The 264609-nt window shown below is 35.4% G+C and overlaps 1 protein-coding gene and 1 non-coding gene across 3 annotated transcripts; both read right to left on the minus strand.

The window, feature by feature from the left end:
* Positions 1-10755: 10755 nt before the first annotated feature.
* Otogl (otogelin like) lies at positions 10756-133362 on the minus strand. Of its 2 annotated transcripts, XM_027929578.2 has the most exons (59): positions 133284-133362; positions 132253-132292; positions 131166-131214; positions 125807-125873; positions 123983-124081; positions 122168-122322; positions 118900-119021; positions 115279-115484; positions 109910-110037; positions 109031-109137; positions 104402-104508; positions 104075-104200; positions 102400-102508; positions 101511-101557; positions 100864-101009; positions 99501-99624; positions 97945-98122; positions 94172-94296; positions 91202-91411; positions 89025-89190; positions 88352-88426; positions 86310-86362; positions 84437-84599; positions 80189-80296; positions 79311-79449; positions 72197-72331; positions 66409-66558; positions 63905-64024; positions 62202-62318; positions 60812-60968; positions 60046-60072; positions 54500-54667; positions 52571-52849; positions 48978-49095; positions 44576-44655; positions 44197-44265; positions 42737-42742; positions 39849-39916; positions 38089-38266; positions 37689-37831; positions 37228-37251; positions 37045-37137; positions 35776-35965; positions 32839-33053; positions 30096-30237; positions 28035-28220; positions 26448-26660; positions 25913-26017; positions 25551-25658; positions 23962-24063; positions 23549-23653; positions 23424-23464; positions 21482-21545; positions 20278-20456; positions 19704-19808; positions 17937-18056; positions 16230-16275; positions 11710-11789; positions 10756-11050 (listed from the first exon to the last, which is right to left on the minus strand). In XM_027929578.2, the coding sequence occupies exons 1-59, from the start codon at positions 133360-133362 to the stop codon at positions 10850-10852; spliced, it is 7062 nt and encodes a 2353-aa protein (XP_027785379.2). In that variant the 3' UTR covers positions 10756-10849. The 2 variants fall into 2 exon arrangements, with proteins under 2 accessions (XP_027785379.2, XP_027785396.2); XM_027929595.2 differs by lacking the exon at positions 72197-72331.
* LOC114088797 (U2 spliceosomal RNA) lies at positions 89418-89601 on the minus strand. Its single transcript, XR_003582061.1, has one exon. It is a non-coding gene; the product is annotated as a U2 spliceosomal RNA (small nuclear RNA).
* Positions 133363-264609: the final 131247 nt, after the last annotated feature.

Below are 264609 nucleotides of genomic sequence, written 5' to 3' on the forward strand. Positions count from 1 at the left end.
TCAAGAAGTATGAAATGTCCTTCTTTGTCTCTTCTGATTAACTTTGGCTTGAAGTCTACTTTATCTGAAATGAGGATGGAAACCCCTCCTTTTTTACACAATCCATATGAGTTATATATGTTTTTTTTCTCATCCTTTCACCTTCAGGCTGTGGATGTCTTTGCTCATGAGGTGAGTTTCTTAAAGACAGCATATTGTTAGATCTTGCTTTTTAATCCAATCTGACAGTCTATGTCTTTTGATTAATGAGTTTAGGTCATTAATATTCAAGGTTATTATTGAGATATGATTTGTATTTCCTGACATTTTGAATTATTCCTGGCTTTTAATTTGACTTAGTTTCTCCTTTGGTTGAATATTCCTTTAGTGTAGTTCCTGACTTTGCTAGTTTTCACTGTTTCTTTTTTTCCCTTTATCCTCATGGAATATTTTGTTGATAATTTTCTGTAGTGCAGGCTTTCTTTTAATTCTTTTAATTTGTGTTTGTCACAGAAGATTTTAATTTTATCTTCAATCTGAAAATTAATTTTGCTGGATATAAAATTCTGGGTTGGCATCCATTTTCTTTCAGAGCTTGAAATATATTATTCCTTAAACTATACTACAGAGCTATAGTAACAAAAACAGCATGGTATTGGCACCAAAATAGGCAAGTAGACCAATGACACAAAATAGAAGACACAGAGACAAACCCACACAAATAAAGTTATCTCATACTAGACAAAGGTGCCAAAAACATTCACTAGAGAAAAGGTGAATTCAAAAAATGGTGCTGACAAAACATGGAAATCCATATGTAGCAAAATGAAATTAAATCCCTATCTCTCCATGTACAAAAATCAACTCAAAGTGGATCAAAGACAAGCACAGAACAGAGACCCTGTGCCTAATAGAAAAAATGCCTAATAGAAAAAAAAAAGTAGGCCCAAATCTTCACCATGTCAGCTGCTGGGAGCCATTAGCCAAGTAGGTATGACAATTTCCTTGCCAGCGTACCCCATGTTGCTGACATGTTGCAGCGACATTGAATGTAGGTGACCTTGCTCAAGGACCAAGGCAGATTAGGGTGTTCCTGGTTTTAAGATAATCGTGTTTAGGGCGTTCCCAGTTTAGGTTCCAGGTTTAAGGTTTAAGATTATTCCTCCTGGGAATAGGGCGTATCCTGCTGCCTGAGTTCCCCTTGAGTTCTCACGGGATTCAGACAGTATATTTTGGAGATAGAAGCCCAGTGGGTGTGGATTTGGGCAGAGAACGTGGATTTGGGCAGAGAACGTGGATTTGGGCAGAGAACGTGGATTTGGGCAGAGAACGTGGATTTCCCCAGAACGTGATTGTAGACGGCTGGTTTGAGTTCGGGAATAAAGAGTTGCTGTTTGAATCTACAAGCTGTGTGGTGGCTCGTGATTTTGTGCCCAGCCAGACTGCGGCATTTGTGCCCAGCCAGACTGTGGCAGTCAGCTTAGGATCTGACTTCCTTAATAAGACCCATAAAGCATGAGAAGTAATATCAAGAATTAATAAATGGGGTGGATTCAAACTAAAAAGCTTCTTCTCAGAAAAAGAAATAATCAATGATATGAGAAGAGAGCCTCAGAGATTGTGAGAAAATCTTTACCACATGCACCTCCAATAAAGCATTAATCTCCAGGATATATAAAAAACTCAAAAACCTTAACACCAAAAAAATAATAATAATAACCCAATCAATAAAGGGTCTAAGGATCTGAACAGACACTTCACAGAAGAAATACAATAATCAACAACTATACAAAAAATATTCAACATCTCTAGCAATTAGAGAAATACAAATCAAAACTACACTAAGATTTCATTTCACTCTGTCAGAATGGCAATCACCAAGAATACAGGCAACAGTGAAGGTTGATGAGGATGTGGGGGAAAAGGTACACTCATACATTGCTGTTGACACTGCAAATTGGTGCAACCACTTGGGAAAGCAGTATGGAGATTCCTCAGAAAACATGGAATGGAACTACCATTTGACCCAGCTATTCCACTCTCTGATTTATACCCAAAGGACTTAAAATCAGCATACTACGGTGGTGCAGCCATGTCAATGTTTATAGCAGCTCAACTCACAATAGCTAAACTATGGAACCAACCTAGGTATCCTTCAATAAATGAATGGATAAAAAAAATATGGTATATATATTCAATGGGATATTACTCAGCTTTAAAGAAGAATGAGATTATGGCATTTGCCAGTAAATGGATGGAGTTGGAGAATATCATGCTAAGCAAAATAAGTCAATCCCCTCCCCCCAAAAAACAAAGGCCAAATGTTTTCTCTAATATGCAGATGTTAATTCACAATGGGAGGGGGAACTAGAGAAGAACAGAGTTGGCGTAGATTAGGTAGAGGAAAGTGAAGGGAGAGCAGGGGAGAAGATGTGGGGATAGGAAGGATAGTAGAATGAAACAGGCATTATTACTTATGTATATATATGACTGTATAGCCAATGTGATTCTACAACATGTACACTCAGAAAAATGAGAAATTATACCCCATCTATGTATGATATATCAAAGTGCATAAATGTATTCTACTGTTATGCATAACTAATTAAACAAAAATTTAAAAATTTACAAAGGAATAGAACTGCTTATACATTAAATTAATCATATTTAATCATAATTTAATAGTCAAATATATACTTTGGGATAATTTTGGTTTTTCTATCCTTTGACAAAATTATTATTTTCCCAAGCATCTCCTTATCTCTTTTTAAAATCCTGTTTGTTCATATTCCAATATAAACACCTGCTTATTGAAGAGAATTTGGAAAATAAAGACAAGGACAAAACAGGAAAATTCACCCATAATCCCATCAGCCCAAGACAGCCAGTGTTAAACATACTCATGTATTTCTTCTTAACATATTTTCTGTGCAAAGTACATATATCTTTCTTAAAACTATTGGAATAATATAGTTTTATATCTTGTTTTGTCACACAGTGAAGAATCTTTGAAACATGGTTTTGAATTATGCAAAATATCCCATTGTAAATGTCATAATTTATATAACAATTACCAAACTATGCAATGATAAAATATTTAAGTTGTTTCCAATTTTTGTACCATGAAAAATGTTCAAATGGGTTTTCAAGTTTAAAATTGTGCATCATAAACACTCCTTAATGTATCCCTGCTAATGTTGCCCTAAAAGTTGCAAAAACAAGCAAAAAGCCCATATAAACAAAACAAAATAAAATCACAAACTAATTTCTTAAACAGAACCAAGTTAAGAAGACAATCTCTCCACTTCCAGTTCCTTAACTCATAGAGTTTGGAATCTATACCTACTGGTCTGAGACTATGTTGTTACATAACTGCATCTTTCAAAAGTAGCTAATGTGTCTCTCCAACTATCTCCCTGGTCTTTCTATATCTACTCAGAGATAGAAAACTAAAGGAAAGATGCAAGCTGCAACTCATGATATTTTTGTGAGTTGGTCACCAACTCAAATATAGTAGGTGATAAAAGTGTCAGGAAAAACAAAAATAGTTAAACTTTGCATGAAAAGCATACATTGTGACAATGGTGATATCAGAGAAGCATAAGGAGAGGTGGAGAAGCTGTCACTTCTATATCTCTAGAAATGTTAAGAAGTTCCAGCTAGAAAGTGAAAATTAGAATAGTAATTGATGTTATAAATCTGCCAGCTGAAGATGTAAGAATAAAAATCATACCATTCTTCAAGCATTAGTAGAATATAACCAAGGGAAATTCACATAACCTAATCATTAATAAATAGTAAAAATCACATGAAAATAAACCACAGAAACCCATAATATGTTACTGCAAAACAAGGAAAGCAAATATCCTGAAAAATAAAGGGAAGAACCAATCAACTAGGGTAATCACCCTTTTGCAAAATTCAGGGGAAAAAATAATCGGAAAAGTGTTTGGTATTCTTTGAAGAGAATAAAATAACTTCTACAAAACTGTAGAAAATATTGAGAGAAAAGGACAACCAGGTAGAGATGTAAAACAGCTTGGAGTTAAAATACTTAATGATATTAGAAATCACCTAAGAAATAAATGCAAGTAAACTGTGAATATATATTTGCAGAATTATAAGCTATGTTGATGGAAGTAAAGAAGATGTGAATAAGTACTATGGAAGAAAAGCTTGAAAACTTTTACAATTATGCAGAGAAAAAAAGAGATGACAAAAGTGACAGAAAATATCATAGCTATAAAAAATATATAAACATGATTAATACTCCTAAACATAAAATCAGATTAAATAAAATGAAAGCATATCTAATAAAAACATACTGGCAATAGAAAAATATATTATCTACTGTTAGATAAGAATTGTGTGAAGAGATTTAGAAACATCCTAATAGACATCAAGGTTTGAACACTGTGGCAAACTCTAATATACTAATACCTACAAACTGACATCTTTTGCTTATTGTATCAAGCAATTTATCTGTTCCTATCTAGTGTTGATCATGATAAAGGAAGCAAACTCTTAAATACAGTTTATGCAAGGAAAAAAGTGAATTCAGCAGTTGTAGAAGCCAAATTTGACAAAATGAATAGAAAATTTTCAAATGACAATGCTATTTAATCCTTCAATTCCACTTTATGCTGAAGGACTTATAATAGGAAAAACATAGAAATAAATAAATATCCATTGACAGACTGGTTTAATATTATATTCACTTAATGAAACACTATAGAGCATAGATCTCTGCTGCATAAAAAGCTAATAAAACTGAAGTTTTTTAAGAATTTTAAAATTATGGAAACAGTCAAAATCAAGACAGATGGGGAGAAAGGCAAAATTAACTAAAAAGGCAGTTGTTTACATGGTTACATTATTTTTTCTCTTACCTACAGTACATAAGAGTTTGTTTTTCACTCTTCTTCCCCACATGGCATAATTACCAGTTAAGTCTTTGTTGATTGAATAAGCTAAAAAAGGTGTCTCATCATTGTTCTGAGCCTATCAAGAAATACATGAAAGTGTGTGTGTGTGTGTGTGTGTGTGTGTGTGTGTACATACACTATATACATGGTGTAGACAGCTGTCACCTACTGAAGTGGGGTGGATTCTGGGAGAAACTGATTTGAGGGAAGAGAGGTGAGGCAGGAGACAAACAAACTGAACACAAGTCACGCTGTTAGCAAATCACAGACCCATGGAACACAAACTTCTTGAAAGGCCAAACGGAACCACAAGCCCTTGGAGCAGTGGAGAGGAGTGAGAAGAGCAGCGAGAGGGAGCCATTCACCTGCTGGCTCCTGGGCCTGCCACTCTGGGCCAGAGTTCTCCTCTGTTCCAGGATGCTTACCACAGTTCATGAAGGCCTTCACCGGGGTGGGTGTTTCTTCCAGGCCCAGAAGCGGTGCGGGAAGCCAGAGCACCTATGGCTGGCAAGCGGGAAGGAAAGACTCCTTCCTCCACACAAGAGGACTGGGCGCGGGGGCTGGAGTTGTGGCTCAGCAAAAGAGAGCTTGTCTAGCACGTGCGAGGCCCTGGGTTCGATCCTCAGCACCACATAAAAACAAAGAAACAAAATAAAGGTATTGTGTCCAACTACTTCAAAAAAATAAATATTAAAAAAGAAGAAGAAGAAAAAGACTGGAACTGAGGTCACAGAAGGCGAGTCACTGAAGTCCAGGTCTGCGCAAGGCCTGCTGGCTTAGCGCCCTCAGCGCGGTGGGCAAGCTTCCGTGAAAGCGCATGCGCGGCAGTCCACACCACCAGCTGGGAGACGTGCGCATGCGCCTGAGCTAATCTGTGAATGAGGACAGCAGGAGAGGAGCACAAAAGGAGTCAGACATATCAAGCACCAAACACCGTCATACCACCTCAGTATGGCTTTTGTCCATATAAAATAATACCAGTGAGCTCTACCTCTGTAAATGCAGTGACTCCTCATTAGCACTTCTTCTCCATTCCCTTGTATAATCTTGTGTTCCTGGAGTTTCTATGAACCCCATTAAGGTTTCAAACTCTATTTCAACCTCTCTGACCATTCTTTCCCAGACTCCTTCCTTAACTCTTCTTTCCAAAATGACCTCTAAACGTCTTCTGTCCTTAATTATGCGTCCTGTTTTCTTTCACTGTACTCTCATGCTATCTAACTTCATTCTTGTAGCATTACGCTATTTCTGTTTTACCAAATCCTCTAGATATTTCTCATGGTCGTCTCTTCTTGCCACCAGACTTAAAGAAAGGGCCATGTTCTAATAATCCATTCAGTCGTCTAATAGCCATATCAACATGACCAGAATTGAATTCTAGATCTTCCCTCTTATCCCCAAAAATGTTCCTTTCTCTCCAAGGTTTTCATTCTCCATCCACCCATCTGCTCATCAAATGAAGAGATATTCTCAAGACGGTTTGGGGTTTTTTTTTGTTTTTTTTTCACCACAATGATTGCCAAGGACTTTTGTCTTTACCTCCAAAATATATCTTGAATACTACTTATTCTATCAGTACTCGCTACCATTTCTCCCCTTTTCTACAGCAATGGCATCTTACCTATCTCTCTGCTTTTATTTGGATCTGCAGTACATCGTAGCCACATCTTCTACAATACATGCCCCACTCTAATTACTCCAAAATGCACAAAAACACTTCACTGTCTATCGGTTCCCTGCTTTACCCGGTTCTGCCCTCTCACAAGTCCTTAGTGTGTGCTGTTCTCTGCTGAAAAATGCTTTCTTGGTTGACTCTACTTGTCCTATGCATGGCTTACTTTGGAGGCTCCCCGGTACTGTCCACTTAGTCTAAAGTAGATTTTGCTGTCACTTTCTCATCACAACCTCTACTCTTGCATCATAGAATTTGTCAGAATTTAGAATTGTTCATCATGTTAAGTGAAATATCTCTTGGGCTGGGGATGTGGCTCAAGCGGTAGCGCGCTCGCCTGGCATGCGTGCAGCCCGGGTTCGATCCTCGGCACCACATACAAATAAAGATGTTGTGTCCGCGGAAAACTAAAAAATAAAAAAAAAAAAGTGAAATATCTCAGGCACAAAAAGACATATACCACCATGTTCTTACTCATTTGTGGAAGCTAAAAACAACACAAAAAAAACAAAAACAAAAAAAAAACAACCTGATCTCAGAGAAGTAGAGTTGGAACAGTGTCCTTACAGAATGAGAAAGGTGGTTAGATAACAAATACCAAAATATAGTTAGATAGGAGGTATTCATTCTGGTGTTCTATTGCACAGTAGGGTAACTATAGTTTACAATTTATACTATATTTTAAAATAACTAGAAAAGTCCAACAGTTCCCAACACACAGAAATAATAAATGTCTGAGAAGACAGAAATGCTAATTATTCTGATTTGATCATTATACACCATATACATGAATCAAATTTGTACTATACCCCATAAATATGTACAATTGCGGTGCTTTGTTGCACAACTATTATGTGCAAAGCACTGGGAATACAAAAAATAGTTAACACTGTCCGAAGTAAATACATGCTAGCACAAAAAAAGCTCACAAATAAATAGAAAATCACAGTGAAATATATGTCTTTGCTGAAATTGTAACAGAATCCATTATAAAAGAACTTAAGATTGTTTACTTCTTTATATTAGTATCTATTTACTCTATATTTACTTTAAATATTCAGAATATGTGATGTATTCATAGTTTATAAGTAAAAAAGTTATATTAAGGTCCACATGGCAAAGCCTTGTTTCCATTCAGTCTCCATCTGCCCTGATCCACCTCCACTATTTATTTGTGCCATATAGCCCATTGTTTACTACCCCAGGTAAATATGAAGTAAATAGGATTGCATTCTCTTATTTGGACCCCTATTTCTTTTAACAAAACCTAGCGTTCTACATGGGTTTTTTTGTTTGTTTGTTTTTGTTTTTTTGCTGTTCGATATTTCTATAGTATATCTTTTCAGTTAAAACTATATTCTAGAGATTGACTCTCATCAATATATAAATTTTCTTCATTCTTTCTCACAGTTGCATCGTGTTACATTATATGAATTAACAGTTTATTCCACCTCTGCTGGTTGATTCCAGTCTTTTTCAATCCAAACAATGCTGCAATTAACAACCTTGCAAAAGTACCATTTTGTGTTTGTACAGGTGCTTGTCTAGAATGTACATCCTAGATAGTTTGATCAGAACACAACATACCTCTAACATTAGTATATATCACTAGGTCTTCCTTAAGATTTCTATGATTTTGTGTCATCAGCAAAGACATATGAGAGAGCCTGTTTTCCCAGTATCTTAAAAAATAATATTATCAAACTTCTGCATTTTTACCAGTCCAGTAGGAGAAAAACTGTATTTCAGTGTAGATTAAATGTGAAGTGCTTTTATTAAAAGTGTGCTTTCTTGTTGTTGTTGTTGTTGTTCTTAAAGGGTCAACTAGTATTATTTATTTTTTCTTGGAACTATTAGTATATGACAAGTTTTTCTCATCAATTATTCCCTTTTGTGATTTTTCTCAGGAACTCTCTCCATGTAGGAATACTAGACTTTGTCAGTGACACATTGCAAATACTGTCTCTTTGGTTCTACTTTTTTTTTTTTTTTTGCCATGAAGACTTTGCTTGTTTCCAATTTTCTTATTAAATTTATTTATCTTTTCTTTTAGGCTTCTAGATATTGAGTCAGAATGAGTGGAAACAGCCCTTTCCATCTAAGGTTATAATGAATCTTATAACTGTTTTAGAACTTCTGTCCTGTTGTTTTGGAACATTTGAATTACTGATTCATTTAGAGTTTATCCCAATCTCAGTGGATGTATAAATCCAAATTTCTCTGTCCCAGTGACTATCCTGTTGTCTCAACACCATTTATTTCTATTTATTTTCTATTTATTTCTCCCTTATGCCATTCTGCTGATTTGAGGGCTCCTTTAGCTTATACTACATTCCAATAAGTTTTGGGGTCTCCATTTGAACTTCCACATATGTACAGCTGGTTAAGGTATGCTTTCTCCCTATACTCTAAGTTAATGAAGGTGAGGGCTATGTTCATTTTGTTGGCCTGTGTTCCCAGAGTTTAAAATAGTGCCGGTAACATGGAAGAGCCTCAGTTGTTATTTGTTATATTTGGTGGATATTCACAAAGTTCTAAAAGAATTTTTTCCTTTCCCCCCACAAATATGTTTAAAGATCATTTAATATTTTTAATTTAATAACAAATATTTCACAGATTGGAAATTTGAAAATGGGCAATAGATAATGTACAACATTACACACTTCTATTTGAGGTACATAACACTTTATCTCTTAAGTACAATGTTAATATTTTTAAACAAAAACATTTATTTCAATCAATATGTTAATAAAAATCAAAGAGATTGAGATGGTTTATGTCTACAGAAAACATTTATATTAAACAAGATAAATCATTTTTATACACAGTAGATGCAGGGACTTTGCAGATGCAATATTAATCCTTTTATCAATTTCTAAGTAACCATGGAGATCCAAGATAAATTGCAGTGTTTCTGGGAAGCATGATTGTGAAGTGGAAACATTAGTATGTGAAAGCAAATCACCTCCCTCAAGCCTGAGCCTAGTTTATTAGATCCAAGCATTTGCTTCTCACTGTCATTTTACTCTTCTCTTATTGATGCTGGACATCTTTTGCCCCTCACACTCAGTAAGTACTCCTTTCTTTACTGAGGAAGAAACTGAGATTATTGTGTGCTCTAGGTGGCAAAGAATTTGTGAACTCACAAAGACTTTAAGATATATGCCTTGCAAATGTCAGTAATCTACTGTATTAAAAAGTGTAGCATCCCATTGTAAAATTATTAATACATTCAGTTAGTTTCGATTCTCTCTTTGTTGGCAAAGCAGCAGCATTAATGGCAAAATAGCACTCAGTTTCAATAGTATGTAAATACATCTTAAAAATCAGATGTCAGTGATACAGTAATTATCTAACTAAATGTTAACTAGTAACAATTTTAATAGCAGTTTTAATGGTACAAAAAATAAAAGCTAAAGTTATCCTTCTTCTATTAAGAAAATGATGCTCTATTTCCCTGCTCCTTACTACTGAGATAACTATTAATGTATATGAAGCATTTTTATAAACATATTGAACTTAAAATTTTTAATAATGTCCAATGAAAATTCCTTAAGAATTAAAGATTCTGGATTTAGACACCTTACTAAGCTGTTCAAAATAAAAGAACATATGATAGAATAAGAGGCCTAGAACTTAATCCAGCTGTTAACATGAATTCTACACGTTGTTATGCTGAATGAATTTACACAAGTCATAAGTATTTTCTGGTTATCAGTTACACCAGCAAAACGAGAGGACTTTGCAATAAAATCCCTAATATTCATTTTAGTAACCTAAAATCCTATAGCTTTATGATCTGTCTATAAATACACAATTCTTTAAGGCTATCTAGCTGCCAATTTAACTGCTCACATTTATCAAACTAAACAGTAGAAATTATAAGATATCTTAATCTGTATAGGTTTGGAAAACTGCAAATTAAAAAAAAAAAAAAACTCATGAGTGAAACTGAAGGAATTCTGCAAAATAGCCTTCTATTTAATGTAACCATTCCAGATTTGTGCCGTGCTGCAGTTATAAACATAATAGCATTTCAACTGAACAATTTATGATCATTTGATTCTCTAAAATGAAGCAATAAATCTAATAAATTTAATATTTGCCCTTGGAGCTGTATATATTTTGTACCAACTATAAAATCATCAAATCCCAGTAGTCTTAAAAACACATTATTGTCAAACAGTGTAAGTCTGCCAAGTGCCTAAATAATGGTCATAAAATTTAACTGAATTTGACATTATGATGTACAGAGTTCTTGGAATCCAAGATTTTAATTCCACTGGCATGTGCAGTCTATAGGTTCCTGGAGAGTGTACATAATTTCAGTGCCATTTCCTGAGCAATACAGAGGCACAGTCAAGTTTCGTACTCCATTTTCACGACAACATTTGCAGAATCTTAGGTGACTTTCAACGTTGATGTTATATATGGTAGCAGATGGGCATTTTCCATCACATGATGCAACATTTATCTGTAAGGAGATATAAAGGAAAATTATCTTAAAAATTTAAAAACACTGATTATTATTATGTTCCATAAGAAGTCAGATGAAAGCAAGGCTTTCTTCCTTACCACTTTAACCCTCTGCATGTTAAAAGATCGTGGAAAATACAACATTGAAACTCATGGAAGTCAAGAGCTTTTCCATAATGATGTCCAAAATAGCAACACTGACAAAACTCAAAGCATCAAGTGTGCAAACATATCTAGATGGATGTGGGGGATATGCTAATCACAATCTAATCATTCTCTTGTCACTTGTGTTATGTCACAACTGAAGTAGGACATTGAATTGAGTCATTTGAAAGAGGGCAGACATGACTATGACTATTTTCATTGAGTAAAATTGCATAGCTAAGACAACATGTGGTCAAATACATTTAGATTTAATTCCCATCTCTCTGGACTGCAATTATCATTTAGAGCTGTTGATTATTTATACTAAGAATAAGTCATACTTCTTCACAAAGAGAATATTTAATATTTGAATATAGGAATTCTCTTAAAGTTGAACATAGTATGTTGGCATTTTTTATTGGCATACATATTTGTTAGTGCTATGGGTTAGTGACACATATGCTTCTAGAAAAGCACACGTTCTTTGTGTAACAAATGATATTTTCCACTTACAGAGCTTTGGCTTACACAGTCCTGTTTCCTTATGACTGATTTAATCGTCACTTTCTGGCATATTCTTTCTTCTCGTTTGCCTGATAAAATACAGAACACATTTCATCAAAGGGCCATGTAAAATTGTTTCTTAATTTAATTAAACATAGTATATTTAAATTTGAAATTTTATATATTTATATAAAATATATTCCAGTATTAAAAGATATTTAAAATTTTACTTTACACAATAATTTAATTAACTAAATGAATAATTTAAAATTTAAAATTCCATTCCATATGCAATATTTATTTTTACTTTCTAAATAAATTCTTATATTTTCTAGCTTTATACTTATTTATTTCTACTTCTAAACTTCTTGGTTTATAATAGATATCATTATCATAAATCAAAACTATCTCACACATATAATAATGCTAAAATGAACCTATATTGTAGAATATGTGTATATATAAATTAATTGGGGAATGAGTCATGATATGTATAAGCATATATAAATAATGCATAAACACATTTACACATCAATTTTAAAATACAAATTAAGAGATTTAAAGCCACATTATCTTAGCAAATATTAACATAAAACAATGCAAAAATGCAATGAATTATTTAACAATCATACTGAAATGTATGGATGGGTCATCCTTGATTTTATGGCTTTGTGATGATCTTTTAGGATTTTAAGTGAAAATATTTTGTAATCATTCATGGTACATTTGTGTATGACAGATTGTCACTAGATTATGCACCCAAGAATGTATGTATATTTAATATTGTATGGTAGTGGATATAACTCCTGAATCAGGATGTAAAGGTCCAGGATTCTCACTTCACTTGTTACTAAATTGCTCTGCCACTTTAGGAAAGTCACTGAATCATTCTGTTGAGTTTCCTTATTTGCAAAAGGATGGAATTATATTACCAATTTTCAAATGAGTTTAGTCACGAAGTCTTCATCTGAAATAAAAGCTTAAGTGAAATCCCATCATATAAAGTAGACCCTGATTAAACCATTCTGGTTGAAGGAGAGATGAGTAGCTAAGACTGTTTAGAATTAACCTATCCTTGTCAAGATCACCCACTACCTCCAAATTGCTGAATTCAAAGCCACATCTCAGTCCTCATCACTTCTTGGCAGCATCAGATCCAGTCCATCACTCTATCCTCCTTAATTCATTTTGCTCCTCATCAGTCTCCTGTGCTGATCCTTCCTCTTCCCTGACGGCTCTACTTCAGCAAGGCCCAAGGCTCAGTGCTGTTGGCAGAGCACAGATTATTTTGTGTCTTGAGGTGCTTTCATCAGTAATTACTTCATTAGCCCTCCTAATCTCTTGTAAACCCAATGCAAAGGAATAGTCAAGAAAGAAATCATCTTTACCATGACCTAAAATTTACCTTACCCTCTTTTGTCTATCCCTCTCCTTCCCTCACTCTGTGTTGTAGCCATGCTTTGCTATTACCTCTACTTTGAACTCTTCATTTTTTGCATGTCTCCCTTAGGACACTCAGTCTCTGCTCAAATGACATCTCATTAAAGACACAGTTTCTAAGCCCCAATTTAAATTAGCAACCCAACTACTCTTATTCTCCATCTCTTTAATTTGATGCTATTTTTCTTTTGGGGGTGGGGTGGGGGCAGGGTACCAGGTATCCAACTCAGGGGCTCTCAACCATTAAGCCACATCCCCAGCCCTATTTTGTATTTTTTTTAGTTAGAGACAGGGTCTCACTGAGTTGCTTAGCACATCACTTTTGCTGAGGCTGGCTTTGAACTCACAATTCTCCTACCTCTACCTCCAGAGCCACTGGGATTACAGACATGCGCCACTGTGCCTGGCTGGTGCTATTTTTTTTTTAGACCACTCATCACTACTTTATACATCAGTATATATGTGTGCAGTTAATGTTGGTTTTCCCCTTTTCTTGGTAATATGCACTATCCATGCAGATATTATTTCATTCATTATTATAGTCCCAGTGCCTAAAAGGGTGTCTGGCACATGTAGGGGCTCAATACAAACCTGTTTGATAAATTCATTCATTCAACAAATGAAACTGGGACAGCATTAATTCATTGTTAGCAGAGTCTGTTTGTACTAAGAGGCATTTCCTATTCATTCCTCAGAGACCTTACTGTGACCCATTTTGTTAAACAGCGTCTGCTATAATATCCAACCTCCATAATTTCTCCAACACAGTCTATTCACCCGAAAGCACAGACCACAGACCAGGTTCTCTAAAGCCAAAACAGAACTACTTCACAAGTCCTTACATATAAAATGAGAGAAACCAATATGGATTATCATTGATCTATAACTTTTAAGAGCCAGGTAGATTTGAAAGATCTTGGGTCCAGGCATTGGACAGGTCTAAAGCCATTACTAAGGAGATCAACTTCTGTTGATCTCACCTGTAGAGGGACCATCCTTACCTCCCAGAAGGCTGAAAAGACTAACTATGATCTTATCTGTAATGGGTTTAAGAGTGTCAATGTGTGGCAGGTAAATGGTTGTTCATTAGATTAGTCACACCAATATCTCCCCTCATATAAAATAAACATTCTCACTTCTCTAATAAATAACATAGGATTATAAAAACCAGGACCTCACATTATAACATGCTAACATGCTTCTCTCTGTGCCTGCATCTCATCCCTAAGAGTCTAGACATGGAAGAAGTAGAAGAGAAATAAAATATAAACCTCTTCAGATTTTACAGTAAAATTTCATTCCTTGAACTCATGATACAATGACTATTTGATACACATTAGTTTTCATTTGATTCAGCAAAGACTGAATGAAAAATAGCTATTTCTAATGAATAGAAAAAAAGTAATTAGTGTGTGTCTAAGATCTCCAGTAATTAAAAATACATAAGTGATTTTATGCTATCCTCAATGTCCAAGCAATATAACTCTTATCAGCTGATCTTTGACCTCCAAAAATTCCTATGCCCCTTAGAACTTTAGAATGTGACTTCATTTGGACACAAGGTCTTTACAGAGGTCATCAAGTGAAAATGAGATCATTAGTGAGCTCTAATTAATATGACTGCTGTCCTTACAAAAAGAAACTTGGAGACAGTCACATGAGGAGACACCATGTAAACACAGAGACAGCCATCTACAATGCAAGGAGACAGACCCTTCCCTCACAGCCCCAGTTAGAAAGCCTCCCTGCCAACATCCTGATTTTGGACTTCTAGCCTCCAAATCTGTGAAGCAATGAATTTCTCTAGTTTAAGCCACCACTTTGCATTACTTTGTCACACAGCTGCTGTAGAAATTAATCCAATGACAAGTTAGTCATCAATCCATTTTATGTTGGACTATTTGCTTTTTTTATATATATGCTTGTTGAATTTGGCTTTTCAGACATCATGCAAATACAACTTGGTCATATATAGTTCAGCACCTCCTCAGTCACAGAAGTTTGATAAGAACAAGTTACTTAACTCTCTGAGTTGAACATCAGGATAATTTTAAAACCTATTTTATTGAATTTTCATAAGGAATAAATATTGTGCAGAAAATTTAAGAGAGTTTCTAATTTTAAATTATTATTATGTTCCATGGTATATATCATAGCTCTGTTGCAACATTATTTTAATGCATTTTAACAGTCTCTTCAGTAAGACTGTACAGCTCTGAATAGGTAAGACTACTCTTACATATTTATGGGATTTACCGCTTCGTGAAATTCAGAAATTTCATTTGAGAAGCATGACAATTTGTATCTAAGAATCCAGCCCTGCATCATGACATTATTAACCTGAACTCTTTTGCCCTTTTCCTCAAAGCATCCTCAGCAACTTTTAAATTACTATCGCAATTTTCTAAGACCTTCCATTTTTATATTGACAAAAATTCATAAACACTTTTTAAAAAAAGAAAAATAGTTGCATGGATATGCCTCTATTCTATTTTAGTCCTTAGAATATACAAAATCACTATGAAATAAAACCTTATAATTCAAACAAACATAAAATATATCACATAACTTTATTATCAATATAACCATGGGAACTTTTATATGTACGATTTAAATACACTTCACTAAAATGATATTTCCCAAAAGTATAGAACCACAGACATGTTCAAAATACACCTGGAATACATTGTACTATTTGTGTCCTTACTGCAGTCTCAAGGCCATTCTCACCATTACCTGTTTAACTTTATATAGTTCAGAATGTTCCAAGAAAATTTGACCATGATGCACTCATAAATTTAAAATCTATTAAAATCCTATGCAATCCCTTTTGGGAGATTCCATAATAAAGAAATTTCTAACAATAAACTTAAAATTTATCTAAATTTAAAACATTGTATATAAACTGCAGAAGATAAAGATTAAATTAAAAAGTTATCAACCACATGATAATGTTGTTGAAATAATGTACTTTATAAAATCTGTTTTCCTCTGTAACATAGGAATCGAATCCTATGAGAAAAACACAATCACCGTGAGCAATTAAAACTAATCTATCAAGTTATTGCATGTAATATGTCTTCACTTACAGATCTTGCAACAGCCTTCATTATAAAGCTTTACAAGTCCTTCATTCTAGGAAAAGAGAAAAAGAATAAAGTAAAAAAAATACAGTTTATGTATTTCTTCCTAGACCAGAAATTGGAAACTTAACTCTTCACAATTTTTTTAATCAAATATCACAAAGCCTTTATTGAAAGGTGATTGGAATTTAACTGTTTCTAATAAGAATTTCTTAGGAGCAGATATTTTGTTTAAAATCATATTATTTCTACATTAATAATGTGTAAAATAATGCAAAAAAAATACTTCTTAAAAAAAATGTTTCAAACGCTTCAAAATATTTTTACCAAAGCAAAATAATAACAGATAAAAATAGATGTTATTATATTTTTTCAACTCCTCCAATCTAAACTACCCTTTTAGACTAAATTGAGTTTATCAATATAATTGTTAAATACCATATCTTTTTCTTTAATATCTTATTATTCATAAAAATTCCATTCCTTATGGTGGCTCTTGTGTAAAGCTCAATTAACAAAATCTTATTGATTAGCTTTTATAATTCTCATAGTGATTACTAATTGCTTTTACTTACTTTCTAATTGTAACTCAAATAAAAGAGCAATTTATTCTTTAAAAATGAGTCTGTGAAATACGATGATGCCTAAGTTTAATTCCAGTGCTTTAATTCTGTGACTTCAGTCCATGTTAAAGTTAGTTGACCAGCCATCAGCAGTAAAAGGGGGTTTCTTAGAAAAATAATCAATGGAACTATGTTATTTTTCTATAAAACTGAATGAATTTCACTTTTAATTATGGATAAATATTGCCTAAATAATTAAAAACATAAAAAATTGGTCTGGGGATGTGGCTCAAGTGGTAGCGCGCTCGCCTGGCATGCGTGCGGCCCGGGTTCGATCCTCAGCACCACATACAAAACAAAGATGTTGTGTCCGCCGAAAACTAAAAGATAAATATTAAAAATTCTCTCTCTCTCTCTTTAAAAAAAAACATAAAAAAATCTTTTAAAATAAAATTTATATCAGTTTTTGAAATCCATTCTCTCAATAGACTCTTCTCTGAGAGAATAGATAATTTGAAAGGCAAAGGTGAAGAACCAACAATGCTATACTAAGTCCTCCAGTGGCTTGTGCTCAAAGAACCTAAGGAAAGTATCACATAGGCCAGCATGTATTAAAAAGTGAAATGAGCCAGGCACTGTGGCACACTACTTTAATCCCAGAAACTTGGGAGGCCAAGACAGGAGGATCACAAGTTCAAAGCAAGTCTCACCAACTTGCTTTGTCTCAAAATAAAAAATAAAAAAAAAGCTGAATATGTGGTTCAGTGGTTAAGTGCATCTGGGTTCAATCTCCATACCAAAAAAAAGTGAATGACATCATGAATCTGGCCATTTGACTATGAAAAAAATGGCTAAACTCAATTATGAATCTGTATTACAAGGAGGGCTAGGTTTGCTGAGCATAGGACTTTTCAATAATCTTTTGACTACACATGAAAACCCAGAGATAGCAAAGTGTCCATTCAGAGAGTCAAATCTGGATCACCATATAGAACTTAAAATAGCAAACTAAGGAAATAAAATAGAACTTTTATTTAGGCGAAAAAATAAAGCATGCACTATAAAATATACACCACAATATAAGTATGACCTCAGATATTTTTAAATTATAGTTAATACAGAGTTTTCTTAGACATAACAAAGTACCAACCATTTTGCATTCGGTCTCATTAAAAGGGGGACAGACCATACTGTAGTTCAGAATCATTGCTCCTTCTTCAGTCTTAACACACTCATATGTGCTGCAGTTATAGTGCCAAGTATTTCCCTCCTAAAAAAAGAGAGAGAGAGAAGAGGGAGAGAGAGAGAGAGAAAGCTACTGTTGAGTATGTTAAAATCGGCTTACTTTCTTTTTTTAATTAGTTGTTCAAAACATTACAAAGCTCTTGACATATCATATTTCATACATTTGATTCAAGTGGGTTATGAACTCCCATTTTTACCCCATATACAGATTGCAGAATCACATCAGTTACACATCCACGTTTTTACATACTGCCATACTAGTGTCTGTTGTATTCTGCTGCCTTTCCTATCCTCTACTATCCCCTCCCATCTTCTCTCTCTACCCCATCTACTGTAATTCATTTCTCTCCCTGGTTTTTCCCCCCTTTCCCCTCACTTCCTCTTATACGTAATTTTGTATAACAATGAGGGTCTCCTTCCATTTCCATGCAATTTCCCTTCTCTTTCCCTTTCCCTCCCACCTCTCGTCCCTGTTTAATGTTAATCTTCTTCTCATGCTCTTCCTCCCTGCTCTGTTCTTAGTTGCTCTCCTTATATGCTTACTTTCTTAAGTAAACGATTTCCCATCTTACTGAATCAACTTCAAAAGGATGCAGAGAACTTCTTTTGGAATAAATGTTCCATCTGAAAATGTCTCCAAATTTACATAAAACTATTGAAAATACTTGTTTGTGTGTTGTTTTATAATAGAACAAATATGTAATTGTGAAATAAGGCAATAGAGAAGAAATCAGAAAATAGGTATCACTTTCTACTAAAAAAATAATTATCTAATCTGACCAAGTCTCAAAGTTCTTACTCTGACATTTCCTCACTAATTATAAAAAAGCAAATCATATTACTTATACACCTCTTTTCTTGAAATTTGTTTATTCTTCCTTCTACTCCCTTATCAGAAAAAAATTTAAAAAAAATTGGATGATAGTGCTTATTGACCTATGATTCTAATTTCATATACCTTTGGTTATTATAAAACTTATTCCTATTCTTTTAACAAATACATAAATATAACATTTTGTTCCTGGTTTCAGAATTCCTATTTAGAAATAAAGTCAGCTGAAGTAATTATTACCCAAGTATTGGGCTATAGTTAATCTATATCTTTATTTTGTAAGCTAAATTTTATAATTATAGTTAAACTCTGACTTGAAGACGCCATGTAGACCAGTAAAACACGTTAATAAACCTGACCACTTTCTTTTCTCTAGATTGTATCTCAATTTGTGAGTAGCTTCCAGTCTTCTGTGAACGTTAATTGGAAATGATACATAAGTTCTGGCATAAAAGAAGATAAAATATTTTAATTCAGAAAACACTAATGTCTGGTTTATTAAAAAAAAAGTTAGCAGTTCCAAAGAAATATTTTCTTTTTCATTTATATGTTTAGAAATCATTATTTCCCATAGCCCATTTCCCACATCTAGGAGAAAAAAGTGAAGACACTAAAACATGTTTTTCTTTTGATAATAGAAATTATCAAATGCTTTAAAATGTAGCAAATGTGTGCAGTGTGTTAAGTGCACTGTTATGGTTATGTTTGTTATATGTATATGTATATATGTATATATGGGTGTGTGACACTTTTCAGATTTATGTAACTCAAGAATGTCATCTTCAAAAAGCAACACAAAGATATACCTTCTAAAGAAGGTAAGAAATAAGGAATGCATACCTCATATATAACTGATGTTCCATTTTCCATATGAAATTTGCAGGATACATTTTTGCAGGTTCCACAACAATCATAATCACTTGGGGATGGAATGTACACCTGGTGCTGCATATGGTGACAGTACATTGAGTTAGCACACAACAATACAAACACTTTTATTGAATTAGTTCTGGAGCTGTTTCCCAACATAATTATATGCTCTCTCAGAACAGCCATAAGCATTTCTAAGGTTGAGTTTGAAGAGCTTTAAATAATAATTGATTTTATATAACCATATTAAAAGTGAAGTCGATGTTAACCTTTACACCTAGCAACCAAGACTCATCAAGAAAGTGAATTGTGATCTCAGGTCAAGCAAGCTGGCAAGTTGTAGATAATAAGACTCCTGAAGCTCAAGGTCATACATAGGAAAGTGGAAATCTGCTTTAAATGAGTGTGTTATTACATTATAGACAGTTAAAGAACTATTCAAGAGTACATTTTTAACTCATGGAGTATTCACTAGTTTGAATTCTGCAGCTGCCAATTTTAGATTCATTAACTCTTATCAGAATGACTTATAAAGAATACTTACAATATCACATTCTTTTGAACAATTCACCATCGTAAAATTCAAAGTGTGAAACCCTGTGTGGTTATCTTTTTCTTCCAGACACTCAATTTTATAACAAAAGTCCCCTTTAAAATACTTTATCATAGATTGTCCAGGGTTCAACACTGATGCTTCTTGAAATACACACACATCATCCTTTTCTAAAGTATAAAAAATAATATGAAAATAAAATGTTATATTAATCAATCAAATAAACTTACATTTAAGCCTATGTTTTCATGCGATATGCTAGTTTTTTTCAAAATCAAGTAAGATTCTTACACATTGGTAATAACTCTAGAATATTAATTAATAATGAATACAGCACATTCATCCCTTATAATTCAACTTCCTTCAAAATCTATATTTTGTATCAGGTTTCAGAAATATGAGATCCCAGTGAGGGGCAAGCTACTTGCTGCTTTCTCTTTAGGACACAGCACAACCACTGATGGACATGGATGCGGACAGAGGCTACATCTAATTCATGAAGTTGGGATTCTGCAGTGTTCGTGATTTTTAATGCTTATTTGAGAGCAGTTATTCAGTTTTTAGTGTTACAATATAAATAGTCATATAGATCATATTTCCTGAGGGAGAGAGCTAATTTAATGCACTACTGTGTCTTTAAAAGTGGTAAAAATTAGAGTGAGCTGGAATATGATATACTTAGCACAGCTTATATGATATACTTAGCACAGCTTTGTGCCTCTCCAACTCTGAACATAAGCTTTCTCTAATATAAAAATACAAGAATTTCAAGCCATTGAGCAAAAGTTTTACTTCCTATTATCCTGCTACTACTTAATATGAACACTCTTTATTTCATAGAAAAATCAAGTTTACTTATGCTTTACAACGTTGACATCAATCATATACAACAAAGGGAAAAAACCTCACACAGTTAGATATTGTCTGTTTTTAAAAATTAAATATAAACTGATATCAACTTTAAAATCCTGTGAAAGCTTTGGAAAAAAAAAGCGTTTTTCTTTCTTATTACCAAGTTCTCAGAACATTTCGAGATATTTCAAAAGAAAATTAATAGTACTTTTTTTACTCAAATATTGGTGATTGGTTTAATATGTATCTCTCTCAAAGAAGATCATTTTAAATTTATAAATAGAAAGCAACATATACCAAAATATTCATCTATTATTTAAAAGTTATTTTAAAAAGTAGTTACCACAGATATACTGAAAACATCCACAGTCACTCTGAAAGTTATGATCTATTGCAGTAAGTTCTCCCTATTAGAAAGAAATTATTATTATTATGTGACTTATATAGCTTATTATGACAATTGTTAAAATACACATTCATTATAACATCTAATAGATGTCTTACCACACAGCTAAACACACAACAGGTGCTTGGCAAGATATTTTAGTGATTATGCTTAGGTTAACCTAGTGGTCATTTCATTAGTAACCCAGGGGGGTGGGTCACTCTGATCCATTGACTGTGGATCACTCAATCTCTTTAAGCTTTATTATTATTAAGGGAGAGAAGGTGGATAAGATGATCTTTGTGGTCTGTCATAACTTTAAAATTACATTGTTTGATTCTGAACTTCTAGAGAGCAACTGGATCTAAAAGAGTGCTTGACACCCTGGAAATGTTGCTGTGTGGAAATGTTTGTGATCTTCTCTGTAGAGGTGGTCCAGAACTCTGCAGTCTGCATCCAAACAAGGCTGATATGGCAGATAGAGCAGCAGCAGAAGGGTCTAGTGTAGCAGTTAATAACATGGACTTGCGAACAGGACTGTAACCCTGTTCTGCCAATCCTGGCTCTGCTGTTCACTAGCTGTGTGAGCTACAGCATGTTACTTAACCAATGTGCACCTCACTTTCCTTATTGTAAAAGAGAGATAAAATATTGCTTGCCACCTAGTATTATTGAGAGAAATAAATGGGTCAATGTACTTAAAGGGCTTAGAAATAGGCTGACACACAGAAAGTAGTATATAATCTTCGATTGTTAGTAAATGTTATCATGACAGATTCTCATATTTTGCCCTGTAAGGAATACCCAGGACCAGACCTAAATTTTTCTATTAATACATTATAATTATGCATAATAGTGGGATTAATTATGCCATATTTGTACATGCATTTAACATAATTTGATCAATCCAGACTTAAATCTTTGAGAATTACATTTTAAATATCAAATTTTCCTGGGTTCCTTTAATTTTCATATCACATTAGAAATAAAATGAATTTTATTCTTTACATAAGAAAATTATTCAAATCAATTAATAATAACATATAAAAGGCATTTCCCATAAGCTAATATCTTATTTTTATAGCGCCTTATACATTTTAGTTTCATTATCATTAATTCATTTGGTAATTTTATGACTTTAGTCAAAAGACATCATTCCAATGTTATTGGAAATAAGATGGAATTTTTTAAAAAAATTGCCAGTGCCTAAGCTAATCCAAAGATGAAATAAGGAAAAATTTGGCTAGTCCTAACTCTTTTAAGTAATTATACACCTGTTTTTTAATAATTAAAGCCACAGTGCTCATTCCCTTCTTTCAAGCTTAGCTTTAAGTTTTCTATTCTTCCCTATTTCATAGTCTATGCCTATTTCTTTTGAGATCTTATCCACATATTTAGTTACACCTTTATTCTCAATAATACCCACCTATAGGAATTATCCACTTGATTATTCTACCAATACTTATTATTATATCAAATATGATGGTATTTTTTTACTCCCATATAAGCATCTTTCTCCTTTAAAGTCAGTAGTAAAATCACCTTCAGGTATCTCTACTTTGGGCCATTATAAATAGTATTTCTATGACATTTGAGATTTGAAATACCTTTCAGTTTTCAAATAATATTTTTCCATATTTTGCTTCATTTAAAAACCAGTGACCTTCAGTAAGTACAATGTTAGTATATTTAGTCACTAGTTTAAAAAAATCATGGGTTGCATTTTCCTGTTTCACATAAAATATAAAAGGTTGACTTCTGTAATAAAAGAGCACATTAATTGAATCTACTTCAGTACAATTTAATGAAGATATTTCCATTAACTCTGAAGAATTCAGAAATGAAGGAGACAAAGGAAGAGTAAATCTGAATAATAAACATTCTAAATATGTGTTCTTACCACTTCACAAGTTGGCATTATAAGGTTCTCACAGTTACACTCTAAAAGGCAAAAATCGACATATTTACATTGATCAAAATATATCAGCTTATTATAATAAAGCTTTTAAGTATGAAATTAGTTACCACAATGCCATGTTGGACAACATTGCCCAGATAAATTTTCTTTGACAAGATTCATATCTTCTGCACAGTTGAGCAGTGGTGGAGGACAAAGATTTGTTTCACAGACTAGAAGGAGAAACCACATGGATAAAGATTAATTTTATGTAATTGCTGAATCTTATTACCTACCATCTTGTTTACTGATGCAGGTCATAGACTCATCTCTCAAGTGCTGCCTCACCATGTGAAGTTGTAGATAGAACAAGTGTCTTGTAAGTAACAGCAGTGCTAACACAGCTCCTCAAGTGCAAAGCCCTGATAAAGGGTCTGCTGTAACAGTGCACCTAAGAGCCACTGGGCTTCTTAAACATATAAATATTTCTGGTCATTTCTTGACACATCAAAATATTTTTAACTAGTTTCAATACACTCACCACAGTAATACTGAGGACAACAGACATGTGTGGTATTAAGATTCACCGTTAAAAATTCCCCATCAGAACATAGTGGAATAGGTTCAGTGCAAGGTTCACAAACTAAAGGTGAAACAAAAAGCCAAAAGTCACTGCTAAGCTGAAAGCAAATCAAATGTTAATTCAGGTTACAATACAAAAATCAAATCAAAATAAAATACATGGATACTAAATAAAATACGAAACAAAGAAAATAAGGCATGGTTCTTTATTTGATCATAAAACAATGATACTGCCCAGATGATATATTGCTTTATGCTTTCCTAAGTACAGTGACCTACAGAACATCATCTATCAGAAATAAAGGGCATTCAGTTTTCTGGAGTAATTCATCCTTACTAAGATCAAACTATCATTGATTAATTTATTGAAGTTTACTTCATTCACTATCCTTGATTATTCTAATTTAAAGAATAACAATGGAGAAGGCACTTGTTCTGTTGAGCTGTTTAGCATCCCTCCCAAATATAATAATTCTCTGAATAACCTTGAGAAATGCCCACCCACACAGTACCGAAATGACTGTGAATGAGGTGCCTCACTCTCACCAGCCCACTTTGTAGGATAACCCATTGTAGAATAATCAAAATCTCCTCCTATGGAATTTAAATCATAAATAAAGGTACCCGGGGACAAGAAATGGCTTGAGCTGGCTCAATCACCAGTGGCCTTCACCTACAGCAGCTGGCTTTTCCTCCCAGAGTCTGGCTGGACAGCTTTCATACTTCCCCAAATCCTTCCAATAATTGCTAGTGTTTCATCTACCCAAAATCTCTTGGCTTTTGCCACTTGCAAAGGACCTTAACTGATTCAAACAAATGTGTTTTGATATTCCTAGGTGTATCTGAAACCTATATTAAGCACCAATCTTTGATATGACAATTCATTTGGATTGGAAAGTAGATAATTCTTTATTTTTCAATATCCAATTTGTCAGATTACTTAGCTCTAATTATTTCCTAGATACTCTATTGTCTACCATTCTCTTTTGAGATCATCAGAACTTTATATTCTGATGTGCAGAACATAAAGTTTTAAAAAGTCCTATAATGTCTTAGCAGAGCATATTATTCTAACTGGTTCTTCAAGGAAAGTCAGTAACAAATTTTTCTTCAAAAAAATTAGATACTTGCCTTATTAAAGGAAAAAAACTTGATTTTATTGTCTTGATCATGTTTTAGACAAATACATACATATATTTTGGGGTAGGGGAAGATTCTAAGAATAGTAACGGTTAAGAGTCATTTAAAATGCTGTACCTTCCTTTCCTTTTTTTAAATTAATTTTTTTATTTATATATGAAAGCGGAATGCATTACAATTCTTATTACACATATACAGCACAATTTTTCAAATCTCTGGTTGTATTCAAAGTATATTCACATCAATTCGTGTCTGTACTTTTCTTTCTACAGTTCTTATTCAGTTTTATACCTATGAGAATAAAATTAGAATATCAGTTTCCATCAGTCACCATGAAATTCAGAGCAAATAAAGGAGTCTCTCTAGATCCTCCCTCTTCTTCCTAAAAATTATCTCTAGAATACTCACCACAGAGAGGGGGAAAACAGCAAGGTTCTCCCTGCTGAACATGAATCATAAATTGGTCTTCTCTGCATTCTGGTGTTGAAATAACAGGACACTTGAGTGGGTCACATTCTGCAGAAACACAAATGTATTTAAAAATTTGTAAGATGAAGAAATAATAAATAAAAGTAAAATAAATGAAATAGTGCTTAGTTTTCTTTGAATTTAGTGATATAAAGATCTTAATGCTAACAGAAACATAGAAATAGCAACCCTGAAATCTCTTATGACAACTTATTTTCTTGAAGACGTAAAGAAAGAGATTCTAATCCACTATTCTGAACGAACAATGAACCTTACTCAGTTTTCCAAATTGATTAACTCACCACATTTGTACTGTGGACAACAAGAAAGAGGGCTATAACCAACAACCAATTTTTGACTAGTTGTGCATGTTGGAATGGTAGTTTCACACAAATTCATGTCACATCCTAGAAGCAAGAAACAGAACATTAAAAATAGTGGCCAAAACTAAAAACTTGGGCTGTGAACTTGAAACAGGAAAATGACTTTCACTAACATGTTTTTCCACCATCATTAAACCTATTCCATTCACAAGGCAATCTATATTTGAAAAAAAGAGCAGCTTTAAGTTTTGTCTGGTAGTCTTTCACCCCTGATTGTCACGACTTAAAGTTTTCCATATCCTTTCTCTTGACATATATTGCTGAATAATTGTATTGTTATTAATAGCCAGAGTTTTTGGTATGTATTTGCATAATATATTTGAGAAAATGACATTTATGGCAGGACTATATTGTTACCTCAACCCTTATATGTTTGTTTAGACCAAGCGTCAAGGACACAAAGAATGAACCTATTTTGCAGTACTAATTTGGAGGCATCAACCTGTGCACATACCACAAACTTCCTTTGAACAACAGGTAAGCTTATCAATGGTGCCCATGACAATTTCGGCTTCTCGTTCACAAAAGGGAGAGGGCTCTTCTTCACAGTCAGGTTCTACAGGAATGATGCTTCCATTCTCCAAACATTTGTACAGGACGCACTCATCAATGCCCCCATTCCAAATCTCCCCAGCAGTTCGGGGTTGATCTTCTCTATCAGTGCAAACTTGAAAAAATTGACAATGTTATGTCACTCATAACCTAGTCACTAAAATAAATCAAGCTGCTATGTTTTGAATTCAGACTGTGATTTGATCCAGTCACATAGCTGACATGTCACAAATCCATCCTGTCTCAGATTCCTTTTTTCTACATCAGCTCATATTTTTCTTTAACCAACCTTTGTATATATGCCACAGAAAATATTTTTCCTTCCTACAACTATCTATACATTTATATGCCCTCTGCTATAAATAAGATGATTTTTAGTTGTTTTAATACATGTAAGATGTTATCAATACAATTTATTTAGCTTGAACAAACTCAGTGATATAAATGTGAATTAGCTTTAAAATATTAACTGTTATAAATAAATGACATTAGAAAAAAGTAGTCCCTATCTCACATTAAAATTCATGTCATACTAAAATATAAAACATTTCCGCTTTAAAATCTAAAAGAGAAAATTAGGCAATTAGGAAAAATATTATATGTAAATATGGCCCTCTAGTAGTTTTCTTAAGGAATAATAAATTTAAATAGCTACAATCATATCCTCAGCATTCAAGCACTTCTCTAGCAAACCAAGCTGTTAAATCTCTAAAGTTATGAGCATAACTGTGCCTATGTATTCTGAAGTCTTCCTTCCTTTATTTATTGGCAATCTCAAGCTTGTTTCTAAAACTATATACATTTGCTTCTACTTACCCTTCCTTTAACTGCTAGCTAATTACCTGTCTGACCATAAGGAAGACCCCTATGACTATCAAACTACTGTGCAGTGATTTCCTCAGTTTTTCACATTTTCATTTGCCACCACCATTTAGACAATGTGTCAAAATTAAATTGTTGGAAAATGACAGCAGAAAAATTAAAATTTTCCCCAGATAATAATTCTATCTGCCATTTCTAAAGTGCTTATTTTCTCAAAGCACCATTAAATGCAAACTTCTTTTTCTTGTTTGATGTCTCTCCACGCTGACCTGATAAGTTAATAAGCACTATCATTTCTCTCATTTTGCAGAGGCATAACCTCAGACTCAGAGGTAAAATGAAAGCTAAAGACAGAAAATAACTGGAATTTAAGTCCATCCCACAACCTATACTTTTAATTCTTAATTTTCCATGCTCTTTCCTAGTTATTACATATATATACATATAAATATGTATATATAAAACTATCAAAATACATCATAATGAAATCTACTAATTTTGTTAAATTCAACTGAAACCATATTAACAGCACATTACAAACTCATTTCCTTTCCAACACTTAGGTTACCTTTGATTAATTTTTCTCAGCACATCTTTCCAATATCTAAAAAATGTTCTTATCTGTGTGTTAAATCTCAAAGAAATTATTTTGTATTTTGCTTCTTACCACATTCTCTCTCTGGAATACACTGAATTTTATCTGGCCTGTGAAGAACGGTCCCATTTTTGCACACACAGTCTTCTCTTAAATTCGAACATGAAGAGTGTCCATAGGACCATTTGTTCAGGCATGTTCTTGCCTCACAAGGTCGCACACAGGGTTGATATTCTTTCCCATCTGGGCAACTCAAAGCTATGAACAAAAAGGATGGAATTTGCTAATGATAAACATAACCCATTTGAATTCTAATAAAAGAAAGAAATGTCAACTTGTCTCTGAAATGGAATTTTGCACATTTTAGTCTCTTCAATGTCCACTTTTTTTTTATTTTCTGTGTACTGTAGATCAGGAGCAAGATCATCAATGAGTATTTTCAAGCATCTTGCAGGTATCCAGCTAATATTAAAAGTTCATCTGATTTGTATCAAATAAACATAGGCAGTCCAAGTCTGGTTTCCATGTAGTCAACTATTACAAAGTTAATGCTCTGTGCAGTCAAATGAGATATGTCATCTACTCAGAATAAACATGGAGATCAGCTTTAAATAATGTAATTCAACCAAGTCATAAAAAAATGTGGGTCATATTTAGGCTTAATCTTTTACTATTAAAAGAAAATTATTGTTGAACAGTCTTTAAATGATGCTTTAGAAAATTCTTATTAATTTTAAATAATCTTTAAAAAGTTATACTGTTAGAAAAGAAATACTCAGATGGTAGGAGTATAAATTGGTTCAATATCAGTGGAGAACAATTTGACAGCACCCAGTGAAAGTGGAGATGGCATACATTCCAGATGAATCAGGAATGCTGCTCTCAAATAATGATTCATCTGTGGAAGGAGGAAGATAAAAGGGATAAGAGAAGGGAACAGAGAAGCCTTATATGCAACTTTATCTTTTTTTATGTTGTTATTGGTACAATATAATTGTACGTAATAGTGTGGTTCACTGAGATATTTTCTTATATGCAAATAACATAATTTGCTCCATTTCATTCCCCATAATTTGCTTCCTTCCCTTTCCTTCTCTTCTTCCCTCCCCTTCTTTTACTATATTAGCCTCCCTTCCATTTAATTGCATATTTTTAAATTGGTACATTATAATTATACATAAAGGTAGGATTCATTGTGATATATTTATATATGCAGATTATACAATTAGGATAATTTCATTCCTCAGTTCCTTCCCTTTCATTTGTCTCCTCCTTCCCCTTCCATCCCTTACTACTCTATTGATCTCCTTCTATTTTCTCATGAAAATAGAAGATCCCCATCTTTTATTTCTTTTTTTTCTCTAGCTTTCTCATACCAGAGAAAATGTTTGACCCTTGACTTTCTGAATCTAGCCTATTTCTCTTAGCATAATGTTCTCCAGTTCTATCCATTTATATATACAACAAAGGACATAATTTCACTTTTCTTTATGGCTGAGTAAAAGTCCATATAAAATATACCATATTTTCTTTATCCATTCAATTGTTGACAGGCACCTGCACTGGTTCCATACCTTTGCTGTTGTGAATTACATTGCTATAGACATTGGAATGCAAATCTCTCTTATAGTATGGTGATTTCAATTCTTTTAGATAAATAGTGAGGAGCGGAATACTGGGTCAAATGATGGTCCTATTACTGAAGAATCTCCATACTTATTTTCATAGCAGTCAAAGTGATTTTCAATCAAATGGGCAAATGAACTAAAGAGACATTTCTTAAAAGAAGAAATGCAAATGGTCAACAATTATATGAAAAAATGTTCAACATCCTTAGCAATCAGGGAAATGCAAATCAAAATTACATTGAGATTTCAACTCACTCAAGTAAAAATGTTAACCATCAAGAATAGAAATAATAATAAATGTTGGTGAGGATGTGGAAAAAAAGGAACACTTGTAAATTTTATTTGTAAAGTTGAGTGATCTGACTTGTTTGTGATATATTGCTTTTTGTGTATCTTATGCTTATAATTACTATTTGATTAAAAATAAAAAGTAAAAGAAAAATGAATAAAAAAAGAATGTTATTTAATGATTAGAAAATATTGTATAGATTTAGTGGTTACTTACTGCAGTAATCAGGTGTTCTCCAATGAATGCAGATGTCAAACTTGTTGCACAGAGCTACATATGCAGAAAGAGCATCACATTCATAGTTCCAAAAATAGGTATAATTGATCCACATCTTTTCACAAAAGTCATTTGGTGAAACCTAGAAATGCATTTTGCCTTGGGATAAGTTATGCTGTTTTATTTTTCTAAAGGCCCTAAGCTAGACTAAGACAATTTGGAAAATAAAATGATAGCAAGTTGATATTCATTATAGTTCCTCTTAGATCTCAGATTTTCAAGAATTCACAATACTAGATGTCACCCCTGAATTTATATTTCCCAACAGATTTTAAATGAGATAACTGTTATCTATACTAATCTATATAAATCTTTCTTAGAAGGCTGGAAAAGAAAGAGAGTAACTCAGGTCTAGCAAAAATCTATTTCTAATATTATGATTTGGGTTACAATCATCTCTTCTATATAATACATAGGAGATTGAGCTACTATAGATAAAATTGGAAGCTATCAAAGCATTCTATAATAGTATAGAGCATCATCCATTAAACCAGTTTATAAATGCTTCTTTAAATTCTTTATATTAATATTCCATGTTCATCTCATATTATATAATTTGTTATGCTTTATTTTCATTCAATTCTTTTTTCTACAGACTATGTTCTGTTTTGATCTAGAGACTGTGATATCTCAATAATTTAGCTTATAACTTAAAATTTATTCCAATTTTTCTCTCCCCTCATTCATTCAGTAATCACAAAATGTGCATCTATATGTAGATGCTAAATTCTGAGTTTTCGTTTTCTCAGTCTAATTGCTTCTCTAGAGGCCTAGGCCTATACTTGCCTGTAGGGAGAAAAGAGAAGTCTGCTTAGCTGATGGGTAGCCTCTTCATGCCTGCCTCACTTCATGTTTATAGAAGAATATGGTCACGTCTCTGTTCCTGATCATCCTTATGGGAGTATTGCCCTGGAAGCCAGTCATAGCATGTCTAGTATGGTTCAGTCTGATTGCAGTGGCCTCAGCAAATATGGTCACCAGCTATTATGAGTATGTCCTCCATAGCTTGACCCAGTGGCCAAAACAGACATCTTCTAACACCAATTTCTCCATGACCTAGAACCTGGAGTTACAGGTTTAATACAGTTTTCTGGGGTATTTTGTCTTGACCCAGTCATAGATAGATGCCTTTTAGTTCACCTTCTTAAACAACAGGTTAAATTCACACCCCTGTCTTTTTTTCCTATGTGAAAAATTTATCTTTTTACTCCTGACTATAAAAACATAAGCATTACCGTCCCCAATTAAAATGGTTTTTATCTACGTAGCAGATCAAGTTATTATATTACTATATTTTGAGATATTAAATAATTAGCCATCTGTGCAAATGTCCAATTCCTCATCTATATCTGGACTCCAGTTTTCTTTTTCTTTTTTTTTTTTTTTTTTTGCCATCAAATTCACTGGGAAGATCCTAAGAGAAAAGTTGAAGCTATTGCAGACTAAATGGCACCCTGTATTACCTCTCCACACTTTGATGAGTCAAGGTGAAAACTTTACAGTCAACCTTCTAAGTTCTCAGTTATTGATGCAATTTTTAGAATTCATGGTGCTTTAAAGAATAAATTAAAGTGACAACAACATGCATTAAATGTATTGCTTTTCAAAATTTTATGTGCATGCATTTAAAAAATTTAAACACTTAAAACTTACTTTCACTCAAATCTCTAAGTAAAGAGAACCTCCAAAAATATATGCCTTTTTATTCCATGACTTCAAACCCTTACCTTTTCCTTCAGGGAACTCATAGTGCAGGCTAACTATAGAATCTACATCTCCCCATCTAGCACATAGTGAGCTCCTTCCTGACTCAATAAGTTCATCACTCTCCTCCCTAGATTCTTCCTCCATATATGTGGCACAAAACTGCTTCATTTTTTTCCTTGCATGGGCTTTTACTCCAAATATTTTTTTTTTGCATATACTATTTTCTTCTGTCTAGATCTTCCTTCTTCTCCCTTCTTTCCTGGAAAACCCATCCTTCTGAACAGTTCAAAGGTTTAAACCTGCATGAAGTCTTTTCCAATCTGGTTTCTTATGGATCTTCATATTGCAACTGTAATACACTTGTTCACAGATTGCCTTTCTTGTAGATTCCTTGACATCAGGGGAATTTTTTTATTCCTGTATCACAATAACATGGTGCCTACTATGTGCTAAATGCTCATTAATTTTTAGTTAAACACTTTGTGAAATTCTGTCTGTCCTTTGTCTCTAACAATGAATCTTTTTTAATGACATAGATTATTTAAAATACGTATTAATTATTCAAGTCAGAAGTCTAGCAAGTAATAAAGATCAATTAAGTTCTTGTAAGTTCTTACAAGAGGCCAGAATCGTAAGGAAATGATTAAAGTTTCAATGTCTTAGTTCCTATACTGGGTAATCAAATGCCATTGATATTTTTCTCCTAGAGGCATTTATTCATAGGAAAGAACTTCATTTTTTTAAGCTATAAATATAGTTCTAACAAAACATGGGATGGGAAAAAAAGATAATTATCCTTCCTGTATCTGTAAATCTATAAAAAGTAAGTGATTCTGAATTCTAAAACATACTGGCAGAAGGTTTGGAGATAAACTATTCTCAGTAGGAAAATATCATAGCAAAACCAGGAATTTATTGGCTTTTACTTTCAATATGTCTAACATGACAGTTCTTATTTATAGGTGCTTTGGCTTACTTTATCATGGCATGGAATGAAAACTCTTCTATTTAATAACTCAATGCAGTGACTGCAATCATGCTCAGTACAATTCCTAACAGGTCTTCTTGTTGTTACTGCAAAAGATTTCTCAATTTCCCAGCTCTCAATAAATAACTCTATGTCTTCCATATTCACAATAATTGTGCCATTTTGCATCTTCAGATCATCATCTGGATCTTCATTGCAAATTCCTTGAAAGAAATGTGACATTTAGAGGGAAAAAATTTTTTCACTTAAACCAAATATAATTAGCACAATTAAATCAGCTTAATAATTTATTTTAAATGAATTCTTTTATCAAAGTTCCAAATTTATGTGTCTTTGGCTTTAGCACTGACAGGGTTTTTAAAATTATATATCTAACTCCTTTATAAAATAGCATAGAACTGCCTTAACCCAATAAGAAAAAAGTCATGGGGCTATAAGTAAAGATATATGAAGAGATCATAGAAAGATAAGAAAGAGAAGATGGATCCTCCTCCTACACATTTCCATTATTACCACCATCTCATTAGTTCAGAGCAAATTTTTACACCTGGCAAGATATCACCTAAAATAGTGTACACTTAGTGACTGAATTCCAGGCTCACATTCACCCAGGATAACTCTGCCTGGAAATATTAAGCTTTCCCTTTCAGGAATTATCCACTGCCCCGCTCCCATTGTCCAGTGTATGACACCACTCCAGGTGAGGACCCTGACTGACATAAAGTCAATCCTTACTCCCTTATATTAGCAATTGTACAGGTAAAACAGCCAACTTATAGCAGTCACGTAACCACACAGATTTATTCATCATCAGGAAAACCATTGTCAAACTCAAGGCTTGAACTGGGAATCCCAGGACACAGACCATCTCCCTTCATTGGAGTGACATGACATATTGATGACTATGATGCTTTGATCTGCTTGAAGAAGGCCAGATTGAGAATAAGCTAATTCTTTATCCAGTGGAGTACAGAGCCAAGGAAAGTACAGAGATAGGAACCAGATCCCTTATCATACCTTTCCTAAAGTCCCATCCTACATTAACACATACTTTTCTTAATTTCCAAGACTGTAAGTTATAATATATGAAGTAAACATTTTATTCAAACATCAAATCTTAATCACCAAGCAGGTGCATCAGGATGAAAAAGGCTGCTGCTGCTGCAGCTATCTCACCCCTATAAATATTTAGGGTTCTGAGGGCAATTAAAAGGGAAAAAAACTCAACTTCATGCAAAGTAACTGCTAAGAATTTAAGGTGAGACTTTTGAAGAGAGAGGTAATTTCTAATACAAATGTGTTTCACTGCAACTCCATCCATCACCCCAGCTGACTTCAGTGTTATATAGACTTAGATGTCAATAAAGCTTTTTCCATTATGGTGTCCATGTTCAGTCTGGATAACACTCTTGTTTACCTCAACTTTTTCAGTTGGCACCCAACCTGGTGGTTCTGACACCACTCAGATGATCCTTTAACTATCTACCTTTCTCATACTCTGAAAGTCATGGAGTTTAGGCCATGATCCTTGGTAGCAAAAAGGTGATCCTAGGAGACTGCTTTTCTACATTGCTTAGTTAACAATTCAGCTAGCAGAGTATCTGTCTCCTTAAAAGCAAGATCTCAGAGCAGAGGAGGAAAAAACTATAAAAATCAAACAAAAATCATATCATTCAGAAGTGCTAAATCATAGCAAAAAATCCATTCCCAAAGCCTGAGTTGTTAATATAACTATTGAACTACATATACTTAACTATTTCCACATGATAAATTTAAGTCACTGCTGAAGTCCATGACAAGAAACATTTTCTTTTTTAAGGAAATATGCAAATCAGTTTAACAAAACTTTCTACTAGATATTTGTGTTTTAAAAAAGAAACAGTTATTTCATTTAATTTTCTTAGGGCAAGAACTTGCTTAGTCATATTCATTTTTGAGTTTTTAGCATCAAAAATAATATCAAACACTCAGAAGGTAATGGAGAAACTTTTACTGAATGTTTAATGAAGTTAAAATTGATGTATATTTTACAAATTACCATTTATTGTCTGTAATGTAAGTAACACTTTAAGCATTCTACATTAATTTTTCACATATAATCCTATCAATAAGAAATATTAAAACTTAAAATTTACATGTAATAATTGTGCCAATTTATGTATACAAGTTGATATTTTGATTTCTGTATATGATCTTGAAATGATATTACTGCACCAACTAGAAAGATGAGGAAACTGATATCTTAATAGGTACAGAAAGTTGAATATAATTTCTGTTCACCTTTCCAGGAGACACAAGAGCCAGTACTTTTAAAATTTGTTATATGCCCACAGATATATTTGGTTTGTTTCCTTTAACTTATAGCTTTTTAATATCTATGTAACATGTTATAATATTAAGCTTAAGTGTAAAGGTAATATAAGTTGTATACCTCATAATCAAGCTGAGACATGTATTCAGAACATCGTATTCTTTCAATATGACAAACATTTTCCCTGAGATTAACCTTTACAAAAAGCAAGAAACAAAAATTTTAAGCCTGTGACCTTTCTATGCCCTATTTTTATCAATTACCAATTAGGACAACACTAGTACTATCTTATTAGGGGTTGTTAGAATAAAGTGAGTTAAAATATGCCTGATACTTTATTAATTCTCAATAAAGAAGAGTTAGTAGAAACATAAAGTATTATAGTAATAATAGTAGTAAACTATTCATTCCATGAAATACCTAAGCTGAACTGTTATTTCTTGCTTCTTAGCCCTTTATTGAAAACCATTGCTTTCTTCAGTATTCACATGGGGAAATGAAAGTGAGTATCACAACTCAAGTCTGAAAAGTGGGCCAACAGGGTTCAAAACAATGTACTGTGGGCAGGAAAAGAAATATTAGAAGACATAAAAGATCTTAAGATCAGTGCTCACCACAAAGTCCTTCTGTATAGGATGACAAGTTAAACCGGAAGCTGAAGTGAATGTCTATGATTCCTGTAAGATGAGCCCACTTTATGATTAATCCAGCTGGGGTAGTAATCATGTACATACTACCAGAATCCTCTATGAACAGTTCTTGATTTGAAAAGGGCAAAGGCACAACAATAGAATCCACTTCTACCTAGAATAATATAAATACATCTGTTAGGAAGGTATTTATTTAAATACACACTAATCAAATTCAGGACAATACAGATTGTTCCATTTATTCTGACTTAATATGGACTAATTTTTAAATGTTTAAAAGAGATATCTGAATAAGTTTTAAAAAAGAGAGAGATAAGGAAGGCTATTTTTTCTTCCCTTTGTTGAATGACAATTGGCTTTGTATACACAAGTAACTTAGGAAAAGAAAGACACAGTAGTGACAATACCTTTCAGGAAATTGGTAACTAGATGAAATATCATTGATTTCAGATCAAATTAAAGAGAAAAAATATTTTTATATGGACCTATGCACCTGTGCTAACTAATGGAATTATTTTCAGAAAGCCTATAATATCTCAGCCAATTTAAGTAAAATCTTTATACATCTTTTTCTTACACTTTACAGAGGACAATTTAGATCTGAGTTAAGAACACAGCTCATAACTCACTCTTACATACTAAACATACAGTTCTTATGATAAGGGTCTTTCATTCAGAAGCAAGTGGCTCCTTTCAAGCTTATTCATAACACATTGTTCTTGTTTCATTTACTACAATAAAGGTAAATATTTCTTTTTTCTCATTTTAGCAATCAATTATTCATCAAAAATTTAGTGATGTGAACACTTCACAACCAGACCTCCCACCTCTTATTCTCTAAGTGGTTTTCATTCTGCTCCCCAGGGCCACTGCTCTTTTCAACATTATGATCCCTCCTCTTCCCATCATTTACACCTTGTCTGATTTGAAACACAAATATTAACTCTGTTATGAAGAAGCTTGGTCATTAGTATTATCTGAGGGGCATTAGAATGTTTAACAAGGCCCTTAAGTTAACCTCACAGGAAAGAGATACATGCAACAGTTGGCACATAAATGGAGGTAGAAATATAATATTAAGAAACACATTTTTAGGCTTCCCATGAAAAGAATGATTATCCATAAGAGCAATGAAACTGCACTGATACGTTTAATTTTCCTCTTTTTCCAAATGTTTTCATATAATTTCTTATTTCCATGTCATGTAAAGAAAATTTTCAATTGTATTCTTACCTTTCTTGCTACCCTATTGACAAGAATTGTATTTACTGATGTTGTCACATTTAATTTCTTAAAACAAAGTCCAGAGATTCTTCCAGAGGAAGCCTTATTTTGAAAAAATAAAAATTAGATGAAGTTGAACATAATTTAAATCATAAACAGAATGAATTTGTTAAATAATTTGCAAATACTCACTAGCTTTTTAAATGAGTTTCCATTCTGAAAAGAAGTACAGAACATAATTTTTAAAATTTGTAACTGCTTTATTTCATAGTATTCAGATAACATACAACTAATCCATCTAAAGTATATAATTCAGTGGTTTATAATATACTCATAAAATGGTGCAACCACAAACCATTTGAAGATACATTAATCATCCCCAAAAGAAGCCTATACCTATTAGCAGTCATTTCCCACTATCCATTCTGGCCAAAAAACACTTTTAAAAGAAATTCATTACTTGACTTTTAAAAACATCATTTAGAGTAATATGATATGCCTTTAGATATGTTTACATAAAACACTTTTATTTAAATATCAGAAGATCAATATAAGGTTTCAAGCACCTTTTTATTCTTAAAATCTCAAATGTTACAATATATCTCAACTATATATTTATAAGGAAATGACCACAAAAATGGATTAGGACCTACCTGATTCAAGGAACACTTTTCAATATGAACAACTATGATCTCCCCAGGAATTCTTACTAAGATATAAGAAGCCATACTATATAGTGCAGCATTGTTTCCATCAAATGTAATAATGCTCAGTTCCGACAACATGGAACATCGACCTAAGATAAAGTGATGTAAAGTGGAATTAGTCTATGAACTATTTGTTTTTAGTAATAGCTGCTTTAAAAAAAATCTCTTAACTTAGCCTTACATTTGATAAGAAGCAACACAAAATGTCACATACTGTAAACAAAAATTTTTCAATCAAATGAAGAAAGCTCAAAAACAATAATGGTATAATGACATGATCAGTTCCAAAAAACAGCAATCTCCCCTTTTTAAAACTTTAGCCAGCACATAAGAAATGCAAACTTACAAGGACATTCCCACTCAGGACAGCAGATATCAGTGTTCACTTGAACAGGTCTTCCCCGGAAACCACAGTCCGGCATTTCTACTTCCTTTGGGCAATTAAGAGACCAGTTGTATAATGTCCATTCCATATTAAGGCATATATATTGGCTACAGTTATATACAGGATCAAATTGCTGGGGCTGTTAATAGAAGAGAAAAAGTAGTAAGTTTTTCCGTATTTTCAACTAATATTCTCAGTTGATGTATTAGTTTCACAATCCCATTGCCTATAGTGTATACTTCCTAAATACAAAAACTCTGAAAGAAAAAATTAAAAATTTCACTATAAGTTTTTGTTGATGTGTCCTCTCTATAATATTCAATATATACTTAATTTAAGTTTTATTTTAATATTGATTTAGTGTCAGGATTACCCATACACTCAGACAAAATAAAGTCCTTTCATACATTCTGAGGTTAGCACTTGGTAAGCAAATTTGTATGATGGCAGGCAGTCTTTCCTATTATGTTATGTAGAGCTAGTATATGAATATAACTTCTGTTCATGTTGGTTTAAAAAAATCACAACTTAATCCTACCCAAATATCTCATTAAAAATTCATATGTGACATTAATAGCACGTGGTTAGTATAATTACAAGTTAATTTTAATATATAGTTTAAAACTTACAGATAAATATGAGTTAAAGCTTTCAAAGTTCATAAATCATATTCTATTTGAAAGTATGATAATAATTATTATCTTTTTGGGGGGGTGGGTATCAGGGATTGAACTCAAGGGCACTTAAACACTGAGCCACATCCCCAGCCCTATTTTGTATTTTATTTAGAGACAGGATCTCACTGAGCTGCATAGTGCCTTGCTTTTGCTGAGGCTGGCTTTGAACTTATGATCCTCCTGTCTCAGCCTCCCAAGCCGCTGGGATTATAGGCATGCCCCAGCAAGCCCAGCTTTATTTTCTTATTCTTTAAATGTTAGATACATTCTTGTCTCGGGGTATTCTCACTTGCCAGCCCCCTGTTTGGAACATTGTGTTCCTGGTCCTCTGCATTGTTCAGTCTCTCAACTTCTTTAGATCTTTTGCTCTAAAGTTATCTAATCAGTAGAGATTTTCTAACAAATTTATTGAAAATAGTTTCATTACTCTCCTGAACAGTGCTTTTTCTAACATTTTAATGTGACATATTGTGCTCATTGGCAATCTCAGAAACTCCAATATAATGCAAACTCCATAAAGGCAGGAAGTTTGGCCTGCTTTTATACTTTACCAATAGTAGCTAACCAGTTCTTGGCCAGAAATGGTGCTAAATAAATACTGACTAAATAAATAGCTAGTTTATCAAAATGAGTGTCATATTTGAAGAAGATATTTGCTCAAGTATCAGCTGAGAAAACTATTAGCTCTAGGGGCCAATGACTTTTTATCTTTATTGGTTGCCAATATATTGTTATCATCTTGCATAATGTCTGGCATATAGTAGCTGCTCAATAAATATTTTATGAATGCCTGTTGGATGGAGAAGGCCACACTAGATGACTCTTTATTAGGAAATCACATTTAGGTTCTTACTTAAATTTTGCTTTTACTACTGTGACTATAACATAATCAATAAGAATTATCTGTCAGTTAAGAAAACATAGTTGTTAAAATGTAATTCATATTATTATCATTATCTTTTAGCAATGATAAACCCAAAGAAGTTTAATGCTATTTGAAGAGTGAAACAAGAGCCAATGCTATTAGGAAATAAAAAGTCATACCTCACATTCCAAACCTGTTGTAGGCATTAGTGTGTCAAATACAGTAATGTCTGAGGGGGTAATCATTTCTGGTCCTACTAAAAATGAAGATGAAATTCATTAGTGGAATGGTATTCATCATGCGTGGAATACATGTGACAGAAAATGTGCTAAGGAATTTTATATAGATTATTTCATTTGTGAAGGAGATAAAAATGCTATCGTCATTTTACAGATAAGGAAACTAAGCTGTTGGGAAGTCAGTTTGAAAAGTGACAGGAACAGAGTTCTAACCAGGAATTCTGATTCCAGAGCCCTGGCTTTTTTTTTTTTTTTTGTATTTTTTTTATTATTAGTTGTTCAAAACATTACAAAGCTCTTGACATACCATATTTCATACATTTGATTCAAGCGGATTATGAACTCCCATTTTTACCCCGTATACATATTGCAGATTCACATCGGTTACACATCCACTTTTTTACATACTGCCATACTAGTGTATGTTGTATTCTGCTGCCTTTCCTATCCTCTACTATCCCCCCTCCCATCCCCTCCCCTTCCCTCCCATCTTCTCTCTCTACCCCATCTACTGTAATTCATTTCTTTCTCTTGTTTTTTTTCCCCTTTCCCCTCACTTCCTCTTATATGTAATTTTGTATAACAATGTGGGTCTCCTTCCTTTACCATGCAATTTCCCTTCTCTCTCCCTTTCCCTCCCCGCTCTCGTCCCTGTTTAATGGTGATCTTCTTCTCATGCTCTTCCTCCCTGCTCTGTTCTTTGTTGCTCTCCTTATATCAAAGATGACATTTTAATGCCCAGTCTATAAACACCTTCACTGTTTTAGGGTGTTAACACAATTGTTCGAACAGGTAAAAATACCAGTGGTGTCTCCAGGCTCAGGAGTTACAAATCTTATTGCATTATCAAAATAACTAGAGAAGCTGGTCCCTTTCCACTGGTGAAACCTTGGTGTGTTCCTTGCAAACAGAATAGTGATGCTTTGGACAACATCGGTGGGTGTGGTGAAGGAGTGGCCAAGAAAAGGGAAGACACAATTGGCAGATACATTTGTAAGGCACTACAATGCTTTTAGCAGAACTTGAGAAATCTCTAAAACATTCAGTCTGAAGGACTACAGAAGAGACAAGAATAATAGAAGAAATTTTCCCACACTGTGGTTGCAATGTCCATCATTGATAGTATTTTAAAACATGGAATTTGTTTCCTATTGCTGCTGTAGCAAATTGTTGGTGCTGCTTAAAACATTATTTAAAAGCCAGCTTATTATTTAGCAGATCTGGAGATCAGGAGTGCTAAAACTGAGGAATCAGCAAGGCTGTATTCTTTCTGGAAGCTTTAAAGTATGTGTTTCCTTGCCTTCAATTTCCATGGGCTGCCTGAATTCCTTGGCTTGTGCTCCCTTTCTTCACCTTTTATAACACTAACTTAATATCTCCAATACTCTCTTCTCTGATTCTGTTGCCATCTTCTCTGATTCCAACGTGTGTCCTATGTGGATAATTTAGGTTAATTTCCCCCATTTTCAGATCCAGTCATAAAACATCTTTACATCAACAAAGCCCTTTGCCATGTGTGGTCACATATTCACAAATTCTAGGGACTAAAACCTGGACATTTTTGAAGGGCCATTACTCAGCCTACCACAATGACATAATAGATAACTTTTACACTTTTGGTTAAATAATTTCCACAGATAACTCCCATTTTTGTTATTATTTTCTAGTTCCCAAATTGAAGAATAGATAAAGTACAATAAAAATTCCTTGGTCTTAGGAGCAAAGTTCATGATACATGTATTAGATGTTGTATTGTGTACAGAGCATGATATTTAATAGACTTAAATATGTTTATTTCCATTACCACAAACTTTCAGGCAAAGAAAGATAATACAAAGTTCTAATACAATAAAAGCACAAATTCATGGAAAATTCTAGTGACTAAGAGGTTCAGCATTCTAAATGTGAAGGAATGCATTGTTATCTAAAATAATCAAAGGATTATGAGAATTGTCTGGATATACAATAATAGTCAAGATGTCTTGACAATTACAGCTTTCAGTAACTTTTGAAATTGAAAAGTGTGAGTTTTCCTACTTTTGCTTCTTTTTCAAGATTGTTTTGGCTATACTATGCTCCTTGTAATTTTATATGGCTTTAGGGTCAGTTTGTCAAGTTCTGCAAAGTACTAGCTATGGTTATGACAGGGATTATATGTTCCTATAAAACAAATTTGAGAGTATTAGTATCTCAATATTAAATCTTCAAATCCATTTACTTTAATTGCTCAATTCCTTCAGTAATGTTTTGTAATTTTCATTGCAGATTTAAGTCTGTATTTCAACTCTTTTGCTAAATATATTCCTAAGTATGCTATTCTTTTTCAATGCTCCTGTAAATAGAATTATTTTCTTTTCATATTGTTCATTGCTAGTGTATAGAAATACAGTTGATTTTTTATGCTGGTCTTGTATTCTGCAACTTTGGTAAACTCATTTATTATTTTTAATAGGTTTTGGCAGATTCCTTAGGATAATATCTCTATCTATCCATCCACCTACCTATCTATCTATGTCATCTACAAATAGAAACAGCTTTACTTTTCTTATCCCTGAGGGTCATGAAGTATAGTTACAATTAAATAGTTTTACACATTTGCAATACATGTTAAATATTGATTGGGGGGGGGTATCAGGTTATCAGGTCAAAGTAGACAGCAGCACTTAGAAGAATCAATAATCTATGCCCTGGATGTTAGAATATTCAGTCTTATTTAATAAACTTATTCCCTCCATAGATTGAACGATGTTGGAAAATTATCTCTGGCCCCGACCTAAACATGCTTTTTCAAAAATAGAGTAATTGTTAACCTCTACAAGGGTGATAACCCCATTCTCTTGTGGCTCTTATAAGGTTTAAATGTATGCCAAGTATTTAATTCAATGCCTGGCACGTAAGATTTCAATGAATGTTAGCTAATAAGAATAACTATACTAGTAATGCTTATAGTGAGTCCACAATTTGGAAAATGTCAAAAGACTCCTAAAGTCCTTCAGTAATTCACCATTGCCTTCAGGGGAAAAAATTCCAAGTTTTTTGCCATGAACCTTTTACCTAGCCCCCTAATAATCTCTTTTATTCTATTTCTTGGAACTTTTCCTCACATGCTGCAGATTCAAGACATACTGACCAGCTGGATGTCTCTTCATGTGAAATATTCTCTATCATCCAGCTTTTACAGTTACTGTTACCATCTTGTTAGAACATATTTCTTCCTACACAGTCCCTACCTTCTGTTACACTTCTGAGACTACAGCTCCAAAATAAATACAATGCCTCTCCCATGTGCTGTTCCTATGTACCTGATTGTACTACAATCATGCCAAAGTGTCCATGGGGATTGATTACAGACTTCCCACACATACCAAAATCTACAGCAATTAAGTTCTTCATATAAAAAAACATAGTATTTTCATATACCCTATACACATCCTCCCCATACACATCATCTCTAGATGAATTCTAATACTTAATACAACATAAATGCTGCACACACACACACACACACACAAGTTGTATTGTATTGCTTAGGGAATGATGACAAAGAAAATAATCTGTATGCATTCAGCATATCAGCACGGATGCAATCTTTGTTACCAAATATTTTTGATCTGCACTTAGTTGAATCTACAAATGTGGAACCCACAGATACAGAAGGTTGACTATACTTTAATACACTGTGGACTAGTAGCTATTCGGGGTAGGGTTGTGATTTATCTGCCATGCCCTCAGTGCCAGGACAGATGCTGGCACAGTTGATGCTCAATTAAAATGTGTCCAATATAAATATCTGAATTTGAACTTTTCTAGATAATAATTCCAGGAAAAATAATATGATTAGTTTGGCAAGCCTCAGTGTCACTAGATTTTATTAAATTCTTTCCTGAAGCAAGTTTCATAGTGAAAGAGGGAGGGAAGGGTACTAGAGCCTGGGACAGAAGACAAAAAAAGCAGTAGAGGCTCCAAAGGAAAGCTGGATTACATCTGCATCTCCTTGGAGCCAATTCAATCACTATGCAACCTTAAGTAGGATTTAGTAAAACCTAAATTCTGGGCAACATGAGGAAAATTCTAGTAGAATCTTAGTAGTATTCTAACTAAAAGAGTATGCAGACCCCAGTTGTAGAAAATGTGACATGCTGAGCCCATGAACAATTCCTTAATGAAGCAAAAGTACCTTCTGGGTTTTCTAGTCAATGGGATTATCCTAATGCCTGCAGCTCTGGTAAGTGTGCCAAGACTTATATTTATGGAATGCTCATTTTACTGTCTAACCTTGTAATGATACCTGAAAACATGGATAGAGAGAGCTCACCTGGTGGCACTAAGGCTGGCTCTGTGGGAATCACAGGAATGCCTACAAAGAAACAAAAATGCTCTTCTTTAATTTATATTTGTGTACAGTAAGACCCACATAATTCACACAGGGTTCTTTCCTTCAAAGAAAATGTTTTGCAGGAAAAAACAAGAGGGATGTGAGAGGTAAGATGTACATGATTTAGAAAGTAATTAGGAATAACACCATCACAAAACCCATGGAAAGTATAGTTAAAGTCTTATGAGAGTTTATTGTCTAAAACTTCTGATTACAACCATCTGCTTCATAGAGGAAAAAAATATTCATGCTTTTCACTTGTCAGAGTAAATTAAGCAAGGTTCACACTTACAGTCTCCTGGATAAACACATTTGAGCGTGACCTCATCAAGGATCATATTTTTAGGGCAGTAAGGCAAGCATCCTTCAACCCTTTACATGGAAAAAAATCAAATGAGAAAAATGTAAAATGCAAAAAATAAAAACTGCATTGAATATATGAAAATAAGATACAGCCATCCTAAAATTCTTCTGTCCCCCATTGTCAAGCTCTGAGGAGAACTCCATTTGCCCACCACTCCATCATACTTCAGTTTACAAAATCACAAGCAAGTAGATGATAAAGAATCATTATGATTAAGGCACAATTTGAATCCAGAACATTCAAAATATACACTTATATTTGAGGCACATTAAGGCCACATTCTATAAATCATTGGAAATACAGGAAAAAAATATTGATATGCTAATCTATATTAGTTGTGTTATTACTTTCTATTCCTAAATTCCCCTACATCTAAATGGACTGACATGATCTTAGACTATCCTTGCCTTCAAGATGTCTGTAGGTCAAAAATAGCATCTTCAGTGGTTTTCCCTGTCTATTATTAAACCTACATTCATTGAAAAGAGAATCCAGACCTATGGTGGATTGCCTGTAAGAACTGGGCTGGAGAGGGTCATAGGCTGTATTCTCAAAAGCATTGGTGTCTGTGCCCCACTGTGGCAATCCCACGGGAGGAAGTGGTTGCGTATGACCCACAGGAGCCCCAGTTTGAAGCCCCAGGACATTTTGCCATGGTAAATATCTCCAGTCCTTGTCTGTAACAAGAAGAGTCCTTGTCTGATGCCAAGTAAGAGTCTCAAATTTCAACAGTCCATGAATTCAGGAAACAACACCTAGAACAGTATTCTACTAAGGAAATAAAGCTAACATAAGAACTGAGATTACATTTCTCTCTTCTCTAATTAAAGTTCAGAGTCCAATTTATTCTGATTCTAAGGAAATAAATGTGACCTTTCAATAATCAAATCTGATTCTTAGGTTCATACATTCTACAGAAAATTAATGCCAATATTATTATAAAAAGGCTTTTTAATATACATCTCAAACACACTATCAAGTTATAATAATAATTTTAGTATTTTATAAACATTTCCTTGGGTTGATCTATTAATAAAGAATTTGGACAAAAATGGTCAAGGCTGCTCCACTGCGGATCAATATGACCACTAGAGGGCACTGTTCGTGCAAGCAAATTCAGGCAACACTAAACACCAAGGAAAACTCTTTTCTATCTTGTTGTAGAATGAGCCTTCATGAGACAAAGTTAGCAATCTCTTGAATACCTCATTCCTATTAATTTTAGTGTGGGTGTGGTCCTTAGGATTAAACCCAGGGGTGCTTTACCACTGAGCTAAAACCTCAACCCTTTTAATTATTTTGAGACAAGGTTTTGCTGAATTGTAGAGGCTGGCCTGGAAATTGAGATCCTCCTGCCTCAACTCCCAGAGTTGACAGGATGACAGGAGCACCAACAGCCATGGATTATAACATTTTTTCTTTTGGTATCAGGGGTTGAACCCAGGGATGCTTAACAACTGAGCCACATACCTAGCTCTTTTATATTTTATTTTTGAAACAGGGTCTCACTAAGTTGTTTAGCATCTTGCTAAATTGCTGAGGCTGGCTTTGAACTTGCAATCCTCCAACCTCAGCCTCCAAGATGATGGGATTACAGGTGTGCACCACCATGCCTGTTATAATAATTTTTGAAATAAATAGTTAGCTTATAGGTGACCAATTGTACATTCCATAAATAAATTTGAATAAGTTTTAACAGGTATATAATGCTATTCTCTAAATTTTATCAAGCAGAAGGAAAAAAAATAACATTCTGATTTTTGGAAAGACTTCAGCCAGTAGGTTACCACTAAGTGAAGTCACCTTTAATTTTTTTATGCAGCTCAACTATTTTGCAATGATTTTATACCCATAAAAACCACAGCATACTCTTAAATTATTTTCTAACAACTATTAACTTAACCCCTTTAAAACGTCTTTATAGTCACACATACTAGGTTTCTCTTTATTTTGTCATACAGATGATAATCTACTCCATTTCTCACTGATAAATATAATGCTTCAGATACAGAATCACTCTTAGAATAAATCTTACATATGGGAGTACCATACGTAATGGTATGGGTGTGCCATTTGACATATTTTCTTATGAAGAGTTCTCATTTTCCACTAGATATTTTTATTTTTAATACTTGTTTTGTGCCAGAAACTGAAATCACCTAGAACAAGACTGTTGGGGACACGGAGGAGGAGTACAGGAGCACAGAAGAGGCATGGCTCCACACTTGAATGTTCAAGGACAAGGGGCAGGGGGCAGTTGTTAGGCCCGATAGCACAGGGCAAGGACACAGAGGTAGGGATGAAGATGGAAAGGAGAAGCAGCCTGGCAGGGGTGAAGTTTCCTGAGTCTTCTAACTATACCCAAAGACAAATAGCAGCAGGCCAGTAAGCTGGGAGCATTACGGAACTGTGTTCAATCACCTTGGAGATCGATCATGTCACAAAAAGAAATAAACTAGCCAAATAACACTTCAAAATATAGCTCAATTTCCACTAGAATGTCAGGCCAGGTGTGTCCTCTGCTGTCTTCCTCCCAGTGTGCCCTCCCAGTGATGAGCCTCACTGTGGGGCCACTATGGTATCCCTGCCTCCTGATACTTCCCAGAAGAAGCAGGAAAAAGACTTGTGAATGTGAGTGGTCCAAGCAAAGGATTAGACTTCTCATAGGAAAAAGCGGGGGGGGGGGGGAGGTTGTTCTTATTTTAAAGGAAATATAATTTCCTTCCCTCTTCTATAGAACTTGACGCACAACAGGGCATAGTGGTTCAAAGCATGATTTCCCTGCTTACAAACTGTGTGACCTAGAGCAAATTGTGTAGCTTCTCTGTGCCTCAGTTAGTTTTCTCCTCTGCAAATGGAATGAGATTGTGCATTTTACAGGACAGTTTATATCCTGCTGAAGCACATAATATGCTATTTGTTACATTTACTTCTCTAGACCTCATCCCATCGTACTGTCATTATCTGCCTTTGTTTCTGAGTGCATTCCTCTCTCTAAGGATGTTCTGGAAGGCTGGTGTTCACCAAGAGTAAAAGTTCATAGATATTTCATGTAAAATGATGCTTTCAAAAATATTCCCTCCTCCTACTGATCCATTTCCCTGTTCCCCTTTACAGCAAACTCTTTGTTTAAAAAATGCTGGTTACATTCTCTGATTATACTTTGCTTCTTCCTAGTATCCAGGTCACTAAATTCAATGAACAATTTTCAGTCTCAAATACAATATCCTCAAAAGAAGATTCTACAATTTTCCTCTAAGCTGTTCCTCCTGACATTGTTCTTGTCTCAGCAACTGGCAACACAGTGTTCTATGAAATCAAATTATATGAAATTGCCAATAGTTGACCAATTTTGACTACAAAAGTGGCAGCTACATATGGTTTTACCCAAAAAATGCTGAGGCCAACTTTGAGTCCTTAATTCTTCTTCCTCTCCTCACTCACATGAAACCCACCAGCACCCCCTGTGGCCCTAAATTTAAATTACATCCAGAATCTCATCACTTCACTGTTGCCCAAGGCTACCAACCTAGTCAAATGCCCTTCTTCTGTTGTCTGTGTAACTGACCAGTTCTTCCCTGTCCTGTCCTCCCGCCCCCATCAGCCCATTCACAATACAACAGCCAAACTAATTTTTAAAAATATAAATAGATCTTGTGCCTCCCCTGTCCAAAATATATCAAGCCTTCTGTCCAAAATATATCAAGCCTTCCTGTGTTACTCAAAATCCTTACAACACACTGCAAGGCCTCATCTGATTTGCCTACCACTGTGGTCTCTTCTACAACTCAATTCTATCCACTTTGCTCCAACAATGTCCTCCTTGTTAATTCTCAAATACACCAGACATGTTCCCATGCCAGGAACTGTTCTCAGATCAGATTCCTTGCTTCCTTCCCATCTCTGACCAGATGTCATTGTCAGTGTATTCTTCCCTGACCACCAAGTTAATCTAGCAAACGCATGCACACACCTTATACTCTGTCTCCCTCACCTTCCTTTCTTTTTTCTCCATAACACCTTGTAATCTACCAATATGTTTCATTATATACTTAACACTTGTGATTATTTTCTGCTTCAACCTAGTAATGCACAGGCTTCATGAGGGCAGGCACTTTTATCTATTCTGTTTAATACTGTATCCCTGGCAGCAAGAATTCCTAACACATAACAGACCCTCAACAATTGTCTTTCATCAAAATAAAATAAATTAGTATATTTTGCATACATAAATTTTCATGAGAATGTTTTAAAATCTAACACAAAATTTACTGAGACCAGAGGACTGTAAATATTGGAATTTGCTTATTTAGTGGTAAACATTACTTACGGTGGAAGGAATTTACACGCTAATGCTTCAGGGTCACTGCATGTTTTAAAACAGGGAGAGGCACAAGGTTCATATCTCCATTCACACATCCTCCTGTAAGGCACTGCTGCCTGGATTTCTGGGGGAAAAAAGGTTTAGACTGTATCCATTTTTAACGCACAGCTTAAAAACTAATAGTTTATGATATCAAAGCTATTGTATAAAAATATTTTGATGGCTTGATGACCAAAGCATTTCTTGCTCAGATGACATATCTAAATATTAATCTATCTCCCAAAGAGTTTTAAAAAGAAGGGGTTGGAAGAAGGAAAGTTCTAAATCTTCCTTTCTCTACATTTAATGAGTTTTAACTGATTTTCATATCAGAATAAAGTGCCGACACCACTTTTTTGCAATTTAATTTTTGCAAAGTAATTGTTTTCCATTATTCTATTTTATCCTTGCTAGAACTCTTTTGTGTACATATTATTTCCAATCTCAAAATGAAGAACTCAAGGCTTCAAGCCACAAAGAGACTTGCCAACTTCAAACAATTAGGAAAATGGCAAAACCAAACCCATGGGTCATAACCACAAACCTGGAGTAAGAATTTAGTACCTCGCCTTGTACATGATATTATTTGAATATTAAAGAATAAATGAATGGATTTGAATAATATATTTTTATAGTTATAACACCTGCCCTGATTGAAGATTTTTTCTCCTGTAAACTGCCAATACCTTCCTCTTTTTACATCCTAGAGAAGCCCCTCAGTAGTAGTTCAAAATTATCTCTGAACAAAAGAACATAGAGGGGAGAAAATTCAAGACACTGGTATGGTTCATGGACTTGGGATACAAAATTCAAGTATGGCAAAGAAAATAAGACTTCTTGAAGAGTGACTATTCATCTAAACTAATCCTAAGTTCCTGGGCTCATGGATCCTCAGAGAGGATTAGTCCTAAGACAAAGGATAGTGCATCCCACCAGAGTTTCCTAGGTTTAGGAAACCCACAAAGATCAGTTTCTGAAATTCTGATGATGCCATTAGCTGCAGTTCTCTGAGTCATAAGCAGGCCTGCTGGGTCTGATTCTAATAGAATAAATTTCTAGAGTAAAGGGAAAACAAAGGCTGGTAAACTTCAACTTTTAATTTTAAGTAAATTCAAGCAAAATGATCATATGTGATCTATGCAATGAGGTGTAGGCATGCCAGTGACTTTTTCTCAAGAACACACCACAGAAGGCCAGGTCCCCAGATGACCTTAGCTGGCTCCCACCTGCAGTTATTACAATAAGTGTACAATGCTCTGAGAATGTACCATTCTGAGATAAAGAGGAACTATCCGGACAGCCCAGATTCCATCTCCCTCCCACCTAAAAGAGGAAAATTTGTCTAAGCAATGCCAGTGGCCTTAGAGTACAGAAGCCAGAGTGGACTGCATTTGGGGTCCCTCAGCTGAAGTGCAGCTTCATGAACAAATAAGACACCATCTGCCCTTGACAATTTTCCTGAGCCTTGGGGCACTGGTTCACTGAGGACCCTAGGCTTCTGTTAATTCTTGCTGCCTATACAAAAGAAATAAAGTTATCCTGTTGGACCTCTGTTTTATCAAACTAGAACTAAGAATCCCAGTGGTAGAAGTTTTGGAGTTCCTTTTGCCGGGCTTAGAGACCCTCACCAGGGTAGAACTCTGGCAGCTAGATTCGTGCAAAAGTTCCCACCAGACTTAGAACCTTTGATGGAATACAAGTACTCTATTCAATAGGCAAACTTTTGAAGCCAATTTGAATTCTTTTTAGTCCAAAGATTTGAGAGGTTTGCAAGAACTTATGCAAAATAGAAAGGGGTTCTCCCTCTGAGACTGCTTCTGGGGGTTGAGTTGGTTAAGATGAAAAAATTTGCTTGGGAGACTTAAGGTGGAATCAATCTCTTGGATTTTGAAAACAGAACATGACTTTTAAATATTGTATAAAGAAGTGAGATTATTTTCTGAAACTCTTTCAATTTTTATAGACCTCTAGCAATTTAATTGCTGTAAGGCTCTACAGAAACAAGATCCAGCTTTTGCTAAACTAGGGAAATTCTCTAGAGGTCAATAGAACCAGACACCCTTGAAATCAAAAGACAGAGATCAACATCTTGTCCCTATCACTGACAATGAAACTAATCAGAAGTTGCCTTCTAGGAAAGAAAAAGTAACAAGTAGATACTAACACCAGGCATCAAGAAATGGTGAGTTCTAATCCCAAAGTCCAGACAGTACTGTAGAATACTTGGGGTAATAGCCATAAATTTTTCTTTAGGATTGTTCTTATTTCTCCAGTTATACAGATGAATAAGCTGATGGATAGCTATATTAAGAAACTTATTTAACAACATATAACTCTACTTATATAAAGCAAAAAAAAAGATTCTACCATTAAAAACAATCAAAAAGGTAAATAGAGAGCCTACAGAATGGGAGAAAATCTTTACCACCTGCACCTCAGATAGAATATTAATCTCCAGGATATATAAAGAACTCAAAAAACTTAACACCAAAAAAATAACACAACCAATAAATAGGCTAAGGATTTGAACAGATGCTTAACAGAAGAAGAAATACAAATGTCAAAAAACATATGAAAAAATGTTCAACATCTCTAGCAATTAGAGAAATGCAAATCAAAACTATACTAAGATATCATCTCATTCCAGTCAGAATGGCAATTATTAAGAATATAAGCAACAATAAATGTTAGTGATGATGTGGGGGAAAAGGTACACTCATACATGGGTCATGGAACTACAAATTAGTGCAACCACTTTGGAAAGCAGTATGAATATTTCTTAGAAAATTTGGAATGAAACCTGCATTTGACCCAGTTATCCCACTCCTCAGTATATACCCAAAGGACTTAAAATCATCATACCATAGTGACAAAGCCACATCAATGTTTATAGCAGCTTAATTCACAATATCCAAGCTATGGAACCAACCTAGATGCCCTTCAATAGATGAATGGATTAAAAAAAGTGGAATAAACATCCTTTTTTGTTATGTGCTGTAAATTTTTATATTTGTAAAATATATCAAATTAAAGTTTTTTATTGAGATATTTGACTAATTATATACACATACACACAATGGAATATTACTCAGCTATAAAGAAGAATGAAATTATGGTATTTGCAGGTAAAAGGATGGAACTGGAGGGTATCTTGCTAAGTGAAATAAGCCAATCCCAAAAAAACAAAAGGCCACATGTTCTTTCTGATATGTGAATGCTAACCCATAACAAGGGAGGGTATAGAGGGGAAGTATAGAAGTTCATTGATTAGACAAAGGGGAATGAAGGGAAGGGAGGAGGAATGAGAATAGGAAAGACAGTAGAATGAATCAGACATAACTTTTCTATGCTTACATATGAATACACAACCAGTGTAACTCCACATCATGTTCAACCACAAGAATGGGATCAAAATTGCAATGGGTTGCACCCCATGTATATATAGTATGTCAAAATACACCCTACTGTCATGTATATCTAAAAACAACAAATAAAAAAATAATAAGTGTTCTTCATACTATAAATTCTCTATTCTATTTTCAGAGATCTTGGGAACATACCTTCTATGCTGAAGCTACTTGACTGTTTGAATTCTTCAGAATCATCATATTTTGATGCTTTGACACTGGAGTCTGTGAATGTGATGAAAAAGCCCTTCTTGCTGTATAATTCAAATGCACTGTAACCAGGAATCCAGAGGCTCTGATGGTGGAAAAATGTTGCTCTCCGATGAAAGGCTGAGTTTGCTTCCCACAGCTCCAACCTAAGAGTGTCATCATTGTGGACACACAGAAAATAGTTGGGTCTTTCAGCAGATTCCAAGGAGACAAGTGCCAAAGCTGTAAAACACAGAGCAGTGTTTTGACAACTCCTTGGAGTCTCAGGAGGAGGCAGGTCACTAAGCACATGATAAGTACTTGATACAATGTACCTATAAACTTGAAAAAATACTACCATGCAACTGCCATACATATTGTCAATTTCAAATATTTCAGAAATGAATTCTGAGATCTCTAAATGAAAACATAGTATTTTAAATGCAGTGAATAACAATGATAGCTTTCTCCACCCCAAAATCAATCTTGAGTGACTTGTATTTTTCAAATAATTTATGAGGCCTTTTGGGAGGAAAACAGAGCTATCAACGAGGATTCCAGAATATACAGTTACAAAAAGGAACTAAATGATTAACTGGAAGTATATTTGTATTTGCAAGTTTAACATTATTAAGTGCACTAAGTCTACAAACAGGTAGATTGGATGATAGAAAACAGAGAAATAGATCAATTTAGAAACTTCAATAATTCTGCATTCTTAATGAGTGATGTTCTTGCAAGACATTTTTCTGCATCAAGAAAAGATTATTTACCCAATATTATTGTTTATTTCCAAAAAGATGATTGAATGACTAATGAGCAATTAGGCTTTACAAAATATTGTGGAATGAACATCCTTTTTGTGCTTTAAAATTTTTCTTTATATTTGTAAAATCTATCATATTAAAGTTTTTTTAATTAATATATTTGACTAATTTTCTGAAATAAACATTATTTGGATTTTTCTCTCAAGAACATTAGTCATTGTAAATCATAAAATGAAGAACTCTATCATATTCAATTTTATTTCAAAGGCACTTATTGTGTGGTAAAAATCTACAAGTCCCTCTGGTGAGCACTGGAAGATTCAAAGAAAAGATAAATTTTTGTATGAGAAAAAAAAATGTGTCCAACATAAATTAAAACTTCAGAAAGTGGCAGATGCTTCAAAAATTTTCCTTTTTAAAAGAATTCATCCTAACTGGAGACTGGGAAGACTTCTTGGAATAAGTAAAATTAAGTTGGATTCATTGGACTCACTCATTGAAAAATTTATTCATGAACTTAAACAACATGCCATGTGTGGTTCTAAGTCAAGTACATAGTAATAACAACATAGTCTAGTGTCACTGGGCCAGAGGGAACCTACTACCAGTCAACTAGATACCAAGTACAGACCTGCAAGTGCAACCAGTAAATGTAGGATCGGGTTCTAATAACCCAGGACATATGAGACTCGCTAAGAATCATGTGCTATTTCAGTGACTGTCTACATTCTGATATATACACTTGTTATTTAACTTCTTTGATATCAAATACATTTTTTCTTTTACTTTGATCTGACATTAAAATCCTTGAAATGTCAGGAATTAGTGGATGGACTTTCAAAAATTTCAAATTAAGTTCTGTCATTAATACTGAAAAAAAAATGTAAGCTGTGCTTTATTAGACACCAAAAACTCAAAACAAATTGCTGTTCTAAGAAAAATATGCCACTAGATAAACAAATTATTTTACATGCAAAAGAGATAGTGTTTCATGGGTTAATGTCATATTTGTACTCTTTAGAGAAGCTAGAAAAATATCCAAAATATAAAATTCTCAAGTATTTGCTTAATGAATAATGAAAACCTGTAAATAGAAAACTAAATTAATATTTTCAATTATACTTACATGATGCCTTCTCTTTAAAAAGGCCTGGCGTGATCATAAAATTAAAAAATAAGTTGCCATGCATACTACTTCTTGGCAAAGAGAAAATGCTCCTACTAGTCATATTGGCACCAAGAATAAGGCCACTCTGTCCATAACTTGCCAGCATATATGGTCCTTCTCCAAGCCCTACATAAGTACAAGTAGGATAATTACAAATTAGCATAGGGTTTTATAATTTCAATTTATTATTTCAATAAAATGTTTTAATAACAAAAAAACGCCAAAAAGGTTGAACAACTAAAAATTTATCCCTAATAAAATAACTGAACTTTTTTTTTCAATAATATACTTTGGAATATATCATACATATTTACAAATATGTAATCTGGGATATACAGTAAATACACATGAATATGTATACATGTATGTGCGAATACATACATGCACGTTTCTGTCTCTGTATATGTCAAACAGAATTGGATAGACAATTGACTTATGCTTTCTGAGCCTGAGATTTTCTCACCTATATGAAGAAATTTGTCTAGGTGACTTTCCATTTCTAACATTTCAAGATTCTAATCTATCCTCAATAAACAAAATAAGTTTAACTGTATCAACAGCCACATATTATGACAGTCCTCCAAAAATCATCTCTCCTTAGTGCCAATGTATTTAAAGAATACATAGTCATAATAAACAACATTTTATTGCTCTGGGAATTACTAAATTTCACCAGTGAGGTTTATCTATAAAAAAGAGAAAGCAAGACTGAATTCAATCAAGAAATCAAAGGTCTTTACACTTAAACTACTATTTCCCATTGCACTTAAATAGTTCCCAACAAGGAAGAAAATATTCAAACCATTAAAAACTAATTAATATAGAATCAAGCCTGAAACTCAAGAGTGATTTTTTTGCAAACCTCTTCTTATAAAGATAAGTTATAAGTGACAAATAATTTCATTGCTATTCAAAAAATGTAATTATATTTTATGATGAAATCAGTTTGACTTCACCCCAATTTCTATGTCATTTAGTATTCTTAACATAACTGAGTATTATAAAACTTTGAAGCATCTTCTCAATCATCAAATATTAAATTATATAATTATTGTCTGTATACTTTTAACAGATATATGTGCATGAGTATATGCTTGTGTGTGCTATAGGTTATTTTAAATGTCAATATACCTGCACTAGATTATATCATAAAAGATTGTTATTACTCTTGATATATTTCACTTTCCACTTCTCTCATTTTTATCTCAAGCACAATTTTACCTTCCCAGCCTACCCTGAAGAAGAAGGAAAAAATTCAACAGATGTAAACAGGGTTTTTCTCCTTAAGGACTGAAAACCAGGCCTGAGGAAAGGCAAGAGGGAATTAGATTGAAGGGATAAGTAGTCATCCAAGTATGAGGATCAAAATTTCTATCATGCAGACCAAGAGGAGGAGAAACTCTGAGGACAACTTATGTTCAAGGGTTGTTCCTTTCACTAACTTCATCTGGTATATGTCACCATGGAACAGCTGGGAAACATACACCATAGAACAAGAGTCTTGCTGAGGACTCAGATAATTTGAGTAGAGAAGGGGACTTGAAAAACTGTTCCCACACCAAGGCGTGGCTGAACAGTTACACTGAAGAGTGTGTCTAGAGCCTGCAGCAATGGACTCAACTCCTTATTACAAATGTACATTACACACAGTGTCACATTGTGAGTCAAAACATAAAAGAGCCAAAGAAATTTAGACCAAATGTTTTCACTACCTAATGACTAATTTTCTAGGAATAACAAGAGCAAAATAACATTAAACTCCCAAGATGCAAATGTACTTCAATTTATAAATATGCAGATTGTGTAAATATGTAAATAATGTATCAATAAGTACATAAATGTACAAGTTATAATGAGATACAAGTCAAAATGAAGAAGTCATAAATATAACAGTCACTTGAGGGCTTGAAGCACCCTCAAGGACACTCAATTGAAGAATGAGAAAGGAGATGGACTGCTGAACAAAACCTCCTTTCACCCTGTTGCAGATGCCTCTACTACAGCAGCCCCAAGAGACAACTGTCATGGAAGAAATCCATTTGTATAAAAACTTAATGCTTTAAAATTGACTCCCCATTCATTGGTACCTTGCTTCTGGAATATTTTCATGCATTTTCACCACCAATTCAGAAACAAAAGTATCTGACCTTATCATTATTTTTTCTGCAGGAAGAATATAATTTCACTATCTACTAAAAGCAATAAATTCCTACAGTGATTCTTTAAACACAGCAATAAGCAATCCTATCTAATAAAATCATTCTAAACTTTAAAAATTTGCAAAACAATTTTACCAGGATATCAAAGTCCTTCCTCACCTACAACAATAACAATAATAAAACCTTCACATTCTAAGAAAATCCCATAATAATGAACATGAATATATTATGTAGAATCTTTGTGCTTAGGCTTATTGAAGTAATCTCTTCTGTAACCTCTGAATTCTCCTACTATTTTAAAATTTTTCTTCCACAGAATAATTGTTTTTATAATTTCCCTTAAATACATAACTATCTTAATAATCGTAGCTGCCATATGGTAAATAAAGAAAGATCAGTACTTAATGTCCTAAGAAAAGTAGATAAGTTTATGAAGAAAAGTAGATAAGTTTACAAAACAGCTGTGACATTGTTTAGAATAAAACAAATCAAGAATAGTCATTCAAAACCACTTTCTTTTTATGATTATTATCAAGAGCCTCCACAATTCTATAATCTCCTTTAATCATCTGTCTCTACTGCAATGTTTTTACAAACTCTTACTCCACATGACACATGGATTACATTTTATTACTTTGATCACAGTGCCCCTGGCACTACGCTGAGCCTACCAGTGTTATCCTGAAGGCCAAATGCCTAGTGTTCACCTTCTGATATGATCAATCTGGTGTTTAAAATGGAACTAGAAGAACTGGTTTAAGGAATTCTCTAGCATATTAGAAAACAGAACCATCACTAGAAGTGCAGCTGACTTGACAGAAGGCAAAATGTACCAAGTAGTAAGCAATAGTGATTCAGTATGCAAAGAAAATTCTGACTCTTTGTGTCCAATGGTCTGCAAAAGAAATGTCAGAAAGTACAGAGGCACAGATGGAGACGTTCACAGCAGAGCTGTATGAGATAAGAATGTTTCAGTGAGGAAGTTACTGGAGCATTTTCTAAAGTCAGTGTGTGCGCACATTATGTAGAACATGAGATTAAAGTATATGGTGTTCATCCCTACAACACTACACAAGGTACACAGAGGTCAGGCTCATTGGCTCTGAAGTGAGACTGTTTACAAGTTCCAGCTAATCACATTTTTAGCTATTTAATCTCTTCTGCCTCAATTTCCTCTTCTGTAAAGTGCTAGTAATAAAATAATAACATATTTGGAAGTTTATACAAAAAGTAGTTAAGACAGCAAAATCTATTGCTATTTTTACTGTTGCTATCATTAACAGGGAATCAATTCCATTTTATTTTTATTTTTTTATTCATTGTACACAATTGCAGCACAACTTTTCATTTCTCTGGTTGTACACAATGTAGCATCACACCATATGTGCAGTCATACATGTACCTAGGGTAATGATGTCCATCTCTTTCCACCATCTTTCCTATCCCCATGCACCCTCCCCACTCTTCCTCCTCTTTGCCCAACAAAATTCCTCCAATTTTTCCCATGTCTCCTCCCCAATTTCATTTTAATCATGGAATCCAAAGAACTAATATACAGTGTTTGTGTGCATTTGTGTGTCTGCTTCTGTTTAAAATCTTGAACAAGAAATATTTTTGGTTAGAATTTCTTTAACTACTACAGATTTTTTTTAAATATTAGATTCACCTCAACTTTCAAACTTTCATAGATGTAATAAAACAACCAAATGCTAAAATTCCCTTTTTATTTTTAACTCATGATCTCTATTTCTGCAAATGTATCTATCTAACCTTCATTAGACATTTATAGTTGATAGATCCCTACCTGGCTCAAAAGTCATCCAAAGTGCCACAGACTGGTTGCTTGATTCAACTTCTCTGTAACTACCATGTTAACTTACCCATCCATCCATTGTGAGTTCAGAGTTTGTCCAGTTGACAAAATGTACCTTCCCTAAACCATCTCACTTGTCTGTATTAGGTTTTGGTGGCTATTTAATTAAATAGGTTTGACAAGAAGCAGACTCCTACTCTGCTATCTTCTGGCATTTTCACTGAGGATATAATTCTGTCTCTTCTTACTTCTATGTCTTAGCTTTAGGCAGCACACCCTCTCAGATTCTCATCATTAATCAGGATGTTTGGTAAGGCTAGATTTTCATTATCGTTCTATCAATAAGTTTCCATTCTGGGGTAAGTAAATTATTATGCTTTCCTACAGTGGTGGTAAAATAAATTCTTTATGTTATCATCACATTAATATTGTGTTTGATTTCTGCAACAAAATAAAAAAATGGATTACAGTCCTAGTCTTATGCTGTGCATTTGATCACCAGAATTTATCCTTCCTATCTAACTGAAACTTTGTAGTCTGGACCAATATATATCTCTTGCCTTCCTCATTCACCCCTTACCGCACAGCTCTGATAACCACCATTTTGCTTTCTAGTTCTGAGTTTGACTATTTTAGATTTCACATATGAATGAGATCATATGGTATTTCTCTCTCTGGCTGGCTTATTTTACTTAGCATAATATCCTCTAGATTCACCCATGTTGTTACGAATGACAGAATTTGCTGCGATTTTTTAAGGCTGCATAGATTAAAGAAGGGATTTAAAATGTTCACACCACAAAGAAATGATAAATATTGAAGTGATGAATATGCCATTTGGACTGATTTTATCTTTCCACAATGTAGACATGTATCAAAGCACCACACTGTATACTATAAATATGTATACACACACACATAATTATTGTCGATTAAAAATGAAATTTGAAGATTTTTAAATAATGTCCATATTTATACATAGTGGTTAAAGGTATGTATTTGGTGTATGCCTTTTATTCTTTTTATTTAAGAAAAAAATCAGGGGCTGGGGATGTGGCTGAAGCGGTAGCGCGCTCGCCTGGCGTGCGTGCTGCCTGGGTTCGATCCTCAGCACCACATACAAACAAAGATATTGTATCTGCCAAAAACTGAAAAATAAATATTGAAATTCTCATTCTCTCTCTCTCTCTCTCTCTCTCTCTCTCTCTCTCTCTCTCTCCCCCTCCCTCTCTTAAAAAAAAAAAAGAATCAGCTCTACTTATTTATTTATATTATCCAAAAACTATTTGTTGAAAATCTCTTAGTCCTGAGAACTTAAGCTATGTACTGTTTCATTATTTTTCAGGGATAAATTTTAACATGAATACTCAGAAATTTAGATAAATTTTGAAATTTAAAGTCTTATAAGGTTATATGCCAAATTATTAACTATTTATACTGAGTTCACTGTACAAATTGTTTAAAAAAGTTTTAATCTAAAAATATATCTAATAGAAAAATATAGTGATATTCTTTATTAAAATGTCACATACCTTCATTGTAGTATTCACAATCAAGTGCTAAAAGGGAAAGAAGAATAAGTGTTACACTATAAGAAACTGATCATTTAACCTATATGGCCATTTGTTTATCAATAGCCACAAGAAAGATCATAGAATGACATAATTATTTAGGAATTTCCTCTGAATGAAGAGGGTTCCTTAAGGTGATATGTTGTAATTAACTAAAGTTCATAAGATTATTTTAAAGGTAGGCAAATGCACCTAACAATATAGAAACTTCAGCTACAGCTGTTCAAATGATAATCTATTCAGATAGCTAACAACCTTCACAAGTAAATAAAGTAGTCAAATTGGAAAGCAAATTAGTTTCACAAAACATACTCTATACTTGTATAATTATGTCCAAATAAACCCCAATATTACATATAACTCTAAAGCATTAATACAAAAATCAAAGATTAAAAACCACATTTGGTAAAAAAACATGTTTCTTATGATCAAAATAGTGACATTTCACAGGTGTAAGGGAACTGAAATCATAAATCATAAACAATTTCTCTGAGAATGAGATCTAATTCATACTTCAAATGTTGCAGAGACAGCAGTCAAACACAACAGAAACATTATCTCAAATTTCTGCTGTGGTAATTTGTGATTGTCAAACGAATATAAAAGTTGGGTCATCTAAAATTAATTCCATTTCCATGAGTTCCATGGAATTAGTTCTATGATAAAACAACTAAGATAGAACTTACTAAACTTTTCTACCTGACCACGTTCCAAGTAGGGTACTCACAGCACACCGTGGAGGATCTCCAGGAGACAGACACCCCTTCCTGACAGCACTTATAAGCATAGGCTGCTACATTAGTGCATAAACATTCACAGTCCCCACCAAGATTACAGTTGCACGTGTCTTCATGGCAATTTTTGGCAAAAGAAGTAACATCAATCTGAAGATGAAGTGGAACATGACATAATTTCAATAAGTGCTCTGATTAAAACTCAAAAGAAAACTGGTACATTTTTAAGATTGGCATTATAAGCTTAACACTGCCACCTAGAGTTCTCATTATCTCAAATTTCCATGTTGCCAAAAGGAGAAAAGAATTATTAGGCAAATGTCATATCAAAGAACTAGAAGACAAGTAATAAGAATAGCAAGTATAATTACACAATCTACAATATAACATATTAAGATCTTATATTATTATTTTTGGAAGTTTATTGTTTCATTATTGGCATATTTGCCTGGTTTTTTAAAAAGTGCATATTCAACAACTTACATTTGTATTTTTACGTGATTTTTTTTTCTTTTTATCTTCCTTTTAGGCAACATCCTAGTGACCACAAAAGACAACGACAATTTCTTTAAATTTTTTCCTATTTACTTAATTGTTTTATTTTCATTGTAATTGTTAAGTAGCTAACAAAAATATAATAAACCCACAGCAGTGGATTCAAGCTTTACAAAATTCTATTTTCCACCTCAAATATTATTAAGGACAACAAATACCATCAGATATTTTCCTTGAAGCCACAGACTTGTTTCACTTATTTTCAAGAAAATATCTGTCAAATATCCTTGTCTGATTAACCAAATTTGTCTATCATTTGTTCTTTCAAGTAAAAATGATGTTCTGAAAGAAGAGCAGCTAACTCAGCTCACAACTCAAAAATCACACAAGTGCCTTCCTTGAGACAGCTAGCATGTGGGTTTTGCAACAGAAATGTTGCTTGATTTTTACAAAGGTATGAAACTTCTTTTTAAACTTCTAATGGGACCTAAAATTATTATGCAGGGAAGAAGTTTAGAAATTTAAATTTCTGAAGAAATTATACTCCATCTTAAAAGGTGCTTCTAAAACCATTTGATGTTATTTTCCATAGACAGATATAAAATTGATACTCCTGCTCAGAAAATGCTGTATAAAAATAATACTTAATGAACTAGAACAGATTATAACAAATATTATGCATAAATGCATGCTGTTAAATGAGCTGTAGTGCAAGAAAAGGCAAATCAACATTTAGCATCACTTCTTCAGAAAAACACACTAAGAGATAAGTTAGGAAGTACATCTGAGAAGCTGATGAATAGCTAACTTATCTGTCCCATTCATCTCTATATTAGAGATACTATGGTACCTCTTTAAATTTGAGATTTTAGTTAAGTATTCACTTACCACATTGCGACAGGGAGCAAAAACATCACTGTACAAAATGGAGCACTCTTTCTTGGCATAAGGAAATTTGTTTTGATGTGCCTCACAGGGTTTTATGGTTTCACTTGGATCTTCGCACTGTTGAAACATTTTAAGGAAGAAAGAGAAGTTTTTCAAGAAGTGATTCTCAAGTTGAAACCAAAGTAACTTGATTCCATTCATGACATGGGCAGTCAATGTATCCCATTCTTTTAGACAGGCTCTACCTACAGCACCAGCCCTTATCCATATATACTATTGGTTATTAGAATGTTTTATTTTTTAAAAATAATTGAACAAGAATTTAAAATAATAACATTATTAGAAAGAGTAGGATAACTTTAATTTTTCTTAAATGCAACATTTACATGACAAATTCTACAAGCATAGACCTTGTTCACTTTTACCTCTTTTTTTTTTTTTTTTTTTTTTTGTCATTGACCATGCTCTGAGGAATTTTATGTTCTCAGGTGTGTAGGCTCACCTCCCATACACTGGGCAATTTAGCCTCTATCTAATCTAACTGCCTGAAATTGCCCTGAGACAGTTTCCTTCTCCTCTTAACAAAGTTTAATCCTCAAACCTCTATTTTTCTCATTCTATACATATCCTGACTTCAACAATATGAATATACTAGCAACTACCAAATCCCTGTTTCCATCCCAGATCTCATTCCTGAATTTTGAAACGGGACATTTCTACCTAAGTACCTCCTGGTCTTCTTCTCTCTAGACACAAATTAAACTGCACTTATCTCCATACAAGCCCCCACTTCCTCTATGCCCTGCTTCAGGGAAGAACAACAGCATCTGTTATTTCAAAGCCACAAGGTAGGAATGTTTCTTGAGCCCCCCAAATCCATCCTTCCTAATGCAGTCTTTCATCAGAGGCTGGTGGTTCTCATCTTCAGTGTTCTTGAACAAGTAGTTTCTCAATATTGACTGACAATGTTTCTAGCCGGAATATAGAGTCCCCTGCCCCTCTTTTTGCAGATCTGTACTTGCAATCTAGACATTCTCTATTTCAACTACAACCACCTTGAGATTTTGAAATTAATTTTATGTATCGTACTCTCCAGCCTTACAGGCACCTGCTCCTTCCTTTTCCTGTTATGTTCTTTCTCATAAACTTCACATCTTCAACTCCATAAATTTAAAGAATTCATTTTCATGGTACCTTCTGTAGGACTCTGCCCTGGACCATCTGACCTCCATGTTGTATGCACTTCTATCAAAGCATCTACCTCAGTATATTTTTTTTCTTAATTTTTCTACTCGACCTACTAATTAGACTCTAAATTCCTTAAGGGGAGCTGAGTTTTATTCATACTCTGTGTCTGTATATAATGGAAAACACTATGCTAAATAAGACTTAGTGAATGAACTTAGGGTGGAGAGAGAGATGGGAAAAAGCTGATCGATGAGCACTAAGCTGCAGTTAAATGAGCAAGCTGCTCAGGCCATGCTGTTACACTGATGTCCTCATTTATGGAGACAATAGCTTTTGCATTATAAGTTTGTCATAAGAATTATATTAGAAGATAAATATGAAAGTTCATTAACCACAAATTACTATAAAAAATATGTAAAAAAATCTAAATAAATTTTCTTCTGAAAAGAAAATGTCCTCCTAAAAATTTCTAAAAATTTTTATTTTATTCTAAAATAAATATACATTCAACTCACCTGTCCTAATGCCCAACTATCTCCAAACACCTGAGCATTTCGCACTTCCAAGTTATTAGATGTGGTCATATCATTTGAAGTACATTTGTCAAAGTTTCCACACAACCCTGATAGTTTGTTCTAAAGTAAAAGAAAATTATCATGAAATATTTTATATTTATTTTAACATTTGAGGATTCATAGTCACTAAAACATGAAACATTTAAAATATACGTATAAGACTTATATAAAAATAATTTTAAAATAAATGTTTTGAAGAAAGTGAATTTTCATACCTATTTAGTTATATTTGAAATTAATTTAATTTCTCAAAAATATTTTATCAGCCTCCCAATCTCATCTATCTATACTTGCCAGCATCTTAGCATTGATACTATTAATAACAAATTTTTAAAATATAATCATACATTACATAATATATACACATTTATACATACACATCCAAGAAGATGTGTGTATACATATATAATTTATATACAAATATAAATCTTTTAATGATGAAGGGCCCACTGACTGATATGTTTAAAATTTGGTAACATTAAAACAATGAAGATAACTTAGGTTGTTATGAGTCATAAAGTGGTATTTTAATACCCATGTGGGCTGTTCATACCAATAATATCTACTGGATTTTCTTAAAAGACTATAAAGGAGAAGGACGTGGATGATGGTCCAAAACAATGAAACTCTTCCTTAAAACCTTGAATTTAAACTTGTTGAACTCTTTGTTCAGCCCTTTGTTAATGGTGCAGTAGACTGTCCTTATCTCCAGCAAAGCTGATAACCCTAGTGTCACCATCAAGGGCCACTTACTACCCTGGAGCCTCTATTCTCAGAAACCACCTCTATCTAAAGTTCATCTAAAAACTGAGGCAGCAGTAAGAGGGAGGAAGACAAATAATTTGTTTCCAAAAAGCAGGGAAAGGAAAATACATAAAGAAGAATGCAGAGAAGTGAGTTGAAGAAAGATGGCAACCACTAGAGATATGTCAAATCAATGAAAGATATGCAATATTTGAGCAATGCTAGGAACAGGTCTTGGGGATTTATCCCCCTTAAAATAGAAAGACTATGGCTTTAATATAAAATAACATCAAATATAAGCATATTAAACATTTTTTCAGATGTATCTTTCTTACATTTTTTAATTTGTTTAAATATTTATTTTTTAGTTGTAATTGGACACAATAACTTTATTCTGTTCATTTATTTTTATGTGGTGCTGAGGATGCAACCCAGAGCCCCCACACATGCCAGGTGAGTACTCTACCACTGAGCCACAATCCCAGCCCCTCTTTCTTATATTTCTATGAGAGTATGATATTGCCATCCCAACTTTTTTTTAACTTGACACAGATTATATTCATGCATCTCAATTTCAAACTAATGGGATGTTTTTAGATATATCAATGCTTAAAAAAAATCTTTAAAATATGAATTTAAATTATATAGTCAAATTTTAATATTTTAAATTAAAATTTAATAAGTTTAATGAAAATAATTAACAGACAATGACTTGTAAAACTACTTAAAAACATAAATTGCTGGGAGTGGTGGCGCACAGCTGTAATCCCAGCAGCTCATGAGGCTGATGCTGGGGAACCACAAGTTCAAAGCCAGCCTCAGCAGTGGCAAGATGCTAAGCAACTCAGTGAGACCTCGTCTCTAAATAAAATACAAAATGGGGCTGGGTATGTGGCTCAGTGGTCAAGTACACCTGAATTCAGTCCCTGGTACCAAAAAAACAAAAACAAAAAAAAACCATAAATCACAAAAATTATAAGCAATCAGATTGAATCTTCAACCATGAATAGATAAACAAACTGTGGTACATTCATACAACAAAATATTATTCAGCACTTTAAAGGAACAAACTATTAATTCACACAGTACAGATGAATCTTAATATATTTTTGTCAAGTCAAAGAAGCCAAACTCTAAAAGCTACCAACTGAACAATTCTATTCATATTATATTTGGGAACAAAAGAACTATAGCCATGGAAAATAGAATGGTGCTTGCCCAGGACTTTGCAGGTAGGGCTAAGGGTTGAAAAGACATAGAACTGTGATGGTGGATCCAGCCTCCATGCATTGGTCAAAATCCATAGAACCATAGAGTAATTTAATAATATTTTATTATAATTTTACTGTGTGTAAACTTATGGAGATATTCAGAGTTTGTAGCACCATATAGAAAATAGATTGTAACAAATGAATCTAATTGCATTACAAACAAATCACATAACCAAACTGAAGGGAGAGGGAAGAAAGCAGCTGACTTAAGTAACCTTGGAAAACAGATACTGTAAGGTAAAGTCAAAAATAACCATACACGAGCACTGCACCTTGGTTAATGAAGTTCTTCTTCACAGGAGATGATTAGTAATTTTGAAAATACAACCTAGTTTTTAAAGGAAAACATCAATCATTTTTATTTCCAAACATCAACAAGTAAATGTAATTTCACTTCCCGTATCTTTTTTAAAGATTTGCTTGACTGACCTTCCACTGTGGCCCAACTTTGATGTGGATAGTTGTCTTCTTATCCCAAAGAATAGTGATATCTTTCTCTGGGAAATACACCACGGTGTAGTGCCCAGCCTTCCAGAGCTGATATGTAGGTTGACTTTCCAGAAAAAAACCTGATCGCTTCTTCCAAAGAGAGGGAGGGAGAGAGAAAGAAGTAAAAACAGTATCATGTTATCTGACCAAACTGTAACAGGTTAATTAAGTGAAGATCTGCCAATAACTAGCTATCCTAACAACTAGCTATCCTAATAACTAGTATTGTTGCTAGGTCATGTCTCTTCTGATTCTGTAAGAAAAGAAAAACCAACTGCATAAAATAGGAAATATTTAAGAGTGATAATCAGACACAAACTAGTAGATGGCTCAACATGGATAAATCGACAAAAGTAAAAGGTAGTTCAGCTATGGGGTATGACCACAGAGGACATTAAGGGAAGACCCTACTGAGTCGAAGACCCTACATTAGTAATGAATAAATGACTGAAAACTAAAACCATATGACCTTGCCTGCAAAGAAGAGAAATTTGGTCTTGCTCACATTTGTGAGTAGTTAAGGACAGCATGAAGATAGTCTACTGACATTCTCAAGTATGTTTTGAAAAACAAAATTATTGTTTTTTTTGAAAAACAAATTTTTTCAAATTTGTTTTTGAAAAACAAAATTATTGATTCACAATCCAGTGAAAATTTCTCTATAATATAGAATTTGATAAGAACAAAAGCACACACACACACACACACGCGCGCGCGCATTCACACATATGCACATGCACACATATTACATACATATATGGTATGTGTGGACAAGGAGACAGGAGAGCACAAATAGTCAAATTAGCATCAAAGGGACTTAAGAAGGCTTTTTTGCAGGAGTTGGTATATGAACTGGTCTGTAAAAAGCCATGCATAGGAAAGAAGGCTGGAAATGAGAATGGAGAAGAAATTATTCTAAATTGAAAAAATGGCTTTTTAAAAGTCTGATTGGCAAGAACATCCAAGGTTTGTCCAGAACTAAGAAGAGCATAACAAAGAAGACATTTGGCATTTGTTTTTTAGGGATTGGCTAGCTTCACTTAGCATAATCTGCAGAACAGAGCAGGGAGGAAGAGCATGAGAAGAAGATTAACAATAAACAGGGATGAGAGGTGGGAGGGAAAGGGAGAGAGAAGGGAAATTGCATGGAAATGGAAGGAGACCCTCATTGTTACACAAAATTACATATAAGAGAAAGTGAGGGGAAAGGGAAAAAAACAAGGGGGAGAAATGAATTACAGTAGATGGGGTAGAGAGAGAAGATGGGAGGGGAGGGGAGGGGAGGGGGATAGTAGAGGATAGGAAAGGCAGCAGAATACAACAGACACTAGTATGGCAATATGTAAAAAAGTGGATGTGTAACCGATGTGATTCTGCAATCTGTATATGGGGTAAAAATGGGAGTTCATAACCCACTTGAATCAAATGTATGAAATATGATATGTCAAGAACTATGTAATGTTTTGAACAACTAATAATAAAAAATATGAAAAAAGAGCATAAAGGGCTAGAGTATGAATTACATGATGAACACAGTCCAAGACCCGTTGCAGTCAAGTTACCCATAACAGAGCAAATGTAGTCTATGAAGTCTTTTTAACAGGGCAATGTCAGACCATGTTTGTACATTAAAAGAAAATAATTTACCTACTAGACAGGGTAAAAGTAGGGATAAATTATAGATGGGACACATTGGGAAATTGACTTAGAGTACCTTTAGCATTGAGTAAAAAGTACATCATATTTTTGTAAACAGCAGCTATATCTTAAATGTTACTACATTGAATATGACCTTGACATCAACTCATATGATAACTTCAAAAATGCATGGTTATGTCAATGTAAACAAAACTAATTTATTCAGAAGCAGAAAGATGGGAAGGAGATATGAAATCTTTTGTTCATTTTTCTTACCAAAGTAATAACAAAAGTATAGTTTGAGAATACTACATTACAATGGTTTTCAACAAATATTTCAAAGTGCAAATGAAATAAAATCAGTCAAATACATAAAGAGTTTTCAGTCTCCTAGACCAAGTTTGCACTTATAACAGGCATGCATTACTGTATTGTACAGAATACATTGGATATAACCACACACATTGTTAACTGGCTCCACCTAGCCTCACATCCTTCCACTCCCCAGTCTCTCCCTTCAGTGACTAGACTCTAGCCATGATGACCTTTCTGCACTTCCAATTTGCCCAACCTCCTACCATCTCAGCTACTATGTATCTGATACTCCTCCTGCTAGAACCATTTTTCCCAGACCTTGGCATGATTACCTCTTTGCCATCAACTGTGACCCATATGCTTTCTCCTCAGGGAGGCTTCTTGTACTTGCCTGCACAAAACTCTCACTCCCCAAATGGGCTGGATTGGTGAGCATATGGACAGTGTAATGGTGAGACCCATGCTCAGAAGGGTCACCTCACTTGAGGTTGGATGCTCTGTAGTTGCCATCTTGAAATTCTAATAATTCTACTTTTGAATTTATATTTCATAAGTGAAGTTCAATGGGACAATGAGCATGTACCAGTGTCTTGGAGGCTGTCATGCCTGCCTTCCAGGTCCTGATATCCCCCACCTCCTGGAATTGTTTCTTAGCTGCCTGTGTCTCTGCTGCACTCCACCCACAGTACAGAGCCAGAGCAAGCTGGGGGTGGACACAAGGAGCCAAGCGCTAAGTAGGACCGATGGGGCAAGGCCATCAGCCTGCAAAGGTCTGCACTCAGCCCATGAGTCCCCCGCGCCCCACTAAGCACAGCATTATGTGATAAATAGAAAAACACTGTGATAACCATAAAACAAAATTTTTTTCTGTGTTGAGCAAAGGTCCTCACATTTTCATTTTTCACTAAAACCAATACTTTGTGTAACTGGCTCTGCCTCCAAGTCATTCTTTGCCATAAAACCTATTTTTATTGTTTTCATTGCATCTTTCAGTACCTTTATATTATTCTATTTGTCTTGGAATGTATTGTCTTCCCCCTACAGGTTGGTTTTAAATCAGTTATCTCCATACAAAAGCACATCTTTTCTATTTGCCTTTAGTGATGAAATGCTTCATTTCATTAGGTAACATAATTTATTTTAAGAAAAATTCTTTTAGGTCAAAAGTGTTTGCTGTACTCCGAACTTTTCAGATTACTAGATAATGCTCCTTTTTAGAAGAATAAGGTATTATGAGTTGCCTAAAATATAGACCTTCACTCCAAATGAGAATTATAGCCATTTAAACAAACTCTACCAATGTTAGAAAGATATAATAGAAACCTAAATAACTAAAACATTTAAAGTACAATTTGAGGGTTGGGGTGTGGCTCAGTGGTAGAGCGCTTGCCTAGCATGTGTGAGGCACTGAGTTTGATTCTCAGCACTGCAAGTAAATAAATAAATAAAATAAAGGTCCATCAACAACTAACAAAAAATATTTTCAAAAAAGAATTGCCATTTAAAGATAATAAAGTACAGCTTGACTAAATTAATAAGATACTTATATTCTATATATTTGATTAAATTAGAATTGTGCATTTATATTTTTAAATGAGGGTTTTTTTCTTTTTCCTAAATGAGCAGTCCATAAAATAAATGGTACTTATTTTCACTTTTGATGTTCAAGAAAAAAATATTAGCAGGAGATTTATTAGGGTCAAACTATTTTTATGACTCTTCTTAATCTTATGTCATTCTTCAGGACCTATATAAAGGAAATTCATCAACACCTGCATTCGGGTGAAAATTAGAAGTTGAAAGTTAACAAATCTGTAATTACCACTTCAAAAATGTGTCAAACTGTCTTTATAAGAGCATTTACTATTTTCTCCTCTGTTTTTTAAAAACATTCTTGCTCTTAGAACTTTAACCTATAAATGAATATCCAGTTGATGGCGATACCAAACTGCTATAATTACTTCAAAAAGATCTCAACATGACTACAGAAACTGTTTCCCCCAAAGTTTAACTGCTGCCTAGTTGATATCAACATTCCTACCTGAGATGTAAGCTATTTTCCAGGGTATTGGTTCTCAAATTTAAGTGTGCAAAAGTACTTGGGGTACAACTTAAAATACAATTTCATTTTTAACCTAAGACATCCCAAATACTGAGACAGAACACAGAAAACCAGCATTTATAACAAGTGTTCCATATGACTTTAATGATGAAGATTTCATTAAGCTTAGAGAAAATGTTCTGAAACCTCAGAGAAGAGGCCACCTTTTAAAGGCTTTTCGTCAATTTCTTACCTATAAAATGAAGTTCAAATATCTCATGTCATTCAAGAGCTTTCATAGTCTTCCCCCAGCCTTTGCTGCTATGCCTCCAGTACTCCCGCTGATTGGAACACTTCTTCCTGGATCCCTTTGCCACATCCTTCATCCATTATTCCATATGCTATGCTTCCATCAAGCTAAATCACTTGCAGTTATCTAGATATACTATTTCATCTTCCAACTCTGCTCCTTTAAGTGTGATCATTCCTCTATATTGTCATCTTCATCCTTCTCTTTGTCTAGCTAATACCTACTCATCCTTTAGTATTTCATTCAAATCATTTCATCCAGAGTATGCTTTCTGAGTATTCAAATGTGAGAAGGATGAAGAGGAGATCCATTCCTTGAAATCCACTATTTCATATTTTCATTTCAATCCTCATATGAAATTAAGAAATAGATACTATAATCATCCCAAATTTATGGATGAGAAAGAACAGCTTGGAGAAGTTAAGTGAACTTAACAAGATTGACATAGCTCACATGTGACAGACAGGGGTGCTAAGTCAGTCCTGGCTGACTACAAAGTATATGCCCCTAACAATTACTATAAACATCCTAGGTTGTTTCCAAGATTTCCTCTATTGACCTTTATAGACTTGAGTCCTGGCATATCAAACTTCACACCCTTATTTACTTGAGTGTAAGTTCCTTACAGGCAAGCATAGCAGTATCTTCTCACTGTTGTAGCCTCATTACTTAGCACAGGTTTGGGAATATAGTAGACATTATGAAAGAATGAGTGAATGAAAAAGTGAGGGAATGAAGGAAACTTTCATTCTTTTAATCCAGGCAGGCTCCAAGGAAAAAAAGAATAAATGATAGAGACAGTGACACCAGTACTCGCATAGCTCATAGACAACTGGGGAAACAAAAAGTTTCATTAACCGTGATGCATAATCTAACAAGAGTGAGGAGGAGCTCCCTGCAGATATGAAGACATATTGCACCAGAGTAAGTTAATTGGAAAGACAGATCCAGGTGGAAGCAATGGCATTTCATGAATAACCAGAAATGAGTCAAAGAACCTAGAGCATGTGGAGAATTGATGAAAAGCTTCAATTTTTAGAATGTGGGAATGAATAAACATTTCTGTTTTAGAAAAACCACTTTGGATGCAGTGTGTGAGGCTGGGTTAGAGAGGAGGAACTAAGACTGGATACCAGGAGTCCAGTTTGTAGGCTTTTGAAGGAATCCAGGTAATAGGTGTTGATGGCTAGGGAAGGAAGACATGGGGAAAGAATTGTATAATAAAAAAGTAGAGTATAAACAGAAAAGACAAGGTGTGTGTGATTTATGAAGCCACACACACACACACACACACACACAAAATTACCAAATAAAGTCTTGATCTCATAACCACTTAGAGAAAGAAGTACCCTAAATTATTTCTTCTCTATTTTAAGTATCCTTAGGGCAAGTTAAAATGATCCTGAGAGAAATAGTTCACTAACCTGTTTGTAAGGAGTATCGTTCAAGTAAATTTCAGTGTCCCCAACTGAAATCAAAACACTTTTAGAACAAACAATATTGTTGTCAAAGCATTTCTTGTTCTGGGCAATGACAGATATATCTGAATCATCCGTGCTCTGTAATGTCAAAAACATTTCATTAATATAAATACACACAATATATAACTTCAGCTATTGTATAAACTATATTAAAGAAGAACAAGATTTATAATATATTGCATTGGAATTGAAAAACAATTTGCTTTTAAAATAAAAATAAAAATTATTTGTATCTAACAATGTGAAAAAATTTATGGAAAAGGAGCTCAATCCTAAACACTTACCTCTAAGGCCTCTGTTAACATTTATTCTAGCAAAGCTTCCTTTACATCTAGTCACTGTAGCTCAAGTTTATCAACAACTGTCATTTTTTTTATCAGTAAATATTCAACAAGACAATGAGGCAGTTAGGAAAATCTTAAATATTTTCATTTTAAACAATATGTAAAATAAAGCAGAAGGCTTGGTTTTAGGGAGTTTTCAGGCTGAATGATTATTGACTACAAATTAAAATAGATACAAAACCCTTGGAATCAGTTAATAAATAAAATAATGTATATTATTTGAGAGTTTGCTTTGAGTGTTATGTATGATACCTTATTTAATTCTTATGATACTTTTTTTTAAAAGAGAGAGAATTTTAATATTTATTTATTATTATTTTTTTTTTAGTTCTCGGCGGACATAACATCTTTGTTTGTATGTGGTGCTGAGGATCAAACCCAGGCTGCATGCATGCCAGGCGAACGCGCTACCGCTTGAGCCACATCCCCAGCCCCTCTTATGATACTTTTTGAATGTAATATTATCTCCATTTTACATATCAGGAAACTGAGGTTAAAAGGGATTAACTGATTGTTCAATGTCTCTTAAAAACTAAAAGGCAGAATTTAAATCCCTAATCTTTTTGTCTCACTTTTATATTTCTAGTAAAGAAATTAGGAAAGGTCTAGCAATTGTTGAAGAGAAAAGTAAGCTTTAGGCTACCTTTCTAGGGGATTATAAGTTTCAAAGAACATCACTTAGCCTTACACACTCTAAATCTAAGGTCTATTTAGATCCTTTCTATAGGCCAGAGTTTCTAAAGCCCACCTTTATGAATGGGCTTCTTAGGTTTGGCAGACCTCAGAAATTTATTATAAAAATTATACTACATATATTACACATCCTTATGTATTTTTTCAATTTTTAATTTTCAATTAGCAAATTATAATTACATATACCTGGGTAAAATGTGATGAAATAATATATGTATACAATATGAAATAATTAAATCCAGCTAATTAACATATTCACTAACTAACCCATATATTTAGTTTTCTCAGAAGAAAGTTCATGGTTTTTGTCCAATTTCCAAAGCAGTCCTGATACCCCTAAAAGTTAAAAACTACTGCCTTGTAGAAATCATTTCGCTAACTCATGGGAGAATTTCATCAAAAGGAAAGAAAGGAATGTGACATTTCCCTTCGGACTCAATGTCCAAGTTTCAAAGGCCCACAAACATTTCCTGAGGCTTCATTGTGAGACAGGTAAGTCAGTGTCTAACTTCATGGTGAGAAAAAAGGTTTGGAAACTTTTATAGGTCTTCATGTAAATTCTCCACACTTGGTTGTTCACATCACTAGCAATATGAATATGAAAGCAATATATCTTTTAGTTTGGCAAAATCCATCCTGACTGATTAGTATCACTGCAGCATAGTGCCTAGAGAAAAGGTTTTTAATGAATGGTGCTGACAGAGTAATTAATATGTCTTTATGTGGCCCATTTTTCTTTGATAGATGCTGAGAGCATTTGGATCTTCTTTGATAATTCTTTTGCAAAGCATTTGCCAAAATTTTGAAAAGCAAAATAATAAGGGTCATTAAGATGATATGACATTGTACTACTAAAAAATGCCACATATTTATGCTTTTATGAATTATTTTCAAAGAAGAAAAATATATAATTCGGGGTTTTGTTTTGTTCTTTCTCGAGAAGAGTTATTTAGATGGAAGAATGAGAAAAACTGGCTGAAAGGCTTTCCATTGTCATTACCCTTCTATTGCTATTAATTAAAGTTTTTTTAATGTTAGCTTCATTCTTTATATTAAATCAGGGATGTCAAGAAATAATCTATATTATAGGGTCTGCCTTACAATAGCATGTTCTACTGACAGAAATTTGAAAGAATAGAAATGCCTAAGAGTCATGTTTTTAAAATTTCCATTTCTAATTTATTTCAAGTTAATATTAGGTTTGGAAATAATGCCACCGAGTTGCTAGGTAACATAGTAAGTAATGATTACAAAGTGAAGGGAAAAGGTCAATATCAATGTGTTACATGGGTTCCTCAAAACTCTTTGTTCTCTTTTTTCTGAAAACTTTAATAGAGAATATTCCTCCAAATGATTTCAAAACTTGAACTGTCAGCACCTCTCAAGGTGGTATATTATCATACTCCACATCCATCTCTGTACCTGTCATAACCCAACCCCCTTTAAGGATAACTACCCCCAAAAGAAGCCTCTGCTGATAGAGTAGTCTAAGGACAAATAAGTAAATAAAACAGGGTCTAAAACTTCAAGATTTTGTTTGTTTGTTTGGTTGGTTGGTACTAGGGGCACTTACCCACTGAGCCACATCCCCAGCCCTTTATTTTTTTTAATATTTTTTAGTTGTCAATGGATCTTTATTTATATGCGGTGCTGAGAATCAAACCCAGTGCCTCACACATGCTAGGTAAGCGCTCTACCACTGAGCCACAACCCCAACTCCTCCCCAGCCCTTTTTCATTTTTGGAGACAGGGTCTCACTGCGTTGCTTAGGGGCCTCACTAAATTGCTGAGGATGGCTTTGAACTTGGCCATCCTCCTGCCTCAGCTCCTCAGCTGTGGGGATTACAAGTGTGCACCACTGTGTCTGGAGTCTTCAAGTTCTTATGAGATCCCAAGCAACTGAGGGCTTTGTGGAGAACAAAAATGTGGAAAGATGGAACCTGTGAGACCCATTGTTTTAAGAAATAGAGAAAGGAGCCACCAGAGAAGACTGAGGGAATCAGAGACAAAGGACTAGAATCAGCAAATTTACATTGGAGAAGGCAAGGAAACAGAGACTTCAAGACAAAAAGAAGAAGAAATTTTTAAAATTTCATTGAATTTTGTTTTTGCATTTAGGTAATTATTCACTTTTACAGTAATGATTTTACATGAATTTTGTAATTAAATGAAAAACAATTCTCCCCCACCAACCTGAGGTTCAAATAAGGGAAGGCCACATCTATTTTCACTCATCACTGTTCCTCCACTTCTCAGTTTAGGGCCCAGTCTATAGCAAACACTAAAGAAATACTGTGTAATAACTACTCAATGTATCCAAATTTGAAAGTGATGAAATTAGGAAAGTTTTTAGAGGCTTCAGGAGAGCAACGAATATTTGAAGTATAACTTGAAGAGAAAACTGAAAAACTTCATCTAGAACAAATGGCATAAAACCTAGCTGTGCAGGGGGCTTGTCATAGATTTCATAGAAGAAGCATTTGGCTCTGAAATCTGGGAGCTGGAATAAATAATTGCTGCCCATTTCTACTGAAGTCACCGAGTACCTTTTTCTTTGAGTTCATAGCATAGCTCAAGATGCTGGTGTTTGGGGGACTTGGTGGAGGGTTCTCTCATCTTTTTTTTTCTCTTAAACCATATCTTACTTCAAGAAATAGTTATGACCTTTTTCCTAAATTTGTTTCAAGACATTAAAAAATAATTTGCTCTATTATATGTGCTATTTATAATCAAAATCAAACAACCTCCACAATAATAAAAGGTCAGAGAATATGCATTTTTGAAATTAGGGTAAGTGGTCTGTCCCTGACCTTGGTTACATTTAAAAACACACAATTCAGAGATAAGAAAAAACCTACTTGAAATGTTTTTTGCACAATCACTATTTGAAAACATCTCTTCAAATGTGAGGTCAAATAACAATATGTTTTTAAAATAAAATTAAATATTAACTTTTTAAGAGTCCATTGGAAAATACTTATGAATTTGATAATTAGGGCCCAAAGAAATAAAAGACCAGTTTCACAAGACAAAAAGGTGTTATAAGTAACAAAGATAAAGGCCAAATGTTTTCTCTGATAAGTAGATACTGATCCATAATGGGGAGTGTGTGGGGTATGAGAAGAATGGAGGAACTTTGGATTGAGCAAAGGGAGGGGTGGGTAAGAATTATGGCAGAATAAGACAGACATCATTACCTTAGTTACCTGTATGATTGCACTAGTCATGTGACTCTACATCATGTACAACCAGAGAAATGAAAAGTTGTGCTCCACTTATATACAATGAATTGAAATGCATTCTGCTGTCATGTATAACTAATTAGAACAAATTTTTTAAAATTAAAAAAAAAAAAAGATAAAGCCTGGAATTTTTCATCAACACACAAAAAGGAAAGAGAGCTGGCTGAGGAGGAAGAAAGAATTAAATCCACCATTCACAGTGGTGACTCCTGACACTAAGGCAGAGTTAATGAAAGGTGCTGGCTTCTCAAAGGAAATACTGATTCTGCCAGAGGAAGAAAGGCTCCTTCATAACAGCTCTTGGCATTTGGAGTACGCAAAACCAAAATGCCACCAAAGAAAAATTAAGGCAGAAAATAACTCAAGCACTGTGGGGTTCGATTTGCCATAATCATATTTTAAGACTGTGAAAATTAAGTTGCATTGGCAACTTTGTCTTTGATAAGCAGTAACCATGTTTCATGACCAAAGGAAGTGTTTTTTAACTTACCAAGTATGTTTTGGTTAATTTGTCCTGAAACATTTCGGGGCCTGACTCTGGCTTTATTGATTTTAGTGAAATTTCCCATGGATAATAACAAATTGCTAGTATAATTATAATTTATTATGAACAGTAAGAATAGGACTGGACTGTGAGCTGGAAACATCTCTTTGAGGGAGAAGAGGAATTCACATACAGAGAATCCCCTGAGAAAAGACATAGAGAAGAGAGGGGGCTAATGGAGACTTCTAAAGGACTGGTAAAGGCATCCTGACTGTGAGGCAGCTCACTGGACATCACTAAGGTTCTTAGTAAGCAATGACATGGTGACAGGATGAGTAGTGGAAAGATTTATAGAATAGAAAGATGTATTATTGTAAATCTGAGTCAGAAAGACAGCCTTGCGGTTGAGGGCCAGAGCTGTGACTTGTTGACTTGGAACGCATCAGCCTGCAGGTATGGCTAAGATGGTAGGAGTGGACAAACACGCCAGGCATTAGGATGAAAGGGCAGAGAGCCAAGAATACACAGTTAGTTCCATCAACATTCAATACCCCAGCCGGGTGTTCCTTCCTTGTGAAATAACGGTTACTAAAGACTTGGTCTTTACCCTGAGGGAGCCAACTCCGTCATGGGGGCTTATGCAAGAAGAAAAGGCAACAAAAGTCAGAGAGGAAACCAAAAAAGATATTAAAAGACTCAAAGAGCACACACCCAGAAAGTCAAAAGCAGAAGTAACCTAAAGGAGAGGCAAAGGCACGTATATATTAAAGAAAATGAGAATTAGATACAAAGTCAATCTGAAAGTTTTTGAGGAGAAATCTGTGTATGCATGCAAATCTATAAACTATTAAGTATCTTTTCAAGTTTTAGAGTTTATGATCTATCTACATTTTGAGGAATGAGAAGATTTTAAAATGGAATTGCTTGCTAAAATGTGGCTTATTTGAAGAACACAAATAAAGATAGAATAGAATGCATATTTGTTATTTCGCCTTCCTCATGCTTCAAAAATAATCAAAACAACACACGTATATACACACACAAAACCCACAGGAAAGTACTTACCATCCTCTCTGTATGACTATCAAATTCATTCCCAGAATTTTTTTCTAAAAAAAACTTAAAATCATTCCTAAAGGAGATAAGTACTAATGGGGAAATTCAATAGCTTAAAATATATGCAAAAGCTTTGCTTCCATTTAGAAAGTATAGATTTTACTGTTCTTTTTTATTTTTAATGTAACTAATACAAAATTAAAATAACAGTCTACTTTCTTGATATAGGGATGTAGTCTACTTTCTTGATGAAGGATCACACACACACCTCTAATAAAAGCCATACCCAGAAAAAAAATATGCATTAATTGCATTTTATTTTGCTGGAGAGAAAAATGTCATTTAGTGTATTCTTATGTGGCTCCTTTCTAAAGCTTACATTTTTCATTTAGAAATTTAGTTCTGGCCTCAATGGTATCTAAATAAAATTTAGGTATACAAGTAATCCAAATATATTACATGTGTGAGAGACTTTAAGGATTTTATCAGATATCTAAAGACTAAAACTTACCAAAGTATATCTTCAAAGTAGCATTTCTAGAATTAAGAATAATCTCTCATTATCATCACAAAAAATACATAATCCAGTGTATGGTTTAACATATCATATTTATATTCATCAAACCAAGTTAATAATAAGAAGAATGGTTGATATTTATAGATCATCATTATATATCGAGCACTATCTAAGCATTTTACACATTTATGACATATTTTTTAAAAATTTTTTTAGTTGTAGATGGACACAATACTTTTATTTTATTTATTTATTTTTATGTGGTGCTGAGGATCAAACCCAGTACCTCACATATGTTATTTAATTCTCAGAATTAACTTTGGAGCCACATATAATTATTATTCTCATTTTATAAATTAGGAAACAGAGGCACAGAAAGCTAAAGAACTAGCCTACCACCTACAAATAGTAAAACTTAAAAATGAGTTCAGGAAGTTTGCTTAAAATTGCTGTGACTTTCATAAGTTGTATTGATGATACATGAATTTATATGTCACAGATTAGTTTGTTTTCTTAGTTATCTACCCTTTTCTCCTAATGTCTGATGTACTCATCTACCCTACAATCTTAACCATACCTACAGGTTGATGTATTCCAAATCTACAAGTTACATCTCTGAACCTCAACCACCGGGTTTTTTCTGAGTCAAGTTTGTCCCTTTTTTTTTTTTTTAATATTATCCTCATGCTAGTTCAAGTAAAAATGAGTAACTGTGACTTACCTTTATCAAAAAAACCTGGCAATCACTGATGTAGTCATATTCCAGTCCATCAAAAGAATGATAATGCCGGTCCCCATAGATTGTACACACAGCTGGGCAAGGATAATATGTGCAATTGAACATTCCTCGTCGACAAACACTATTAAAAAATAACACAAGTTACCTTACTAAGAAATTGGCTCTAATTGGTGTTTTTCAAGTTGCACAAAAATATAGGATGGTGTGTAGGCAAGAGCATTCACTGAGCCAATAACTCATAGAAATACTGCCAACTCATTCTCATAACACCTACTACATTGACAACTTAGGCATATGTTTATCCCCTCATTTAAATATATTGTTAGACAGAAAAATCAAGTCTATAGTTGTGCCTGGGTCACATGGAAAACAATTAATGAAATGAAAACTGAACATAGGTCTTTGAACATAAGTCTGATAGTGAACCAAAAAAGCAAAACACCATCTCCTGTATTTAAGTCAATTGAATACTTGACATGAGTTTAGAATCTTTGTCTCTATTTTAAGGAAATTATATTTCAAGTTTTCTTTTATGGTATTATTTTCATTTATTTCCAAACAGAAAAGCTACCATTAAATATGATCTCTTTGGAACATTTAGCATTTTCTTATACACTCAAGATACTTTTTCCTATTAAATTTTCAAATTGTCATATTTCTCATTTTTCTTCTAGGTTGAACAAACACGTAAAAACAATGGTGTGGTGCCCTTGTAGATAGTAGCTCTCCACCAAACTCCTGAATGCCTTTAAAACCTTATTTCCTCAAGCTTAATTTATACATCAAGTAAATTCAACAACATAATTGAAAGTCATACAATTGCTTAGGAAAGTTTTTGTGAAATTAATGGATCTCATTACCAGGTGTAACAAGGTGTAGCAATCACTTCTCCTGAGAGATACTCCCAGTCTTTCCAGATGCAAGGACAGCTTTCAGGAACATAGCACTTTCCCTTGTGCTCTGCCATCCTTCCAAATGAAGAAATAAGATAATCAGTACAGTCTGCTAAATCCAGTTTTAAAAAAAACCACTAATCTCATCATATTCAACACTGTCCTTTATATTTACTATAGCTGTGTAAGGCATATTCTATCTGATGAATTGGAGGATTGAATCCAGTCTTTCTCCCCACTTTTTAAATACATGTCACAGTATTAAGTAAAATGCCAGGCAAATCGACTACATGTGATATTTATACCTTTTTGTTATTCACATAATACGATTAAAAGAAGAAACAAAGGCCTAAATTTGTGATAAAGCAAGTTATTCTGAAAAAAATGTTTAAAGAGAAAGTAAGGACACCATCCTCACTATTTGCTACTTAAAAGATTATTTGTGGTGATCTCATAACTTTTTGATGAAATAGTAAGTTATGAAATCAATGACATTTTCTATTACAGGACATAGAACAAGCAAAAGCTTCTTTCTGAGCACTTAGAGTTAAAATCATGAGAATTTTGTTTAAGTGTGCTTTCAAGTAAAAATCTATCATATAAAATATTTCATGTTCTTTTTCATTAACATGATTTTTGAATGTTAGTTACTTTTGAGGTGTTATCTCCCTCTTAAAATGTCACTCTTTTATGAAAAAGTAACTAAATGTATCTTTAAATATAAAAATTAAAACATATATACAAATTTTGTTTTAATATATAATATAAATATTAATATGAAATTACTGTCAGAATAATTGATTTTAGTGTGTTAAAGTATTTTGATATGAAGATTAAATATATATTATATGTAGCATTTATTTCAATGCCCTCACTACAAATTGTTATTCAATATTAAAATTGTTTTCTAAAATCTTTCATAATTTAAAATAACTAATAAATATTAATATAAATAAGTAATAAATATGAAAGAGTTATATTATAAATATTATAATTTAAGTATATAATATAGTAATAAAATAGTAAATTTAAAATAATTTATTATGTAAATCCATGAATTAATTTATGAAATAATTTATTATTAATTACAATAAAATAATAAAAATAAATAGCTGCTAAAATAGAAAAAATATATCATTTTTCTCAATTTTTTTGAAGTATAATAATTCAATGTTATAAAAATTAACACAAAGCTGGGGATGCAGCTCAGTGGAAGAGCAGTTGCCTAGTGCCCACAGGCCCTGTTTGATCCCCAGCATGAGAAAAAAAAATTTAACATAGACACCTGGAATCCTGAATTCCTGCCCCTTCTCTCAAATAGAAATAATCACATATGTTTCTTTAGTGCTCAGCTGTCCTTCTCATAGTTCTTCTTACTTAGGATTGTGCTTCCTCTTTTGTGTATGCTGCCTATAATCTTTAGGAGGACCAGGAATATCCTGTCGATGTTTGGGTCTCAATGCCTAGCATATAGAGGTTATTCAGTTGTTGAGTAAAAATGAACAAAGAAACTTATGTGTACAAATGATTATGTATAAGCTTATGTGTATAAATTCTTTCACACAAAAAAAATACCCTAGATTTTAGAATCTTTCATCTCAACTCTCCCAAACTTCTTGTCATTCCATCTGAGCTTTGCATTTTCCTTCTTTCCAGAAAACCCTTCTCCTCATCATTTAAGTTTCAATTGAGTGCAGTCTTCTCAGTGCAATCTTTTATATCCCCAATCCCCACATATGCTCCCCCTTCTTAGTAATTTTTAAAAAATCTTTATTGGAGGGCTCATCACAATGAATTAAGCACTGATTAAAAGTCTTATAGTAATAACAGGAGCATCAATAACAAAAAACAATATTCTTGACTACTATGACCCAGACACTATTCAAACCATTTTAAATATGTCACTAACTCATTTTATCCCAGGTATAATACCCTATCGTTAGATACTGTTAGTACCTCCTCCTGATCCCCATAGTGTCCCAAACACTGGGTGTTTCATAAACATCAATTGTCTCACCTAAATGAACCTTCATACCCACCCAAAGTAGTGGTTTTAAAAATGATTATGTATGCTGGTGAGTTTTTTTATAACTAATCAAAAACTGGAAGTAGGAACAGCAGAGCACAAATCACTGTAAATTAACTTCTTTAAGTAGGTTTGGGTAGTGGGGTGTGTGATAAACATTTACTGACTCCTACCACATTACTGGTGTGCTGCACATGCTCAACCATCTGTGAAATAAATATCATGACATCCATTTTAAAAAGAGGCAATCAGTACGCCAAGTGAGAAAGTAACTCACCCTAAGGTTTACAACTAATGAGGAGGACCAATATTTAAAACTGTTATCTGACTTTGTCTACTATTCTACTTTCCATCTCTTCGGTCCACAGCAATTTCTGAACTAGAGTTATAAGGTCCTTTTATAGAGAATGAACTTCTGGCACTACCAGGCCCCATGAAAACAAGTGATACTAGGCTATTGTCCCAAAATGAGCCAGATAAGGTCACATGGAAGACAAAGAAAATCACATTGCCATAACTGACTTCATAATACAAGGTCCTGTTAATAAAATTATTTCCAAACCAATTAGAGGCCTCTAAGTCAATTTAAGCTATATTAAATACAATCACAGAAGGTAGAAGAGAATTTCTGTGTTCGTAATGAGATTTGGCCAATAAATAAATAGAACGAAACCAGAGGTATCAGTAAATAGATGATTTAAAAAACAATAATAGCATTAAGCACATTTTATGAAACAAGATTAGGAGATGATTTTAATCAGCCTTGAATCCCTAAGAATCATAATTAAATCAAATAAATCAAACAATAATGTAGGTTTTAATTTATTTACCATATAAAGGTTTATCTTTCCTTTTTCTTTTTATTAAATTTCCTCCTTGCTCATCTGTTCTATGGGCACTTGTTCTTTTGAGAACTTCTTTTCTCTGCCTCCTATGCCCTTCCTTTGTAAAGAGATTAATGCCAGTCCCACATTATTTGGCTCTTCAGTCTATTCCAGATGGGGGCCATTTAGACAAAGGTGATTCTCCTGGGAACCAAACCACAAGACTCTCTCTTCTTTGCTCATGGTTTATATGAGCTGATCCCCGGAATCTCTTTGTGTGGACATGTTCATGGAGGAAGAAAAGGTGACCTGTTTGCCTGAGATGGCTCTCCCTATGCGGGGCTCCTCTATTCACTACAGAGGAGGGAGGGCCTGGGAGAACAGATTTTATGTGTGCCTGCTAGGAAGCTATTAGTCTCGAGATTCTTTTCATCTTTCATGTGTATCAGCTTCTCTGCAACTGAAGGAAATTTACAAAGATAAGAGTAGATGCACAGCCATAAAACAGTGACTCATATTTATTGAGTGCCCCCTACACACCACATCTCACAATGCCTAATTGAGTTTCAAAAGGAATTTGCAAAAAGAATCCCTCAGCTAACTGTGGTAGAGTTGAGATTTAAGCTCCGGTTGTCTGAAGCCAGAGCTCCTACTCTTAACCAATTAATCTCTTAACCATTCCCCTGGTTAGCCTCAATGCACTATTTTCTATAACATCTTATGATAAGGCAATTGGCATCACTATTATAACTTAGTATCAACAAGTTACTGCAGCAACAAAATATATAGAAAATACATATTTGAATGTTTCAAATGAGGAGTGATTAGTTGTGTCAGTTTTCAAAAATCCCAGTTGAACCAGGGAAGAAACTCCAATTTCATCCTGAAATAAGTTCTCTCCTCAATTCAGTGTATTACTTTAATAATACTATACAACGGCCGGACATGGTGGTACATGCCTGTAATCCCAGCAGCTCAGGAGGTAGAAGCAGGAGGATTGAGAGTTCAAAGCCAGCCTCAGCAATTTAGCAAGGCACTAAGCAACTCAGTGAGATTCTATCTCTAATACAATACAAAATAGGGCTTGGGATGTGGCTCAGTGGTCAAGTGCCCTTGAATTCAATCCCCAGTACCTAATAATAATAATAATAATTAATAATAATAATAATAATAATAATAATAATAATGTACATTGTTACATGAACCTAGCAAAATAATTACAACAGTCTTCTTGCTACCAACTCAAAGTTAACCACTGATCGAAACAATAATGTTTGCTATTTCTGTAAATAATATTTTTAAGAGCTCTTATGCTTTCTGTCAAATCCTGAATGGTCTGTGTTATCAAGAAAAAAAATGTCTTACCCTGGAGCACAAACACAGCCACTTATACAGGGTGAAGATGGGGCACAAGTGAAGTTCATGGCCAAGTTTGCACATGTAGTCTCACAATTTACACCACCAGCTGGTAATTCAGGATGAGGAAATCTGCAGTCAAAATATTCCTTTCCTTCTGGGCAGGCATGAACTACAGAAATAAATCACAGATGAAATGCCCTTAACTTTAAATTTGCTCCATAGACAAATAATCCTATAGATTTGTCATTGAAACAAAAGTCACCCTAGAGTATTGCACCAGTTTTGATGCTCTTATTAATTCTATGATTTTTTAAATTTAATTTTATTTTTTTAGTTGTTGCTAGACCTTTATTTAATATTTATATGCAGTGCTGAGAATCAAACACAGTGCTTCACACATGCTAGACAAGCACTCTACCACTGAGCCACAACCATAGCCCACCATTCTGTGATTTTTAGTTGATGGGCTTACAAATATTCCCTAGGCAGCTTCTCTTTAGTCACGAAAGCTTCCAAAACTCAAAATATGAGTTTAAAATCCATAGCTGCCTTCCATAAGGCAGTAACTAATTCATTTATAATTTTCTGAGGTCACGAAACAGGCTATTTTGATTAATTCAAATGTGTATTTAAAATTTTTGAGGGCTGAGAAAACAATATATATTTAAACTTTTACAAAGCCACAACAAACACAGAATATTTCTAGATCTTTCTTCACGATGAGTTATTACTTTCATCCCTATGTTGTAAATATACAGAAGTGAGTGTAATAAAAGCCAAATCAGCACTGCCTGTTCTCCAGAGAGCTTTTGGGTTCTCATGGATCAATAAGGCCCCTTATGTGGGACCCAAAAGATAAATCTTAAGGATTCTTAAGGATGAGAAAGCTGGCTACCAGGGGTTCCCCTTTTAACTATACATCACTCTGAAGCAAATGGGGCAAAGCAGAAATGCCCTACTGAATATAAGTGTGATCCATCTCTTCTGTAAAGAAGCCCTATATTGACCTGAATACTCAGAAAATAAATCTAGTGCATATAATTCAAAACTAATTTACAATAATATATAATTGGCCATTCAAAAATTAATAAAGCAACAGCTCACTATTAATTTTATCAGCCTACCTCTTCCTGTCCAATATAAATGAAAACAAGCATTATTATTTGTGTGGAATTTCTCCATAGTTGCTAAGAATTGGGGGCTCTTTCTTTGTATGATGAAAACAGATATATAGGATCCCCTAAAACATAAGATCTTCAAGAAAGCTATTCAAGTGTAAAATGACGTCTAAGGAGATATGACAACAGATGTCCTTTTATATGCCATTTTTAATAGATTGCTACCAGACCCAGATCCTTGCTACTCATAATGTAGTCCAGGAACGTGTAGCATTGACATTGCCTTGGCCATTGATAGAAATGCAAAATCTCAGGTATTGTCCCTGACCTACTGAATCACAATCTGCATTTTAATAAGATTCCATTGGTTTCATACACATTAATATCTGAGTAGTGCTGGTCTAGAGTAGAATGTCTCAATTTCTGATTTTGTAATGGGTCACAACAAGTGTCTAGACACTATCCCTAAAGCCTTTGGGGCACCTAAAGGTCCCAGGCAGGCAGCATTTAGGCAGCATCCCTGAGCTGACCAGCTCTGCCCTAGGCAACAATATACGCTCACCCCAAACTGTCCTAGAAATATGCTAATTATCAATGTGAAAAAGTTGGGGATCACTGGAGCATCATGTTGGGAAACATTGCAAGGCTGCATCCGGGCACATGGGCAAGGAGGGCTGTGGTAGACAGAGGATTTCTACCAGAAGACCAGGGTCAGCACCAGATTGCATTCTCCTTGAGGAAAACACTGATTTGGAACTCACCAGTGGAGGGCGTTGCTGATTCATCACATTGCACAGTCCCATTTGAACACTGGCTAGAAGTAAAGAAATAGTTAACTTCTGAATCCAAATCTCTCTCTCTTTTTTTTTTCCTGTTGCAACAATAATTTAATGTGAAAGAATTGAATACATATACAAACGTTACATTTTTTCCCACAACATTTTTTACAAATAAGTTATTACCCTAGGTCCAACTTTACAGCTATTTCAGTATAACCTATTTTTATCCAACAGCTTTATGTATGGACCATTGTGAGAGGCATAGGGATAAAGACCCAGATTAATTGTCTTGACCCAAGGGCTTATATCTTGCTAGGAGAGGAAAATAGACAATAATTTATGCAGTGTGATATCTGCAATACAGAAATAGGTTTAAGAGATAGCAAAAACAAAACAAGATATTTTAAAATCTGTTAGCAACTGACATCAGGGTGGTCAAAGGTGGTAAAGCCTGAACAATTTGAAGAATGGATGGCAGTTACGACATGGACAAGGTAGGAAGGCTCTAACACTAGATGGAAACACAAACTACGAGGGTAAAACAGTGTTCTCTCTGACTAAGTGCCATGAGGTGAGGATGGTAAAGGAGGCAGATGCCAGGTCCTACTGAGATGCTATCTTGAGTTAAGCCATATGGCTGGCTGGAATTTTAGGAAATTCATTCTGACAGCAGCACTGAAAACAGCAGCAAGACTGTTTACCACTGTTATAAGAAAACACCCTTGCTTGCTTGCTTGCTCCCAATCTCACCATGGAACCTCTCTCCACACAAACACACACACACACACACACACACACACACACACACACAGAACATCCTGTGAGGCCATCTTTCACAAGGCCCTCCCCAGAAGCTTTCATGGGTGCTAGGCTCTTGGGCCTCCAAAACTGTGAATTAAATAGGCCTCTTTTCTTCTGAAGTGCTCAGCCTGCGATATTTTGTTATAGCAACACCCACCCCCCAAAAAACATGAAGATCATTTTGAAAGATCTAGAGAAGAGAGGTTGAAAGACATTACTAACATAGAATGAGAAGAAAGGAATGGATATCAATTAAACATAAAGAACGAAATTAGGGAAAATCCAAAGTTGTTGGGGATTTGTTGGCTAGATGTGTTGAGTAGGAGAAAGGAGTCAAAGATGACTCTCAGATTTTAGTTGGGGAAACTATGTGAATAGTAGTGCAATCTACTAGAGAAAGATCCAAGAGCTTAAGTGGGGGCAGGAGGAGGAGATGGAGACAACAATAAGGAAAGCTGAGTATAAATGATATCCTGCTGTAGATGCCAAGTCAGTTACAGCGCTGTCTGCAGTACAGCAAGCTCAGCAAGGTCAGTATGCCTGGGATTAAATCCTAGCTTTGCCATCAAGTTGCTTAGCCACTCATGCTTCATTTTCCTCACATATAAATTGGCATAAAGCAAAAGCACCTATCTCAAAGGGTGAGAGTGATAAGAGTTTAATAATAAATGTAAAACACAGAATGGTACCAGGACTACAAAAGGTGCACAGTAATGGCTAGAGACTATGGTTGTTATTACCATTATCTCACATTCTATTATTATCGTAGGCATCTATGGTGCACCTGAAAGAGGGAGGTTAGCAGTTGGATAAAGATAAATGTGGACTGCTGCACAGACGTGCTTGTGTTTTTAATAGGCAGACTACAATTGAAGTGTAACAGGCCAGTTACAACTGGATAACAGTGTTATCGTACAACGTTTGCTGTCCCTGGGGAAGAGGTGCACTTACTCCTGTATGTGACATCATTCAAATCTTTTTTGAAATTGCCTTTTATGAGCTGGTAGATAAACTATGAAACTAAAACCCTTAGTAATAAACAGTATATGAGTACCAATCCCACCTGTAATTTTAGTCAAAGAACTAAAATTAATTAAAAGGCTTTTGTTTTGCTGTGTGACAAGTTCAGAACTCTGTCATGCAGTGATGAATACAAGACTCAGGCATTCCATATTATTTGAATGTAATTTATGCATGTATTTAATATATTCATTGAAACTTACCATAAGCCTGAGGGTGTTGGGATGAGCTCCCCAGGCTGATAAATGCTGCCCCTATAATGACACCGGCAGTGATATCTACCACAGAAAAACAAGGTTAAGTAAATAAAATGGGATCTGAATTCTGTCAAGTCACTAAAAGTACACCCTGTGTTCTTAATAGGTCATTGTTAGGCATATGCTCAAGTTGTCATTATTCACAAATAGCAGAAATTGTTTAAATATAGTCTTATGTGGCTTCAGATTTTGTTTTTCAAAATACAAATCACAAACTGTCTTAGTTTAGCTACAAGAAAAGTCACTGAATGCACTTCAGAGAAGCACAACTAATAAATCATTTAGCACTGTGTGTTACGACCAAAGTCTTCACCTCATGTGGAAACTGAGAAACTTCTGAGTGCTGACAGACATTACAATCCTGCTACTAAAATGTGCTACATGACAGTGAAACATAAGCCCTGTTATTGATTTGGATATGTGAAAAGCAAGTAGGAATAAACTTAGGATTAACTGTCAGATTCCTTAGCTCCTTCTGTAGCTATTTGTGAATATAAAAACACAAAGGGAGTGGGGAAAGGCATTAAGAAATATTAAAGAAATAAGCAAGCAAGCCCATTTGACTTATAAGAATAAAAACATTAAAAACGGATGGTATCAACCCATTTCCATGACTTACATGGGCACACAAAAGTTAAGGGTATCTTCATAAAATTTGCCTTCAGGACAGTTACAGCCTTCAGCGCAGTCATCATTGCACTGTTCCAGGGAGGAGAGAGAGGTGCAGGAACGGCGGCAAAATGAGGAACAGTGATGATACAACATGCCCTTTTGGCATGCCACAGCTAAAGACAAAGGAAAGTCACTTGAGAAAGATGTCCACAGGGCACAGAAACAGGGTACAATTACTTAAAGATTCAGGATGGACACAAATCATGAAAAAAAAAGCTATTTTACATGGATTAGCATAGAACATTCCAGAATCCTACAACAGTAAATAAATAAACAATTCTTGGCCTTAGTAAAAGTATAACAGAAGAATAAAATTTCTATTTTGAAGTCATTTTAAGTGTGATACTGCACCATTCCTGGAGGTACTACAATACCAGGTCGATGTATGGAGTGGATGGAGTAAGCTCCTATTCCACCTCCCTGCTCCAAAAATCCATTTAATATATTGTCCACAGATAGAGGATGTATCAAATATTAAACTGATAAGAACAGATATTTCACTTGATCTTTAATATGTAAGGTTTTCATACATCTGAATAAACTTTCTTTTTCTCCAATTTGAATCTCGGTATTATTATACTGTCACCATCATTGTTAGAGCATTCTTTAAACCTAGGTAAACTTTCAGTCTTCTACAAAGAAGACAAATTTTGACTTTATTGATGCCCATTCATAGTTTTGTTTTGTTTTTTATTCTCCTTTTTAAAAATATTTTTAAAGTTGTCAATGGACTTTATTTATATGCAGTGCAGAGAATCGAACCCAGGGCCTCACACATGCTAGGAAAGCGCTCTATCACTGAGCTACAACCCCAGCCCTTTTTTCCACTTCTTAATCATGTTTATACTTTTCCCAAAACCCTTCCAATTTCTCCAAACAGACAGATTATGGTAGACAAACAGAGATATTCTAAAAATGCACTTGTATAAACACTAAAAAGTTTTGAATAAATAAAACATAAATGCAATTATTTTAAATATATAATGGGAGGATATCCCAGATGCCAGAGATGAAGGGGGAATGAAAATCCAGAGCTGTGAGAGCTGGAGGGGAGGACTGATCCTAGTAATCCTGGATCTCAGAAACAGAAGAAAAAAAAAAAAGTTGGTCCTTTACTAAGTGAGGAATTTGGAGACCTTTAACTCAGATGCTCAAAGAGCAGCACTCTCAGCTGAAAGGAAGGACCAAAGCAGGAGTCAGAAAATTTCCTCTCCAAGGGGCCAAATATTAAGAATTTTCAGTTTTGTAGACAGTAGTATCTCTCACAACTATTCAACGTTTTGTGCTTGAAGCACAAAAACCCCCAGAGACCACATGTAAACAAAGAAGCAGGCTTTTCTCCAAAGAATTTCATCCACAAAAGCACAGGGGCCCCAGGGGTGTGGCTGGCTAATGCCTGCAATTGATGAAATCTGCTAATATGGTACAGAAAGAAGCTAGGAAGTGTCTGTGACAGATGTGATAAAATAAAGTTACCTGTACAAACTCATAATGCCAGACACATTCTGTGCAGATTTGGTATATGAATTTATATTATTTTTATATTTATATTATTTTTTTTCTCAGAAAGCTAAAGCTAAGCAATTACCACCAATACTGGCCAATGATACTCCTGGAATAACAATGCTTTGTGAAACTACTGTGGGAGTAGAGAGGTAGACAGAGGAGTTCCCCCAAAACCTGAGTCCAACAGATTTAATTGGGGACCTGATAAAGATTTGTGAATAAAAAAGTTACCAGACACACAAGGAACCCATCCTTTTTAACTACAGATCAACTTGCCACTGTATCACATGATGCCTTTCCATACTTTTCAATATTTAAATATGACATTTTCATCCTAAGAATTTTTTCAAAATGTTCTAATTGTTTCTGATGCACATATCAAACATAATTACACTCTGATTTTGCTTACAGCATAAACAATCAAAAGTTCTTGGTCTTATCCAACATATCTCCAATTTTAGGGAACAAAATACTTCATCTGTTTTTCATGTTTGTACACTATTTCAAATAACTTACACACAATATTGAGACTTTAAAAAAATAATAAGAGCAATAATTGTAAAAACAAAAATCTCTAATGTGTTTTTTGATAGTCTTTATCGGTGCCATCAAACTCACCACAGAATGAAATCTGAGCTCTAAAGTCGATGGGAACTCCACGCTGACCACAGAGGTAGGCATAGTGGGCAAGAGCATTGCACAGGCAGGGGCTCCCACACTTGCATGCATCGTGGCGGCATAGCTGATAGTACAGCCCAGGGCTCACGTAGATGTGGCAAGAAGCAAAGAGCTCCTGGTGGATGACATCACAGTGCGCTGCATACCCAACTAACAGGCAAAGATTCCCATTAGCATCTCATTTACTAGCCCATATCTTACCCCTAATTACCAAGTTCCAGAACTATTCAAGCATATTCAAGCATCCTTGATTTCCTACTGAAGCATTCCATGTTGCACATCACTTTAAATGAGAGTCAACATACCCAGCTTCTACAGGCTTTTTTGTGTGTGTCTGTTTATGATTTTGGTAATACTGATAACAGCATTTAGTACATATTTAATAGTTTTTTTAGCCAAAAATATATCAACAACAAAACATATTTTTGTACTTGGATGATAGGAGTAACAAAAGGGTTGATAGAAGCAGGAGCCTTAATCACCCATTGCCTGAGGACCATCTGAGGAAACCTGCTATGAAGAACTAGGGAATATTGAGAGGCTTATCTCCAGACAACCACACATAATGAAAGTGGTTCCAGACTATGGATGTAAGGATAATATTATAGAAAATACAATTATCCAGGAAGGATGAAGAATCATTTCACTCCACTGGAGTCTCTAAGGTGAATGGTAATGTGGCAGATACCACATAATCACTGAACTCAATGTTGGCACAATGCATAGTATGCAATGCCTGGCAGACATTAAGAGCTTAATCATGCTTGATAAATGAATCTATGAATGTAAGAATAAAAGTAATGAATAGAAATTAGGCATTGGATTAAATGTTAAGGGTCACGGAGCTATAACTGCCATTATCTCATTTAGAGGCAGGTCTTTATTATCATATCTTGAAATCTATTGATTTTTTCCCTTGAGAATGACTGGCCAGATATAATCCTTTATTGAATTAACAAAACAAGTTTGGCAAAATAATCTAGATCCTATCTTGCTGAAAAAGACTAGGTCTGTGGTTCCTTAATGTAGTGCTCCTGGGTTGCCATGGTTTCCTTCAGGTATAGCTAATCAATCTTTACATTGTCATTGTCTTTGAGAGAGCAGATAAGCTGCTAGACATCAGAATTTTTTCAATACTAAGGAATTATGCTAAACTTATTTGGTTGAGAAATTTAAGTATACTAATTATTAGTAAGGAGACATGGTAATTGCCTACATTTTTACATTTTTTCCCCTCTGAGTATGCACATACATCTGAAAATAAGGCATTTAGACTTAGCAGTATATTGTTGGTATACATATTTCTAACACAAAGGGATCCTGAACGAGCAATATAATATATGAATGAGACCATTATTGTGTGCCCTAAGGATATGTCAACCAAAAGATATTTCTACTGACATTAAGTAAAGGGTAACTCAAGAACATCTTTGTGGGAAAAAAAAAAACTTCAGAATACAGAGTAGCTATTGACTTTTGTATATTTATTTTCCTTTCTTTGAGGATCTTCATGAATTTACCCATTCAAAAAAATTTTTCAAAGTATCACAGTTCATGGCAAAAATAAAGGAAGATAATATCTAAAATATACATTATAGAAGACATAGAGCATGGGGGAAGAGTGATGGAAAACATAGCAAAATGACATATAGTAACAGATATAACTGGAGAAGAAACAAGAGGGAAACTGACTTTACTAATTGAGCTCTATTTAAACTTGTATATGCTATTAAAAAATAAACTTGTTGAAATATCAAGGATGAAATCTAATAATGAAGAAACAAACCAAATAAGACTATCTGAAGAAAAGGTAGGTTAGTAAAATATAGGGTATAGAATTGAGAAAAATGTTATTAAATAGGCATGAGATCAAAAGTAGTAAGTAAATCATAGGGGCCAAAACCTCTAATCTAGCCGTCTTTAGATAGGAAAATCAATTAAGTTAACAATCTTCTTCAACTTTAAAAGCTATCTCAATTTTCTTCTTTAGAAAAAGTATTGACAGCAATATTATCTTGTGGTTTTTTTCAATTCACCAAAACAATAAGTTATTAATAAAAACCATGACAATCAACAGAATCTTCCCATACAACCACTATAAAATCTAGAAATTGTATGTGAATGCCTAACCAATATTAGTTTTAAATTAACTATGTAAAAATGTTAAATCAGCCAAACAATTAAAGGAAAAGGTTAAAATTATAAGAATATTTATTTAAGCATGTACATTTTTATTTATAAAGTAATTTTACCAAAAAGAAATCTCCTTTCACTGAGAAATGAACTAGACTTTTAACATGGTTTGTTGCAGCTTTAGTTTAAAAAAATACACCCCCAAATTTTTCATATGTCAGTTGCATTATCATTGCAAATTGGAATTCTGGGGCAAACTGACATCCGCCTAACAGTCCCAGACCATCTTTGGGTGACTGGCTTCCTGCTTATGGAGTTACAACATATGTTATGAGTAGGAATGGTGATGGGCGTCAATAAGATCTCATGATGGGATTGTCATAAACAGGAGAATCACTAAGTTATCACACTATAGAACAGAAGTCAAACATCCCAGAACTATCACATCATTATTGAAGTATTTCCAGAGACTTTTCTTTAGCATTCAAATATTTCAAAAGCTCCAAAATGCTAACCAACAATTGGGAAGAAGGGATTTCTTTAAACACCTAAAATAAGTAATTTTGTGAGTGCAAAAGAGTAAATAAAAGTCATTTTCTGTTCTTTTTTATAGCCTCAATTACATGCAGTTATAATTTTAAACAAAAATATATAAGGAATGGTACTGACTTAGCATAATAAAGAAAATTGGAATTTAAAATCACCATACAATTTCACAAAATTAGAGCAGCATATGGAACATTCTTCCTAAGTTTACATGCAAAAAGGAAGACTTACTGTTTTGTTGATTAATGTTACAGGGGTCTACCATTGGCACATGAACAGGTGCGAAACAGGTGGAGGAAACCCTCCATGCATTTGCATGAAGTTGTGGGGTTCCTTCTATCATGCCTGAGGGAGAACTACAAAGCAAAGAAAAAGTTCACTCATTCATTTTATTAGTTCATAATCTTCAAATATTTGTATAATAGAATATTATTTTTCTTAATGTACAAAAAAATCTTAGAGCTTCAAATTTTCTGCCAGTTTTCAAGAATGTAGTGATAATAGCTTCCTGCTTTTGAGAGTTTACATTGTGCCAACTTGTTGGCCTACAGGATTCTATTTAATCTTCACCTCAATCTATCCCTGCTTCTACAGAGAAAGCAAAGCAAAAATTCAGAAAAATATTAAATTTCATTAAGCTAATTAATGGCAAAACCAAGATTCAAATCTAGTTTTCATTGAGTCAATCAAACATTACTCACAAAACCAAAGTTTTAATGTGTGTTGTTTAAGTGCATGTGGAGACAAAGGTGTGGGTAGTTCAGATGATTATTTTCAGGCAAAAGATAAACGTCTCAAAAAATAAATAAGCTATATTTTTGGTTGAACATATCAATTTCCATTATGAATCCTGACATACTGAAGTTCCATCATGAAGTAAGCAAACCAAAAGAATATTCCAAGAAAACAGTATGAAAGACACCTTTTGTCCAAGTTTGCTCACTTCTTCAGCTTCCTCAACAAACCCAAATTGAAGAAAACCATCTAGCATTCTGAAATCAGATTTAGAAACCACATCAGTGTTTAGGAGCCAATACACAATTCCATCTCCAGCAGCCATCAAGATTTATTTGATTCAACAACAAACATTTATTAAGTGACAGTCCCTACTGGACACTGTGCCAGACACTGTCAAAACCACTTATATGGAATTAAGGTAAACTCAGTCTCCTTTTGGAAGCATTTGACCACACCACAAGTCCTGACTGCATTAATTGCCACAACAATTAGAAAGATAGGCTCTTCCTAAATTATTAACATTGTCCTTTGGTAAGTACTTTGGTAAGTCTTTAGCTCAACCACCCTCAATGAAGTTTCCTCACCAGAATGCCTGAGACAGGAAAGAAACAGAGGGGCTTCACAAGTCATTCCACAATGCTCATCCAATGCCCATCCCACCCTCTCCTTCCTTTTCTATTATTCCTCAAAGTCAAACCACTCTGGAACTGCGAAGAATTAGAACAAACATCTGATTCAAAATCTCATTGGTTCAATTGCATGACCTACACTAGCTCTTTCTTCTTGTTTTGTTTTTTTTTTCCCCTCCACTCCCCTCCCCTTTTCTTCCCTCCCAGGGACAATAAAACAGTTTGGGATGATGCACATAGTCAGGGTTCCCAGGAGGAACTGATCCAGAGCCCTGCTCTATTTCATTTAGTTTTACTTATAACAATAAATACCAAAAAAAAAAAAAAGAATTAGGAGCCAAAATATAGACTTATTTACTTATTATATTTCATTTTAAAAAATAGCCTTTCAGCTCAACATACTTGATTTACTATAACAAGGCACGTAAAATAAATTTTCAATTAATAATTTCCATTAAACTATGTTTGCAGATTCACATTAACCTTTGTGAAGCAAAGAATTTTAACTACTTTAGTTGGAAAGCTAAACAGTGTTCAAAAGTTATCTCTGACTCTGAAATATTATCCTGTACTCTTATCGCGCCTGAATGTTTATGCATGGAGGAGACTGGTGCCTTAGAAAGTGGCAGACAGATCTGCCATCTGTTAAACACTGACAGCTAACCCATTCTGACAAACAAGGCAAAGAAAGCAGGCTTAATATCTTTTCTGAACATCTTAACCAAGCCTCTTGATGTAGTATCTGTTTTTCAAGTAGGATAAAGATATTAATATTCTGACCCACAAGTAAATAAAACAAAAAATTATCTACAAACAAATTAATCATACAGGAGATAAGATAAAAGAAATTCTTTTTAATTTCAAAAAAATTTTTAAATGATACTTCTCCCAACCCATTCCAAATTTTCTTCTCAATACCTCATCAAAAGTTCTGCTCAGTTCAATTTGTCTGTCCAATATATACAAGATTCCTATGAATATAAGGGCTGGGATGTGGCTCAGTGGTAGAGCACTTGCCTAGCATGTGTGAGGCACTGGGTTTGATTCTCAGCGCCACATATAAATAAATGAATAAAATAAAGATCCACCAACAATTAAAAAACATATATTCCTATGAATATAAGAACCAAGGATATAATCCTTAGTCTCACAGGTCTTGCAGTTTGGTGGAAACCAAACAAATAAAAAAAAAGGATTTTCACAGACAATAAAATTAGAATTAATTTTATCTGATGGAATATAAACTAGCTTTTAGAAGCAAATAACGTCTTAATTGGGTTTAACAATAAGCAAAAGCTCATGAGGAAGATTAGGAGGGGGAAACAAACCCAAACAGAAAAAAAGAGTATGTGTAAAAGTATTTAAAAAAAAAAAAAGCCTGCTATGTGGAGAACAATTCCCCTGGGAAATTTCCCTTGACTTCTCTGCCCCAATGACCTTCTTTTAATTCCTGCTATGCTTTTAACTACAAACACAAAGCTCAACATTTAATTTTTTAAAATTACCTCAGTATTTTTATGTATTTATTGGTAAATACCTTGCCTAGCACTAAACAGTTCTTCTTTAAATTTTTTTTATTAAAGTCTGGTTGGCAAATAAAAATTGTATATATTTATGGTGTGCAAAGTAATGTTTTGGTAGTATATACATGTGCCCACTGTGAAATGGTTAAATGAAGCCAATGAACTTATCTGCCACCTCACCATGATCTTACAATCTTTGTGTGAGAACACAGAACATCTACTCTCTCAGCAATTTTCAAGTATATAATATATTAACTCCAGACATTATGCTGTATAATAAATCTCTATACATCCTCTCTAACTGAAACTGTTTCCTTGGACTAACATCTCCCATCCAGCCTCTCCCTTCCTCAGTCCCTAACAACCACATACTTTTTTACATTTTCAGATTCCAAATATTTCTTAAAGGTTTTGATCCCCTCCCAACCTGCAATACCAGTACCTTGAGGAGGTAAACCATGTCATCCTGCTTAAATTGCTCTCACTGTGCTTTTAGCAAAATAACAGTTGCTCAAAACATCTACACTAAATTATGCACTGCTTGTTTTCACGGGTATGTGATGAGTGTTAATTTTAAGGGAGGGATACAGGTGTATTTTATTGCTTTTCTTCCAATGCAACACAAACTTCCATAAAATACAAATAAATTTAGATACAACATGTGCTTTAAAGCTATCATTACTACCAAATAATATTCATAATTTAAAGTATAACTTACTGCCACTAATACAAAATTGCATTAAGATGTTTTAAAAGGCTGCACGTTTTCAAAAATAACATACTATTAAGTATTGATAGGAAGTAGAGAACAACAGTTAGTAGTTAGACCAAAGGCTGAGTCAACACTGTCAATATTCAAAGCCTAGCTCTAGTATATGAGCTAAATGACCTTGAAGATTTATATGCTACTTTGAGATCTTGGTTCCTTTCCTTATATATGAAACAAAGACACTAACCAGGGGATTGGTATACAATTTAAATATGATGATCTATGTTAAGTTCTTTAAACAGTGACTGCTAAGCTCCTTTTAGTTAAGTAAACATTTTTAATGAATTTATATCCTCTGAATTGCCAGTCATTAAATTCAGTTGACTATTCATAAATCATACTTACAGAAAATCATCCCTTATATTTCCATTAAATGTGCCACACAGACCTAATGTTCTTCTCCTCCATGCACTAGTGAGTTGAATATAAATTCTTTCCCCATCTATAGCAAACAAGATCTTTAAGCCAAATGTGGTTTTTAGAAGAATAAATAATGATGACAGAGTTTGAATCTCAACAATTCCTAGGGAATGAAAAGAACATATATAAATCAGTTTTAAGACATATAGGCAGTGTTCAGAAATGTTAAAGTATGATTCTTCTTCTAATGGACTGGGAAGTGGGGGCGGCAGGTTTGAAGTTCCTTCCTGAGCCCTGGGGCCAAAATTTGCTACCTTATGCTGCTTTCTTTTCTTCCATTTCCCTTTCTTTCTCCTACTTTTCTAGATTGTCAGTAAATCAGTGGCTTTTGCCACCTGACGAGTTGTTCTTCATTGCCCCTGTATCCTTATTACAAGTTTGGCCATCCATCTGATCAAATAAGGCAGAATCCTGAGACTCATTCTTTGATCACTCTCTTCCCCTCAGTGCCATTTCCAACTAACCTCAGTCTAATCCACAACTAATTTCAGTCACTACGCCTTCTTTCCATCTCTACTGTCACCACCTTATATCAGTTCCTCCTATTTCTTGCATGCCCCACTTTACAACATCCTAACATTGTTAGTGTCTCTTGTCTAGTGATCTGCAAAGTCACTTCCACACAGTTGTCTTTGTAATCTATCAAAGAAATCACAAAAGCTACTTAAAACTCATTGTTTCTTTGCTTGAACCCATATGAGATTACCATCTTTGTACATAAAATTGTCAAATAATGATAATTTCATATTTGACTCCATTTGAAGTTCAAGTTCCTTACCATGATACCTGTGTAGCATCAGTATGTAATTTGTAATACAACTTGGAACATTTCTGAGAGTTTCACTCTGATATTAAAAGAAAATTATTAACAACTATGCTGTAGTCCAGTCATAAACAGGGCTTGTTCCATGAAACCACCATGTATGAGGCCCAATAGACAAGGGTTTTCCAGTGTCATCCCCACCTACTTTCCTAATCTCATCTCTGGACATTTTCCACTTTACCCTCTCCATGCTATAGCAGTGTCAAACCAGTTAAAGTTACCCCTACCCAACTCACCCAAGTCTACACCACCCAGCTTTTCATGGACCATTTTCCCCATCTTTACCCCATGTGTTCAATGCTAAGTGAGATGTTACCTCCTTCAGATAACTTTCCAGACCTTTACTCCATGTTCCTCCTATCCCAGGGCTGCATGGGCTATACCTTATTTAAACCTACAAAGTTTGCCTACAAATCTTTGAGTGTATCACATGTTGCTGGAAACATCCATTTGCCTCTATCTCGTCCCTTCCAAACTAAGTTATTAAACATTAAATCCCATAAACATGGTAGTCTTTGTTCTTTCTAACTGAGGACCTGGTGTCACAAAGGTACCCAAAAAATACAAGGTAGCCAGCCCCTGGGAAAAGACACCATGTAGGTTATATTTGTTGCTGTTTCTAATGTATAGAAGGTGCAGCATTAGCACTGTTTCCTACCTTTCAGATTAAAGCCTTGGTTAGGACTGGTGAGGATCTGTCCTCCCCTACTAAGGGTCACTTGTTTGTTAAAATCATCCTCCAGAATTAGAGTTATAGACTGCAGGCAGACCAAGCCAAGATTCTGCATAAAAATCAAATTATCAAAGAGAGGAAAGAGAGGGAGACACAGACATTGAAAGAGACATGGTAGATGGGAAAAGGGGAGGGAGAGAAAAGAAAGAAAGGAGAGAATGCCTGTAAATATATTCTGGTATACAGAAATCTTGAGCATAAGTAATATAATAACATGACTGCTACATAATCCATGCCATATAGTCCCACTCCCAATAAAACATATCTATGGTACATTAAATATGTAATAAACATACATATATTTTATATAAAATATTAAATAAAAATGTTTTCAATAAAGTACCTATTGTTTTCCATAGTATATAGCTAAAATACTTTTCAAAACTCATATAACTGGTATATTTGACATATAAATTTCAATAAAGAACATAACCAAAAGATTTAAGATTCCATTTAGAAAGCTAATTCAGACACTGGTAAATTGCAAAGAAAAGAATCAAAATGGAAAAAAATAAAAAAAGTAGTTCAGAATATTTGTTGGAAATAACTATTTTACATTGGAATAAAATTGAAAATTCTAAAGGTTTTAGCAAATTTTTGACCACCTATTTGAGAGATGAATAAAAGATCTTGGCTTCTTCATTTACAAAGTATTTGATGTTTGTAGTTTCAAGAAAATATCAAAAAGGTATATCTCAACATATTAAGAAAACCACTATATCTGTTTAGAATAATAAGAAACCTATTCAATCCTATCAAAAAATCATATCTGGGGCTGGGGTTTTGGCTCAGTGGTAGAGCCCTAGCCTAGCATGTGTGAGACACTGGATTCAATTATCAGCACCACTTATAAATTAAATAAATAAATATCCATTGACAACTGAAAAAAATATTTTAAAAAATTATCTCTGTAACATGGTTTTGGAGTAATCAAAAATCTAGGCCCATTGTGCAATCATGCATGCAATTTTCAAAGTACAAATACCACTTAAAAAAAGAAAAAGCAATTAAATTTTAAATAAAAAAATTGCAATTAAATATGCAGTATTTATCTAGTCCAAGATATATTTGTTTTCACATTGTAGTATCTCTGAAATCAGAATTCATCATAAACAAAGATATGTCATGATTAATAGCATTTCTTCCTTTCTTTTGTACATCTCAATAATCATTGTCTTCTTAGTTGTGAAGACAATAACCATATTCATTCATGTTACTATTCTTAATTTAGATATGAAGTTTAAGTTGAAAAATGAATATTCTTCTAGTCGTTTTGAGATGTTCTTACCTGTTCACAAGGGGCCTTCTGCAAAGTAATTGTGAATTTATCTTTTCCAGTTCCTTTCACAAGGATGTACTGGCACATGCCAATAAAAGAATAATGTCGACCATCAAAAGTTGTAAAATGAGAATCACCCACAACAGAGCATTGAACTACCAAAAAAAAAAAAAAATGAAGGAGGAGGAGGAAGGGGTGGGGGGAGAAGGAGAGGAGAGAAGGAGGTGAATGACGAAGAAATTATGTTAATTCTTAAAAAAAAAAGGAGGTCAACTTAGGGAAAATAATCAATGATGCATTAAAAAGAACACCTAAAGTGTTTAAAATTTATTGGTTTGACAAATTTACTAGGCCAGATGAAATTATTCCACTTAATATCCATTTTAATTTTGAAATTTATTAAATGATAATTTTTCTACATACTTTATAAGTTTTATAATATGTACTATTTTAATGAATTTTTACCAAATCTGTCTGCTCAAAGTTATCACTTATTCAATTTTCAATTTATTCTCTGAGTACCTGAATTTGTAGGTCATTTCATCTCTTGTTATATCCAAGATATATATAAAGAGATATTTTTAAAATATTGCTATCTTCCTCCCCAGTGTAGAAAAAATTAAAAAATTTTCTTCAAAAACACTTTAAAAAATTACCTGGACAGTCATGCTCAGTGCAGTTCCAAACTCCACCAACACATACACTAAATAAAATTACATAACATTAGTCCACTGGTATATAGAAACTGTATTAATATTTGTACCAATGTATTAGTTAATATACCAAAATATGTATAAAGATTCAGAATAACTGGACTTAAAAAACATCTCTACAAAAGTTTAATTGACTAATAACTTTGAGCTGGTTAGCATCTAAATTATTATCTATTGTGTATTTATTTTTATTGCCATTGTGACAGAGAAAAGACATCATCTATAAGATAAACACTACTTTCCATCTTCACAAAGAAAACAGTTTTAGAGGATAAAGGCAGAATTTCTAAAGACACCAGCATCTAAGAGAACAGTTAGGTATCTGACTGCATTTCTCTTATGTACACTAATGAGCCCAATGACAGGTAAACTTGTTTCTTTCTATGACTGTGCTAGAAGGATTTAATGTTTCCCCATAATCTTAGCTAATTTATTAAGGAAATATAGATCTTTCTAACCATAGCTCAAAATTGGCAATATAGGGAGTCACTTTTTAAAACATCCAATAGAGAAGTCCAGAAACAGCAAGCATCATGTTCTAAGAGTAAAAGTATATGCAAGTTAATTATTATAAATAATAAGAAAATACAACAGACCTGTCATATGGGCATAGTATTTTATGAAATTGTTAAGGAAGATTGTAAAAATTACATCATAAAAGAAAATGTAGACACCCCCATGTAGTTTAAATAAAATGCAAATTGCATCTCAGAATTTTTAGAAGAAAATAAGTAATAAGAAAATAAGTAATAAGCTTTTTAAACAGTTGTTGTGATAAAGTTGTTAATAAGCCAGATACCCCAAAATAATTGGCTGTACATTGATGACATACCATTCAGTACATTCTTGTTCAATTTTTGAACCAACTGCATAAGCTAATCCATGAAAACTACACGGGCAATTTTCCAAGGAGATGCAAGTCCCGTTGTCCATTATAAGGCCTATTTAAGAAAAAATATATATCACATTCTCAAAAGAAATAATAAATATTGCATTCTTTAAATATTATAATTCAATTAGCTTTTGTCAAATATCTGCTTATACTAACTGCTAGAAATTCAAATTCCTTTAGTTTCAAGGAGAATAACAGCAACCTGGCTTTCAGGCAATAGCTACCTTATAAGGGTTTATTTGTTTCTTTCTTTCTTGTTCATTCTTGTGTTTTCTCAAACCCACAACATATAACCTAGCTTTTTACTCTAAAAAAATTTTTTTTCTTTTTTTTTTTAATTTTACTGAGAAAACTAAAACAAAGATGGTGGGGTGGGGAAGGTTCTTCCATGGACTCCCATCATCATCACCTTCCCTCCAGAATCTGAGCACATAAACCCTGTCTTCCCACCCACTTCTAGATATTTATCTTTGCTCCTATCTAAAGTTAGTCTCCTCACCAGCAAACTATATCCCATCTTGTCTTAATTACTCAGTGACATTGCTCTAGCAATTGTTTCATTTCATAAGGGTCTATTTCAATGGTTTCAACATTTTTATCCCAACAAAAACTCCAGGTTCATCAAAAAGAATAAGATAACCAAATAGTGTTTCTTGTATTTGAGGGAAGAAAAAAGAGAAGGAGGGAGAAAACATATTCTTGGATTAGTATCTGTTCATTCTAAGATGAGAGAGATTTGCATGGTTGTAATAGAGATAATAGAGCCAGGTCGTTCTACTCAACAGCCCACCTGCTTTTTGTACTGTTTATTAACAAGGAGGTTGAACCAGAACTTAATCAACCATGTTACTATGTACAACATTTCATTGAGCTGGCCATTTCCTTAGCAAAACATTATAGGAGAAAGCATTCATTTCTATTTCTGTGTATGGGTTTATATTATGCTGCAACATCCTTATCTTGTCATGGAGGTAACAAACAACTCAGGACTGGCACTGTTCAACATACTGACACCAACAGAAAAATGAACTGAAGTCAACAGTCCCATTTCCGTGTAATTCTCATTATATTAAGCATATGACATGGAGGAAATCACTTAGCACCTTTGGAGTCTATTTTTTTTAATCTGTAAAACTACCAGGGTTTGTGCATTCCTCAGTATTCTTCCTTAATGTCTATCAGTACCAAAAAATTATATTTAAATTTTTTAAACCTCATCTCTATCTCTTCTAAGTTACTTTTTATTTCAAATATTAAAATTACACTAAGACTTAAATCTTATAATGGGAAAATCTGAAGGCTTTTTCTCAAACTTTCATCTTTTAAAAAATGAAAATACATAAATTATTAAATATCATTAAACATTAAGAGAATAAAATATTTGCCATGGGAACTCTAGAACTATAAATTCGAAGTTTCCTGGGGAATATAAAGTAATGAGTCCTTTATTCAAGAAAAGCAACCATTCCTCTCAAATCCTGCAAGGGTAGAAAATTGCAATAGACCTAATGGCCTTGGAGAAGACGAAAAAAAAAAAACACCAAGATGTGATCCTTAGATTGCTGAGTTCTAGTTTCCAATGGGTAAAAACATGGTGTCCTCACGAGGCACTTACCATCAGGGCAGTAACATCCATCAAGACAGTGAAGATTGCTGCCAAGACACTGCTTCTCAAACGTGCAGGTAGGTGGGCAACAACTAATGCAATCCCGATGCACAAAGCTATCATCGCATTTATCAGCTGAAATGGGCAGACAGGAGAGCTTTAATTGTGTATACCTCTCTTCCAAAAAAATCAGTGTTTAAAAAATATGCAAATTTACAAATACAATTTCTTCAATTAAAAAATCTTTTCATTTCATTAGTTTCGATAAGTTTTGATTTCTAGGTCAAGACCAAAAGTAACAGGAAATGCACAGGGTTTGAAAAATAAAGAACATACTGCAAGCTGGAAAGTCATCTCTCCAGTCTTGAATAGGGTAGCCAGCGTGAGAACAGGCTCTGGCATACTCTGTGGCTGCTCGACAGTAGGTTTCATCATCATCAGTCCTGAGACATGAAAAGACAGAACCAGAATCACATAGGAAATATTGAGAACCCTGCCTTGGAGCTACTGACTCATAAAAATGATGAGCGCCTAACAAACATTCCAAAAAGATGTCAGTATGCCTGTCTTAGTAGAGACAATAATGTTAAAAAAAAAAAAAAAAAAAAACACCAACATGGGATTCCAGTTAAGTATGCCTGGGTACACTGTCTTCATCAAAGTCTTTCAGTAATTTGACCACTTCTCTTTTGAGTCAAGAGACCACCATACTAGAAAACATTTCTGTTTTAATTATAATATTCTTACCAGAATCCTTGTAAGTAAATATTCACTTCTACACAAAGAATTCCAGACCTTTTAGGATTTAATAATCATAACAGATAAAATTTAAGTCCCACTAAACAGATAAAATTCTATCCCCCAAACAATATCAAGTATGAAAACTGTTTGAAAATACCATGCTCTTGATTGTCCACATGCCAAATAGAAACCAGTGCCAGAAGTCTGCAGCACTGAAGTACCATTCAAAAGGATTTTGATGGTTCCTCAGCAGTCCTTGCAATAAGATTCCAAAACAACTTTGAAAGATTGAAGAAATATCATTAACTTAAAGATTTAAAAGAAAATTGTGAATTCTTGTACCAAAGCTCAGTGTTTTTATAACATTGCCAGGAGTAAATAATCTCCAATTATTTTCCTGTAATCACTTTAGGAATTCTCCAAACAATAATTTCTTATGGGATCTGCCAATTTCCAAAGCAGGTTAACTAGGCATTTGGTTTATGACAAGTCAGTGGGCTTATTTTTCAGCCCAACCCAAACTCAAAATTAAATAGCTAAATATCTTAAAAGATAACAACCTTAGGAATGTCTCATTTTGTGAATCTTAACATTTCAGTACCTCAATTGCAAAAGCCACCATCTCAAATTTCTCTTGTCCTGTGCTACTGTAATTGGAGTCATGCAGCTTATCCAGTCTAATTAACTGAACTTTAAAAGGAAAAAAAGGATTCTAAACTTTAGAAACCCAGAAAATTCTTAAACTACAAAGATCTTTTTGATAAGCAGCATAAGGTAAAAAATGCTGAACTCCTGTAAAGACATTAAGTTTATGATTTATCTTAATATATTTGCATGTTTCTTGCAATTAACAGTGGTTTTAAAAGTTAGCAAAGTAAGCAATCATTGGTTTTTCTAAGCCAGTGCAACTAACATTAAAAACCCTACCATTTATTAAGTGTCTTGTTACTCTAGGAACTATTTTAGGCACATTATCATACAGTTCCTCATTAAAACTCTCTACAGTTGATCAGGAAAGAAATTATTATCCCAACTTACTGAGGGGAAATGAGCTTATTTTTCCATTCTGCATGTTAACTTTAAAAACGGAAACGAGCACTAAATAATAGTTTTTTTCCTACTTCAATTGACTTTGATGTGATAAAATTAAAGTCATTTCCTTGCTGGTTTTGGCATTTCTGAAAGCACAAATGGGGGCTATAGTTTCAAGGATTGGTATTGAGTTGTCCTTCAAGCTCAAACACAAATGTCATCTCCAAGGAGCTTCAGAGGTGCTCCTGGTAAAGTCAGTGGTCCTCCATGTGCACTGAACTTTTCATGTAGAGCACTCTGTCATTGCTAGGAACCTGTTTCTCTGTCTCACTAGAATGAGTTCCCAGGACGGAAATCACGCCTACATTGTTTCTGTTTCTCTCAGTGTGGCCCAATGCTCAGCTCAGAATAGACGCTCAAAAGATGAATGTTGAATTAAATTCAATATACCAGTATAAGCCAGGCCGGAAATTAATTTGTGTTCAACCAATTCACATTTTCATTGTTATGGCATAGGACCCTTGGAACTTAGTTCCCTAATACAGGAAATGAAAAAGAATCATTCATTTACTCTGAATGAGAGAAAGACTGTAACCAGGTCGAGTGCTGAAGGAAATATGAGGGTTGTGAAAGGCTAACTTCTATAGCTTCTCACTCCCATTCTGTTAATGTCCACTCACTCGCTTATGATGCTCTTCTTCCGATATTACATGCCTGCTCTGCCCCAAACCTGGCCTCTCCACCTCAAACACATCTCTGAAGGTATCAGCTAATTTCAACCAGTACAAAGTGTTGCTCTATCCTACTTTCTAATTTGCTCTGGAAAAAGCAAAATTTCGAAGGCCAAAGCATAAAGATACCAAAATTTCCAAAGATAAAAATGTTAATTTCTCAATGATGAAATATCAGAAGTGCCATAGACTTATTTTTGTCTCAAATTCCCCCTTCTGTTCAATATTAGAACACGAAGATTTGGTGGGTATAAAGCTGCCCAATCAAAGATAACATTGCCAGCCTCCTTTGTATCAGGAGTAGACAAGTTTCTAAGTTCTGGCCCAAATGGTTAAAAGTTGGAGTATGCATGGAACTTCCAGGTCAAAAACATGCCAGCCCTCTAGTCCCTTCTTCCATTTCTAGGGGGTTAAAAATGCATATATGGTGATGGTCAACCAGTTTTGGCCATGAAATTGAGAATAATACATTAGGCCAAGGGGATGGTATGGCAACAAGATTGAACATTCATTGGGAATTTTGTGGAGCTGAGCTATAATATCAACCCAAGAGCACTTACCAGCTTGAACTTTTATATGAGAGAAACATAAACCTCTCATTTAATTTAATCCATGTTTCTTTGTCTATTGGAGCAGCTAAACAAAAATATCCCAAACTAGTAAATGAAGAAGGACTTTCCTGGGCCAACCGATAGATAGTTCATCTCAGCCTAACTGAGAAGTGGATGATAAAGATGTTCATGATAATGTGATTGAAAAAAAAAAGACTATTGAACAGCAGTACAAGAATGAGTCACTGTGGAAAAAGAAGAATTTTAGTTGCATATATATGGTGAAATAAGGATCGTGACCTACCCATGAGGATCTTCACAAAAAAGACTGAGTAAAAAACAAGGAGAGATAACAAGTAGCTCTCAAACAAAAAAATAAAATCAAAAGGGAGCCGAATTTTTCAAAATATATGGTAAGATCACTATCCACTACTTTGGACAGAGAGGAAACTATTCCAAGTTTAGGAATCCTTAAAATTTAGACAATATACAAAAATCAAGGTACAACTATATTGTACTTAAAATGAACAAGTATCACAAGTCAGTTTATTTTAGTATTTGGAAAATATTGCATTCATTACTTTTATAATAATCTCAATATAATTAAAGAGGAATAGTTAGAGATACATACCACCTCAATCTTCCTTCTCTGAGCTCATCTTTGAAAAACTTACACATCCTAACAAGCTGCCCAAGATTCCGGTTTTTTTTTGGTACTGGTGATTGAACTCAGGGGCACCAACCACTGAGCCACATCCCGAGCCCAGCTTTGTATTTTATTTAGAGACAGAGTCTCACTGAGTTGCATAGCACCTTGCTTCTGCTGAGGCTGGCTTTGAACTCATGATTCTCCTGTCCAGGGCCATTGGGATTACAGGTGTGCGCCCACTGTACCCGGCTTCTAAAATTCCTTTTAAGTGGTTTTACTCAACCAAAAACTAGTCTGGTCTTTTACAAAAAGGTTCCAATGTATCATTTACACTTCTTGGGATTCATAAAATATGTAGACAGACATAGTACAATTCCTTGAGGCATTCTTGAACCTTCAAGATGGCTAATCACATGCACTTGGTATGTGATTTAAAAATAAATAAAAATAAAAATGTCTTAACTTCAATAATATATAATTATCCTAAATTCTGAAATGGTGAACAAAGTATGGTGAATTATTGCCTAGAATACCACCTATTCTCAGTGTTCTTAACCTAGAGTAGCATGCAGCAATCTGTGACCTTGGATAGGAAAAACATTATATGTTTCTTTACACTCATCTCCTAATGAAACAGCATGATCATTGATTATGCACATAGACAACAGATCACAGAGCACTTAGCAGTGTCTGTGATTTTTGTCACCAATGTACCTCACATCTCATTTTCTCATGTTTTTTATTTTCATTTCCCATTACAATTGCTATGGTTATCACAAAATATTTTTACATTCATAACTATGTCAAATTGCGATAGTTATTAGATTTGTAACATATTTCTATATTTCAAGCACACACACACATAGAGTTTGGTAACTATTTCATTACATTTAGTTTCCTTTTTAATCTTGTGATATTTTGTGCATTTCAAACCTTTTTTTGGAAATGGCTACATATAGATATAGATACAAATATAGGTATAGGTATAGAGATAGATATAATCTGGATTCTCAGAAAGGTACCAGTGGAACAAAAATCTTTAAGAGTCAATATATTCCGTTCACTCTTGCTATGTAAAACATTTAGGCTGTACCTCTTATACAGAAAGCCTTTAATAACTGTAAATAAAGATTATGTTTTATATTCCTCATTATATTTTTTCAAATTGCAATATTTTCTGAAATGGCTGTTACAGAAGTGCTTTTTGCTTTTCATTTTGCATAAAGAAAATTTCATTGACAATACTAATCATTTCACTTACTTGCAAAGATCGTTAACACAGCTGGCAATATATAAGTATGGATCAATATATTCATGGCAGCTTAGAAAAGGAAACTGCAACAGTATCTGACACTTGAAGAAGACTGCCTGTGGCGGGGAGAAATCCAGTCGTCAGAACATGTTTTTTAATGTTGTCTCTTTTTTCTTTTTTTGGTAATGGGGTTTGAACTCAGGGGCACTCAACCACTGAGCCACATCCCCAGCCCTATTTTGTATTTTATTTAGAACAGGATCTCACTGCATTGCTTAGCGCCTTGCCATTGCTGAGGCTGGCTTTGAACTCGTGATTATCCTGTCTCAGCCTCTGAGCCGCTGGGATTGCAGGTGTGCACCCAGCTCGTTTTTTGTTTGTTTGTTTTTTAAATTGCCTTTTTTTTTTTTTAGAGAGAGAGAGAGAGAGAGAGAGAATTTTTTTAATATTTATTTTTTAGTTTTTGGCGGACACAACATCTTTGTTTGTATGTGGTGCTGAGGATCGAACCAGGGCCGCACGCCAGGCGAGCGCTACCGCTTGAGCCACATCCCCAGCCCCCAGCTCGTTTTTTTTTATTGTTTGTTTGTTTGCTTACTGACCAATCTGCAAGATTCTTTGATATCACCAAGAAAGAGAAGGTAATTTGTACTTACAAATTTTAAACAATAGTTTTCTAACTACATATTTTCATGATGAGAACATTTATTAAACTAATTATATTCACTATTTCCAAAATTATCTTAAAAGCTGATCGCTATTGCAATTACACTTCCTGAATTTCATATTTTTAATTTTGTTGTATCTGCATTAAAAAGCCTAATATTAAATATACAAATAACATGGCTATATTATTTCCAAATGCGTAAATTTTTATATCAAATTTACCTCAAATGCTGGCATTCCACTGGAACATGGATTTGGGAAATCTGAGGGTGTGGGTACACATCTGGTGTCCTCTGAAGTTTGCACCAACCAGCTGTTTGCAAACATAGCAATGTCTTCCGTATAGTCCTCTATTTTACACAAACACACACACAAGCAAATAGCCATAAGCATATCATTTTCTACAAACATAGACACCATTTTTCAACATTAACTTCCTGGTCAAAAGTTCAACTCAATAATATAATTACCAATGTGATATCAAATTATAACATTACTTTAGCATGATAAAAATAAGCTGAACAAAATATAAGTACCAAAAAATTTTAATACCATTGTAGAGAAAAAGGAAATCCACTGGAACCACATGAGGAAGGATTGAAAGTGAGCTAGTCTGACATACACACCCGGACAGTGATAACTATCCACCATTCAGTTTAGTGCTGTATAAAGGAGAAAACCTATGCACAAACTTAAAAAATTAAAATTAAGTAAAAGTGTGGTGTGAAGTTTTTCAGGCATCTCTCGTTCCATTTTACATTAATCAGAATCTTAATAAAATCGAACTTTCATTTTTAGGGCCCTTAACAAAAAAAAAAATTGTTGAGCCCTTTGGGATAGTTCAGAAAACAGTAACATAAACAATGAAAGACTAGAAAAGACACCTAAAAACAGAGATGATTAAGAAGGGACTCTGTGGTAAACAGTGGTTCTAAAAATGCTCAGGAAAGAGCCCAGTACCAAGAATCCTGAACCGATTCCAGACTTACTCAGAGGGAAGATTTAGGAGCTCATATATGGGCCAACAGACATTTGACAGTGAACACTTTGGACTCTTGGCTCCAAATCTAGTTTAAATGGCTTACCAAACCTGACCTGTGTACAAGTTTAAGACCTGATATGGAAATTGATCCTGCCTCACATTCACACAAAGGCTTTCTCAAGTCTCAAGGACTTGGCAGAACCAAACTGGATGTCATGTGGAAGCTTCATTTAACACTGTTGGATGTCAGATTTGAGCTTTGGGTTCTCTACCACTCAGATTGGCAGGACTATAGGTCCACCACCAATGACGGTCTACTGCACCACTGAATGAATCAAAAATCTTAAACTGAATGTTTCACACTGTCTCCGATCATCATCCAGATAGAAAGATAATGTCTGTATGGCTCTACAAATATTGTGAAGATTAAGTTCACTATCTCTAAGAATTTTTTGCTCTCTTAGGGCACACAACTCCAAACTTCACTGTATCCCAGAAGACTGAGTAATCTGGCCTCTGCACTCTCCCTACTTCCCTCCATAGACCTCCTACTTCTTTTTCTCCCACTCTCACTCTTGCTCAACCTCTCCAGTCATCCTGGCTTTTTACTGCTCTTCAAACACTCAAACTCATGCCAACCTCAGGGTACTTGTTCTCACTTCTCCTTCAAAACTACTCTTCCCTCAGATCTTCCCTCTGCTCCCACTCTTAATGAATTCAGACCTCTTTGAATGTGACTCCATCACAGGGGCCTCCTCTGCTACATGATCTAGACTAACGCCAAACACACACTTGTCCTAATCCTCTTTATCTCCTTCCCCCACCATCTTTTTTTCATGGATGTTATGGCTCGCAAAAAAAAAAAAAATATATATATATATATATATATATATATATATTTGTTTTCTCTATTTATTATCCACCACAATGTGGACCACATGAAAAGAGAGATCTTGTCTAAGCTGTTCTATTGCTGTAAATAGTTCAGTATCTATCATATAGTAAGCAGGTGCTCAAAATATATTTGCTGAATGAGTGAATTAAAAAAATATATAGGAAGGTTTGCAATACTTATTAAATTAGAATCCTAGAGCATTCAAACTAGTCTGGACCAATTCATTATCTCTAATCTAGTTGGAAATATTACACGTAGAACAAAGGATAGGCTTGCTCTAATATACTAATTTTGAAATTGATGTTCTTTTTCAAGAAAATCTTTTTTAAAAATATTTATTTTTTTAGTTGTAGTTGGACACAATACCTTTATTTTATTTATTTATTTTTATGTGGTGCTGAGGATCGAACCCAGGACCTCACACATGTAGGCAAGTGCTCTACTGCTGAGCCACAACCCAGCCCCTTCAAGAAAATCTTATATAGTCACATTTCATTTTAAAATATCATTTTTAAAGGTATAAAGAATAAAGTCACATTTATTTTCAATATTTTTTCGAGCCAATCAACACTTTATTCTTCCAGTTGACACCTACACAGATAACTACCATTTACCCCCTGACCATAATAGGGGGTCCCACCAAGGTCCCATAAGAGTAGGTTTCCTTCTTCCTTCCTAGAACAGTAAGGAAACCCCTTGTCTCAACGAGACTGGTACATGCTCACCAATCTCAGCACTGTGAGACCCTGCTCTCCTGCATCATGAAAAAGCCCAAAGAGAGCAAGGGTACAAATTTCAATGTTAATAAACCAATTAGGCAATCCCTTTGAGATCACTTCAATCCCAGCTTTTGAGCCACTTAGCTATTTTCATTCACTACATTGCATTCATAAAAGATCACAAAATTTATTTCAAAAACTTAAATCCATTTCTATTGGTGGTCTGGGAGCCTGCTTAACTAAAATGAAAATGGTTCGTATGAAATACGCTGTAAGTAGAATAGTTTATTATTCATATTGGGACACTTTTGATAGTGAAGAGGAGACACTATTAAATTATTATGCTGGGAAAAATGAGAGCAAACCAGGGCTTCTATGTTGGTGCATAGTGAGACCCAGACATGAATTATGGAAACAGAATTCTCAACTAGACAACAAATTTAAATCTTTGTATGTGCATAGAGATTCTGAAGTCTCATTTCTTTATGAAGTCATCCTTGAAGGATGAGTAGGAATGCAGAGAGAAAAAAAAAGTTTTAATTTTACTGTTAAGAAACTCTGCATTCATTGACATTCAAACTGTCCAATTCTCTCTAAAGATTTTTCTAATCAGCACAGTACAGGCTGAGTTTCAAGAAAATACGAGACATCTTAAAGGTAAAGAAAATACAGCCCCTCTATAGACACTTTCTTGCATTTTTATAATATGGAAGGAAATGGACAGTTTCTTGTCACATTCCTACAAGCTGTAAGTTAGATATATATATATATTTTTTAATTCCCCTGCCTTACACTGTGTACCAAATAAAATTGTGAAGAAGCTAAAGTCTCTTTGAGGGCTCCTCCCACATACCTTCAAAAGTCTTTGTTTTCTGCTAGTTCAATCATAACTCAGTTTAACTGCCTCCTGCCAGTTTTCTCCCACTTCTAATCTGCTAACACCCTTGTGCCTCCTGCCCCAGTTTTCTTGCTGGAAAAAAAAAAAAAAAAACAACAACTATTTTACGTTCCAGGTTATCGGAATCTGGCCCTTCACTCAGATCCCTAATCTGAGTCTCCATGCCTCTGGCAAGAGCAGATGCTATTTTCTATTCTGACCTACATCACCACACCCACCTATGTCCCAGGGGATCACCCAAGAGAACTGGACTGAATATTACTTTTTTCATGAAGCTTTGATACAGAAGAAAAATAAATTTTAAAATGACCCTCCCGCTGATTTGTTCTGCCTAAGTCAAGACCCCAATTCCTAGAACAGTCAATAGATTCCAAATTTATGAACCCTTTCATTCCAAATACCCAACTGGATGCAAATACCATTTCATGATGATCCTAATACTGTACATTTGTATTGTGCTCATGAATTTTTGAGCACTTTCATTTACATTTTCTCATTATATAGCCACAGTCTGGGATGCTCTCAGGGTCATTACTATTGTCTCCATTTTATGTATAAGAAAATTGACTCCTTTGAGTCCTGCTCTGTAACATAGCTCCTGCTAAACTAATCCTGATGCTGGATTATCCATCATGAGCAAAATGTTCGCATCTTAATGAGGGCTTCTGAAAGCTATGTAAGGACGTTTTCAAACATTTTCATCTCAGCTTCATTACAGTCTTGTTGAGGAATGCTTAGAGATGATTATAAATAAAATGTATTGAGTATTATCTACATGCCAGGCACTCTAAGTGTTTTACATGGATTGTCTCCTTTAAGCCTCTATTGAAGCATTTATAGTATTACATCATTCGCCTTAGGAAGTTTAATAAATAGCAAAGCAGAATTTGAATCCTACAGTCTGATTCCTAAGCCCATTCTCAAAGTGGTCCTTTTACTGTCCCTTAAAACACAACGTAGAGGCAACACATATCTATTAATTTTGAAAGATAAAACAAAAAGTATCATTACAGTCTGAAAGGCAATTGCTCCTGTCTGTAAGCACAGTGCTGGGAGACAGTCAGGTCTACAGCATCTGTAATCCAACCATAACAGTATCATTTACAAGCTATGTTACATTGGGCATATGCTCTTAAGAGCATAGAAGGTAATACCCTTCTATCCGACCCTACAGGATGTTGTAAGGGTTGGGAACAATGTAACTATATGTTCATAATTAACACTATGACAAATAGTACTAAGGTTTATTATTATTACTAGTAGTGGTAGTAGTATTGGCTACTCTATAATTTCAGAATTGTTATATTCCTATTTTACAGCTGAATAAACTGAGCATCTGGAAGATTAAATGACCAAATTATAGAATTTGTTAGAGTTGGAATAAGATTCAAAGCAAGGTCCACTGGTACTAAGAACAATGTTCTTTTCTTGCTGCATCTGTGTGTGTGGACATATATCACAATTATGGCTTGTGGCTCTCATATTCTATTCCCATTGCATACTAATACCCAAATTGAAACAGACTCCATTTCTAATAACTCACAGAGGTTAGTTTAATGACTTAAATTTAACAGATATTGGGTAGGTATGTAAGCCCTTTCTAAGTTACTATTCAGTTTTTATAATCCTGTCCGTATTTCATTGTATTTTTTTCACTTATTTAATTTATTCTTATTAAGACGAGATACAAAATGGCTTTTATCCTGAAGTAGATGTTTGATTCAGAAGGGTCTCATTCACTAGAACATAAACTCCAGGAGCAGTGGATCTTTGTTTTGTTCACTGTTGTACCCCAAGTTCCTATAGCAAGAGATACAGATCTATCCCATGCTGCTAACACAAAGTAAATGCTTAATTAATATTCTCTATGGGAATAAGTGCTTCATTTTAATTTAGCAATAGCTACAAAACTAGCTCATAGTTTTCAAGAAAGAGACAAAAATGTTTAACTATTCACTTCACTTAAAATCACTGAAGCAGGAACAAGGTAGCCAAGAATTTTCCCCAACCCGTGACAAGTTTTCAGGGTACTAAGTGCTTAATCAGTGAGGGATGAAGACCCTAGAAAGTACCACACACTCTTCCTGTTCCACTTACCTTGCTGAATTATGAAATCATCAGACTGTATGTCATTGTGGTTTCCACACAAGCCACATGATTTTCCATTATGCTCCTCAGACAGTTTGAGGTAAATTCCTGATATTCCATCCCAAGCCAAAGAAAAGCCAAAGGTGGTTTTCACCAGAATGTAGTCAGCTAGTTTCTCAATGAAAACCTGTCCAATTGTCTGAGGCAACATTAAACTTGAAAAATAGAATGAAGACAATTTAAGAATATGATAAAGGATCAATTATAGATTATAGATTTTCTTCTTGAAGTGACTTCGATAATAATTAAAAGACAATTGTTACTCAGTTACAGAATAAACTATGCAGTGAGATCCCCAAAGTAATCACTGTATGGGAATCTCAACATTTTTAAAAACTTTAATATTGAAATTAAAATACAAGGAAAACAATCATCTTTTCCCATACCAATTTGGAGTCTATCCTTACAACTGGATGCTTCTTTTTTTTTTTTTTTTTTTTTGAGTGAAGGGGGTGGGTACCAGGAATTGAACTCAGGGGCATTCAACCACTGAGCCATATTCCCAGCCCTATTTTGTATTTTATTTAGAGACAGGATCTCACTGATTTGCTTAGTGCCTTGCTGTTGCTGAGGCTGGTTTTGAACTTGCAATCCTCTTGTCTCAGCCTCCTGAGCCACTGGGATTACAGGCATGTGCCACTGTGCCTGACTGGATGCTTCTTTTAACCAACCAAAAATGCACACTTGCTAAGTATCAGTAATTTTTTAAAATCTGCAAAGTAGCTACCTATTTAGAATAATGAGGGCTTAAGTGATTTTTTTTCTAGAGAGTTAAAAATAATCTAAAATGCTCAACAATTCTGAAGTCAAGACAAACAATAGTCAAAATATACAAACATATTCAAGTTCTAATTTTCTTTAATTTTCAATGTGGCTATCAGGAAATAAGAGTTCCCATTATCAAAATATCACCTTAGCATAAACCATTGTTTTCTAAAAGAAAAATGTCTCAGAATAGTTAATCATACTTACATTAGGAATGTAATATAATTTGTCATGTAATATTGCATAGACTGTTTCCTAGGTTTTAAGGTGGATACAGTGTGGCCCATTTAAACAAAGGTTAAATAAGATATTTAAACTCCTAATCTAATGTCTAATTTTTCCATTTTTCACACACACACACACAAAAGTGTGCTTAGGAAATCAGAACATAAGGGAATTGAAGAAAACTAAACAACTGGACATGTAAAAAGCAAAGTCATCTAGGAAACATTTAAGAGAATACTGTTCTCCCATCCATGAGTATTGTCGAAAAAAACAGGTGCTGATAATTAAGGAAACTGGAAAAAATTCATTTCTGTTAAGATAGCATGTCAAAATAAAATCACAAACTATAATGTGAGTAAAATGGTGGTGAATAGGTATATTCATATACTTCTCTCAAAAATTTCAATTTAGTGATTTCTTCCCATAGAGCATGGATATATGCAACAGAAACTACAAAACCAAACATATTAACACATGAAGGGACAATCCCCAAAGAAGCAACTCAAAATGTCTGTAACCATTTGCACAAAGATATTTTATAGATAAATATTTACAGAAAATTTGTTATAACATAGGAAAATAACTAAAAACTTAATTGGAGAACAAAAATACTACATATGTTCTTATGAAAATTATAAATATGAGGAATTCATAAAGTCAGTCTGAAATTATATTGAATATTATTTGCTTGAGATTGCAAGTTTATAAAAACTATAATTGAAAAAGTAAATTGTGTTTTATAAACATTTTATAGTAATGGGATGCTAATTATAAATATAATTACTCTGTTGAGGGTAATTTTTTTTTGTCAGGTTGTCTGTTACTTGGTTTGTTACTTGCTCTGTATAATAGTTAATTTAATTGTATACACAACTGTTTAAAAGAAAAATGTGTACCTGTGCTTATTCTGAAGTTTATAACATAAAAGTATATTAGAGGAGATGAGGAATAAAAATGAGAACTAGATAAACTCCAGAAAGTCTAAGACAAACCCCAAATGTGTATAAAGTTCTGATTTTATTTTACAATAGGAAACATTAAAATGCAAGCTAAAATAAATAACAGATTAATGCTAAAAAGTATTCACAGATTCATTTCTACCAAAACCCCTTATTTCATAGTTGAGAAAACTAAAATCCAGAGAGACATGGGTTAATGTGCAGAGCCACCATATTTGAGTTTATTTTAGCAAATATTTCTGTTGCACTTACTGTGAGTTAGGCTCTAGGCCATAAACAGCATTAATAAAAGCAACATTGCTGAGTAATAAGAAAATCATTTTTTCTATCATGTAACTGGAAATCATCATAGAAATGCTTTCTCCTTATTAAAACTAAATATATGCCTTCCACTTAAGAAAGGGTTAACCTATCTGAATGGCATCTCTGTTTTACAAAACATGTATTTTTAAGTGCCCACTATATTACCCAAATTCCCATATAGAGCATCCTAAATTAACTATTTAAATTCAGCTCTGGGAAATACATGTTTAACTGCGCAATGCTTCCCATTCAAATGTTAAGTTTTTGTTTAGAAGAAAATAATCAAGAAAATAAGCCTAGAGAGATGGAGGGGCTATTCCTGGTTGCAACTGTGACAAAGCTCCTGGTACTCTGTCAGAAGCCCTCTCTGCTACTGCCTGCTGCCTCTTGAGGAATGTAAACTGAGAAAAGGCATCATTGGTTGGGAAGGCCATTGCTTTGGAAAGAATCCTCATTGTTCAAAACGTGGTAGTGAATTCTGAATGATGGATGCAATTGTTCCAGCCCCCAATTTACTTTTTCTGGCATAACTCAGCTAGGAAATATTTAAATATTTAAAAGTGTCTCTGTAATTATTTAGATGGGAAGGTAGTTTATTCCACAGTATTTCTAGTTTTAAATGCATAAAACCTTTTGCAAAATATATAAATATACACTCCCCCCCAAACTCTTGGGTCATATTCTTGGCAGACAGGAAGCCAGAAGCGGTTCCTCTCTGATCTATTCAAGAAGGCCAGTTATTTATTGTCTCTGAGTCTTTGTCAGAACTTCAATGGAAAATCTCAAGTGACACACAAACTTCATTCACACAAACTTGGAAAGGCCTTCAATTATCATTTCAAAAATAAAACGAAATAGATTTTTGTAAGGTCCTGCTACAAAGATAAAGAGGAAATATTTAAGAAAAAAAATAATCAGGAGTTGAATATAAAATAAAATAATCAGGAGTTGAGTATAAAAATTTCTTGAATTTCTCATTTAAAAAATATGATAAACTTGTCTATATCTGTGTAAACATATTTCTGTCCTGCACAAGAATTAGAAAGGTCAAACTGATGATATGTCAAGAAATTTGTAATGTTTTGAACAACCCACAATAAAAAATTAAAAAAAAAAAAAGAAAGGTCAAACTGGTAAGATTCCTGGCTACCTGCTTGGCCTTAGAACCCACTTAAGTTTTCATATCTCCCATACAACGGAAGGGTACTGTTGAAGAAAAATCTCTTCCTAATCTCCACAATTCACTTCCAGACCAAGATATTTTAAAATTCTGTTAATCTGTCGTATCATTTTTATTATACCATTTATCATACATTACCTGATTCCATCTTTTTTAATTTCATGGCCATAAATTCGAATTTCCTCTTGGTTTGAAAAGAATAAGCTGATTGACCGATAACAAGTATACACTGAACCAAAGCATTTAGGACTGTTATGAACCTTTAAGGGAGAAAAATGAAAAAAATAAAAAGCATAGGAACCAACAACAACAACAAATGGGATCCACTTGGGTTACTAAAATCACAATGCATGTTTATAGTTCTGTAGCTTCATTAGTCCCAAGACATTCTACAAAGCTATATGACATTTGTGATTATTGAGAGAAAAGAAATATTTACCCAACAATCTGGACAACAGAATTAACTTTCTAAAATGCAAATGATCAGAAATCACAGTGAATTGAACTTCAAAATTCTGAAAGTGTTTTCCAAATTATAATTAATATTTCAAAAGTGTTTCCCCCCCCCCATGCATACTTTCCAGGAAAAGTATCTTTCTTTTTTCAAACTTAAAAAAAAAAAAAAAAAAACTTAAGAACTAGTGAACAAGTAAGTAAGTTAACAAAGAAGAAATGAATCCCTGTTTAAACACCACTGCAAACACTGGCTATATGTTCAGAGCATCCAATAGGCCTTTCAGAGCCTGTCTCTCAAGTATGAATAAAGTTCCCAGTTCACTGGACTTTCATTAGGATCCAAGAATATAGAGAGGGGACAAAATACAGAGATATATAGAGAGAGGGAACAAAATTCTCCAGGAGGAGATTGAATAGAAATCCCACATGGTAGATACATAGTGGCCTCAAAAGAAATCAGTAAAGGAAATGCAACAAACAAAAGATGGGATAACTGTTTACTCTAGGAAAATGTACAAGAGAAATAAAGTCACTCTAACCTATTGGGTGCAGCTCTAGGCAATGCTTACATAGTGACTCCAATGTAACATCCATATGTTGATTGAACCAAAAATAGTGATATAACTCTATTAGAAGGAATGAAGATGTGGGGGTATATGTGTATGTGTGTTTGTGTATCTGCAAGTGTATCTGTTTCTGTGTGTGTGCATGTAACTAAGTGTTAAAGTATGCTGTAATTAAGATGATTCCTCATTTTCCATAAAAGAAAGTGAATATGTAAGTTCTAACTTTTTAAAAAATTATTTTTAGTTATAGATGAACAATAAAATTATTGTTCTACATTTTATTTTATTTATTTATTTTTATGTGATATTGAAAATTGAACCCAGTGTCTCACACATGCTAGGCAAGCCCTGTACCACTGAGCTACAACCCCAGCTCCAAATAAATTCTAACTTTTAAAAAATAAAGAAATAATATCATATCTTTATGTAAGATTAAAAACCCAAAGAAAGAGTTTCAAAAGTTGCCTCTGGGGAGCCAAACTACACCAGGAATGAAGAAAGGCCAGGTGTAGTGGCATATGCCTGTAATCCCAGCTACTCTGGAGGCTGAAGTAGGAGGATTGCGAGTTCAAAGCCAGCCTCCATGACTTAGTGAGGCTCTAAGAAATTTAGCAAGACCATGTCTCTAAATAAAATGTAAAATGGGCTGGGGATGTGGCTCAGGGGTCAAGTGCCTCTGGGTTCAATCCCTAGTACCAAAACAAACAAACAACAACAACAAAAAACAAATGAAGGAAGGTAGGGTTATTTTTTATACCTTTATGAAATCTTTCAAATTATTGTCATGTACTATATTCATAAAAATAAAATTACATTTAAAAAGAAAAAATATCAGGAGTATAAAAAAGAAAACTGAATAAATAGTTTTTTTTTAAATACTGACCTTAAAAACCAAAATTTCCAAAATGGGACATCATTAAATCATTTGGGCATACCATGAATTGAAATGTATACAGCTAGTAAAATTTATGTTTGTTAAAACTCTTTGACATTTAAGAAAGTTATTGATATAACATTAAGTAAAAATGTAGAACAGAAAAATAATACATAGTATAATTTCAATTTTATAAATCTGTATAAAATGTAGAGTAAAAAAAAATTCCTGTAAGGAAATATATGAAGCCATTAGCAATGGTAATGGTAATTCTTGACTGATAATCCTAATATTATTCTTTTAAACTTCTTTGAAACTTCAATTTTTCTACTAATTGTATTATTATCAAAGGATGATGATCTAGTTGATACCTTAGGCCTCAGTAGAGTAAGACACTGGACAAGAACATTTCAATGAGAAAGTCAAAGGAGTTAAGTGAATACCAATAGAGAGAAACAGGAATACCAATATAGAGAGAGAAACCTAGTGGGAGGAGGGGAAGAGGGAGTCAATGACAATGAAGAAGCTAACAGCAAGAATTCTGTGAGCACTGAAAATGCATCCCATTAACTTTCCTATTTAAAGACACCATAGGCTCCACACTTTCAAAGGTCAATATATCTCATTGCCTTTCTGAGCTGCAGACCAGATCCCTGAATAAAGTTTCAGATCCTACTTTTAATATTTGCATCATCTAAGACAGAAGAAGAATTTAGGCAACTTCAACATATAAGTTAGAAGGAAAAACAATTAGCAGGAATTTAAACACATTTTGGCTATGAAAAGATTTAGCTTTTAAAGCAGGACTTCAAGCCGTTTCTTGGTTGTGCTTTGAGATGCCTAGAAATTCACGAAAGGATAATTCACAGGGGAAGAAGTCCTGACTTTCTTATTTGAACTAGAGCTACTCTGCAATTTGCATCTTGAGATGTCTCCTACTTATTCATTTGAATAAGTAGTTCTGCATCTAAGAACTAATTCTCTGAGCTCCATCGTATAGTATTAATCTAACTAACAATTATGTAGTTTGTATACTCCAATGAATAAATGTCAGCTTCCAGTCCATACTAAGATGCTGGTTTGGTTTGTTTTGTTTTGTTACTGGGACTTGAACTCAGGGCTGAGTATATACCCCTCAATAAAGTGTCAAGAAGGAAATAAGTGTAAGCAATGGGGTTGGTGACTGAACCTACCCCCTTTTCAATAATCAAGCAAAACCTGAAGATGAGAGATAATGACTGGTGTTGACATGATGACATCCATAATAGACACTTATGCATTGCCTATAAGATCCTCCAACAGGGATTCAAACCCTATTTCTCACAGTGCTAGGCCTCATCTCAATAGAATTATACTCAATATAACCACAAAGTTGGTCTATCCATTAAGAACAGAACCCTGAGTAGTCATTCTATTATTATTATCTATTCCCCATCATTTGCTCAGTTCTTTTAAGGATACACTTTTCCAGAAATAATTTTTTAAATGAATATATTCTAGGATCACCTACCCATACAGTGTACCGAGGCTCCAAATTACCACAGTCCTTTGCAAAAATATAGGAACAAGTTCCTGGAAAGTAATAGTAGATGCCATCAAATGTTTCAAAATGATATTGTCCCCAGGTTTTGCAAATACCATCTCTGCCACTTCCCATGTTTGGGACTGAAAAGAAATAGGAATAAGTTTAGTAAAATAAATTAGTTGCTTCTAGTCATGTTCAGTTATGATGACTCTAATTTTCAATGAAATAAGTATTTTCTTCTTTGGTAGTTTCTATCACAGGAAGAAAAACCTATTATGAAATTACTAGGTGTTGTCAAAACTAGCAAACTTTTTAAGGAAAAACAGGGTCTCCAATTTGTTCTGAAAAAAAGATTGATGTTAATTTTTACTTCCAAAAGGAGAGTGTAGAGAAAGGAAGACCAAGGAAATGATATAAGAAAAGAAGGTGGTGCTGATAAAGCAAATATGTGGCTCAGAAAGGAGAAATGTCACCACGGCCTGTCCTAAAACTTTGCATAGGTAGCTAGAGTGTTCCAGTCTCCACAGTTCTTTCAAAAATATTTTTTATGGTATCCGAAGAGAAAAATAAGTATTGACCAAGACAAAACAAAAATAGTATTAGTTGTTCAAAGTTTACTGGAATTTCAGAAATCATGACCTCAGAGTGGCCAAATCTCAAGCAATATTCATCTTAAATAACACAACTTCATTTCCTGTGATCATCATATCATATCTACCCTCATAGATATTCTTTTTAGTGCCTTTTCTTTCTTTCTGTAATTTTTACTTAAATGTATTGTCTCTGACCAGTATAAAACTGGTCAGAGACAATAAATAAATAAAAGACTGGTTTTTTTGTTGTTGTTGTTTTTTTTTTTTTTTTTTTTGAGGCAGAGTCTTGCTAAATTAGTTAGGGCCTTGCTAAATTGCTGAGGCTAGCTTTGAACTTGGGATCCTCCTGCCTCAGCTTCCTGAGCTGCTGGGATTACAGACATGCATCACCATGCCCAGCAGGTGATTCACTTTTAAAGCAGTCTTTCCTGCCAGCGCACCTTACTTCTGTGGTATATTTTCATTCATCTTGTACTTTTCTTTATAGTACATGTCACAAGTTTAATTATTGTGTATCTCTTGTATATAAGATACTATTTCTAGACTGCAGCCTCCAGGAGAACAGGAACATGTCGATATTGTTCACACATGTATAGCCTTTTGCCTACATTGGGATCTAGTAAATGCTCAATAAATATTAAGTGAAAATTTATTGATCATATTCACATAAGATCCTATCTTAGACACTATAGATAAAAACTTAGAAAAAGAAAAAACTCCCCTGTTTTGAAGAACTCTCAATTATATTACAATATTTTTGTACAGAATAATCAATTAACTCAAATTCAAAAAGAATGTGTGGCTCCAAATAAAGAATCTAATTTACAAAATAAAAGAGAGATGACTGAGAATTTGTTATAATGGACTAGTAGTGTATAAAGTGTAAAGAATACTAGGAAAACATTAGAGATCAGCATGAAGGAAAAGTATGCATGTTTATTTAATTTTACATTATTTGTTATAATGGACTAGTAGTGTATAAAGTGTAAAGAATACTAGGAAAACATTAGAGATCAGCATGAAGGAAAAGTATGCATGTTTATTTAATTTTACATTGTTTCAAAATCATTTCAAATCACTGAAAATAAATTGTCAGCTCTCTAGTTAATATACAACTCCCAATGGATGAACATTGCCATAGCAAAATTATGCCTTCATGTTCTTTTCAGCATCCCATAATTCTCTCACAAATATCCCTGACACTTACTAATCTGGCACCTTGTCCCAAGAGCTTGAAATATTTGACAGTCACATGTACCAGTCTTAGAACAGAAAGCTCCGTTAAGGCATTCATGAGGACAAGAACCTGAGGAGCAAAATAATAAGTTATTTTCTGGCATGCATTGGCTCTTATAAACACAGTATGTCAAGATCCAACTTGGACTAACTGTAACCACCATAAACTTAAATAGAACCCTGGGCCTCTTGCATTGAGAAGCTAAAGAATTAAACCCATCAAATCTCTATCTAGCTCATTTCATTATGTGAGCTGTGAAGCAAGAAAGTCAGGCTTTCACATCTCAAACTACTCTGAGAGCAAAGGTCATCCTCCTTCAAGCAATTGAAAGGTCAAGTTCCCATGTAAGGAATCACTGTCCCAGATGATGAGAACCAGAAATACACAAACCGCAGAGGATTCCATTGATGGAGTTCAGCACCAGCTGCACTTCCGATCTGCTCCTTCTCCAGGAGCAAGCATGGTACTAAAGAATGGTATCAGTATTAACTTAAGGAATCATGAAAAAAAAAAAAAAAGGAACTCCTACTATTGAATAGAATGATTAAACACTTCATTCAAAATTTGTTTATTAATCCTTAGGCTCAATATAAATGAAGCAATATCTCTGGAACCTGTGCTTAATATTGATGAGACCTAAGCCCATGTCACTGCTGGCTGTCACCAAAAGTATAACCTTTTGTGGAAAGAAAACTTGCTCCAAAGATTTACATTAAAAAGAGGAAGCAAGTCACCACGAGCTCCGATCCTAATTTTGTTATAATCTTTGGAGTGGCTTTAAAAAATGCAAATGAATCACAATAAAAATTTTTCTTCCGTTAAGGAGAGGACAAGAGGCAACTGGCAAAACTCAAGCAGGAAGAACTTAAGTCACATATCAGAGGAATCAGAGAACATCTTTGAGTCACCATTAAAGAAGTTGGGCCCGCCTGGGATATGTCAAGTTCATGGAAGACACTCATCTAACTGTAGTAATTTAACCACAGTTCTGCCAGAGACAAGAATGAGAAAATCCTATTATTACTTTCCAACTTAAGATTCATGGCTATCTGTACAGTTTAAAATGCAAAAATCTCTTCATAAATCCTTAGTGAGTAGAAATGAGCTGTTTTACCTTAAACTATAAATATTGGTGAAAATTATGTTTTTCATAAACTTAAAAACAGTTTTTTCCTTAAGGTGCACATTTATATTTAAAGTTTATCTTAGTTACAGTCTTAAGCTTTACCAATGAATATATATTTAAATATTTAAGTAAACAAATGTATCTCCTTCAAAATTTTATTTACACTCCTGTTTGTTCTCCTGAAAACAAATAGCAAACCAAAACTGGTGAGGATCCATGTGATTTTAAACATCATAATAAGAATTTCTATTTTCTAGTTTCCTCTCAAATTTTAAACTACTTAAAGGAAATGTGAAATTATTACTTAATTATTAAATGATAATTAATATTTAATTGATATTATTTATTATTTAATTATTATTATTTGAAGAAAAATAGGAATGTCAAGGAATTAAGGAAAAAATAAATGATGCAGAAAAGGGGGTTTTGATACCCATTGACATCATTCTAGGTCTTATGGGTTTTGTCTAAATGTTTAGCTCTGGTTATTTTAAAAAATAATTTGAATTTCTATAGGAAATGAACTTAAGTTATTACTATTATTACCACCCTGGTTTAGTTTCCTCCATGAAGTACATGGAAACAATACAGAAGTGATTCAATATTATCTCCCAAAGGGACCTTTTGAGAAAACAAAACAAAACAAAAACACAGGTATAAGAACTGACCTTTTATTTTGCTCTCACCCCAGTTAATAGCTTCATGGAAAAAATATCTCGGAGAAGTTGCTTCAAGCTTTGAAAGAAATAAGAATTATTTTTTCAAGCCAAACATGCAGATGGAAAAATCCAGAAAACAGCTACAAATACAGAAATGATGAAGTACTGACTTTGTATTTCCATGGATTATAGAGACTGTCTCAGTGAGGCAGAAAGGGCTCCTTCAGGGTTGTGGGTAGATGACCTGGTTTCAAGCTTTTGTTTGGGTTCTTCCATGACTTTGACAAGTCATTTGCCTTCTCTGCTCTCATCCTCACTTCCCTTCCTCATTCTCAGGCCCATCACCCCCTTGTGAAAGGAGCCTGGCTGGAGCCTAATCTGTGGATGAATTGATTGCTTTGCCTGCAGAAACAGTAGTTCTCTGACATTTCCAGGTGCAGATGGGGCTAGAAAAAACTGCATGGGGCTAATGGACCAACAGTGGGTGCTGTCTTGCAACCTGAGCACCAATCACTAGCCACAAAAGCACCAGCTGTTTCAGGGTCGATGTGTCACCTTTAGCTCCAAAGAGTTGGCGCTTTAAAGTTCATGGAACATTTAAATACATCTCTTTATAGAGCCTAAGGTAGTTTCAAGTAAGGGTTAAAAGCATGAATTATAGAAACAAAGAGACCTGGAGTAAAGTCCTGACTCTGTCATAACTTACACTTTGGCAAGTTTCTTAACCTCTCAGTGCCTCCCTTTACTCATCTGTAAAAAGGAAACAATCATGGCACCTACTTCATTTCATAGTTATGAAAATGAAGTAAAACAAAGTAGGTAAAGTTTTCAGCATAATTCCTTCACAGAGAAATCAGTAATAAAGGAACTTATTTTATAATCTGAACAACGCTTATGAGACATTCATATCAAATAATTGTGGATTTAAAACTAATCAATTGTAGATGATCAGTCCAAATCAGTACCAATTTCATATACAACTCGGGCCATATCTCTCCCAATAGCATTTTTCATATTTAACAGAAGAAACACAAACCCCAAATTTGCCACACAATTGTCAAATAAAGTAGCTGATGATGTTGGAAAAACTGGAGAAGGGGAAGGATAAAAAGGAAGTAGGAATGAGGGACGTCATGTGAGAAACTGAGTCCTTTTTCCACAGATTCTAGGCACCTGCCCACATGTGAAGTTTTATTTTGGCATTTTTCCATCTCAGTACTTTTTCTTTGAATAGGAAAACCTGCTCTATGCTATATGAAACCGCTGCTTATCGGTGACGAGTCCTGCTTCCTCACATGTTGAAGTTTGAACATTAGAGAAGCACGCTGAGGTAAGCATATGAAGCAGAGTTTATTTAAAAAGGGGTAACACAGACTTCTCCTGGGAGAGAGAAGGGGGCCATAGCTGCTATCCTGGTATCCCAAGAAGTGAGGTGTTCTGCCCTTTTTATATGTCCTAGGCTTCCTTTGTTCTCCTGTTCTCTTCCCCTTATCTCTCTTCTTCCTGCATAGGTGACTAGGCCCAGGAATGCTAGGTGGGATGGCCAAAAGGTGGGAAATAGGTGGGCTGAAGGGGGAAGGGCAGGAGGGAGCAGCCCAGGACCTACATTAATGAACAACCTTAGAGCTCCCTGTCGGGAGGGGCAATTCCTGGGACAGGTTACCTTAGCAACAGGTTGGAGCAGGGGCAGTTTCTTGATAAGGGTGGGGGAAGGGCTCTGAAGGCCTTAATACATTCAATACATTTCAGTCCCTAAGGGGACAGTCTCCAACTTCCTGGACTCACTCAAATTGGCCTCCTTGATCCGGCCTGACTCGATTTACTTACCTATCCTGACTGCCTGTCTAATTCTGGCTTCATTATCTCTCAATATTTGAAGACTCATTTCTTTTTATTCATTTTTTTTTTTTTTGCAGGGTAGGGGTGAGGGTACCAGGATTGAACTCAGGAGCACTTGGCCACTGAACCATATCCCCAGCCCTATCTTATATTTTATTTAGAGACAAGGTCTCGCTGAGTTGCTTAGCTCCTTGCTTTTTGCTGAGGCTGGCTTTGAACCTGCAATCCTCTTGTCTCAGCCTCCCGAGCCGCTGGGATTACAGGCATGTGTAACCATGCCCAGCTTGAAGACTTATTTCTAAACTCTTTGACCTACGCCATGGCTCCAAGTTCACTGTTTCCTGTTCACATCCTCCCAGGTTTCATCCCCACTGCTCCATCTCCTCTATTTATTTGTTTTTGCCTCTGTCTACAAACTAAATTAAACTCACAACTGTCTATGACCTTGATTCCACCTGGACAGCAAGTATTATTTTCTCTTCAGCCATATTCTTTCTGATTTTAGTCCAATCTTATTAGTGTACACCAACCAATCATCTCTGATACTCAACAAATGTGTATAGTAATTTCAATTCTGCATCCCACATATCCTTGATAAAATTACTCAACCTGTTCAGTCTCAGTTTCCCATTATATAAAAAAGGAATAATAACACCTGCTTCACAGAATTGTGAGGATTAAATGTAATCATAGAAGTAATACATTTAGTTCCAAGCACACAACAAGGGTTAGAAACATGCTACCTATTGCTATTCTTGGGCAAAACGGAATACACTGGATAACATAAGGCCAAGGCAAAAGAATATAATTTGTTTCTTGCCCCACCCAACCCACACTTCCACTATAGACACTGCAATGACTACCTAAACACCACCTCCTAACTACCCAGCCTCCATCCTATGTATCACAGCATCATTACCCATTTCACCAGTGCTAGACATGACACTCAGCATTTTTTAAAAAATAAATCTGAACTTAAAATGGCATTTTACACTGATAATTAGGAGCTTTTTAAATTTTTACATCACATGGATATTGACAAGTAATTGATGGTGTCTTATATTCAATGAGCCAATTGCACAGAAATTACTTCTCTATAACCCTACTTCCACTAGACATGGAGTTTCTAGATATCAAGCCCTGCTATTCTTGTTTATATCTCTAGCATAATTCTTGATATGTTGGCAACAAACATCAACTGAATGGAAAAAAAAAAAAGTTCCCAAGGGTATTGAGAGTCATGACTACAGCAGACTCTGTTGATGCCCCTTTCAGAACTTCCTCAAATTCACCTTGAAATCTATCTGGGTTCCTGTGCACACTGACAGCCTCCAACTTCAAACCTTGGGTTCTTTCTCTCTCTGCCTGAGGACAGAGTCCAAGCAGGACAAATGACAAATAGTGCTTTCCTGGGTATTTAAAAGTCCTCAGAAGCTACTCTTGACCAGTGAGAAACAGGAATTGGTGCATAAATATTCCAGATTCTCACTGTGGAAACAATTCTAGGATACATGCTACCCAGTTCCTCATAGGGTTCCCAATAAGAGCAGGTCCCAAGTACCTACAACAGAAAGCCCCTCATTAACATACCCTATATTCAATTTTCTCCCTTCTTCCCTCACTTTTGCCTCTCCCACATCTGTGCACTCTGCAAGTAAATAACCTGCTCCTAAGTCTATGTCTCAGCACCTGCTTCCAGGGAATAATTGAACTGGAATGCAAATACAAAAATACCCCAGGCATTGGGTGCATATATACACATAAGTGATAAAAGAGGACAGCCCATTCTTTTGCCTTACTGATTATAACTCCACAGGAGATTAAGAAGCACCACAAAATTACAGTCTTCATGTGGGAAATCATTGCAGCATCTGTGAAAGTCTGTCTATCCTTCTCTGGATCACTTCGTTGGCAATGTATTTCTGAGTACAGTTATTTACCCATCAGTGCTGTGTTCTTAAAGCATGTGAGTGAATCTATGGACATAAATGGCCTTATAACACAAGATTGAGATCTGACAGAGGGTCGTGCATGATTATGGTCTCATTGACCTTCTTTAACATTTCTTCTTTTTAAATCTGTCCAGGAATATTACATGATTTTGATGCACCCTCTCTAGCTATAGAAAATAGAAGTGCAAGTCCCCTGCTTTTTGTTTTCCTGAAGGAGGACATCAAGACAAGGAAAGTGTGTTCCTCACTCAGTATTAGAAAGAAGGTGTTCAGGAAAATTATACATTGAAATGCACAATAGTATAGTCCCATCCATAGGGCACTTTATATGACTGACACCTTCGGAGTATATTTCAAAGGTCCCTCAATCTAGTGGATTCACCAGAAAGTTTTTCTCAAAATCAGATTTCTTACTGAGTCATGTGGATGACTTTGCCTAATTAACATAGGATCTTCTAGCAAACATGTACCTTTTCTTTCTTAGAGAAAAATTTTAACCACTTCACATGATACATAAGTATTTTGTATGCAAAACACTCTCTTTTCAGGAAAAAAAAATAGTGTTTGCATTCTACATAAAATCCTTTGCCCATTCTGGAGGGAAAAAAAAAAGTCTCTACTCTTGACAAAAATAAATCAGTTTGGTTTCCTAAACTGTAACAACAGCATATCAAATCTGTCATACTCATCTACTAATTCTTTTCTTCAACACCATAAAATATACAAATGCAGGCATCCATCAAAAAATGCTAGTAGAAATTGTTTGCACTTTAGCATTTGTCAAAGGCTTCCTTGAATATTTAAGCTGTTTGCTATATAAATATTCAAATCACATTACTTTCCCCAAAATGCCTTTACTAAGTTAGGATTCTCTTATTTTGCAAACTATCTCTTATAGAGATACATTTTCTGAAATCAATTCATTTGAATGTTCTGACTATAGTTTGTAGATAATGCAATTATGTTACCCAATATCTTTTATATAAAGGGACCCAAGCAAGAAGAGCTCCTCAAATTCAATGTTACCCTGTCTTCCAAAAACCAGTTACCTCTTCAGAGATGCCCACAATTTACATTCTTCAGAAAATACAAAAGCCATCTCTGTCAGGACATCAAGATATATATTTGATGCCCTCCTACAGTATTTAACTTGTATCATTTTTGATCTTTGTCCGCTCCTTCTTGAAAGTATTTGTATTATTGCTATGGTCCTGATTGACATTGTGCCTAACTTCTAAACAAATTCAAATTTCCTACCAAGTGGATGGGATTCAATCTTCCATAAATGCTTCAAGCCCATCTGTTAGATAACTAAGATGAAGAGCACTGCTACACACACACACACATACAAAAAAAAAAAAAAACATATTTCACTTCAAACATATCAATGAGAACCAAGCATGAAATTGAGGGTCACAAAAAAAGCAGAGAAGTTACTTTGCCTCTTTCTCCCGCTTTCTGTTTTGTTTTTAGCATTTTATTCCCCTCTACAAAGGTCTCATTGTTGAAGTGACAGCAGAGTCCAAAGCAGAATGGATTATTTCTCTGCCTCCCTCTCCATCTGAGGCATAACCTACCTGTGCTGCTAAAAGAGCTCTTTTCTGTCGATTTTCATTAAACTCATTTCTAGAAGAAAACAAAAAGAACTTGTATAATCAGAGGCCCCTAGGCAACCTGAACAAGCCTCTCCCAAGAGAGAGCTGGTGTTTTCCTCCTGATTTCCATCACTTTATCAAAGAGGTCTTTCTTGGTTTAACATTTAAAAGGTCCCCCCCCCCTTTTTGAAGGGGTTAGATTTGGGTGGTGGTGCTGTCTCATTTTACAAAACTTAGGAGTGTCCCCAAATCTCTCCAGTCTCTGATGTAAACTGGATTTTAGGAAGGAACTTGGAAATAGAGAAATAAAATAGTGTAACATTGTAGCACCAACCAGCATAATATTTCCACCACATGACTTGGTAAATCTGGTGAAGTCAGTTTTTGCCAAGAGTACACCCGGTTTCTTTTCAATCATAATACTCAATTCTCTCCTGTTCCATATCATAAAGGGCAGACTAAAATTAATGTGAGTAGGGGCAGCACATTGCTATTATTCAAAACCAGTCCATTCACCAAGGTGAATATTTTTTATGGTGTTTTATATTTTTGTGTTTTATATATATTGATAAAAATTTTTGTTAATAATCAAATGCAGAATAGAATTGTTGTTTTTTTTTTATTCAGCAGATTAATTTAGTCCAAAAAGTGATTTTCATTATTCAACTGCCAGAACTACTTTATTTTTTTATCATTAAAAATTGTTTTACCTTATGTTAAGAATACAGAAAAAAATACATTTGCAATCAATGTGTATTAATAATAAAAATTTATATTACTGCATATAGCCTCTTTACAAATCTTTGAAATAAAAATCTCGTTAGTACCTATAGTTAGTGGACACCACCAAGAACTCTTCTTGTAATTAAAAGGAAATATTTTAGCTTCATAAATAAGGAAATGTATGCCAAATCACTTATAACTTGTGGAAATGTCTTATAAAATTTATTTCATTTTTCGTAAAATATGTCATTTATTTTTAAAAGCAGATACAATTGTCTGCTGAGCTGTGCTATTTCCATTATTTCATGTTTTCGAGGGTAAAAAAAAAAAAACAAGAAATACTCACTTCGATGCTCCCATCAAGATGGATGATACACAAATATATCCTGCCAGACATAAATATATAAAGATAAGAATGAAAAGCCTACAAGTATCTTGGTCAGTGTTTTGATTGCTTAACAGTTCATTGTAACATCAATTTCGCTGCTAATTATTTTGTACTTTACAGAGAATTCTGACCAGGACATTGTCTGTGAGACATTGGAGTTAAGTGATAATTCAAAAAGAACAAGCAGTGTACATGGATTTACACAGAGACATAATGCAACCAAGGGAGCACTAGACTTGGAATCAGAGATCCAAGTTATAGTTCTGGCCCTACTACTTCATATTTGCCAGACTTAAGCAAGATAACAAACACACCACGGAATGCTGGTGTTGTGCAAGTGGATCTCCAATGTCCCTTCCAGCATCCTAGGACACCTTCTTCTTGGGTTTCCAGTCACTACTAGGATTGGAAGGTGATGTCTTGATCTCTCCTGTCATTTACATTTCAATAATTTTTCCCCTTTTCCCTATAATCTCCCAAGCATACAGCCTTTTTCAGGGATTAAAAACTAAAAACTAAATGTAAATATATGATTTCCCCATGAAAATATATTATAAAAACTAATTTATGGGTAAAATTACTGTCAAAAATAATGGGAAACTAATTCTTAACCTCAACTGTTAAAAGTCAGTCTTCAAACAATTTTTTTTTCCATTTGGGGGCTTGATGGTATGAAGAAAGTTTAAATACCCAATCTTTATTCTAACATAGACAATTATTTTAAATAATCTTTTAGAAGAAAAAATGAATCAGAATTTCTAGTATAATTGCACATTATTGAAGCATGATTCTAAATAGCCATTAAAAAGACACAAAAAATAACAAGTAAAAGGTCCATGTTTTCCATATCATTAAGAATTTTCAATAAGATTACCTGAATGTCATTCCAATGACTTAAAAATGCTTTATTTAAAAAAAAAAACTATTATCAATTGTAAGAGAGGCTAAAATTTGATAAATTAAGGTAAAAATTTAATGTAAGTTCTTACCTTGTAATGAAAACAGCAGTATATGGAGCAAGAATGTACCCCAAGGTATCATCAAATTGAATTTTCTCACAATGTTCATTTCAGTGTAGACTTTCTCCCTGAAATGTAACCAGATTGTGGGCCTTTACTATAATGACATCTTAGAAGTATGTGTATTTGTAGTGTGCTCAAATTCTAATAAATATAGCTGTGTAACAAAGTAATTTAAAAAGGAATTCCAGGCTTCTAACCACACACAGCATCTGAAGCTTTAGAATGTGCAACAACCCTTTAGCTGGGTTCCTCATTAGCAATGCATGGCAGCTGCTCACCTGAGCCCGTATTAGTTACAGCCCACCCCACACCCACACATCATAGCCTCTTTAGCCTATGTCAGCCTTTTATGATTTCTAAAGACAGTGGCATCAAAAAGAAAAAACTTGTTGATATCTCCTAATGACATAAGAGATAGCCATTATTCCTAAATATTGATCCATTCTGTTTTAGATTTTTATTCATAAAAGTGTCCTTCAAAAAAAGGGGAAATAAAATCCTATCAATATTTCCTAAAATGTCTGTTCTCATAAATTTTTCTTAAAGAATTAAAAAAAAACTAGACTAAAATTATGTGCATATGTTTTCAATTCTAATCCCATTATAGTGTAGCTTAAGTTGACATTTTTATGTGCCCAGAGAGCTTTCAATTAAACATTCCACAATTAAAGTAGAATTTTTAAAGATAACATTATAATACTTGATTTTATAAAGTAAAAAGAAAATAAAGTTACTTACCTGGTCCTGAAAACCTTCCCTTCACACCCCCTTCTTCCATTCTCTGTGACAAATACCCAATTAGATAACAAAGACTTCTTATCCCAGCAGTAGGAGCTTTCTGCTCTAGAAGCAACTGACTGCCTAGATTGGCATCAGAGAAGAGCTCTAGTATTTCATGATGAACTGCACTGAGATGATCAAAGCCTAGGAACACGTGAAAGCCATGCTTATGTATCGGGTGCACATTTACTATAGCAGATTCCAGACGTCACCCACACAGTTATCAGACTGATTTAACAGACCTAGGCACGGTAGTAACGACTCTCTGACTACAAAGGAATTACTTATGAAATATAAAAAGCAAGAGATTATTTACATCCTGTGGTAGCCAGACATTTCTGCAGTGACTTCTAAGTCTTTTCTGTGAAGCATCCTTGGTATCCCCACTTTGTCTGGCTCAATATCCATGATATAAACAGTTTCCTGTTTGTGTCTCCAATTCACTGATCCTTTACTCTTGCTCTATATGATCTTAATTCCTTTCCATGAACCGGTGGATGATGTTTGGTAGATGATGTTTGTCTATTTGGGAAAAAGGTTAAGCATGAAAACACAAGTATCACTAAAATTATAAAGGAGCTATGTACCTGTCTATACACACACACACACACACACACACACACACACACACACTCATTTTGAACTTTTAATGGATAAGTTTAAATAATTTAAGTATAGAATGTGTTTAATAATATTTATTGAAAATTTTATAATCTATTATTCTCAAACTAATTAGACAATTACCTAACTGTAAATAGATAATTAATTTAATTATTCATTGTTACATTTTGGATATTGATTCAAAACTATGAATCTACACAATCACAATGAAAACTATAAAAAAATCCTAGATTCTTACAATGTAAATACCTCTTATGATATGGTTTAAATCTACTTAGAACATAATAATTGTCCTATGAAATTTTTTAAACTAAGAATAGCAGTCCACCATGTTAAAAAAAAGCAATATTTTACACCGAATGTTTATAATATATATACATTACTGAATCTCCTCCTTAGTTTAAAATAGTTTCCTTTGGCTTTCTAGCTTTGAATATAAGTAAACCTATAATATGAAAGACCTATAACTCATATTTTGAGATTTATTTTTCCAATCTAACAACTGCTTGACTTTTTTCTTTGAACTTAAAAATTTATGAGTGACACACATATAGAAAAATCTCAAATGGAAATCAAAGTTAAATTTTATAATTCAATAAAGTTTATATGTTTATAATACAGTTATTTCAAATACTCCTAGAATTTTGTGAGAAAAAAATATTAGATGGCACTATAAAACTCTGCAAAAAGTATGTTTATCATATGAATTTTAATAAATTAATTAAAATACAGTAACTCCAAGTTTACATCTCAAATTTTATGCAGTATACTTAAATTCTTAGTTCAAAAGCATACTGCTATTTTCACTGAAAAAATTGAAAATTCTAATGCTGTATCACCTGACATTTTTATTGCTATTTTTCTGTTTCGAACAGTATGCATTCAGAAACTGCAAGTTCTGTCTAGCAAAGAAAATGATAGAAATTATAAGAGGAATCCTTGAGGTGGCCATTCTTGCATAGGTAGAGGCTGAGTGTGTGTCTTCTCTCTGTTCCTCCTCCATCTAGTCTTGTAATAGGTAAGAAATTACAAAAGAAAGATGGACAGTGACCAAAAAAAGCAACAGCAAAAAATCTCAAGTTCATCTTCAACTAACTACATTATGAACTTGTTACCTGAAATGGCAGCCTGATAAAAATAAGCAAAAGAGACTTTCAAGAATAGCTACAATAGAACAGAGAAGCTTATATGAGAGATTAGACTCAGAGCCACAAAAGAAAGCAATAATTTATGACTCATACTAGTCGTAATTATTACTGTCAAATTTTAGTTGACAGCTTATATTTTTCATTCTACCCTGACAAAGGAACTTTGGTAAAATGTGAGTCAGCACTAGCTTGTAAAGAGGTGAAATTCACAAGAAGTCTGTAGAGACTACCATGATGCAAACAACAAACAGTTCCCTTTCTGCTAGAGAGCACTGCACATTTTCCCACATGGAATATGATCTTTAGAAAGTTGATACCTGACAGCCTATTGGCCTCAACACATCACATTAAAAATCTAGCAAGAATGAGGAAATTTTGACCTTATGGTATATATGTCAGTGATAAAGGTATATTTTAATGAAGTTCATCATCTCTGAGAAACTTACTTTCTTAGTGAGTTACATAATACTCATTTACATTAATTGAGATCAAATCTAATCTAGATAACATTTGACTCCCATAATATCACATTCTACTAATGAAATGCAGGTATTCTTCACTTACTTTACTAAACTTAACACATTTCAAGTCCTGTGATTGTATCCAGAATTTATGTTACCACTGAGCCAGCAAAAAGAACACAATATCTCTTAGATGATTTTTACCACTCTGAATTTAAGTGCCTTATTATAAGACAGTTTGTAGTAGTATACTTATACTTTCAGGGTGTGTGTTACTTGGTAATTTCTGGGATGTCTCATATAACTTAATTGAGAAGTGGCATTTATCTTAGCTTTTCTGAATAAGGGCAGAATTATGTTTCATATATGGTCATGATTTCAATTTAATGTTCATACCCCAAAGTTAATGTTACACTTTATAATGACATTCATTTCCTAAGATTCTATGGTACCACTGATTTGCAATATCTAATTGATATTTTGAAAGGAGTAACATTCCTCTAATTAAAATTTCCTCTTGTCAACATTTTAGCATCAAATTCAAGCTACATCAACACTCTCTACAGTTCTCTTCATTCTCTGAACTACCAAAGCACTTTGTATTTGTACAATGTAGAACAATGCAACATATAATACAACAAGTAATAGTATATTGAAGCTAGTTTCTCATGGTTCCAGTTTCAGTTTGTATTTTCACCAATTTAATGTGCTAATTTTAGAATGTGGAGGGAGAATGTGGGAATTTCTCAAGGAGGGTGGTAGTGTTTATAATCCTGCTGTTTGATGTGTTTGCTTCTCCCTGGTTGTATTTTTTCTTCTGGGTTTTGTAATTTTGAATTTTAGATTCATGGGTGGCAAGACATTTTCTATTGGAATTCTTTACTTGCCAGGATTGAGGATGTACCCCTTCAAAAAAGACTTTGTCTCTACTTCTGCCTAGTGTTTCAGGGAATTTCATGTTAATTTCTCAGACCATGGAGTATAAATGCAAATCCTAAACTCAAAGTGATGGAAGGTCAAGTCCAGTTTCTACTTTGTGTCTCTGATGATATCCTTTACATACTTGGGAAATCTTTGAACTATTTTTTTTTTAATTTTTTATTGTGGGTTGTTCAAAACATTACAAATTTCTTGACATATCATATTCCACACTTTGATTCAAGTGGGTTATGAACTCCCACCTTCACCCCATACACAGATTGCAGAATCACATCAGTTACACATCCATTGATTTACAAATTGCCATACTAGTGTCTGTTGTGCTCCACTGCCTTTCCCATCCTCCACCCTCCCCCCATCTTTGAACTATTTACATAATTGTTTATTTTTTTAATTTGGTATTTCCAAATATTTTATAACTGGCAAATTTTTAAATCATCCAATCTGCCATGTTTTTTAAAACAAAACTACCAAACATCAAACATGTTCCTTTCTTTGCTAAATATTTTATGTATTTGCTTTTTTACTTTTGTCAGCTTCATTACAACTTACTTAATTACAAACAAAAGCTATTCAAAATAACAATACATTTATAAAGAAAACCCATCAAAATATCTTGTTCATGGATCAAATTATTTAAATTATAAAACAAAACCTGTCAGATCCCTCAATGTCATGACTGAAGGCTTCCTACAATACAATATACCAACTCAGACTCCGACATCTGACAGTCTGATTTATCACCCTAGCCACTGTAACCGTTGTCGAATGTCAAACATCAGTTTTTCATCTTCCACTACCCCTGAATTGGAAAAGTTGATATAGAAAAACTACAATTGGATATACAGGGTTATTGAGATTTGCAGCAGAGTATAAATCAGTATGAAAACACAACTCAGAAGAAACTAAGCCCTTCTTTGTGGTGAGGGAAGTATAAAGATCGAACAACTCCCCCCAAAAAACTTCTCCCCTTATCTTGACATGATCTCTTCACCTGTTCCCCTGAATTAGAGTCTTACTAAATTGCACACCAAATTGTTATCTCCCAAAAGCCGACAATACCCTAATTCCCTTGGAAGTTTTTCTTTAGTTTTCTCTTCTAACAAGATAAATTTATCAGCTTTACTTAGAATACAGTGGAGGTTCTCTAACTGATGTATTCAAAAGTTACCTAAGAAGCATATTAGAGGCACATATTCCCAAAACCACTTCCACTACATCTCACATTTTCTGCTCAAGTCTGAAGTCATTAGGCATGTTATTTTGATAAAGAGAGAATCCAGTTTTGAGAAAATAAATATCAAGCTAAATGGAAAAAGGAAAGTGAGCAAATTGTAAATAGACAGACTTCAATAGATTCCTCTGGAGGGAAAAGAAGCAAAAAATAGAAAAATTAAGTGGAGGTTGAAAGCCAGTCTCAGTAGCCCTACTGAGCATTTTAGATGAATGAACCTACTATGTAATTCTCCTACCCTTTCACACTCCTTATGCAAAGATACTCTTCCCACTCACCTCTGCTTCACTGACAACATAACCTTTATGACTCTTACCATGATAGGTGAGATAATGTGCTCCCCATTCACAACCCTCTGGGCAAAGATGTCCCTGTCCTAATTCCCAGAACCCATGAACTTTATCTTGCATAGGAAAACAGGTTTTGCAGATATGATTAAGGATTTTGAGATAGGGAGATTATCCTAAACTATACATATGGTCCCATTGTAATCAGCCTTACAGGTAAGAAGAGAGCAGGAGAGTCAGAGTATAAGACTTAAAAATGAAGGAAGCAGACATAAGCCAAGCAAACAGCCTCTAGATGACAGAAAAGGCAAAGGAATGGATTCTCTTCTAGAGCTTCCAGGAGGAATGTGATCCTGTCAATGTCTTGATGTTATCAGAATGAAACCCCTTTCAGACCTCTGGTATCCAAATTCTGTTGTTTTAAAGCCTCTGAGTTTGTGGTAATTAGTGCCAATAAAAAACAAAATCTATCCAGCAACTAGGGATAGATTTTGGACTGTAAGAATAATAACATTGGTGGTCCTAGAACTGACCTGGTCCTCTTCCTCAGGTACTGACATATAAATCACAGACATAAAAGCACATGTTGTCATAAGGTTGTGGGCCATGGAGCTTTGTGGTAAGGTGATATTGAAGATGGCAGCTATTTTTTATTTATATGCATTCTGGTAAATAAGAAAAGAAAGGTATTCTGCAGAGAGAAGTGGGAGAATGGAGCAGTTGTTCATAAATAAGCCAAAAAAAAAAAAAAAAAAAAAAAAACCCTAAGCAAAATTGTTTTCATGACTACATCTATCCAGTAACTTTGTTTTCACTTGAGTTAACTTGATTAGAATTTTATTCCCTGAGAAGTGGTTTCCATGACTACATCTATCCAGTAACTTTCTTCTTACTTAGGTTAACTTGATTAAGATTTTATTCCTTGATATGTAATAGTTCATAATGGAGGCAAAGAAATAGAGAAAAAAGATGATGGCTCTGTTGGTTCATTTCATGAGTCATCTCATAAAATGGCTAATGGGTGTCCAGACAACAGGTTACACAATATTCTCAATATTCCTGGATAAGATTAACATTTGAATCAATAGATTAAATAAAGTGGATTGTCCTTTCCAATTCAGGTAAGCCTCATCCAATCCATTGAAGACCTGAAAAGGACAAAACAGTGGAATAAGAAAAAATTTACTCTCCCTGCCTGGCTTTCTGGGGAAAAAGTTTTCTCCTGCCTTCAGATTCAGAATCAGACTGAAACTATACTATCTGCTCTCTTGGATCTCCAGCATACCAACTGCAGATCTTAGGACTTCTCAGTCTCCATAATTAATTACATGAACCAATTCCCTGTAAATATATCCTATTGGTAGCACTTCTCTGGCCTTCTATTAAGGGAGTATATCTTAGTCCATTTTCTGTTGCTGTAATAAAATATGTGGAGCCAGGTACTTTATAAAAGAGGTTTATTTAGCTCACAGTTTTGGAAGATGAAAGTCTAAGATCAAGTGGGTCTGTGGTCTAATCAGCTTTTCCATTGCTGTGACCAAAAGACCTGAGAAGAACAATTGGAGGAGGAAAAGTTTATTTGGGGGCTTCTGGTTTCCAAGATCTTAGTCCATAGATGGTCAGCTCCATTGCTCAGAGCCCAAGATAGGGCATGACACCATGGTGGCGGAAGAATGTAGCAGAGGAAACTAGATCAGTACGTGGCCACCAAGAAGTAGAGAGAGCTCTGCTCAGTGACAAAATAGATATCCCAAAGACATACCCTCAGAGACCCACCTTTTCCAGCCATACCCTACTGCCTACAGTTACTACCAGTTAATCCCTATCAGGGGATTAATGCACTGATTAGGACAAGAACCTCATAATCCAATCATTTCACCTCCAAACTGTCTTGAATTGACTCACACGTGAGCTTTTGGGGCACACTTCATTCCACAATGGAAGGAAATCATATCTAAGTGATCACATGAGAATACAGCAGACAGATTCAAAAGCCAGACTTCTCTCTTTATAACAATCTGCTCTCACAGGAACTAAACAATCCTCACAAAAGCTATATTAATCCCTTCTGAGGACAGTCCCCCCACCCACAGTGACCTAATCACCTTCCACCTGGCCTGACCTCTTGAAGGTCCCAACATTGCTCAACATGACCATGCTTATGATGTGCCTCTAGCACCTAAAACTCTGGAGGACACACTCAAACAATATGGGAACCATAGAAGTTTGCTGTAAGAAAGGCAGAGATCTACCACTCCAAGATCCCCCAAATCATTCATTCACACATAGAAAAATCCTGATGGAATGGAATGTATACATACAAAAAGATAAGTTGCATTTCCTATGAAAACCCTTTTTGAAGTTTAAGAGAAGAGATCCAAGTTTTGAATGAGAACCCCAAAGGAAATAGAAAATGAGGCACTGTGATTTGGTCTCAATACCACCAAGCATTCTGCTTGGTCCCACTCACTCTTCTACCAGGAGTAAGAATCAGGGGAAACTGTAAGTCAGGCTTCAATTACAGTTCCATTGGTAAGAGTCAGGGAAACATCAACAACATGGGGACACTGTGGCAAGACTGGAGATCTGTTACTCTTTTTTAGCATTGAGTGGTTGGAAGTCTAATAATCAGATGATGGTAGGCAGATAGCAGAAAGGAGGAATATTCTTGGATGGATTAGATTATTATTCCTAGTTCTTAGTCCATTGACTCCCTGATAGAATTATAGACCTTTCTTCTTCTGTGTGCTTTTGCAATGCCTTCCATTGGAGTAAGAGAAGTATATTTCCTTTCCCCATTTATGTTAGAAGTGTCAGTGACTTTCTCTGGATAAATTAATGTTAGCAGACATAACTCCAGAAGAGGCTTCAAATAGACATGAGAGTTTGTTGTACTTCTGCTAATCACAAGAAAAAGAACGTACCCTGACTGGCCACTAGTCCAAAGAGAATGAAAAAAACACATGGAAAAGACTCCACCCTGAAATAGCCTCAAAGAGTTGACTCACATAGGCAAGAGAAATAAATGTGTGATATGCCAAGATCTCAGCTTGTTGGTTCTATGAAGTGTTATTGTAGACTCTATCTGACTTATTTAGAAGAGTCTATGAGCCCAATGCTTCAATGGATGGAGCAGCTAAGATGATGATGTAGCCCAGTGCTGGCTGGATTCACCAGATGAGCTTGAAGAAAGCACCAATTCCATCTTCATTTATGTTATATAATTGTGGTGTGTATTATTAAAGAAAAATTCAAGGTGCTCTGAGAGGGACTTACAAGAAAGGGAAAGGCCCAAAATTTCTTTTCAGAAAAAAATACTGTGGGGGGAGGACAACCAGCGTCTCATTAAGGGGTCCTTCTTCCTACCCAGGATAACCCAAGCCACCCCTAAGACTTAGTCTCAAATAATCAGTAAATAACAAAGCACAAATACTCAGAAATATATTTACAGAATGCAAAGCCCCTGATGGATCTAATCCACATGGGTTCTGGACCTAGATGAAGGACAAATGGCTCCATTGATTTATTTAATGGAGTAAATGTCCACTGGTCATTCCCAGACTCCAGACGTCTGTATCCACGAGGCTTCCATGCGTGGTGACCCATATGCAACCCATGAACAGCTCCTGACAAGTTACTTTTCAACTGAAAACTGTAGTTAGCCATACAGAACTCAGATTTTACCAGGTAGGGAAAATAGCTGATGTAGATTCCTTAAGAAGGAAGGGGCTTAGTAGGCTTGAGGAAATAAAAGACCCAGCGTTGCCAGAGCAGAGTGAACTGGGAAGAGAATGGTGCAAGGCTGGGCTATGCAGAAAAGTGAGGTCATCTGAGAACTTTAGACCATTCTAAGAATTTTGGATACCATCCCAATAAGAATAGAAGCTAGTGGAGAGTCTGAAGCAAAAGAGTATAACATAACATGATTGTGTATGTAAGTGTATACATATATACACATATACAAATATATATACACATATAAATACACATATACACACTCGTATATGCTGTATGTTTTGTATATATTTTTTATTTTTTAACTTCACTCTGTGTTCAAGGAGAATAAAGGTAAATGGAAGAAAATAGCCACAGGAAACCACAATAGTCCATAGAGGATGATGTCAATTTAGTCTAGGATGGAAGGTAGGAAAGTTTGAGAAGACTTTGGAATTAGAATAACAGAATTTGCTAGTTAATCAGACATTGATATGAAGAGAACAAAGATGTAAAAGATGATGTTTTCAGGTGTGAATAATTGAGTGGTGATATCATTTACTAAGAAAGATAACATTGTAGAAAATACAGGTTTGGCAGATGTGAAGTTCATGGAAAGCTATTTTGTTTATTTAGAGGAATGCAAGTGGTTATTTTAAAGCTGATAGGAAGACTATCACAGAGAGGGAGATGCTGAAGACACAACTCAAGGAGGATAATCAAGATAGGACCATTCTTGGAGGAGCTTCCAAGCCAGAGCATGAGAGAAGCAAATGTATGAGGAGAATGTTTGAAGTGTAGTAATATGAGTCTCTCTCTGCAATTTCATGTGTATGACCTTCTTTCACGCATTTGCCTTGGGGATTCAGATTATTTCAGCCAGAAAACAAAAAGGGAAATATGATATTCAGCTTCAAACATACAAAATAGGATTTTGTTTTGTTTTTGTGTGCAAAAAGACAATAAATTTGACAGCCAAGCTTTTCCAAGACAGAAAGGAATTTTCTGTATTATTCATCTCCCCCATTTATACATTCAGGGGCAAAATTGAAAGATTGAATCTTAAGAGTTTTATGTCAATAGAGACAAGAGGAGGAAGGTGTTAAAGCTCATAGCTTCCAGCCAAAGGGACTGTGGGAAGGAAAAAGAATCAGAGGCAAGAAAGAAAATGACTCCACAAAAGGTAGAAACACAGTGTGGATACGCAAACAGAGGACAAGAGTTCAGCTCTCACAGGCAGCCCTCAGGTACCACTTGAGAATTGAGATCACAGGTCTCTGAGCTAATACCAGGAAAGGGGTTGAGAGTCTGGCTTCAAGAGTTACCAGAGGCCTCTCTGTCTTAGGAAAGAACCACCTCCACAGCAGAAGCCTTCAGGCTAAATTCTGGGGCCAGGGACTCACAGATTCAGGAAGTTCTACAAAGCCAGTGAGAATTGATGTAGGGCCCTGAATCATCAGAGAAAATAACCAGATGAAAAAAAGCAGGAATTACAGTGGCTTCCATCAGACATCAGCTGTGTTCCAGGATAAGACCAACTTGTAGCAGAGACCATGAGCTGAAGGGGAATTCCAGCACTGGCAAGAGAGACCAGAACTCCTCCATTGAAAGTCACAGATAACTAAGATCCTGCCTCTTAAAGAAAAACAAGGACAAGCAAGCCACCCTCCAGCCTCCACACCTCGATGCCAACAAGGAAAGGGACTGGAATCCTGAAAGACATTTACCTAAGTCAACCAAACAGAGTAAATAGATGGTGATCACAGTTAAGCTAGAGGAAAAAATAACAATAATAACATAACTGTTCATTGTGCATCTGAATGTTGCGATAATAAAGCTGACACCCCAACACATTTATAAATAACAATATTATTACATCACCAATGTCAGATGCTGTGTGAATCATGTAGTTGAAAGGCTACAGCATTTTAGAAGGTACAACTGAGACATACGTTAAGCATCCCTAGGAAAATTGCATTTACTAAACTCTATGAAAAGTCATAGAGGACAAAATAAGAAATGGTAAGGGAAGAGAGACTGCAGCTCAAGGCTCACATACACACCAAGTCACACTCACCCTCTCATCCTCTCCAACCTCTACAACCCCTAGGGTGGATCTATGTCTAGATAGAGGCTCTCATCCTCTACCACCCGTAGGGTGGATCTATGTCTACCTCTAGATCCTACCCCATCCATTAGTAGAGAAAGAACCAGGTGGAGCTCTCAATATTTTAAAAACTGAAAGCAAACCTTCCAAGATGACTTTTTGTATTCTCAGCTATGCTGGACAGGGCAGGCATGAAGAGTCATGACAACATATTTGTGGTGATGGATAGCACAATTCTCAAGAAAATCCCCTTTCTGTTATGTCCAGTGACATGCTGGTAAACGTTTAAATAACTCCAGAGGAAAGGGAGAACCCTAATTTGTAGCATTTTCATATTTCTGTGATGTAACTCTTCTTACCATGGCCAACTTTGGGCTATAATATAATTTCAAGTGGCTCATAAAATTCCTACAACTTTAATAACTGGCTTTCATGAGCCTGTAAAAACTGGTTCCAGTAGGGTACAATGGCTCACATCTATAATCCCAGCAACTCAGGAGGCGGAGGATGGCAAGTTTGAGGCCAGCCTCCACAACTAAGTACGGTCTTAAGTAAGGGTGTCAGCTTTATTATCGCAACATTCAGATGCACAATGTTATTATTGTTATTTTTTCCTCTAGCTTAACTGTGATCACCATCTATTTACTCTGTTTGGTTGACTTAGGTAACTTGAGACCCTGTCTCAAAAATAAAATAAAAAACCCTCAAAATAAAAAAATAGCTGAGTGGTAAAGGAAGCAGAGGGTCCCTAGAAGCTTCAAGTCCCTGGAATGACTGACTGGGTCCAATCTTCAGTACAAAAAAAAAAAAAAAAACCCTGCCTCCAGCACACCAGTATGATCCAACAAAAGGGTCATGATAGAGCACTGTCTGTATCAAAATCTAATGTGAGTGGACCCCACAAACTGGTGAGATTTTACCTACCTGAGTGATACACATTGTGATCTTTAAAAGGATGGTAAGTCAAATATCAAGTTGAATTCAACCACATAACCTTCATCCTGCTAAGCAGGTTCTCTTATTTTTATTTAAGCTTATGTCTAGGAAACAGATTTCTCTTTAACCTGAGCTAATATTTTATATGGTAATCTTTCTTCCTTTGTGCTAGGAACGGGCCATTAACAAGTCACTTGTTGCATGTATAGAAAAGCCCTCTGCTGGCTCACTTTTGAAAGTCAACATGTATCCTCTTGGGCTGCTTACATTCTTTGCCCTTGCCTTGCCAAGCTGACACCAACCACAAATTCTGTCTTAAAATGCCATTAAGATAAGAATGGCCTGTTTCTAGTAGATTTCATTGTTAATACATAAGACTTGTCAGTTCATAAATCATATAATACTGCATTATTCCAAAGATAAGTTATAATAGCCTAAAGAAACTTTTATAAACATCAAGCTCCTTTTTAAAAAGCATATTCTGAGTCATGAAGGGCGGAGGTGAGTGTCCATTTGCTGGATACATTTAAAGGAATTACATTAAAAAGAAAAATGAGGTTTTCGTAACATATTTTCTAAATAGCAGAGTTAAGCCAAATGCTTTTGAGAAGGAATTTGAAAGGGGAAAAAATGTTAAAGGTCTTATTATTTCACTGTTATTTTAGTCTGACTCAGACATCATATATTTCTATATATGCTTCTTGCTTCTACTAATTTTCCATTTTGTAGCTTGTTTGCTTTTTCTCTTGCTTCTAACAGGAAAACAAGCAATAGTTTATCCAATTTATATAGGTTTTAAGATTTATTAGGAAGAAACTGCACAAAACGAATCAGTATGACTTTGTATTTAGAAAAAGAAATGTAAATGCTGTACTGAAATGTAATTTTAGCATACTCTCTGGTATAAAGTATATAAAGAAAATTTATCTCATTGAGTCAATAAATATTTATTACAATAGTATTATCAAGTTATTCTTCCCACAATTGTAATTTTGTCACAGTTCAAAATATTTTGAACATAATACTCTAGTTATGCTTCTGGTGAGGGCATTTATAGGAGTATTTTTATTTTTCCTATATAAATGCTTCTTAAATTGCTATTGGTGACTTATGGCGACTTTGTTGAGAGATTTAAATTTGCAGAAGGAGATCTTGCTTCATTTCGTTGGCATAGATGGTAGCTGCTGGAATTACTTAAGGTTCTTTGTTTGCATGTATCAGAAACTAACTCTGGCCAACTTGAGCAAAAAGGGGAATTATCAGCCGGTTACTGGAGAACCCATAGAACAAATAGGAAGGTTGAAGAATCATGCCCAGTTAAATGAATGTTAGGTTATCACCTAAGATAAAGGAATTCCAAATGCTTCATATTTCCTTACAAAAACTCTGCTGAAGACTTCAAGTCCCTTGAGTGACTGACTGGGTCACATGCCTAACCTTTGGCTATACAGAGGGTTTCTAGGGACCCCTCTGCTTCCTTTACTAGTTTCCCAAGATTCCAAGTTTGAGGAATGGAATTCTCAAAAGAAAATCAGTGTTTCTAGGAAGAAGCAACTAAATGTTTTCCTGCACCATCACTAACTCCATCAATGTAAGAAAAAGACAGCTACCTCTCTGGGTCTCAGTTTCTTCCTTTGTATGAGAAGGATTTATTAAATGACTTCAAGCTTCCTATATTTCACATTCATGATTACAACTAGACAGAACTGGAGGCCACCCTTGGAAAGTGCTTTGATCTAGACAAAGGGACCTTTCCTAACCTTTACACTCCTTGGTCCTCACCACCCCAACCCTCACCCCCTCCAGTTACACTCAAGTCTTTGGAGAACATCCACAGCTTTTTGGTTCATGCACCTGACATTGCAAGCCTTCAGGACTCAATAAATCTCACCTGGGAAACTTAAAAATCAAATACATTTTAGTATATTCTAGGACAAGTTATGTTGTCTGAAATATAACATTTTATTCACCAAACAGATGCTCTGGAAACATACGCCACAGTTAAGAATAGGTGCTTTAAGCTATTTTTTGTTTAAAATGGAGTTCTGAAGTTCCTTTCACAAAAATAAGAATTATTTTTCCTAACAAAGAAAAGCCTGGTGCTCCATCTAGAGGACATTTTGATTTTTTCCAGTCTAAGGGGCTTAGGGGTTTATTAGAGATCCTCTGGTTAGGTCTTAGGGGGCTTACTATAGTCCTCTAATTCTTGCTATGATAATTCTACCAACAATTTTATAAAACACAACTAATTTGTTTTTTTAAATATTTTAATGTGCTCATATTATGAGAGAATAAAGAGGATATTTCACTTCATCTCCCTATCTGAACAGTTGATTATCTAAATATTATTTTTTTTTGTTCATGAGATACTTGGAATATATATTTAGAACACATATGCTCACCGTGCTTTACCAAGAGTTTATGGTTTAAAAAATTAAATATGATTATTCTTTTAAAATCTTAAGTTTCTAATCATTTTGTTGATTTATAAAAGCTTTTCTTTTTAGTCAGCTATTTCACCTGGTTTAAAATATAATAAAAAAATTGGACAAAAAAATCCACATGATCTTTTTCACATAAAATTACACAGTCTTTTCCTTCAAAAAGACCCACCTGTTGAAAAAAAGTGTGTGGTTTTTATTTTCAGTAACCATAGCTGCAGTTGGGTAATCCCCCACAGCATCTTAGAGAAACTTGCTTTTTATATAAAATCTAAGATTGTATTTTAACAAACGCAATGGAAATTCATATTCAATCAAATGGAGCACATACACCTCAATTTTCCCATAGAATTCTGTGAGAAAGTAAGGTCATGTGGTAAGAGTGAAGAAGGTCATGCGGAATTCTCTCACAGCAAAAAGAACTGGGAGAGAATTCCAAAGGGAGAGGGGGGTTCCCTGACTGGTTTGAACGAAATCCATCTCAGGCAGGGTGGTGTAGCCATCCTGGCTGGACAAGCAGGCTGGAGCCCACCCAGAGATGCTGCACTGGTGTTGTTAGAGGTAGAAAACCAACAGAACAGCAAGGCCTGTGGGAACAGAAGCAATCACTGAGCAGAGTTTTGCTCTGGGGTCTGACTTGTCATCCTGGTCTCATCAAAAAGTTTACATATGTCCTGTAGGTATCAAAGAGTGAAAAAGTAATATATCCAAATTTCTGAGCTACACAAGCCAAGGAAGTAGATTTTTTTCATAGAAGGAAAGAGCAAGAGAGGAAGAAGAAAGAGAGAGAGAAAGAGAGGGGGGGGAGGGAGAGAAGACTAATGTAATAACTTGTATTCTGATATAGAGTTCTCAAAAGCACATCTGAATGATATTTCACTCAAAATTTCTTCAATAAAATGTAAATCACATTGAATGCATCACAGGATTTAAAGCTGGGACAGCATTTCCAATTTCTTCTCTTATCCTTTGCACTGAGATTAAGGTCATTTGCCCAAAGTCTGAGAGCTAAAGAGTAGCAAATCTGAGACCAGAACTCGCTCACTCTTGCTGATCCCCAGCTCTCTATTATAATATAATCATTATAAAACTAGATAACACCAAAGCTTTTACAGAAACCAGTTGTCAATAAAATTTCAGTACCTTATCTCAGTAAGAGGTCAGTTGTTTGAATGTTACATTTTTTTCTGAAGGACAAATAGCAAATAGTACAGAACTTTTTATAAAATGTAACCATATTTGGTTCTTTGAGTAAACGTGAATATATTGAGAAGCACATTAAGTGGTTTTTAAAAATTCACTTAGCTCTTCCCTGCCTTGTTCCAAAACAGTATCTGGGCAGTATCCAATAATTTTAGAGCCACAATGTAAAAACAAACTTGAGGATGTCTTTTGGCTGGGTTTGATCTACCCTGAAAGGTAAAGAGAAAGCAGTCTAAGGCCTGTGGATTCCATGTCCCTGTCTCTTCCAGCTCACTCCCCTACAGTAACTGAAAGTCCACATAATGGGAGATTTGCCCCACCTTCCCTGTTAGCTGTAGCCTTTCCAAGGATCCCCTGTACCAGCCTGGGAAAAGCATGAACTACAAAGTAAAGGAAGAACTATTTTTAAAAAGGAACCACTAAGAATACTAACGCTAAACAAAACTTGGATTCATTCTCACATGAGATGTAAAGGTTTACTTTTCCTGTAGTTTTTGCAAGACATAAAGTCATAAATATATTCTTCCCAAACTGCAAGCATTGATTTGATATCAGTAAAACCTAATGTCCTAAAAACAAAGATAAAAGTTAACTTAAACTATTTTTGTGCTTCTTTGAATTTCTTACTTCTAAGCTTTACAGTATTTTTAAAATGTACTAGTTGATGTCTGCATTTTACTGAAGAGGCTTTTTTACATGTCCATTAAGATTCAGGGAATATATTCTTCCCAAACAAATGACTCAGCAAATATTAGTGCATGAGTAAAACAGCCTAATAAGTAACATCCAAATATAATTTCAACAAAGATAATTACTAAAGATGCAATTACAATCCAAAATAAATCATGAAAATAACGACATTGCTATGTATCTAAATTGAAAAAAAAAAAACTAAGCAGAGTCTATAATATTTCAGCCAGCTACAAAAAATAATGGTGCCCAAATTCTGTGGCCAGCTTTAGAAGGAGCCAGCCTCAGGAGACTCATAACCTGATTCCCCAACTTCCAATCATTCAAGCGACACTGGAGGTCTAGTCAAGCCTCAGAAAGAAGTAGAAATCAGTTCTCCATGAGTCTTTCCATCGTGGTCAGCTATTTTCTATCCCTCCAGAGCTTCTTTCCTTATTGCTATCATGTCTTAGTTTCACTTCAAATTCTTGCTGAGCAAAGAAGACAACCCTAAAAGAAAGATACAAATCTGTAGACCTGCTGTCCATCTGAATATTGTGGTGCAGGTGCAGCAAATAATGATTCTCAAGCCCAGCCTGCACATCATCCTGAAGAGAGCCCTATCCTAAGACCAATGAGATTCCACTTATGGGACTCAGGCATTAGTATTCTGTTTTTAAGCTTCCTAGGCAATTCCAGTGCAGCTTTGTGGCTAGATTCTCTGGTCAATCTTTAAGGATATGAGTTTTGCAGTCAACCCATTTTTGTCTTTCAAATATATTCTAGTACCAGAAGCCCCCTAGAAATTTACCTCTTCTAAAAATCAAATTAATACAGAATAAATTTTGCTAAATGAAGCAGGAGTAGTTCAAGAAAAAAAAAAAAAAAAAAAGACATCCAAATTCTTTCTTATGAGACTTAACCAACTCAATTGGTCCAAGACTGGCTTGTTTTATTCAGAGGCACGCTTGCTATCAGTGCTTAAAAGAAAATACACATTAAACTAAAGACAGTGTTGAGTAAAAAGATTATTCAATTGGGACTCACAAAATCTGGGTCATGTTCAGCAGTTAATAGTTGTGGGACATGAGCCCTTGAACTTATCACTCCATGTGTCATTTTCCCATCAGAAAAAAACTGAATAATACACTTCCTTCTTCCAAATATTCTATTAATCTGTCTGAATATCTATTTATGACCTGTTGATCAAAATACCTGAAAAGATGCATTTTTTTTTCTTTTCTAACAATGGCAAAAATGGAGGGATATAGACTTTTTCCTTATGTATTCGCACAAAGACATTGAATTAGAAAGACCAAATTATAAAATCCTTAGAAAATTAAAAACAGATAAAACAATTAAAGCTGTGCTGTGGGAAAGCTTTACTCAAACTAAAATACTGAAAGGTCTGTGGAGAATCGATTGTTTATGATCCTGTTCTCTAGAGACTGAAATTCCTTGGATACACCAGATGGTTTTATTTATATAGCAAAAGTTCAGCTCTAGTGAGGTGCTGCTTGCAAATTCACACGCAAATAAAAGAAACTGTATTTATATATGCGTACATATCCTTGCTTGCAAGATTGATCCCCTTTGTTTGGATGGACCTTTGCACACATTTTAGATTTAATAATGCTAAAGAGAAGGCCAACCTCATTTAAAAGGAACAGCAGCCACCCAATAAGGCAAAGTAACCCAGAGAATCCAACATTTAACAAAAGTTTCAGAGTTTTGTGGATCTGTTTTATCCAAGTGCATGACAAATTGCCCTTAATTCACTCTTTGAAGTTTATATCCCCTCAAAAAGCATTATTAAAAATGGGGGGGGGAGAAAAAACAAAAACCAAAAAAAACAAAACAGCCCTCTCCCCAACTGAATATTTCAAGCTGCATCCTGTGCAACCCCTGGCACTGACCCAGCCTCATCAGCCCAATTTAGAGCACATGGCCATGATCCAACTCATTGTGGCTGTTTGTGGACCCGAGATCAGGTTTCAAAAAAGAAGGGGCAGCAATCCGGTGACCTTCTCAAGACAGTAAAGAACTCTGCTCATGACTGACACCTGATCTTTCTGCTAACATTAGCTTTTAATCAAAGATGGTGCCAAGATTGCATCAGGCACCAGCCCACAAACCTTTCCTTCCTCCTAGGAGAGGTGTGGAGCATCCTGTCACCCGCTGAGTTTCAGTTTTGGAATGCCTTTCCCTTTCAGATCCAAGGAAGTTGGGTTTTATCGACATTTGAGATAAAGTTCAAGGCCTGTCTTAATTGAGCTCTTCTGTTATTTATAGTGCATTCCTATTTACTATTCATTGTCTCTGTACCTAGTCAGGTTCAGTGTGATTCATTACAAAGACATGGTCATAGAGTTCTAAAATTAACAACCCTGGGACACTGGTATTATGAGAGACATCATTCACTGGGGACCTTTTTCCTGTGCATTTCTCATCCTCTCATCCTTTCATAAAAACATAAGGATAATTATTTTCTGGGCTCCAAGTTATCCTTCCTCTCTACTTCTGCTGAATCTTCAAGTATGTGTCAGGCAGAGGCATAAACTGGAGAACCTGCAAGATCTTCAAAAGTATATTTTACCTTCTCGGCCAGTCCCTATTTTTCTTAATTGGCCAAATTCTTAGTATCAGTATGAAAAATGACCTTGCCTCTTGCTTCAGTAGTCCCTAAGTCAGGAAGTTATTCTTACTCTGGGAGGGCCATGAGAGAATGTCATTCTTTTCTATAAAAAGCCCGTGTTGAGACCTGAAGATTCTTGGAGCTCTGGGATGCGTTCAAAGTAACAATTGGTTTTACCTCAATAAATAAATAGTTTATATATACTATATGATTTGAATCAGTAGAGTTCCAAGTTTTCTATACAGAATTTTATCTTCTTTCTGTCTCCCTAAATGAACAGTCTTTGAAGTTAGATAAAAATGAGAAAAGAGAACGGAATTATTTCATCCTGCCTTGTTTGTTTCCATGAGGGTTCTAACCAAAAGGAAAAGATGAGTCATGCAGCATCACTCCCTATTTGGTGGTTTGGACTCTGGCTACTGTAACCAAAAGAGGGCAGCACTCCATGGATTTTGAATTCACAGAAATCAAAACTGTTTTTCATTAAGCTCTTCATCATAAGCAAGGCACGTACACTGTTGCACAGGATACAGAGATGAAAAAGACAGCTCTAAGTGTGTAAGAATCAGGAAAGAATAGAGCACTGGGAACAGCAGTTAGAACACTGCCATGTGTCTGGGAATAAGAAAGATAAGTGTGAAAATAAGAATCGGATGAGACAGTGAGCATTCCTTGACTGTCAGGCATTTGTCCTTTATTCGAAATGCAATGGGAAGCCACTCAAAGTTTGGGGGGAAGTAATATAAGTAGATCGCTTGTTGAGGGAGATACACATCTGATAAGGATTGAAACAGGGTGAGATCAAAGGGCAGAGAGGAAAATACAAAGTCTGCCCAAGAAGTGACAATCACAAGTATAGGGATGGCAGTGAGGATGGAAGGGTGGAGCCTGATGGGAGACACTCTCCAAATAAGGAAAGATGTCTCTAATGAAGTAGATATCAGAAAAAGGGACCAACATAAGTACAAAGGTTCACTCTTGAGAACTGGGCATATGGAAGCCTTTAACCAAAATTAGGGAGATCTGGCACTGTGTGCAACAGAGGCCCACACAGATTACCTCAATTTCAGGAATGCTCAAGGCCCTCCCCCTAGATAGGGCCATTTCTCCCTTCTCCAAAGACTTGAGGAGCTTCTCCTACTTTAGAAATTCTACCTCCACACTTTAGAAAACTAATTTTTATCTTCTATTAATTTATTATGGAAGCCAAGGGAACCCAAGGTCTCTCAAACCTTCCTGTTATGGGAAAGAATATATAATACTTCTTATTCTATCAATTCCCTTACATTAGCCAGAATGAAAAAAAAAATTCTTTAATATTTTTTTAGTTGTAATTGGACACAATACCTTTATTTTATTTATTTATTTTTATGTGGTGCTCAGGATCGAACCCAGTGCCTGACACATGCGAGGTGAGTACTCTGCCAGTGAGCCACAACCCTAGTCCCCAGAATGAAAAATATTGAGATATCTATTAGTCTGTCCCTAAAAGAGGAAAAAAAAGGAAGAATTAAAGTAATGAATTCATATTAAAGGGCTTTGTCTTCTTATGAGGCCAGAATTTAAACCTGGAGTGGCAAATACATTATGTCTACCCTGGTAACTCATTGCTTACCAGCATCTGCCTGGAACAGAGGGTTTTGTTTTGTTTCACTTTTGGTACTGGTGATTAAACCCAGGGGTGCTTAAGTACTGATCCACATCCCCAGCATTTTTTTTTTTTTTTTTTTTTTTTTTTTTGGTACAGGGTCTGGATAAGTTGCTTAGGCTGGCCTTGAACTTGTGATCCTCCTGTCTCCGCCTCCCAAATTGCTGGGATTACAGACATGTGTCATCATGCCCATCTGAATCAGAACTTTGAGTATTTTAAGGTCTTGACTGAGTTCAGCAGACTGAGTTCAGCAGTGAAGGGTCAGCCAGCAACATAGACCAGGGGAATAGAAGACAATATGCTACATATTTTTTCATTCCTAGTCTAATGTAAATTACAATTTTACTTTCTAAACAAAGTGGTCACAAATGTAGTATCTGTGGGGAAAAGTGACCTATATAGTAGTCATTCACACAGTTTCTTTACAAGGTAGATTTTTTTTTTCTCTGTATAGGGGATTGAACCTAGAGGCACTTAACCACAGAGCCCCCAACCCTATTTTCTATGATTTATTTAGAGACAGGGTCTCTGAGCTGCTTAGGGTCTTGCTAAATTACTGAGGCTAGCTTTGAATTTGTGATCCTCCTGCCTCAGCCTCCAGAGCCACTGGATAAAAGGTAGATTCCTTAGCCTTATGCCCAGAGATTGTGACATGAGAGCTATTCTCATGGCCAGGGATATAAACTATTAATGAAATATGCTCAGGGAATCCTGGTGCCACAGTCCTAGAATCACAGTTTGAGAAATATTCCTATGGAAAAAAAACATCCTATTTATTAGTCTTTATCTGCTCTGATCCCTCCAGCAACCAGCTGAAGATCTTCACCCTGCAGTCTTAACCTCATTCATCCCTGAGCCTATCCTAACTAACTTGGCATGATGGTGTCTAGAATTAATCTTGATGCCATAGAGCACATGGTAACTTACACATTCCTTTGTCTTTTAAAAACCATGCAGATGTTGGTGATTTCAAAGTCTACAACATCACCCCCCTCTTTTTCCTTAAGCCCCAGACCAACATATCTCAGTGCCTATACGTAAGTCCACAAACACTACACATCTAAAACTGAACTGAACTCATCTTCTCCTAATAAACCTCTCTAACTACCATCCTGTTTCCTTCTCTATTACCCATTTTAGTGGATGACATAGCTATCCACACATGTGCGCGTGCACACACACATACACACACGCAAAAACACTTGGAACCACCATCATTTTACATTTCCATTAGCAGTGTATGAGAATTCCACTTGTTTTTCATCATTGTTGACAATTGATATGACCAGTAATTTTGATTATAATCCACATTTCCCTAATGACTAATTTATTCAGCATCTTTTCAAAGGTGAGGTGGAAAAATGACAGAGACACAAGAAAACATTTGAGTATGATGGAAATATTCCTTATTTGTTTGTGGCAATGACTTGCTAGGTTTATGTCATATGTGAAAAATTATTGAATTGTGCACTTTAAATATATGAAGTTTAACATATGTCAATTAACTCAATGAAACTATTTTAAAAATAATACCAGAGTTTGGCAGAAAATATTGTATATGTTTAACTGGATTTTGATCTGTGTAGTGAAGTCTGAGAACTTCCACAACTAGACATCTTTGAATTACATATTTCTATTAAAAGATGAACACTAGCCATGCAACAATTATGGCAGAGTAGAAAACTGGCTTCCTACTTCTTTACTAGCTACCTAGAGCTAAAAAATATTTTTAGCTCATCCAATGAAGAGTGGCTAGGGATTGGTGGATGTTGTAATTAGTAATTTATAAGCCTACATTTGTTGTTTTAAAAACTTATCTTCAAATCATTGATAGCTTTGTTTTATATCCTCAAATCAACCTCAATTCTTCTAGAATGGCATTCAGCTACTGTTAAAACAGACATCTAGGTCTCAGTGGTCATATCAGCCACTTCAGTTTTCATCTTGGATACACAAGGGCTATTTCTGATTGGACCAGGCAGGGTGCCAGTCACCATGACACTGATCCCAACAAAGACCACACCTGAAGTCATGATGCCAAACCACCCAGTCTAAAACAGGTTACAAAACGAGCTCAATGTGGGGAAAGCTTAGAGGTAGAACATGTGGGAGCATGAAAAGAAGAATTGGCTTTCTTAGATGAAGGAGCACAGTTCCCCTGCATAAAAAGTGTGAATCATTCTTATTTATTTCAGCTCTATAATCTCTAGAGTCTTAGCATGAGAGTCTTCTCCTAGAACAGGGAATGGTACAGGCATCTTTACTAAACCCTCTTGAAGCAACACCAGTCCACCTTTAGAAACACGTTCAGCACATTTCCCTGAAAAAGAAGATTTTGGTTTATATCATATAATTTTCTGACTCGTTGTACTAATACTATCTTCCAAGTGTAGTCATCTGAAGCTTCTTACCTTAGGATGATAAATTTGTATCTAACGCATGGATGACAGTTGCTATTTAAAAGCATTATTTTTTATAAGTAGATATTAAATTAAACTCTACATTATTTAACTCTACATGGGTGGCTCAGATATTTGTTTTTATTTCCACTGAGAATTGTTTGTGGAATAGAAAATGGACCAACCAATATTTTAAAAAATTGTACTGCAGTTCTTTCATGTGTTCTATGCATTTGCAGCCAAAGTTGTATTTTTGATAAGCCATTATGCTGCATTCTTTATCTCAACAGCTTGGCAAATATTGGTTAAATCTCCTCATTTTAAAAACTTTTCCAGATATTATACTTTCATTTATTCTCTTACCCATGTCTTAATTTTACTCATTCTTAGCATTTCTTGAAGGTACACTAGGTATCCAGCATCTTGGTAACTGATGATAAGAGGGCACCACATAATTCTTTTTTAATTATTTTTTTTAGTTGTAGATGAACACAATACCTTTATTTTATTTATTTATTTATTTATTTATTTAATGTGGTGCTTAGGATGGAACCCAATGCTTCACACGTGCTAGGCAAGCACTCTACCATGAGCCATAACCCCAGCCCCAACTACATAAGTTTAAAAAGATAAACTGATCCACATCTTTGAGGAACATTCTAGTCTAGTAAATATGTCAAATAATATAATGCACGGTATATTACATTTCCATCTACTCATTGGGGAAAGAAAAAGACAAATTTGGAAAAGGTAATTAAATAGGATATCTTTTGCAATTAAGTTAATAGAATTGGAAGATACATGAAAGAGAGCATATGAGTCTTATACAGTAGATGCTGATAAGATGAACAGAGTCAGATGATAAATTTTTAAAAGACTTAGGGAGGCAGAAAAATTAAAGTTAGGGAAATGAAAGCAAGCCAATGTAGGAGGCAACTCCATCTACTCTCCTTCTCCCTTCCTGACCTGCAGGATTTGCACTACCCACACTCCAGAGTCAACCTATGAGAACACCAATGACTCATATTACCAAAATTTACCCATGCAATTGACTAAATATAAAGAAAGGAAAGCGCCTTTTTAATCACTAGGAAAAGGGCTTTGATTTGTGACAGGTGATAACCGCTCACTTCAAATGGTCCCACAGGACTGAAGGTTTCTGGGGTGTCCTTCTTTGGCTCCAACTAGTCAAACTGTTATTCTCATACAGGAGCCTTGAGTAATCTTGATGGTTGAGGGAAGAGAAATCAATTTCTTCCTCAACCCTGGAGCCACATTTTCTGTTCTCCTCTCAAATCCAAGCCTCCTCTTCTCTCACAGGATGACCATAGGGGTATGTCAGGAAAGCCCATGATTGGGTACTTCTCCCAACCTCTCAGCTGCTTTGGGGACAATCTCCTCTTCTCACGTGACTTTTTGATAATGCCTGAAAATCCCACTCCCCTTATGGGAAGGCATACCTTACCTCACTTAGTCACGACAGTCCTTATGACACCAGAACAGATACTTTGTCTGCCCCTAATAGAAACAGAGATTAACCTAGAAGTCTCAGATACAGAGTAAAAAAAGTAGGATGAGCAATACGAGCTACTCCTGTCCAAATCCATCTCAAAGATCCACTCTCATTTCTCCACCAAAAATAATATTCCTTGAGATCAGAGACTGAAAAAGAATTGCAAGCTAAAATAGATAACTTAAAGTTACAGGGCCTCATAAGACGCTGTAATAGTCTATGTAACGGTACAGGATTTCGGATTGATGAATGAGTCAGTAGTTTCTATCCATCCAGTGGTTCCCAGTCCTTACACTTTGCTATCCCAGATTCCTGAAGACTCTAGTTGGTTCACAGTTTCAGACTTAAAATATGCTTTGTGAGTATGTATGTGTGTGTGTGTGTGTATACCACTGTACCTAGTTTCTCAATACCTTCAACACCTGTCTGCTTTTGAGGATCCCTCCAACAAATCCACCCAATTAACCTGGACTGTTTTGCCTTAGGGGTTCAGCGACAACCCCCTTCTATTTGGCCAAGTATTGGTCCAAGATTTATTTCAATTTAGTCATTCACAAGTTAAGGTCATATAACATGTAGCTGGCATCTTTCTCTGTGCCCCAACCAAGGAAACCTCAAGGATGGCACTCACCCTTACTGAAGTTCCTGGCAAGAAAGAGATACAAAGACTCAAAATCTAAGACCGAACTTTGCCAAACCTCTGAAAGATATTTAGGCCTAATATTAGCTAAGGGGACTCCAAAGTTAAGAGAAGACAGAATTAAACCTATTTCTTCCTTCCCATAATACAAAACCCTAAAACAGTTAAGGGGGTTTCTCGGAATAACAGGATTTTATAGATTATGGATCCCAGAGCATAGAAAATAGCTAATTTCCTATATCAACTAGTAAAAGAGGCTCAAATGGCAAAATTCATCTTCTAAAATAGGAACCTGAGATCTAATTGGCATTTAACCAACTTAAACAAGCCTTCTTCATGCTCCAGCCCTAAAGCTCCCAATAGGACAAAACTTTGATTTGTGTGTTTCTGGGGGAAAAAAAAAAAAGGAATAGCACTAGGAGTCCAACTCAGGCTTGAGACCCCAATCAACAACCTGTAGGATTCTTAAGAATTAGATATAGTATCAAAGGATGGCCCACCAGTCTAGGAGCTGTGGCAGCAGTAGTCCTCTTGATTTCTGAGGCTACTAAAAGTTAGTTTAGTAGTTTACTAAACTGACAGTATTTATCCCCATAATGTGGCAATACTACTATACTCCAAAGGAAGTTTTTGGCTTTCAAACAATCATCTCCTCAAATATCAAACATCATTACTAGAAATACCAGCAGTTCGGTGAAAGACCTGCCCACCCTGAAACTTTCCTTCCTCAAGTGGGAAAACAAGCAGACATGATTGTAAACAAGTAGTGCTTCAGACCTGTGCAGTAACTTGAGTCACTGTCTTCATAGGTCTCAGGAACTGGTTAATAAGATTAATTACTTTTATGCTAAAGTTTACAAAAAAATAATGCTTGGCTGCCTTGTTTATTCTCTTAACCTGATCCCTGCCCAATGAATGCCTTGTCCAGTTACCCACCAACCACCACCATGGACTTCTGAACTACACTGATGAGCAAGATGCTCAAGCTGCAAATGGTCTAGACTTTGTAACCTAAAAACAAAACTTAAATGCAGTCAAATAAAGATAGTTAGGACTATGAGCTATGGTCCAAATAAGGGGAAGCAGTGATTTTGGAGCAAGAGAGTAACACAATGACTCTTATATTTCAAGAAAATTCCCAGGACAAACTAGAGATTGGAGGGGTCAGGGGAAGTTAGAGAATGCTGAGCTGGAGGAGGGAAGACCAGGAAGGTGATACTGCAGTCTTCTAGGCATGTGTTAATAAGTGACCTACTGCTGGACTGTGAGAACAGATCTGGAGGGATGAAAAAGAAGGAGAGAATGAAAATATTAAGAAGGCATGGTTCTAAAGAAAAGAAAAGAATCATGCTAGAGTTGTGGCTTAGTGGTAGAGTGCTTGCCTCACATGTGTGAGGCACTGGGTTTGATTCTCAGCACCACATATAAATAAATGAATAAAATAAAGATCCATCAACAACTATATATATACATACATATATATATATATGTATATATGTATACATATATATATCAAAGAATCAAAGTTTATTCACAGGTTTCGAATCAAATCCAGTAATAGTGTCATTTGCAGAAACAGGGAAATTTGAAATAACACACTATTTGGACAGCAAATGAGCTATTCTGAGAGAAAAGACCAGAACACAAGCAAGACTGTAGCTTTAGATCTCTAAAATATGGAATGACTTAGGAGAGAGATTGGATCATGGGTCTAGAGATATTTGAAACTTTGAGGATAGACAAATTGCCAAGTCAGCAGAAAAGAATGGAAACATAGGGAAGGAAAGAAAGAAGGGAAAAGATGATGAGATGACCCTAATTATTATTTACTATAGAAACATATTCATGTATCTAATTACTTAGAAAAGTTTCTATTCATGGGCCTCTCAGCTCCTCTTCCTGTGTCCACTGAAAGAAGAAATAATAAATTCCCAGATAAGACACTTGGCACTGAGGTTTATGAGGAAGATGCTCTGTTAGGAAAACACTACAAAAATCTATTTAAAAAGTTATCCTCTAAGTGAGCCAGGAGTCCCTGCCCAAATAAAGTTACTTAATACCTCCCAAACTAACTCATGTTTTTACAGAACAAACTTTCTACAAACTTTGCTCTATTCTTTTTAACTTCATACTTTCATAACTAGGACCTTTGTTGATAATATGGTGCAAACTGATTGGGAACATTAAATGCCTTCAGCACTTGACCTTTATCAATTTCATATCTTTATTACCCAGAATAGTAATTCTAAGATCCCCCCCCTAAAAAAAATGGCACAATTTAAATAATGAAACATGACATAACATTGACTGGCCTGGATTTGGACAAATTGTCTCCAAAGGATGCTTATTTCATTATGCAAATCAATGTTTATCCCTATAAAAATTAGGCTATTATTTTTAAAAATTCTCATGGAGTCAAGGCTGTACCTAAGTCAAAAAATGAAAAAAAAATACAGTAGAATGAGTTGAACTTTTATATTGTATAGGAGTATTTTGCTTATTAAGGTTGAAAAGAGTTTATAAAGAATTATGAGATATAATTCTTGAGACACTGGGGTCTCTTTACAATTGCTTAGGTTTTTTGCACTTATTTTTGCTTTTTTCTTTCCACACTAGGTAGTGATATGCTAAACAAAATAAACTCTGAGGTTTCCTGCTGCTGATTTTTTGAGAACAAGGAAAGCAGTGTTTATCAGATAAGGCATTGTGTGGGAGAGGTGTAAAGATGCACTTCACCTTCATTTCATAGCTTAACTAGAGACATGTAAAGTATTAAGAGATAGATCAGATGACGATACATTTAAAATAATTCTGTTATTTTTATTTTTATTTGTTCTTTTTAGATATACATGATAATAGAGTATATTTTGACATGCATACATAGAGTATGACATTTTAAAATAATTCTTGACAAAATGAACATTTCCTAAAGAAAAATCATAATTCTATGATCAACAAAAGAAACCTTTAAAAAAATTAATTATGCGATTATATTACCTCAAATCAATATATATCTTTATTGCTTCTGTTTACATTCTTAAAATTTCATATCTTCCTTAATGAAACTTACTCTTTGTTTATTGCTTTGCTTCAAATATTTTACTCACTCCTCTACAAAGGGATCTTCCAAAAATCAAATTAGATGACATTGCTTTTGATTTTTATAAAATACTTTCAATTAGTCTTTCAAAAAATCAAAACTCAAAATTTTAGCCTGTTACACAGTCTTTTCACAACCCAGCTGTAGCCCCATCTTTGGGCAGTATCTACCTCCCAGCACTCCCACAAACTCCCACCCTTCACTCTACCAAGGCCAAATTGCTCACTAATTATTGGGGGAAAAAAAATTTCTGATTAATTCCATGACTGCTACTAGGGAAAAAAATAGGGTGAGAATAAAGAGGTATTCACATTCAGAAACAAAGTTTAAAGAGATGCCAAAAAACATAGGAATCAAGATAAATATTTTAGGGACTGGGGTTGTGGCTCAGCAGTAGAGCGCTCATCTAGCCTGTGCAAGTAAGTACCTGGGTTCGATCCTCAGCACCACATATAAATAAATAAGATAAAGATGTTGTGTTCAACTACTTCTAAATTTTTTTAAAAAGATAAATATTTTAATAAAATATTTTTTAAAACCAAAACCAATAGGGAAAAAAGTTCAAGAAAAATAAAATACCAATATTCTGAATAAAGATATAGTCTCACTTATCCCTACCTGAAATTTATTCCACTTAGGAAAATCTTACTTATATTGAAGACTAACTTAAATGTTATCTGTCTGAAGAAACTCTCCTCACTACCCAAAGTGTACCATTTTCCTTTGCCCTGTAATTTTATCACCATTTAACTCAATTTGTGTTGTGCTTATCTCTTTACCTATTGCCTTCTGTTCTAAACTATGAAAACTTTTAAGTTATTTCTGTATTCCAGTGATTAATACATATTAGGAGTTCCACAAATACCTGTTCAATGAACATACAGGTTACACAAAGTGATTACTATGGTTTGAGTGCTTCCCCAAAGGTTCATGTGGTGAAGACTTGGTCCTCAGTGTGCCCTTTGGGGAGGTGGTGGCACCTTTTGAAGATGGGGCCTAATAGAAGGTCTTTAGGTAAATGTGGACATGCCCTTAAGGGGATTATAAGACCCCAGTTTCTTCCTCTTTCTTTCTTGTTTCCTAGCTGATAAGGTAAGAAGTTTATTCCTTCCCATGCTCCTGCCATGATGTGCTGCCTCATCAGAAGGCCAAAACAGATTGTTTCTTTTGCTGAGAAGAAACTTTTTAGTTTGAATTCATGCCGTTTATTGATTCTGGATTTTAATTCTTGTGCTGTAGGAGTCTTATTAAGGAAGTTGGGGCCTAATCTCACATGATGGAGATTAGGGCTTATTCTTTCTTCTATTAGACGTAGGATCTCTGGTTTTATTCCTAGTCCTTGATCCATTTTGAGTTGAGTTTTGTGCATGGTGAGAGATGGGGTTTAATTTCATTTTGTTGCATACGGATTTCCAGTTTTTCCAGCACTATTTGTTGAAGAAACTATCTTTTCTCTAGTGCATGTTTTTGGAGCCTTTGTTTAATATAAAATAATTATAATTTTGTGGGTTAGTCTCTGTGTCTTCTATTCTGTACCACTGGTCTACCAGTCTGATTTAGTGCTGCTATTGTTACTATTGCTATGTAGTATAGTTTAAGGTCTGGTATAGTGATGCCACCTACTTCACTCTTCCTGCTAAGGATTGCTTTAGCTATTCTGGGTCTCTTATCTTTCCAGATGAATTTCATGACTGTTTTTTCTATTTTTATAAGGAATGTCATTGGGATTTTGATCAGAATTGCATTAAATATGTATAGTGCTTTTGGTATTTTGGTCATTTTTGATAATATTAATTCTACCTATCCAAGAGCAAGGTAGATCTTTCCATCTTAGACCATCTTCTAAGGTCTTCTTTGATTTCTTTCTTTAGGGTTCTGTAGTTTTCATTATATAGATCTTTCACCTCTTTTGTTGATTCCAAGTATTTTTTTTTTGAGGCTATTGTAAATGCGGTAGTTTTCCTCATTTCACTTTCTGAGAATTTGTCACTTATATACAGAAATGCATTTGATTTATGGGTGTGTTGATTTTATATCCTGCTACATTGCTGAATTTGTTTACTAGTTCTAGAAGTTCTCTGGTGGAACTTTTTTTTTTTGGGGGGGGGGGTTAGAAATGATGGTGGAATGTGATGGACACCATTATCCAAAGTACATGTATGAAGACACAAATTGGTGTGAATATACTTTGCATACAACCAGAGATATGAAAAATTTGTGCTCTATATGTGTAATATAAATTGTAATGCATTTCACTGTTATATATAAATTAAAAAGTTAATAAAAAATAATAATAAAGATTATAAGCCCCTCTTCCGCCCCCCCCCCCCCCCACCAAAAAAAAAATACGAAAGAAGGCCAAAGCCTTTCAAAGGCCAAAGGGATCATTATCCCCTTAATTGGACTGGAACTTCCAAAACTGTGAGCCAAAATAAGTCTTTCTTTTTTCTTTAAAGTTAATTCTTTCAAGTATTTCATCCTAGTAACAAAAAGATGACAAACACAGTGAGATACAAATTTGAAATCAGAAATAAGAATTCCAATTCTGTCTTCACAACTTACATGTTCACCAATATCATGATGCTAGGTAAATCTCTGAACCTAGTTTCCCCATTTTTGAAATGAGAATGATCATACTTCTATGGAGCTTTTGGAATCTAGGTATTTATTAAATGTTTTAAAAGGGAGATCAAGTAGACACTTATTAATTTATTTGTAGTGAAGGTAAAGAGAAAGAGAGAATCATATGGTTTACCCAGCACAAAGAACTACATATCCAAAAATAGAGTCAGGAAAATCATCAAGTACACTGTTTGGGGAACAACAAGTGGTTCAGCATGGCTTCATGTAAACAGAGATTGACCATCAAACGATGAGACAGGAAACAAAGTAAACAGAGCTTGGACTACATATGAGGCTCTTATCTTGCTCTTCCATCTGAAGTCTTAACTCTACCTGGGAAGATATGCCAACCAAGTTAGCCCTTAATTAACAAAGAGCTTCTACCAAAATTATAAACAGGGTTCATGAGCTGAGTCTTTCTACCAAGGAAAAAAAGAAAATTAAGCCATCACACATGCAATTTTGTGAACTATTTTCTATTTCAAATGTACCACTGAATGAAAAATTTTAAAGGAAATTATAGTGGGTATAGAAAGAAATTCTTGAGATACCAGGAAACTAGAAGTATAACATCAGGCATCAGCATGCACATTTACTGAGAGTGAAGTACCTGGTTAGAGTATAATGCCTGAGGAAGTTCAAGGCATTAATGGAAATACCATGTCTCTCTAATACAAAATTACTATCAAATTATCTGCCTTTGGTGATAGCCTCTTTCCCTAAAATACCATTTCTAGAGTTTTGTCCAATTTTCTTAAATCTCAGATGATGCTTTCCTTGAACATAGCAATTAACAAAAAGAAAGAAAGGAAAGGAAGGAGGGAGGGGGACAGGAGGGAGGGATGAAGGAAAGAAGGAATGAAAAGCTACTGTACTATATAGTACATGCCATCTTTAGTATCTCAGAGAAAACAAACAGCATGGATAAAAAGCATTTTCCAAACCAAAAAAAATGTATTAAAATATATAAAAAGAAACAGGGTATCACTAAATCAGCAAAGACTGCATTTGGAAAGATAGCACCATCTGTTTCTGGATTCACACATTGGCTTTGCAGGAGGAAGGTGTACAGTCAGGACCTGACAGAACACAGATGGTATAGTCAGGAGCAATCGAGCAAGACTTAGTGAAAGAACCATCTGCAGAAGCAGATAATGGAATTAAGGGAAACCAACAAATACTGAAAAAGTTCCTCAGTAGGAAGGGATGGCTACCTCTAAGCCTGAAAAAGAAAAGAGGGAACAGTTACCAGAATTCAGGGTAAGCTGTAACTGTAGATCTAAGAAAGATCTATTGCTACCTGATGGCCACTGTCAATATTCAGATTTACAGAGCAAGAACCAAATTATCTTCTTCCAAGCCTCTGGCCCCTGCTGGTATAGCATGTTGATTAGACTCAAAGGAAGCCAGAAGGCAACCAAACTCAGTTGAACTTGTGTATGGAGGGGAGCCTGGAACACAGAGCAGGGTGGACCATGCAGGGAGAAGAATAGAAATTTGGGGTTTGGGGGAGCAAATGCAGAATATCCAGTTTTCTGATGGCATGTATCTCTGCATACACATCCCACCACCACTAGCCCATCTCCTCTCCTCACATAAGATATAATGTTTTGTAGATAATTGGCCCTTGATAAGTGCTTAATGAATGAAGAACATAAGGGTATATACATGCTTAGCAAGGGTTAGCATAAACAGTGAGAAAATACCAGAAGACAGGAGTAAATCAAAACACATCTACTCTCAACCTCCTTGGGTTTTCTTTCTGGTTTTAACAAGTATCTAAAGAATCCAAGAAGAAGTAAAGGTATCAGGTGGACATAAAAGAAGAAATATCATTCATGTTTATTAAGGAGCCCTCCCTGGGTCAACCTTCTTTCTTGAGTCTGCCACAGAGAGTAGAAGCACTGTCCTGAGGTAATTTTCTAAATTTATTAATTTCAACATCATTTTCACATTTTATTGTATGTCAGTCCCCCTCTACCACTGGAATATCCTCTCCATTCTTTTCATTAATTTTCATTGAATATCTTCTTCATGCCAAGAAATTTTCCCTTACTTTTCTACTCCTCTACATTCATGTACGATACCATTGTGCATTTATTTATTGCACAAGATCGTTGTGCATTTGTAATTGTCATCTTGTGTTCTAGTTATGTTCGTAATGAAATAGTACCCTGAAGGAGAAAAGTAAAGGGGTTTAACTTAAATTCAAGCTACACTACAAGGCAAATATTTTATAAATGGCATCTCTTTATCCTCTACAATTATAGATATTGTTAATATCTGATTATAGATAAAGAAACTGAAGATAGCTAGTTTTCAAAAGCTACAGAGTAAAGCCAAGATTTCATGTACCACATTTTTGGGGCAAAAAAACATAACAAACTCTCCCTTCCATCTCCTGATTCCCATCTTTCATCATTCATGGTAGATTAATGGCCCTAATTTTTCACAAGCCCCCTACATATCCATAGCTTTTGCCATATGGCTTTTTCTCTTCACATTGAAAAGAGGGCTTAAATCCTCTTTACCTTGGGTTTAGCCCTTATACTTCTCCAATGAAATATTAACCACTAATACAACCAGAAGCTTAGAAAATGCTTGCAACAAATGGGCTTGCTCCTCCGTCATTGCCATGAGAACATACTCAAGTTGGCCCCTGATCCCAGAAGGAGAATAAAAGAAACAGAGAACAAAGCCAAATCACCCCTGCCAAGCCCAGCCTAGTTGAAATGACTTTCAGACACATGAGTGAGCCCAGATGACTACCACAGGACCACCCAGTCTAACCCCACCGAGAGTAGCCAACTTTCAGCTGACCTGCAGATCTAAATGATTGCTGTTTAAAAGACCACAACAACAAAAACTCAAAATGTAAAAAGCTTGCTTTTCTACTATATCACACTCTTCTTAAGTCTGATGCTAACTTACCCTATGAGCTCTGAAAGAAATGTTGATTTCTTTGAACCCCAATTCTGCTTTGTAAAAGGAGGAACTGAATTCCTCTTGCACTGGTCACTAAAGTCTCTGGGTTCTAATATCCTATTATTTCATTTAGAGAGGATTCTGCCATTCCATTATTGTTTCCTCTTCCTTATCCTTTCCCCCATATGACAATGCAATGGTATATAATATAATCTCATAAACTATATATTCATTAGTTCATTCATTTCAATAACTTAGATATATTGGGTATAGGACAAAGCCCCATTATCAGAAACTTACCATTAAGTAAATAAATGTTAATTATGAACAGTAAGTAAAATAGAAGCACCTCTCTGGAAAAATTTTTACAACTAAATTATTGCCTTTACTCATAGGTAAATAATTAGACAATTACAATATAGCAAGTTTTTTTAAGGACTCAGTGAACTAGTAATCATCTCTCAATTGGTCATCAATTTTCCTCCTTGAAAGAATTGTTTATGCCAGCCTATCATCAGTTAGGGGTTCTATCATATGTCCTTAGCAATGGTTCTATCTGGTTATCAAGACACTCAACAGCCTTTCTGTATGTAATGTGGGGCCCATAATGGGGCCCAGGGATACATGAGTCCTAGGAGCACACTTTATGATGATGTGCTATTATGGGTTGAGCTGTTCTCCCGAAGCTGGATTCCTAACACTAAGTACCTCAGAACGTGACCTTACTTGAAAATAGAGTCTTTACAGAAGTGATAAGTTAAAATGAGACCATAAGGGCAGACACTGGTGCATTATGACTGGTGCCATTATAAAACAGGAAATTTAGACACAGAGACCACCATGCACAGAGAAAAGATGATGTGAAGAGACACAGGGAGAAGACAGCCATTTACAGCCAGGAGAGATCTAAAACAGACCTTACCCTCTAGCCACCAATGTAGCTAACACCTTGTTTTCAGACTTTGAGGCTCCAAAAGAGAGAAAATCAATTTCTGTTGGATAAGCTATCAGTTTGTGATGTTGTTACAGCAGCCCTAGCAAACCAACACAGGTGTTAGTTTGTGTACACTTCCCATAACTAATCTCATTCTAGCCACAGAGACCCATTTGATAAAAAGGCACTAGTTGTACATTTGAAAGCTATGTTTGTCTATAAGCAAAACACTGTCTTTATAATTAGAGAAGTGCATCTGTTTCTATGATGATACAGTGTCATTGGTACTTGAAGTAATGATAAAAAAAAGTCTGTGGTTTTGTGACTGACATTGCACAAAGGAAGGAATAAATATCTATTTAATAAACTACTTTTGAGGAATAAGAATTTCACATAGAATGTGAATTCAAATCTCGTTCCTTTCATAATTGTGTATCCATTCAGCTTATAATTCTGGAACTGTGACATATGTGCTATGGAAGTCAATTGTTAATATGAAAACAGGAATTTCTGTTCTTAGTTATAGGAATTCATTTAAATTCTCTCATTGGCAAGACTTCTGTTTTGAAGAGCTTTGCCAAAGAAAATCTATCAGTGCTGAAGTTAAATTTCCATATGCTAATTTCAAGCCAAGAACATATTTGAAATCACTTTTCTCACAGTCTCACAAATCTATAAATGACCTTAGGAAACCAGATATTTATTTACCATCTTCATAAACGCCCATCAGTTCCAGATGGGTTTTATATTTGAGTCTCTTGATATGTCCTAAGTCAAACATACCATCTTCTCCCAGGCTTGTTTCTCCCTGTGCCTTGCATATGTCTGATCATTGTAGCACTATTCTTTCAATTACCCAGGCAAGAACTTGATCATCCAAGATACCCTTCTCTTCCTCCATATCCAGTCAATCATCATATTCTATAGATTCTATATTTGTACTTTGTTTGGCATGCTTTTACCTCATTTCAAATTCACTTGCCCATTCTATTAAAGCACCTATTAAATGTAATCCATCTCCAAAATTTTCCCCAATAAACCAGCCATGTAATTCAATGTTCTTTTAGCACCATTGCCATTTAGGTTATCCTCAAAACTACTTAAAAGTTCTTCATTTCTTAAAAATAATATTCAGTATTTGACAATTTTTATTATTTATGTCACTATCCTTCCTTCTTTATTCTTCCTATCCTTATGTACTATTTTCCACATGAACCTCATTTTTCTCTTTTCCCATCCTTTTACTTACAACATTCTTTTTATACAGAATGCCCTTACTACTTTCATGTGCCATTCTCCCAGGTCTACAAGGTCACTCTCAATGATAGCATCTTCTCCTACTAAATTATCATAATACCACATAATCCCCTGCCCTAAACTCTAAAATCCAATGAGGTTTTGAATTCAAAAATTATTTTAAGTTTATATGTGTAAATTCCATTCATTTTATAACATCCCCAATAGAGTCTGGTTAGTCTCCTGAAAACAAATACATTATTTTTATGCATAAAACATATAAATGAAATACTAATGGTGTATATATAAATACATAGGTAGTTTCATAACAGTCCAAGTCAGAATTTGCAGTCAAATGGTTGTCAAAAATTTATTTTTTAAAAACTCAATTTTCAGAACTATGTTGACTTTGGAATTATGAAGTAGACTGCCGCAGTCTGGCTGGGCACAAAATCACGAGCCACCACACAGCTTGTAGATTCAAACAGCAACTCTTTATTCCCGAACTCACACCAGCCGTCTACAATCACGTTCTGGGGAAATCCACGTTCTCTGCCCAACTCCACCCCCACTGGGCTTCTGTCTCCCCAAAAATACTGTCTGAATCCCGTGAGAACTCAAGGGAAACTCAGGCAGCAGGATACGCCCTATTCCCAGCAGGAATAACCTTAAACCTGGAACCACCCTAAACCCGGATAGTCCTAAACCGGGAACGCCCTAAACCCGGATCATCCTAAACCGGGAACACCCTAAACCCGGATCCGCCTTGGTCCTTGAGCAAGGTCACCTACATGCAATGTCACTGCAAAATGTCCTATTTCCACGAGTCCTTCCACTAAGCAACATGGGGTACGCTGGCAAGGAAATAGTCATACCTACTTGGCTAATGGCTCCCAGCAGTAGACTTTGTAAACCTGTAGTATTTTTCTCATCCTAAAAATATTTAAGAACTTTCACTTCATTTATATTTGTCTGTACCCATCATGTAAGAATCAATTATGATTTACAGGTACTATGAAAAATATTTTCTATACATGTATCAATAAGGAACCTACTAGGAAAATAGAAACCACTTCACAAGTTTACTATAGAGAAATTAATTCAGGGATTTGGCCATGTAAGTAACAAGATGAACTGAGAGCCAAACAGGAAAAAGTGAGCTAAACCAGAGAACAGCATATTAGGAAGCCTATGTTTCCCCTAGGATATATAGACAAAAGGGGAAGGTGAGAGTGTAGGAGTCCAGAGGTTAGAACACCTAATAGAAGCAGGAAGCAAGGTGAGTCTGTCCAACAGGAGCTGTCAAGATGCCAGTTCACCCCCATTTGACCTATAGATTCAGATATCCCACTCAAAATCCCAGAAAGTTGTTTTGTAGATGTCAAAAAATTGATTATAAAGTTTATAAGGAGAGACAAAAGACCCAGAACAAACAACACAATAGTAAAAGAGAAGAACAAAATTGGAGGACTGACGTAATCAACTTTAGGCTTTCTATAAAGCTACAAAAATCAAGACAATGTGATATTGATGAAAGAATAAACAAATCCATATTTGGAACAGAAAGAGAGTCTAGAAACAGAGTCCTACAAACAATCAATTTATCTTTGACAAAAGATAATCTTTTCAATAAATGGTACTGTAACAACTGGACACCACATGAAAAAAATCTAGACCCAGACCTTCACAAAAATAAATACAGATGGATTACAGTCCTGAATATAAACTGAAAAACTATATGAACTCTCAGAAGACAGCAGAGGAGAAAGTCTAGATGAGTTGGGTATGGTAATAATTTTTTTCAACATAAAAATCATGATCCATGAATGAAAGAACCAATAAGGTGGGCTTCCTTAAAATTAAAATACTCTGCATTGTAAAACACAGTGTCCAGAGAATGAGAAGATAAGCCCCAGACTAGGAGGAAATATTTGAAAAAGACACATCTGATAAAGGACTCTTACTCAAAATGTACAATGAACTCTTAATTCTCAACAATAAGAAAATAAACAATTCAATTTTTTTAAATGGACCAAAGACATTTAATAGTCATCTCACCATAAAATATATAGATATTGCAAATAAGCATATAAAAGATGTTCCACATCATATGTCATCAGGGAAAAAGGAAATTAAAACAATAATGTGATACCTTATTAGAATAACCAAAATCCAGGATGCTGACAACACCAAGTGGTATCAAGAATGTAGATCAATAAGAATTCTCATTACTAAAGGGAAGTCATTTGCAAACCAATCTTGCAGTTTATTACAAAATTAAAAACACTGTTACCATATGATCCAGCAATCATACTCCTATGTATTTAGGAGTTGAAAGTTTCTGACCACACAAAAACCTATATACAGATGTTTATACCAACTTTAGTAATAATGGCCCAAACTTGGAAGAAGTCAAAATGGTCTTGAGTAGGTACATGGATTGATAAATACCAGACAATGGAAAATTATTCAAGATTATTAAAAGGGAAACTGAGGTACAACAAAAATTTTAAAAGTTTTTTTAGCAAACAATGATTCATTAACTAGGCAGTTTGGGAACCAGAAATGCAAGGGGGAGGCTTTTATAGAACAAATATGGAAGTAAAGCAAAGAAATATTTGACTTGTTACTCATGTATCATTGTCTTCTTTGGTCTACTCTGTTCCAAGTCCCTAGTTATATAATTCTAAATTCAGACTGGTTGAGCTCAAGTTTCATTTTTCTTTAATACAGGCATTTATAAGAAACAGCCCAAATTAAGTGTCACTTACATTTGTAAATCAAGCAAAGCTAAAGTCACTTATAAGGCCTGCCTTTGTCTCTCTAGGGATTCTTCAGGCTCAGCCTCTATTTTAATTTATTTTAACACCATTAAAAAGAAATTATCAAGTCATGAAGAATCATAAAGGAAACTTGAATGTATATTATTAATCAAAAGAAGTCTAACTAAAAAGTTCACATATTGGATAATTCCAACTATACAACATCCCGGAAAGGGCAGAACTCTGGAGATAATAAAAAGATCTATCATTGCCAGAGTTGGAAGGTTGGGCAAGGAATGAATAGGCAAAGCATGGGGGACTTTTTTAGGGCAGTGAAAATATTCTGTATATTATAATGGTGGATTTATGTTATGATACACTTGTAAAAACAAATAGAATGTTATAGCAACTCCAAGTGAACTGGTCCTGTAAACTATGGACTTCAGATGATTATGATATGTCAATGTAGTTTTCTCAGTGGTAGCAAAATATACCAGTCCAGTGGAGGATACTAATAATGGGGGAGGCTATGCAAGTGTAGAGTTAGGAACTATAGACTAAATGTGTCCCCCAGATTCTAACTTTAAAATCCTAATCCCCAATGTGATAATGGTGGTATGACCTTTGGAAAGTAATTATTTCATTAGTGTCATGCCTTCATTAATGGGATTATATTAGTCCATATAAAACAGACCTTCAGAGCTCCCAACCCAGCCTGCCATGTGAGGATACAGTGAGAATAAGCTGCCTACTGAACAGGACATTGGGCCCTCACCAGACACCAAATCTTCCAGTGTGCTGATCTTAGTCTTCTCAGCTTCAGAACTGTCAGAAATGAAAGTCTCTTGTTTATAAGCACACAGACTATAACACATTTTTTTTAGAAGCCTGATGGGACTAAGACAGGGGATAGATAGGAAATCTCTGTACTTCTCCTAAAACTGCTCTTAAAAAAAAAAGTGTTTAAATTTTTTAAAAATGAAGACAAAATTTGGGTTTTCACTGGGTTTGTTACCTGTCTTCAAATTTTAGGAATGTTCAAAGGTCATCTGTGACTATAAATTGCCTGAGACCCACAGACTGTTTTACTTGAGTGCCTCCAGTACTCTTGGATGGGTGCCCTTGGGTTCCAGTTATTTATTTGCATCTACTTTGTCATTAGGTTTAGAACATACTGTGCCTTTGTCACTATTTGTTCTAGTACCTCTGACCTTTCAGCTTCAAGTTGGAATTTGGGAGGGAAAATCTTCTTAGTATCTTCCTTAGCAGGGAATGAAACACCAAACTGATTGGCCTCTGCTTTTTTTCCCCCCTTTATTTCTAAAGACTTCTTTCACCTCATCAAACTGCTACTTTCCACTGGGCACCAATGGAACTGAGAAACAAAGAAATCTGTTTCCTATGTTCTTGGCTACCAAATTCCCAACGCCCATCTATCAGTGCTCCTTTCTGACCAAGAGCCAGACATGCTCAGGTGACACTTCCTTTCTGCCTTAGGAGAAGGCAGTCTAATTTCACAAATTCTCACCAATAATACCAGGTGACTGTGACAGGGAAGATGCTGCTCTTGATTACAAAGGAAGGAAATCAGGAACTTGGATTTATGCCCCAGATCTATCATAACTTGAATGAGGGGAAAGGGCACAGCTATTTGATCTGTCTGACCTTAATTTCCTTGCCAGAAAAGGATAATAATCATTACCATACATGGTTATACAGACAGTTAACTATGCTAATACCTGTAAATTGAACTGGAAAGCCCTAAACAAGTAAATATGTACCTATTATTGTTGGGTTTTAAATAGCATAGAAGTAATCATGTTTTGGGGGGTAATGGTAATTTTTAAATATCTCCTGAGTTAGAGAACCATTTATGTTCACAGTGACATTAGGAACTAGATGACTGCTTCCCCCTTGTTCTTGTCAATATCTTTTCTTCAGCTCTGGAGCATTTACACAGGAGAGGAATCCACCTGAGGGAGTTAGCAAATATCTAAAGGTACAATTCCATGCTCCGAACACTGAAACTAATTCAAATACCAATAAGTAGGTTCTATTTCCACTGATTTTTTTTCCTCAATAGGATTCTGTTTTTAATGTAGTCAGATAAACAGATATTTCAGGCTTTAGAAAAATCAAAAAAGATTTTTTGATTTAGCCCACCATTTCTCACAAAGATTTTTGAAATTAATTTTTCCTCTTTGTTACTCTAGCCATGAATAATACCAGAATTTAAAAAAAATTAAACATGATTTTGGATTCTTCCTTTATAATTTCTTTAAAATACATATACAAAATAAGCATAACTTTACAGAAACAACTTTTTAAAGTTAAAAAAAAGTATCTATTTCTATTTGTTTTCTATGTCCTTTTTCTAGATACAGGGTACAGATACAAGCTTCACAGAATCTGCGCAGTTCCTTAGAGTATATAAAATTATGTGTGCATGTATCTTTCTGAGAAAAAGGTCCTTTCTCTTCAGTCATGATCAATGACTCAAAAAAGGGGAACAATGACTTCTCCATATGACCCCTTACTGAGAACCAATCACAACATATGTTGGTGAACCTATGATCTACTTCTGGGTTTTCTTTTGTCTACTACTAGGCTATGGATCTTTCTTTCTCCAGCAATTGTAATATTTGTTTGCTGTCTTAGAAACAGCAAAAATCCAATGCCTGGCACATCACCCACTGCCCAGATCAAAGATAAAAAGAGATGGATGAGTCCTGAACATTGCTCTTTGATCTCCCAGGCTGCTGGGGTATCTCTGGAGTTTCATTTGCAAGACTTTTTGGAAGTTTCTTTTGAACAGCTTCATTTTCTCATTTTTATTGGATAAGAAATTACTTGACATTCTGTCCAACAAGGAACACATTATTCTGTCATAGCTACATAGAAAGAGAAGCATTTTTAAATGAATATCACATAGAGGACAGATATAATTTACGAAAGAAGTTTGGCTCACTAAGGTAAACAGAAAAAAATATATATTCTGAAGAGATTTACAGGGAACAATGACCTTTGGTCATGCAGGACTTTATTTGAGAAAGAAGAAAACTCCTGTCTACAATTATTGACGTTTATTTTTTTTTTGTTTGTTTGATCCAACACTATATTAAGAAAGACACAAAGTGGCAGAACATTTTGAATGCCTTAAAATACTCAAAAGAAATAAACACTTCTATCTCTGGCCAAGTAAGTTATTCTATCTCTGGCCAAGGGTAAATTATCTGCTTCTCAAGTACCATTTTCTTTTCACATGAAAAAACTTCTAGATACAAAAAGAGAACACCTGAAAGGGATATGACACAAACAGCTTACCTTCCCAATAAGATCAAAGTCATTATGCTATAAATAAATAAGCAACTGATGTGGACTTTGAGCACATATTTACTGCCCACAATCTTCCTTCTTCATGTCCTCAGGAACAACTAATACACTCCATCAAATAAAATGGACCTGACTCAAACCTCCTCTTCTCAAGTAAACATCTCATTTAGAGTGCTCCTGAGTTCAAATTTTCTCTGAAGACCCAGCAATACAAGAATTGAATGTGTGGATATGTACACAACCCCACAGGATCCCAAGAATGAAGTCAATCAATGAGAAGTGGGAGAAATGAATGGTTAAGGGGAAGAATGGAAGAGCATGTGTGTCTATCAGAACTGCAGGGATCACTTTTAAGAACAGGCAGGTCAAGCATTGGCCTCTAGGCTGTGATTTGAAGGGTTCTAGAAAAGCCTTTTCCACTCACCCCCCTCCCCTTATACTTCCAATCCAAATTCAGATGCAGGGTTCCTTATTGGAAACTCAAGAGAACAGCTATAATTTAGAATTCTAAATATTTTGGACTTCAAAAAGTGAATAGGGTACATACACCTTACATTATTTAACACCCCATAGTGGGGCCTAGGGAAGTATCCCATTGTCACTTATATTAACATTTCTGCAGCAAAATACATAAAAATTCACATTACATGTGGAAAAAAAAAAACAATAAGTAGCCTCATGTAACTTTACAACAGGTCTGTACCCAGTTAGGTCACCTTAACCTTTGTCACCAAATTATTTTTCCCAAGGGGGAATACACTCTGCTGATTATTTCTAACCCATCTTTCCCAGCTGTCATGAACATGCCTTCCCATGAAATCACCGGTTGCTTGAGTAGATCAAAGTTCTCAGATTTAATTTTGATATTTAAGTAGAAGTGAGTCAAGTTCCCATCCAATGTAGAATGGGGAGCCCCTTCCACCTCTGCCTTATCTCCATGTCTTCTCCGATTTGTTCTTTCTGCTGGATTCCCATCCTCACTCAATAGGCCCAAATCTCCAGGACATGACTTCCTTAACAAGACTACTAAAGCATAAGAAGTAAAATCAAGAATCAATAAATGGAATAGACTCAAACTAAAAAACTTCTTCTAAGCAAAGGAAACAATCAATAACAAGAAGAGAGAGCCTATAGAATGGGAGAAAATCATCTTTACCACACGTATCTCAGAGCACTAATCTCCACAATATATAAAGAACTCAAAAAACACCAAAATACCAAATAACCCAATCAATAAATGGGCTAAGGAACTGAACAAACACTTCACAGAAGAAAAATACAATCGATCAATAAACATTTTTTAAAAAGTTCAATGTCTGTAGCAATTAGAGAAATGCAAATCTTTTGATTTCATCAAAGATTTCATCTCCCTCCAGTTAGAATGGCAATTATCAAGAGTATAAGCAATAATAAGTGTTGGTGAGGATGTGGGGAAAAAGGTACACTCATACATTGGTGGGACTGCAAATGGTACAAGCACTAAGGAAAGCAATATGGAGCTTCCTTAGAAAACCTGGAATGGAACCACCATTTGACCCAGCTATCCCACTCCTCGGTTTATACCCAAGGGACTTAAAATCAGCATTCTACAGTGACTCAGCCACATCAATATTTATAACAGCTTAATTCATAATAGCTAAACTATGGAACCAACCTAGATGCCCTTCAACAGATGAATGGATAAAGAAAATGTGGTACATATATACAAAGGAATATTACTTAGCCTTAAAGAAGAATGAAATTATGGCATTTTCAGGTAAATAGATGGAGCTGAAGAATACTATGCTAAGCAAAATAAGCCAAACCCAAAAAACCAAAGGATGAATGTTTTCTCTGATAAGCAGATGCTGATCCATAATGGAGGGTGCAGGTAGGGAAGAATGAAGGAACTTTGGATTGTACAAAGGAGATGAGGGGAGTGGGTGTGGGGATGGGAAGGACAGTGGGAATGAGACAGACATTATTACCCTATATACATATATGATTACCTGATTACCGATGTGATTTTATACTATGTACAGCCAGAGGAAAGAGAAGTTGTGCTCCATTTGTGTACAATGTGTCCAAATGCATTCTACTGTCATGTATAACTAAGTAGAACAAATTAAAAAATAAAAATGTTTAAAAGTTAAAAATAAAAATTTTAAAGTTTCATTGAAAATACTTAAGAGTCAATAACAAAAGATAAAGGATATCTCTATAAAAGTTATAGGGGAAAATGGGAGGAGGTTTTATTTTGGTCCAACACAGAAAATTAGTGAAAATTTTTAAATTAGGAACCAGGTAATATTCCCAACATTCAGAAGTTTAATAATTGTTTATTTAAAGGACTCTGGACTCTGGCCTTGAAGCTGGGGCTCCTTTCTATATATTAGTGCTGCCCATTGTAACCACTAGCCACATGTAGCCACTGAGTGCTAGAAATTAAGCTAATCAAAACTGTGATGTACTGTCAATGTAAAATGCATTACTAATATTAGTTTTACCTGTTTCTTTTTAGTTTTTTAATGTAGCAACTAAAAACTAAAATTACATATGACTGACGTGTTTTTATTGGACAGTGCTGATCTAAGTGTTTCTCATACCTTCTCCTCTCAAGGGACTGCCCTCCTCCTCTCTTGGGCTTCTTGCAGACAGAAGTTTTCCCTTTTAGCATACTAAACAGCAATATAGCTCCCTCTTGATCCCAGCCTATACCATCTTGACTTGGTCTAGAAAGGAAGAGAGAGAGGAGGGAGGATGGGGGAGCATTTGCCATTTCATTCTCAGAGTGACCATCCAGGTACTTCTTAAACAGTGCCTACTTTCCTAAAGAAGAATACTGCTGCTGACTTTTAAAATGAAAATATTCTCTCTACTACAAACATACATTCAAAAACACACTTATCAATGATGAACTTTGCAGATGATATGTAGACTATAGAGAACTTATCATTTAGATCTGAGGTGTCGCTCAAAAGCTCATGTGTGAAATAATGCAAGAGAGTTTAAAGGTGAAATGTTCACCAGGGACAAAATATATACCTTAACCTAGTCGGTGCACTAATCCACTCAAATGGATTAACTGCGCAATAACTGTAGGCAGGTAGGGTGGAGGAGGTGGGTGACTGGGGTGGGCCCCTGCGTTATGTATTTTATACCTCATGAGTGAAGTTGCTCTCTGTTTCCCAGTGCCATGTCCTCAGCTGCTTTCCTTCGCCACACTCTTCTATCATGATGATCTGCCTCACCTTATGCACAGAGCAATGACAGAGTCTGCTGCCCACAGACTAAGACCTCTTAAACAATGAGCCCAAATAACCTTTTCCTCCTCTACAATTCTCATCAGGTCTTTTGGTCACAGCAGTGAAAAAGCTGACTAAAACAAGAGAGCTGAAACTTGGGCTTTTTGTTTGTTTTTGTTCTTTTGTTAAACTGACATGAAAATTCTTGAATACTGGCTTGGTTTTTTGTTTGTTTGTTTGTTTGTTTTTGAGAGAGAGAATTTTAATATTTATTTTTTAGTTATCAGCGGACACAACATCTTTGTTTGTATGTGGTGCTGAGGATTGAACCCGGCCGCACGCATGCCAGGCGAGCGCGCTACCACTGGAGCCACATCCCCAGCCCCCTGGCTAGGTTTTTGTGTGTGTGTGTTTTGTTTGTTTGTTTGTTTGAATCTCAGAGATCCCAGGATCAAGTTTGGGAAAGAAAGTAAAAGGAAGCTGACAATCTTTAAAGAGATTCTATCTAAAGCACAGTAAGGTCTGATAAAATAAGTCTGAGTATTATGAGAAAACACTTCTTTATTTACTCATGGAAGGTGTACAGAGCACCTACTAGAGTTGAACAGTATGAGTGGTGAGTAGCAGGAATCCAAAATGCTTTGGATACAGAATCATTGTTCTCCAACCCCCATCGCCTCACCAGATACACACTCCCCACCTCCCACCTGTCCCCATCTCCAGGTGTCAACATATAAAAGAACCTAATTCTCTATATTTCCATATCTTAACACCATCAACTTCTAAGGACATATCTTAATATTTTTTAAAAAAACAAGTCTTATTATTATAGACACCTTTCTGTTAATGGAGAAAAATAAAGATAAGACACTACAGATATGAAAGTTTCCCAAATCAGGTTAAAAGATAAGAAGCAAAAGAAAGAAAGAGAGAGAAGGAAGAAAGGAAGGAGGGAGGAAGAGAGGGAGGGAGGGGGAGAGAGAAAGAGAGGAAGGAAGGAAGGAAGGAAGGAAGGAAGGAAGGAAATTCCACTGGTTACTCTTGATAGATCATAAAAAATACCTTGCCTGTTTTCCCTGGAAGTCACCACTATACTTTATACAATTAAAGAACTCAGGAAATGTAACAAAGTGTAATTACTAGCTCCTTTCTTTGAAGAAAGAAAGAGAGAGAGAAATGCACAAGAATACAGAGATTACCAAGCTTAAATAGACACCTGTAAGAGCTGTGGAAAAACCACTGGAACTTTATGGGTCTTGTACAGGAAACTATTTTTTACTAACAATTACCAGGTGTTATGTTTTATGTGTAAGGTCTCCCCCCAAAAGTCATGTGTGAGATACTGCAAGAGTGTTTAGAGGTGAAATGATCAAGTTATGAAAACCTTAACCTAATCAGTGCATTAATCCACTTGAAAGGATGAACTGGGTGGTAACTATAGGCAGGCAGGATCTGGCTGGAGGAGGTAAATCACTGGGACCTGTCTTTGGGGTATATATTTTGTCCCTGGTGAACTGAGCTATCTCCTTCCTGATGACCATGTCCTGAGCTGCTTTCTTCCATCACACTGTTCCGCCATGATGTTCTGCCTTACCTTGGGCCCAGAGCAATGGAGCCACTGTCTATGGACTAAGATCTCTGAAATCAGGAGTGCTGAATAAGCTTTAACTCCTCTAAATTGTTGTTGTCAGGTCTTGGTCACAGCAACAAAAAAGCCAACTGAAATACTGGGATTTAATCCAATCTTTGAACACTAATTTTGAATTTAGTAAGATAAATAAAAGAAGTTATTCTACATATATTTATTTCATTAATGTAAGGAAACCACCTACTTACTGAAATTACTGACATCAATATATATTCTGAGAGAGAGTAGTTATTTTCTCTTAAAATTTCACAGCGTTTAGATAATTATCTGAAATGATAATCACCAACACTGCACATTTTTTATGGGCTAGGCACCATTCTAAGCACTCTACACATACTTACTTATTCAACACTTACAAAAAGAAGAAGTAGGTATACTTATTAATATATTGTACAAATGAAGAGACTGAAGCACCAAGAAATTAAACAACTTGCCCAAAGTTATCACGTAGTTAGTGGCAGATCCAGAGTGATCTCAACCCAGTTAGTTTAACTCCACAGTTCTAACTTTTCAACAATGTGCTCTACTTCACAATAAAGTAGTTAATGATGATAATAAAATAATAATAATAATAAATTTACATTTTATGCATTGGTTTGTTTAATTGATAGCAAGACTATCTGAAAACACATCTTCTGACAACTGAGCACAAACAGTTAACAAAGCAGACACCAAAGTAAAAATGCTTCAAAACAAAACTCTTAAGTATACTCAGAAGGATCCATGTAGTGAGAAACTAGCCTCTGAACATCAGATGCAGTTGCACTGACCCTAAAGTTGCAATCAAGAGAAGTATTGATAAAACTTAAAAATAACTAAAAGATGTGAAAGAGGTGTTATAAGAAGACCAGTCTTTAGTAGAATGAAGAGATTGGTGACAGAATCCACATGAGAACTGGTGCAGACAGAAAACAATAAGTAACGAAGGGAACGAAGAAAGGGAGGCAGGTAAGGTGGGTGGAAATTGAGTGGATGTGACATGGTTTTTTATTGGACGTAACAAGAGAAGGATATAGCATTGAGATTTCTGCCTAGGGATCTAGCTTAAATGATATGGGAAGAGCATGATATCTCCCACCAATTTATTGTGGACTGGAAGTAAAGGCAGATTTGAAGTTACAGGTAATAAATTCAACTTGAGGAATGTTTGGCTTAGGGTATGAGTGGTACATATAGATGAAAATGTCCTGGGAGTAGTGGAAATGCTGGGTCTGAAGCTCAGGAGAGAGGTTTAAATTGAAAATAGAGATGAAGTGGTTGTCAGCATGTATAATATAGTTTAAACTTTAGGCACAAAATCCTTCACCCTTTCTAAAGGCAGCCTTCCTAAAGTGATCTCACCTTAATTTTTAAATACTTATTAAGCATCCCCTACATCTGTGGCACTATGATAAGCACTGTGGGAACTCAAAGAAACCTGTTATGTATATTTTAATTTTACGATTCTCTCAAAAACTTGGACTTGAATGGAATAAGAAGACAAACTTGAAATCAATGCAGAATATGGCAAAAACCATAAAAGAAACACAAAACCTAGCGGAACAAAGAAAAGGAAGGGCACACGATCTGGGGGGCAGATCAGGTATTTAAGGAGAGAAGTGACACCTGATCAAGGCAAGATTTTTTACAAAAGGGAAGGATGAAGAAAACTCAAAGTTCTAACTGGGAACTTTGCTTAAGTTCAAGTGCTTAAGTCAAGGCTTGGTTACATAGCATACAATCCTTCCCATGTATTAGAAGGCTTGCAGCTCAGTGCCATCCACTTCTGCAGCAATCTGCAACAGCCAAATAGATTCTTCTCTTGCTCTTCCTCTCTTCATTGCTCAATTCAAGGTCCAAACTGAAGTACCATGTGAATTCATCTAATTGGACAAACATAAATCACATACGATACCCTTGCTAGAAGGGAGTCTGAGAAATGTGTATTTTAGCTTTCCAGTCTCTGCAGTACAAAAGGACATACAGCAAGGATGTTGGAAATGATGATGGGTTAGGACAATCTATTTATCTACCACACTGGACATGTTCAGTGACCCATGCCTAGGCAAGGATCCAAAATCTATCCACCAGTTCATACAGTTGTTCACTGAAAAAAGAAATTTAGTGTTAATAAGGAGTAATCAATATTAATTTTACCATTCTACCTTCACTCTAATTTCTATTCTCTGAAAACATGTTGATTCTGTATTTAGTTAGCATCAGTCTATTATTATACTCTTGCCATTTTTTAATCTAAAAAAATAAGACGTCATATTTTCTTGACATTGGTTTCTAATGATTCAAAATGCTAATTTGGCTATTGGTGTTCAGTGTTGAAATCATCTGACTACAAAAGTAGTTGATCTTCTCTTTCATCTGGTAGAAAGAGTCTTATAGCCAGTATTTGAAACATAAGAGATGAAAAAAAAAAAAACCCTTGCTATCCTACTCCTGCTCATTTTGAGGATACATGTTCTAATTGTCACTTAATAGTCAATATCATTTAATAATGATAAGAAAGAGGAGGAGGAAAAAGACAACAAGAAGAAGAACATTACTATTATGTTGGGCTTGCAATGTAATAATCACAGTGCTAAACACTCAACTTAGCTTTTTCCACCTAATTCTTAGAGCAACTTTGTTACTATGACCACTGTTTTACAGATGAAGAAACTAAGAATATAAAATAACTAAATAATCTTATCAATTAATTGGCAGTTTTTACCAAGCATATTTCTACTTCTAAGCCCTTCTAACAAAAAGGAGACCTCGCTCAAAGGCAAGACTCAGGATTCCCTATTCACTCTAAGAAACTCACACATTTGGATCACAACAAGCTTTTCCACATCTATATAACTGAATGTGTGATTGTCTAGAAAAGTGTTATCAAACCACTTTACCTCCTCCAACTGTGATTTATAAACCAGAACATGCCTTTGTACTAACATCACGACATGTGGAATTCTATTTTTCCATTGAGTCCACTATTTTAGATCCACTATCTAGAAGTCTGGGAGAAAACAAAATGATACTTCTTCCCAAAGAACAGAAATACAGATTAGAGTTCCATTTTTATCAACATGAACCGGGTCTCATTCCAGAGCCTGCATTTTAATTGCCAGTCTCCAGTCACCACAGAAGCACCCGAGAAGATCAATTATGTTCCTCAGGCCTGGATTCCAGTGATTACCCTGGCAGTAGATCATGACATTAATAAACCTGGAAACATGAGACCAGAGTGCCCCACAGAGTCCCAGCTCGCTGTTAATTTGTGATGCAGCTTTAAATAAGCCATTTAACTTCTTCCCCATTTGCTTCCTCATCTGTAAAATCAGCATTAAAAATAAATTCTCAGAATTTAGTCAGCACTAATTATTGTTTTGAAAGAGGATTAAGGCCTGAGCACTAAGCAGAATAATGTTAAAACCTCCACATCAGTGTCCTGATTTGTTTTAGGTCAAACATCTGATTTGGCAAGAGATTTTGGTCAATTCTATTTCTCTACAAGCTCATGAAAGTACTGTCTAGGCGGGTTAAAGTGATCCTTTTGAAACACCATGCCAACGTCTTTTGTTATGTAAACAAGAAAATAAGATTGTTCACAATGAATTGTGCCAAGAGCATACACGACTAGATGATAACTGAATTTTCAATAAAATATCAAGTCGGTGACATTTTTTTTTTCTTTGCTGACCTAGAAACTGACTACTACCTCCCAACTTTCCATCATAAATACTACACAGAACTTTTGGATAGCTACAACTGACTTAATAGAATATTAAGAAAGGTTAAATATTTCCTATTGGTTATAGCCTAAACATCGTGTCTTATTGTCCTAAAGGAATAGGAGAATAGCCTTTCTAGATTAGTAAAATCTCTTTTCTGAAACTGATCAAAAATATGCACTTTTTCCCTGTATGTGAAGATGTTAATCTAGCCAACCAATACTTATTTAACACTATAATGTGCAAATAAAAAGTCTAATTACTGGGATTATGATAGCAAACAAAATAGATCAAAATTTCTATCCTTGTGGAGTTTACATTCTAGTGAAATGGAAAGACAGAAAAAAAAATAAGAAATAAACATAAATAATTAGTATCTCTGATGCCAACAAATATCATTCTAGAATAAAATGGGAGAGTACAGAGAATGTTGATATAGTTGGAAGGATTAGAGAGTGAAGATGAACAATTTTTTGGTTGGAAAAGGCCTCTCTAGTAGGGAACATTAAAACAATGACCTGTTTCCCCATTTGTGATTGTCTGGAAAAAATTGGTTCCACGTAGAGATGGGAACAATTTTTTTTGCCTAAGACAATCCTAGAATGCTTGAAAACCAGCAAAGAAGGTAGAATTAAAAGAGAGAGAAAATTAGGAGCAGAGAAGTGCAAGAGATCAAAAATATGAGTCACATCTCCTAAGGTCCAAAAGGTGGCATAGTGTTCTCTATGTGGTAAAGAAATTGCACTGACGATGTGGCGACTGCAAGGAGACCTGATGGGAGGCTAATATACTAATCCAAGTGAAAGGTGATGCTGGCTGGGGTAAAGGTCCCAGATTCTCAACATATTTTAAATAATTAGAATGAGGACTGAGAATCAAAGCACTGAATCTAGCACCGTCTAGGTCACTTGAGAACAGTAGTTTCTGGGAATAAAGGGAGTGAAAGCATAACTCAAGTGGGACTAAGAGAGAACGAAGGAAAAGGAATAAAAGAAAGTATAAATAATGTACACACAGATGAAACCAAAGAACTGAGAGGGTAAGATAGATATTAGTCAGGTTTCTCCAGAGAAACTAAAGAAATAGGAGATAGATATATAAATACAAAAGAGATTCATCATAAGGAACTGACCTAGGTGATTATGGAGGCTGGCAAGTCCAAAATCTACAGATCTCATGGCTCAGTTCAAATACAAAAAGACCAGAAGCCTGCTAGAAAACCAGGAAGAGTCGAGGACTAACAGGAGATTCTCTTACTCAGAGGAAGGTCAGCAGTTTTGTCCTATTCAGCCCTTCAATTTCAAACTAATTAGATACAACCCATCCACACTATGGAAAGCAATCTGTTTTACTCAAGTTCGACAATTTCAGTGTCAATCTCATGCAAAAGTACCCTTCAAGAAATACCCAGAACAAAATTTAAAATTATCTAGGCACACAAAGTTTCAATCAAGTTGACACATAAAATTAATTATCCCAGATATTATAATAAAAAGTATTAAAATTGTCAAGATTTCCTATTAAAGTTGTATTAGAGTTAGCGGTCATCCACAAATAAAGTCTTTAAGAAATATGTATGTTTTTTTTAAAGTGATCTGGAAGTTGCAATGGACTACAACAAGAAGGGGTAATAGGTGGTATAGCCTAGTGGTATGAGATTCAAAGCTGAGGCAAAAGTGAGGGAAATGAGTTGAAAAAAGCAATAAAGACTAAAAGATAACTATCATCTGTGGTACAAGTGGTAACAGGAATATAAGAGAGAAAATAGACTTGAAGGTGACATGGAAATTATATCTTTATAGAAGGGTCATGCTTTAGTTGGAGAAAAGTCAAATTCAGAGAAGATTGGAAGACACATACAAGTTGTTTGGGTTTTGTTTTTTTTTGTTGTTGTTGTTGTTGTTGTTGTTTTCCAGAGGCATAGGAACAGGGTTTCAGGATCTGTCAAATGGTTAGTGACATGTCAAAAAAAAACATGTTACATAAAGCCATAAGAAGATGAGAAATCAGCAGTGGGAACAGCCTGTGTCCTAGGCTTCTCATGGCTATTAGCATAAACAGGGAAAAAAAAAACACATAAGAACAAGAGTTACGACATCAAGGCTGATATCAAGTAGACAGGTTATATTCTTTGGTGAAAAAGGAGGGAGGGATATTGCCAGAAAATAGAACTCTAGTTTCTCACTTCACTGACAGCCACAGTAATATGGAAATATGTGGATGTTGTATGTGGGATGTTAGATGGATGAAATATGTGGGAGAATGTTAGTAGGTCCCTAAAGAAGGTGGCATTTGAGAAGGACATGAAAAATAGATAAATTTCACTAAACAGGGATAGAATGCTTAACTGGACTTTATTTGGAAAATCCTGTGAAATCATAAAATATTTTAGAACAGAAAGACAGATCTAGTGTGGTACATAAAATGAATTGAGATGAATAGAAACTAAAGATTGGAAGACTTCTCAATGGTCTAGCAATAGTTCCTATGAATAGTGAAAGAAATGGGATAGTAGCAACAAGAATGAAAAGGAAAAAAAGAGTGGAAACCTATTCATATCAGCCAGCAATTGCTGCAAATAACACTGTTTAATAAACAATTTTAAAATTCCATGGTTCTGAAAAATGTGAAATCTCTAATAAAAACATTTAGCTCCTTTGGGGAAGAGTATGTAGGGGCAGAATTGAATCGCAGAAGCATAGATTTAGTTTCGATCCTCCCAGAAGATAAAGAAAAACGTTCAGGACACTGAGAAAACAGACTTGAGACCTATCAGTATGTTCCACATTTATTTTTGTACTTCTTTAAATTTATGTGAAACCTTATCCAATAAGAGCAGCCTATAAGAATATGCCTTATAAATAAATTAAAAAATAGAAATTGGAAAATATTTTAAAAATATAAATAAAATTTAAATAATGTCATACAACAGTAGGGGCTCCACATGACTTACATAGGTATGGAACCATATAGATACAAACAATGAGAAAAAATACAGGTTAGTGGTTCTCAAGCCTTAGTATACATCAAGTTTATAAAAGACAGATTTCTGGGCCCTACCTCCAGAGTTTCTGATTCAGTGATCTGTGATGAGGCCAGAGAATTATCATTTTGGAGAAGTTTCTGAATAATACTGAGAAACTGGAGTAGTTATTAATGAAGGAGAGGAAACATACTGAAATTAATATTTTTCCAAACTCCATTCTTGCCATTCAAGCAATATAAAATATTAAAAAGGACTTTGAAATCAGATGGAATTAGGTTTGAGTTCTAGTTCTACCTTTATCTTCTGTGAAGCCTTGGAAAAGTTATTAAACCTCTCTAACCAATAATATCTATATCTATAAAAGAGACAAAAACAATAAGAACTACCCAAATAGTTGTTGTAAGGATTAAATGCAGTAATGCATTTGAATCCCTAAGCTTCATACATGGCTCATTAAAAAGCTAAATAGACCCCAGAAATTTTTATTATCATTCTTATTACAAGAGATAATATTCTGCATGTACCTAGCAAATGATAACTGTGGGGTAAATGGCAGTTTCCCTAATCTGGTTCATTCCCCATTATAATAAAACACGCCACTGATTCTCATAGGACATCATCCACTGAGAAGGGAACAGGTGGTAAATAGCATTCTAAAAAATTATTCAGTTCAGACTTGTGAAATTTTCTTTTTTTGAATGTCAGGATACAGAGGTAAGCTTCCTGTTCTCAACGACTTTCCTTCTTATTAAGGAAAAAAGACATTGAAAAAGTGTTAAGTGTTGGTGGCTATAAAACAACATAGTGGTCAATGGGGAAAAATGCCTTAAGGAGCGGCAGCAGTCAATTTGAGCTAGGGTACATAGGAGCGATTCATGGAAGGGGTAGACAGTGAGAATTTATAAGTTTGAAGCTGTCTAGCATCTCCTTTTTCTTACAATATTGTACTTTTCCTTTTGAGAAAGCTTCCAATATATGAACTCTTGGTTGGAGATATTATTCTCCATGTACTGTGGAAGCAGAGATGCCTCCCAAAAACTGGACCAAACAATGGATGGGCATGGGAATTATGTCCAACTGGATGCTCTATGGTAGGACTTGGAACTCTGAGGCAGTTGCAAGGACAAGGGAAAGTTGGAGGTCAATATGTTGGCAATAGCAGTGGCAGCAACAGATTTTGTACTTGGTTCTTCTTGCCATGAGACTGCTTGGGCTTCCAGAGCTTCCTTGGTCTCAGCAATCCCGAAACTGATCATTTAGCCTCTTGGGTATTCTGTGAAACTTCTGGTAAATTCTGACTCCTCAACTTCTTTGTGGGCACAGTATGTAGGAAAGGGGTGGCTTAAGTTAACTCAATGGTCAATTCCATTACTTTGAACCAAGAACTAATTGATAACAGGTTACCTATGAACTAAATTTCAAAGGTAGAATTCAGATAAGCATGGAAGAAAGAATATAGCATGATAGTGGCAGAGGTGAGAGAATGCATTGGAGAGCAAGAATTCGATTCAGGCGCTTAAAACAATAGGTTAATGTAAAATAATTCATGGAAGGATGATCCTCTGGCAAATCAGCCTAGGAAACCCTTAAACTCTCTGTTTAGTGTAAGCCCAGTCTAACTTAACTCCTAAGGCAGAAGTCAGCATAGATACTATGAAGCTCAGCTTGGCCACTCTCTTCACATCCCCACATCATCTCTAGGAGTGTATCAACCAAAATTTGTCCATCCTAGTCCTTCTGGCCATTTCCTTTGATCATATGCATAACATCTATCCTCATGTTTCCTCACCCTGGCCTGCCCATTCTGGGTTAGAGCCTCAAATACTCTTTAGCTCATTTGTGCATTGGCTTCATTCCACCTCCAGCTCTTCAGGTTGCTTTGAGTCCACAGTTCTGACCTCTAGCCCATGAAATCCAGCTCAGAACTTTAGACCAAATTGACCTACCTACCCTAGCATCTATATCCAAAACAGATGCTTGTGGGTTTTCTTTGCATCGTCACTGGAAATATTTGTCTAATTTTGAAGGAACGTCAGAACAGATGCATTCCCAACTGACTTGAATCCAGCAACTTCCAAGCACAGAGCATGATGGACCTGTTCAATAAAAAGTCTATGGGGGGAATGGGAATCTGGCAGTAACTTTGTAATGATTGGAATGAGGAAAAAATGATACAAAGAAGTCAGTTAAGCACAACATTGATGACAGAGGATTTGAAAAATGGTGATGATGGAAAGATTTACAAGGAAAAAATGAGATAGAATATTTCAAAGACAAAACAGGCAAACTTAGAAGGAAATGAGTAGAGATGAACAAAAATAACTTCATATTTTTAATGCCTGACCAAAATAGAGAAACTGAGAAGATATGCTACTTTTGAGAATCAGTTTTAAATAGTATTATTATGGTTAAAAGAACAAAGGAAGAGGGCTGGGCTTGCATCTCAGAGGTAGCGTGCTTACCTAGCATGTTTGAGGCACTGGGTTCGATATTCAGCACCACATATAAATAAATAAAAATAAAAGTCCATCAACCACTAAAAGAAAAAAGGAAGAGTCCCAAGGCAGTAAGGATGATGGATAAGGAAGATGCTGTGGGGAGGCCAAGAAAAAAAAAAATGAGTCAAAGTCTTTAGGTATGTTTCCTGAAATGTCACCTGTGACTATGCAGAAAACTTCAGGAAAGTGTGGCTGAATTCATACCACAAAGAAATCAAGAATGACTAGCCAGTGAGGAAGCAGTTAGCATATACAAAGTGTCTTAGGGAGGCTTGGAAGGAAAGAAAAGTTAAAAACATGAGACAGTGAATCAGAATATTAAAGTTAAGGCCGCACGTCCCCACTAGAAAGCAACAGATAAACTGTAAAAGGGTGTCTTGCTAGTATTATAAGCCAACATTTTTTACCTTGAAATACAATGTATTATAAAAGGAACCAGCACAATTTCTTTCTGTTAACACCTGTCAGCTTGGTAGGTTATACCATCATAGTTGCTTACATTCTTGCAGCCTCAGAAACATTAAAAAAAATACATACTTAAAACACATAAACACTAAGGTACTGACAAGTGTTATTCACATCTTTCTACTCTCTAAATGAACTTGGTTTTGTTTGATGTAAAAGCAAGACACAGAGAAAAGGGTTTTTAATTCAGAGCTTACACTCTCTCTTCCAAGTGCACATTTAAAACTAATTGCTTTGTAAAGTCCAAAGTGCAAGCAAGGACTCGAGTTGCAGAACAATTACATGGATTTCTGCGTTTGGGAACTTGGTCTTTCCAAGTCATAGAAATGAAAACAAACCATATGTGAAAAATGAGTGTTTGCACACTGTTTCCCATAAAGGAGCAGAAACCCAGTGTCAGGCTTGTACATACTCAGAAAGGTAAAAGATAGCATCTCGGGAATGAGACTAGAGAAATGTGACTCATCTCTTTTGTTCCTTGCCAAGCTTACCTTGACATTTACTTCTATAAACATAGTTCCAAAGATTGTGCAAAGAAATTATCTTCTGAATCTACATCTGGATTTTTTTTCTTGGCTGCCACATATTAAACAGGCTAGGAGAGTTTCCCTTGTTCCTTTCAATAATAATGCAAATAATTATCAATGCAAATGTACCTTGTATCTCACTCCTAACTGCCCCCTTGACTGGTAGTCTCATTTTAGTTTTGCCATAGCTCAGTGAAATGGAAACAACAATTGCTTTTGTCTCCCATTGATTATCCTGGTAGATAATGATGGCCACACAAAAGAAACACTGTAGCAGTGAAAATTATTTCGGTGTTGGGGTGACAGCACATTTAGTTCTTCTTTTGCTTCTAATTGGAACGTTATCTTGGAATTAAGTTCAGAAGGTAGAAAGATCTATATTTGTGAGATATATATGTATGTGTGTGTGTGTGTATGTGTACTCTCTATATATACACACAAATATATTAATCTAAATGGGATATCAAATACCTTTTATTTTTAGTTGCCTATACAATTCAAAGGAAAAGAATGGATTTGGCAATTGTTCATTGTTTTTTGTTAATCAACCTAAAAAGATTCTAACAAGATACTTTGTGTCTCTGATGGACTTGGGGCTTGAATTATTTATATTAGCCTTATCATAATTTTTCATTCGTCTATATCTTATGTGTACAAAATCAAGTTCTGAAACTAAGCACAAATTGCAAGTATGTGTCAACTCCATATTCTTTCTGTGCATTGCTTGCATTCTTACTCAGCAATTCAGGCACACCTCCAGTTACTGGAATTTGATACAAATTGTTCCTGCTTATGATTATTATTACAGGATGTAAGGATTGGCCACTAGTCCCACGTAAACCCACATAGAACTTCCTATTACTGATTTACACTATTCTATCATCCTCCTAACATTAGTTAAGCTCCCTTAGCCAAAATATTGTGTTATAATTTTAGATCATCTACATGATACAAAGTGAGGAGTTTTAGTGTCAATTATTCTATTTACTTGACCAATTTATTGGATCATTCCAAGATCATTCAAGCTGCTCTATGGTTTTTTATTTATTTGTATGTTTTTGCCTAAATTATCTGAATGCCTTAGTGTTGTCTAGGCTCTCCCCTGTAAGGAGAAACTGGAGAGTTTTATAGAATGGTTTCTAAGGATTGGGAGGTCGTTGCAGATATTTAATGTCATACTTTACAGCGAGGTTACAGTCAAGAGTTTAGTGTAGTCTTAAAGCTGCTTGCACATAATAATCATTCTCTTTTTATTTGGACTATTTCCTTGAGGAGGCTTGAGATTGTCATAAGTTGGTTCCTGAGCAAGACATTTGCATACAGGTGGTTTATTGGGACGTGTTCTCGAAAGGGAACGAGGAAAGCAGGACAGGACAGGGAGGGGTTGAACTGCAATGAGCTGCAACATTGGCCTCAGCCCAACCCACAGGCTTCTCTGAAGGAGGAATGTCCCCTAACCTCTGAACTGAATGGAAGTAAGGAGCTAGGCCTTTGTACCCTCTCTCACCCCAGAACCCTCCAATCAATTAATGATAGGAGATATGCTGCCTCCAAGAATGAAATATAAACGTGTATGACTCCAAGAACTTCCTAGGGAAGGAATCAGTGATGAACCCTCTGCAGCCACTACTTCTGCTCCCTGGGGGAATGTGGGACTTAGTTCCAAAGGTTGGATCTTCAGTATGCACCATAATGTCCACTGCAGGGGCAAAACAGAGACTGTGGGGGCATAAATCCTTCCCTTTCCTTAGCCCCAGGAAATGTGTTGATTCTGCTGCTTCCTAAGGATCCAAGTCTACAGATAAATTCATGAACATCTGAGATTTTTTAGGCTAGTGTTTTTATGGTGATAGAATCTTTTAACAATTTATTTTATTTTATAATAAATTAAAACTTCTATTTTGCATTAATAATTCATATTGAAAGAAATAGAATAAAACCTTAAGTTTCTTGAATCAAACCTGGATTTTTGGAGAGATCCCTAAGGAAGAGAGGATCTTTCTGGGGAAGTTTTTACATTATGCAAATATGAGAAACACTGTGAGTAGTGATAATATCTGAGCTCAAGAATTACGAGGAGCTGGGTTCAAATCCCTCATATTACTGCCTGCTAATTGTGTGACACCAGGGAGGTAATCAATTTTTTTAAATCCTTAATGCTTTCATCAAAAGATCATAGTTACCATTAAATAAAATAATGCTGGGATTCAGCATACTGCCTGATCTATTTAAAAACACTAAATAAATGGCACATATTGTCAATATGCCACTAAATCTTACAATTGCTTTGATATAACTTGACACACATCTTCTATGCATTCCCTGAAAAGAAGGTATTATTAAGAAAATTAGAAGTTTATTGCCATAGATATATGTTTTAGTCAACTTTGCATCTCTGTGACCAACACACCTGACAAGAGCAACTTAGAGAAGGAAAAGTTTATTTTTTGTCACAGTTTCAGAGATTCAGTCCATGGTGAGCCGAGTCCATTGCTCTGGGCCTATGAGGCAGAAGATCATGGTAGAAGAACATGAAAGAGGAAAGCTGTTCCATTCATGGAAGTCAGAAAGCAGAGACGGGCAAGGAGCCACAGGAAAGATGAACCCTTCCAGGGCACACCCCCAGTGACCCACTTCCTCCAGCCACCACCCACCTGCCTATAGTTACCACCCTGTCAGTGCATTCAAACTAGCATGGACTGATTAGTTTATAGCTATCCAATCATTTCACCTCTGAACATTCCTACATTAACACAGGAGCTTTGGGGGAACAACTCATATCCAGACCATCACAATGTTCCATTGTATAATTGGCCAGATATGGTGCTGAGATAATCAAGCTAAAGATGCAAGTTCAAAAAGAATCAGCACTTTTGAATTCTGCTTGGGGGTGGGGGGCGCGGGGCGGGGAGAAGGTGGGATAGAAAGTTTGAAAAGTTGTTTTAACAAGATAAAAAAATAGTAAGTATTGCTTTATAAAGCAACCTATTTAAAAAAAAAAAAAGAAAAAGAAAACAAGCAAACAAAAATCAACTTCATTGTAAGTCTACAAAATCAGGACCTTAAGGAGTTTAACATATAATAAATATTCAATAAATATTCCTTGAATCAAACTGCAAGAAGTGAATAGAATGAACATGATGTAGTATACTGAATGAAATTTCAAAATGAAAAAAATTAATGGATAACTACCATATTAGTCAGCTTTCTGTTCGGTAGTTGGCATAACAAATACCTGAGACAACACAATTTAAAAAGAGGAAAGGTTTATTTTGGTTGAAGGTTGCAGAAGTTTCAATCTGTGGTCACTTGGTTCTTCTGCTCACTTTGGTTCTGTGATAAGGCAGTACATAATGGTGGGGAATACAGAGTGAAGCAAAGCTGCTTACCTCCTAGTGACCAGGATGCAAAGATAAAGAAGGGATCCCAATATCACTTCAAGGACATGTCTCCAGAAACCTAATTTCTATCTACTAGGCTCCACTTGTGAAAGGTTCTCCCACCTCCTCCTGATAGTACTAAGCTGAGGATTGGTCCTTCAGCACATGGGTCTTTGTGTGATATTCCAGATCCAAAGTGTAGCATCTACCATGTGTTAAAAAAAAAAAAAGTCAGAAGGGTTGAAAGTACAGAGATAAAATAAGACATAGTTTTTACCTTTATGAAGCTCACTGGTTAGGTGTGAGAGCACCATGTCAACAAATCAGCATATAGTGCAGAGTACAGTGGCAGAGCATGGAGTGGGCGTGAGGGGACCACCAGCTGATAGGAAAGGTCCAGTTTAGGGGTATTTAAGGTCTATTTTCCTGTAACCAAGAGTAAGAAAACAAAGGCTTATAGCAGAGGGTGACATTATTTGAATTCACTTTTGGAAATTTTGTTTATTCATTCACTTTTTAAATGTTTTTACTTGTCTGTGCTCACCGGGTTCTGTGTCGCTGAGTAAATGAACAATCTCTGCCATTGCCGTTGTAACAGTAGTAGCTGATTCCAGGATGGACTAGAGCCAGGTTGATGCTGGTGGCAAGGAGACCTGAAATGATGAAGAGAGTCAAGAGAGAAGTGCTTGAGTTCACAGCACTCAAAATCATATTTCATTGCCTTAGGAAGATATACTCTCAATATCCTATAATATCCTAATTCTAAAATCCTGGATTCTGTGGCTGTCATCTGGGTCAAAAGGTCATTACTGTTCCCTCTCTTCTTCCCACTGTCTTTTCTAGAGTATAAACAATCATGCTCCTAGAATTCCCATCAGATAGGAAATTGTGATTCCAGGGAAACAGGCCAAAATTAACCAGTTTCCTCCTCAGAGCAGGCCTCTTCTCAACAGATAAAATTCTATTTATTTTGAAACCAGAAACCTTACTTAATATCCAATATCAATATCAAAGGGCAATAGTTTCCCTTTGCTTAAGATGACAAAAAAAAAAAAAACATATCTAAGATTAAACACTTCTTAAGACAAGAGTTTTAGGACCTCTCTCAGTCAGAAATGCCTAATAAAAATGACTTTTCCAGATCGCTATTTTTAGCTTTCATCTTTTTCCTACCAAAATATGTTCCCAGTAGTACAAAATGTTAGCTTACATTCAGTACGAGTTCTTTATCCCCAATTCTGTTATTAGTAAAAATAACTCCACCCAAATAAAGCGAATGATATGAGTGTTCGAAACAATGTCAATTAAACCATATTTTATATTACTCTAAAGGATAATTATGTCAAATGACTGTGGTGCAGATTAACTGCTTGAGATATTATTTACTGTATTTTGTAAGTGCATTGAAATTTAGAGTTGATTCACATTTAAATGCCTTGAGCATACAAGAGTCAATGGCCCCTTCACCTTCCGAAGACATCCAGAATAGAAAAAGACATCACATTCTTTTTCTGCCAGATGGTCCCAATCAGCAAATCCTGTAATTTGCCTTTGCAAAATCGGTCAGCATCTGTTTCCATCATGCATCACAGCTGAGTGGCAGTTTAGAAAGGCCTTTCTATAGATCCGTGGGATCAAGGATGATCAATTTAGGACTACAAAACACAGCAATCTATGCAGTATGATCCTTCTGATTTCCATCATCTGGGCCTACCAATCTCAATTCTTCCCAGCCTTAAATCAAGCTTCTAAACCAGACAGTGACTTGGGATGTTCCTTTGGGTTAGATAATAGAGAAGCTGCCTAACCCTCCACCTCTTTAAGGGAAGGTAAAAAATAATCCCACATAAGAGGTGAAAAATACCCAGACATGGGCAGCAATGAAAACTGGCTTGACAAGTATTACCCAGGCTTCCTGGGGGGTGAGGTGGGAGGCAGCTTCAAAGATTGGCTTTGAAAGAAGGGAAACATTTTGGGGAGATTAGGAGTAAAAAGTCAGGAGCAGGGAGGGCATTTAAGGCTGAGGGAGAATATGAGCAAGAAACAGACTTAAGAAAGCACTGTAGGTAGCCACAGAAACCTGTGGAATCCAATTTGGCTGCAGTTAGGTACACAGAAACTAATAAAACAGAACCAGATAGAAAAAGCAGGTTTAATTAATTTGTGGATTATTTTGGGTAGTCAAAAAAGAAGGCTAAATTCAATTTAGTAGACTGTTGGAAGCAATTGATGTTTTGAAGGAGAAAAAAAATATGATTAGATATTTTGGGAAGATAATTCTGGCAAGAGAAACAAAAGGCAGGAGGCAGGAGAAACATCAGGTGGCTATTTCAGGCAAAATGTACTCAATGCCCAAGTTAAAGTAATGGCACTGGGAAAAAAGTGAGGCAAAAGATCCAACAGCCATTGTGGATATAATAAGCGCTAGATGACTAGACTGACTGCAGAGTGAGGAGTAGGAATGAACCTAAATTAATTGCATAATTCAAAAGCTATTAATGAAAAAACAGAGTCAGAAAAAAATTTATTTTAGGGAACACATAATGAGTTCTATTTTATATTTTTAAATCACTCATAAGTAATTATTATTGCCTCTATTATGTAGATGGTAATTAAGATGGTAATGAAGATCCAGAGATAAACATGATAATGTCAGATACCTCTTTCATGCCACACCAGATGCTCTCAGTCATTTGTCTCTGAGGTCCTTGTCCCTTTGGTCCATCTTTACCTTCAGTTTGGTAACCAATTCTGTGTGGCCTCCAATAGACTGACCCAACAGCACTGACCTCCTACTGGTGAATCACCTTCCATCTTCCATTCCATGGTGTTCCTACTGCTACTAAAGCATATGACTCTGCCTCATGTGCTCAGGATATGGACAGGCACAACTATAGTTCACTTTCTGAGGAATCCTTTGAGCAATGAGAGATGAGAGCTCCTGGATAAATTCTCCTTTGCAAGATGAAATACTCATCCCATCTATAAATGCAATGGTTTAATATGACCGCTCAGAGGGAGGTCTTTTAGATGGAGTAATCAGTTGCGTTTGTCTCATTCTCCTTCCCATTTATACCAGGTCCCCTGGGATTGCATTCCCTAATAAAATGTTACAAGTGAGCTTTTACTTCAGTTTCTGTTTTCTGGGGGATCTATTCTAACAGAGTAAAACATTAACACAGGTCAATTGATTTATGTTTTAGAAGCACTAAGAGCGATATGATGATCGACGTTATTCCAGTTATTCTTCTAAGCATATGGAAGATTTGCACTTCTCTCCTCCTTTGAAATTGGATATGACCAATCAAGTGTTACTGTAGCCAATAATGAATATGAATTGAAGAAGTGTCTAATTGAAAGTGTCTAGCTAAAAGCCAGGGCCTAGTTTTTTGTATCCCCACAACATAATGAGGTCTTCTTCAATCCAAACCTGTCTAAATATCTAAACATCCCCCCAAAATCCTATGAATCAACAAGGATAATGAGTAAAATTTCTCAAAATGCATGTTAAAAACGTAAGTCAGAGACAAAGGAAAATTCTGTGAGCTTCAAATTGAGTGTGAAAGTAAATTACTAAATATGTTAATGTTTGAGAAAACAAAGTTCTCCTTGAAGGAATGAGAAGGTGCAGGTGTGGAATGGAGAATTTGAGTTAAAATACAGCTATCAATATGAATCCTTTTTTAAAAAAATTTTAATCTATTTTTATCTCTCATCTCTGCAAAGTCCTAGAAGCAACAATAGCCTAGTAGCAATGAAAACATTCAGTTTAAGATTTTTGTTTCTGAATACCATTCCACACTCAGTCTTCTTAAAGAAATTAATGATTCCAAGTCTGGGGCAGAGGGAGTACAAGATGAACCTGGAGCATGTTGCTGTGTCGTAAAACAGAGAGGAGTACAGAGACTGATGGAGAGAAGATAAAAAGACTCGAAAACTGTCCTAATGCCAAATTTGGGCTAATTTGAGTATCACAAAGAATAATTACAATAATAAATTATATTTTAAAACAAAAAGAATCTATGTGTCCAAAATGAAGCTAAAGATAGGGAGTGGGGGGCCTGGGGTTGTGGCTCAGTAGTAGAGCACTTGCCTAGCATGTGTGAGGCCCTAGGTTCAATCCTCAGCACCACATATAAATAAATAAAGGTATTGTGTCCATCTACAACTAAAAAAAAAAATTACAAAAAAAAAAAAAGATAGGGTGTGGGGAGAGAATCTTTGTAGAAGAATTCAGCTAATACATGTAGAAGGAATGTTAATATTAGAAAACCTCCTTTGTGTAACCATCAATGTAATAATTGATTCAAGCATTGAGTCATCAATGGATGCGACAACCAGTGGGTGAAAGTTTGAGATAGAGGATATTCACACGATTTCAAAGTACCTCCCACGTAGGTTGCTATGGATTACAAAGATAGAAAAGTATTTAGTATAGAAAAATCTATCAAATGCCACTTTAACCAAGTGGTCAAATTTCATATCACCAGTTTGGAACAAAATGGCAATATGTATGCCTTCTTATATGATTCACAGTATTTAAAATTATTTGTGCTAAGAAAATTGAATATGTGCCACTCAACCACCACAAAGAGTTATTCAGAATTACTGCAGAATAATGAATCAGAATTACTGTAAAATTCAAATGATATAATGTTTTTGAAAGGAAAGGAAGTCAATATGCCAAAAATCAAATGTTCTAAGGTCAGTTCACTGAAAATCAATTAGCTAAATGACTAAATTAAAAACTAAGTTCATTTGCCAACTTCACAATATTAGCAATTTACCAGTGCTTTTGTTGTTGTTGTAATCATTGTTTGTTTGTTTTTTTAACCATTTGAATAACATTTCATTAAGTTTGAGATAATTTGCTATGGCAGCAATAGGAAATTAATATGGCCATCTAAGACAAGTCATTTCAGAGATAAGCTGCCAGCTGTCCCCAGATACCTGGGCAATCTCACCCCCAAAAAGGAGCTGATAGGCCATTCTACCCAATATAAGTTGCTGTAAGATTTATAAATAATTAGAAAACAAATTTTTGGTAAATTGAAATGCATGTTAAATTTATCAGATTGATAATTCAACAAGATTTTCTGCAGATTAACCAAGACATAAGAGAAAATGCTTCAAAGACATGTTAAGTTTTTTGTAGTGATAAGAAGTGTTACTATATATTTTGCTGCTAAGTTGATAAAAGTAAAAGGATAAGCACAGTAAATTAAAGAACTTATGCCCCCCTGTTGAATTGTCTTCTGCACAGTAATAGTCAATTAAATATAGGCAAAACAATTTTCAAATGTGGAATAATTCAATCCCAAGCATCACACATATTGAGTAGTAGTGAAGCTTGGGGTATAAGATTGTGTGTGTGTGTGTGTGTGTGTGTGTGTATTTCACAAGATGTCTTCAAAAGACTTCAATTCCTATAGAACATATGCCAGTTGCCTAAAAATCTAAGTATGAGTGTCAGTTTAGGGAAGGTATAAAAGAAGACAAGAGAAGGAGTTATAAAAATTATACTGAGAAAAGAAGAGGAAAGGGGGAAATAAGGAAGGTGAACACTGAGACTCTGGAGAGAGAAAGTAAACACAAAGTCAATTGCCAATCCACTGACAAATAAACCTAAACCAGATTGCTAGTCCAGTGCTGTGGGACCCCAGACATAATCTGTGAAGACCAAGACGCTACCCTGTCGGCATGAAGTGGTCCTTCATCATCTCATGCATAAATATGGCCACATACAGACACTGAATGTATTATCTGAGTATGGCATCTGAAAGAAGTCCCATGGCTTTGTAGTCAACAAGTGTTTTAGTCAATACACTGCACAAGTTATGATTTCAATTCATTCATCCTGTGGGTCTTGGAATGATTCCCTTTCATTTGTAATGTTATCATAGGATATTTGGTCTTACATTAAACTCTGAACAGATCCAAAACCATGACCTGATCATGTTTTGGTGGAAATATTTTTATCTGCAAATGATGAATGCTTTTTTCCCAGTATCTTTCAGAACCATGCTTTCCATAATTTCCAGTGGGTACACTGTTGGGTATTGATAGCAAAATTCCCGAGCTTTGTAAACTTTTCCATAAAGCACCTTCAATAATAGTCCTCTGAAGGCAGCCATGCCAAGGTTATCAGTTTATTACTTCTTAACCAGAATCATAAGATCTGGGTGGATAAAGGGGAACATGAAGGGAGAGACAAGATTTGGAGAACAAAAAGAAAAAAACATGATTTAAAATTATCATTTTTTATAAATTCAAGAGTCACGAGAGTTGTGAAACTTAATATATATATTCAAACATTTGTACAGGCTGGGCTAAAAACATACATAAATTTTGTTCTTCCAGATGGAAAAGATCTTAATTAGAACAATTTGGATACTGTCCAAAAACAATGATAATATATAGTTCAAAGGTAAAATCTGTGGGTTATCTTGAAATGGCATCTTCTGAATTGATATCACTATTTTCATTTCCTTTAGAAATTTAGCTAGTATATCAGAAACCTTCCCAAAACAACTAGCTGTGTGACCTCACAACTAGCTGTGTAACCTAACTTCTCTGGGCCTTAACTTTAAAATGAAAATGAACCCTAGGATCACTTTTATCTCTAACATTTTATAGCTGAGTGATAATTAGATTTATTTTGATGTGACTTCCACTCCACAGATGTTTTAAACCCACACTTTCTTCTATTGCATATGTTCTTAGAAGAGTTTCAAATAAATTTTATTCAAAAGAAATTGCTAATTCAGTCATAAATTTTTTTCTCAGTCTATTTTCTTAATTTCACTTTTTTATTTTCTAACATGTTTTTGTTCATGATTTAAAAGCTATGAATTCACCAATATTCTTAAAAAGATTGATGATTTGCCATACTATAAAAGCTTGTGAGTGACATTAATCTATCCAAACCCACAGCCCTGCTCTCACTTCTCCCAAGGTGTCAGTTCTTGAAGGAACAGAAAGGCCCTGTGGAATCAAGCACTGTTTCTTCTCCATACTAAATGCAACCTTGGTGCTTGCTGGCTGAGTGAGTTGGGTGCTTCCTCAAGTAGGGATGTGCTTGGTGCCACACATGGCACAGAACACACCTCTCTTGACATCTCTCACTTAACTGGTCTGCAGTAGAGTCCAAGTATTTTTAAAGTCCCTTAGGTGATTCTAATGAGCAGGAAGAGTTTGAGAAGTAAAGACCTTGAGGCTGGATTTTTCAAAGTCCCACAGCTTGGATGCAGGAAGAGCAGTGGAGTGGGCACATTCCTTGGTTGATCTTATCCCACAGATAATGCACAAATCTATTGCATTTGGATATTCAGTACTTCTATCTTCTCTACTAGCCTGTAAGCTAATTTCAGAATTGGTTCCTTGCCTTATATATCTCTGTATCCCTTACAGAACCTAGCACAAGCTTCATACCTACTGGTGCTTAAATCATTTTCATATTAAAATAAAAGTGAACACTGGGAATTCTCACCTCTGCAGCTCATCTTCAAAAGATGATTAGAATGAGTCAATAGGGAAAATATATGGTTATTTCCCATACTAACTAAATTAGATTTTAAAACCCAAGCCACAAAAAGCCAGTCACATTTAAAATAATACTGAAGGATCTTCAGAAGCAAGACAACAATTATCAGTTATGATGTCTAGAATATAACATTACCTTGAAACCAGCTAACATAATTATAGGTCTGTTTTTATTTCAAACAGTTTTATGAATGTTTGCAAAGGTGTGAACATTTTAAAAATACTAACATTACTTCTTATATTATTCAGCTATTACTAAGTTCCTAAATGGAGAAAGTCATTCAGTAAATATTTAATGAATGCCAAATATGTGGGAGACACTCTGCTGCGTGGTAGGTATACAGCAATTACAAGGTAACTTTCATGAGTTTACATTCTCACACACAAGATAACTAATTAATTATTTGATTACATTTGAAATGAATCCTATGGAGAGAAAAAGCACAGAGTGATTTGAATAAGTAACAGATGGACCTGAATTAGTCATGCAGTCAAGGAAATGACATTTAAGCTGAGCATTCAGGAATTAATAGGAATCAACTATGGGAAGAGAAGGGAGACATTCTGGCATGGGAAACAGCAAAGGAGAAGACCCTGCAGCTAGAAGTGTGAAACCCACAAGAAACAAAAACAGGTCCTTGAAACTAGAGATCAGAGAGCAAGGAATGGTAAGATATGACTGCTGAGGAAGTCAGTTAGTAGGTTTTGATATTTTGCTTGAGAAAAAAAAATAAGAAACCATAAAAGCTGAGATGCAGCACACTCAGACTTCACATTTTTCAAACCACGCTGATTACAGTGAGGAGGATGGATGCAGTTGGGCAGGGGGGAGAATTGAAGGGAAGAGACCATCACCAAGACTGTTCAAGTAGTCAAAGTAAAAGAGATTATATTTCCTATTGGTTGACAATGGGAAAATAAATGGTTTCTAGATCTATTTAAAGATAAATCAATAAGATTTAATAACAAACTGAACATAGGGGAGGAGGAGAAAAGGTGATCCCCAGTCCTCTGGACCACCTGCAACTGCATGCTGGTACAGTTCACACAAGCAACATTTTGAAAAGGTCCAGCTTTGTGGGGCTAAAGGGAGATAGGTCATTTGAGTGACAATAAAGCAATTACATAGCTATAGTTCTGTTTCTGCTGCTGTTCTGGAAACAAATGATAGAAGATAGATATAGATATCCATATATATATATTAGTTTCACAAAGTCTGAGATAGAGTCTACCCATTCCCCAGCCCACAGGTGAGCAGGGATATGGGGAACTAGGTAAGTTGTTCATTCTTCCTGAGCCACTATATTCCGCAACCTATTTCTTCTGAGTTTGAGGAGTCTAGGAGGGAATTGATATAGATTTATCAACTAGTGAATTCCCAGGTCTAGAATTAATAGTAGTCTGAAAAAAAAAAGGAAAAAAAACGGAAGCCTTGATTAGAAAAATTGTTAATAAGAGAACATAGGTTGTGTTTCAGAATTAAGCACATTGGCCAGGTGTTGTGGTGTACACCTATCATCCAAGCAACTGGGGAAACTGAGGCAGGAGGATCTCAAATTCTAGGGCCAGCCTCAGCAACTTAGGCCCTAAATAATTCAGCGAGACCCTGTGTCAAAATGAGAAAAATTAAAAAGGCTGGGATGTAGCCCATTGTAAAACACCCCTGGAATTAATTCCCAGAAGCAAAAGATAAAACAACAAATTAAGAATGCTATTTGATTTCAATTGATCCTTGGAGACCAACATCCTTTCACCAGAATAAAAAACTGGAAAATGGAACAGCTTAATTTGTGAGCTCCTCCCAAAGGACTTTTCTGTTATTCAATGACGGTATCAATACCATAGCCGTATGGGGCTCAAATAAATATGAATTCCATCTCAAGTTTCCCTTATAACTAGTTCTGTGCCCTTGGAGAAGTTGTTTTCTCAGTGTGAAACTCCATTTCTTTATCTATTAAATGAGGACTTAAAAAAAAACTGTTTTCATGCTTTCTATAATAGTTAGAAGACAGAACATGAGCACAAGACCAGGCACTACATATTTTAAAACTTCTGTATTATACTCCCCTCCACAAGGCCTCCTGATGAATATGCCATTTATAAGTCTATAATGCAATCACTTTCTTACTTGACATTAATTGAACTATGATGCGGTTGTAAGAGAACATAGACCTAAAAGAAGGAGAACAAACAGGCTCCACTCAGCCTTCTAATTTTGGCAAGCATTCAAAAGCCTGCACATGAGAAGGGAGGACGTTGGGAGGGGTTGTTAGAGGGGAAAAGTTCCAAAAGGAGGAGAATATGTGGCTACCTTGATTCTTACACTCAGTTATTCAGAGTACTTAGAATTCTTTGTGTTTAAAAAACTGGATATGTATTCCACCCACTTGCCACCACAAAAAGAACTTAGAGGCATGTGGCCTGTGCTGACTTGTACCACACCATTTTATTCAAACTCTTATGGTAACATTAACCTTCCCTGTAGGAGGAGCAAGCTGTACTTGTTCAGAAGAGAGAGCAAGAGATTCTGCAGGGACTTCTTAAGTGCTTTTAAAGCAAACATTTGAATCCAGCAGGAGAAACTCACTTTTTAAAATTGGGGCTTTCCATTTTACCTTTCATATTCACCAGGAAATTAATTAAAAATTTTCATCAAGCTTTTATTTAAGTTCTTGATCAGTGCTAACAAGAAACCCCATGCTACCAGAATATAGATTTAAAAAAAAAAAAAAGAAGAATCCCTGAATGCAAAAAAAAAAAAAAAAATCCTTGCTAGAGAGGACAGTTAAAATATATGTACTGTATATTCTTAAGGCCTTGATAACTAAAAAGAAAAAATTTAATGTACTAGCATTTTCTCCATTTGAAATGGGAACTACATGGAGGGAAAAAGTGAAAGTAGAGGAACTGGAAAAACAAAAGTAGGAAAGGATTTATTCATCATAGAACAATGATTACAGCCAGTCTGAATCATTCTTCCTTTGCATAAACATTCTCAAGTTGTAATGGCTCACACCCCCGAGACCAGCTTGGAGGAAAAGGAAAAGAGGTTAATTTCTGTAAAATACTGAGCTTGTTCCCAGCTTCCCATAAAAACTGAACTCAGGTTAACAGAGAATTCAGTCAAATACTTTCTAGCAGTTTGAAAAACAATGTGATTTTTTAAAAGTTAAAATCAGCTATATGGGTTTACATGAGCCTCCACTCACTATTAATAAGCTTAGTATAAACTACAGTTTTAAAGGACCAATACTTGCTTCCAATGGGACACTAAATGTCCTGAGTTCTTAGACAAAATTTCAGTCTGTCAATCTGTCAATTATAGTGGAAGTGATCCCTGCCTCCCAGGGCATGGGGACTCAGATGAGCTTAGCCCAAAACAAAAAGAAAGTTGGATGGAACTGTGTTTTCAATTGACCTTTTCAGAGCTCACTTTTGATTAATGAATTATTCCCATTAATGTAGAAGCAACAGCAGCAATGGCTACAGAGACTGGGCAATGCTCCCATCAGAATTACCAGCTTCCTCTCTGCAAGATGATTGGAGCAAAGCCACTGACCCTTCCTACTGAGTGAGCATCCAAAGGTTCTTGGATTTATCAAAGGAGGTATTATCCTATAGAGGTAAAATAAATGTTATTCTTGAAATAATTAATTTTAATAAATTTTTAATGTTTTCAACCCCCAATCTGATATTATAGGATATATTTTAAGTGCTTCATAAAACTCTCATTTTCATCAAACCATTTTGAATAGAGAAGCCCATGACCACAACTTCTAGGTTTGCTCTCTTATGATACTGAAGCTTCTTATCAGGGAGGTATTGGCTATGGCTTTATCCATTAAGGGTTGTTTCTAGAGCTTTTTTATCTGAAAGACCTACAAGAAAATCCCTACAAGAAAAATATTCTTCTATATTTTCTACAGAAAAGGAAAAGAGCAGTGGTGAATCACTTAAAATATCAAACAGTGGATATAAATCACTCAGTACCTCGTCCCCTTTCTGCTGATGTAAAGTCCATTTCCATGGCAACAGGGATCAGAAATAGCAACCTATGAGAAACACTGGGTTTATTGGAGCACATGGAAGTTTTAGTTTGGTTTTCAGCCAAATCTTGAAAAAACAAATCTTTGACTAATACCTACATGCTATTTTTATCACTTTTGAGAAGTAATGTTCAAATTATGGATTAAGGGAAATCATTTCTTTCCATTTAGCAAAGACAATCAAAAACAACCTTAAGTAATTTGGAGGGGGTGAGTATTGGAAGACTGTCCCTGGTCATCACCCCCTGTCTTTTTTTTTTTTTTTTTTTTTTTTTTTGAGACAGGTTCTCACCAAGTTGGTCAGCTTCAAACTTGCAATCCTCTTGCCTCAACCTCCAGAGTAGCTGGGATTTATAGGCGTGCCGGACCATGCCCAGCATACCTTCAATTCTCTCTCAAATGTAGGCATTTGACAACAAAAAAAAATAATAATAATCTGTTTGGATTTGTAGATTTAGTTGCAAGTTGGACTCCAGTCTTTTGATATCTACCTCCAAATGTGACATTTCCAGCCTGTTTTCAATAACAGACAAAAGAAGTTTACCTTAGATATGGAGAAAGGCTTAACAACCCATTATTCTATAAGTTAGATGCCACCTGTGTCTGATTATGAAATGTTTTGTTTTTTTTTAATAAGCACTAAATTGTGAAGCTCAGAAACTCTGCTTGGGAGATAGCACAGCATACTAGAGAAAGCAAATGATCTGTGGTCAGGATAGGAAGAGTGTGATAAAACTAGAACCCGTTAGGGACTGACATTTCTCCCACATACGATCCCACATCCACTTATCGATCATCCTTCAAGGCCATGCTCAAAACCTTCTATGAAGGTTCCAGGTTTACAACATACAGTCAATTTTCATAATGCATGGATCTGGTACATGTAAATTTACCTACTGGCTAAAATATGTGTATAACCCCCAAATCAATATTCGTTATGCTTTTGAACTCATGCACAAAAATATACAGAATGGTATGTCCTCAGCTGAGGTAGAACAAGGCAACCCTGACTTTTTTTAGCTTTCATATTGTAAACAAGTGCCTTTTTCTATCCAATACTATGTGTTTTGCATTTTTGTATGCTTGCTGGTGATTTTGCTATTTCAAAGGGCCCCCAAGTGCTCTCCAGTGATCCAAAACACAAGTTTGTGATGTGCTTTATAGAGAAAACATTTGCGTTGTCTGAGCATCATTCAAACATGAGTTATAGTGCTGCTGGCCATAAGTTTAATGTTAATGAATCAACAATTTATATTAAATGTCTTTAAACAGAAACACTCTTATAGAACAAACATGTTGCAACCACAGAATCATAGGAACTGACCTATATTTCCTCCAGGATGAGGGTTTAATTGCTGGAGTAATCAATTTCAGTATTTCCTAATTCAGTGCTGTGGCAGTTTTATAGAACCAGAAATACTGTAATAAGAATCGAGTGTAACTTAAACAGAAATTGCTCTCCCCTTAAACTTATCTCTACCTCCTGATTACCCCTTATTACATATCCCCTATACTGTCAGTAGTATACTTTGTTGTGTGCATTTTTATTACTAATAAGTAATAATAATATCTGTTCTCAGTGATTGAGCTCTCACTATGTAACAGTCAGGGTACTGAGAGCTTTACAAAATTCTCCCATTTATGTGTGACTTGCCTCTCAAATTCAATGGCAAACTCCTTTTAATCAGGAACCTCATCATTTTTTAATACATAATATTGCATAGCACAGAGACCCCCATAAAACTTGCTGAAACTTTGGGAGGATTTTGCTGTTTTCATTCTTGTCACACATTTCATCAAGTGACTGTTTTTGAAAGTGACATTGACTATGTAAGTTTTTAATTATGCTTAATGATTATAAGCTGACAATCATATTTCTTACCAATTTCAAGTATGGGCCTTCTTAAAATAAGAGTTTCTTAAATTTCTCTAGGTGCTGAATTAGAGTTCCTACCCTCAAGGGGCTTGTATTCTCTTTTTTTTTTTTTTTTTGATACTGGGGATTGAGCCCAGGGTGCTTAACCACTGAGTCACATCCCCAGCCTGTTTTTTAAATTTTTTGTTTTGAGACAGGGTCTCACAAAGTTGCTTAGGGCCTCAAAAAGTTGCTGAGGCTGACTTTGAACTTATGATCCTCCTGCCTCAGCCTCCAGAGCCACTGAGATCACAGGATTTACCACCACAACGGGCTTGAGGGGATTATATTCTAATGGAAGGATAAGAGTATAAGCCAGGAAACAAATAATTCAATGTAATCATTTGCTCATATTTTATAATCTGCTCCAGTTGGGCTACCACATCTGGCATAATTGGGGCTACTTCTTGGTTGAATATGAAGTAATCCACAGTCATCTGCCAGGCAGGGTCCACTGCTTATTTAGGACCCAAACATGATGGGGACCATGATCTTTTCATCCTTTAGGTCTTACAGAATGGCCTTGCTCTTTGTCACCGCATCCCCTGATTATGCGATATTGTTTTCTGTTTACTATTTGGCCAAGGTGAGATTGATAGGTTGTCAGGTAGCCTTTCTCATGATGGTAATGCTTACCCCACAGATCAGTGAACAAATGTGTGGTTTCTGCCCGCTTTCAAGTATGTGTGTCCCAATTCTACATTTAAGTACCAGAGGAATGCTTAGTGAGTGGGTTTGTGGACAAAACTGAATAACAGTGAGCTAAATCAGGGCCACAATTTCATCATTACCTGCTCCTATTACTCTACTCCAACATGATGCCCTGAAAAATTCTTGAGCTCCATGGGTGTCAATATTGACACAGACGTATGCTTAATAATTCAGCAACTCTCTAAATGTTTTGAGTATCATTCTCTCCCTTGTGTACAGTTATCCCTACCCAAAATGACCATAGATTTCTTTAGGGATCAATTAGAGAAATCTTTACTGAATAGACTTTCTGTACAGTATGGAGTCTATTCCTGTGGAGGACCTAGAATCACTCTCACCCAAGGGGTTACATGTATAAAAATTGGGTCAGGTTCAGCAGCTGGGGCAATTGCCCACTGTCTGCTTTTCATCCATCCTTTATTGTATACCCTAGGAAAAACCCTTGTTAAATGTCAACTTATCTTGTTCATAAAGATGCTATGTTCTCTTAATCATCTCCACAGCTCTTCAAAGGTCTGGATCTCATGGTTGCCATTCCCAAAAACTTGTTGCTTGTTATGGTAACTAATGCCATTTAGCAGCTGTCAGTTAAGTGATACCACCTGACCTCTATCACGTTAGTATTTTTTCATGCAAGTGCTAGCAATGTAACTAGTTCTATAATAGAATCTCTTATCTTCATCATCTCCTAACTTGAAGAGGAGAGCCGTCAGTGGGCTTCTCAATGGAATGGATGTACTTCTTTCTAGCACGTTCCTTATCGCTTTGGTAAACACAAAGACTCTTTACAGAATGAAGTCAGCTGATATGTTTTCCAACCAGATCTAGTGTCATTCTTTCTCATAGTCTCACTTCTCTAGGCATATTTGCCCTGAGTTTTTTCCCCATATTTTTATTGGTTCATTGTAGTTATACATAGCAGTGGTATTCACTGTTACATATTCATACACACACACAATATAACAATATAATTTAGCCAACATTATTCCCTAGGTTTCCCCTTTCCCTGCCCTCTTCCCTCTCCTTGGTCCCTGCCATCTATCTATTGATCTCCCTTTGATTTTCATGACTCTCCCCACCCTCAACACATACACATTTCTTTTCCTTTTTCTTCTCTATCTTCCACAGGAGAGAAAACATACAAACCTTCACTTTCTGAGTTTGGCTTATTTCACTTAATATAATGTTCTCTGGGGCTGGGGACATAGCTCAGTAGTAGAGTGCTTACCTAGCATACATGAGGCCCTAGTTTGATTCCCCAGCACTGGGAGGAAACAAAAATCATCTGTATTAACATAATGTTCTCAAGTTTCATCCATTTTTCTGCAAAGGACATACTTTCATTCTTCTTTATGTCTGAATTAAACTCCATTGTGTATATATACTATATTTTCTTTGTCCATTCATCCATTGGTGAACACCTAGACTGGTTCCATCGTTTGACTACTGTGAATCATGCTGCTATAAACATAGATACACTTCAATAGATGAATGGATAAAAAAATGCAGCATCTATACACAATGGAGTATTACGCAGCACTAAAAAATGACAAAATCATAGAATTTGCAGGGAAATGGATGGCATTAGAACAGATTATGCTAAGCGAAGCTAGCCAATCCTTAAAAAACAAATGCCAAATGTCTTCTTTGATATAAAGAGAGCAACTAAGAACAGAACAGGGAGGAAGAGCATGAGGAAAAGATTAACATTAAACAGAGATGAGTGGGGGGAGAGAAAGGGAGAGAGAATGGAAAGCATATGGAAATGGTAGGAGACCCTCAATGTTACACAAAATTACATATAAGAGGTTGTGAGGGGAAAGGGGGGGGAACAAGGGAGAGAATTAAACAACAGCAGATGAGGTAGAAAGGGAAGATGAGAGGGGAGGGGAGGGGGGATAGTAGGGGATAGGAAAGGCAGCAGAATACAACAGTCACTAATATGGCATTATGTAAAAATTGTGAATGTGTAACTGATGTGATTCTGCAATTTGTATTTGGGGTAAAAATGGGAGTTCATAACTCACTTGAATCAAATGTATGAAAGATGATATGTCATGAGCTTTGTAATGTTTTGAACAACCAATAAAAAAATAAAATAAAATAAATTTTTAAAAAAATAGATACACATGTGTCACTATAATATGATGACTTTAATTCTTTAGGATAAATACCAGGGAGCAGTATGGCTGGGTCATATGAGGGTTCCATGCCTAGTCTTTCAAGGAACCACCATACTGATTTCCATAGTGGTTGTACTAATTTACAATCTCACCAATAGTGTAAAAGTGTTCCTTTCCCGCCCACAACCTCTCTAGTATTTATTATTGTTTATATTCTTTTTAAAAAAATATTTTGGAGTTAATTTGGTGTTACTTTTTAGTTTTAAGTGGACACAATATCTTTATTTTACATTTATGTGGTGCTAAGGATTGAATCCAGTGCCTCGTGCATGGTAGGCGAGCACTCTACCACTGAGCCACAACCCCAGCCCTATTGTTTATTTTCTTGATGGCTGCCATTCAACCTGTAGTGAGATGAAATATTAGTGTAGTTTTGATTTGCATTTCCCTAATTTTTAGCAACATGGAATATTTTTTCACATATTTATTGACTGTTTATGTTTCTTCTTTTGAGAAGTGTCTGTTTTGTTCATTTTAGTGTCTATTTCACCCATTTATTAATTTGGTTATTCGGTTGTTTTGGTGTTAAGTTTTCTGAGTTCTTTACATATACTGGACATTAATCCTCTAACAGAAGAGGAGCTAGCAAAAGATATTCTATCATTCTGTAGGTTCTCTCTTCACATTCTTAATTATCTCCTTTGCTGTGCGGATACTTTTAAATTTGATTCCATCCCATTCATTAATTCTTAGTATTATTTCCTGAGTTTTATGGGTTGTATTGAGAAAGTTGTTGCCCACAACTATGTTGAAGAGTTGATCCAATGTTTTCTTCTAGAAGTTGTTGCATAATTTCTGGTCTAATTTCTAGTTCTTTGATCCACTTTGAGTTGACTTCTATGCAGGGTGAGAGATAAGGGTCTAGTCTCATTCTTCTACATAGGGATAATCAGTTTTCCCAGCACCATTTTGTTAAAAGACTGTCTCTTCTCCAGTGTATGTATCATTTGCCATGAGTTTTGATCTCTACTTCTATGTTCTGCTATGCAGTTCTGACATTTCTACTTCACTTAGTACCTATCATCACTTTTTCTAAGGTAGTAATATGTTAACATCACCTCCCTGTGTCCTCTAGGGTATAAAATCTAGTATCACAGGAATGTGCTCTCAGTGCAATGAAAATTTAAACATTCTTCTCGTGCTTTTCTAGTACTTACGTTCATTCTGCTGTCTACTGATTGTCATGTGATTAGTCCCTGTCGGTCCTTTGGGATATAGCTTCATTGCTCCCTTAGCAGATTACAATTGGAATATATTGTAACTTGATCCATGTTGTCACTTTAGAGGCCAGAAGCAAGGTGAGGATGAGCAGAGGGAAGGGAGGAGAGCTTGACATATTTTATGGGCATAGGCTTCTGAAGGATCTTCTATTTGAGAAGTAGGGCAGGGGTGCTGGAGATAGAGAAAAGAGAATTGCTTCTAAGAATGAAAAGTAGAACCACAGGGTTTAGGATAACCTGGGGTTAAAGAAATTTCAAATGTGTCAATTCAGATACCCCATTTCAAGACTCAGGGACCCACATCTTCCCAGCCAAAATCCTAACTAGTATAACAAACTTGATGAAGCTAAGAGATCTTTCTGGAGCTCTATACTAAGACTAACTTTTTTCTGCTCCTCTGCTGTAGAAGTCTCCTTATATGCTACCAAAATATTGTCCCTTTTTAAAATATAATACTCTTATCTTTTCTAGCATTAGAAAATGTATTATATACTCATAAATTTCAAGAACCCCTGGGCCAGTCTTGTCATACTCCACTGAAATATGACACTTTTCATCATGAATGCTATCCTAGCAATTTGATCCACATCATTCTCCAAATTCAGTTTTAACACTTGAATTCCAAATGTCACCAGTGCTGGATTCAAAAGTCCCGGTCCCACAACCTGTTGAGATAACAGGACCTTATATTCATCTTTTTGTTGCTGCCAACCATTTGTCTAATCTAAAGCTGAAGTTTCAGCTTCCCCTTCAACTCTACTTTTTTTTTTTCTCTCTCTCTCTCTCTCTAGACCGAAATTCTCTGTCCACAGCAGCTACTGGGGCAATACTTCCAGCCCAGGAGCAGGTATAATTTCAGATCCCATTCCTTTCCACAATCTGTGTCCTATCTTAATTGACTGATCTTTCCCAGATGAAACCTAAAGTCTAAGTAATGACATTCCTATGCTCAATTAAGCTTAAAAATTCTTTGTTATCTTGGCTCCTCTCTCATTTTCCACAATCAGTGAACCAGTCACCGTGGTAGTCATTTTTTTCATCTGACAGTATTCAGATCTCTTCTGCTACAGACATAAAGAATAAATGAGTTCATGAAGTGAGGCATAACCATGTTATTTCCTTAGGTCAGTTGCTATGGTCTGGATATGAGATGTACACCCAAAGGCTCATGAGTGAGATGATGCAAGAATTTTCAGAGAATGATTAGACTATGAAAAATATAACCTAATCAGTGGATTAATCCCTGGAAATGTATTAACTGATTAGTAACTATAGGTAGGCAGGGTGTGGCTGGAGGAAGTAGAAGTAAGTCATTGGGGATGTGCCTTTGGGGTTTATATTTTGTCTCTGGTGAGTGAATCTCTCTGCTTCCTGATTGCCATGTCCTGAGCTTCTCTTCTCCATCACACCCCTCCACCATGATGATGTTCTGCCTCACCTGGGCCCAGAGCTATGGGGTCATTCGGCCACAAACTGAACCTCTGAAACCATGAGCCAAAATAAACTTTTTCTCCTTTAAAATTGTTCTTGTCAGGTCTTTTGGTCACAGCAATGCAGAAGCTGACTAAAGCAGTAATATGGTAGCAAAAGTGATCTTCCAAAAGAAAGATATGTTACTGCTTGACTTTCTAGCTCATTCTTCTCCTGTCAAGGTGATCATAAAAATAGTTGTTGATATAGATACATCATCAGATCAAAGCATTCCATAACGCTGAATCAATACTTAAAAGAAAACTGCTCTGAAGATTCACCTAAAGCAACAGAGTGCTTTGCATAAAAAGAAATGTATTTATTTTATCTCAAGCACCTATGATATCGTTTGCTTGTTAATGGAGAAATAACTTGGCCTATTCTTACTGATGATGTCATAAAGTCTTATCCAATTGAATATATATAAGATTATATATTTACTGCAGCTCTCAGTAAGGGCAGAAAACTGGAAACAACACCAATATTATCAATAAAGGGTTAGTTAAACAAATTATGGTGCAATGGCATAGCATGCAACCATGGGGAAAACATTATATTTCAATGTAATGTCATTGAAAGATGTCTGAGATATATTTGTTAAGATGGAAAAAAAAATGTGCAAAGCACCATACATAATGAACTAATTTTTGTTTAAAAAAAAGTGTACACATATTGAATATGTATATAAATACAATATATAGATGATAGCATGAATATAGAATATATTCTATTTATGTTACTGTGTGCAGAGGGAAAATGTTTAAGAGATTTCACAAACCAAAATAGAATTACAAGAATTTTTGTCTTTTAAATAATGTTTCTCCTACATTGAAAAAAAAGGAAAGGAAAAGAAAGTTATTAAATAAACAACCTAACAATGCAAGGAACTAGAAAAGTAAGAACAAACCAAACCCAAAATTAATAAAAGAAAAGAAAACACAAAGATCAGGGCAGAAATAAACACATAGTCCCCAAATATAAAACAACAACCTAACAAAAAAATGTTTTTAAAAGATAAACAAAATAGGCAGATCTATAGTTAGACTAACCAAGTAAGAAAGGGATTGAAGGAAGACCCAAATAAATAAAATCAGAGATGTAAAGGAAGACAGTGCAACTAATATCACAGAAATACAAAGGATTACTAAGGAATATTATGAACTACTATATGACAACAACTCTGAAAAAAATTGGATAAATTTCTGGACATGCACCCTACCAAAATTGTACCATGAAGACATAGAAAAACTGAACAAACCAACAACAAATAAAGATTGATTCAGTAATAAAAAGTAGCTCAACAAAGAAAAAGTCCAGGATATGATGGCCTCACTGCTGAATTTTGCCAAATTATTTAAAGAGAGAGAACCTTTCCAAAATCACTATGAGACCAGAATTACCCTGATACCAAAATCAGAAAGTGCACGTCAAAAAAAGAAAATTAAAGATCAATATTCCTGATGAACATGATACTAGCAAATCCAACAACATATCAAGGATATTATACATCATTATTTGTGGATTTAACCCAGGGTACTAGGATGGTTCAACACATGCAAATCAAAAAACATAACATATCACATCAACAAAATGAAAAATAAAATCATACAATGTCAATATATTCAGAGAAAGCATTTGATAAAATTCAACATTCCTTCATGATAAAAAAAAACTCTCAACAAATCAAGTATAGAAAGAACATACCTCAACACAATAAATGCTATGTATGACAAACTCACTGCCAACATCATACCAAATGGGTAAAACTGAAAGTATTTCCTTTAAGATAAGGAATAAGACAAGGGTGTCCACTTTTACAATGTTATTCAACATAGCATTGGGGGTCTTTGCAAAAGCAATAAAATGAAAAAAGAAAGAAGGAAGGAAGGAAGGAAGGAAGGAAAGAGAATCAAATTAGGAAAGAAATCAACTTATACTTATTTGCAAAAATATCCTTGCATTCATTCATAAACAAGTTCTGTTAAGTTACTGGATACAAAAATCAGTAGCATGTTTATACACCAATAATATACTTACCAAAAAAAAGAGCGATACCATTCATAATAGCTGCCCCAAAATACCCAGGAATAAATTTAACCAAGAAAGTAAAAGATCTCTATAATGAAAATTATAAAACTTTGACGAAAGAAATTGAAGAGATAAAAAAATGGAAAGACAAACCATGTTTGTAGATTAGAAGAATTAATATTGATTAATTTGACCCAATCAAACCATTAAAATACCAATGGCATTCTTCTCAAAAATAGAAGTAGCAATCCTAAAACTTGTATGACTCCACATAAGTCTCCAAATAACCAATCCTGAACAAAAAAGCAAAGCTGGAGGCATCCCAATACCTAACCCCCAAACACACTACAAAGCTGGAGTAAACAAAACAGTATAGTACTAGAATAAAAAAACAACACATAGATCTATGGAATAAAACAGAGAAGACAAAAATAAATTTACAGCCAACTGATCCTTGACAAAGGTGCCAAAACATACATCAAGAAAGGACAGTCTCTTTGGTATTATAGTACTAGGGAAACTGAAAATCTATTTGCAGAAGAATGAAACTACATCACTATCTTTCACAATATACAAAAGTCAACCAAAATGGGCCAAAGACATAAATTCAATACCTTAAACTATGAAACTACTAAAGAAAACAGGGGAAACATTTCAATATATTATTGTAGGCAATAATTTTTTTGGAGGGGGGTGGGAATGTCCCAAAAGCATAGGAAACAAAAACAAAAATCAAATTAATGGGATTATATCAGTAATCTTCTATACAGAAGAAGAAAAAAAACAATCACCAGAGTGAAGAGACAACCTGAAGAATGATAGAAAATATTTGGAAACTATTCGTTAGTATACAGACTATATAATAAACTCAAAAAAACTCAACAGCAAGAAACAAATAATCTGACTTTAAGATAGGAAAATAGTCTGAATAGACATTTCTCAAAAAAAAAAAAGATACTCAAGCTGCCAACAAGTATTTGGAGGAAAAAATGCTCTACATCACTAATCATCAGGAAAATGGAAATAAAAATCAGTATGAGATATCTTATTCTAATTAGAATGGCTATAAAATATTGATAAGGATGCAAAGAAAGGGAACTTATACACTGCCAATGAGAATGTAAATTAATATAGTCATCATGACAAAAAGTATGGAGGTTGTTCAAAATTTTTGAAATAGAACTACCATATGATCCAGCTATTCCAGCTACGTCCAAAAGAAACTAAATCAATATATCAAAGATAAACCTTCACTCTGATATTGATTATAACACTATTCAAAACAATAAAAACAGAATTATCTGAGGTGTTCATCAATGGATGAATGGTTAAAGAAAATGTGGTATATGTAAACAATGGAATATTATTCAATCATAAATAAGAATGAAATATTGTCACTGGTGTCAACATAGACGGATGTGGAAATCACTAAGTGAAATAAGCTTGACACAAAAAGTCAAATGCTTCATGTTCTCACTCATATCTGAGCACTAAAAAAAAAAGTTTATTTCATTAAAGTCAAGAGTAAAATAGTGGTCACTAAAAGTCAGAAGGAGATAGGGGGAATAATTTATACAGGAGAAATAAGTTCTAGTGTTCTACACAGCATAGAATAGTGACTATAGTTCACTGTAGTTTGTTTTATATTTTATAAAGAAATAGAAGAGAGGAGTTTGAAGGTTTCCAAAACAAAGAAATGATAAATGTATAAGGAGATGTGAATGCTTATTATTCTGATTTGGTAATTACATGTTGTGCACATGTATCAAATTATCACTCTATACACCATAAATATAGACAATTATTATATGTCAATAAAATATTTTTCTGTTGTAACTTTTTTATAAGGATCACAATTTACTTTTATAAACAAAAAAATGTTTTTAGTATAAAATTAATGTCTTGCACTCCTTTCTATCTCATGAGCTTCAAGAATTACATCTCCCAAAAGTTAAAAAATCAAATTAAATTAAAATTTAAAACCTAAGTAAAAACATAATGTTTGGGTTCATTGTTTTTTTTTTTTCTTTACATTCCATTTGTTTAAAAATACATATTCGCCAGCAGAGAACAGACATAATGTTTCAATTGTTTATTTCCACCCCTGAATCGAGACAATTCAAAATTACTTTGTTGATATATTATATTCAATGCTTTCAATGGCACCTTATTTAGTTGTTTGGTTGGTCTTGTTGAGAATTCTTTTCTGCTGGACTATGTGAAATATATACATTCCATGTTTGCTTTTGGCACCCAACATTGCAGTGCTGCTGGTTAATGTTTTAATCAGGGAGAAACTGAAGGCAAAGGAAGAATTCACCACACAGCTGATAGTTCATGGTCCAAAGTTAATTTTTTTAAATGTAAAATTTTAATAAAATATTATATTAGATTTGTTAGAGAATAATTGATTTATTTGAATTCTCTGTGTAACTTTGATTTGCCAAATTTATGGGGTAATTCTTTAATCGTGAATTAGTATTCCCTCCAGTCCTAGTGGCGCACACTGGTAATCCCAGTGGCTTAGGAAGCTGAGAAAGGAGAACCACGAGTTCAAAGCTAGCCTCAGCCAAAGCAAGGCTCTAAGCAACTCAGTGAGACCCTATTTCTAAATTAAGATACAAAATGCTCAGTGGTTGAATGCTCCTGAGTTCCCCCCCCTCAAAAAAAAATCCTGGATAACCCCCTAAAAAAGAATTAGTAGTCCCAATTATTGTAAATTCAGTACACAGAAAAATTTAATGTAATTTTATAGACTTCATCAACAATGATGTTTCAGTAGTTTGATCTAAACACGTAATGTATGCAGGGTTTATTTGTTATTTAAGCTACTAACCATGCAATAATTCTATATTGAGGAGATTATTAATGGAACAGAGAAAACTTGTTTTACTTGTCCATATTGGTTCAACCAGTGAATTCTTTCCTCAACTTAAAGTCACACAAACAAGCTTAGTAATCATATGTTCTTGTTCAATTCCAGCTCTGTCAATCACTGATCTTGTGATTGAAGTAAGTTACTCTACTTACTTACCTGCAAATTAAGAATACTAATAGTACTCAATCACAGGTTATTGTGAAGATTAAATAAGAAAATCCAAATAGAGGGCTGGGGATGTGGCTCAAGCAGTAGCGCGCTTGCCTGGCATGTGCGGGGCGCTGGGTTCGATCCTCAGCACCACATAAAAATAAAATAAAGATGCTGTGTCCACCAAAAATTAAAAAATAAATATTAAAAAAAAAAAATTCTCTTTCTCTCTCTCTCTCTCTCTCTCTCTCTCTTTCTTAAAAAAAAATCCAAATAGAGCAGTTACTGTAGTACCTGTCATTTGCTACCAACTAAATCGATGTTAACTTCTGCAACAGTGCTGTCGACAATGACTTTGACATTAAAGTTGCTACTGCTTTGTTTTCTTGTACATTGAATTTTTTTTATTGGAAGTTATTAGGAATATTTCTCTTCATGGAAGTACCTACCAAGCAATAAACTTTAAAAATCAGTTAAAAGTCCAATTCTCAACACGTTTTTATGTCTTCAGCTTTTTCACTTGTGAACAAAGTCTTTGATGATTCTGATGAAAAATCAAGACTTGAATACTTTGCTAAATGTTTGAGAAAAAGTACTAAACTAAAAAAAGTTGTTTTACTTAGCAAATTTGGTTTGCTAAGTAAAAAGTTGTTTTACTTAGCAATACTTGGTTTACTATTGAAATGCAATAGTATGGGTGAAAATTTAATACCGTACATCAAAACCTCAATAAGTTTTCTTTTTAATTCTTAAGCAATGTGGTATTTGTGCCAGATGTCATAGAACATGCCTATAATCCTAGCTACTTTGGAGGCTGATACAGGGGAAATCACAAATTTGAGGTCAGCCCCAGCAATTTAGCAAAGAAACTTAATGGAACCCTATCCCAAAAAATAAAAAATTAAGAAAGGAATAGGGATGTAGCTCAGTGGTAGAGCACCCTGAGTTTCAATGCCTGGTACTAAACAAAAAACAAGTATGATGCTTGTATTATCCTGATTTATCTATCATCTCATTTTTAAACTACTACAGTATTATATCAGGGCTAATAAATTTCTCAGATAAGTTTAAAAAAATTACACGAGCTACAAGCCATCCAAATTTAACAACATTCTTTCCTGGAAATCCATTTTCCACTCACTTTTTTTTTCTTCATATTCTTTACCTGCCCTATAATATCTTCATGACTTTTTCAGACATGCTTTTCTTAAAATTTTAACTAAAATGAGCTTAATGGACAGCCATAGTTTCTGAAGAAAAAATTTTACAAATCTTTGTTTCTCCATTTGGTCTTTGGATGTTTTGTTTTGTTTTGTTTTGTTTTTTGTTTGTTTGTTTCTTTGTTTTCACAGAACTGAGAATTCACTATGGGTTTTCTTGAATGTTATGTGTTTCCTTTGATGTTAAAATAATACAATTAAAAAAGAGATTGTGGATCATTTGATCTTACATCTGATTATTGCCATTCAAGTTTGATAACCAGTCCTATATTTATGATTATGTTGTAAGCAAAGACTACTGCTTTAATTGTCACTGCTTCATGATAAAAGGAAGGGATTGACTGAATACCTAAATGATGACTTTGTGCCACATGAAGATGAAATGACATCATGGCAGTTCATATAAAGACTTCCTTATAGTCCAGATTTTTAAAACAGTTGGTAAAAGTGAGTCATCATGAAATGTATTACAAGTATATCAATCCTATGCCATGAGTAGTCACATCACAAGTGACCATTTCCTTTCAACAAAACATTATCTATCATGTTAAATTAATGTCTCTAATTTATATTTTATTGGTTTTAGAGTTTTATACATGTGTATAAGTTTTTTAAGTATATTTTAATAGTAGATGAACACAATACTTTTATTTTAGTTGGTTTTTTTTTTTTTTTAATATGGTACTAAAGATGGAACCCAGTGCCTCAGATGTGCTAAGCAGGCACCTTACCACTGAGCCACAATGCCAGCCCCCTTCTGTATAGGTGTTACTGTCATATGAGAACCATAATCATAGGAAGTTTTAAACTAGATTAATTTTTGTGCATATTTAAATCATATCATAATAAAAATAAATTATCGGGGCTGAGTTTGTAGCTCAGTGGTACAGCATGTGTGAGGCACTGGGTTCAATCCTCAGCACTACATAAAAATTAATATTAATTAATTAATTAAAGATATAAAAATACAGTAACATTGTTTTTAAAAAAAAGAAAAATAAGGGCTGGGGTTGTGGCTCAGTGGTAGAGAGCTCACCTAGCACATGAGAGGCCCTGGGTTCAATCTTCAGCACCACATAAAAAAAATAATTAAATAAAGGTATTGTGTCCAACTACAACTAAAAAAAAATTAAAATAAATTGTCAACATGAGCTTTTCCTAGAAAATTTTTTGAAATACTATTATAAAGCATTCTAGTTTCTATAGTTGTACAGGCTTTCATTATTTCATTTTGAGCTTTAAAATGTCTTTTCTAACCTATTTCCTGCTGCTTATTACATGTCAAATACTATTCTACCTGTTTTTCATGTGTTAGCTTGTTTTTCATTACAACTATCTTTTGAAGTTAAGTTAATCTCATTGTTTAGATACAGAAACTGGGATACATAAGAATAAAAACACCTGCCCAAGGTCATCCAGCAATTAAATAGCCAACCAGGAATTCAAACCTGGTATTCTGCCTCCTGGGCCAATAAATAGGCTTAGCCTCTGAATTATGCTGCCTCTACAATTTATATATCATTTATGATCTATGATTCCCCTGAAGTCATTTAAATACTGAAAATAACTTTCCCAAATTTCTTAAAGATATTTAAGGGAGGAGAACACATATGATCATTCCTTTTAAAATTTCATTAGTCTTACTTTCCATGAATAAATAAATTGTCTCCAATTTCCTAGCATTTCCTAAGACTATTATCTGTAAGTAAAATACTGCTTATTTTTGCAAGGACCACTCCTTGCTTTAACAATATCTAACCATAGTGTCCTGAAATGTTGCCCAAACCACTTTAAGAGTAAAGAACTTTTCAGCAAAAGGATTATAGAGTCGATTATAAATAAATTTAAAAACTGGGATAGAACAGAGGAAAAGTGTATTGAGTGTATCCCATACCTAATAAACACATGCTTTTACACTGGTTCATTAGTTTTGAGGAATTTATGGCGACAAGCAAACTCAAAACTATTCAAATGTCGAACTCTAAAGCTGGGCCACTAGGATGTCACTGTGTCAGTTGGGATCCCAGGAGAAACTGGGAAGTGTGCTCAATTTAGACGATCTGCAAAGTTTAATGGGGAGACTTTCCAAAGGAGAGGATGAGGTCTGGGAAATCACAAGGGATACTGCAGCACCTAGAGGCCAGGAACAAGAGGACATCTTTACCATCCTAAGCCTGAAGGGTATGGGAAGGAGGGATTACCATACACACAAAGGGAAGAGTCCTGTGGAAGGAGCCACCTGATGGGAGTCACAACCTTTGGCCAAAGAAAGCACATAGCCCAGTGGAGGACCCCCACCACCACCACCAGGGGAAAAACACCTGAACTCACTCTCCTTCCTCCCTTCAGCTCATGCTGGGAATCCCACTGGCCAAGCTAAACTAGAAGTGAAGGACAAATTAGCTCTGGAAGTAGCACATAGTCTTAAGCTCTTGTAACACAGAGAAGAGCAGAGAGTAGTGAACAGAGATGTGGAGAGGCAAAGAGAAAATGAGTTCTATCACTATGACTGATATAAAAATTTTCTATTAAACCATCAATGCAAGCTTGTTAATCACCACTCTTCCTCTAAAAGTCTCCATACCTGGGAATTTTTCTTTATTTCACATGATAGAGAACATTCTTTTTCACTAGTTCTTTCTTTAGTTCCTTCTTTACCCAAGTCACTCTCTCAATAAAAATTGCAAATCCTCAATACCTTTTACTTCTGCACCCCAAGTGCTTAGAATAGTTTCCCTTAAATGGCCTAGCATGAACAGTTTCCCCAAATGTATTATTATTAGAAATTAATCACTTATTAGCTATGTGACTGTGGAAAAACTACTCAGCCTCTCTGTTCATTGATTTTTCTTATCTTAAATTGGATCACAAGTAACTATTCGAAAGTCTTGAGGTGAGTATTGAATGAGTTAAAATACACATTTATAATGTGCTGGGCACATAATAAATATATGAATGTTAGCAACTCTCTCACTGAAAACCACTCAATTATAATTTTTTTTAATGTTTGAGGATATTTATAGTGTCTAATTCATCCCAAAGAAATATATAATAAAATTTGAATTTGTTTTACTCTAACATTTTTCTTTTTGACACTCTATTCTAATTTTAAAATAGACATGATTTATTTATAGCACATAAATCAACTAGAATATTATCCATACAGTTTTTTCATGGGCATACAAATTTGTGACTTTTTTTCTTTCTAGAAACTAATAAATAAAGCAAACAGGAAAAATGCCTGGCTTCTTCTTCCTTAACAAGTCTATTGAAAACAGAAAGTTGTCAAGTAGAATTTAGCTGTAGGAATTATAATTGTTTAAGCAAAATTGACTTTTACTGAGGTTCTCCTCCAACATTTAAAAACAACTGATGGTGACCATACTATTACATCATTTTTTACTATATTCTTGTTTAGAATTAAACATTCTTTAGGTTTAAAAAGATATAAAATTTTGAGTGTAATTCAAGAAGATATAGTTTTGCAAAAATTTAATGGTTTGATTTTCTCAGCTAAAAATAGCATTAGCAAACCTTAGCACTGTTTTAGTCAGCTTTTTTTGTCACTGTCACCAAAAGACCCAACAAAACCAAGATAGAGAAAGAAAAGTCTATTTTGGCTCATGGTTTTAGAGATTCAGTCCATAGATGCTTAACTCCATAGCTTGGGCCAAAGGTGAGGCAAAACGTCATGGTGGAAGGGCATGGCAGAGAAAAACAGCTCAGGACATGACAGCCAGGAAGCAGAGAAAATTCAGCTTACCAGTGACAAAATATAAACTGCAAAGGCCCACCAGCCCTTCAACCTCCTTCAGCCATATTCTACCTGCCTACAGTTAGCATTTAATCCAACGGTAGCTTAATACACTTATTAGATTGCAATGTTCATAATCTAATCATTCCACCTCTGACGGTGCTTTCATTACTTACACATGAGCTTTTGAGAGACACCTTATATTCAAACTGTAACAATAGAATATATCTAACATTCAAAAACTTAAAGTTTTAACCACCACAGTTTGCATAAGATATTTAATATGGAGACTATGCTTACTTAAATGCTGAGGTCTGACCTTTTCATCTTCTGTAAGAATAACTTACAGGTGATTAACCCACATAAGGAGAAAAGCACAAATAAATTTGTATTTTTCAATAGTTAATTCCTTTTTTTCTGCTCAATTACATATATCTATAAGAACTGTATTGCTATCCTGATATATTAAAAATAAAATGTTATTTAATCAAAATGATTCTTAACAAACAAGGATAACAACAGCTATTAGACTAAATAGGCATTTAGACTAAAATAGGTATTTCTATTTTATGAAATACTATTGTGTGACTATATACACTTAAATAAATAAATATTTGTATGATTATACACACTTCAATGGAGTGGATCTACTTCTTATGGAAAGATGAATTGACAAAAATTTTACATTAGCATTATTTCTGGTATCCATTCAAAAAAGTAATTTGAAAATAGCCACAGATTCACAAAATTTCCCAAATATTGAATAATCATCATGTTTTTAAATCCAAGAAATCAGCTAATGTAATATTCTTCCCTTTTTGGCTCTGAGAAATTTATAACTACTTAATATATTTGTGTGGATTTCCTTTCCTTTTCCTATCTTTTTATTCTTTCTTTCCTTTTATTTCTTTATTCCTTTCTTTTTGTTGTTTTTGCTAAAAATCATAATTATAATTTATAAAATAAATTGATAAAAATTATTACAATAAGTAACATTGAAAGTACATTCCCCTTATAGCCTCTTTTACTTCTATTCCTGCAACTCTTCCACAACTTTATTATCACTGTAGAAATAAACTGTAAGAACCTTAATTGAATCAGATCATTCATGATACTTTTAGAACACTTTGTACCCTTACATAGAATTTCTATCAATTATATTCAGTTTAATCCTACCTTTAAGGTCACTCTTCAAGAGAGGCCACAAAATAGGAAAAACAATCTTCCAGCTATTCCTCTGACAGGGGATTAATATCCAGAATATATAAAGAACTCAAAATACTTTACACCAAAACAAACAACACAATCAATAAATGGGCAAAAGCACTAAACAGAAACTTATCAAAAGAAGAAACTTGAGTAGCCAAGAAATACATGAAAAACATGTTCAACATCTCTAGAAATCAGAGACATGCAAATCAAAACTACACTAAGATTTCATCTCACTCCAGTCAGAATGGCAATTATCAAGAACACAAATAATAAATCCTGGTGAAGATGTGGGAGAAAAGGTACAATCATACATTATTTCGGGGTCTGCAGACTAGTATGACTACTCTGGAAAGCAGTATGGAGATTACCCAAAAAGCTAGGAGTAGAACCACCATATGACCCAGCTACCCCACTCCTTAGTATTTATCCAAAAGAACTAAAATCAGCATGTGATAGTAAATACAGTCACATCAATGTTTATAGCAGCACAATTCTCAATAGCCAAATTATGGAACCAGCCCAGATGTCCATCAATAGATAAATGTATTTTTAAAATGTGGTATACATACACAATAGAGTTTTACTCAGCCATAAAGAATGAAATCATGGCATTTTCCAGTAAATGAATGGAAATTAAGAACATCATGCCAAGTGAAATAAGTCAGTCTCTCAGAAAATCAAGGGTCAAATGTTTTCTCTCATATTTTGAAAGAAAAATAAGGGGGTAAAGTGACACAATGAGATATCATGAAGATATTGGGAAGATTAGTGGAGTAGAAGGGGGAGATCAGAGGGAGGAAAGGGACAGGAAAGAGGAGTAAATGCAGGATGAATTTAATAAAATCACACTTAACATGTATATAAATATACCACAGGGAATTCCACCTTTATGTATGTGTTGAAAGTATCAATCAAAAATAAATAAATAAACACTTGAAAGGAAGATCAGTAGAGGAGGGGAAGAAGACTTGAGGAAAGGAGAAGGGGAAGGAAAAAAGGAGCCATCAGGGACTGAAATGGAGTAAATCAAATTTCATGAATATATGATTTTATGATAATGAACTCAACTACTATGTATATCTATAATTCTCTAAGTAATCATAAATAAAAAATTTAAAAATCACTCTTCATGCATGCATTCATTTACTGCAAAGATCTGTTTCAGGCATGGGAGACCCAAAGTGAATATAACAGACACCTCACCTTCCATTCTCACTGCTGTGCCTTCTGCCTTTCCTGCTGGCTCATTAAAATTTGTTTTTAAATCACCGTTTGTTGAGAATTATTATGTGAAATTCACTATCACATTTGTTTAATAGAATTGTCTATTGAATTCTCACCACCTTACTTGTCAAGTCATGGGCAATATAGTGTAGTTTAGCTTAGTTTTGTTATTACCTCTGCCCTTGGGCGAATAATTTAATCTCCCTAGTCATCAATGTTTTTTATCCATAGACTGATATAATAAGGATAACTTCTCTTTATCTGTGAAGCAGGGACCATGGTACTACATGGCACCATATATATGTACATGGTAATAGGTAAATAGACAAATATAGATAGTACTTAGAATAATGCAAGCCATTATTACAGTTGCTCTCTGATCAATGAAAAAACTGATAGACTTTAGTAACCTGATCATAATAACAGCAACCAAAAGACTGAGTGAGCCAGGACTTCTAAAACCCCAATTAACTCCATACATGTCCCATGAGATTTCAGCCTAATTGACTACCAATTTGCAACAATGACTCCCTTTCCAGAAAATCTAAACACACACAAAAAAGAAAATGTTGCCTTCTTCATGAAGCTGAAGAATTTCTTCTTAACATCTAGTTTATTTGAGTATAAAAGTGGAGGAAGATATTAAAGATTTCCAAACAACTTATTGAAAGGAGAAGTGAAAAGAAAAATGGCAGCATACTTAAAGAGTTATAACAGAAGTGAACAATATGATAGCAAGAAATTCCTTTTATCTGCTTTTTAGTCACCCATCACGACACAGGAAAAAATGACATGCAAAAGGACAAAAGCAAACATAGTGAGATGATCATCAGACACAAATAATTCAGCCTGCACTAAAACAAGCAGTCCAAGCATAACTTCTGCTTTTCACCAGTTATGGCTTCCTTGAGCCAGTATTTTAACATTTAAAGAAAACTAATAGTCACATTTTAAGTGAATTTCTGAAATTTCATTTTTCCTTTTTTTCCTTTTTGGTACCAGGGATTATACCCAGGGGGTGCTTAACCACTGAGCTGTATCCCAGCCCCTTTTTTGGGGGTGGGAGGGCGTATTTTGAAAGAGGGTCTCACTAAGTTGCTTAGTGCCTTGTTAGCTTGCTAAGGCTGGCTTTGAACTGTTGATCTCCTGCCTCAGCCTCCCAAGTCACTGGGATTACAGGCACATACCACTATACCCGGAAATTTATGAAATCTTATTTTTTTAACCAGTTTTAAGGATCACAATAAATGTAGATATCCTATTCCATTTAAAAGGTGAAAAGTGAATTCACTTCTAGATACATTTTTTCACATCATTTCTATAGAAAAATAATTCATAGGATTCTGAATGTTGGGTGCCACTGTATTATATTATAATGCCTCTTCAATTAAAGCAGTTATGCTCAACCAAGTCTTGCTTTTTCCTAAGGGTTTGATAATCATGAAGTATGTGTTTCCAGCATACTTACAAATACACTTCTTAATATTATACACACACACACAAACACACACATTATTTTTTAAACGAGGAATTCTAAACAGAATTCTCAGGAAGAAGGAAGAAATATAGATGATTCTTTTTTTCTGCTTTGATAACCATAACAATGAGAATGAATGTGTGGGCAACCATGATCCTTGCTTTATGAAAAGAGATAGCTGGAGTATATGAGTGATGTAATCAAGAAGTGAATATAAGTCAACTAAATACATGGGGATATTATTTGGAGCATTTTTTCCTGTTCACATAACATTTCAGCTGGGTAATGTTAGACTTTAACTTATGCATATCTGTGGGATAGAGGAATCTCTCAAAGAATGAAGAGAGACTTTATTCCAAAGTGTACAGTGGAAAATTAGTCCTCACAATGGGCTTCCTTTACAGAAAACCACTGGGCTAGCAGTATGTATTCCATCACACATGGTTTTCTAGGTTTGAGTCAGCTGGTCCAAGTTGGAATAACAATTAGAGCACTGTGAAACAATAATTGCTTACAGTGACACTAACTGAAGCAAAATCCCCCTGCCTAGCAAAAACTAGGTTTAAACCAAGGATGCAATTATGATATCTGTGACTATCTTGTCAGTGTCCAGGACAAGTTTCCATCTGAGCAGACAAATGTCAACCACATTCAGAGCAATAACCCTGTGGCAACTTCTACTAGATGTGCCCATAGCATTTGGATAAAGAAAAAGAGAACAAAGCACACTTGAAAAGAATGTTCCTCCGTCCAAGATCCTACTTTTGGAATGAAGGAAGAAGATTAAGATTTTTTTTCCTTATAATGATAATTTTAAGTCTAAGTTAATAATAGTATCCTCTTTACATTTAAAAATAAATTCTGGCTGAAACATACATGTTGGGGATATGACCAATGAAAACAGAAAGTGCTTCTTATTCTACTAGGAAGACACTGCCTTTATTTGGGGTAAATGGGATATTAAGTAGTCAATCATGAGGACAAAATCATTTGGAAAAATCACCTAGCAGTGTGCACCAAAACCAACACAGGGAAGCAAGCCTTATGACCCAGATATTCCACTCCTGCATCTACTTCCATTGAAAGATGTATTGAAGAACATTCATAGCACTGTTTGTAGGAGAAAAATATAGGAAACAACCCAAATGCCCAATCAAGGATTGAATAGATAAATAGTAGCAATTCTAAACAGTGAAGTACTTACTAAAGTATAATAGCAATGAGTGAATTTACAGACTGCTTAATGGGTGAATCTTATATATATATGCTGTGTGATTTTACAATTCTGTTTATACAACGTTGAGAAAAGCCAGAGACAATCTGTAGTGCAGAAGTCTGGCTGATGGTCCTTTTTGTGGAGCATCATGACATGAGGCTGTTTCTGGAGTGCTGGAACATTCTGCTCTTTTATCTGTGTACTGGCTTCACTGGTGTGTACACTTTGTGAAAGTTCATCCAGCTCTTCACCTAGCATTTGTCCACTTTTCTGTTTGTATGTTATAGTTTTGTTATGTAAAATAATATAAAGCAGACCCTGGCTTCCAGTCCTGACTCCATGTCTTATAAACTGCATAACCTTGCACAAATTACATAATCTCTCTTAGCCTCAACTTTTCAATGTGTAAGCAGTGATAATAATAGTGCCTACCTCAAAGAGTTATTATGATTACATACGCTAATGGTCTGGCACAAAATCAGCTGTTCAATGAATGTGAGTTCTATTATGAGTTCATGTCGTGAGGTAGATGGAGTCCTCAGTGGTAAGCCAGAGAAGAAAACAACCAGAGAGCTAAGAGGAACATCATGAGAGAGAAGGCTTACGACAGAATAGATAAGGAAGACCTTCAAAGCAAGAGCCATGTACAATGCCAAGTGCTGCAGGGAGCCAAGGCAGACAAGAAGAGAAAAGATCTAGCAGCGTGGAAGTTATTGGTGAGCTTTGCCTGAACACAGCTAACTGAGTTAGGGGCAGAAGTCAAAGCTATCACAAGTTAAAGTTTGAATGAGAGGCAAGGAAAATGGCATATCTGTACAAGTCTTTCCAAAAGTGTGGCTGGTAGGGGAAAGGAAAAAAGGGGGTGGGGGAGCATAGGTAGAAGAGGTTATAAAATTGAAGGGATATTGTGAATGAATATTCTTACATATGAAGGATGATTAGAGAGATGAATGGCAAAGGATACAAGAAGGTTGACAAATTGTACCAGGTCCACAAGGAGGCAAAGAAAATGGAAATAAAAGTACAAGATGAGAGTTATCTTGAATAGGAGGAAGGACATCTCTTCATATGTAGCAAGAGGAAAAGAAGAAATGATGAGCAGATGCTGAGCATGGGTAGCAGGTGAAGAGAATGTTGAAGGCATTCTGACCAGATGGTTTCAATTTTCTCCGTGGAGAAAAAGGCAGCAGCATCTACTAAGAGTGAAAATAGAACCAATAGGATAGAGATATAATAAATTTTTTAAAAAATCAAGAGTGGGAGAAACCACTGGGCAAAGACATAAAAATTATTGCCAAAGTTACCCTCCCATCCTCACTGCAGCATTGTTCACAATGGCCAGAACTTGGAAACACCCTAAGTGTCCATAAATGGGTGAATGAATACAGAAAATGTGGAATACGTACACAACAGAATACTATTCAGGTTTATCAAAGAAGGAAGGGAGGGAGGAGGGAAAATCATTATTTCCAACTGCATGGATCAATCTGGAGGACATTATGTTAAGTGAACTAAGCCAGGTACAGAAGGATAAATGCTGTATGATCTCACTTATATGTGGATCCTAGGAAAGTTAAATTCACAGAAGTAGAGAGTGGAAAGTGGTAGCCAGGAATAGAGGGGGAGGTGGGGGAGGCAATTGGGAAAATACTGGCCAAAGAACACAAATTTTTAGTTAGGTAGTATTATGGTTTGGATATGAGACATTCTCCAAATTCTCCTGTTAATGCAGGAATATTCAGAGGTAAAATGACTAAATTATGAGAGCTGTAACCTAATCTGGCCATCCTAATCTGACTGAGTGGTGATTATAAGCAGGTGGGGTATGGCTGGAGAAGGGAGTCACTGGGGACATGCCCTGGAAGGGTTCATCTTTCTCTGGACCTTTCCCTCTTTCCTCTCTCTGCTTCCTGATCCCACTATGAGCTGAGCAGCTTTCCTCCACTAGACCCTTTCCCTATAATGTGCTGCTTTATCTAGGGCCCAGAGCAATGAAGTTGACCATCTACGGACTGAATCTCTGAAACCATGAGCCCCAAATAAACATTTCCTGCTCTGAGTTGTTCTTGTCAGACAAAAAGTTTTACTAAAACAGATAGGAAGAATAAATCTCTTATCCAACATGGTGACTATAGTTAAATAACAGTGTATTCTTAGAAATTTCTCCAAGTTGATTTTAAGGGTTCTCACCACAAGAAATAATATGTATACTAGGTAATGCTTATTAATTAGCTTGACTTAGTGTTATGATTTGGATATGAGGTGTCCTCCAAAAGTTCCTATGTTAATATAGGAATATTCAGAGATGAGATGATTCAATTATGAGAACAGTAACATAGTCAGTCCATCCTAGTTTGAATAGATTGACTAGTAACTATAGGCAGGTAGCAGATGGCTGGGGGAAGTGGGTCACAGGGGACGTGCCCCAGATGGGTTCATATTCTTTGCCCCCAAATCCTTACTTCCTGGCTGGAGCACTCCTTCCCTACTCCCTTCCACCAAGTTCTGACTCATCTGGGGCCCAGAGCAATGGACTCAGCTGAGTGTGGACTAAACCTCTGGACCTGTGAACCAAAATAAACTTTTCCTCCTCTACAGTATTCTTGTCAGGTATTTTGGTCACAGTGACACAAAGCTAACACGTTGAACTATTCCATAATGTTTACATTTCAAAAATCATGATGTACATGATAAATATATTCAATTTTTATTAATAAACTAAAACTAAACATATATAAATAAGTACATAAAAAATTGCCAAGCAGGCTGGGCGAGTGGCACACGCCTATAATCCCAGCGGCTCCAAAGGCTGAGATAGTAGGATCACAAATTCAAAGCCAGCCTTAGCAACCATGAGGCCCTAAGCAACTCTGTGAGACCCTGTCTCTAAATAAAACACAAAATAGGGCTGGGAATGTGGCTGAGTGGTGGAGTGCTCCTGAGTTCAATCCCAGGCACCAAAAACACATTGCCAAGCAGTATTGAGGTCCCAGCATTGTTATGAACCACAACTGTGTTAATGCACCAGCCTGCTGCTTATGTGATCTTCTGCAGTACTTTGCGTTCTGATCTATTCTTATAATGATGCTATAATTATTTTTACTATCCCAGGTGTAGGTTACATTGATCTAATGTGAGGTTGTTTTTTGTTTGTTTGGGAGTTTTTGTTTGTTTGTTGTGATATTCATGCAAGGGAGAACTCATTGCTTCAATGACAGAAATTGAACTCAAACTAGTTAAAATACATAAGAAAATTGATCAGAGTATATAATAGGAAATCTCAAAGTATAGATGGTTCCAGGCGACTAACCACTGTCTTTGGCAATCGATCTTTTTCGTCTTCATTTCTTGACTCAGTTTTCCTCTTCGTTGGCTTCTTTTTCAGGAAAATTCCTCTTTACTTGTTGCAAAGGAGAACATTTGAACCTTAACTCATCTTAGAGTAGCCTCTTCTACACTTCCCCCTCAAAAAGAACCTGGTTCTTTCCGTTAACTTCAGAAATTATTACAGGAAAGACTCTCATTGTACCTTCTTGAATCACAAGTTTATTCCTAAATCAATCAATATAGCCCAGGAAATGGTACTCTGGTCACCTGTGGAGCTAGTAGGTATGGTCAGTCCCTCTCAAACCACTTGTACTACCAGTGTAGGAGAGAATCATTTCCCAAAATGAAAAGAGGCAGTGCAGGCAAAACAGAAAAAAATAAATAACTAAAGGGAAAAATTCAAATACCTACCACTTATCCTCTTTTACTTTACTTTCTAAGTATCTCCTTAGAATTCAGATCAAAGGTCTCCTTTTAACACCCACACCTAACCTTTACATTTTGCATTTGAAACAGCTAAACATTCTTTTCACTTTCTCCTCTTCACATCCCTATCATTCTATTTCTGACTTCACACCCTTTATTCATCTACATGGAAAAGACTTACTTAATCCTCACCTCTCTTAAATACTTCATTGACCAAGATTGTCAATGAAGGCCTTCACTATTTAAAAAGCAAAGGTGTCTTAATTATTCAATGAATTCAATTTAATTAACTCATTAATCATTCTCAAAATGGTAGTGAGAAGAGTATCATAATGTTTGTTCTAAATAGTTCAAATATAAGAGGTGATAAAAAGTAAAATATGCAGCAAGCCTGCATACATATATGATTCTACCTATATGTTAGGAAATATATATTGATAATCTAAATTGGATTGACATTAAATCTAATAGTTAGTATAAATTGGACCTTAGATGCTTAGATTCCTTCAGGATTTTCCATTACTCTGAAGGGAAAGATCAAATGCCTTAAGGTGGCACCGGACCAGGCATGCAATATCTCCTGCTGCCCCTGGCCACTGAGACCCTGCCATGTGCTGTCTCTACTTCTTCCTATGGATGAGGCAACCTCCTTTCTCAGACTTGTTACATAAGGTCTCATCTTTGCCTGAAGAGTTTTGTTGTTGATGATGTTTTGTTTTATTTTTCCATCCTGATCCATGTTCTAATCTCCAAAGAAGCTTCCCTGACTTATTTGACCATACCAACTCTCCTATTAGATTAATTTTCAATTTTCATGGGACTATACTACGTCTGTCTCCTGGATATACCTTGCCACAGCTGTGATTTTACAGTTGTTTGTGTGATTACTTGATTACTCTGCAATACTCATAAACTCTGAGAAGATCGGGACTGTGTTTAGTTTGCTTATTGTTTTATGCCTAATACTCAGTATATTGCTGGTGCCCAATGAAGTGATTATACATTGAATGAGTCAATCCATCAAGTTCTTAATTCTTTGTTTTCTTCTCTTGAAGTATCAGGAATTGAACCATCTAGGAAAGGACTGTAACACTGAGCTGCATCCCAAGCCTCTCTCTCTTTCTTCCTTTTTTCTTTTTTTTAATTGGTTCTTTTTAGTTACACATGATGGAAGAATCTATTTTGATATGTTTATTCAGGCGTGGAATATATCTTATTAAGATCCCAGTTTTGTGGATATACACAATGATGAGATTCACTGTGGTGTATTCATATATGTACATGGGAAAGTTATGTCAGATTCATTGCTCTGTCTTTTCTATTCCTGTTCCCCCTCCCTTCCCTTCATTCCCCTTTGTCTAATCTACTGAACTTCTATTTTTTCCCTCCCCACACCGTTATTGTGGGTTGGTAAATGGATGGATCCACAGCCTGTTTTTTAATTCATGACATAAAATAAAAGCAAACCTCTTTTCAGTACTCCCTTAGCTTCCCAAGAATAAAGAAGAATATAAGATAAACAAAATGAATTTTCACTGAATTCAGGATTTCATTTTAAGGGTAAGAGATATGATAAGCGTATGTTTGCTACCATTTACTTTTTAAATATTAGGGGATTTTTGCATACGTGTGAGTAGATTTTTTTTCCAAGCCATTTTAGGGAGACAACATGCTAATTGATTCTCTTATCCTCTGTCCAGTCTCGCCAGGGAATTATTCATAATAAAAAATTAAAATTCATGTCTAATGAAAATTCTAGATTTTGGCCACAGCTTAACACTAATTATATTCAGGATAATTGTCTGTTTGATACAGACACTATATGTATCCTGGCATCAACATTATTGTTTATATATTACTGGTTCTCCATGAAAAACATCTCTTCACTTTGTACCCTAAAGGACTCATTATCTCTCCAAGGACAGATGGAGATTTATATATAAAAATTGATAATGGCCCTCTTTGCAAAATTAAAGATGGTGGCCAACTCCTTCTTTGGCAACTGTCCAATTTGCATAATTACATTTGCCTTTCTAAATTTCCCCTGAAGCTTCGGTTAAATAAGGTGTTCCTTTGCATTTGCATTTTGAAAGGCTTAATTGTGCTGCATTAAACAGATGCCACCAGCTGCAGCCTCAGACCTGGCTGATATTGGTGAACTTTCAGTGTGTTGGCAAATCATTTTAAGAATTTTTTCAAAGGAAAACCATCACAATTCATGGGCTTATGTGAGCCAAGTATTTAGATCCTATGCAATGCCAGCTGAAGTGAGCATTCCTAAGGTAACTTTCCTTCAACTCTACTCAATAATAGTAAAAAGTATATTAGATGGTACTTGCTAACTACAGATTGTTCCTAGAATGGCATCACATATAGCAGGAAAGTGGAGTGGGAGTAGATTTTATTCCTCTTACACTGACTAAAGACTTCAATGTGATGTCATCTAATCTGTAATGTAAATAAATATTCAGAGGTTTAAAGCAGAAAAGAGCTTTTCATACTCCAAGGTATGTTATATCTGTAGGCAGCTTCAGAGAAAGGAACCACACCTAGATTTTAATGCAAGATTTACTGAACTTAGCTCAAGGGATCAGACTATCCAGACCTTTCAATCTTTTCCCTGCACAGGCTGAACCAAGAGACTTTTAGGTAGTAGGCAGAGGTTGGAGGGTATTTGCACACCAAGCTCCTATGTAATAGTGGCTAAGAACACCATCCCAATGTTCTAATTGAGGAGGCTTATTTCATTCAACAAATGTGTATTGAAAACACTCTGGGTCAGTACCAAGTGCTGGAAATACTGAAGAGTGACTGATTTTCTGTTCTCATGGAGATTAACAATGGGAAGTGAAATGTTAGTCAAATGATCACAGGAATGACTATACATTTGCATTCTAACATGTGTTATGAAGAAATAAGACATAATGCTATGGGAGCCTGATACAAGAAATCTTATCTGAAAAAAACAAGGCTTGAGCTTCGTAGAGAAGTAAGAGGTAACAAGCTGAAGAATAGGAGACAATTATTTCTAGTCAATAAAACAGTATGATGAGAGTATCTCTCTCTAGCTCTCTCTCTCTCTTTCTCTCTCTCTCTCTCTCTCTCTCTCTCTCTCTCTCTCTCTCTGCCTATTGGAGAAAAAAATGAGTGTCACTAGAATGTAAGAATTGAGAAAGAGTAGAGTCACAGTTATCAGGAGACACAGGTAGAAGCCAAATCATACAAGCCCTTAAAACTTATGTTCATTATTTTGACCTCTATCTAAAACTACTGTAGGAAGTCGCTGTAAAGATATGAATCAGAGAAAAATTTGTGTATTCAAAATTGCATTTGAAAAGATTTCTCTAGCCATAATATAGCATACTGTAGAAAGGGGGAAGAATAGACATGGGAAAACTGCAAGAAGCCACTCATGAATTATTTGAGGGTCTTTCAGTCAATATGGAAGCCAGGGAGATTTAGGTTTGGCATTGCAAACTGTTTGGTGGCTCCTCGAACTCAACAGATTGCCCAATGCACGTGACCTCCATCTCTGCTGTACTAGGAATACTGCTAGCTCTCTCTCATAGCTAGGGAGTAGGGCATGACCTGTTGGGAAGTGGACAGCCCACTTCCTACCTTATTTGGCAAAGAACCTTCCTTGGAAAACCTTTGATGTTCCCCAATACAAATAAAACAAGTGGGGGCTCCATCTTGCTTTTCTCTTTTTAGTGTGGAAGCTTGATCCCTAAGATCAGGTTGCCTGTCCTGCCCCCACTATTTAAAATTACTTTCTGTGTCCGGTGGTTTTTTCACTGTTTTCCCTTTCTTAGCTTTTATTCCACAGCCAGCCCGTTCTAACAAGAGGAACTCATTTCCATTGCCTGCAATGGCCATGGGCAAGAGAAAACCATACAGAATGACCTTGCGAAAGTCCAGGCTAGAGAAAATGGTAGCAGGGATAAGAGTGTTGGCAGTGGTGAAAAAGAGAAGTAAATGAGTTCACGGCTATGTAGGAGATAAACTTGACAAGATTTGTTCATTGGTGGGGTTTTGTTTATTTTGACCTTGAGATCTGTTTTGAGACACCCAAGTACAGATATTGAACAGGCAGCTGGGTATAAGACAAGAACTCAGAAATCTGGTATGGGTATAAATTAAATTATAAATTTGGGAATCAGCAGCCAATTGATGAAAACTGAATCATACTATCTGGAAGAGAGACTATGTGATAGACACAGAAATGAACCAAGCAAATCGCCCACCATCAAAAGATTTCATGCTCAGATTTACAGAGGATGAGATCAGCAGATAGCCCCCAGCTTGGGTTCTTTCAGTGCCTGCCTTATTTGAGTTAGCCTCTTTACTGGACCTTGTTTCTTTCCTGTAACACAATATCCAGTGATTGACAAGGCAGCAATGTAAAGATCCATCTCATGTGAACTAAGACCATGATACAGAATGGCCACTAGTTTGGTCAAAGCTTCGTTGGGCTTATGGTCAAGTTGTACTTCTTTCTCCTCTCTTTTCCTTCCTTCCACTGGGGCTGATTCATAATAAACAACTTGCACTCAAAACTCTACCTCACAATGAAATATTACTCAACCATAAAGAAGAATGAAATTGTGGCATTTGCCAGTAAATGGATGGAACTGGAGAATATCATGCTAAGTGAAATAAGCCAATCTCAAAAAACCAAAGGCCAAATGTTCTCTCTGATATGTGGATGTTAACTACAACAAGGGAGGGTGGGGAGGAGAATAATTGAAGTCCATTGGATTAGACAGAAGGAAGAGAGGGGGAAGAAAATAGGAAAGTCAGTAGAATTAATCAGACTTAACTTTCCTAGCCTTGTATTTGAATATCCACATCATGTATAACCATAAGAAGAGGATTCTAATTAGAATAAATTTACTCCGTGTATGTGAAGCCAGAATTAGACAGGCAGTCAGTATAGGTAGGTAAATTGAGTCAGGTCAGATCAAGGAGGCCAATTTTGAGTGAGTCCAGGAAGTTGGAGACTGTCCCCTGAGGGATTGAAATGTTAATGCCTTCAGAGTCCTTCCTCTACCCTTATCAAGAAACTACCCCTGCCCCAATCTGTTGCTAAGGTAACCTGTCCCAGGAATTGCCCCTCCCGACAGGGAGCTATAAGGTTCTTCATTAATGTAGGTTCTGGGCTGCTCCCTCCTGCCCTTCCCCTTCAAGCCCACCTGTTTCCCACCTTTTGGCCATCCCACCTAGCATTCCCAGGCCTAGTCACCTATGCAGGAAGAAGAGAGATAAGGGGAAGAGAGTAGAAGAACAAAGGAAGCCTAGGACATATAAAAAGGGCAGAACACCTCGCTTCTTGGGATACCAGGATACCAGTTATGGCCCCCTTCTCCATCCCAGAAGTCGTGTTAAATAAACCCAGCTTTATATGCTTGCCTCCGTGTGCTTCTGTAATGTTATACTTCAACATGTGAAGAAGCAGGACTCATCACTGATAACTGGTGGTATCGTAAGTGTAATACGCCAAATACATTCTACTGTCATGTATAACTAAAAAAAAAAAAAAATTAAAAAAAAACCCTCTATTTCAACCCAGCTAATCTAAGGAAACTAACCTATAAAAGAGTATACAATGGAAAGTGTTTGAAAGCATAGATAAATCTGCAAAGCAACAGAGAAGAAAATGCTAGAAAGTAAGAAAGAAACCCTAGATAGCATGGTGTCTTGAGAGCCAAAGTAAACACAACACATGTTTCCAAAAAAATAAAAGAAATAGAGAGTGAGAGAATGCTGGAAAATCAGGAAAAAAATACTGGAAAATGTCCATTGGGTTTAAATCACAGAGGTCATTGGTGACCTTAGCCAAAGTTGTTATAGTGCAGTGCTAGGAACAACTGCCAAATTGGAAAAGGTTGAGGAGTGAGTTAGAAATGAGAAAATGCACTCACCAAATAATGAGAGCTATTTAGAAACTTAGATTGAAGTAAATGGGGAGGATATAAAGGAATTGGAATAAGAATAGGGGAATCAAGAAAAAGTTGTTTTTAAATGGAAAATCATGAAAAAGTTACATGTAATTAGAAATTACATTTAATATGTTCAATTTAAGAAGGATATGCTAAATAAATAATAGAATGCCGCACATGGCAAGGGGTTGATAATGTAAGGTTGAAAATATGAGAAGTCATAGGGAGATGGGATCCAAAGCACAGGCAGAGAAGTACACTTTGGATATTAAAATAGAAGGAAAAGAGAACAACATGGGTACAGATGGAACTATATGACTTTGGTAGCGAGAAGCTGAGGGAGTTCCCATCTGATGCCTTCTATTTTCTTTAGGAAGTAGGAGGTAAAGTCATCTGTTGAGAATGAGGAGGAGTTAAGAAAATGTGAGGTTTGAATAGAATTTTTAAAACAATTTTTACAGAGAGAGGAAGAGAATTTGCCAGAGAAATATGGAAGAACTGGCAGGCTTAATGTGTTGGCACCAGTCTTGCCTGTTTGGTGACTTTGTGGCAGTGCCAGGCTATTCAGGTATCATAGAGCAGGCATATGGATGCACTCATCCACATTTGAGCATTTGTCAGACATATGAAAAAAAAATTAGAAAAGCAGGACAATGGAGTTGGGTATTGGTGAAATTGTTATTCACAGAATGGAATGTGACTAGATAATGAGATCATGAAAAAAAAATGAAATGGTAGCTGTTGGATTAGAGGAAAATAAAGGGGCCAGATCATTAGGGCAATGCTTCTCAAGATTTTGGGATCTTGTTAGCATACAGAATATGATTTGAGTCTGGAGAGGGACTGAGATTCTATATTTTTAACAAGTTCAGGTAGTACTGATACTGCTGGTCTGAGAACCAAACTATGGATAACAAGGCATTAGAAGTTCAAATAGGATTAAAAGTAGTTTTGAATTTGAGAAAGTAAGGGAAAGAGTGGGGTGGGATATGAAAGAATGAATATTGAAGTTGCACTTGGATTCCTACAGCTGTGGTAGCTGAATTCTGAACAATGGTGACAAGGATTCCATAAAGGACACTGTACACCTTCCAGTGCTGTTCCTCTCTCACATCTTTACCATTCACATGAAGTTACCTGAGTGTCTCTCTGTCGTGGCCACATGAACAAGTGTAACTAAAGGAAAGGCTTTGCAGGTCCTGGTTATCTAGATGGTAGTTTAATAATAATAATAATAATAATAATAATAATAATAATATTACTAGGGACACAAATGGTTAGACTAATTTTTTAAATGACTCTATTCAAATTAGAATTTTTGAAAGGCGAGTGACTCACCCAAGACTGAGATTCAACCAAGAGATTTATTGGGGGACTGCCAGAAGGGGAAGGAGAGGAGGAGGGCAGAGAGAAAGAAAGAGAGCAGAGAGAGGAAATAAAGAAGAGGAAGAGGGCAGAGAACAGAGAGGAAGAGGGCAGAGAGGAAGAAAGGAGGAGGACAGAGAGCATGTGTTTGCAAGCTTTGGCTTAAGAAGGGTCGTGCAGGTACTGATTGGCGGGGTGACTCAGGAACGGTGATCAGACACTATATCCCGCGGGGATTGGTCAAGAAAACTTGTGATTTCGGTGCTCTCATGGGCTTGGCACCCTTTGGAGGGGAAGGGGAGGGTAAAGATTCCATGATGTTCTTGAGAGATGGAAACTTCAGCAGGGAGTCTCCCACACACCCAACAATTTTAAGGTAGTTTTCCAACATAATCTTTCATATCCAGGAGCCTCAACAGACTTTGTAAACCAATCCATAAGGTGATTTAAAAATTTATTGGGATTATTTAGAGCTTTAAGCATATGTGGACAATAAGGAGAGGAAATGGACCCTGGAAAGAAAGACCCTACTCTGAATTATGAGAAACTCAAATCTAAATGGGTAAGAAAGAAGAATCTTACCTTAGGGTCAAGTGATGAAGAAGGTCCACAAAAATACATTTTTCTGTCCCTTGTTATGAACCAAAAATTTTCAGGAAATGGTAACTTGATTTTAGTTTCTTAGTAAAGTAGTTAAAGATTTCCTTTTTAAAGAGAGAAATCAACTACTAAGTAGATTTGGAAGTATCACCATCTAGATTTATATACAACAAGAAGAAAATAATAAAAATGAAAATAATATTTGTAATTCAAAATGAATTGAAAACAATATTTGTAACTCAAGTATGGGAGAGAAAATAAGATTTGGTTAAAAGGTTGCATTATTAGAGGTTAATAACATGTAATTTTATTGTTAAACTTCAATTGTGCTTGATGTTTGATTTTCTTTAAATCCCATATAAGAACTCTTTCTTGGAAATATAGCAAATAATTATAGCAAATTTTTATTTTGAAGAAAGAGTTCTAACATCTATGAGAATGAAATAAAAATGGAACAGAAAAAAAGCAGACCACAGCTACAACTTCAAAACCATACCTTCAAAAACTAAACTCTCGGGCTGGGGTTGCAGCTCAGTGGTAGAGTGCTTGCCTAGCATGCATGAGGCACTGGATTCAATCCCAGGCACCACATGAAAATGAACAAATAAAATAAAGGCACTGTGTCCATCTACAACTAAAAATATATTTAATAAATTTTATAATTTGTGATCTCTGGATCACAAATTCTTACATATACTTCTTATTTCCCTGAGCTAGGTAAGAAAAGTCATAAGTGTATCTAAGTAATGAGTCACAATGTAATAATTTTCTGGCAAAGTATGCAGCAAATAACAAGCAGCGTTGTATAAATTGCCCTTGTGAATATAAGATCTGCAATGAGATGACAAAGGCACAAACACAAGGGGATTTACTTGCTATCTAATAATAGCTTGATTGCATTAACCTGAATAAATGAGAAATACAGTCACTTCTGGCACCATGACATACTAGCACAGCAAATATGGGGAGCAATGTGTTTTCCTAGGAAGCAAACATGGGAAGCAACAGGTTTTGTGACAAATCACAAAAACTGGGCAAATGCCTGCCATACTTACTTTTGCAAACCAACACATTTTTGGACAGAAGTCACTGTTTAGTAAAGACCAGATACTTACACTTCAAGAAATATAAAAATACTTGAAACTGGTCATAGGTTGTTCTAAAGGAAATATCCATAATAGTAGTACAAAAAGAGTTGATTACCCAGATTTTTGCATTTAAAAATCTGATTCTCACGACTACTCAGCTCAACTTAGAAAGAAAAGCTTATCAATGTCGTCGAATGAGTCGTTCTTCGCTGATGAATTAGGGAGATGTACTTTGACACAGAGTACACGCATTGCACCTCCACACTGTTACTCACTGTTTAATGGTATCACCATATTCCAGGGCCTCCCCTGATATAAAGTTTTATATGACATCTTTACAGGAGAAAAAAATTCTTGAGGGCATATTCTCACCTAAAAGGTAAAAATGGCAGGTTTTATAGGTTTAGAAATTTTTTTGTTTTTCTTTGTTCATTTGTTTTATTGGTACCAGGGATTGAACTCCAGGGCACTCAACCACTGAGCCACATCCCCAGCCCTGTTTTGTGCTTTATTTAGAGATAGGGTCTCACTAAGTTGCTTAGTACCTCACCATTGCTGAGGCTGGCTTTGAACTCAATCCTCCTGTCTCAGCCTCCTGAGCTGCTGGGATTATAGGCCTGAGCCACTGTTCCCCACAGTTTAGAAGTTTCATATCCATAAAGATAGAAGAGAAACCTTGCAGGAAAGAGGAAAAAACAGCGAAATCAATCAATCTCTTCCTCCCACCCCTTCTCTCTCTCTCTCTCTCTCTCTCTCTCTCTCTCTCTCTCTCTCTCTCTTTCTCTCTGTCTCTCCCTCCCTCCCTCCAACCCCCACCCCCGCCATATACTATTAAAATAAGGACTATGTTTTTGATTTTGTGAATTTTATTTTTAACCTGTTAACAAATTATTTGACTGCTTTGGCTCATCATGCACTCAAAATAGGGGTCATAAATTAAACTACCTGCAGGGTAGATAAAACAAAGTCCTTTCTGTCAAGGTTAGGAAGATGCAGTGGTAAGGACTTAGTGACTGTGTAGAGTTCCTGGCCCACTGAAGGGTGTTAGTGTCTACTTACCTCCAGTACATTGTCACATGCAGAAATGCAGGTCTTGGGCTGCCAGACTTTACCAATTTTCAAGATAAACTGTAAATCTGGATTTTTATGTGCTGTTTCCTGGATTTTCAATTTGGCAACAATTCAAACATTGTTTAGAAATGTATAGGGATTTCTAATCAAGAGGGCTTAGTGAATTCATAAATCACCACACCCTCTCCGTTCCAAACAGTCTGCCATAATTGGAAATACATAAAAAGATAAAAGCATTATGACATTAGCTGAGTATAAAACCAAGATAAATATCTCACGAACCAGAAACAGAAAAGAAATCTAGTGCAGTGAGCAAGAGATGAGTGGCCAGAACCAGGCAGCCTGCCTGAAACTGTGGCTGGACTGGACCTTCTATAAACATGTAGGAGGCTTAAAAAACAATCCAGTGCTGCTAGGAACTGTGGTTTATGAGGAAATGTTGAACACGACCAAGTAGAAGGAAAAAAGAAACAGTCTCAAAACTGGGAGCTAAGCCAAGGACCCCCTAGCTCCATAAATACATCTGTATTATCCCCAAATATGGATCAAGAGTCCCAACACACTGTACAGATCTTATAGCTGTTGCATACCAAACCTGTCTGATAATACCTTAACCATATGAACTTTTAAAATTCATTACTCAATCATTTATTCAAACACTATTTCAAGCAGCTACTATATGTCAGACAGTGTTCTAGGTACTGGAGAAAAATAAGGAAATAGAACAAATTCTCTACTATATTGAGTTTGCTTTCTAGTTGAGAAAAAAGTTCTAGAAAGAAAAAAACAAACAAACTAACTAAGAGCCAAGTGTGGTGACACACATGCATAATCCCAGCCACTCAGAAGGCTGAAACAGAAGATTACAAACAACTTAGCAAGACCTTGTTCCAAAATAAAACAAAAAGGGTTGGGAATGAAGCTTAGAGGCAGAGTACTTGCCTAGTATGTATGAGGTCCTGGGTTCAAAAACTAGTAACACACACACACACACACACACACACAAAATCAATCAATAAACTAAGGTAAAGAAAAAGAAAGGCACCAAAGTAGAAGAAGGGTGCTATCTTATATAAAGAGTGCCAGAGAGGTCTGGGGAGAATGTGATATTTGAGAGAGCCAGTTTTACAGATATGTTGGCAAGTGGCCCAGGCAGATGGCACAGGAAGTTCAAAGGTTTTAAAGCAAGAGCATGCATGGCAGGTTCAAAGAATAATAAGGAGATGAATAGGACAGGAGAGACATGGGCAAGAAGAGTGATAAGGGAAAAGTTGGAATTATAGCAGAACACACTGCATAGAACCTTCTAGGCTATCTCCTCTTCCTCCCTCTCCTCTTCATCTTCTTCTTTCTTTTTAACTGACATTTTTTATGAATTTATCTCAAGCGACACAATGTTTTGAAGTACTATGTGGAATGATTCAATACATCTAATTAACAAATGCATTATCTCATACAGCTTCCATTTTTGTCCTGAGAACACTTGATATGCACTCAGCACTTTTTGAGAATACAATATACCATTAGTTATGATCACAATGTGTATAATAGACTTCTTGAATTTATTTCTCCTAATTTTGCATTTTTTGACCAACAACTCCCCAACCTTCCACTCATGCCCCTTCCCGCCAACTTCCCCAGCCTTTGGCAAGCACCATTATACTCCCTCCTTCTATTTGGATCAACTTTTTTAAAGTCTTTGGCTTTTTCTCCAGTGAAGTGAGAGACTGAGGTGGAGGGCAGTTCTGAGGAGAGAAGCAGGATATAGCTCATATGTTGAAACTTTCACTATGGTAGATTTGGTGAGAAGACTGAAGGGCTAGGAGCGTGAAAAGAATCAAAGAGACAAATTGAAAGCTTATTTAAGTTACCCACACTGTGGATGATAAGGACTTGGACCAGGGTGGCAGCAGTAGAGGTGAGGAGAAGTCATCTGAAGAATCTGAATATTATGTTGAAGACAGAAATAAAAGAATTGTTGTTGGATCAGACAATGAGTGTGAGAAGATGAGGGAAGTAAAAACTGACTCTGGACATTTTGTCGTGTATAGCTTAAAGCCATTACCGAGATGGGAGGGTATGTGGAGGGGTAAGATTTGAGCTTGGAAGTTTCTTGAGAATCAGAGTTGAAGCTTTGAGACATATTAAGTTTGTGGTATAGAGAAGACATACAGGTAGAAATTTCTAACAGATGGCAAGGGAGAGGTCCAGGCTCTAGATAAAAATGTAAGGGTGATCAGTGGAAGAAGGGAATTTAAATCCAAGAGACTAGACAAGATTAGAAAGGGAGAGGGCATGGAGATTTATGGATCAGTCCAAGTAGCACACTCCATCAATGTAATGTGAGAAAAATTCAATGAAGGGTCCATTTAAATGGTGTGGCAGAATTGAGAGTGAAGAATAAGGAATAATGCACTACACAATAACAGGCAGTATTAACAGGTTGACAGGAGAAGTTAGTGGAATCACAGAGGAAGTGGTCAAATTGAGATGCCTCCCTGACAAGACCTGTAACCTTCAGTCAGTAAAGGCAACCCAGCAGCAATGGGATCAGAGGAATCAATACCTGGCCTTGCTATTCCTCCAACAGGAATTTGGGGCACTGATACAGTGTGCTCAAATCCCCTCAAATCAAGAAAGAGCTGGAGAAAAACAAATGTAGATAGGCAAATGAAAAATATTCAGCCTAATAGATTAAAAAAAGAGACCCTGGGGAAATCCAGTGTTAAAGTTCAAATAGATGAGGAGCATGGTAGGCAGAAGTGTAAAGGATTTCTATCCCCTTGGTGTTCATGCCCTGGGTCATCTCCACCCCCAGTGTGGACAGGACCTATGACTTGTTTCTAACCTAAGAAGGTGAAGGGATTTCCATATGTAATGAAGGTTTTAGTCTATTTGTTTTGTAAAAGGGAGGTATATCCTGGTGAGCCTGATTAAATCAGGCAAAAGGTCTTATAACTAGAGAGGAGGAACGCTAAATTCTCCATGAGATCAGAGATTCTCCTTATGGTCTTGAGGAAGAAAACAGCCCTGCTGGGAAAGCCCACATGGCAAGAAACTTTGTGGTCTCTAGGACCAGAACATGGTCAACAGCCAGCAAAAAGCATAAACCCTCAGTCATACATCCATAAGAAAATGAGCTTGGAAGCAGAACCCTTTCCAGGTGAGACTCCAGATAAGAATACGTTCCAGCCAACTCCTTGATTGCAGTCCACCTCCTGTGACCTTGACCTAAGACCCAGTTAAGCCACTCCCTGACTCCTGGCCCACAGGAAAATTATCATGAGTATTATTTTAAACTGCTCAATTTGTAGTAATTTCTTACACAGCAACAGAAAACTAATACAAGGAGGAACCAGCAAAAAAGACTGAGAAGATAAACTAATAAGTAAAATAGAAGAAACAAGAAAATAGCACCCCAATATAAAATTGAAGAAAATATTTCAAGAAGAGAGTTATTGGTTGTGTCAAAAGTTTCTGATTACTTCAAGTGGGATGATAATAAGGAATGGATTATTAGAATATTTTTAATTGTTAACTTGGCCAATTCCATTTAACTTACACCCATGTCCCCTCTCAGTTTATCACCTTTCCAACTACATTAGTTTAAATTCAGTCCCAGACATCATACTATTTCATCATAAATATCTCAAATTTTATCTTTAACTGATGAGGATCCCCTTTTAAACATAACTTTTCATAATGTTTCGGTAATATCTTCCACATCCTGCATGGATCACTTATATATTTTCTGTTGGTGTATATTATTTATACAGAATGGTGGGTTTCATGATGGCATATTCATATATGCATAAAAACATAATTTTAGCAAGTTCACTCCACAATATTGTACCTACCTTGCTCCCTATCCCTTATCCCCTTCCTCTAACAAAATGTTCTCCCTTCTGCATTCATGACATCCTCTTTTTTTTTTTTCCATTTTTCCCTCTAGCTTCCATATATGAGAGAAAACATATAACCCTGGACTTTGTGAATCTCACTTATTTTGCTTAACATGATACTCTCCAGTTCCATCCATTTCCCTGCAAGTGACATAATTTCATTCTTATTTATGATTGATTAAAACTCCATTGTGTATATATTCACTTTTTCTTTATTCATTCATCTCTTTATGGATACCTAGGGTAATTCCATAACTTGTCTATTGTGAAATGTGTTGCAATAAATATGGGTATGCATGTATCACTAGAATACATTGACTTTAATTCTTTTGAATGAACCCCAAGAAGTGGTGTAGAAGGATCATATGGAAGTTCTATTTTTAGATTTTTGAGGAACATCCATACTGATTTCCATAGTAGCTATGCCAATTACGCCCACCAACAGAGTTCCTTTTATTCTCATACTTGCTAGTAATTATTGTTATTTGTATTCTTGATGACTGCCATTCTAACTAGAATGAGATGGAATCTCTCAGTATAGTTTTGATTTGCATTTCCCTGATGGTTTAAGATGTTGAACATACTTCTATGTAACTATTGACCACTTGTACTTCTTTTGAGAGAACAGATCATTAGAATCTAATAGCATGGAGCTAACTGATGGCTTTAACAGGTCAATGAGAACAAACCTGATTAAGGTGGATTTGAGAGGGAATGGAGGGGGAGAGTGAGCTACTGATTTTAAATAAATGTTTTCAATAAGTTTAGCTATCATGAGGAGAAAAGAAATGTGGCAGTACCTGGAAGAGAATGTGAGGTCAAAAGAAGGTACCTCCATGAAAAGAAGTACTGCATCATCTTTGAATACTCATCAGAAATATTAAACAGAAATGGGGAAATGATGATTAGGAAAGAGAAGGAAAATTTTTATGTTCTAGCCTTAAGTAGGCAAGAAGGGGCAGGAATTAGTGCAAAAATGGAATTAGACCTGGATAGGAACAAGTACAGTTGATAGTCAAAAAAAAAAAAATAAGAGAGAAGTCAGGTTATTTGGATTTTACTACCAAAACTAAATAAAAATAGTATAAGAATAGAAAATTAATCTCAGAAGCTCAGGAGGCTGATACAGGAGGATCATGAGTGCAAAGCCAGCTTCAGCGAGTTGCTAAGCAACTCAGTGAGACCCTGTCTCTAAATAAAATACAAAATTGGGCTGGGGATGTTGCTCAGTGGTTGAATGCCCCTGAGTTCAATCCCCAGTCTCCCAAAAAATAAAAAGAAAGAAAGAAAGAATAGAAAATTAAAGAGCAATCCCAATGATAAATATATGCAAATATCTTAACATACTAGAAAGTTAAATTCAACCTTTTAACACATTTTAAGGGACAAGGGGTATACTATGCACATCCCACAAAATCTGCCTTTTGTTTGTTTGTTTTCTTGCTTACTTATTTGTTTTTCAGTGCTGGGGATTGAACCCTGAAGTGCTTTACCATTGAGCCACACCTCAGCCTTTTTCTTTTTTTTTTTTTTCTTTTTTTTTTTTGAAACAGGGTATTGCTAAATTACTGAGGCTGGCCTCAAACTTGCAAACCTCTTGCCTCAGCCTCATGAGTAGCTGGGATTACAGGTACGTGCCACCATTCCCAGCTAAAACTCACCCTTTTAAAGTATACATTTGAGGAGTTTTTAATATAGTTGCTAAGTTACTCATCTAATACAACTTTCAGAGTATGTTTATCACCCAAGAAAGAAATCCTGGTCCATTAGGTGTTATTCCAAGCCACTATTCCCAAACCTACTAATTTACTTTCTATGGTTTCACATATTCTGAACATGTAAGATAAAGGGAATCATAAACTGTGTCAATAAGTCTTGCACTTCTTTTGTTCACTTCAGTACTAAATATTTTATTTTATTCTTATTTATTTATTTACTATTCATTATTTGCTACTGGGGATTGAACTCAGAGGTACTTTACCACTGAACTACTTCCTCAGTCCTTTCTAGATTGTTTTTTAAGATATAGTCTTACTAAGTTGCTGAGGCTGGCCTAGAACTTGTGATCCTAACTTAACCTTCTGAGTTCTGGGATTATAGGCATGCACCTAGCCATATTTTATTTATTTTGAATTGACATTATTAAAAATTTAATTGTTTCCTTAACTTCTTTTTTGATTATTGCTGGTCTATAGAAATGCAGTTGATTTTTATATTGATCTTGTATTCTGCAAATTTGCTGATTTTGCTTATTAACTCTAACATTTGTTGTATAGTCATTATGATTCCTGTATATAATATCATACTATCTGTATGTTTGATTTTACATCTTTCTTTCCAATCATTATGCCTTTTATTTCTTTTTCTTGCTTGATTTCCTGGCTAGATCCTTCAGCACAATACTAAATAGGCAAGAACTGTGTACTTTTAAAACTCATAATCATGCTTACCTTATGCATTTAAAGGTTATTCAATATAGTAATGCTGATTGATGTAGTGAAGGAGGAATTTGAAAAGATTATCTCAACATATTTACATACAGAACACATATTCGATAACATATACCAGATAACTTTAAACCATTCATAAGCATTGAGCTTATTTAGTTTTTACAACACTATGGTGTAGATGTTGCCCTCTCCTATATCACCTATGAGGAAACCATGAGAGTTTTTATTTGTTCACTGGAGTACTCAGTAAGTGACAGAGATGGTATTTAAACCCTGGGAGATTTTTCCAGTCCTAGTTCTTAATTGTTTAGAATGCTGACTCGCCTGTATATATTAACCAAGTAGCTAAATGATGAAATTTGAGAAGCATTCCTTAAATGTCAGGAAAAAGACAAAGATACCAGCTACTTCTACTTCTATTTTAGTATATGTTTAGTAAGTATAGCCAATAAAATTTTTGGTATAATTATTGGAAAGGAAGAGATCTGTCACTACTTATAGAAAGTATGATTCTCTATACAGAAAATTTAAAAACCTCTCTATTCATCCATTAGAATATTAAAAGTGCATGGGGCTGGGGTTGTGGCTCAGAGGTAGAGCACTCATCTAGCATGGGCAAGGCCCTAGGTTTGATCCTCAACACCACATAAAAATAAATAAGTTAAAGACATTTAAAAAAAAGAATATTAAAAGTGCAAATTTATGAATAAGAAAGTTGTATACAAAAATTAGTGTTGTATTCCTAAGTATGAGTAATAAACCACTGGATGATATAACAGGAAAAATACTCCAGGACCTGCATGGGAACCTAGGCCAAGGTTAGGCCCAGAACCACTCTGTCAACCAGCAGACCCACACTGGAGTCCAGGCATAGCCCACCTCCATCTTGGGACACTGCAGCCATCACCATAGCCCTCCCCACACAGTAGCCTCCACCTTGGAATAACAGATAGGGCCCGGAGGCACCTGCATCTCCAAACATGCAGCCCACCCTTTCAGCCACATCTCTGAAAGTGGCTGCATCCATCTTGGGACACCCCCACTGTTATCTTGAGTTACCTCCACTATTGCCACCACCACCTTTAGTTGCAGTAGCATCCATTGTGGGTCACTGGCCAGGGACTAGAAGCTCAACACCAAGGTGAGGTAGAGGTAATCTGCAGGGACACTACAAGATTATAGGCTAGAAACTGTTATACCTCAGATCTGCACTGCAAGAAAGGAAGACACATAGACAACATGAAAAAACAAGGGAAGAAAGTGTCTCAAACAAACCAAGATAATACAATAATAGAATCCATGGACAGCGCAGTTAATGAAATGTCAGTGAAGGAGTTCAGAATGTACATAATTAAAATGATCTATGAAGTAAAGAATGACCTAAGTGAGCAAATATAGGCAAAAATTGATCACTCCAACAGAAATAAGAAAGCAATACAGGTAACCATTGATCAATCACACCAACAAAGAGATAAGGAAGCAAATACAGGTAGCAAAGATTACTTCAAGAAATAGAGTACTCACTTCAGCAGCACATATACTAAAAAAAAAAAGAAAGAAAGAAAGAGGGATTCTGAAAAAAATCAAAAATCCTTGAAATGAAGGAAGCAATAAACCAAATAAAAAAAATCAATAGAAAGCATCACTAACAGAGTAGATCACCTAGAAGACAGAATGTCAGATAATGAAGACAAAATATACAATTTTGAAAATAAAGTTGACCACACAGTGAAGATGGTAAGAAAACATGAACAGAACATCCAAGAATTATGGGATAGCATCAAAAGGCAAAATCTAAAATTTATTGGTATAGAAGAAGGCACAAAGATTCAAATCAAAGGAATGAACAATCTCTTCAATGAAATAATATCAGAAAATTTTCCAAACATGAAAAATAAATTGGAAAATCAAATACAAAAGGCTTACAGGACACCAAATGTACAAAATTAAAATATATCTATGCTAAGGCACATTATAATGAAAATGCCTAGTATACACAATAAGGATAGAATCCTAAAGGCTGCAACAGAGAGGAATCAGATCACATTATAGGAGGAGACCAATTTAGATCTCAGAAGATTTTTCAACCCAGACCCTCAAAGCCAGGAGATTCTGGAACAACTTTTACAAAGCTCTGAAAGAAAATGGATACCAACCAAGAATCTTATATACAGAAAAATTAAGCTTCAGATTTGATGATGAAATAAAAAAACTTTCATGATAAACAAAAGTTAAAAGAATTTATAGTGAGAAAGCCTTCACTACAGAGCATTCTTGGCAAAATATTCCAGGAGGAGAAAATGAAAAACAACAATGAAAATCAGCAAAGGAAGGAACTACACTAAAGGAAAAAACAATCAAATGAGAAACCAACTCAAGTTAAAAAACAAAAATAAACCAAAATGACTGGAAACACTAATCATATTTTTAATGTAAATTTTATTTATTTATATATGACAGCAGAATTCATTACACTTCTTGATATATAGAGAGAGCAAAATTTTTCATATCTCTAGTTGTATACATAGTATATTCACACCAACTCATGTCTTCAAACATGTACTTTGGATAGTAATGATCATCACATTCCACCATCATTTTAATAATAATCCTGAATAGAATGACCTAAAGTCATCAATTAAGACACAGACTGACAGATTGGATTTTTTAAAAAGACCCAACAATATGTTGCCTTCAAGAGACTCATCTCACAGGAAAAGACAACCACAAACTAAAGGTGAAAGGGTGGGAGAAAACATACCACTCACATAGACCACGTAAACAAGCAGGGGTTTCCATTCTCATATCAGATAAAGTGGACTTCAAACCAAAGCTAGTGAAAAGGAATAAAGAAGGACATTTTATACTGCTTAAGGGATTCATATATAAACAAGACATAACAATCATAAATAACTATGCCCCAAACAATGGGGCATCTATGTATATCAAACAAACCCTTCTCAACTGCAAGAACCAAATAGACCACAACACAATAATACTGGGTGACTTTAGTACACCTCTCTCACCAGAGAATAGATCTTCCCAACAAAAGCTAAACAAAGAAACTATAGAAATGAATAATACAATCAATAATTTGGATTTAACAGACATATAGAATATTCCATCCATCAATAAGCAAATACACTTTCTTCCCAGCAGCACATGGATCCTTCTCCAAAATAGACCATATGTTATGCCACAAAGCAAGTCTTAGCAAATACAAAAAAGTAGAGATACTACCCTACATTCTATCCAAACATAATGGAATGAAATTAGAAATAAATGATAAAATAAAAAATAGAAGCTACTCTAACAACTGGAGACTAAACAATATGCTATTGAATAAAGCATGGATAACAGAAGACATCGGGAGGAGATTAAAAAACAATTCTTAGATGTAAATGAGAACTCTGATACAACTTACCAAAATCTATGGGACAATATGAAGGCAATGCCAAGAGGAAAGTTCATTGCATTAAACTCATTCATTAAAAGAAGAAAAAGTCAACAAATAAACAACCTGACATTACATCTCAAAGCCCTAGAAAAAGAAGAACAAACCAACACAAAAGCAGTAGAAGACAGGAAATAATTAAAGTCAGAACTGAAATCAATGAAATTGAAACAATTGAAAAAATTGACAAAACAAAAAGCTGGTTCTTTGAAAAAATAAAATAAAATTGACACACCCTTAGCCACTCTAAAGAAAAGAAGGAGGGAGAAAACTCAAATTACTAAAATTTGTGATGAAAGAGGAAGTATCATGACAGACACTATTGAAATACAGCAGACAATTAGAAACTATTTTGAAAATTTATACTCTAGTAAAATAGAAAATCTTGAAGATATCCACAAATTTCTAGAGGCATATGATCAACCCAAACTGAGTCAAGAGGACATACATAATTTAAACAGATCAATTTCAAGCAAGTAAATAGAAGATGCCATCAAAAACCTACCAACCAAGAAAAGCCTAGGACCAGACAGATTCACAGTTGAATTCTACAAGAACTACAAAGAATTAATACCAATACTCCTCAAATTATTCCATGAAATAGAAAAGGATGGAACCCTTCCAAACTCATTCTACAAAGTTAGTATCATCTTGATACCAAAACCAGGCAGAGACACATCAAGGAAAGAAAATTTTAGACCAATATCCATGATGAACATTGATACAAAAATTCTCAATAAAATTCTGGCAAATCACATAGAAAAACATATTTAAAAAATAGTGCACCATGATCAAGTGGGGTTTATTCCAGGGAAGCAAGGTTGGTTCAACATATGGAAATCAGTAAATATAATTCATCACATCAATAGACTTAAAGATAAGAATCCTATGATTATATCAATTGATGCAGAGAAAACATTTGAAAAAATATAGCATCCTTTCATGTTCAAAACACCAGAAAAACTAGAGATAGTAGGAATAGACCTCAACATTGTAAAAGCTACCTATGCTAAACCAAGGCCAGCATCATTTTATTTTATTATTTTTTAATATTTATTTTTTAGTTGCAGTTGGACACAATACCTTTATTTCACCTATTTATTTTTATGTGGTGCTGAAGACTGAACCCAGGGTCTCGCACATGCAAGGTGAGCCCTCTACCGCTGAGCCACAATCCCAGCCCAACATAATTTTAAATGGAGAAAAATTGGAAGCATTCCATCTAAAAACTGGAACATGACAGGGATACTCTCTTTCACCACTTCTATTCCACATAGTCCTTGAAGAGCAATTAGATAGATGAAAGAAATTAAAGGGATATGAATAGGAAAAGAAGAACTTAAATTATCATTATTTGCTGACAACATGATTCTATACTTAGAAGATCCAAAAAAAACTCCACCAGAAAACTTCTAGAATTAATAAATGAATTCAGCAAAGTTGCAGGATATAAAATCAATACCCATAAATCAAATGCATTTGTATACATCAGTGATGGATGCTCTGAAAGAGAAATTAGGACAGTTACCCCCATTAATAATAGCCTAAAAAAAAGTACTTGGGAATCAACTTAACAAGAGAGTCTCAACTTTACAATGAAAATACAGAACACTAAAAGAAAGAAATTGAAGAAGACTTTAGAAGATAGAAAAATCTCCCATGCTCTTTGATAGGCAAAATTAATACTGTCAAAATGGCCATACTACCCAAAGCGCTATACAGATTCAATTCAATTCCAATTAAAACCCCAACTTCATTCCTTATGAAAATAGAAAAGGCAATCATGAAATTCATTTGTAAAAATAAGAGACCCAGAATAGCTAAAGCAATCCTTAGCAAGAAGAGTGAAGCAGGAGGCATCACAATACCAGATCTTTAACTATATTACAAAACAATAGTAACAAAAACAGCATGATATCGGCACCAAAATAGTCATGTAGACCAATGGTACAGAATAGAGGACACAGAGGCAAACCCACATGATATAGTTATCTTATACTAGACAAAAACATACATTGGAGAAAAGATAGCTTCTTCAACAAATAGTGCTGGGAAAACTGGGAATCCATATGCAGCAAAATGAAACTAAACCCCTATCTCTCACCATGCACAAAACTCAACTGAAGATGGATCAAGGACCTAGGAGTTACACCAGAGATCCTGTGTGTAACAGAGGAAAAAGTAGGCCCAAATCTTCCTCATGTCAGATTAGGCCCCTCACACTGTTTTGGGGGAAGCCTGCTCTGAGATGCAGCTGCTCCTAGGCCCTGTCGTCAAAAGGTAGGGGCTAGGCTGGGAATGTGGCTCAAGCGGTAGCGTGCTTGCCTGGCATGCGCACGCGCAGGGTTCTACCCTCAGCACCACATACAAAGATGTTGTGTCTGCTGAAAACTAAAAAAAAAAGAATATTAAAAAATTCTCTCCCTCTCTCTCTAAAAAAAAAAAAAAAGAAAAAAAGGTAGGGACTACTGAGTGGGGAAGGCTATGGTGATGACTACAGTGTCCCAAGAAGAAAGTGGGTTAGGCTTGGGCTTGCGGGCAGGGGTGGTCCAGGCCTGTCCTCCGTGCGGAAGGGGCGGTTCTGGGCCGGTCCTGTGCCGGTCCTGTGCTGGAGGCTAGGCTCTGGTGGGTGTCTGCTGGTGGCAGGATGGACCCGGGACCTACTGTGAGCCTGGGTCCCACTCAGGCCAGTCTATATGTTGATTTTGTATCCTGCAACTTTGCTGAATTTACTTATTAGTTGTTGGAGTTTTGTTTGTTTGTTTGTTTGCTGGAGTCTTTGCAATTTTCTTTTTTTTTTTTTAATTTTTTATTGTTGGTTGTTCAAAACATTACAAATTTCTTGACATATCATATTCCACACTTTGATTCAAGTGGGTTATGAACTCCCACCTTCACCCCATACACAGATTGCAGAATCACATCAGTTACACATCCATTGATTTACATATTGCCATACTAGTGTCTGATGTGCTCCGCTGCCTTTCCCATCCTGCACCATCCCCCCTCCCCACCTCTCCCCTCCCCTCCCCTCCTCTCTCTCTACCCGCTCCACTGTATAACCCTGAGGGTCTCCTTCCATTTCCAAGCAATTTCCCTTCTCTCTCCCTTTCCCTCCCACCTCTCATTCCTGTTTAATGTTAATCTTCTTCTCATGCTCTTCATCCCTACTCTGTTCTTAGTTACTCTCCTTATATCAAAGAAGACATTTGGCATTTGTTTTTTAGGGATTGGCTAGCTTCACTTAGCATAATCTGCTCTAATGCCATCCATTTCCCTGCAAATTCTATGATTTTGTCATTTTTTAATGCAGAGTAATACTCCATTGTGTATAAATGCCACATTTTTTTTTATCCATTCGTCTATTGAAGGGCATCTAGGTTGGTTCCACAGTCTTGCTATTGTGAATTGTGCTGCTATGAACATCGATGTAGCAGTGTCCCTGTAGCATGCTCTTTTTAGGTCTTTAGGGAATAGACCAAGAAGGGGAATAGCTGGGTCAAATGGTGGCTCCATTCCCAGCTTTCCAAGAAATCTCCATACTGCTTTCCAAATTGGCTGCACCAATTTGCAATCCCACCAGCAATGTACAAGTGTACCCTTTTCCCCACATCCTCGCCAGCACTTGTTGTTGTTTGACTTCCTAATGGCTGCCAATCTTACTGGAGTGAGATGGTATCTTAGGGTGGTTTTGATTTGCATTTCTCTGACAGCTAGAGATGGTGAGCATTTTTTCATGTACTTGTTGATTGACTGTATGTCCTCCTCTGAGAAGTGTCTGTTCAGGTCCTTGGCCCATTTGTTGATTGGGTTGTTTGTTCTCTTATTGTCTAATGTTTTGAGTTCTTTGTATACTCTGGATATTGGGGCTCTATCTGAAGTGTGAGGAGTAAAGATTTGTTCCCAGGGTGTAGGCTCCCTATTTACCTCTCTTATTGTTTCTTTTGCTGAGAAAAAACTTTTTAGTTTGAGTAAGTCCCATTTGTTGATTCTAGTTATTAACTTTTGTGCTATGGGTGTCCTATTGAGGAATTTGGAGCCCGACCCCACAGTATGTAGATCGTAGCCAACTTTTTCTTCTATCAGACGGCGTGTCTCTGATTTGATATCAAGCTCCTTGATCCATTTTGAATTCACTTTTGGGCATGGCGAGAGAAAGGGATTCAGTTTCATTTTGTTGCATATGGATTTCCAGTTTTCCCAGCAACATTTGTTGAAGATGCTATCCTTCCTCCATTGCATGCTTTTAGCCCCTTTATCAAATATAAGATAGTTGTAGTTTTGTGGATTGGTTTCTGTGTCCTCTATTCTGTACCATTGGTCCACCCGCCTGTTTTGGTACCAGGACCATGCTGTTTTTGTTACTATTGCTCTGTAGTATAGTTTGAAGTCTGGTATCGCTATACCGCCTGATTCACACTTCCTGCTTAGCATTGTTTTTGCTATTCTGGGTCTTTTATTTTTCCATATGAATTTCATGATTGCTTTCTCTATTTCTACAAGAAATGCCGTTGGGATTTTGATTGGCATTGCATTAAACCTATAGAGAACTTTTGGTAATATCGCCATTTTGATGATGTTGGTTCTGCCTATCCACGAACAGGGTATATTTTTCCATCTTCTAAGATCTTCTTCTATTTCTCTCTTTAGGGTTCTGTAGTTTTCACTGTATAAGTCTTTCACCTCTTTTGTTAGGTTGATTCCCAAGTATTTTATTTTTTTTGAAGATATTGTGAATGGAGTGGTTGTCCTCATTTCCATTTCAGAGGATTTTTCGCTGATATACAGGAATGCCTTTGATTTATGCGTGTTGATTTTATATCCTGCCACTTTGCTGAATTCATTTATTAGCTCTAATAGTTTCTTTGTAGAGCCTTTTGGGTCTGCTAGGTATAGAATCATATCATCTGCAAATAGTGATAATTTAAGTTCTTCTTTTCCTATTTTGATGCCTTTAATTTCTTTCGTCTGTCTAATTGCTCTGAGGGCCAGTGTTTCGAGAACTATGTTGAACAGAAGTGGAGAGAGAGGGCATCCCTGTCTTGTTGCAGATTTTAGAGGGAATGCCTTCAGTTTTTCTCCATTCAGAATGATACTAGCCTGAGGCTTAGCATAGATTGCTTTTACAATATTGAGGTATGTTCCTGTTATCCCTAGTTTTTCTAGAGTTTTGAACATAAAGGGATGCTGTACTGGGGGCTGGGGATGTGGCTCAAGCGGTAGCGCGCTCGCCTGCCATGCGTGCGGCCCGGGTTCGATCCTCAGCACCACATACAAACAAAGACGTTGTATCCGCCGAAAACTAAAATAAATAAATATTTAAAAAAAAAAAAAAAAAAGGGATGCTGTACTTTGTCGAATTCTTTTTCCGCATCTATCGAGATGATCATATGGTTCTTATTTTTAAGTCTATTGATGTGGTGAATAACATTTATTGATTTCCGTATATTGAACCAGCCTTGCATCCCAGGGATGAATCCTACTTGATCATGGTGCACAATTTTTTTGATATGTTTTTGTATCCAATTCACCAGAATTTTATTGAGGATTTTTGCATCTAGGTTCATTAGAGATATTGGTCTGTAGTTTTATTTCTTTGAAGTGTCTTTGTCTGGTTTAGGTATCAGGGTGATGTTGGCCTCATAGAATGAATTTGGAAGTTCTCCCACTTTTTCTATTTCCTGAAGTAGCTTGAAAAGTATTGGTATTAGTTCTTCTTTAAAGGTTTTGTAAAACTCTGCTGTATACCCATCCGGTCCTGGGCTTTTCTTAGTTGGTAGTCTTTTTATGGTTTCTTCTATTTCCTCAATTGATATTGGTCTGTTTAGGTTGTCTATATCCTCCTGACTCAATCTGGGCAGATCATATGACTTAAGAAATTTATCTATGCCTTCACTATCTTCTAATTTATTGGAGTATAAGGATTCAAAATAGTTTTTGATTATCTTCTGTATTTCTGAAGTGTCTGTTGTGATATTGCCTTTTTCATCCCGTATGCTAGTAATTTGAGTTCTCTTCTTCTCTTCGCTAGCATGGCTAAGGGTCTGTCGATTTTGTTTATTTTTTCAAAGAACCAACTTTTAGTTTTGTCAATTTTTTCAATTGTTTCTTTTGTTTCGATTTCATTAATTTCAGCTCTGATTTTAATTATTTCTTCCCTTCTACTTCTTTTGCTGTTGTTTTGCTCTTCTTTTTCAAGGATTTTGAGATGAAGTGTGAGATCATTTATTTGTTGGTTTTTTCTTTTTTTAAGGAATGAACTCCAAGCAATGAATTTTCCTCTTAGAACTGCTTTCAATGTGTCCCATAGATTCCGATATGTTGTGTCTGTGTTTTCATTTATCTCTAAGAATTTTTTAATTTCCTCCTTGATGTCTTCTATAACCCATTGATCATTCATTAACCTATTGTTCATTCTCCAAGTGATGTATGCTTTTTCCTTCCTTCTTTTATCGTTGATTTTCAGTTTCATTCCATTATGATCAGATAAGATGCATGGTATTATCTCTACTCCTTTATATTGTCTAAGAGTTGCCCTGTGACATAATATATGATCTCTTTTTGAGAAGGATCCATGTGCTGCTGAGAAAAAAGTGTAACTGCTTGATGTTGGGTGGTATATTCTATATATGTCAATTAAGTCTAGGTTATTAATTGTGTTATTGAGTTCTATAGTTTCCTTATTCAACTTTTGTTTGGAAGATCTGTCCAGTGGCGAGAGAGATGTGTTGAAGTCTCCCATGATTATTGTATGGTGATCTATTAGACTCTTGAACTTGAGAAGAGTTTGTTTGACGAACATAGCTGCACCATTGTTTGGGGCATAAATATTTATGATTGTTATGTCTTGTTGGTGTATGGTTCCCTTAAGCAGTATGTAGTGTCCCTCTTTATCCCTTTTGATTAACTTTGGCTTAAAATCTATTTTATTTGATATGAGTATGGACACTCCTGCTTGTTTCCGAAGTCCATATGAGTGATATGATTTTTTCCCAACCTTTCACCTTCAGCCTATGTACGTCTTTTCCTATCAAATGTGTCTCCTGTAGGCAGCATATTGTTGGGTCTTGTTTTGTGATCCATTCTACTAGCCTGTGTCTCTTAATTGGTGAGTTTAAGCCATTAACATTTAGGGTTATTATTGAGATATGGGTTGTTCTTCCAGCCATATTTGTTTATTTCTGTTACTAAACATGGTTTGTTTTCCTCTTTGATTATTTTCCCCCCCTTTACTGTCCTACCTCCCACTGCTGGTTTTCATTGTTATTTTCCATTTCCTCTTCCTGTAATGTTTTGCCGAGGATGTTTTGAAGAGATGGTTTTCTAGCTGAGAATTCTTTAAACTTTTGTTTATCGTGGAAGGTTTTAATTTCATCTTCCATCCTGAAGCTTAATTTCACTGGATACACAATTCTTGGTTGGAACCCATTTTCTTTCAGTGTTTGAAATATGTTATTCCAGGATCTTCTAGCTTTCAGAGTCTGTGTTGAAAGATCAGCTGTTATCCTGATTGGCTTACCCCTAAATGTAATCTGCTTCCTTTCTCTTGTAGCTTTTAAAATTCTCTCCTTATTCTGTATGTTGGGCATCTTCATTATAATGTGTCTAGGTGTGGATCTCTTATGATTTTGCACATTCGGCATTCTGTAGGCTTCTAGGATTTGGGATTCTGTCTCATTCTTCAAGTCTGGGAAGTTTTCTCATATTATTTCATTGAATAGACTGCTCATTCCTTTGGTTTGGAGCTCTGTACCTTCCTGTATCCTAATGACTCTTAAGTTTGGTCTCTTAATGTTATCCCATATTTCTTGGATGTTCTGCTCATGGTTTCTTAACAGTCTTGCTGAGCTGTCTATGTTCTTTTCCAGTTGAAATACTTTTGTCTTCATTGTCTGATGTTCTATCTTCTAAGTGTTCTACTCTGCTGGTAGTATTCTCCATTGAGTTTTTAAGTTGGTTTATTGCTTCCTGCATTTCTAGGATTTCTGTTTGTTTGTTTTTTATAACCTCTATCTCCCTGTATAGTTGATCCTTTGCTTCCTGGATTTGTTTATGTAATTCATTGTCGAAGTGATCTTTCATTGTCTGATTTTACTGTCTAATGTCTTCCTTGATACTCCAGATCATCTGAAGCATGTATATCCTGAATTCTTTATCTGACATTCCATCTGCTGCAGCTGTTACCTCTTCTAAAGTTGCGTTGACCTGCATTGCTTGTGGTCCTTTCTTTCCTTGTCTTTTCATACTGCTTGCGTATCTTTCCTGCAGGCGCGGGTGGCGGCTCTGCTCTCTCCTTATTCCAATTGGGGTGTCGTGACTACCACGCCAGCAGGTCACTGGGCCTGTTCTGGGCGCTGGCGGTGGCTCTGTTCTGCCCCTACTCCAATTGGGGTGACGAGTGTACCATGCCGGCAGGCCACCGGGCCTGATCCGCCGGTCGGTTGCAGGTTTGCCTACCCTGCAGGCACTGGCGGCGGCTCTACTCTGCCCCTACTCCAAATGGGGTGACGTGTCTGTCGTACCGGCAGGCCACTGGGCCAGTCCCGCTGGTCGGTCGCAGATCTGCCCACCTTTCGGGCACGGGTGGTGGCTCTGCTCTGCCCCTACTCCAATTGGGGTGTCGTGACTACCCCGCCTGCAGGTCTCTGGGCCTGTTCCTGGCACGGGCGGCGACTCTGTTACCACGCCGGCAGGCTCCTGGGCCTGATCCGCTGGTCTGTCGCAGGTCTGCCTACCTTGCAGGCGCGGGCGGCGGCTCTGCCCTGCCCCTCCTACCACGCCTGCGGACCGCTGTGCCTGATCTGCAGGTTTGTCACAGGTCTGCTCACCCTGCGGGCACGGGTGGTGGTTTCGCTCCGCCCCCACTCCAATTGGGGTCACGTGACCACCACACCGGCAGGGCCTGATCCGGGCGTGGGCAAAGGATCTGCTCTGCCCCTACTCCAGTTGGGGTGACGTGTGTACCACACTGGCAGGCCGCTGGGCCTGACCCACCAGTCTGTTACAGGTCTGCTTACCTTGCAAGTGTGGGCGGCGGCTCTGCCCTGCCCTTCCTACCACGCCCGTGTACCACTGGGTCGCGGGTCTGCCCACCTTGCGGGCGCGGGTGGCGGCTCCGCTCCGCCCCCCTCTCCAATTGGGGTCACGCGGTCACCACGCTGGCGAGCCGCTGGGCCTGCTCAGGGCGCTGGCAGCGGCCCGGCTCCTCCCCTCTAGCTCGACGACAAATCGAGAGAGACTCGGGTGTCTGTGCCTCACCCCCCCTACCGGGAGACCAACTGTTTCTGTCGCCGCTGGTATTGATGAAGTTCTCTCCTCCGCCGCTTTCTGATGACATCAGATCTCTGCCATGTTGGTATCCTATGCGAATGGCAGCATTTCGTTCCCCTTGCCAGGCAACCAAAGCAATGGGTGAGTCCTGACCGGCCCTCAGCAGGACCCGGACCGAGAAGCAGTTTCCGCGGGCTCCTAGCCCTGGGCCAGGGCAGTTCCGGGAGCCGTAACTCGGCCGCTCCGTGTTCGGTGTATGCTCTGATAAGAGGAGACTCCAAGAAGCAGCCTCTGCAGGCTCCCCAGCCCTGGGCCAGGGCAGTTCCGGGAGCCAGAACTCGGCCGCCCCGCGCTCAGTGCTCTCTCCGATAAGAGCAGGCACTAAGAAGCACCCAGGCACTGAGCCCGAGCAATCTGTCTGCAAGCCACAGGCGAATGGAAGCCTGAAATTACCTGTTCTATGGCCGAATGAGCTGCGGTCAGTTGAAAACAGGGATGGTGACGTCAGCTTTCCAACATGGTGTCCGCTGGCCTCCTCTGTGGTCTGACCGGTGTGGAGAACCGAGATGGACCGCTTCCTTCCCCCGTCTCGAACCCAGAATTCAGCCCTGAGTACGGTGCTTGCACAGCTGGCAGAAACTGCAGCGCTGTATTCCTGCGTCGCTATTTCCTCGCTTCCCAGCGCGCTGCTGCAGACTCTAGCCATGGGGCGATTTGCTGAATAAGCAGTGTTACCCTCCGTGCGACAAACCTCTTGCGTTTGAGTCCCCGTAGCCGATCCTCGTGCGATGGAAATCCTTCCTCCAGGTTCCGGAGCACCCCACTATTGCTGGAAATTCCTAACAAGATAGCCTTTAGCCGTCCTGACTTGTCATACTCCCACACAGTGAAGCAGCACACGGGGGAAATGCACTCCCCTCCCCGCCATCTTCGATCCAGCCTCTGCAATTTTCGATATATAAAATTCTGTCATCTGCAAACAGTGGCAATATGACTCACTCTTTTCCTATGCACTTTATTTTCAATGCACTTTATTTCTTTTTCTTACCTGATTATTCTGATTAGGACTTCCAGTACTTTGTTTAATAAAAGTGATCAAAGTGAGCATCCTTGTCTTGTTCTGGATATTAATGAGAAAGTTTTCAGGTTTTCCCCATCCCATGTGATGTTAGCTGTGAACTTATTACATAGGGCCTTTATTATGTTAAGGTATGTTTCTTCTATACCTAATTTGTTTACCATTTTTATCATAAAGCTATGTTAAATATTTATCAAATACTATCAAATATCTTTTCTTCATCTATTGAGATGATCGTATGGTTTTTGTTCTTCATTCTGTTGTGATTTATCACATTTATTGATTTGTGAATGTAAAAGTATCTTTATATCCCTCAAATTGGCATTTTAACATTTAAACTGGGAGTATATGGTGGTGAAGAATACAACATAATTCTAGTGTAGTTTGCTATCACTGCACTATTTGAGCTATGCCACTAGCAGTTTTAAAACCACTGTTTTTTGCAGCATTAGTTCAAATGTAAACACAGTGATAAAAGCAAATAGTGTCTTAGTATTATTATGAAGACAATTTTTACCTTTGTCAGAACACTGTTTGGGATAAGGCAATCTGAATCTATTCATGGCCCTGGAGGGATGTTAGAAATCCCTGAGTTCCTGGATCACATGTTGAGAGCTGCTGGGACAGAGAGAACTGTTAGGAGGCTGTTACAAGATGAAACCAAGGATAACCTGAACATATATTCTAAAGCATGAAAAAAAGAAATTTGAAAAATGGAGTACCATTTACGTTTACTTAGTTTATTTAGAATTCTGGAAAAAAAATATCATAAACTAGGTATATTGTAAACAATAGAATTTATTTCTCTCAGTTATGGAGGGTGGGAAGTTCAAGACCAAAGTGCTGGACAACTCAGTGTCTGATAAAGTCCTGTTTCTTGGTTCATTGGTGGTGCCTTCTAGCTGTGTCCTCACGTGGTGGATGGGGCAAGGCAGGTCTTTGAGGTCTCATTTGAAAGGATACTAATCCCATTAATGAGAGCTGTAATTGATGCATCCAATATGGAAAGCAGTATGGAGATTCCTTGGAAAATTGGGAATTAACCCACCATTTGACCCAGCTCTCCCTTAGAGACGCAGCCACATCAATGTTTATAGCAACACAATTCACAATAGCTAAACTGTGGAACCAAACTAGATGCCCTTCAGTAGATGAATGGATAAGAAAAATGTGGCATATATACACAATGGAATATTACTCAGCAATAAAAGAGAATAAAATCATAGCATCTGCAGGTAAGTAGATGGAGTTAGAGAAGATAATGCTAAGTGAAGTTAGCCAATCCCCAAAACCCAAATGCCAAATGTTTTCTCTGATATGAGGATGCTGATCTATAATGCCATTGGGGGAACAGAGCATAGGAGCCATAGACGAACTTTAGATAGGGCAAAGGGGTGGGAAGGGAAGGGAGGGGTCATGGGTTAGAAATGATGGTGGGATGTAATAGGCATCATTATCCAAAATACATGTATAATGACACAAAATGGTGTGACTCTAGTTTGTGTACAACCAGAGATATGAAAAATTTGTGCTCTATATGTGTAATATAAATTGTAATGCATTCCACTGTCATATATAAATAGAAAAAATTAATTTAAAAAATCAACATATAAAAATGTGTAGCATTGCCATAGACCAACAGTGAATTGTCTAAAATACAAATCAAGAAAGCAATCATTTTAAAAGATATTAAAAACAAATACATAGGAACAAATTCTTAACTAAATTTACTTCTTTAGTTAAGAAGTGAAATATCTCTACAATTAAAAGTATAAAGCAATGATGAGAGATATTATAGAGGAAACAAAAAATGGAAAGAGATTTTTCTTGTTTACTTACTGAAAGAATCAATATTGTTAGATTGTCCATACCACCAAAAGTAATATACAGATCCAATACAAATCCTATCAAAATACTAAGGACATAGTGTTAGTCAGGTTTTCAGTCACTCTGATGAAATACCTGAGAGGGGGTAAAAAAACTTCAAGGAGGGAAGATTTATTTTGGCTCCTGGTTTTAGAACTTTCATTTTATAGTCATTGACCCCATCATTGTGGGCTTAGGGTAAGGTAGAACATTATAGCAGAGATGGTAGGACAAAGTAGCTCTTCTCATGGTGACCAGGAAGCAAAAAGAGAGAGACATAAAAAGGAGTCAAAATAAGCCCTTCAATGTATGCATCCCCATGACCTACTTCTCATGACTAGGCTCCACCTCCTCATGTTTCTACCACCTCCCAACAGTGCCATCAGCTGGGAACATTCGAGGTCCAAAATATAACAAAAATTCAACACAGAACTAGAAAAACACAATCCTAAAATGTGTATGGATCAATAATTACAAAAAAAAATTGTA

Source organism: Marmota flaviventris, chromosome 3, assembly GCF_047511675.1.
Source record: "Marmota flaviventris isolate mMarFla1 chromosome 3, mMarFla1.hap1, whole genome shotgun sequence".
Classification (NCBI taxonomy): domain Eukaryota; kingdom Metazoa; phylum Chordata; class Mammalia; order Rodentia; family Sciuridae; genus Marmota; species Marmota flaviventris.

Coding starts and splice junctions, on each gene's coding strand:
- Otogl (XM_027929578.2), bottom strand. CDS start 133,362: ATGAACATTGTGAGAAAATTCAATTTGATGATACCTTGGGGTACATTC. Junction 91,412..94,171: donor TAACATTAATCAACAAAACA/GTAAGTCTTCCT, acceptor TTTGCCTGTTAG/TTGGGTATGCAGCGCACTGT. Junction 25,659..25,912: donor TTGTCCACAGTACAAATGTG/GTGAGTTAATCA, acceptor GTGTTTCTGCAG/AATGTGACCCACTCAAGTGT.